The sequence below is a fragment of the Mya arenaria genome, chromosome 6 (assembly GCF_026914265.1).
Source record: "Mya arenaria isolate MELC-2E11 chromosome 6, ASM2691426v1".
Classification (NCBI taxonomy): Eukaryota; Metazoa; Mollusca; class Bivalvia; order Myida; family Myidae; genus Mya; species Mya arenaria.
The window spans coordinates 38602887-38846004 of NC_069127.1; the positions used below are offsets into that span (position 1 = coordinate 38602887).

Sequence of the window (243118 nt, forward strand, 5' to 3'; positions counted from 1 at the left end):
TCACCGGTTGAAACAATAATCATTTTTTACGGGAATGAATTTATAAAGTAAAATGTTACGATATAAAGTAACATGTGTATTATGTATTTATTGTGTTGCATATACCTTCGACAAAATGGTACTATATCATAAATGATGAAAGTGACTGTTTTTCAAACGAATGAAACAAACAACATCATTTACACCATTGCTCTGCAGACAATGATAAAAAATATATTTACAAAAACAGCTTACTAGTGATGTTAAGAAAACCCATTTCTCACTTGTATTTCAGTACATGTATTTAGGAACACTGAAAGAAGGTATAATGCTGACCAAAATGAAATAATGAATTCTTTCAAATGATTTAGAACAATAGTTGCCTTCAATTGCCATGAGGCATAACCTCATGATATAAATAACATAATGCACAATGTTTAATCAATGGTTACAAGAATAACATAGACAAACAGAACTTCATTTTTACACATTACCAGATAATTACCCAATGTATATGTAGTATTAGAAAGTTTCTCATAATGCTTGTTTTAATGTTTTGTCTATCTAACCTTAATAAATTACCTCAAGTAACCATTCATGAAGTTTCCTTCATATTCAAAGGACGGTTAAAAGATCCGTTAACTTTTCTGAAATTGATGTTTGATTGAAAATAAACCTTTGAATTCATATGAAACGACAAAAATGTATATCAATAACTAGTTTAACATAGGAGACATTTCCGTCTTTTGATTACTCAAAGAACTCGACATATGCATTTTTTGGTACGCAGACACGCAGACGAGCACAAATAGGTTGCTTCCGCATGATCCGGGCATAAAAAGGAATGGGTATTTCCACTTTTGCTAATACTAAGACGATAAACATTATTTTCGAGTTCGCGGCATTCATAAATGTAAAACATTATTTCGCAAGAAGGTGAATTTGGCGGTGCGGAAAATTTTCAATTCCCATGCCAGAGGAGTCATTTGCAACAAGTCGCCATTTGTTTGTCTATAACGGTAAAGTTTGTTTATTCAATTATGTTATCTTTTTTCAACGAGGTAGTAAAGATAGCAGCATTTTTTTCTGGCTTGTATTTACAAATGTTTGTACAAATACACTAGAATGCGACCTGCTCTAATTAGAATCTGCTGCTACTGCTATGTCTTACTTGTCGTGTATGGTATACAGCCCACCACATTACTACATAACCGAGCCCAACATATTTGATGTCAAACCTCACTTTTTTAAGAAATAAAATTATTACATTTGAATACATTGCGATTTATTAATATATATTAATATGATAATTATAATAACGAAATATGATCAATGTGGCAAAATTTATTGTCACACTGATATATTAAATAAAGCACCGGTGATGTTACCAAGATTTTGCATGAAATGGAGGACCATGACAGATGCATCTATACTAAGATCAATAACAAATCCTACTCCCAGATGTATTTAAGAAAGGGCAAGTGTTCATTTCAGCTATTCCAGAAAATAACATTGCCAACTTAAGAGAAATTTCAGTCTAGCGATAGTGCCAATGGAGTTATATAGAAAAAGATGGTTAAACAGTTCTCAAGAAATAGTCTTTCAACAGATCAACTTTCTTCCTCCATATATGTTAGAATAATTATTGCCTTTGATGATGTTTTTGTTTTAATTTTACGAATTTTACATTTCTGTCTTTTTTACGGTTTTCTTGGTCACCCAAAGTTACATTGAATTAAGAAAGACCTAAAAATTGCTATTTAAAATCATTTATAATCGCCCGATCGCTTGGCTTCCAGCGGGTTGGGATGCAGAATTATTTATCTTTTTCAAATACACATTTCTCAAAAATAAATTAAAAGTAAATTTAGCTCCTTTTTAAACCTTTGTGTAAAAACAGTAGAAAAAAGATGCTCAGGAACTGTGTTTTCAAATATACGATATAGGTATTTCCCCCTCCCGTGGCACGATCTCAGATGGGTAGGAATAATCCATCGGCAAGGCTATGACAATTCGGGTATGGCAGTTGAAACAAAGTTTGTCCTTTATAGTAACTTAACCCATTTCGCTCAATTGTTTGATCTGAAAATAATTTGTGCTTATTAGATGTTCATAAGTTTAATAGTACCGAAGGTATTAGCGTTAATTTAAAAATTAAATTGATTTTTTCTTATAAATTTTTAATATTTAATTGGCAATACATATGATATATGAAACATAATAAATAAGAGTAATATGAACTAAGGCGCTGCCTCTACGGGCTTGAAGTGGTATTGCCGGAATCGTAGTTCTTTTTATGAAACACATGTTGTACAATAAATCGCGGCCGGCATTTTTGGCCTCTCGGGCCATCAAGAACAACTAGCTGTTTAATATAAACAAGTCGCAAACTTTTCAGTACATGTTCTTTAAAGTTAAGCACAGAGCCTTTATTTATTTTCAGCTGTATAATTATGTTGATATCGAGTCTACAGTCCAGTACAGTCCATACTTTCAGTGTGTGTATATCACGTGATAAATTGCGTCATAAATGCTACGTCGGAAGGCAATATTTTGATTTGAAAAAATACTTTAAACAAAGATAACTTTACTATTTCTTCACCATTGTAAATGAAACATAGCGCAGTCTACGCCGATTACGGAGCCCTACCTTCGTTCTTTAACCAAATTTTGATTGCGAGTTTAGTTTCTTAAAAAACTTCGACAAACCTTTTCACAATATAGCCGTCTGACGGAGCACTGTGTCAAAACAGTATTTTGGAAACAGGTTTGTCGAAGTGTTTGATAAAATTAATGACCTCATCAAATTTTGAAAATAAAGCAAATGCGAAGCTCTTTAAGCGGCATAGACTGCCCTTTGTTTCATTTCAAATGGTGTTGTAAATAAAAAGTTATCTTTGATTTAAGTCTTCATTTTAAGCAATTTTGCCTTCCGACGAAGCATATATAACGTAATTTATAACGTGGTAAATACACACTGTACTTTGCATGGTCTCTTAGTATTTTGATTAGTAATGCACCAGTCAATTGTAACCACGGCTCCCCCAGGTCCGGGGAATAGCGGGGAGGTTGAATTACGGTCCAGCCAACCCCGGCTAAAATCCCAGTCCTGCGGGTACGAACACATGGTAAAATCCCCGCCAAATGACCCCTTACCCCAGGGACCCTAGGTAAGGCCCATTCCCCGCTATATTTAAAGCGATGACAAAACTACCGCATTCACCCGGCACTCCGGGGCCACCCGACATGTAAAAACACGGCCCATTTCCCCGGCTATCCCCGGTATACACCCGGGCCGGTGGGAGGGCGTGGTTGCAATTGACTTGTGCATAATTTAAACCAGAGTATCCATTTCATAAAATATGCCGATTTAACTGCAACATCAGTAAAACATTCCTTTGACCAAATGCACCCGAAAGGTAAAAACACGGCCCATTTCCCCGGCTATCCCCGGTATACCCCCGGACCCGGGGGGTGGGGGCGTGGTTACAATTGACTGGTGCATAATTAAGACCATAGTGAAAGAAATCGGCTAAGTAGTGTGAAGGAAATCGTTCCTATGTAAATCCTTAAAAGTATTGGTCTTTCACACCTTCCATAAAGCAAGCAGTAAGTATTTCACAGTTTATTTATGAGTCCTTATTTTACATAGATACACTATCTACATAAACTAAAGCTATAAAATATGAGATAGATAAGCATATGGCCATTGTAAATGAGTAATGTGAAATTCATACAGTTATGTTGCAGTAGACAAATTATTAATTATAATAAACAAGAACTAAGTAGGATATAATTATAATGAGGATAAAACATGAGCATTCAGCTGATACTGAAGACATTTAAAAAAGTAAAAGATGATTATATATTCTTGTAACAATAACATTCAATACTCATATTTAAAGATTTAACTTCAACACTATCCATTTCATAAAATATGTTGATTTAACTGCAACATAAGTAAAACATTCCTTTGACCAAATGCATGAGTATAGTCCCTGATTAACAATAAATAAAACAATTCTTTTTAATATCACATGTCAAAAGCATCATCACATTTGAAAAAAAACTATATTGTTTACACAGAAAAAAAATACAAATAAAATAAAAGTTAAGGAAGTTTTTAAAAAAAAAATATGAATGCAATAAATTTCCCATTGAGGGAAGGGTCAAACATAAGAACATTACTCATCTTTTATTAAAACTTCATTTTTTCAGACCAAAAGATTTAAGGGGTTTACTTCCATTTTCAAAAACTAGTAACTAGTATATTTTTTAAAGCACATTTCAATATCTGCACTATATTTCCATCACATAAGTGTTTCGTTTATTGTACAATTGTAGAACAAGTCTGTAATTAGAAAATAAATATATAAAAAGGTAACAGAAAAAATGCATGATTTTTTTTTCAATTGAAAATGAAAACAAAAGAGAGCCTTACAAGTTTCAAATGTTTTATCAATTGAATGTGGAGGGCAACATAAGTTAATGCTAAAATATATTTAAGGCCTATACTAAGAATAACTGATAATCTATTGAAAAAGAATGGATTGAAAGTAACTACTGCATGGTGTTAATTAAGCAGTGTAATGTACATGATTGTCAAGTTTAGAAGTTGTTAATAACTTTCCTGTTTGTACATGAACTAAAGAAAGTTCGTTTTGCTTTTGTTTTCCATTGATATAAAATAAAGAAAAATCCACTCATTTGAGGTTGTCATTTCTGCACACATTTGATTATGGAGGAAAATATCAAAATGCCATAACAGTTTTGCTGTTACTTAAAGCTGCACTCTCACAGATTTACTGTTTTGACAACTTTTTTTTTGTCTTGGAATTAGATTTTTTGTGTAAATATCTGCTTACCAGTGATGAAAGACTGTTGAGAAAAGATCAGATCGCAGATTTTCATATTTCCATTCCAAATTTAATGTTTTATGGCTTAAACCGTTACTAACGGTTTAATAAAAATGCATAAAACATCGTTTTTGGGATGGAAATTTGAAAAGCTGCGATCTGATCTTTTGTCAGAAGTCTTTTATCATTGGTTTGCAGATATTTACGCAAAAACTTGTTCGTTCAAAGACAAAAAATAAAAAAAAAGTTGTCAAAACGTTCAATCTGTGAGAGTGCAGCCTTAAAATCAGAAATCACAATAAATGAAAACAAACAGGTATCACACATGTCAGAAAATAAATTACATAAAAAGCTGTTTAATTTCTGATAAAAATACGATAGAAACTCTTTCCCTAAACTATGACAAAAACAGTGCTATTACTTTGATATAAAGTCTTCTTAAGTATATATGTACAATGTTTTTGTCCTGAGTAGTATTCCAAAATATGTCATTATATAAATATTTACCCGAATGTTAACAATATGTACTGTCACACTGGAAGCCAAGCAATATTACCCACAAAATTGAGTAGTAATACATGACCCTGAGGTCAAGACGGAATAAGGCTACAAACAACCAATATACATAGTTCCACAGGCAATGATTTTTCAAAATTCTTACACTGAAAACTATCAGTTTTTGCAATACAGTGTCAAATTATGTTAAACTCTATGCAAAAAACCCACCTGTTTCTTCTCTTTCATTCAACTTTAATAAAATATTGATACTTGAACACAAGCACGCTTTTTTCTATATTCACATCCGGATTTTGGTCAACGGCGGGCAGATAACTGTGGTCTTGAGCCTATTTAAGCAACATTTTTTCATAAACAGACTTCACAACTCCTAAAGTTAAACTTAAGGCTATATGCAACACATACTGAAAGTTTGGCAATGATATATTAAACACTAAATGAATGAGACAAGTATTAGCACCTGTGGTATTTTCATAAAAAAGCAGAAACAGCCCTTTCCCTCAAATGGTAAGCCGCACACCTTTGAAGAGCCATTATTTCCTTATGCATTGGAATAATTTGACCAAGTAAAGTTTTCCTTGTAGCTTTAAATAGTGTCTATAGAACAGACCACAAAAAATGGCCTGCCTACTCTTTTAAGATTTTTTTCTAAGCAATATAAGGTTTTTCCACTTCATTGGCTTAGTGTTTTATATAAAAAAATGACTAAGAGCCAAACTGAAATGCTTCAACTTGTCAAAATTTTGGTTTTCTGGTCCACTTATATACAAAGGTAACAGAACTGTTCAGTTTAACAAAAGAAATTTAGTGATCATGTGTTTATAGACAGTCTAAACACCACTATATGCCAAATTGTTTGCTTCTTGGACAAATGACGCAACAAGGAAATGGCAAAAAAACACCAAAACTGAAAGATTCATGACAACTGCTAGTGTTTTCATGTATGAGGTGGCTACATGATGTAGAAAATGCAAAGATAGCATTATTATGCCCATTTTTAAAAACTTTTTACTTTAAGTATCTGTTTTGAAGGCTAGATTTGGCATTAAATTCAGAGTACAGCATTTCACCATTGTATATAAATTGCTTATTTACACCTGATTTGCTATAAATCTCACTCTTTGGAATCATTTACACACAAACAAGTACTACAGAGTTGACTAACATCTTCATTCTTCTGAAATATTGGATTCAGAGCTGCATCGTCTCGATTCAGATTACAGTACTACCGCCGGGGGAAAAAGCCGCAGCTAACTGGAGCTTATTGGCACATCATGATCTGCAAGCAAGACACAAAAGCAATGTTTTACACTAATAAAACTATCTGCCACTACTGTTAAAGTTTGAAAAAGGCCTGTAAACATTCATTTGAGACATACAAAACCTTTTATGTAGTCATAAATGTGATAAATATGCAGAAAAGTTCATGAATTCAAGGAAATTCAGGACAAAATTAAATATATAGTCTTTTGGACATTTTGCAATCAGTTTTTAACAACTCAAAGGTTAATCTCATCTTATTGAGTACCCGGATGCATTTTGAAAGCATTAAAACCAGACATGCTTAGAATTTCTTCTTACTTGGAGACGGTATTCCTCTCTCGGAAATCCTTGCCGAGAGCTGGTATGGAAAACCACACGAGACCACATTTTGAACAGCACTTGTTCTTGTCCTTGAAAATTCTTCTGTGGCTACAGCAACCAGGCTGGCTATTGAAATAAGCAATAAATTAGGGCTTTTAAGACATATATAATGTATTAAGGGTGTTTTTATTGCATGAAGGGAAAAGGCTCTAATCTTTATGAAAGCGGCTCATTTTTTTATTTCTTTTGCCTTGAAAAATGTCAAGTTTTTCAATGTTTAAACTGAATAAATGAATGAATTAATGAATATATATGAATGATTGATAGAATTGATAAATATATTAATGAAAGGTGGCATTATTTCTTTAAAATAGGGATCTCATTGTGTTGCTGTGATTGTTGAAGTAGATGTTTTCTTGTCCATAAGTTGAAAATCATATGCACACTAATGCTTCAGTCAATTGTAAACACACACCCCCCCCCCCCAGCTCCGGGGGTATACCGGGAAAAAGGGCCGTGTTTTTACTTTCCAGGTGGCCCCGCAGGGCCGGGTGACCGCGGTGGTTTTGTCATAGCGCCAAATTTAGCGGAGGTGCGGGGGCATTTGGCCGGGGTTTAACTATCAGTTCGTCCCCGCTGGGCGGGGATTTTACCCTGGGTTGGATGGACCGAAAGTCAAAGTCCCGGCTAATCCCCGGACCTGGGGGGCGTGGTTACAATTGACTGGTTCATAAATAAAACATCATTCTGCATCAAATGTGTAGTGAGTTTTGATTAATTGATTATATAATTTGCAATTAATGTAATGTTTACTTAAATGAGCAAACAAAATGTGCGAATAGATGTTCAATACAGATCAAAGACTAATACAGTCAGCAGTTTTATTAGAAAATAATATTATTATCAAAGCCGCACCAGAAATGATTGACAAACAACATAAAAGAAATTCATTTAGGAATGGAACAAACATTATCAATGGGCTTATACGACCAAACTTACTCACTTTATACTTCAGTTTGGATACAATTTTCCATTATATGATCTTGAAGTGCTAACAAATTTAAGCATGTCGGCATGTTGGCATACACCAAGTGCAGCTCGGCCGGGTGGCAGGCGGGCTGTCTGGCTGGTTCATCATCATTTCCTCCCGGGTCTGTTTAAAATAAGAAAGGAAATAAAATAAATGCACAACACCTACCCAAACATACAATCATTGACACCCATTATAGTATATATACAACATACTCAATTAACACATCCCTGGCATACCAGTTTAAATTGATGAGATTCAATATTTATTTGAGAGCTGGCTGAAATATTAATATGTTTGAAACTGTGAAAGATTGTTTTTATTGTTTATAAATGTCTATAAATCACCACAAAGCATATATAATAAAAATGTTTTGAATTTTGCCATGCCTATTCTTTACTATATTAGAGCTGGCATTGTAAATGTCTTGTTAATTTTACATAAACAATATCGCTTTTTAAGTAATTCATATAGACTGTGTTTTAAGAACAAATTGAGAAGAAAATATTTCTCGACCATATTCTATCTCAAGTCGAAACAGATGTTAGGAAGAGTAAATTGCACACCTGCAAGCATGTTAAACACTTCTGAAAAATATTGAAAAAATCGCCACTGTTTTTTTGCTGAACTGATGACCCGGCATTTTCTGAGTATATGCAGGAGAAAAAAAGGTATTATTAACCTTGCTTGTCGGGAGGGGAAACCCATCCCGAACCCACCCCATTTAAATAATTAATTACTTAAATGTCATTTTTTACTTTGTAGAAAAGGGTTTGTCTAAAACTGTCTTGCATGCTTATACATGCCTTCAGCTGAATAAATTTAAAAAGAGGTGTACTTAAAGAAATTCTGTTCGGAAATATGTGCTAGTTTAAGCGAGACATGTTAATACATTTCATCTCGCCTAAAGGTATCCTTCTGAAAACCTAGGTAAAAACATCACCAGTAAGACACTGTAGCTCTAGTGTTATCATGTAGTTCTGCCAAATAGAAACACTGCCTTTTATGCTGAAACCTCCCCCGGGTTCATAATCTATAATACGCACATTATTATGCTTGTTGAAACTAGGTCAAACATGCCAAATTTGAGGGTCGAACCCTCCCCTCTAAAACAAATTATGAATTACTAAACATTTGATTTCAGTATTTGTGCTGAAGTGTTTTTTTCTGTAATTTCATTCATACATCTTTATTGCTTAAAGTATTCGCGAGTCATCTGCCCCACTCCGCCATGACAAACATATTAATTCAATAAACATTTTTAATAACTGAGCATTATTCCTGTGTCAATATATATATGCTGAAATAGTTGAAGTGTGTTCTGGTTAGGACCAGCCGCCCACTTAGCTCTGAGTAGCTATATAGAGTTACGGCTGCGGTGGTGTGTTTAATCAACGCACTGGGCATAATTACACTGAGGTTATCCACAATCGTGGCAGCAGTAAAAGAGCAGGAGTGCCTACATGTCGGCCTTAATGGTTAAAGGGACTGTGTCACAGATTAGCACCAAAAACGTTTTATTCTGTAACGAATCTCAGGACAGTTATAGAAAGTGTTTCGCTTTGATATCATAATGGTAAAAAAAGTACCAAAATGTAAAAAAAAGTGTGTCAGAGACCGGGTTCGAACCGGGGTCACCAAAGTTGAAGTCTAGTAACTACTAAACTTAAATATATTGTAAACTATGTGATACTTCAGTAAGTCAGTTTCATTGCATTGTACACATCGATGCCAAATTTATGATATTTTTCGACAATTTCCATTTTTTTTTTCGCTATTTTATCATCTGTGAGACAGCCCATTAAATGGGTGGACGAGTCTAGCCTGTGTGAGTTGGAACCAGCTGCCGGTTAAACTCAGTTGGCAAGAGCGCCGTGCTAGTGTTCCTGCGGTCGTGAGTCTGAGCCCAACACTAGGCTCACTTTTCTTCTCAGGTTCATGCACAATGATTTTTAATGAAAAGATTAGATTTAGTTTTCACTACTTAAGTTTTAACATTTTTATTCAATACTTTAATTTTACAATACAATAAACGAAGTACACAATCGCAGTTTGGCATCTATAGTGATGTCTGTTGAGTCATAAATTATGACCTGAAGCCGTGAAGGTCATATCGATTGATGATGTGGATACCGATTGCAATAACTTAGCTTGTTTGTTACGTAAAAACCAACGTTATGTCATTATGGTGTCCAAACAGCAACGTATGAACGATTGAATTTACAATAACAAGTATAATTCTTAGTTCAACTCACCGTGGAAGCAACGTTAAATCCGTGTTATTGCATCATGATATTGATATATGCAAATCATTGTTTACATCAGTTGTCGTAAAATGCGCATAAATACATTTAACTTAATTATTTAGATATCCGGTTTAGACGGTAGTTTTTAAGATGTGGGGTAAACAAAAATAATTGTTATGACAAACTCTGTTCGTTTTGTATTATTATTGCAGAGTTATGAAATATAATTTCCGGTCAAAAGAAGTACTCTTTGGTCGTGTATTCATAATATCTGTTCTCCACTCCTTTTATGGTAGTGCCGAAGGTGGATTGTACATATACCTCGGGTATTTCCGTATTGATTTTAATTGGTTAACGGAGGTCGATCAAACCCCGCCCTAAACATGTACAATTTGCTTGCCGGCATGCACGCGCTTTATATGAACAATGTATGACGAGCTCTTCTGGTTCTCATTTTCATGGTTCAGTGGTGCCCAAATTTGTTAATGCCTATCACTCCGGCAAAAAGAAGTAGTCCCTTGCATACACGTACAAACCGTAAGAGGGCTTGTACAGACAAACGCTTCGCGTTTGTCTTCAAGCCCGTATTAGAATATAATATGTTGCATATCTGCATCGATTCAACATCTTCATTAGTAATACTTAAGTTCAAATTCTTAATTGTATACACTTGATTGCACCCAACCAAACATTGGTTGTTTTCGGCTTGTCATATCGAAAATATTCTCCTAAAATTTCATGCATTCTTTTGTAGTTAATGTGTTTTACGTTGTATGAACCTGAATGACATTTTCACTTGTTTCTAAAAACGACCGGTACTTAATGATAGCAACAGCAAATTATATTTCGTTGTATCTGCCCTTTTTTGAAATTTCACACCCAATTTTGTTTTACACTGCTGTAAGAAAAAAATCAACAAACTGGTATAATAAAGGTGTTAAAAAAAACTTTAAGTGTCTTTGTAAACGTTCAAATTTAGACTTAAAAGAGACATGGATTATAAGATGTAAAATTAGTAAAGTAATCAGAGATGATTTGATATTTCAGTACTTTATCAGGTCAAAGTCAAGCCAACCAACGTTTTCTCTTCATAACAGCCTTACGAAGAACTTTATGGCTAATACTGAAATCTAAACTAAACTAAAGTTTTCCATCGAAACATGTCACATAAAGACGGGTCAACTTTATGACCGTCATAAATTCTGTAATTCTTATCTGCCTTAATCTAGCCTTGCGTCCAATAGATTAATGTTTGCTAAACTAGCCTATATTAACGATACTATTCAACTGAGAGGAGAAATCGATAGAGATTACCGTTAGCTGATAAGCTCCAAAGTTGGCAATGGTTATTTGAATATAATAATGAACACTTGATTAAAAAAAGATTAATACTTCTTGTGTTCTTGTTTAAGACTGTTTGGTGTGTGTGTTGTAAAACTTCACTGAAATTGAATGGACTGTTATTATTTACTGGAATTTCTATGTGTGGTTATTAGTTTTAATTTATATGATCTGTATTTGTTTCATTGAAAATATTTTCCTTCTAATTTCTCTGAACTCATTTAATAGTTTTGTTTAAAATCTATGATCTCAGTTTTGAAATATATATTTTAATAGTTTCCCCCTTATTCATAACCATATTGTCTGTCATTGTTTTAACTTATGATAACATACACGAACATGCATATGCACTGTTAATCACTACAATTCATTGCAATGTTTTTGTTACTTCTTCATGTTATCGATTAACTCATGTTAACCTTTTGTTTGCTAAATATCAACTTAAGTTTTTCAATTTAAACTAGTGTATCGGTTCCATATTCTATGTATGGCAAATAACACGCGTGACACTAGCGTTAATAATAACAAATTCATTCTCCTCTTTTAGCTTGTCTCTTATTGAAGAAAATCAAGATAATTAGATTTTCATTACGTGCTCAAACACAGGTCAAGTTATCCATATGTAACTAGGAACACATGTTGCCAGAAAACACACGCTCATGTCTTTAAGACAATGAAATATGTTCGCAGATTTTAAATTTGCTGCAAGTATACGTGTACAATAATAACCTTGCCTATTCCGAGGGTTGGTGAGGCAATAGTATAACACTGAAAATACATTTTCCCTGAGACTGAGTAAGAACTTGATTGAACTTGTGTTTTAACTGGGTCTACAAATGTTTAAATCACTTGTTTTGATAACATTTGCTGAAAGAAAACATTAGGATTGTTGTTATTACAGTTCTTGTGATATGTAGAGTGTGGATAAGAACTATCCGTCTTGGTTCGGCTGAATTAGGTATTGTGTCGTTCTTACTGGCGTTCGTGGGTTCAAGCCACACATCGGGCACGCACAGGGTTACTGTAACGGTTGCAGCGGTATACGGCATGAGTGAATCCGTCGAAAAAAGGGTTAATATTGGAGGCGTGTAGTATGTTCTGGCAAGAACCAGCCATCCAGTAAGCTCAGTTGGCTAAGACCTCAGTGCTAGTGTTAAGGTGGTCATAAGTAAGAGCCGCACTACGGGGTCACTTTTCCTCCCAGCTTTTTATTACATATATGCTAGTATTGTATGCATTTCAATTTTGATTTATGCATGTGTACATATTATACAAAAGCGTTAAACATCTTTTCATTTCATTACACGTTGCAGCCCAGAGTAGCTCTAATGTGAGGATGTGAGAAATATAATTCTTCTTAATAATCCTGTAATAATCTGTATTTATTAATTATTCAATGGCATCCCCTTTATTGTTAAAATGCTCTTTGTTCTTAAAACTGAACTTGAAAATTTCCTATTTTGGCATGACTAGTGAAGAGTGGCATATATTCTGATCAAAATGGATTGTTGTGTTAATGACAGTTTGCATCAATGATGAGGGTAGCTAAATTGTCTTAACATGTATAATTATATGTAAAGTAACGATATTAAATTATTAATTATTAATACAACCGTCACACTTAATAAATTAGCTGTCGGAGTTCATTTAATTGTTTGCCAGCTTGAAAACTTATTACTTGGTTCATAACTGGGTCTTGTACAAAATTTAATTACATAATGTACATGTGTGGTGTTTTCCAGCTTACTTTGATATACCAATTTACATAGGTTATTGTGGATAATTAACTTTCTTGAACGTATCTGAATAACCCGTACATTCGTCTAAAAAAGTGGCTTTTTACCTTCAAGAACAGCTCTCCCAAGGTCCTTGTTCCCGGTAATCTCCATTGGATTTATCTACTAGATGGGTACCATTATCGAACGATACCAAACTCTCCCCCGTCCTATTATTAAGGTGGGGGATACGTGACATTAGCAGTCTTGTTTAACCCCGGTTGGCCTCAGGCAGTTGAACCCCAGAGAGAACCTCTCAGTATGATTGGCTTGACTAGAACCCTTCAAAAAAGAACTGGTCGGATTTGAAGGCTCTAGACGATACTTCAAAGAGTACCCGTCTAATTACTTAGAGAACCTCTTTATTCGTTACTTATGAGCAGCACTACTCATAAGCCAAGCCATAATTCTAGCTACAAAACACAGTATCTGTGTCCTTGAGAATATTTTGACATTTTGAAAATATAATTACATAATAAGGACGAGATTGTATTAGTACTTCAAGAGACAGAACATCCCTCACAGTGTAAAAATCTAGAACTTAAACAATACTCCTAACTCATGGTGGGTCAAAACATCTCACCAAGTAAGAGCTAAGAAATACCAATCTTATAAAAATAACTCTTTATTTTACATAAAATATAAAAAATATGAACAGTGTGACATACATCATAATAGCCCATTTTGATTGGGTTATTTGCTAAATGGCCGAAAATGGATTCCCTAATATAATTTACAACATATGCTGCTTGAACCACCACTCCAGATCCCATTTAACAAATGTCTTTCAAGAAACTCCCGTTCCGTGTTTCAATTGTAGATCTGGAGGACATCCCTCAAGGATAGTCACAGGATCTCACCAACGCTTTGCGCAGTGACCCCAAGGAAGCCGGGAGAGGACCCCTCGTACCCTGTGGCAGACCTACGACCGAAATATGGAGAGTCCGTCTCCAACAAGAGACATCCTGTCAGATCACATTGACTATCAATAACCACCGGCAGCGAGGGTGGCAGCCCTTCTCTCTCCCCATGTGTGAAACAGAACATCTCACAAAGTTAAGAGATCAGCATAGAAAGAAGATCGAAAGCCATCTTCCAGTGCAGCAATGCTGTGACTGCATTGCCAGACAGCAATACAGTCTGATGGTAGAACAACTTTCATTGCTAAACAGAAGTTTAACTTGGAACTCCTTTAAGTGCTACTTTAGAGCATATCTTACACTACCTAGAAAGAAAACATTATTCTGGCTTAGTTTCTACTGAGTTTCAAATTTTATCTTATGAGCATAACCCTCCTATGGCGATAGGTAATTGTTCTATCAACGCGCCATGTCTTTCATGTCTACTGGGTTTCCTTGCCTTCATTTACCCGTTTTACAGTGACTTGTGTAGAACTAACCGGTCACTTAACATAACACTGAAACCTAGAGAACCCTGGTGCACACTATTACTCAGTCGATTGACTAAATTTATACATGCATCCCAGTGGACGGCTGCACCCAGATCCCGAAGACCTCACAAACAGTCCTGACCCTTGTTAGTTACATACTGCACACATCGGGATTTTAAAGGCACAATGTTGTCCACACTAGCCAGGAAAGTTCACATCTTTCCTGAACTTATGCGCAATACAACCACCAACTACCAAGTTACATTGCTACCCCGTCGTGGCAATCTTTGCACTATCGATGCCAGTGTAACCGAGAGAGTGCAATCAAGCCTTTGTCCTAGTAGACGGCCGTTTGCTTCATGTGTAATAGCATGTATGATGTTTTGTGTTGTTACTGTCAATACAGGCATTTATATATATTAGCCCAATATCATATACACATGAACATTAACATTTAGCTAACAGTTTGTCATTGATAAATATTGCATTAGAGACTGATCAAATGTAATCATAAATCAAATTTTTAGCTCGTTAATTCTTTAAAATTCTTCGTCTTTATTTTATGAACAGTAAAGTATACTTGGTACTAGAAATTGTTGTCATGTTCAGTTGTGCCCTTTTCCAATCCGAAAAATTAAATCATTTTTGTACTTACATAGCTGAATTATCTCAATTAGTACTGTCACTTATAAAGCTCAAAGATGCTTTCATTTAGGCATTGTTTAATAATAACTTTGTTGTTGTTTTTTAACATGTGACTATCAGTTGGACTGAAAGTAATCTAATTAACCCCGGTAGATATGTTAATTAACAAGATATGTGGAAGGCCTTTTTTGCAATTGTAAATTGGGCTCAATGTCAGACCCATTCTGGATCAAGAAACAAATATTGAACTATAAATTAAAACACTGACTAGTTAAAAATGCAGTTAGACCTTGCATGTATATATTACAATGTGTTATTTTGTCAATGTTGTTTTACATTTTGACATGATATTTTAAATGTAAAGGCATTGATCTGGCACAGTTGTGGTTGATTGCTATGTAGTTAGATTTTATCCATATTACTGTATCAACCTCATCTGTATACACTCACTGACTTCAGCACAAACAGGTGCACATTATAATACATTCTTAACTGCACCAATTAATACAATAATACAATTATTTAACACAATAATTACAAATGCGATGTCACTATTTGCTATTAATAATTATTACTGATGTGTGAAAAATCTACAGTTGCAATAATCACATATTAACTTAAATTCTACTTCCATTTTTATTCAATTCCATTTCCGCAATGTGCTCTATTATACACTGTTATCTTAATTTAGTATTTGATTGTCATCAAAAAGGCACCCACGTTAAGTATTTCTATAATAGTGCTATAAGAGGCAACATATATATATTTAACCTATAACCATTGTTTAAATCCATTAAATATTACTTTCTTCAATTGATAATTTCTAGAAAAAAGTTGCAAGTTTTTCGGTAAAATTGATATCATATGCATTTCTGTCTTTCATACTTTTACTGTTTTATTCTTATAAAATACAAACATTGAGTTCTTGTGATACCCTTTGTGTGTTTTGTGTTGTCCAAAAACTGATTGTTTTCAATTGATTGACAAAAAACCTTCATTTTAAAAATGAACATGTTTCTAACGAACCCCATTATTACAAATTATTTTGTATGTACATGTACATGTATGGTCAATTTCACTATCTTTCTAGCACATTACTTACATTTATTCTACTAGTTGTTACATTACTGCTACCATATTTAAGCAGTACCGTCCCTCAGCACTTTCAGGGTTTTGATTAATCTATATAGGAATTGCAATTTTCTACCTGCATGTATTTATATTGTTGCAGTGAGAGAATGACTTGTCGCTTTGCAAAAAGTTTCTAAATGAATGGAATTGTGGTATGTCCGTAGTTATTTGTATTTTGAATGGCCCTGTTGTTTTGTTCGTTATGTATCTCTCATTAATTGTTTATTAGGCCTTGATATTGTGCCCTAAAACAGAGTCGATGTAAGTTTGGCACTGAGACAAATTTCAATTTTGTATTACCACTCTGGCCCAAATTAGATATATACTTCTCAAGCTTAAATCACTGTTATTTCGATGTTGTTGTTGTTGTTGTTGCTGCCGTTGTTGTTACAGATGCTGTTGTTGCTTTTGTTGTTGTTTATAATTGTGAAGAGATTTCCCATACAGAAGGTCTTTCTACTTTTAAAAAAAATCATTTTAAGAATTTTTATGACGAACTATGATGAACTAAGTTTTAAAACCAAGTTAAAGGGAGTAATATGACTCAATGAAAGATGAATCATATACTTGTTCAACGCTTAAGATATTTTGCGTCTGTGACTTGGTTTATTGCATATTGAAATGACATTATAAACTAGCGAATTACCGGGTTGGTGGTTGTTGTGTAATCTTATTAATACTCGCACTCGGGCCTTGTCCATTCGACGAATGCTCCGATAAAATTGTTATTCATTATAGGTGTTTGCAGCATAGTGCACAGACAGAATGTAACCATCGTTAGAGCTACCGTGGTTCTTTAACGTGCACCAGTGTATAGCACTTTCACACGGGACCCCCATTTAACGTCCCTCCCGGAAGACGACAAAATACACTAGAATGAACCATATAAAAAATCTATATTAATCAATTTTGGTTCTGATGGACGGGGCGTACGTCCAAAGTTTTGTCCTTTACTTTCGACCCAATGCATCTAAATGCCAATCTTAAATACGTCAATGTTGTTTTCATTGTTACATATATAGTATTTTTCCTCAAGTGTCATTATATTCCACTTTAAGCGCATGAATGAACCACTGCGATTTGAAGAATCGAATGCAGCCGGAGTAATAAAATATGTTCATTCATTTTTAGCATGCGCTTATAAAGCTGCGCGATATATTGCGATATATTGCACTTGCGGACCCTTCCGGTTTCAGGTTTTCTATCCTACCTCGCGGCCAGTATTTACTTGGTAATTTTGAATGTTACATGTTCCGGCCATTATGAATCAAGAACCATGTATATATAAACATCGAACTCCTTTCTGAAGTAAGTAGAAGATTAAAAGGAATAATCCCTTAGTTTTCGATAGCTTCGATCATATCATAAGATAAAAATATATCCAATGTCTTACTGCAAGAAGATTAATATACGAATGTGCATTTTTTTTAGTTCTGTGCAAAACCCTACAATTTTAGGTCTTAATATTTTATGTTGTATTTTTTTAACCATTTTTCCTCATTTCTGAATAGTTTGCGCAATGTTAGGATTCTTAGTCTTTTGATTTGTATTGCAGTGCGGAAGAAAAGAATATCAGATTTTTTAACTTTACAGTATTTACCATTACTTGAATATACTGCACTTTGAGTAAAAAGTATAAAAAACACAACAGGAAGATTACTGTTCTTGTCATGCTTAAATAACTATGGGCATAAATTTTATGTCTTTAGTGAACAGAATTTGGAACATGGGCAAGATTAATTTAAGTTTATTTTATACTGTGTATGCAACTCCTATCGAAACGTTTCCGTCCTTAAGTCTTGTTTTATTAGTTAACTGTAAATTCAGATTAAGATATTACCGACAGGCCGACACAATTTTGGACTTTGGTTATGCAACATACACATTTGATAATTAAAATGTTTCTATATTAATATAATTATCCCGACTTTCAATTCAGTGTAGGTATTGCTTTGATAAATTCTTCTTCTAAATAATATGCAGGGAACAATCCGAAGCTAAAATCCATTTTATTGCTAGTGGCCATTTTTAAAGGCGTCAGAGGTTGCGACTGTAGCGACGTTTTCTAGAAGCTAGTTCTGCAGAGGAATACCCATTCGGGACACCTCGGCCATTTTCCACCGAAAACAACCTCGGATGTGTATGGACAGTTTACAGGCAGATAGCGCAGTTATTTCAATATAGCAGTTAAACCTTACAACTTTAGTTTGAGAAATCTTAATATTTATGTAATAATACACTTCACCGGGGATCTACTTGAACTAAGTAATACAAAATATACGTTAAAACACAACTATTAATTAATGCTATTATTCAAAATTACAAACTTTTTCTACTGATGTACTAGTATTCATCCGAGTTTGTTTTCAATGACAGAGGTGTTCTGAATGATGATCACATTTTTACCGTGGAAGATTATCACCGGTGTGTTGCCGAGGGTCTCAGATAACTGCATGACTATTGTATTCTACAAATGTATATGTAGGCAATAAGATCATGGATAGAGCGAGCGAGCGAGCGAGAGAGAGAGAGAGAGAGAGAGAAAGAGAGAGAGAGAAAGAGAGAGAGAGAGAGAGAGAGAGAGATGAAATTATCTAGATGGAGCGTACAATTGGAAGGATAATATAAAGAAGCGAAAAGGCAAGAGATAAGGAGAGGGATGGGGGAGGAGATAATGGTAAGTAAGAGGAGTAAGAAAGCCGAGGTAAATGCCCTTCAGGGAAAGAGAATAGTAGTAACAGGGAGGCAGAGCCATATAAAGGGTCTGAGGAATTGGAAGGGTGTGTACATTTCTAACAGAGGTAAATAGAACGGGATAGGCTGAGGGAAATAGAATGTAGGGAGAGGTTTATGGGGAAGGTTGAAGAGATTGTGCTACGACAGAGGGAAGTAGGTAAAACATGGAGGGGGATTCTTAGGGGAGGTAGAGACGAGAAGACAAGTTATTGAATGTACACAATATTCTCATGTGTATCTATCTCTTTAGAAACACAAGCAGCCAACAGGACTTGACATAATAATTGACTGTGCACGATAGTCTTATATATTTCTGCCTCCTTAGAAACACAAGAACATCTTCATTTCATCAGGAATTCATCAAAATCGTTCCAATAAATGGAAAAAAAAATCGGGGAATGCCTTCCTCTTCCATTCTTATTCACCAGCGTGAGGATGTTATGCGTACCACAGATTAAATATATCATTAAAAATATTTGATGAATGAGGATATCCTCTTTCTACTACTATCTTTGTCTGAAGTACATCTGCTGTCCGATCCCCCATCTCTTTTCGTATCCTTTTGCTTCTTCATCTTTTCACTTACTTCGGAACTTAGGTGACTGTTCGTGTATAAAGCTAGAGATATAATATAACATCCTAATAAATACGGGCGAAAATAAAAACACTTATTTCATTAATGTGGTACATTAATACATATGCTTAAATTTGGAGGTATATATGAAATTCAATCGTTCTCTCGGTTTGACCGGACTTGTACGTTCTTAGTTCTTTTATTTCTTTAGTTCTTTTAGTTCTTCATATATTAATGAGTTGATAAATCCGCATGCCTGCCTGTGTCCAAGTATGTTTGCCGGCATATAAAGGACCAGTAAATTTTCCATTGCAGGAACAGTTCCCTAGGTGAGTTTATACCCAAGTGGTGCCAGATCAATGACATTTAAAAAGAACTATGTTAGTATTTTCATCTGTGGTTAATTTTGTAAGCTAGTGGAATCGGAATCCAGTTTGCTCTTAATGAAAGTTAATCATTCTCCCGGGTTGACCTGACTTGTACGTTTAATATTTATTTTGTCTTCATATATAAATGATCCAACTGCCTTAGCCAGTTTTTGTTCTTTCTTCATTGATTCAATGATACACTTCCTCGGAGCAAATGATAGGTCATAGGCATGCTCTTACTGGAATCGAATGCGCGTGTGCGTTTGAATGTTTCCCGAAATATCGAAGACAAATCGGAAATTACAAGTGTTCAAGGACAGTTCCCCAGGAGAGTATTAATACTAAAACGGTGCCAGATCAATGACTTTTTACGAAATAATTTTAGTAGATTATTGTATGTGTAATTTTGTATGCTGTTGGAATCGGAATCCAGTGCGCTCTTATATACCGCAATTTTTTAACTGATGGGAATCTGGCTTACCAAGGCATCAAACACTTTTAATAAAGCCTTTTATTTGAAAATTTAAAACAACGTACACCTAGAATACAACATGCATATTTCGTGAGTCGAGCTTTATCTATGATTCCATGGCCGTTTTGGCATGGTAACGCCCCTTCGATCCAATTGTACATGTGCATTAAATAATATATGTATGATACTATGTTTCTTTTGTCAATGTCAGATAATAAGAAAGGTCGGGCAAAGTTATAAGATATTAGATACAAAATACAATATACTATAATCTTTATTAAAAGTCGGGTATATGATAACAAGAAACATTTGCTCAATGACCTATTTTTCGACATGAATACCAAGAATACATAACTTATATCAAAACATAACAATGAGTTTGTGACCTGGTAATAAAAGCATATAGTTATAAGTAGGTACAAATACTTGAAAAAGTATTTATAACAGTTAATCCTTATTAATTTCACGCAAACAATTATAAAAAGTAAGATGGATCAGAGCACTGAAAACAGCGATAACATCAACGACTTTTCCCGGCTGTACGGCCTGTTCGCCAGCGCAAAGTTCCGCTAGTTGACATACCACTGTAAAATGGTTAGTTCTTTTAAGAGTATAACTTAAAGGATAATCGTATACATATAAATAGCAAAATTGTAAATAACATTATATACGTGGGAATTACAGCATGGAACAATGATGTGTAGTTGGTAAAAATGTTATTATGAACCTAAATTGATAGGAAAGTATTGCTAAGAAGCGGAACTGTATTTATAATGTAATTTAAATACTACTAGGTTTTGCTGATATTATCACAAACAGAAACGTACAAATGCTTGGTTGCTTCTTTGATTAGATCAATCCAGGAAACCATCCGAACCTCTGCCTGGCCACTGTTCTGACAATATCAACACCTACCACTGTGTAAGAATGTCAATTGTAAATGCTAACTCGTTACACCTAAATAAATACTTGCCGAAAAAACACAGTTGTATGTGTTCGACAGATGTTATATAGATTTGAAACAATCATAAATAGATATTAGCCTTTGTTATATAATTTGATTATTTGTTATTCATATTCAAAATGTCAGCTAAGATCTTTTCTGATATTTGAATGCCATATCTTGTCCAGTGGGTGAGGCCATCCGACTGAAAACAAAACTCCTTTTTCGTTGAGACAAAGGATAAAAGATATTCAGGAAAGCACCTTATAATTTTTAATTTCATCATATTTGTTTAAGTTATAAAAGATTATTTGCACATTGAGCATTTGCAAGAGGGACCAGTCCAGGTGCGGTTCAGCCTTCTTAATTCCAGGTAGTTTTAAGAACACCTTATTACCTTTGGGAGGCTGTTCCATTACTGACTGCCCGCGTTCCTCCATATTTAGTTGTTCTTACTGATGAAACATCTACACAGTTTCATATCTAAGATAGAAGAAACATGTCTGAACAGCTTCAATTTTTTAACACATTCTGGTGAAATACCGTACAGACATTTTAGGTTCCAAAAGCGATGTATCTTGCCCTGCTCACGTATTATGATCGGCAATTGAACTATACTGGTTAACGACCTATTATTCGCCCGTACCACTTGTTCGCCCACCCAGTTAAAACCAGTCAAAACGAAATATGTTACACAAATCAGTCTGGCGTTTCATTGCGGCATCATTTTTGACAGATATCAGCTGTTTTTGCGTTCAAATATTAGTAGTATGTGGCATTCGACCCAAATAAACAGTGTTTACACTTCTGACCTTGTAAGTTGCACGCGGAAATGACGTAATCACGCGCGCGCTCATTTGCATGAGGCCCTGTAAGGATTTTTTAATTTTCATTATACCTTGCACTATCAGACGACATTATTGATTTGTCATTATAAAGTATAAACCGGTGTTGAATTATACAAATACCATACATTGCTGTATTTACGTTCAATTTTCGAAAAAGCAAATGGTAAAACCTGAAAACGGTGAAGATATCGCCGAATTTTTCGTCTAAGGTAAGCAACTCAAATTTGAATTAATCATTTCATTCTTGTACGGACATGCGTTGTCCCTCTTCGGAAGTCTATAAATAAGCATACATAATGTAAATGTAGGTCATGTTAAGAAGGAATCCCGGTAGCTTTTCTAATTTTCTGCAGAGGTGGTTTACCGAGTAGGTGTTTATCATTTTAAACAGTATGTAATAGATAACATATTACATCTATTGATCAATTGGCGTTTTAAACGGTCGCTAGACTGGTAAAATAAAATAAAAATGTTTGAAGATATAGTTTAGAGAGAAATATACGAAAAACATCGTAAGAACAGCGAATTTCTGGGGTGGGCGAATAATTGGTACAGAAGGGTCCTTATTTTAGCGAAATTATAGCGGTACTTTGCACGTGGGAATATTCGGAATCCCTAGCTATTTTTTTTTTTAAAACACACTTTTTGTCGGAAGAGCCAACCTGTCTGAGTGTAAAGTTTTATCGTAATAGCTATCTTGTGTCAAAAGTAACGAAGGAAAAATCTCCATTTCCGGCAGAAAAGGGGTCGCTAACCAGTATCGAGAAGATTTTTGAAAGTTGAGGTGTAATCATTAAAAACAATTTTCAAAGCTCTGTATTGATTTTATTTATGTGTTGGTCTTGCTACAAAAATGCCAATCAACAGGACAGTAGTTGAAATTGGATCTGATAAAAGATTTAAAGATAATAAGCTTAGTATTGGTTGTCAAAAATTTGCTTAGCCTTTGAAAGATATTTAGTTGCTTCAGTTAGCTGATATTTTGCACATTTTAGAAATCCGGGTATCACAATTTAGTTAACTATCGACATCAACGCCTAAAAGTTTCACTTACTCATCACAAACAATAGTGTGATTAAGTATATGGAATCTTTTTATTACTTTGAGGCGACTGAAATTGCTTGAAATTTGTCAAGGTTAGCCTGTATTTGATTGGAAGTAAACAGGCAGTTAATAAAAATGTTACTTTCTTCTTCAGTAGTGGTATTAACAATATCAGAATTTTTATCACACACAGAAAGAGTGTTTTCATCTGCATAATTATACAAAGCTGCATTTTTGATAAAGTAAAACATGTCACTGAGGAAGATGTTGAAGACTAAGCCCTAATATTGTTTTTTTTGTGGCCGGCCTTTCAAAATGAAGATATACGTATTATGTGCATGTATATTAAACAAAATGTGGACATATGTATTTATAATATAGCTAGCATCATATATTTATTGTCGTTGATTTCAAAAGAAGTTGTAAATGAGATTTATAAATGCACAAATAGACACAAATTCATGAAATACATCGATAAGATTGATAAAAAATCAGTCTAAATATTAACCCTTATTTTAAATATAAAATGTAAGAATGTCTTTTGTTACTGTGAAATATTAATAGATCAATAAAGACTTTAAAGAAAATTTGTCTTTAAACAATACATTCTTGCCAGGCAAACTGTTGGTGTTGTGGGTGTGAAAAAGACATTCAAAGACGTGTTAATGAATAAGTGTCTTTAATTTGATAATGTTCTTTACAGTTGATTAAAGAAGATTTGAGTAATTTAAACAACCGTTCAATTCAAGTATATATATTAAATAGTTCCTTAAGACAGGTACCATTTCTTTTAAACGTTTTGCTGTGCTTCTCTAAATTTATCATGTATTGAAAGATCTGTATTAGCGGGGTCTTTTCGTGGGTTTTATTATACCATTATAAATAATAATAACTTACAGTTAATGATTAAACCTGATGTACAGCTTAGTTGATGTCAAGTTTAAATGTTTATGACTCACACTGACACATGCTCTTGTCATAGTTGCATCGGTACATTATAAAACACATGCATGTCTGACATGGTATTATCAAAATTGAAAGCGGGGTTATTTCGTTGTTTTTATTGTACTATGATAAATAATAATAATAACAACGTGTTAAAATCTTATGTACAGTTTAGTTGAAGTTTAATTTTCAGTTTATTTAAGTAGCAATCAATCTAAGATAATACAAATTATTAAATATGATCAACTGCTTTTTCATATGCCTTTACGTTTCAACCATCAGTTCATTATGTACTTATTTGAGGTATACTATTGTTCTCAATATTGGCATAAAAATATACCCTTATTTCAATATTTGTAGTGCATTCAATACATATTAAAGTTTGACACTGTGCCTAGAATTAAAAAAAGATCTAGTTTAGTTAAAAGAAGTAGGAACCCTTTTATTTTTAAATATAAAAATGCATACATAATAATGATGTTTAGTTGCTGTGTACTTTTTGTCATTTTTTGGTGAACTGGGTGTAAAAAAATAAACTTGTAAGCTTGTAAAGTGTCACAAATTCCAACGCCTGACACATGTATGGAATGTGACAATTCGCCATAAGAACGTCTGTCTCGTAAAAAAATAACATCTTATAACTATCAGATTTCGTTTATTCATTAATTATTATCCATCTTAAAAGGCATCTCCAAAGAAGATTTCTTCAAAGCAAGGAAAGAGTTAACTAAGGAGTTTTGATAAATGTTGGTGCCATCTACGGCGTGCGATAAGTGCTTGATACAGTTTTAGACAGTGGACTTGATATTAAACACATATCATTATACCTCTTGTAAATATTAGCAACATGTTAGTGCATATAATTTAAAGATTATTTCAAGATTATTGGTTTAACTATTTTTGTAAAAAGATTCTCATTAATAAATGTCTTTGTTCAGATGTATATTTGTGTTCAAGTATAAATGTACTTTCTTTTAAATCAATTTTTGTATGCATATATATATAGGTTTATGTGAATAATTGAAATTTTGTGTTTTTTCTTATATTTTGAAATAAAAAATAAAATAAAATAAGGGCCGAAACGTAATCAGGGGCCGAAACGTCTACAGAATGGGGCCGATTTGGTAAGGGAACGAAAAGGTAACCGTTTTAACTACGGGCCGATTTGGTAAGGGGCCGATTCGTCTGGTAGCCTGGCAAGGTACAGGTGTCCCCGCCTGAATTATGTCTCTCCATTCATGGCGAGACAGATTGTTTTTGCCCTGTCCGTCAGTCAGTCAGTACGTCACACTTCGTTTCCGCTCAATAACTATAGAACGCTTGGACCCAGAAACTTCATACTAAGTATGCTAGTTGTTTATGACTAGTAGATGACCCCTTTTGATTTTGAGGTTACTAGGTCAAAGGTCAAGGTCACCGGGATCTTGAGGTGAAGAAACGGTTTCTGCTCAATAACTTAAGATCATTTGGGTCCAGGAACTTCATACTTGGTATGCTAGTTGTTCATGACTAGTAGATGACCCATATTGATTTTGAGATCAAAAGGTCAAAGTTCAAGGTTATCCTCAGGTAAAAAACGGTATGTAAGCAGTGACCTTAAGCTTAAAAAATGGTTTCTGCTCAATAACTAAAGAACACTTGTACCCAGAAACTTAATACTTAGTACGTTAGTTAGTAATGACCAGTAGATGATCCTATTGATTTTGAGATCAGTATGTCAAAGGTCAAGGTCACGTAACCTTGAGGTGAAGAAACGATTTCCACTCAATTACTAAAGAACGCTTGCACCCAGGAACTTCATACTTGGTATGCTAGTTGGTCATGACTAGTAGATGACTCCTATTGATTTTAAGATCAGTAGGTCAACGGTCAAGGTTGCCGTGACCTTCAGGTGAAGAAACGGTTAACGTTCAGTAACTAAAGACCACTTGCACCCAAGAACTTAATACTTGCTATGCAAGTTGGTCATGTAGATGATCCCTGTTGGTTTTGTGATCAGTAGGTCAAAGGTCAAGGTTGCTGTGACGTTCAGGTGAAGAAACGGTTTCCACTCAATTACTAAAGAACGCTTGCACCCAGGAACTTCATACTTGGTATGCTAGTTGGTCATGACTAGTAGATGACTCCTATTGATTTTAAGATCAGTAGGTCAACGGTCAAGGTTGCCGTGACCTTCAGGTGAAGAAACGGTTAACGTTCAGTAACTAAAGACCACTTGCACCCAAGAACTTAATACTTGCTATGCAAGTTGGTCATGTAGATGATCCCTGTTGGTTTTGTGATCAGTAGGTCAAAGGTCAAGGTTGCTGTGACGTTCAGGTGAAGAAACGGTTTCCGCTCAATAACTGAAGAACGCTTGCACCCAGGAACTTTATACTTGGTCAAGATGACCTTGAGTTAAAAAATAGTTTCCGATCAATAATTGAATAGCGCTTGCGCCGAGGTACTTCATACAATGCAAACTTCGTTAAAATTACCAAGATTAATAAACAACACTTTTTTCTCTTCACTATTTAATAATGGTGAATAAACCAAACTTCACTGTTCTAAAACAAGTCAATGTTTGGTGCTGAGTAGTTTTTGTAAGTGTTGACATATTGCGACCTAGGGTCAAGGTCACTGACACTTACATACAATTGATATCATAGCATACGAGGCATAAAATCTTGCTTACTGATGTCTTACATTGCTTACGACGCATGCATCTTTTTCAATTTTTGTGCATTGTTCCAATATTGAATTATTGGGGTTGTCTACCACGTAAATCCCAGTAAAATTAAAGTATGATGGTTTATTTGTCAGTTCTCATCACGCGACTTGCACATGCTAAATATTGCTGAACGGAAGAACGGACATTGTAAGGAAGTAGAAAACTGCTACGAAACAAAGTACAAAGCCCTTTAGATCAACACCATGGTGAAACCTTTAAAAAGAGGTTAATTCGGCTGAAAATGACATCGAGGTGCTAAAACGGTTATTGACAGTTAAGCCCGGACCCACTACACAATAGAGCCAGGTTATTGCAGAAGGTTTTACGAAAAAAATAAAAAAAAAAATTAAAAACAATTTGTAATTTTGGGAGAGTTTGTAAGTTTTTAAACATAAGTGTTTACATTCACTGATTTTGTGTAAGAGAGTTACTTCACTTGTTAGAATGAACTCTACGAGAATTTACCGGAAAGACAAATTGATATTTACCTGCCTTTTACCACAAAAAAATATGTAGTTACCGGAAGTAACATTAGCGACATCGATCTTGGACAAACACTATCGATTGTCGCCGACAAAGCATTGTCAGCGACGATTCATCGATTGTTCTCCACAATCGTTTGATCACTAGCCCTTATTCTTTCAGCCAAGCTCTAACTAACAATCTGCCAATAAACAGTACACATCGAGGCCCGACATAAAGATTATGCTTTGTCGGTTTTAAATTTGATATTAGAATGTACTTCAGTCTCTGTTTATATTCTTTTCAGAGGGCACCTCCATAGGTGGAGCATGTCAGTGCCTGGCTCCAGCTCTAGTGGCTTCGCCTGTAGTGCCTCAAATTGACAATGTACAGGGACCAGTGGATAGGAGTAGTCCAAGTATGAAGTTTACTTTATCTTATAATATAAAGTTTACATTTTATATTAAGTTTGACTCTGACGTTGTTCACGGTTTTTTTTATTCAAATTTCTTTATGATTGCCTTGACTTAACAGGTTTTTCATTCTATGTATGATAAACCTTATTGTTCAAAAGTAAGCACAACTTGTATGGCACATGACCTCTAATTTTGCGACAAAGTGAAATAACTAATTTGCATACATAAAACTACAACCTATGTATAATGTTTGATAAAATATCCAAAATTAGGGTGGTAAAATATAGTAATTAAGCTTCATGTTGGTAAAATATACAAATAAAACTTGATTAAATCTAGAATCAGACAACTGGATACTGTAACAACTCAAGAAATATGCAACCTAGGTCAATCAACATGGTTTGTGGATAGTGTTTCTTTGTTAGTCACATATTATGGTTGCTATAGCAACAAAAACAGTGAACATTGGAACGTGTTCTTGTTGGAATGAATATTACCAGTCTGACACAAACGTGTGCAGTCGAAGTATGGGTTTTATTTGATAGTATATCAATGTACAAGTTACATTATTATGATCTTACTTTGTTCCCACTGTCGACAATTCAAGAAGCATTTAAATCGCCACTCTCAAGATGTACCATTGTACCATTCCAAATCAAGAAAAAGCCTTCAATGTTTCCGAGTTCTTTGTCATGTATTCAAATTTCATTTGTCACCTCCGTAGGGGCCTTATGTACAGTGCCTGGCAGCAGATCAAGTAGTTCCCCATGTAGTGCTCCAAACTCACAATGTACAGGGTCCAGTGGCGAGGGTGCTGGATGGTGTTCTTGCTTCAGTGGAAATTACCAGTTGGCAACAAACGTGTGCAGTCAAATTATGAACTTCATTTAACTATATGATCTGCAATTTAGATCTGATGCTTTATTTAATATGCATAAATTTTCTTTAACAAAACAATTTTTTTTTACATTTGGGCTTTGATTGTTTTACTTCAAATTGGGCATTGACTGTCTTTAACAGATGTTAAAACCCTTTTTTAATCAATTTTGCTCATGCACACACACACATACTCATACATTCCCACACCCAAGCACATACATAAAAATAAATAAAAAAACACACACGCGCGTATGTATACATACACATGCATACATACATGTTTGTAAGTACTAGTTCTGCGCGTTACGTAGTATAGCGCAGAACTTTTGTCTTGACATTTTTGCGCGCAAATATTAGTGTGCGGTTTAATCAGGTGTAAAAGTCAGGTGACCACTATTGGCTATTGGTTGGCGGTTTGGGCGGAATAATGTTAGTAGCGATAAGGTCTACGATCGTCAGCGATCTGAACGGTCAACTTTTCTTTTGCTTGAAACATGGCGACGTCCGAAATGTCAGATGATATGGACAAAAGGATTGAAAAAAATCATGGAAGTGATGAGGACGAACAACCAGGAGTTACTCTAAAGCATTAGCGGGATAATTTCTAAGATAAGTGATAAACCCTCGTCTTTACTTGACATTCCTAAATTTAAAAGGAAAATTAACGAGGAACTGTATAAGATTAATTCAAGGGTATTAAAGAAAATTGAAAAGGCAGAGTCGCACGTCCAGACGCAAATTTAAACCGCCACTCACGAGGCTATTCTTCAAGCTAATAAATTGCTGAAACACCGCCAGAGACTCTTGCTTTTGGCAGACACGTCCAAATTGGATTAGCGTGATGTTTCGGAGTACGGGGCCAATCCCATTGCAGACGACAGTGAGGACGAGAAGTGCAAATACAAGGCCTTAGCTCGAGCCAGTAGGAAGGCCAAGTCGGACAAGAAGTGGCCGCGTAAGAACTGGCCGTATCGCCAACCGGAACAGCAGCCGGGATTACAACAGGCATTGCACATCGAACAACCGAGCAGGCAGCGTCCCGGATTATGTTTCATGTGAGAGAAGTCTGGCCATTGGAAAATGGAATTCCCGCAGAACACAAGCCAGCAGAATATCAAGATAAGTAGTTTATGAATTGCTTGGTTATTGACGTTTACGATTTAGGTACGAATCATCATCCGGAAATTGAACCTACTCAACCGGAAGTGGAGAGGAAAGTAAGTCCTACTATAGACGTTAACCCTTTAAAAGATGATAGGGTGGACTCTATAACATAAATAATGACGGTAACTCAAGTCGGTAGTTTAAAGAAACACCTATGTAAGTGGTCGGAAACGTCAGATAATCAGTTCATTTTAGATGTGATTGCCAATGGTTATAAGTTACCATTTAAGGTGATTCCAGAGAGAATCGAGCTGACAAATTGTAAGTCTGCAAGGACTAATCCAAGTTTTGTAGAGGGAGAAATAGCTGCCCTAGTTTAAAAGGGTGTCGTTTTAGAGGCTAAGGAGAACATCATTATTATAGTGAATCCTCTTACAGAAGCGTATAATAGAAATGGCAAGCCCAGACTCGTCTTAAATTGTAGACACATTATTAAATGTTTGCATCTGTTTCGAATGAAATACGCGGACATTAAGGTTGCAGAAACATTATTTGAAAAAGGCACATACCTATTCACATTTGATTTAAAAAGCGCTTATCACCATATTGATATTTTCCAAGATCATTGTATATATCTCGGGTTTTGTTAGGAAGATAAATGTTATGTATATTGATCTTTACCATTCGGGATTTCAACAGCTGGGTTTATTTTTAGTAAAACTTTAAGGGTGTTGGTCAACTATTGGAGATCTCTAGGTCATAAGATTATAATGTTCATTAATGACGGCATAGGCAGCCCCATTCACCGAATAAAAGCAATGTTAGCAAGTTCAATCATTCGCCAGTCAGTAAGATAATTAATTTTTTTCGTTGGCAGAAGACAAATGCAGTTGGTATCCGAAACGCATCGGTAACTGGTTATGTTCCACGCTGGACTATGAATTAAATATAATTTTCTTTTCTTGTAAACGGATATATGGGCTAGAAATAGCGATAGACTCGATAAAGTTTCAGCTCGCAGCCGATAAGCTGGATCTGGTCAGAGTGCGTTTTTAGCAGATATCGTTGGCCAAATTGTTTCATTTCAAAGCGTGCTCGGTTAGATCGTTTGTAGAATGATCAGATATTTCTATCGTTGTAATGATAGTAGAGCTAGTTGGAATGCTCTTGTCAAGGTAAACGAAAACGCTAAAAATGAGTTGACGTTTTGGCGGGAAATTGTAAGACGATTGAACACAGAAGGCAGGTCTTTTGTATATGAGAAAACCACTGAGTTTAGTCTTTTGTCAGCGCAAGCAGTTTGGGCTACGGCGGATTCGTGATTAGTGAAGTCGTTTTTGGTAAGGGATCACGTGTAGATTTCTAGCATGACGGTAATTGTACCTCAGGTTTACTAGTTGATATTGAAGTGACGTCATCAGATGACGAAAACGGATTGCAGATCACGCACAGAATGTGCTTACGACGGTTTGCTCTCGGAAAAAAACGGTATTTTAAGAATACTTGCTTAGTGTATTCGAGCATAGGCCCTGGAAGTGGGCAAGTGCGCTCAGAAAGCGCGAGACCGGTTGAGTCTCAGAGGTATGCTCCCGGAAGTGGACAGGTGCACTCATATAGCGCGAGACCGGTTGAGTCTCAGAGGAATGCTCCCGGAAGTGGGCAGGTGCACTCAGATAGCGCGAGACCGGTTGAGTCTCAGAGGTATGCTCCCGGAAGTGAGTATTACGCGAGGCGCCCGAATGTGAGTCTAAGTGTTAGGTTTATCGCAAATGAATGCACACGTTAAAAATCATGATGTAGCAGAAAATTCAAAAGTACACGGGACTTGGTCGGGCGCAAAGAAGGTAAAAGGTTATACCTGGCGGGAATTGGAAGCTGTACGCCGAATCATGCTTAGTAATCTGCACAATTTTGTGGGTAAAAATGTTCTGGTTTACACAGATAACAAAAATGTAAAGTACATTCTTATTTCAGAAAGCAATAAAGACGATTTACACGAAATATGTCTTGATAGTCATCGTATATGCGATGTTTACCACATCATTTAGTATGTAGAATGGGTTCCGGGGAAGGATAACGCAGAAGCAGATCATCTAAGCAGATGCTTAGATTCAGATGATTGGTCAATAAGTGATAATAATTCTAAATTTTTAAAAACAAAATGGGGACCATTTACAGTTGATAGAGTTGCGTCATATTATAATATTACAATGAATGTTATCGTTTCAATTCAAGGTGGTGGGTACCAGGTTCAGAAGCCAAAGATTGCTTTACGCAAAGCTGGGTAGGAGAGATGAACTAGATTGTTCCACCGCCGAATCGTATCGTTGAATGTTTGAACAAGATGGTTGCTGAAAATTGCAGAGGAACAGTGGTCGGCTCAATTTTGGCCGTTACTCACTATTTGGAAACATGGTTTTAGATGTTTTGTAAAGTATGTTTATGAAATTCCCCTTACAGGCGCAGTCTTACAGGGAAAAGGGAACAACGGGATATTTATGCATGATCCCTTGAGTTTTAGATTATTTGCGCTAAATTGTGATATGCTTGACGTTTAGAAATACGTCATAGTTACAGATTTACAGGTACAGACTGACGTCCGCGAATCTAAATCATAAGCAAATACGGAACAACTACATGTTGTATCATGATATATACGTATTGCGGGTATCGTCTTGAGACAAACGCTAAAACGAAAATATGAGGAAGCCGAGGCGATTATTGAAATTCTAATGTGGTCGACAGAATGGCAAGCCACCTTTAAGCTGCTAGGGCGGACAACAACGTTTCGAGATATTATCACCAAGTCAAGGGATGTATAGACGTTTGTAAAGAGGAAATATACGAATATAGACCAGCGCAATCCATTCACATTGCAATGATTTTATCATCATTGATAGACAAAAAACAAAGGTGTTTGTTATTTGTAATAGAATGTTCAGACTTACTAGTTCTGCGCGTTACGTAGTAAAGCGCAGAACTTTTGTCTTAACATTTTGGTGCGCACATTTATGGCGGTTTAATCGGGTGTAAAAGTCAGGTTACCAATGAATATTGGTTGGCGGTTTAGGCGGGATAATGTACGTGGCGATTAGTTCTATGCTCGACTTCGATCTGAACGGTCAACGGGCAATCAGGTTCAAGTTTTGTTGTTTTTACAACATAAGACATGATTTTGTAAGAGAAATGTACAGATATAATGCAAAGATGTCTTAAAGCATGACACAATTACATTCGCATATTATATGTTGTATGTTAAATATATTATATGGCAATTCTTAAGATATAATAGGAACAGTTTTTCAGAGTAGTTTACACTCTATTGTTGGGGAGAAGTTTATCTCTTGTTTTTAATCTGACCCATGATATCTTTGCACATAGTTTATAGTTTAACATAATGCTACAATTAAAACAAATATTTCGTAGAAAACGATTTTACTAGATGTTGTATATTGTAGTAACGATGTTGAATGTGCTATGCCATTGCACTGCTAACTCTGTTTCATGCAATAAATCGTCTTGCTAAGGAAAAGGTGTTTGTTTTTTGTAATAGGAGTGTTCAGACTATGATGTCTCCTATACTAGCTAATGTATTCAAACAGAGGAATTTACATGTACATTTGTACAAGACCACAATCGGGTAACATAAATCCATATTGTCCCTAATACAAATAATACTGAGGTTCAAGTTTTAGGGCACATTCTGTCAGGGAAATGCAAGAGGGCAAGTTGGGACTATCTTACAGTAGGTTACATAACACCATTATATCCTAATTATAAATAACTGTTTCTGATTGACTTAGGAACGTAGGTTTAAGTTTAGTTTTAGTGCACTTTGTTGCCAGTTCAAGTTTAAGGGCAAGTTGGGATTTTTACTAATTGTTTCTATTCCCTTCATTCAGTTGGCTTAATACTTCACAGAGTCGGTAACGGCCATCACACAGTTAGGTTATATAACCACATATCAACCCTTATTGTAAATTCTGACTCTTGATTGCATTTTTTTTATTTCTTTTTCATTTGCTTTTTACAGGCACATTTTATATATTTTTAACGAAAATGAAACCTATTAGCATGACGTACGCTGTTGTTGCGTTAAACTCACCTTTGGTATCTTAAACAGTTAGGTTTGACATTTGGTGACCATACTTGGTATATTGGAAGAGTTTATGGAATAAAAATAAAAATAGATTACCGTTAGATATTGTACATCTTAGGTAAGGGTTGACATATTATGACAAATTTTTATATTTAAACAAGTTTCTACAAAGTGAAACCTCAGGTTATTAGAATGACATTTGTTTTCATTTTGATTGGCCAGCGGCATCAAACTCCCATATGGTATTGAATATTTTTTGTTTCAGTTTATGGAGGAATTTCATGAGATTATATATCGGGACCTTAGGGTCAATGTCAAAGTCATTGTTACTAAAAATAAAAGAAGACTAAACAGTTATAAACTGAATCTCACGATAAATGCTGATTATTTTTTGCCTAACATTGAAAACCTGATTTTTCGCTTTGTGGCGTTCTGGTTTACTTTTAAATCTGTCTTTTTTATTGCTTTTGAAAGCCACATATTACATCACTATTGTATTCATGTCTAAGACAAAGCAGTGTTTAATCAAGCACACAGTCCTATGACAGCTCTTGTTGAAGAGAAATGGTAAAATATGCTTAGTAAGAATTGTTACATTGTTTTGTTTTTTTTATAATAGTGGAAAAAATCCTAAATTAGAGCTGCTTAAATATCCTAAATTGTGATTTGTAATTGAAGCATACTTAAGTTAATTATGATTGTTTGAATATCTTAACTGAGAACTGGTGAAATATCCCTCATGAGAACTAGTAAAATATTCAGAATTATTACAGGGAATGTATCCTGAATTAGAGCTGGTCAATATCCTAATGAAAACGTGTACAATATCCTAAGCATAAATTCATAAAATACTATGAATGATATCTTAAATGGGATATAGTACAGTCCTCTAAATGTGAACTGGTAAAATATCCTACATGAAGGAAAATATTCTATATGAGGATTTAAAGTACTCCTTAAATCAGCTAGTAAAAATTCCAGTGTTGAAACAAATTATCTTAGTATAACGGGGCATGGAAAGTCTATTTAACATATTGTTTCAGAGGCAAATAGTAGTTACATTGTCTGTCAGTCAGCATGTGTGTCCTTCTGCCTTTTTATGTCAGGTCTGTTGCTTTCTTATGAATGGTTAAAATTAAAATGAAGTTCAAATGTTTACCACATAAGGGCATGTTGCATACAAGACCCAGGTTCATTCATTAAGGTCACGCTAACACGTGCAAGGGTATTTAGTGATATAATGCCACTATAATACCAGGGAGTAGGATTAAAAATGGCAGTGTAGCAGCGACTTAAAAACAAAACGTTTAGGCCACACCAAATTAAAGCTTCGTTCCGCGGATTCGCAGCTCCTAATTTTTTGAAAATGTAAAAACATTTTTTTTGGTACGCCCGCACCTATATTTTGCTCGCCAACCAGATTTTTTTTGTGAAAATACACTGAAGAAAAATCAAATGTAATATCTCTATGACAATTAAGTGCTTTTAAGGGAAATAACCGATGCGTGGTGTTTTATACTGAATATCGATCGGTTAAACATTGGTTTCAATTAATTCAATCAAAATGGCTGCTTCCGGTATAAACACTGTGGCTGAAATTTTAAAGATTTGATCTTATGTTTGACAATAAATGTGTTGTGACCATGCTCGAAGTATTTGTTCATCGTCCTTGGCACTTAAGGATGATAAATTGAATCATTAATTATGCAATATAACATGTGTATCCGATACTGATAGCTATACTATTGCGTTATTAGTGATTTTTTATTGAAATCAGAATGATGAACAATGAGTGAATGACTCAATTAAGTATTATTTGTTCAATTCATGAAACACTTGACTCGAATTTATGAAGTTGATACTGAAGAAGACAACGTAGCAGAAACATTTTCATTATTTGGTCCAAATTTTTGTATCAGAGTAATTCTTTACCAAATTCTGACAAAACAACAAACCCCTATTGATTTTAGGGGTCAACTGGCCAAAGGTCAAGTTATCACTCGGAAAACCTTTTAGCATTCAAGGTCACTGTGATAGTGGAGTTTGGGCCTGACCAGTAGTTAAAACTTATTAATTTAAGGGGTCATCGGTCAAAGGTCAAGGTAACAGTGACCTTGAATGCAAACTTGACAATACCTGGACCTATGGTCATCAAACTTGACATAAGGGTTGGACCTGACCAGTAGATTACCACTTTTAATTTCAATGGTAATCAGGTCAAAGGTCAAGGTTACAGTGGTATTTAACGATAAAAAGATTGACAAAGCTTCTCCGAGTGATAACTCAACAATGCCTGAACGTATCAAACCTTCCATTGAGGATGGACCTGACCAGTAGATAACCCTTTTTGATTTTAGAGCTCATCAGTCAAAGGTCACAGTGACCTTGAATGCGAAATGGTTGCCCGAGTGGTAACTCTACAATACCTGCACTCATGCCCCTCAAACTTGAAATGGAGGTTGGGTATGACCAGTAGATGATCCTTATTGATTTTAAGGGAATCGAGTTAAAGGTCAAGGTCACAGTGAACTTGAACGCAAAAGCTTGTCTGTTTGCTTATTCGACAATGTCATGGTCTTTAAACATGACATTTAGGTTGGGGATGACCAGTAGATGACTTTGTTTGGATATTGAGCTCATTTAGTCAATGGTCAAGGTTACAATTTATATTGGTCATCAAAACAACGTCATATTTACTTATGATCTGCTGCTAAGAGGATCCATGTTTATCTGCAAATATCAGCCATGATTAAAAACTGTAACAGCTATCCTCAAACTTTGAATGGTCATAATCTCAAAACTGCCTCAAAAAGCATCCAATGCCAATGCCAAATCAGCTGTCAAATTTCATTTAATTGTCCAAATATTCTTGACAACATGGCACTCAGGGGTGGGGGCATAATGTTTGACATACATCGTTTGTTTGCCTTTAAAGTGATACTCATATTTATGATCAATATAACAAAAATAGATTTTGATGGATAAAGCTTTAACTACTTGCTAAATAATGAATTTATAGAAAGATCAATTACTTCTAGGAAGATTGTAACCGTGTATTAAATATCTAAAAACACACAAATATGAAATGACTGGTAGATCCTAAACAATTAACAGAGATCAACAATTGCCTGCGTAAAAAAACATTCGGTTGATATTAAAAATTCCTTTGTCCATATCTTGCATACTTATGAGAAAGCAGTAAAATCAAAATGGATGCAACAGGATAAGGAATGATCAGCCAGTGACTCTTTGGGACACGTTTGAATGCAATTCACTTGTTCTCTCCCGAATATTCACGGAAGTCGACGTAATATCTAAATTATCAACGCATATATTTACCTTTTTATAGAAACTGCATGAACACAATGAAAAAATACATATATAATCGACAATCCCGGCGATGTTTCAATGTTTTTGTTTTTGCCTTGTACTTTTCGTGAGTGTTGTTGTTTCACTTTGTGATTTCCGGTTGGCATACACTGTACAAATAAGCATTTTCAAAACGCGATCAGAAGATGATGGGTGATTTGAAAGTCAATTATAAGGTAGAATTACTATTTTTCTTCGCCATTCTTTCAAATTAACACTGTATCCTTCTTGTATTTAGGACCTTTGCTTTTGATATATATTCATCCTTTTCGTTGAACTAAATCGATTGTTAAATTGTTGTACTGCTGAATAGGGAGTAAATGTGCATCTTTGATTAAAGAAATTACGTATAATTGGTATTTAATAGGAATCCGGGTCAACTCGGCCCAATTACCTTTACGCTCCAGTTACAATTTGGGTCTGGTCCATTTTGGCCTACTTTTTTTATTATTATTCTTATACTAATTATTCTTATTTCTATCATGAATAACTAATAAATAATACCCATGTATACCGGTATTAATGTATATAATAGATGACATCGATGCTGTATAGACTATTAACAGACATTTCTTCAAGAGACAAATTGGAATCAGAACGAAAGAGAAATAAATTACTTATTTACTATGAAAGCAACCACATCAAATATTAGATAGATAAAACGTATGGGTGATCACAAGTCCACAACGATACAAAATTCATCACATTCTGATGCCATCAATGCTTCCAACATATCGGTCTGTTATGTTGAAATCGATGCTGCTGTCTTCGTTGTTGTTAGATGCGGTTTCGAAAGCAAAGGTACTGAAGTCCATCGTGGAGTCGGCGATTGGCACTATTGAATCATCATGGAAGTCTGGTATCTGTAATTATATATAATTATGCATATTTTGTCCTACTGATTGAACATGTGTTCAACACAAACCATTTATATATAAAATCCCATTGAAGTACAAATGGATAAATAAATATTTATTTAACTAAACTAACCGCATCTCTTGTGATCTGCATGTACACTTCAAGGCTGCGTGTTCCTGCATGTAACCCCATCGTCGATGTCGTCGGCAGAGGTACCCTCGTCTGTTACATCATTGAGCCGAAATAGCATTTCATGCAATATGATTATTTTAGATGTATTGTACTTCAAATGATGCTATTCTACTCATGCATTGATAACTCACGTCTTGGCGCAGATTCTTAATGCATGGAGCGTAATACTACAATATAAACAAAATATACATTAATTACTTACCGCTATCATGATGCTCAGCATTTCTGCTTGCTGGGTCTCTGTAACATCTACAGTGCTCAGCTCGAGAGTATGCATTTCAAGCTCTGTCTGAAGTCACTTCTACTCCAGGCATGGTCGCTTGTCCTAGATGCCTAGCTGTCTGTACGTCTGGGAGATCCCTGAAAAATAGCGTTGTTAAATGCATGTATTAAATTTAAAATACATACTGAACTCTAATATTGATTTCAATATAAATCATGTGACACATGCAATTTTGGCGTCCCTGTCCCTTGTATTTTGACAAGTTGCCGCATCAATATTGAATTGACATTCTATCCCTGACACGTGATAATACAAAGTCGTTTATGACACTGCAATTAAAGTAACACTGCACTTAAGATAGCGTAGCAACAGTCCTGTTCATGAACAGATCCGAACAGAGAGTTTATTAGACTTGTACATTTGTACATCATCTCAATACATATTGTTACACATATAAATATTTTAACGAAAAAAACACCACTTCCTTACCTGTTTCACAAGTTCTGTGCTATCATCACTGGGACTAGTCACAGTCCATAGCCGGTTAAAATTGCCTTCATTGGAACACATAATACAAGGATACATGATGATAACTAAACATATAGCAATCAATACATTACCGAATACTTTCATGTAAATTTAAGTATTTAATAAATACTAATATTTTTTTTAAACACATTTATATTATTGTTCTCCCTTTTTACTCATTTCCCTATGTGATTCAATATCTTTTCAATATTAAAAAGTGTGTTAAAGTAAACTTTTTAGTTATTAGGAAATATATATAGTTTTCGCAAACCTTGAGAAAAAACATGCAGAGAAAAAAACAGTGTATAAATTAAAGGTAAACAATGAAATAGTCACAGGCGTAACAAATACACTAAAAGAAGAAGTCAAATTTTATAAACAACTATATAAAAAAGACACAACCTTAGATGAGAATATCATAGCCTTATTTCTTAACGATAATAATAACAAACTTTCCGAAACTAACAGCAACTCCTGCGAAGGCTTACTTACAGTGTATGAATGTGGAACTGCCCTAAAATACATGAAAAATAATAAAAGCCCCGGTTCGGATGGTCTCACTGCAGAATTCTATAAGATTTTTTGGAACGATATTCAGAAAGTTTTAATAGACTCTTTAAATTACTCCTTCAAAAATGGTCATTTAACACCACTTCAAAAACAAGGTATAATCTCTCTTACTCCAAAACGAGATAAAGACTTAGAAAACCTTTCAAACTGGAGACCAATCAGCTTATTAAACATTGATTATAAGATAGCAACGAAGGTAATTTCGAACCGAATAAAAAAAGTTTTACCTGAACTTATTGATAACGAACAAACGGGCTTTATCAAAGGCAGGTATATTGGTGAAAACGTTCGTCTAATAGTTGAGGTCATGCAATACCTTGAAGAGAATAATATGCCCGGACTCCTGTTTTTCGCCGACTTTCAAAAAGCCTTTGACGGCGTTGACCACTCTTTTATATTAGACAGTTTGAAAACTTTAAATTTGGCTCGGATATAATACAATGGACGAAACTCTTCTACAACGATATACAAAGCATAATAACGAACAATGGTCATTTGTCTGAACATTCCAAATTGAAAAACGGGTAAGACAAGGATGTCCACTCTTATCGATTTTATTTATTATCTTCTTACAAATACTGTCTAGCAATATAAAACAAGATACCAATATTAAGGGAATCAAAGTTGTTAATACGGAAATCAAACAATCGATTTTTGCTGATGATGCAACTTACTTTATTGATGGTTCTGAGAAATCTTTGGAATCCTTGATCAAATCATTAGAGTCCTTTTCTAAATGCTCTGGCCTAAACCTCAACATTAATAAATGTATAATCCTAAGAGTGGTAACGTTAAAGAATACTACAATTAAATTATGTCAATCTAAATCCTTTATATGGACTTCAGAATGTGCGACAATGTTAGGCATCACATTCTACAATAACAAGCTACAAACAATCGACACAAATATCAACAAAAAGCTAAACGAACTACATAAGACATTAAACAATGGGAACATCGAAAACTAACTTTGTTGGGTAAAGTAACAGTTGTAAAAACGTATGCGCTACCAAAGATAATATATCCATTTACCGTGCTGGCGAATCGAAGCAAACCCGTTATGGAAAATGTTAAAAGGGCTATCTTCAAATTTATATGGGATGGGAAGCCAGACAAAATAAAAAGACAAATACTGTATCAAAATTACGAATATGGAGGATTAAAACTAACAAACATTGAACGTTTTCTTGACTCAATAAAAGCGTTATGGGTTAATCGATACTTGGATGATAATAATAAAAGCCAATGGAAAATCTTCTTTAAAAATAAACTGAAAGCACATGGCAACCAACTAATATTTGAATGTGAAATGGATAAATATTTCATTGATAAAGTGTCAGGACAATGTGCATTTCTGAACAATGTGCTTGAAGCATGGAGCAAAATAAAACAAGTCTACGATCTAAATAAAATAAAAATAGCCAAAACAGTTACATGGAATAACAAAAACGTCCAAAACCTAGGAAACACACTTTTCTACAAACATTGGTATGAAAAGGGTATACAACTTTTTGAACACATTTTCGATTATAGAACCAATAGTTTTTATGTTTTTAATGAAATTGAATATCTATACGGCATAGTAAACACCGACTTTATAAGATATCAGACCCTCATTAAATCTATTTCTGCATAAACGAAACAACAGCTGATAAAAGACGGAATTAACCACATAAACGGCACGTCGCTTCGAGAAAAAATGGTAGAATCTAGGCATAGAAATAATATCCTGTACTTTATATTGAACAAAGCAACAATTTCATCGCCAGTTTCAGAATTAAAATGGAATCAAGCCCTGGAAGAAAATGTTGAGTGGAAAAAATATACTGTAATATATACACATCTACAATAAATACTTCGTTACGTAGCTTTTACTACAAATTTTAAGGACAATACCAACCAACAAACTGCTTTTTATATTGAAACTTGTCGATTGTAGCTTATGTACATTCTGTAACTCAGGTATTGAATCTATTGAACATTTATACTGGGAATGTTACAAGACACAACAATTATGGCATAAATTAAACAACTTCATAGCTTCAACAACAATTAACATAATTATAGGTAAACGCGAAGCTTTATTGGGAAAAGTGACAAAAAACAAATACAACAACATATGCAACTTTCTTATTATTCTTATGAAATTTTATATACATTCAACCAAGTATAATAACAGAACACTATCCTTTGATGCATACTTGACGTATTTGAGATTAAGGATTAAAATAGAAGAACAAATTGCGTTGAACAATGACAAACTTGAAACCCACAACAAAAAATGGGAAGTACTTAAACATGCAATATAATTTAACAATAAAAGACACAATTAGCCATACAAAGAAATCTTAGACTTAAAAAATATAAAAAAAAAACATTAATGGAACCTAATACAGGGGACACCGATCGTATAAACATCATACGATCGGGTGTGTATGAAATGTGTATGTGTGCGTGCGTGTGTGCGCGTGTGGGAGCGAGTGTTTGTGCGTGTGCATGTGTGAGACCATTATTGTTTCTGAATATATGTATTTCCTATTTATTTCCTTATTGTTTGTCGTGAGTTCTAACGTCAACAAAACAATATATGTTTTAAGTTTAGCCTAAGGTTGATTTTGTTTATTTTAATTTTCAGATGGCACATCCATAGGGGCCTCATGTACAGTATATGGCACCGGCTCAAGTGGTTCCCCCTGTAGTGCCCCAAAATCACAATGTACAGGGTCCATTGGCGAGGGTCTTGGAACATGTTCTTGCTCGGATGGAAATTACCTGTCTGACACAAATGTGTGCAGTCCAAGTATGAATTTCACGTAAAGGTATGATCTGCGATTTACATTAAATGCTGCATTTTATATGTATAATTTTCATTTCACAATATGATCATTGTTCAATTTTGACTTTGATAATTTTCATAGTTCAAATTAGGCATAATTAAGTGCCTTTGCTATACAGATGCTATAAGCATGGCCTTTGATCTTCTGAGCCCATATATTCATTAAAGACCTATAAGAAGAAATGTTCAATTTTAATAGTTTATGGCAAACATTTTACTGTTCTGGATAAGTTTCATTATATATCTAAAACATTTCTTTTTATGTCAAGTTTATGTATATAGAATTGTATCCATGTCAAAGAGCTGTTTTGTCCATTGTTGGAATTTCACACAGATCATGCCTCACTCATGTCAAAGTGCAATTTAGGTGGATGGTGCGAAAATATCTATCGTATAAACATCATACGATCGGGTGTGTATGAAATGTGTATGTTTGCGTGCGTGTGTGCGCGTGTGGGAGCGAGTGTTTGTGCGTGTGCATGTGTGAGAGCATTATTGTTTCTGAATATATGTATTTCCTATCAACATACATAGATATGTTGTATATGTTGGGAATTTAAAACTGTACTGATATATGTATCTATGTGAAAAATAAATGAGAAAAAAAAGTTTTAAAAAACTTATAAACATCATTAACGTCCTTTCAAATTTTCAATTGTCAACGGTGTTTTCGGCGTTTACTTTAACACTCTAACACATTAACGGCTGCTCTAAACAATCCGTAAATTAGGTGTGGACAACATGTATAAAACCAATCGGCATTCAATAGGCAGGCTTCCTTTCAAAAGTAGGCCGAAAAGGACTTGGCCAATTTGGACCTGGCCTAAACGGTAAGTAGGCCGAGTTGACACGACACCTTTAAAAGACTTTGTCCAATCATCACACATTTTGGTCAGAATGTGTATAGGCATTATATTTTGGTCATGTTAATGTATTTTTACCAGTCACTCCAGAGTTTCAACCCTAAAATTGGCAACAACTGTATGTACAGTGTCTTTTCCCCTAAATTTTGCTAATGTACAGCCACTTATTACCAAACTTGGGTCCTATAAAAAGAAATTGTGGTACAATGCAACAGTTGGGGCTCTTGTTAATACTTTCTGTCAACTTGATCAGGTACATTGTCTTCATAAGTATCTTTAACCTGGTTTATATCTAAGAAATTATTCAAAATATTTTCATGTTACTAGTATACACACATATGTGTTAAAATTCACTAGTCACACTGGGCATGTGACATTCAACTTGTAAAATTAAAGTCATTCAAAATAGCCTAACCAATCAGTTTGTATTGTTTAACTAGTGACCAAACTAAAATTAAAGTTTGGAGAGTCTGCTGTGCCATGGTGACAAAAACAAAGTTCTAACTAGCATTCAGGTATTCCACTAATGGCTCTCTTACTCAAAGTTTAAAAGCTGCATCTATAACTGTAATATATTTTTTTCCCATTTACAGTTGGGCAGTTTTTGCATAGGTTAAGTTTCTGTGAAGAAGTATATAGATTCGAATTGTTTTTTTGTTGTTGTTGTTTTTTAGGGCGGGGGTCAGTATTGTCGGTGTGTTTTGTTGGATTATGACTTCTTTTGTTAGCAAAGGACTTTTAAAATATCTGTTAATAGAAAAAAGATTTTTTGTACTATTTTATTTCTAAATCACTCTAGAATACATACATTATGGTCATGCGTCCACACACGAAAACTCTAAGATATTTGCAGGTTTCCTGAATGGTGTGTATGTTTAAACCTCAAATAATAAAAATAATTGATGTAAAAATGTCTTATTTTCAGATTCAGTCATAAAACTGTCTTGGTAATAAGACACCAAAGGCTCTCGGGTTAAAATTGGAAAGTTGTCTAAGTCAGAGAAATTTGACATCTGGCATGATTTTTAATCGTCTTACTGTTTCAAATTTACCAAATACTCAAATGTGAGCTAGCGTTTAGTTCCAACGCTGTCGAAGTGGAATGTTTATTTTGTTTTTATCATATTTATGTGATTAAAACATCTGGAAATGATATATTGTCTATTTCCTGAGTAAAGTTGTGGTTTTTGTGACTTTGAAATGACTGTGGGTTTTACAGCAAAATCGTATACATGTATACTTAAATAAGCAACACTTGGCATATAGAAGCTCAAATGTTTAGTACATAAGCAATATCTCAAGCCAACAATTTGTTTAAACTATAATGGCCAAATGGTAAGTATTCAGCGTTTTAATGCACAATTAACTCTGTGCCCAGCTTATCATTATCTGTCCACATTTCGGCATTCTTCTGACAGAACCATACGTTTCTTTATTATATCATTGTCTCTGTTCATCATCTTTCAGTTGGTAACTTCATAGGTGGCTCATGTACAAAACCTGACAATGGCTGAAGTGGCTCTCCCTGTAGTGCACCAAACTCACAATGGACAGGGTACAGTGGCGAGGGTGCTGGAAGGTATTCTTGCTTCAGTGGAAATTACCAATCCGACACAAACGTGTGCGGTCCAAGTATGAACCTTACTTATAAATTTGATCAACAATTTATGTTTATTGTTACTTTTATGCACTGATTTTCTTCAGAAAAAAATATGATTGAAAAGAAGCCTTTAAACTGCAATCTCTCCAGATTGACCATTCCCAAAAAAAACTACATTTATTCAGAGCAATTCCAATCTTGAGAGGAGTTTTCATTGGTTCAGAGTGAAACTGCTAATTTGTTTGTCGTGAGTTCTAACGTCAACAAAACAATATATGTTTTAAGTTTAGCCTAAGGTTGATTTTGTTTATTTTAATTTTCAGATGGCACATCCATAGGGGCCTCATGTACAGTATATGGCACCTTCTCAAGTGGCTCCCCCTGTAGTGCCCCAAAATCACAATGTACAGGATCCATTGGCGAGGGTCCTGGAACATGTTCTTGCTCGGATGGAAATTACCTGTCTGACACAAATGTGTGCAGTCCAAGTATGAATTTCACGTAAAGGTATGATCTGCGATTTACATTAAATGCTGCATTGTATATGTATAATTTTCATTTCACAATATGATCATTGTTCAATTTTGACTTTGATAATTTTCATAGTTCAAATTAGGCATAATTAAGTGCCTATGCTATACAGATGCTATAAGCATGGCCTTTGATCTTCTGAGCCCATATATTCATTAAAGACCTATAAGAAGAAATGTTCAATTTTAATAGTTTATGGCAAACATTTTACTGTTCTGGATAAGTTTCATTATATATCTAAAACATTTCTTTTTATGTCAAGTTTATGTATATAGAATTGTATCTATGTCAAAGAGCTGTTTTGTCCATTGTTGGAATTTCACACAGATCATGCCTCACTCATGTCAAAGTGCAATTTAGGTGGATGGTGCGAAAATTGATGACAGTTTGTGCCCGGTTGTCTCTTAGTTGGCTTGAAATGTCTGTTTTCATCTTTCAAATCAGAGAACTTCAAAAGAGAATGTAAGCAATCTCATTTATCAAGATTCTGACCAAAAATTAAAGTAAAAGGAATCTTGCCTATACCTTTTTGCATTGCCTGCATAGCATGGCAGACACATCGGGATTACTTTATCCACCAGTACATCGTCACATTTTTGTTTCTGGTCAACAAATTTTGAACGACTTGTTGTGGAGACTCAAACAATTTGCATTTTGGTCATGTCAGTAGATGACCAATATTGATTTTGTGGTCAGTTGGTCAAAGGTCAATTCCATGGCAACCTTAACTATAAACATGAAGGGTACTCCTGACTGGCAACATATCAGTTCCATGGAATCTAGTCTGATTATGCAGATTGATTGAAATCTATGTGCCATGTTTGCGTTGTAAATTTTCCATAGTCTGAAACACTAATAAATATATATATGACCATATCATTTTTGAGGAAAAACTTCCTTCTTTGCAAAAAATCATGCACAAGAGCCAGATGATTAAACTATAGATATTGAAAATGATTTCAGATTAATTCGTAATGTTGTTGGATAACACCTTATGGGAGTTGAAAAAACTCAATTCACTCCATGCACGCTTTTACTTTCGCTGATTAATAATCGCTATGATTTTTTAAGCAGAGGTTGCATAAATATTCTGAAAATGAATACAACAAAACAGTTGGTGAAAGATCTAGAATGAATTTTGTTTCAATGTGGTTAGATCAACATTTAAGGATTAAAATTCATTTCAACGGCATTCATGCGATCTTGAATGCCCCGCTCAAAATGACAATTCATGTGAAGCGCGTTAGCGCTTAATGGATAAAATTCTCGTTTCGAGCGGGGCATTCAACATCGCATGAACGCCACCGAAATTGTTTTCAAACCTTATATTTACAAGTATTCTGCACACTTATTGTAATACGGTTTGGGTTTTTTTCAAAATCATTAACAAAGGCTTCATGTATACATACGAAGGGGAACTACGTGTCACTGTACCAAATGAATGAATGGAACAGCGAAGTATCGCCCCTTTTTAACCGTTCACACAAATGCAATTTTATCATTACGCAGAAAATATTTCTGTTATTTTGTCTCAAATTTTTGTTTCAATGTGGTTAGATCAACATTTAAGGATTAAAATTCATTTCAATGGCATTCATGCGATCTTGAATGCCCCGCTCAAAATGACAATTCATGTGAAGCACGTTAGCGCTTAATGGGTAAAATTCTCGTTTCGAGCGGGGCATTCAACATCGCATGAACGCCACCAAAATTGATTTCAAACCACAAGTATTCTGCACACTTATTGTAATACGGTTTGTTTTTTTCAAAATCATTAACAAAGGCTTCATGTATACATACGAAGGGGAACTACGTGTCACTGTACCAAATGAATGAATGGAACAGCGAAGTATCGCCCCTTTTTTAACCGTTCACACAAATGCAATTTTATCATTACGCAGAAAATATTTCTGTTATTTTGTCTCAAATTTGTCTTTTGTATGTTTACTTTATACATTTCTAAGTTTACCTCCACTCCAGTTGTATTCCTGTCACCTTCAAACTTCATGACGATGAGTAAACTTACCCTAAAAATAAATGTAGTTTTTTAGAGTAATCCAAGTAGGGAAAAGGCAAACAACATTGTGCCGCCAATCCGTTTTTCCGTCATTTACATTCATTTGCTTGAAAAATCCACAAGTCTATCCGAATTTGTTCTAATATAAACAAAAACCTTGTATTCTTGATGTTGAAATATATTCACATTATACACAATTTAAGGAAATACGTTTGTATCGATTTTATCATCTCTGAAAAAAAAAGGCTGCCCTATTAGTCTTCACTGGTTATAGCAAACTAGCATAAACCGTATCGCGTTTGCCTCCCTTTCAAATTTTAAAAGTTATACTGTTTGAATGGATCAATAAATTGAGATTACGTAGTTAATACTGCATTCCGTCCACTTCGAATTAAAAGCGAAAATTCACATGTGAACGTTAAACAGGACCTAGCCTCAAAACTAATACTCGCCGAGTCAATAAAAAAAGAAGAAGATATAGACAAGAAAACGCAACTCTTCGCGAATCTTACAGCAATAACAATCGTAATGTTACAAATCAATGGTGATTTAATAAATATAGATAAAAGATACCCTTTAATATTATTTGAGTGAAAGAACATACAATTTACAGTTTTTCCACAACTGTTCATCGAAACTAAACACAAACAACTTTGAAAGAAGAAAAATATACAGAAATTTTAGATTTTTTTGTATTTCCACCTTGAAATGACCTTAACCTTAATATTAAAGAAGTCAATGTCATATTTCACTTTGAAGCACATCATGGGAGAAGTAATATCCGTATGAATATTCACTTGTATCCTTTGAAGGATAATTGGCATATTCGACTATAACATTAAATATCAATTTGCAATTGATGGTGACAATCTATTATCTTGAGCGCCATCTTGGATTATTTGGTCCGCACCACCTTTTTGAAGTTTATAGCGCCAGTTTTAAAAAAACACAGAATTTTCTGAACAATTTGGAATATAACACCGGTTAATTTACTTTTGTTGCCTCAAAATCCACTTATTGTCACTCAGGTTTTAATGCCTATTAGAGGTTTAACATTCAGGTGGTATGTAACCTTTAGATGACCTTAATAGTGAACCATCTAAATTTCAATAATGTATACATGACAATGATCATAATAATTAAATAAGGATTTCAAGAATAAATATAAATTGACTTAAACATCAAAACACTAAATAGCCTTTATAGTTTATTAAAACATGTTACTTGTATTACTATATTACAATTAGCAAAAATCCGAATAAGGTGGTGGTACGTAAATGGTTGGTGTTTCTTACCATTACAGTATATGCGGTCCTCTTTTGGATTATCATGATAGGAATTAATTACATGTTACAGAACTATGCACTTTGAATGGAAGATTTCATTAATTTGTAAATTATTAAAAACAATTTGAGGTAATTAACTGATTTTTAGCACTTTTTTACATTTCGACCTTGAAATGACCTTGACCTTGACCTTTGCTGACCTTTATGGTCAGTGTGTTAGAAAGCTTAGCATATGTACATAACTTACTTCAAACATTTAAGTCAATATATGTTTGTGATAAATAGAAATTATAAATATTGTAAGACTAGTCATGTGCTAAGAAAACGGCGGCCATCTTGGCTGTTGTCATGGTTACCATGGAAAATTGGAGGATCCAGCTGTCAACCCTCGCTAAAAATGAACTTCAGACATCCCCCGACACAAATATACCAAGAAACGCTCGGGACAAAAAATGCACACAAATACCTCTAGGGACTGTACTAAATATACAAATGTGTTACTCTATATACTAACATATTAATTAATTGTCTTTGTACACACTAATGTTATCGTAGTGTTTGAAATTGTTTCTATGCAGTGTGTAATACGCATGGTCTTAACTATCGTTTGCATAATAAGTAGGTTGCCAAAAGTAACTACACCGATGATTCGTTGGGGGCATTCATGCGAAAATGAAGGTCATTTCATTTGTGCAGAAATGTACTTGAGAGTAGAAATATTTACCAATGACAATATTTTGATAGCTATAAATGTTTTACGCCTTGTGAAGTTGTGTCTCTTGATTGGTGTGATTTTTCCAAATGAGACCTGTAAAATATCATCTGGCGGCTTGGTCAAATATTTAAAACAAGAAGTGCTAAAATATATGAAATGATGATTGGTGAATTATTCATAGGTTAGATGTGTGCGAGTGAATCATCCACAAGGGGGCACAGTTAAGGCACATATTTTCAAACACCCTAATAAAATCAAGGTTCTTTGCTTGAACTTCTTTGCACCAACATTTTGACAAACTTCCTAGACCCAAATGGTTAGTTAGATTGCATGTTTTCTCTGCAGAGGTTAACCTTGGCGCAACCTGTATGGGGGAACATCAGGTTCCAGTGATCCGTGTAACATTAATAATGCTGTATGTACTGGAAGTGCTTCCAAAACGTGTCAGTGCAAGGGAGGTTATTACAAGTCAGGCACAAACAGTTGAGTGAGGTGAGTACTTTTAAATAGCTCCATTCCGACTTTGGTACCTACAAATCATTGTATTTTTACTTAAAAATGTTCAGAGAGAATTATACTACTTACTATTCAGATTCTTTATGTAGTATAGTAGTCATAAGAAGATAACACATAACTAGAGAATTGCACGAAGGTTTTATGAATGTGAATGTTTATGATGTGGTTACCCAAACAAGGAAATATTGTGTATTTTTATCTATTATAACCATAACGTATTTCTCATACAGTTGAAACGTGTTGGTGTGATATTCCAGGGACTGGCAAAAATATTTTGAGCCTCGGGAATATCGAACCATTATTTTCTGATTTATTTACACAATTATCAAAAAATATAGAAAACATTTATACAAAAACATTAACAAGCATATTTCACACAGTGAGTAACATATCAATATAACCATGAAATATGAATAAGCGCCTTTTGCCAAATCGAAACAGGCAAAAACATGTTGTGAAATGTTTTTTGTGGACTGCGAAAATGACGTTGACCCTCAAAAAATCAAGTTGTCCGATCTATTTGTGTATAAACATTTAGTAGATCGGTCCTTTTAATCCAGTTAAGGCCAACCAGGATATTAAGCTAAGCCTTATTGAGCCAACACGTTTTGACTTTATTTTACTTTTGTAATATAACTTGACATTGACACCATTTTGTCGTAATAATTTAACATATGGCAGAAAAATGAATAAAATGTCATTATTTGGCCACAAATGTGTCACGTGATAAAAATAATTTTACTTTCATTACCATTTGTTACACTAGTTGTAACAGCAAAGTTATGAAACATCCCAAAGGCTCACTTTTCCTAAACTTATTTCATAACTGTTTCTATTAAATGGCAACTCATTCTTGTATCAAGATTCTATGTCATACTAATGCCTTGTGTATTTATCATGATTTCAGTTGCCACCTCCATAGGGGCCTCATGTACAAAACCTGACACCGGCTCAAGTGGCTCCCCCTGTAGTGCCACAAACTCCCAATTGTCCAGTTTCGAGGGTTCTGGAACTTGTTCCTGTTTGAGTGGACATTACCAGTCTGTCACAAACGTGTGCAGTCCACGTAAGTAGTTAATATAACAGTTTAAGATTTGCACGGATTTTTGACGATAAGAACCAGATTGCATTACTTAAGGTGAATGAATGATAACAAGTATACACATTTCGGCGCACATTTTACACTAATTAAAAAAAAAATGTTATGAACAATTTACACAAACTTCGCGATCACCCCTCGAATTTATGTTGAATTTTATTGTTACAATTTTTCATTGATAATGTTAATGGAAAATATAGGTTTATGTTCATGTAATTTGTTTTATTGCTTAAAAGATTCATGACTATTGGGCAAGAGGTAAAAACACTCTTTGGTACTTTCTTGTTAGAGATCATTGTATATAAACAAAATTAAAAATCACCATCTCTGATGGATACTGCCACCTACGGTTTTAGCCAATTTACAGTATTGCTTCTAAAGACAATATAAAGATTGAAGTATCTGAAATTAGGATTAGTAACATTTTCCTCATCATTGATTGTTTTTTAAATGAGCATTGATAAATATCAAATATCCTTAATTAGAATAAGTAAAACATCCTATATAAGAACTGTTAAAATGTTATAAATTGGAATTGCTAACATAAACAAAGACAACAGAGTTTTAAAGTTAAGGATTAATCCTGAAAATAGAACTAAGAGCTTAGAAGTACTTTATTATTGATATGAATGACTTTGGAAATAAATATAAGCCCCTTTATCCTGCCTTTGGCATGAATTCATCATACTCATACACAAATACCCCCTCACTATTTCAGGAGTCACAATTATAAGCTGATATACTAAATAAGACTTTATTCTGAATGAGAATCAGTAAGTTATTATCATTGGTTAAATCCACAAAAAAACGACTAATACAATATCCACTGAATATTGGTTAGTACAAATATCAATAAACAAAGATTGGTAAATATCCTAAATGTAAATTTTTGAATAGTTCTTGGCAAAATTTTCAAAGAACAATGAGGCTTTACCTCCCCACGGTGTCAGAGTCGGCGTTTGTGTAGGCGTCCGGTTAAATTTTAGGGCAAGTTGACATTTTCTCTTATAACTCCAATACTCTTCATTTAATTCACTTAATACTTCACAATCGTTCAGAACCATCATACAATGAAGTCACATAACTCCATTTTATTCTTAAACAAATCATGGCCCTTAATTTACTTAGGAATTAACGTCAAAGTAGCGTTTAGTCTAGCTAGTTGCCCTACAAAAAGCTCTTGTTAAATTAAAGTGGTAGAAAAGCCGAGTTATGATTTCGATTTTTTAAATAAAAGTGGGAAGATATCGTAAATGCAGATTGATGAAATTCCTAAATTATAGCTGGTTAAATATCCTAAATCGTGATGCGTGACCGAATTTCGTTAAATCAATTATGTTTTAATGCCTTAATTGAGAACTGTTAAAATATCGTTATTGAGAACTGGTAAAATATCTTTTATGAGAACTGGTAAAATACTCCTTGTGAGAACTGGTAAAATATCCTGAATGAGATCAGGTTAAATATCCAGAATTAAAACTGCTTAAATATCCGTAATGAGAACTGGTAAAATATTCCTTGTGAGAACTGGTAAAATATCCAGAATGATTACAGGTAAGATATCTTGAATGAGAGCTCGTAAAATATCCTGAATGAGAACTGGTAAAATATCATAACCAGAAATTGGTAAAATACTATGAATGACGGCTGGTAAGATATCCTAAATTGGATATAGGAAAGTCTCCAAATTGTAAACTGGTAAAATATTCTACATGATATAAAACATTATATATAAGAATTTAAAATACTTCTCTAATCAGCTATTCAAATAGTCCGTAAGAGGGGTGGAATAAATCATTTTTGAACAAAGTTGCATGGAATATTTATTTAAAATATTGCATTAAAGGCACTGTACTATTCCACTGTCTAACAGTCAGCATGTGTGTCCTTCTGCCTTTTTGTGTCGGCTCTATTTCTTTCTCATGAATGGGGCAAATTAAAATGAAGTAGTAATATTCGCCACATTATGACATGTTGCACAAAAGACACAGGTTCCTACCTTAAGGTTAATCGCACACTATAAAGTATGATGGTAGTATAAAACTATATTACCTAAGAGTAGGATTAAGCATGATTGGCAGTGTATCAGCGAGTTAAAAAAACAGTTCAGTGTATATACGTAATATAGTGGACAAGTTCGTTAACCAGCCGAATTGCTATAGTCAGCTGTGAGTAATTTTCCTTCAAAGTGAAACTTATTGTTGATGGGTTATATAATAAATATAACAAACATAGATTTTGAGGGTTAAACCTTTAACTACTTGGTAAATAATGCATTTATAACAATATCAATAACTAATAACAAGATTGTAACCGTGTATTTAATGGCTGAAAGCGAACAAATATTAAATGACTGGTGAATCCTAAAAGATTTACGTAGATCAACGATTGTTTCCGTAAGAGCATTCAGGGGTTATCGTAAATGCCTTTGACTATTTTTCATACTATTAAGATAGTGGTCAAATCGAACTGGATGCAACCGGATTAGGAATTATGTCAAGTTAAGTATTAAGACATGTTGCTTTACTGACAAACTGCAATACAGCGAGAAATGAAAATGAACTGGTGACTCTTTCGTATACGTTCGAAAGCGATTCATTTGGACTCTCCCGAATATTCACGATAAGTCAACGTAATATTTGGAAATAACAACGCATATTCTTTCTTTTTTTATGAATATTCAATAAAAAAACATAACCGACATTCCTGGCGATGCGTCCATGTCTTTACTTTTGCCTTGTACTTTTCTTGTGTGTTGTCGTTTTGCTATGTGATTTTAAGTTGGCAAACACTATACAAATTAACCATTTGGGAACACTATCGGAAGATGGCGGGAATTTTAAAAGTACATCATAAGATGAAAATACCGGTATCGGTTATATTTAAAAAACCATTGTTTTCGATATATATTAATCCTTTTCGGAAAAATAATACAAATGTATAAATTGTGGTTTTGCTTATTTCGGAGTAAGAGTGCATCTTTATTTAAAGAAAATACCGATAATCGGTCTTGTCCGATTAATAACTTTAAAAGACTTTGTCCAATCATCACCAATTTTGGTAAGAATATGTTAAGGCAGGATATTGTGGTCAGGTTCTATAACCAGTGACTCCAGAGTTATGACCCTCAAACTGGCAACAACTGTATTTTATCACCAAGATTTGGTTCATAAAAAGAAATGGCGTTAGTATCCCAGTTATGACTCTCTTAAAATCGGTTTACAAGTAGCATCTATAACGATAATGTATTTGGTCTCCATTGTCAGTCCGGGAGCTTTGTATATTGGTAGTGACTGTGGAGAAGTATATAGATTGGGTTATTGATGTCAAATGACTTGTTTTGGTAGCAGTTGAACATTTCAAGTGGCTGTAAAAGGAAAATGGACCTTTAGTACTATTTTATTTCTAAATCGCGCTTGAACAAAAACAGTGTAGCAATGTATTCCTACCCGAAGTTTCTAAGCAACTGGCACGATGTCTGAATAGTGTGCAAGTTTAAGACTCAATTGATAAAATGCTTAAAAAATGTAATAAAAATCAGAGTCAATCATCGTTTTGTATTCGTAACTAGACACCAAAGAATCCAGGGTCAAAATTGGAAAAACTGTCAGTTGCCAGTTATTTATCATCTTACTGTTTTGAAATTAACTAAACACCCAAAATGTGAGCTAGTTCTTAGTTACGGCAATGAAAACGTGGAATGTTTATTTTATTTATATGATCTATCATTCAGAAAACATGTGGATTGGATGCAATGTCCATTTGCTGAGTAAAATTGTGTTTTAGGTATTATATTCAGAATCAACAATAGAATAGAGCTAAATGTTTAGTACATAAGCAATTTATAAAAGTCACCAGCTAAGTAGTATGGCCAAATGGTGAAATTTCCAGTGTTTTTATGCACATTTTCAAATTTTACCTCCACATTTCAGCATCCATCTGGAGGGAAGCATCCTGGAACAATTGATGTTTATTTTTTATACTATTGTCTCTGTTCATAATCTTTTTAGTTGGCTACTTCATTGGAGGTTCTTGTACAGTGCCTGGAATCGGCTCAAGTGGCTCCCCTGGTAGTGCCCCAAACTAACATTGTACAGGGTCCACTGGCGAGAATTCTGAAACTTGTTCTTGCTTGAGTGGGAATTACAAGTCTGCCACAAACGTGTGCAGTTCAAGTATGAACTTAACGTATCAATATCATCTACCTCTTACAATTAATGTTCCTTTTTTGCCATGATATTTTTCAAAATCAAATGATTTTAATTCAAAAAAACAACATTCAAACTGCCGTCTCTAAATATTTAACATTCCCAATGAACAAAACGTCATTCATTGGTTAAGAGCTATCCCAATTGGTTCCAATTGATACAGAGTAAATATGTTTGTCGCGGGTTCTAACCTCTCAAATGACATAATTTTGTTCATAATCTTTGTAGTTGGCACCTCCCTAGGGGGATCAGGTACAGTACCTGGCAGCGGCTCAAGTGGCGCCCCCTGTATTGCCCCATATTCACAATGTACAGGGTCAACTGGCGGGAATTCTGGAACCTGTTCTTGTTTGGGTGGAAATTACCAATCTGCCACAAACGTGTGCAGTCCAAGTATGGGTTTTCATTGAATGTACTTATTTCATATAATCGTTCTTTATTCTCACTGTTGATAGTCCAAGAAGCACTTAAATCGCCACTCTCAAGATGTACCATTCCACATCAAGAAAAATCAATGTCTTTTTGCTTTGTGGTGGAATCAAACCGGGTTAAGACCATAGGCTTTTATTTTTATCTTTATTCTTTTAATTTTTTTCAGTGGGCATCTCCATTGGGGGATTATGTATAGTACCTGGCATCAGCTCAGGTGGTTTGCTCTGTAGTGCCCCAAACTCACAATGTACAGGGTCTAGTGGCGAGGGTCTTGGAAGGTGTTCTTGCTTGGGTGGATACTACCAGTCTGACACAAACGTGTGCAGTCCAAGTATGGACTCTTTTAACAATACGATCTACAATTTACGTTTAATGTTTATTTGATGAATGTATGGATTTTATCTTAGAATACAATAATTCTTACATTTGGACTTTGATTAAAAAAGCATTAAACTGGGCATAATGAAATGCCTTTGCCTCAACAGGTTTTATTATTTTGGCCTTAGCCTCCTTGGCCCATACATATATATTTTTAAACAAAAAATTACTTAGTTAAAAATAGGCTTTTACTGAAGCTCTGATATCTCAAACAATATGTCAAACGTATTTACTGTTACCCCTTTTTCCTTCTATTTTTTTATATGAAAACAACCGACGTATTAAATAGTCCCCTGCTCTGGTCAATTTTAACAAATTTCATGCACCACTTATGTCGAAGTGCAGTTTAGGTGAATTGTGCAAACATATTACAGTTTGCTTATTGGGCGTGAATAGTACACTTTCAGATGTGTTATATTGTTATGGATTAGTGGATAATTGATAGGTATAATTAATAAGTTGTTAACATGTACTATTAAGACATGTAACTCAAGCGCCGATCAAGAAAAAATGATTTGATACCGCTTATTTATACAAGTTAAATGGCATGCAGAATCCACTGCTCTGTTAATGCTTAGATGATACCATATTAAGCACAAGTATATTTGATCGATAAGGGTTATTTTAACAATTCGATCATTCCTCGGTAAGGTGCCAATACAACATGTTGTGCATGAGGGCCACTCCCGCTAATGTTGCTATCTCAAAACAGCATAACATTGCGGATAGATAATATATCATCATTGTACAAATATCCGGTATTAACTACTGTATACATTTAGTTTTATTCAACAGTGCTAATAAAGCATGAGCTATTTTAAGAAAAAAAATCCCAAGCTTAGCCAAAACTAACCAAAAACAAAGACCATTTAAATTATGTAGACCTTTTTTTATAACATTTGACGACTATTCAATAATTGGTGAAAGTAAAAACTAAAATAATCTTGAAAGAAATTGCAAGAAAAATACAAATTGCACTAGGTGTTTTAAAAGGGCTTGTATGCAAATGTTTAGTAATTAAACAACTTTAAAATTAATGAGTATTATGCTACCAAACTTTGTTTCTGCCAATGCACTTATTGTGTATGTATTTTCGGTACATTAAAAGGATTACAGTAAAAGAACAAATTTAAACAAAATTGTCTGAGAATCAAGATTCTATTACTGAAATGAGTGATCAAAATGAAACATGTCAAAATATGAACGGAACAATAATGTTGTTTTTTTTTTGTTTTTTTTTTTTTTTTCTTGTTTTTTTTTCATTTTTAGATATTATTTCTTTTAAGCTTTCTTTTCAAACGTGCAGTAATATTGCATATAAGTACAAAATACTCCTTTCAAAGTTAAAATTTGAAATTGTCAGTAATTTTCGCAAAATGACACTCCTTCGTGAAAATTGAAAAACTGATATGTAAACATGCTAAACAAACAGACAAAAACTGTGTAATTCGTATAATTTTGCAAAGGTTGTATTACTGAGTCAGTAGTCATAATTTATAAATATAGAAAATATATAGATTCATTCCGAAGCTGAAAATGGTCTTTTTGCACATAAAAAAAAATATATCCGTTGACGTCATTGGGTTGTGCCGTCTTACTTTGACCTAACTGAGACCTAACATGTTTTAAAATATAACTTCATCAAGAAATATCAATGTATCTAAATGCAATTTTGCACATTATGTGAATATGTTCTGAATATTCCTGTGAAATGTATAAATATATTTATAACCTGTTATGTTCACTGTCTACGTATTTTAGTATCCCTCCTATATTAATTGACATCGAATCAAATTGATTGTCGAACAAACACCTTGTTTTAAAGTTAACAAACCTAGAATAAGAAAAAACATTAATTAGATGATGTAAGCTACTCAAAGACACTAAAAACTATATTCAAGTTAGTAATTTTTTTCACTATTCGGTATTTTTTGTTGTTTTTTTAAATCAATGTCACTCTCACGAAAGAATAAAAACGATTGAAATTGAATATCTTTAGTTTATGTTCACATATGTTGACCAAACATTGAATATATGAAAAAATTATGAAGACCTTTAATGGGATTGGGTTTTGGGGCCATTACGGTCAAATTCAATGTAACTGTTTCTAAAAATAGTAAAATGGTTGTAACTCAATATCTTCAGTTATATTTGACTCATTGTTACCAAACCTGGTATGTAGAAAGAGATGATAAAGAATTCTCATGGAATTTGGTAAACAAATCAAACACACTACAAATCAGCTTACACATGGTTATCACAGCACAGGCTCCAGTTTTCTCTGCCACCCATTGAAAACCTGGTTTCTTTGCATTGCGGCGTTTGCTGCTTTTTGTCGTCAAATTGTTAAGAGAAAGTTCTATTTGAGTTATCTGAACTATTAGATTCTGCATCAAGTATAGTTATTGCACGAAGGTTTTATAAGCTTAAGTTTTTATAATTCAGTTTTTATATATTTACTCAAACAAAAAAGATTCTCTTTTGTTATTGTATTCAATAATAACCATAACGCGTAATATAACTTGACATTGGCATTCTTTCGCTTTACAAATTTAACGGCAAACATTTAACAGACAAATGATAGATCATTGCTTTTTGCCACAAATAGTTCATGTGATAAAAGATATATCAAAATCTTTGCCATTTAATAAACAGCTTGTTACAGCAAATATATAAAACTTCTCAAAGGCTCAATTTTGAACATTTCCTAAACACGTTTTTAAATGTTTGTATCAAATGGAAATATTTTTTGTATAAATATCCTTTGTTATAATATTGTTGTGTTTATAAAACGTTATTTCAGTTGGCACTTCCATTGGGGCCTCATGTACAGTGCCTGGCTGCGGCTCAAGTGGCTTCCCCTGAAGTGCCCCAAACTCATAATGTATTCGGTCCACTGGCGAGGGACTTGGAACATGTTCTTGCTTTGATGGAAATTACCAGTCTGACACAAATGTGTGCAGACCACGTAAGCAGTTTAAAGATTTAAGCGACTGGTAGAAGGTCTAAATGGTGTGCATGTTTAAGGCCCAAATGATAAAATCACATAGTGATTAAAAAAGAAAAAAAAAAGTTTCATTTTCAGATACAATCAAAGTTCTGTCTTTGTAAAAAGACACCAAGGTCCCAAGGTCAGAATTGGAAAAGTTGTCAAAGTCTGTGAAATTTGCCACCTGGCATGATATTTAACCATCTGTTTTCAAATTTACCAAATATTCAAAATGTGAGCAAGTTTTTAGTTCTGACATGGTAAAAGTGGAATTTTTATTTTGTTTTTTAGCTCACCTGAGCACAAAGTGCTCAAGGTGAGCTATTGTGAACGGTCTATGTCCGGCGTATGTCGTCAGTCGTCAACAATTGGTCATAATCATCTTCTTCTCCTAAACGGCTTGGAAATTTTGATGAAACTTCACAGGAATGATCTTTGGTTGGTGCTTTTTTCAAAAAAAATCAAAAAAATGAATTCCATGCAGAACTCTGGTTGTCATGGCAACCTAAAGGAAAATGTAAACAATTGGTTATAATCATCATCTTCTCCTAAACCCATTGGAAAACTTTAATGAGACTGCATTGGAATGATCCTTGGTTGGTGCTTTTTCAAAATTGTTCAAAGAAATCAATTCCGTGCAGAACTCTGGTTGCCATGGCAACCTAAAGGAAATGTCAACAATTGGTTATTATCATCATCTTCTTGTAAACCCCTTGGACAATTTTAATGAAACTTCATAGGAATGATCCTTGGTTGGTGCTTTTTCAAAATTGTTCAAAGAAATTAATTCCATGTAGAACTCTGGTTGCTATGGCAACCTAAAGGAAAAGCGTCAACAATTGGTTATAATTATCAACTTCTCCTAAATCCCTTGGAAAATTGTAATGAAACTTCATAGGAATGATCCTTGGTTGGTGTGGGTTTTTTTTAAATTGTTTAAAGAAATGAATTTAGAACCCTGGTTGTCATTGCAACCTAAAGGACAAAATTACAAAACTTTTTTTGGCAAATACTATGAAGCCTAGTGCTTAAATATTTGGTGTGTAACATTGTCTATTGGTTATCTACCATGTTTATTCAAATTATGCCACTGGAGAAGAATTGGCCTCACCCCGTGGGTTCAAGTTCATTATAAATACATTTTGTTAAAATCTGATAGTTAAGTAAATTTACTCTTAAAGCAAGGGCAGCAAGTCTTGCTATATGGTCTCCCTTTTTGTTGGAGGTTCTTTTTTTAGTAACAAGATTTTAAATTTTATTAAGTCTTCAAGATAGTCACTTCTGAGGTAATTATTGTTCTTTTTTAGGTTCATAGATTCAAATAATTATCATAAATTTTATTCTTTAGAAGAAATTTCATTTTTACTTAATAATAAATTTAATAATCAGACTTACCATTTAACCTCATGTAGATTAATTTTCATGCAGATGCTACAATCTTATCTTATGTCTGGATAGTGTTATTCACTTATTATTTATATAAAGATACAAAACATTTTTTAACATTTAAAGGAATGTGATGTTGTCCTTGATGGGCAGTTGTGACAATATTAATTGAAGATATTGGATGGGATCTGAAGTTTGATTTTTAGAGCTTAAGGCAGTTTATTGATTTTATTGGATGGAACACTGTTTGTTGCTTGTGTATCTATACTAAAAGTTATTTCAGTGTGCAAGCAATTTAACATAGTTTTGTGAGTGTGCAGGCAATTGAACAAAGTCCTGTCACTGTACAGGCAATTGAACAAAGTCCTGTCAGTGTGCAGGCAACTGAAAAAGGTCCTGTCGGTGTGCAGGTATCTGCACCAAGTGCTGTCAGTGTGCAGTCAATTATCAAGTAATGTCAGTCTGGTGCGCAGGCAACTGAACAAAGACCTGTCAGTGTGCAGGTGAGAATCAAATTCTGTCAGTGTGCAGTCATTCATCAAGTCCTGTCAGTGTGCAGGCAACTGAACAAAATCCTGTCAGTGTGCAGTCAATCACCAAGTCTTGTCAGTGTGCAGGAAACTGTGACAAGCAGGGTTCGAATTTAGCACTTGCATACTCGCAAAATGCGAGCCAAAATTGAAAAATGCAAATTAAATTTAAAGACACTCGTAAAAATATGCGAGTTCAAAATTTGCAGAAAATATGCAATCCTCGAAATAGATATGAACACAATCGGTGATCAATAGATATAAAACGAATTTTAGAAATACCTACTTTCGTTTTCCGATAATCGCACTGAAATTGATGACGTAGATTAAGGTTATGTGCACAGACAGGTACTCGTTAATATGTGGCAGGTTCTGTGACTATGTATTTTTGTAGACTGGTTTTTCGTTTCCATTTTTTGGCAGGGCGGTATTTAGCGAAAATCGCATAAAGACACAGTCTGTATAATGATGAAAAGCATAAAGATATGTTTTTTACGCGTGTTGATTTTAAAATCGCCGATAGCTGATGGCAATGATAAACAGTTCCAAACAAAGAAGCCAAAATGAAATCATCCGTCCGTTAAAACTGTTTCGATGTGGAAGAGGGAGATGAACATTATATTGACCCTCAACACAGATGACGAAAGGAACGTTTTTAAAATATTTCGCACATACCAATACTGACCTAATCAAGACTTCCTCAGTACATAATGTCAGTGTTACATATATGATGATATTGTTTAATGTATAATTACATAATCATTCATTCAAACAATTACACTATACCTTAAATTTGCGAGTATCAACAAAAGTTGAATTTGAACCCTGACAAGTCCTGTCAGTGTGCAAGGCAACTGTGACAAGTCCTGTCAGTGATTATCCAGACAACATGTTTGACCAGTATGTTGTTATGCCCCCGAGGTGGGCATATTAAAATCGCACTGTCTGTCTGTCCGTCCGTGTGTCTGGCTCAATAACTCGTGTCCGTGCTGTAACTTTCTCTTGTATGGATAGATATTAATATTACTTGCCACATGTGTTTGAAATATAAAAAACGTGTTGCGTGCAAGACCCGTGTCCCTACCTCTAAGGTCAGGGTCACACTAAGTGTTATTCACAATGGAATGCTGCATATCTAAGGACATAGAGTATAGGTTGTTGTGTCCGGGCTATATCTTTCTCTTATATGGACAGATTTTGAAATGACTTGCCACATGTGTTCAGCATACCAAGACGACAGGTCACGTGCATGACCCGTGTCCTTACCTCTAAGTTAAAGGTCATACTTAGTGTTTATTCATAAAGGAATGCTGCATATAAGTACATGGAGTATAGGCTGTCGTGTCCGGGCTGTAGCTTTCTCTTGTATTGACAGATTTTAAAATGACTTGCCACATGTATTCGACATACTAAGATGACATGTCGTGTGCAAGACCCATGTCCCTACCTCTAAGGTAAAAGATACCTCTAAGTGTTTATTCACAATGGAATGTTGAATATGAGGACATAGCTGTGTAGGCTGTCAAGTATGGGTGGTATTTTTTATGTTCAGAGGATATTTAAAATAACTTGCCATATGAATTTGACACGTAAAGGCAAGATTAACTTTTCATGTACTTGTTCATAGGTCAATGTCACATTTGGGAGCATTCGTCACATACTGTGACAGCTCTTGTTTGTTTTTTTCTTCTTAGTTTTTGAGAATAAAGCTATATTGATAACAAAGGTTAAACTCTTTTACTCAGGTGAACGATTTATGGCCATCATGGCCCTCTTGTTTTATCTTTCTTTGATTAAAACATCTGGAAAGGATATAGTGTCTACTTTCTGAGTTAAGTTGTGTTTTTATTTGGTTACTTTGAAATGGCTGTGTGTTTAACAGCAAAGCAAGCTTATAAAGGTTTAATTATCAGAAGGAACAATAGGCATATAAAAGCTAAAATGTTTACTACATAGGCAATAACTAAAAGTCTCAAGCCAAGAATTTGTTCAAACTATAATGGCCGAATGGTGAAGTAATCAGCGTTTTTTATGCACAATTTCTTACAATTTTAACTCTGTGCCCAGCTTAATATGATCTGTCAACATTTCAGCATCCATCAGGGAAGTAAACGTTTCATTTTTATAACATTGTCTCTGTTCATTATCTTTTTAGTTGGCACATCCCTAGGGAAATCTTGTACAATGCCTGGCACCGGCTCAAGTGGCTCCCCCTGTAGTGCCTTAAACTCACAATGTATAGGGTCCACTGGCGAGGGTCTTGGAACATGTTCTCGGATGGATATCACCAGTCTGACACAAATGTGTGCAGTCAAGTATGAATTTCACATAAAGCTATGATCTGTGATTTACATTTAATGCTACATTTAATATCCATAAATTTTATTTCACAATATGATCATTGTAACCTCAACAAGACCATATATGTTTTAAGTTTAGCTTACTGTTGATTCTGTTTATCATCTGTTCAGTTGGCACCTCTATAGGGGATTCATGTACAGTACCTGGCAGCGGCTCCAATGGCTCCCTCTGTAGTGCCCCAAACTCGCAATGTACAGGGTCCACTGGAGAGGGTGTGCGAGTGCGTGTACATGAGCTATAACAGCCCTAAACAAAAAGAGATTATAAAAACTATTCAATGTGTTCATTTATAAGTGCAATTCCGATTGAATCATGTATTCTATTCGGTCGTCAACAAAAATAAAGAATGTTGAATTATTTATTTAATGAAATAAACAATAGCTTTAACTTAAAATTTATCACAGCTACAATTTATACTCTCTTAAGTAACTAATCAGACCATTTATTTAACAATATTTCGATTAACGTCATGTTAAACGTTTAATACAATAAGTAATGAATACGAAACAGGTATAGAGGTTAGATTACTGAAAAACGAAGACGGTAAGAAATAATTTTCTTAATATCAGACGATTTGTTATGAAATTTAGAATTGAAAAAAAAACTTAAATGAGCAGGGGGTTTTCAAAAGTTAAAGATAAAATTATAAAACGCGCACTTTTTTCATCAAAACAACGCTTTTTTCCCTCAAAAATTGACGTTACAGGCTCACTTAAAATAATAAGTAAAACAAGAGAAAGACAAATATATGTCCGTGAACGTTTTCACAAGACGCACTTGACGTAGAACACACAAAACAATGAAATACGTCGCAACATTGTTGTGAGAGGAATAATTTGAAGATTCGTAGTTTCAAAAATTTGACCTTAAATGAGGAAAAGAGCAATTTTCAATGAATTAAGATCTATTAACTTTACTAAATGGTGATTGGAAAGTTACTTTAATAAGCATTGATAACCTGAATAATTTTTAAAATATATAAAATGTTAGCTCATACAATATTCAAAAGTGGGAATTTAGATAAGATATCGCCGGATTCTAAAGTGCAGAATTGAAGGCTAACTTCAGACTATTGTAATAGAAAGTGCCTTTAGATTAATATGAATGACACTTTAAAAACAATTTTTACCCCAAATAACACGTAAACTATCCTATATAAGAAGTACTGAAATATTTTACAAAATAGAATTTGAGCATACATCATTTTCCATTAGTACAAATATGCATGGAAAATTCATTTAAACATTAAACTGTTTATGCTTCTGAAGGTAGGCAATGAGTAGTAGGCACCTGTGTTTGTCTGATCTGATGCTTTCCCATGTATGGGACAAAAAAATGAGACACAAATATTCACCACATGAATATGTGTCTCGCACAAGACTCGAGTTCCTACCTAAGGGTTAAGCTCACACTTAATGGTTGATGGGTGAAATTATGCAACTATATTACTTACAGTAACGTTCTCATACACGGAACAAATTTAAAATCAGTAGGCACAAATGTTAATATGATTTGGGCCTTCAATTAAGCGGAATTTGTTATTGTGACTGACATTTCTTATTGTCTACTGTTGATTAAGAGCATTTTTGTAATTGCCCTTTCATCATCTACATGTATAATTGCCATTGTATACATAGAGGCTAACCTCGGAGTATCGTGCACAGTGTACTCCGGAGTCACCAACCAGTGTTCAGCCGACAAGGCTGCCTGCACAGGTGAAAGTACACGTGCAACTTGTCGGTGTAATGGTGGCTATTATCAGTCTGCAGACAATGCATGTTTACTAAGTAAGACACTTGTGCTGTAGAAACACAATAGTTATACAAATAATTCAGAATTGTATCCTGCCTCTGTTCTTGTTAATGAAGTGTATATACTTTCATTTTAGCTTTGTTATACTAGCACAAACAAATAATAAATTCCATCATTATCTGATATCAGCTATTATTGCTCTTGAAGTTATCAAAAAATGAATATAGATTGAAGAGCTAAACCTGGCACTAAAATGTACTGCATACTCGTTTGTCAAGAATCAGTTGTCTGCTAGCAATGCTTTCTGTATCAGTAACATTTAGACTTACTTTTGTAAGTGGGATATTTTAAAATGAACATATTCAAAACAGAGGTACACAAGTGGGACATGAATGTACTGTCTACTTAAGTGTTACGAATCACTGTACGACTGACAATGTTGCCTTCACAGGTCTAACTTGCCAGTGTAATACAGGCTTTACCGGCCTGAAACCTATACATGTTAATGAGTAAGAAGCTTGTGTTATAATTTAAATATTAGTACAGATCAATCACTTTAAATTAATTCATACACGTATTACTTATTGGTTATCATACATATAGTATTTTACTGCATTATCTACTGTTATTTCTTATACAGATGTAAATTTGAGACAAACATGCTATAACATATGTATACTGAAGTCACCAACCATTGTTCAGCCGACTATGCTTCAACTACAAGTACAACTTGTCAGTAAAAATAATAATTAGAGAGTTCATACTTTCCCCCAAAACTTCATGCTTTTAGACCTGCCTTTTGTCAATGCGATTCCAGAGGTGGATCTGGACAAAGGATGCACTGCTTACTAAAATGTTTACAACCAATGTACAACTGGCTTTGCTGGCTGGACAAACGGAACATGCCAGTGTGCCCGTAGCTACTACATGTCTGGATACAATATTTGTTCACCTAGTAAGTTGCTATACAATGTTTGTTTGGTGATGACATCACACATCGTATACCTGAAAATATTGCTTATCAATTTTTCTGGTAATTTTAATTTTAGCATGAACCAATAAACAGAGCATGGCCACTGATCAACACTTTGATAACTGAAATTCAAAAGCGGTCTTAAGATTAATTGATTTCTTTAAAATGTTTGTCTTTCAAGATTATGAGCCATTGTCAATGTCAAGATAAGCTAGTTATTGGTATTAGTCATTCTGTAGCTGCATCGTTGTTCTCCAATCCTTAGCAAGAAGTTCTAACTGATGAGCTAAAGCGGAAGTTTGTAAATTCGGCGTCCATCGACAGTCGTCCATCGGTCAATTATTGCTTCAAATGGCATATTCTTCCATAGCACATAGTAAAATTTCAAAGGCATTATCGTTAGGTGATACTCTTTCAAAAGTGTTCACATCGATATTTTCCTTTAGGTACACTTGTTGGCATAGCAACCAAAGGGAAAATAGTATTTTACAAAAGGATAAGGCCTACGAGTAAGATTGTTGGTATGAGACATGGTTATCTATTAAGATTGGCCTCACCCGAATGGTCACTCATATTGCATTGAGTTTTTTCGGAACACCTTTTAATTTATCTTTTTAAGAATAACAAAGCCTATAAGTAAGATTTTTGGTATGTATCATTGCTTTTTAGTCTTCAATGTTTTAATCTTATCACTGGTGTCTTTACGGAGCTCGCAACTGGAGTCACTTGTTTTAGACAGACTTATATAAGGAAACAAAATAAGATACTAATTCCTAAACCTGCAAAATCCGGAACTGAGGTAGTCAGTTTGATATCTAGGATAATTGTCCTTTACAAACTCTGTACATGTAACCTTACTTCCCTAGCAACCGACACATCCCTAAGCAATCAACGATCTCATAAGCAACCACGAATTGTGTTTGCAACTATTGTTCGAAAGCAACGTAAGTCTTCATTAGCAGCAACGTATAACCTTTGCTACAATCACTTCTCCCAACAACCATGGATCTCCTTAGCAACCGTTTACTTCCTTATCAAACACATTATTCTATCGAGCACGCTTGCGGTGAGCTCGACATAGATGACAAAATGGCGGTTCGGTTGAGTGAGGGTCTTCGTCCGTCAGAATGTAGTCAATTTGTACTCGGTTTTACCTTGAGAAGACAGCTCAAAGAATCGTGTCTTTAGGGCAAAGGTCAATATCACATTTAAAAGTCAATTTTCAATATTCATTCTGAACTATCCGGGCGTTAACTCTGCCATGCATTAGGGTTTTTTTTTTAATTAGATGGGCAAAAGTGTTCACCGTAATATTATCTGTAAGTCAAGACAAAGGTTATTTAAGTCCCACTTAGATTAAAAAAAAAATGTTGACCGGTCCATTACTATATCATTCAATCAGGGATTTTCAAAATACCAGGCAAACATGTTCAAAAAGATGTCATTAAGGATCAAGGTCATGTAAGTGGTCAAAATTTTAAACTGGGTATTAAACACATTGTCTGTAAAGAGGATGTTGAATTAAAACCATTCATTTAAGGGTCTAGGGCAAATTTTATTGTATATAATTAGAAAACTTATATGTTCTCCGCTTCAAAAATCCGAATTTTGTGCTAATATGTCTATATATGTATATGGATTTCATTTAAGTTACTGAACAACAAGCTTAGTTTTATGTGCACAAAGAACAAAAATGTTATCATGGGTATATTGTCTTCAAGTTTGGTAAACAATTTCAGTTTTATACCCATCGTAATGAAATACAATAAAACAATAGGTAAAAGCTTTTTTTTAATTAATTGGATCCTCATGTTTGTATTACTTTTACCAAGGCTGACTTTCTTCATAAAGTTTGCTTTTGATTATGGATATAATAGATAAGGAATACGCACAATGTCCCATTATTGTATAGAACTTGTATAAGCATAAAAATGCATGCTTTGAGTTCAACATAGACACCACAATGGCGGTTCGGCGTTTGTATGTCCGTCCGTGCTTGCGTGCGTCTTTCCAAGCTTGCTTCCTTATGAACCATTGCAAGGATTAGCAGCCATGGACATTTTAGCAACCAAAACTTCTTTTGCAACTGCACTTTGTCTTCGTTCCCAATAATTACCTTGGCAATATTATACTTCGCTAGTTTTTTAACAATCAAAGACCTCTCAAGCAAACATCAACTTTCTTATCAACTAAATTGTGTTGTAGTACCTGCGTAACAGCCTATGCAATATGTAACTACTTGGAAGTTGCAGCTCAGGCAACACAATAATGTCATGCAAGTGTGGAACTATTATGATACAAATCCTGCACAGAGCCCAGAAGCAGATTAATTATGTTTAAGCATTGAACTCATGAAGTTCTTTAAACGCATCGTTATCATTACTTGAGTATCTTTTACCAGTAATCCAGGAAAGGTATGAGGTAGAATACGCTTGACCTGAATATGATTCATGATTTCATCAGTGTCAGTAAATCAAACGTCGATGTCAAAACCAATGTTGTTTGAACAACTTCGACAGCATTATAACCTAAAACGAGTTGACTATGAACCTTCAACCTTAACTTGTTCTTGACTAGAATATTATCGTATTAATTTGAAGTTTAGTAGGTCAAAGGTTATGGTCATTGTTAATGGATTTCTAATAAACAAAAGTCCTTAATGCGACTGAGCGAGGAAAGAAATTTGACAAAACGGTGCTATGGGAAAATTATATTTTTCAAAAGTTTCTTGTACACAACATCTTTTTTCAAAGAACTGAGAATAGGAAACGATAAGTTGGTAGTTATTATTTATTATTTCTTATGGAGAATATGTTATGCTTAGTGGTGGCTTTGAAATTTGTTGCAGTATTTAAAAAAAGTGTTTTCCTGGTGTTGCTTGTTCATTCCTAGAAATGATGTGCACTTAGCCACTATTAACAAACAAAGCTTTCAAGATGTTTCATTGAAAACTTGGTTTATTTGTCAAGGATACCATTACAATATGCAATTCTTCAGCAAAGCAAACAGTATAACTCATCCCCCTTGACAACTGGATCTATTGTAGGGATTCACATCCATTGCTTTAGCTTTAATACCTGTCCCATATTGGAAAGTGTATCTCTGTTTTCGTCAATTCATTTACTACAATATTGGAACGGTGATAAAAAAGGAGGAGCTTTATACTGCGAATAAATAACGTTATTAACATAATAACCGCAACTATTGACTGTTTTGAAATTCCATAAGATGATATCGAAGACAATCTTAATTCGATCTGTTTAACACTATCTGTCAATGCCAGTATTGAGTGAAACTGTTCATCAACTAATTCAGTGGTATCATTATCACGCTTAGTGACAGAGGCAAGCACGAAGACGGGGCGGACCGGTATGATAGTTCGAATTATTGTTGCTGTGCTCGCGGTTGCCGGAGTTGGTGTATTCATTGTATTCTGTATTCGAAGAAGAAAGCGAAAATATCAAGAGTAAGACAATGAGAATTGATTGGTTACAGTGCAATAATATTGACACGTACAATGTCAATACACTGCTTTGTGGTACACTGTATTATGTACCTTCAAACTAACTAAAATTATTGATAAATACGAACGCATCATTCACGGCAGATTTTAATTTTGTATGGTTATGTTTTACCTATACAGAGCATATATAACGCATTACTTTTTTATTACAGGGACAGTTCCACAGACTTCATGCCATTAGAAAACAAGTAAGACACATCCACATTTCTTCTTTATTGTGTCTTCATTGGTGTTCGATTTATATTGAAATTACATGATGTAATTAATAACTACTATTTTTAATAGTATTATAATAAAAAAAAATCTTTATCTCATTGTTTCAGAAACAGAAAACACGGTGTTCGGGTCCAGAAAAATACTGACTCGGTGATTGGAAGAGTTTTTAGTTTTTAATGAAATATGGGGCTGTTTAGTGGTTGAAATAAGCGAGACAATTTGATAAAATGTTTCCTAGCATGTATATAATACCGAATACTGAATTAGTCGAGGAATCAAGCCGCCCACTGAATACCCAGTTTTAAAGGACACCATTCATATGCCCTCGTTGGACATACATGCGGTCAAATATGCCATTGTTAAAGTAGCATACATGTATAAGAGTTCATAGATGTTGGCTGTACTTGTGATCCATCGAGAAAACGTTTTGGTCCCGTTCTAAAGTAGTTTTACCTTTATCATTCATATATTTGACAACCACTTTAAACTTGAAACAATATCATAAATCACTTACTTTTCTTTTAGGTTTCACCTGAAGATGGAACTAGGTTTAACGTCTACGAAAATGTAAATATTCTTCTGGACCGTTACGTTATAAACACATGTGAATGTAAAATTAAAACATCTTTATTTTGCGTGTAATTATATTTTATATAGATGGTTTCCAGTAAGACCCATTTCTCATAGTTGTATGTTCAGGGACTCATTTTTAATAAAGTGCTACGTATTATTCAATTACCCATGAAGTCCGGACTGGCCGGCAGATGGATATTGTAAATGTCTTGCATACAATCGTTTTCAAGCCAGGATACGAAGCTTATGTGCATATATTCCGTACGATTTCGATAGGCAGCCTGGCCACCCTTATAACACCCAGGTAAAGGACCTTTACTTTTTTAAAGTAGTGTCTGCAGCTTTTCTAATCGTTACCATTGCTTGTCCAAATTGTAATTGGTTTAATGAAAAACCTACCTAGTGGCTTTAGTAGAGCAAAATTTATGGTTCATTCATTATGAAATATTGACAAACTTGATTATGTTATCATTTAGCTTTAACAGCGCTCTTCCAATAAATACTAGACGTAATCACAAGTTGTATATAAATAGTGCATTCAGCAAGAACAATAACCAGCTATACTGCTGTTTTCATTCATGAATTATGGACCATTCGTTTTTATTGTGTAGTTGGCTCCGTCTGTTCTCGTACTTTACTGTGTTTTGTTTAATCCTAACCAATCTTCTTTAAAATGTGTATTGATATACTGTTCTTGCAAGCATTTATTTACAGAATTTGATCATATTGTGTTTAATTAATATTTGCAGTTTTATATTCATGTATTGAATTGATATCCCTGTACTGCCTATCTCATTAATATCATGTCGTGATGTTCAATTCATGTCATTACGTTGTGTAAATAGCGTAACATCGTGGAGCGAATAGTGGGATTCTGATTTAAATGAGATTGCTGTACTACAGGCTCCTTTGGCGAGCGGGTTCTTCTCCGCCCCTGTATATATATTGGTTTATATACTACTATTGCACGTGATATTCATGTTTGACTTTGTACTAAAACAGGAAAACAAAGGGATATGATGACTCATAGCCAGAAGTACAATGCCGTCTATATTTCTGTAAGTGAGTTTCGGTAATACTGTTTTCATAATACGGCTGTCCAATTCATATGCTTAATAATAGAATACATAAAAACTATAATCAAAAAAGTCATCGAACTTATTTTCAGGGCTGTAGACCTGAAAAGGATTATATCCTTTGCTTTGTTCCAAGGCACAATAACCTCAATGACTTTTGGACAATGGTTTTAACGGAGGAAGTTGACATCGTTGCGTTGTTTGCGGAGAATAAATCTGCAAAGGTATGAAAGTCTTTTTTGACAACATTACACTTATGAAATTTTGAGTTTCAACGGCTGGAATTATTCAACGAAAAGATACAATTTAGAATTTTAACTTATCTCCCTTCAGAAAGAATTGAGATATTGGCCTTCTGAGTTTAATGAACCAAAGAACTACGGACGAGTAACTGTAGAAGTGACAGACGTAAATACTTATAAAGCACATACCGATATGAATATGAACATCTCTTCCGTAAGTAACAGTATTTAATTGACATTTTATTTCATTGAACCTGAATAACCTCAAATACGAAAAACAACGGAGAACTAGCGGTTTAATGGAGCAAACCAAGCTTATATGAGAACAAATTCAACCATCCAGTCCAAAAGTGTGAATACAGCGTAGCAATACTTACAAATCATCTATTGGTTGTTTTATCTTCTGCTTTTAGTGTTGTTACTGTAGAAAGCAGTTTGATCCTTTGATTTACATGTTTGATACTGATTATTAGTTGGTAATTATTTCATTCCATGCCCTTGTATATGTATTCCCAAAGTTTACGTATTTGCTGGGCCGTTCTAAATAATAACAGACGATAAAGTGTCCGCTAAATTTAGTTTAGTAGTACATTACTATGAACAGTTTGCCTTTTCGGTATTAAATTGACTACCGGTTATCATTGTTTGATAAAGATAATTCAAAATACCTCATGAAAGCATTCTAATTCTATATAAAATTACCTTAATTCTAATATTGCTCTAAATAGATAAATTCAAAGGCAATAATGTGTGTCGTGTTCCGCCTATAAATGTTAGGAGTTTTTTTATAAATATAGATTAAAGTAATCTAACTAACGGATTCGTCTTCAATCTAAACAATAGGGTAAGAAAGGGAATTGTGCTCATCATTAAAATATTAACTGTTTTTTTTCAGCAAGGAACTGTAAGGACTATTAACCACTTTCAATGCTAGCCAATCTCTACTTTTAGTCCAGATGGATTCGTTGACTTGGTTAAATTTGTGAGATCGAAGAAAGGACGTATTATTCTGCACTCAAGGTGAAAACTACAACACACTCTAACTAATACTCATTTCGAAGAGGGTCACTTTTGAAATCTTTGATGACGCTTAATTATTTTCTTACAATAAAATATATTATATTTCAGCGAAGGGCTTGGATCTACCGTTCCGTTTGTGGTCTTCGGTGCATGCATGCAGCAACTTTCTGATGGTTCCAGGGCAGAAAAAAATAGATTATATTAAGATGTTGATGAACATTGTGAAAACCCACAAAGAACTCTCACTTTCACAGGTAAGGTTGTTGTTTTTAATAGTACGAGCACTACATTCTGTAATGCAAAGCATGAACCATGTGTGATTTAATTAAATCAGTAGTATGATATCTTGTCATGAAACAAGTCATATTTGTCTGAAATGATCATTTTTGTTGTATTTTGTTTTGTTACCGTCTATAAATGGTTATGATAGCAAATATTAATTCAAAATGCGATATTTAACATTTGTTATACAATAATTCTTAATTGACAATATATGAACATGCAGTGAATACTCCTTTCAGGAATTGTCTATTTTTACCCATGACTGTGTGCAGCTTCTTGGAAGTTTCAACTACGAACCGTTACAAAGCGGTAACTATCAACATCATTCGTTACATTCCTTAATACTACTTAATTAACTTCTGATAAACCGTATTTAAACTAACTGACACATGTTGAGAATAACTAATGATATTTAACTGTCAATTCAGCACAAAATGAAAGTGTTTATCAAACACTACACATTGAAAACTGATGTGCGAAGCTAGATCTTCTGCTTGATGTATCCGTTACAAGATCCACTAAATTGTTTATAAAACAGTTATGCATATGTATGAACTGGTGCTGTTGTGGCATATTTATAAGGTTAAATCTCATATAATAATAATAATAATAATAATAATAATAATAATAATAATAATAATAATAATAATAATATAATAATAATAATAATAATAATAAAAAATAACGATACATGTTTATACGTTTTTGACTGTATATGATGAAACTATTTGAATGCAAAATCCTGTTTTCGGATATGTAAGGACTTTTACAATAAGCTGTATAAATATATGTTATAGGCTTGTCCCCGTGATATAGACAAATACTCACCACTCAGTATATACTATATTGCAATTGTGTACCTAATGTGTTGAATTTAATCGTATCAATAAATTATTTTATATCGGACAATTTGTTATGGTATCGTCTAGGCTGAATCTGAAATGACAAATCAATAGTAGTCTACAAATGTGAAAAACTGCGGGTCATGATATTTTACCAATGTAATGTTTCTGTTGAAAATATTTATATAGTTGATGAGTAGGCCCTATGAGACCTTGCAGGAAATAGCCTTTTTGATTTGTACGACATCGACCAATTATACAACCCACGACCAAATAACAAAGCCAATCTGAATGACATCGTACGTCAAGCTATTTTGATAATGGAATGTGAGCAGTGCAGTGGTTTTTTATGTCATATTTGATAGAAAATAGTTTTCATTCGTGTCTGGTCTATGTTAATATCATCTGTGTCCTTAACATTCTTACAATGGCCATTCAACGAACATTGTACCACTGAACTTACTCATGTATCAGGTTTGTTTCATATGTAATGATAGCATTATTAGTAATGTGGGATAGTTAAAGACTACACTATTTGTTTTAGTTGGTAAATGTATTCGTCTGGAATGATGTTGCAGTTCCTGTCTTTTAATGTAACTTTATTCAGATTTTAAACTCAGATGTAGGTATACACATTAAATATGTCACCTAGTGAGGCACATTTATCCAAGCTCCCATTGCTTTAACAATGCTCCTGAAAAGTCAAACATAGATACATATAGCCAAGAAGAATCGTATCTGAATCTGAATATTGGAAAGTATAACTTTTTCAAATATGTTTTTCTGTTAGACCAAAACCGTATCTTCTATAGGTTTTGACAACTGTTAAGAGCAAGGTTTTGAAGTTTCCACTCACAATTAAGTTGTTTTCATTTTGCGTTTCTCTTCTTATGGTGCTCAAAACAATATAAACTAATCTTGTTTAATTGTTAAATTAGGCATCGAAATGAGTGTAAAAAATGCTGAAATTATTATAAATTGTCGTGCCTTCTACTGATGGATACGATCATATGAAATAGGGCACTAACTCAGACTGGCTCTCGCTGAACAGTAATAATCCATTATTGTCTATTGTTTAAGGAAGAATGTGCACGCTTGCAGGTAAACCAGCATTTGTGGGTTGTTTCGTGCTATAAACATGTTTATATGTTGAAAGTTTTATGACGACAGTATTCACTAGAACGCGACCAATGGTCACAACTCAATCTCACTCTTTGGTGTCACTGGTAAAATAACTAGGTTTTGTTTCATATGCCTTGGACCTTTAAAATGGTACCAAATGAGTTATGGTGAAAGTTACAGTTTTGCAAATGATCAGAGGGCGTAACTCCACAACAATTAATCCACAATTCATATCATTGCTACATATATCAGTATCTATCAAAGGTAATTTGGGTACATGTGAACCTTTAAACATGTTTTTCGAGTTTTTATTAACATGCTTATTACAATGTAAAAGTCTTACCTTTATATTAATGTTCATCAGCAGATTGAATACTTTCTGACAATTCACATGTACAATTGTGTAAAATGTTTATTGCATTCCAAATAATTTTAATTTGCATGTTAATTTTATTCAGTTTCCTTTTTTGTATAATGAGTAGCACAGAATGTCGATTCAAATGCACGCGTTCAGTTACTTGTATGCTTGTAGTTGTAACCACAAATCTTATTACAGATATATATATATATATATATATATTGAGGTTTTACAAAGAAACTTGAAGGTTGGCCTTAGTGTATGTGTATTGGTTGTGTCTGTGCTTGGTTAACAGCAACTGTAAAAGCAGATGTTCAGTGTTGGAAGTCGGGTACTTGACTTACCGAGAAGCACTAATTTAAGTTACCGAAAAACAAAGACAATTACCAAAATACACAATATAGTTACCGAAACAGCCTTTTATACTAACAAATAGCTTGTTTTCATATCATTGTTATATAAATAACCTAACACCACAAATTTAAGATAAGAATATTGAAAATTATTGATACTGTAACCAAATTTTGAGATCAAAATGTTATTCCTAATCATTAACCGAAAGACAGATAAAAGCTATCAATTTTGATCGGATAACAGTCACTGAAAATTGTCTCCCTTCGCCAACCGAAATACGTTTTAACGTGGCAATTTAAAGTAACTTCGTACTTGTCTGATGATGTAAATGATTAAAAACTATGATTCAAAATTATCTTAATCGTATTCGCATAGAAATATATTAACTATACCATCAATGAAAAGATTTAGGAAAATGTTCGAGACAAGTTTTTGAAAAGGTCGAAGGTGTAATTACAGACAATGTTTCCAAACCGATTTTTTATAAACGAGCTTAGACCTATAGTTTATCTTTTTCAAGCATTGAAAGCTAGTTAAAGAGGGGATAATTTTTGTTCAATTGCATTTGCTTGGTTAAAGAAAATATAAAGCAAGTCTTATCAAATACACAAAATCAAGTATCAAATATAACCAACTATCCGCTATCACCAGATTTACGACACCACCACAAAGGAGCGGCATGTGATAATATCATATGTCCTTAAGTCACAGTTAATTGCTTTTAACCTCCATTACTTTGCTGTTTTATCTTTAAACATTAAAACCAGTTTTTCATCAATTGATATATTTTCGACATTGTGACACATGTTGAGTAAATTCAAAAACAATTACCCTATAAAGAACAGCTGCATATGTACATGTATAATTACGGTTAAGATTTCACACAAAATGGACGGCGTCATTTGAAGATTCATACATAACAATCGCGAGTAAAAAGGTTAGTTATTGCAGATGGTATCAAAGAAGTCTAAATCAATGTTGCTTTACACAATCGTTATCAATGAACTCCCTTGAAAAATAGAAAAACTGGTTATTAGCAGTTTGCCCATGACTTGGGCACATGGAGAATAGGGTCCAACTTGAAATACTTCAAAGTGACACTCTTATTCAAAATCAGTACATGCACATGTATAGCAAACATAAATTTGGAGTGATAAACCTTTAACTACTTACTAAATAGTATATTTATGGAAAATATTAATTACTGATAACAAGATTGTAACCGCGTATCTAAGAGCTGAAAATGCAAAAATATTAAATGATTGGTGAGTGCTAAAAGAGTTACTGTTCTTTTCTATCGTGTCATAAGGTAGAAAAACCGTGTTTTCTGTACCTTTCTTTCAAAGTAAACTCGGTATCCTTCATAAGAACCATTGTTTTCGACATTTATTAATTTTTTGGATAAATTAAAACAATTGTTTTATATTGTGGTAAATCTTCTTTGGGAGTAAGAGTGCATCTTTAAATTGATCCATGAATTGGGGCTTCAAATGGTCAAACAACGACTGTATGAATGTTGTTTCGCAATAGTCCTAGGCAAACTGTGGACGTATTTTTAGGAGATAGTAAGATCATTTTTTAAAATTGGTGTACGCTTTTTAGGCATTTACCTTTACTCATTCGTGAGTCTCAGTCTCTCATTCGTACAACATTTAAAAGACATCATAAAAGAAAGATGTAAAAATGACTTGAACCTAATGATAATGTTATTTGGTACTGATCTTGTGACAGACAAACACAATCTACTCGTCATTTATAAGTCCATTATACGTTCAAAAATAGACTATAGAGCTCAAGGTCTTGGACAGTGACACTTTTCCCTGCGAAATAGGAATCAAATTATAAATTACTGGGCTTTGGAACAGTCCCGAAAAATAGGCAACCCTGTAAGTGAACTCTTTGGGACCGGCTACTTCATCAAGGCAAAATACGATGAGGGTTAGCACAGAGCTCTGACCTTTGCATTCTTACCTAGCATTGTTGGGGTGGTCGGGCTCGAAGATGTAAAAATGTAGCAGAACTGAGGCCTTCTATGGTTCCTCCCTGGACCATTCAAGAACCTTTAGTCGACATCTCTACCTCTACAAAAATAACGTAATCAGACTTGCCGCAATAAGTCAAGGCTGAAACTCTTTCCTATATTGATCACAATTATGCTGAGCGTTTAAAACGTATACACTGACGGATCTTAGAACCCGCAATCTGGCGTAGTTGCATGTTGTTGTTTTTTATTCCATCCAAAAACATCAGAAACACTAAAATACTTAGCAATCAACTCTTTATCTTTTCGGCAGAACTTTAGGCCATCAAAGATGTATTAGACTGGGTTATCAGTAGCAAGCCCATACATACTACTATCATCTCAGATTCGCAGGAATGTGGAGGTGAATGATCCGGTCCCTCTTCACCCACAGAGGTCAATTCAATAGCCCGTCGACAAGTCCTAAATGAATGGCGATCGGCGAAGGCACCTTCCACATATAAAAAAAAACATTTGATAGGGCCTCTGTGAATCTCCAGCCTACAATCAGATGCTCTGAGTCCTTAAGAATAGACAAATGTATAACAGGCTAAGATTGGGCACATCACTTCTTCCGGGGACAGCTGAAAGATATATTTGAAAATTGATCCCAGCGGTGCTTGGTGTTGAGTATTCTGTGAAACATTTTGCTATACTGTGATACTTTAAGGTGAAAGAGGGTAGGACTATTGGAGGCTCTACTGACCTCTCGTTTAGATTTCAACATCACTAATATTCTAAACCCTAGCAAGGCCCCCAGAAGGGATGTCTTCAGGTCATTTCCTAAATTCATCATTGACTGCCAGATAACCGACTATATTTTTTTTTATAAATTATCCTTTTAAATTACCCAATATTTGGGTTAGTATATCATTGTTACCATTTATAACTGTCAGCAAGGTTTCATTCAGCATAATTATCAATTTCAGGGTGTTGAATATGTTTATGCTCAAAAGTTGGCAGTGTACACAATCATTTGATAGCCTAAAATCATTGAAGCTTTTCATACTTAGGAATCGTTCAAATGAATAATAAGAAACAGCATCCGGATTAAGTTTGCAAATCCGGATTTTTTGCAAACTTATTATTTTGATTTCCAATCATGGTTTTGTTATATATTTTTGTATCATTGAAACAGGTTCTGTAATACAAATCAAACATAATTATTCAGAAACATGATAGTTTTGTATATAAAGTAAACTTTTTCACTGGGAATCCAATTGGAAAATGGTCTTCCCATTGGAATTTCCACTTGGAAAATCAGCCCCACAATTATTGTTGGAAAGTTCTTCCACATTTTGAAAAAATAAATAAGTTAAATATCATAATTTTATCATCAATTGTAATAGATTTAACTTGACGAATTGCGTTCGGAGAATTATTTATCATTATCAGAAGAAATAACTTCCGTTGACTAATTTTCCCAATTGAAGTTTTCCCACCATTCAACTTGAGAAGAATTAGGAAATTGGAAAAACTCCAATATGAATCTTCCAAATGGAAACATTGGCAATGGGCTTTTTCTAATGGGATATTCTCACAAACAATTGTAGCGGGAAAATATCCCGACTTTCTCAGTGGGGCAACTAAATCTTTATAAAAAATATTTATCAACTCATTACGGAATTTTTTTATTATTTAATTTGTAGTTTGCCATTGTATCCGTCAAGTTTCACGCTAGTTAACACTTCTGTGCATCATTTAATGTATTATTATGCAATAAATCATATCACAAATTACTCAACCAATAATACAAGTTCCAATTTTATTTCTTGAAATAAGTTCCATTCGGAACTCCTCCGCCATTTTTATCGAGTTGAAGTAGTTCCTAATTTTAATAGAGTGATGGTGTGCCATATGTAATTTTGTTACTATGATATAGAGGATATTTGTTTATTTCAGTGTAAGAGTGGCGAAGCCATGAGCGAAAATATATAACAAAAACACTTTTATTTTAAGCGGGGCATGAAAACATAACCAAACTACTAAGCTGCCATTTACTGAATGAAAAGCTATATGCTATACGCCAGCTATAGTGATAGAGATGTTAGTCTCATTTTACAAATTGATTTCTCTTTTGTTGAGAGTTATATAAAAGTAAACAAGTTTTCATCTGGTAATAAATCCATTAACAAAGGCTACAAGTTCTAAAGTGAAGGATATATATTCATGATTTAAAAGGTAAGACCATACGTTTTATTCATATGATTAAAGTACATGTACATTAACCTAAATTGCCTTTCTCTGTTTACATAGTCCTAGCTGATACTATCAGGAAATAAACCATATCAAATGGATTTATATTTTTTCCCCACAGTTCTTAATTGATAGGCCAGCTCATTTAGCTAATGATGCTTACAGTTATTTAGGTTTACTGTCTTTATAAGGTCTTAGCCTTTTGTATAACACAATATCAAGCTAGACCATATCTCGGAAACAAACATTTATATATAGTTGGTCACTATGAGTCAAACTGACCTGTTTCTGAGCTTCTCTCAGATTCTCACATAGTTCTAAAGAAGTATGGTGCCATACTACGTCTAATTAAAACACCCCTTACAGTACACCCAACACAGTCTGGTTGCAGAGTGTCTGCAAAATGTCACAAGTCTCAACGAAAGAAAGAAGACCCATACACTGTCCAGGTACGTAAACATTGTTCTTTTCAGATTTGTTATGATTTCGACAACACAACTCGTTCCGATCCCTTCATAAATTGCACCTCATGTGGATGTGCAATAGCATTGAATGAATGCTGCGGACATGTTACAGGACTTTTATACCAAGTGGCAAATTACAAAATACTTGGACAAAAGGCTTTACCCGAGGACGTAGCCAAAACATCAATGGCACAATATGGCATGTGCCCAGAGGAAAGAAAATCTCTGGGAAAGCTGTCCATGATAATGAGGTTTGTGGTTACTCACAAGTTCGAGAGCCAGATACCGGGTTTTCACAGCCTAGACCAACAAAAATACAGTTTACCCTTTACAATGCTGTCAGAGGACCACCTCGCAACTGGTCAGACAGCATAAATCTGAAGATGATGACGGAAGCTGAACCAAACCTTATTATACTGCCAGCTCTTCAGATGTTCACATCAACAGCCATGGTTCCGTCCAAGTTTGGCTTAGTTCCACACGGAAGTGTTCTGAGCTACCATCAAAAGCTAACTGATGAACATATTATGAACATAATTGACCGTGTTGGTTTTCCAAACCTTCCGATTTCAAATGTGATGGCTGAAAATTACAATCGCGTTTTGACTTCAGCTGAAATTGTCAAATTAGAAGGTCTTCATTTATCCCTTAATGAAATAAGCAAATTTGAAGAGAAAACAAGACTTCAAAGTCAAAATAGTCTTTGGCACCGTATACGAAAACATAGAATCACTGCCTCAAAAATAGGCAGAATTTTTAAGCGACGAAAAGATAATGAAAGCTTAGTAAAACAGCTGAGGTCAAAACGACGAGTTGTCACTGAAGCCATGAAAAGAGGAATTGTCAATGAACCAACAGCAGCCATAGCCTATTCAAAGGCAATGGGCGATCAAGTAAATCTCTACCCTTGTGGTGTTGTTGTCAACCCATGGGCACCATGGCTAGCTGCAAGTCCAGATCGAAAGGTATATAATCCGACAAGATATCCTCCTTTTGGTCTGCTAGAAATAAAATGTCCTCAAGTGAATAGTGTACTTGAGGCATCTTGCCTCAAAAAAGATGCCACAGGAAGTTTAAAGCTGAAGAAAAACCATGGTTACTACTATCAAGTCCTTTCTCAGTTGGCAGTGACTGGACTGGCAGTGAGTGGTGCGATTTTTTGTATGGTGTGAGAATGACAATCATAAAGAAACCATATACTTTAACAGAGATGTTTGCGATAACGTGAAAGACAAAGTGGACACATTCTTTTTCACCTCATACATGCATACACTATGTTTTCTACATCGTCGGATCCCCCCCCCCCAACACACACACACGCACACACATATATATAGTTCATAATGATAGATATATATCATTATGAACTATTTTATATGTAAATCAAGCTAAATCACTGTTATTTTTGTTGTTGTTGTTGTTGTTGCTGCTGCTACATGTGTGTGTGTGTTGTTTGTTTTCTTTTCAATTGTGAAGAAATGTCCCATTCAAACGATGTTTTACTTCTTAAGGAAATGATTAACAAATGCTTAAAACGAATTAAAATTTTGTTTTAAACTCAAGTGTAAGGAAGTAAATATGCTAAATAAAAGATGAATCATACACTAGCTTAACGCTTAAGATATATTGCGTCTCTTTCTGGGTTGTTGAATATTGAAATGACATTGTAAGTTAGCGTATTAAGGGGTTGGTGGTGCACCTGGAGTGTTTTTATTTTTCTATTTGGGTACAGCCTAAACCCTTCTATTGTATTAGTGCACTTTTTATTTTAATGTCGGAGAAATAAAACCAATAAAGTACACTAGAATGCACCATATGAAAAATAAACTTACTTCATATAAATCGCATATTTCTCGGACCTGATAGAGTACCTGCATTAGTAATGCCAAGCTTGGGTCCGTCCCTGATGCAATCACTGTTTCGGACTTAAAACTTCAAAATATGAAATTTCAATATATATTTATCTAATATTTTCGTATTGAAATATAAACACATCATCGGAATGAACTGCTGCGATTCGAAGATTCGAATGCAGCCCTGGTAATAAATTATGTCCTTTCATTTTAAGCATGCGCTTAGCTGCGAGATATATTGCGACTCTGATTGCAGGTTTTCTATAATAATTTTTTCTGGTCCACTCAGATTGGCCTACATACTGCATTGATTTAATATCACAGATAGGAACATTTCCTATTCCAGTTCATTGTTTCACTTGAGATAATACAGTTAACCATTTATTGATGACTTTTTACGTTTTTTTACTGGGCTATTTAATAAAGGGTTTCTGCAAAGTATTTCCTGGTCGTATTTGTCTGTTTCTGATTTTAATACAGATGAAAAACAATGCAACATTTATACTTAAAAAATACATTAAATGTATTTGCAGTAAGCCAATATTTTAAAATGGGAATTATATATATAGTGTTATATAGTATAATTGTGTTACTATGTGACATCTAAACAATTATGAAGAATTTTTCGCTACTAGTTATAAACTGGTATACAAATGATAGTTCAGGCGTTTCAGAAACACCTTTTTAATATGCAATACATAATCATTTAGGTGGCCTGTATTTACGTGGCAATTTTAAATATGTATAGTTCAACAAACAACTTCTTTTTGAAGAAGTTAAAAGGTTAAAAGGAATAGTCCCCTTATTTTCGTAAGCTTCGATCATATCATAAAATGAGAAATATCTCGAATATCTAACTGCAGGGGGATTAATATACGAATGTGCTATATTTTATAGCTCTGCGCTAAGACTACGATATCGGGTCTTAATCGTTTATGTTATATTTTAGTGATGTAAACTTATTTTTCGTATTTATATCCAAATACTTCTCTTCACTTTAATGACATTTTAAACCCCCAGAATGATAAAAAATTAAATTACAAAATACAACAAAACCGAAAGTATTATCCAAGTATAATCAAAATTTAGCTCGCACAACGTCATTACGAAATTTGCATATCACGCACGTGACTTTCTATATGCCTAAAATTCTATGTAGCTTTGAATACTGATGATATGCATTTTTAAAGATTTATTTTGGTCGAAACAGTATTCCCGGTCATATATAGTAATAACACTAATGCTATCATTATTTTACTTCATGTTATCGAAATTGCAGAAAAAGATACAGTTACAGGATGAGAAATATTTAGTTTGTAGTGGAGTGCACGCCGGTAAAGTCATGAAGAAAAAATATTTTCCAACACCTGATCCTTTAGATTACGAGGACTTCGATACATGTTGGTGATATTTTAACATCTTGAGCATACATTTATAACACTGCGTGTTAATGTCAATCAACCAATCAAGCAACAACAACAAATGGAAATTTTGTTCTTCAAAGACGATGTTTGAGCAAATAGACGGGTTCCAGCTTTAAGTGTCTTAGTTTTAACACACCTAAGTATTTACCACACTTTGTTGCGGCAGTTTACAAAACATGAGCGATTTTTCACTATACTACATTGAGGCTATGCTTCGCGCACTTATCTGCCTCATTAGCATAAAAATAAGTCCGTGGACCAGTTTGGAATTCCTTTGTAATTCCCATACATTTCTTTTTTAGCATCGTGTGGATCCCGGGGGTTTATCAGACAGTATTTGAGACTCAATCATAGTTATATACTCACTTTTATTTTTTCTTTAATTATTTATACCCGTGGAACTGGGGCTTTAACCATCTTACTTCATTTCTGAATAGTTTGTTCGATCCTTTGATTTAACATTGCAATGCGGAAGAATAGAATGCGTGAAAGAATAACAGGTTTTTTTTAACTTCCCTGTGTTTACCATTACTTGTATATACTACACTTTATACAAAACACATCAGGAAGATGATTGCTCTTGTCATTCTAAACATTTTGTAACATATATTATATCAAAACTCTTCTTGTCATGAAGTCTGACATGAGATTTATTTAATAAAATAGAAACTTTATAATATATATTAATAATAAACAAATAACATAATGAAATAATCCAACTGACTTGAATTGTCAAATTAATATTATTTATTGATACATAATATACATTGTGCAAATTATTTCAAAATTGAAAAATAAATAAATTATATCTTCTTGTTGTTCCTTTAATTGTGATGCCTAATATATATTTTAAGAATGAAACACACTAAAAACTAATAGCTTAGAAACATTTAAAATATAGATTTCATATATTATTGATACGTGATATATTAAAACGTTTGTTATTCTTACTTGGTTAAATTGTCAGATTTATCGATAAACAAATAATGGTGGCTGCACTTCATTTTGTAAAAGTAAAGATTTAAAAATGTTTTGGAATAACATAAGTATGCAAACATACATATAAAAAAAAGTGGGTGCGATTTTGGGGCAAATATGCAAATCTGCGGTCTGATCTTTTGTCAGCAATCTTTTATCATTGGTTTGCTGATATTTACGCAAAAAAGTACAGCTTTAACTAAACCCGTCCCTGCATTTTTTTATGAAAACACTTTTGATTAGTCCTTAATACATAAATACACCCAAAACTAGCTCAATCTGATAGTCTGTGTCATGTTTTCCAGTTTCACTGCCTGTCACCCAAGTGCCTATGCGTCTGTATTTTCTAAGGCGTTTTGGCCCAAAATGCCATTCTTGGAGGTTTTTCAACTGAACCTGGACTCAAATGGCATTCTAAGCATCAAATGGGGCAGTTCTACACATCTTTGCTCACATTTCAAGTTCTCGCAGTCAAATTTTCACCAAATTTTGACATTTTCAGTGCTCGTAAGATTGCAGACGACCCTAATTTTAAAAAAAAATAGGCGAAAGTTGTGAAAACCAGGAAATAGCATATTTTGATCATCCGGACAAGATAAATGCATTTAATTGTAAGAAAATGCCAGAAATAGTGAAAAGCAATACATTTCTTGCCAAAAATGACACTTTTTAAACAAAGCAGTTTGGTCCCTTTTAGGTTACACACCACCATTGTCATTTCCTCTATAATTCAATGTGAAAAGGGGTTAATGTGTAGCTGAAATTGACATGAAAAGTGGAGAATTTGACAGGTTTTCTTGGCATATTTATCTATTATGGATTCCATGCTAGCTTGCTGGCATATGTCTATATCTGTGAATGTAATTTGATATGCATTCTATATATATGTACTTGTGTAAATTGTTAGTGTATCAACTTATAGTGTTGTGTAGCCGCTAAATTAAGAACGACAACTCCAAAATATCGTGACAAGATTATTGAAGCGTGTTAAAACTATTCTCTGTGACCAGGAAGCTTGCAAAAGTTCACAAACTTTTCAATCCAGTTATGCACTTAAAGAAATGTTATTTAAAACTTCCTTGTTTCGGCGACCATCTTGAATATTGAAAATGAGACTATTTCGTGTAAACTATTCGGGGTGCCATAGGAAATAAACATTTTGTAATAACAATTTGTACAGTACTGTAATTGTTTCACCTGGATATTGACACCAAAGGTGTGGTCGAAATTACAAATATAAACATTGCCATTCTGTCAGTTTTCGACACTCGGATGACAGCTATGAGAACTGCACATAATATTGCCTTGGTATGTTCATTTATCATTGTTTTTTGGTAAAAAAATGAAATTTTCAAATTATCATATAGGCTGTTATGCACAAGTCAATAGTAGCCACTCCCCCCCCCCCCCCCCCCCCCCCCGCGCCGAAAATAGCAGGGAATGGTCCTTACCTAGGATACCACTGGGGTGCGAGAGTATTTGGCAGGGATTTTACCAGCAGTTTGTCCCCTCTGGCCGGGATTTTACTGGGGGTTGGCTAGTCCTAATAATTGTACAATGGCAGATTTTTTTAGATTTTTGATATGGCAAATCCTTCACATACAAATTGTTTAGTATCAAAAGTGGGTAGTTGTTCCGATCAGGATTCAGGGTTAAAGCATGTAGCGTCTATAAAATATCAGAAAAACAAGAAATATTACCAGATAAAGTTATTTTATATTAGTTCCGTACACAAAAAAATAAATATCCAACTTATAATTATGAGTTCGACGGCTTTTCTTCATTTCATTTCGTCAAAACATAACGATATATACATGAAGCGCACCTGCAAGGCTTTAGGGCACAGTTTTAAATCGCTCGGAACATTTCGGCCATGGCCGAGTTGTTACGATTGTATAACGAGGTCCATCTCGAAGCTTTGTCGGAGGAGGCCGAGCGATTACGATTGTATCGAGTTGTTCCCCTTCGCATAATTGTTGTCTGTGTCAGTCAACTTCCGTTTTATTGGAAAGGTAAACAACTTGTTTTAATGCATTTAATGCTCGTTTAGTGCAAAATAACATTTCACTTACATGGTAAAATATGAATATAACTCTTTATGATCAATTTCAACCATAAAATACTTCACTTAAAACAATTTCAATATTTTTAAAACACCCCCGTTTTTTGCACATTCCCGTTTAGACGTTAGGCATTGGAAGAATCCCGTATAACACATCTATTATTTTAGACTAGGGGTTGGCTGGACTGAAAGTCAAAGTCCCCACTAATCCCTGGACCAGGAGGGGCCGTGGTTACAATTGACTGGAGCATTACTGGTTGAGAAGCAGTTTCCGACGGAAAGCAGTTTCCGACAAATCCCTTTTTCGCGTACGTTCTTTAGATTTTCATAAAGAAGGTACTGCAATTCAACTATACTGTATGGTAACTAGGCAATCAAAAGTTGAAATTCTTACCGAGACACATAAGTAACTTTTATTCTTATGTAATGCTTAATGTTTATTATGCCCCCCTTCGAAGAAGAGGGGTATATTGCTTTGCACAGGCATGTCGGTAGGTCTGTTGGTCCGTCGGTAGACCAAAGCTTGTCCGAGTGATAACTCAACAATTCCTGGACGTATGGTCATCAAACTTCACATGAAGGTTGGGCCTGATCAGTAGATGACCCCTATTGATTTTGGGGGTCATCGGGTCAAAGGTCAAGGTCACAGTGACCTTTAATGGTAAAATAATTTTAAAGCTTGTCCGAGTGATAACTCAACAATGCCTGCACCCATGGCCCTCAAACTTGACATGGAGGTTGGGCCTGACCAGTAGATGACCCCTATTGTTTTGGGGGGTCATCAGACCAAAGGTCAAGGTCACAGTGACCTTGAATGGTAAAAGGTCGTCCGAGTGATAACTTGACAATGCCTGCACCCATGGCCCTCAGACTTGACTTGGAGGGTGTGCCTGACCAGTAGCTGACCCCTATTGTTTTTGGGGGTCATGGGGCCAAAGGTCAAGGTCACAGTCACCTTGAATGGTAAAAAGTTGTCCGAGTGATAATTCGACAATGCCTGCACCCATGGCCCTCATAATTGAATTGGAGGTTGGGCCAGACCAGTAGAAGACCCCTATTGTTTTTGGGGGTCATCGGGCCAAAAGTCAAGGTCACAGTCACCTTGAATGGTTAAAGGTTTTCCTTGTGATAACTTGACAATGCCTGCACCCATGGCCCTCAAACTTGACTTGATTTGGGCCTGACCAGTACACACCCCTTTTGTTTTTGGGGGTCATCTGGCCAAAGGTCAAGGTCACAGTCACCTTGAATGGTAAAAGGTTGTCCGAGTGATAACTCAACAATGCCTGCACCCATGGCCCTCAAACTTGATTTGGAGAATTGGCCTGACCAGGAGATGACCCCTATGGATTTTGGGGGTCATCTGGCCAAAGGTCAAGGTCACAGTGACCTGGAATGGTAAAAGGTTGTCCGAGTGATAACTCGACAATGCCTGCACCCATGGCCCTCAAACTTGACTTGGAGGTTGGGCCTGGCCAGAAGATGGTCCCTATTGATTTTAGGGGTCGTTGGGCTAAAGGTCAAGGTCACAGTGACCTGGAATGGTAAAAGGTTATCCGAGTGATAACTCGACAATGCCTGCACCCATGGCCCTCAAACTTGACTTGGAGGTTGGGCCTGGCCAGAAGATGGTCCCTATTAGATGGTCCCTATTGATTTTAGGGGTCATTGGGCCAAAGGTCAAGGTCACAGTGACCTTGAATGATAAAAGGTTGTCCGAGTGATAACTCAACAATGCCTGCACCCATGGCCCTCAAACTTGACATTGAGGTTGGGCCTGACCAGTAGATGACCCCTATTGATTTTAGGGGTCAAAGGTCAAGGTCACAGTGACATTGAAAGCGACCTCGACAATTCCTGGACCTATGGTCATCAAACTTGACATGAAGGTTGGGCCTGCCCAGTAGATGACCCCTATCAACTTTGGGGGTCATCAGGCCAAGGTCAATGTCACAGTAACCTTTAACGCAAAAAAGTTAACAAATCTTCTCCCACTGATATCTCAACAATGCCTGAACCTATGATCATTAAACTTGACATGGATGTTAAGCCTGATCAGTAGATCACCCTTATTGATTTTAGGATTCATACAGCCAAAGGTCAAGGTCACAGTGATCTTGAATGGTAAAAGGTTGTCCGAGTGATAACTCAACAATGCCTGAACCCATGGCCTTCAAACTTGACTTGGAGTTGCATCTGACTTGTAGATGACCCCTTATGATTTAAGGGGTCATTGGGTCAAAGGTCAAGGTCACAGTGACCTTGAACGAAAAAAACTTGTCTGTGTGATAACTTGACAATGCCTGCACCCATGGCCCTCGAACTTGACATTTAGGTTTCTGGTGACCTGCTGATGACTCTGGATTTTGAGTTCATAGAGTCAAAGGTCATGGTCATAACACACTCTATCCTCACACTTTAATGGTCATAATCTTAAAACTGCCTTAACGGCAACAAATCAGCTGGGGATCGGCACGCACAGCGTATTGCGCATGCATGTGAGCCTAATTTGCATATCTATAAATAGCTACAAGGTTTTCCTAAATTGACTTATACAAACGATGATCATTGTGTACATATTTGTGAACACTGGTGTCATGCTTGTTTCGCACCCACATTAACTTAAATGTATACAAACACAAGTTTCTATCAGAAATGAATCAAAATATCATTGATATTCAGTGTCTGTCTGATTTCGAGTATGAATTGATTGTCGTAAATTTTTAGGTTTAAATTTTTCGTAAATGCTGAATATTAAATAATATTTCTCTTATTACATTCTGATATTTAGTATATTAAATTAACGGATAATAAAAACACACAATAGGCACCTTAGATCTGCCCCACATTCGATTTGTCGGAAACTGCTTCTCATCACAAGCGTATCAGAACAGTGTAAGTACCCTCTTTGCGCCCCTATTAGATACACTATATGTGACGTCACACATGTGAAAAATATATCGACAATAGCAGCTTGAGCTGTAGTTATCTAAAATGTGAACAATTTTAGTAGGTATTTAAACACGTATAAATAATTCAATAAAAACGTATAAAAACTGTTGGAAACTGCTTCTCAACCAGTACAGTTGTTTACTGAAACCAGAGCTGCAGTAACACATATCGAACAACATCTTGTATTATTATCCTACTGCAATGAATTGCATGTTTTCAATACAAACACAATACAATTATGAATAGACATTAATTAACAAACGCAAAAATAATGTATTGTTTTGATGTTGAATCTGTTTTACACATTTCATGTATGGCATAAACTGTACAACAGCTGTAGTGCAGCAAATAATTGGCTTTAAGTGCTCTTTGAACACTTATAAAATTTAATTAAAAAGTTTATTTTAAAAAAAACATGAAATATCAAAAAATGATTATTTTTATAAATAATAATTATTAATATACAAAAATATACATAAAACAGTTAAAATGTCAAATGAGCAAGTTTACAGTACAGTGATATGGTGGCTCTGATTTTAGCATAAAAGGTTAACTTGGTTTTGTATACTGATTTATAAACTGTATACAATACATGTAGAGTATGTAAAGGGCCGGAGCTGGTGGCTGTACATTGTTGGAAGGTAGGGATGACCACAGGTGGCAGTTGCGTTGAAGTGACCAACCTTATGGCCACACCCCCCTCCTCAAAAAAATAAGTATATTTTTTTCAAGACCAAAATTAATTGCATACATGCCATATCAACCGGCGGGAGGAAAATCCCCTAGAATTCCGACACATCCCCTGATCCCCCACTGGGGGATTCATATCCCATGGAATTTAAAAAAAACTAGGTCAAGGTTGACAGTGATGGGCATTCAAAAAACTATTAGTGTGAAATTCCATGAAGGTCCATGATGACTAAGTCTTAAAATTATTGAAATAAGAGGGTGTTTCTGCATTTATTCCTATATCATTAATGAAGATATTGTGCTAAATTTGGCTTAGTAGAAATCCCCCCCAAAAAATTATATTCTAAAAAATACTAATGAGAATATAAGTATTTTTAGGGACTTTTTTCCTTTGAAATTTTGGTTGATATTTAGGTTTTGTGATAGATGATCATGTTTCAATTAAAAAAAAACTGATTCAAATCATCAATCAAGCTAGTAATTTACATTTCAGCTAAAAGATTGTATTTGTTATTAGGGATGAACATATTTTCACAGAGTTACAGATAAAATATCCTTTAGTTTAGTTTATACTTATTTCTTTTAGCTTGATTGTGATGGCTTGATAGCTGATGGCTTATAGAATCAGACTCGATTCTGTTTCCTAGGACAGCTGTCCATTTTGAGAGGCTGTGAGAATGTCCCCCTTGTAGGGATTGAACCCAAAGCATGGTGAGAGGTGGACACCTATACCAGTAGACCACTCTTACCCTTGGGTCCTTCTGAGCTATTGAGTAATATTTTTTTTTATATAAAAATGCTTGTAAAATTGCAATTATACTTGGAATATAAATAAATAACATTTGTGTTTTCAAAACTTATATCAAGGATATAGAAAACGATAACTAAAATGTCCTGTTTATTAGGAATAATTTTTAAACTTTAAATATTTGTTAAAAAACGACGATTTTGGGGACGTTATTTGTGACATTTTCGAGTGCTATCATGCAAACTGTAAAAAAAAGTAAATATTGCTTCATAATTACGGCAATTAAAAACAAACAATACAATAATAAAGTATGTATATAAATACGCAAATAGTTTGATTAAATCAGTTTGTTTTCTTGTATTTCTGTCCCGATAAACAAGTGCATTAGGACGTTACTATGTCGGTCCATTTTTTTGCATGAAAACATTGGAATCTCGATACGTCCATGCATATAATGTTGTGTGATGTGAGCGGTCTTTTACAAGAAGAAACACTGGTTTCGCGATATTTATGCGTTGAACCTGAATCTGATGATCAGAAACGCCACTATAAACTTTTATTCACAAAGTTTAATGTGTCGGTCCAACCTATAACGTCCGCTTATTTATCATTAAATACAAAACTACGTAATTTTATAAACATGTTATACTTCTGAAACGCAGTGTTGTGTACTACGTCATCAATTGTGGGCCCCGGTGTACACAACGAAAATTAGCATGGATGCAAATGAGGTAAGTTGATGTCGGTCCATCATGTTCTTGACCGCATAACGGGCATAGTACAAACCGAAAATGATTGTCATATTGTGTTTCTACTGTATTCATGTATTGGGGTGATTTATTAACCTCCTTATACATGACAAATGAAAATGTGTTGGATTTTCGATGTTTTCACTCGGCATACTGGGGGCCTCCCGATAGATATCGTCTGTATTGAGCATGCTCGTTACGTTTGGACCATTATTTTGGTTTTCCCGTTACACGTGGACAACGCTATGCATTGAGTCTGCACTGCCAACGTAACGTCCACATACTATATTATCATTCTTGCATTGTATTATAGTTTACAATCACCATCTTATTGGTAAAAAACACTTCATGTTTCACATGATGTATCTGTACAGACAGTGTATTGAGAGAATGTCGTTGAAGTACATGAAACACTTGAATATCACAGACATTATTTTGGACAATGACTTTTTGTTTTTTTGTTACGTCAACCCATAACATCTGTACATACAGATCTACATTCCGAATGTATCTGATAGAATATTGTTTCATTACTTGCAAGATGTGTTACATTTGATTTGATGATCAAGTAAATGAGACAAACCAGATCTGAAGTAATATTATAGAGGAATAAAACTGTTTTCATGTATGGACGTTACTTCTACACCTAAACTGTATGTCAATGTGTTCTACATAACGTCCAAATAGATTTTGATTATATCTATAAACAATCTTGTGCTAAAACTTGTATGAATGAATAATACGTATGTTTATTTAAGAAATATGATTGCACATAAAACATTTAAGTTGAATAAATATAAATAACAAGATTTGTGTACGGACGTTAAATTTGACATGATATTAGTGTCGTAAGCTTATTGACGACTGATCCGTGTTGACATGACGTCGAAAAACGCTGTCTCATATTGTCTCATTCAATTGTCTCAGTCTGTCCATATTATAAATAATTATATATATATATATACAGGTTGAATTTCAACTTGGGTGGATTCGTGGAAGTTGCCTTGCCATGCAGTAAAAACAGAAAACTGTTTGTAGCAGAGGTATACACTTAAAACAAAGTTGTCTCTTGCTTTGAACGAATTCTTTATTTTGTTCTTGTTAATAGTTATTGTTCACATTATATGTTTGTGTTTGAAACATTGTTATGTTACAGAACTTTCCATTTATTCTTGGATTCACAAACATTGATAGGAAGCGGTAGGTCCCGTGTTCGATCCGGCCGGAGGGCGGGCTCTATTAGTTTCCGAATACCGCTTCATTGGACAGGATTGCATTCATGTTGATTTTCATGATAATCATACTCATCGGCCCTATATGACCTACAATGTCCAGTGTTTTTCCTGCCTATCAACTCCATTCTGAAGTAAATTTTGTTTTAACCCACCAAAACTCTTTTCTAATCATAAGATGAATTTATTGTATAAAACACCTAAATCCAGACATAGTCGTATGATGTACATGTAACATACCTTTTATAGTAAATAAAGGGATACATGTTGTTATACTTAGCTCTAACAATCCATGATGATGATGATGATGATGATCTACCTATCCATGGTGATAATGATATCATGATGACTGCCTTTTTCATTCAGCAATAGTATGATGATGTCAACAAACAAACCAGAATGCTACAAAAGCTGTTACAATACTAACAGACAGGTGCAGCACCCTTAGTTGAATACCATTTGTTGCTTTTCTGATGCTGATGCTGATGATAATGATGATGATGATGATGATGATGATGATGATGATGATGATGATGATGATGATGATGATGATGATGATGATGATATGATGATGATGATGATGATGATGATGATGATGATGATGATGATGATGATGATGATGATGATTAGTATAATGTCCAATAAAGGCATGCAGGTGCAACACTCATATCATGAGTGTTGCTTTACAATTGATGATGATGAAATCAGAAGTTGATGGTGAATGACTGCCTTCTTCCATTCAGCTATTTTATATTGTTGTCAACAAGAATGCTACAACTGCTGTTACAGTACTAAAAGACATGTGCAGGAGCTGTATTCACACAAAATCTTAAACTTAAGTCAAAATTTCAAATGCAGACTTCTCTATTACTAACTATACGACTTCAATGAAACTTTTCATGACAAGTTTCATTGAAGTATAACTGAAAATGAATTAGAAATCTGCATTTGAAATTTTCACTTACGTCCAATGTCTTTCCTAAATAGCTTTGTGAATACAGCCCCTGCACTCTAGTGCCTTTTATTACTTTTACATCTATAGATAATGATGATAAAAATGAGCATTAAGTACACTAAATTACTGATTTGTAATGATTGAATGTGTCAATCTGACTAATTATTCATCCAATGTCTTCATCTGACTTCAGGTTATTGATGTCCAGGAGGATGAAGTGTTGTTTCGCTACATGAAAGCTGCCAGAGGTGGATTTAAATGGCCAACAGTTGAAGATGTCAGCTGGGAGCATCATTCATCAGTTACTCGCCACCTTGATAACCCTGTTCTTGACATCCAGAAGAGTTCAAACCATGTTCAGATTTTTAAGTTAAATCAGACTTTGACTTTATCACAGGGGAGAACCCTGTTCTTGACATCCAGAAGAGTTCAAACGGTGTTCAGATTTTTAAGTTAAATTAGACTTTGACTTTATCACAGGGGAGTACCCTGTTCTTGACATCCAGAAGAGTTCAAACCGTGTTCAGATTTTTAAGTTAAATTAGACTTTGACTTTATCACATGTATGGGAGAACCCTGTTCTTGACATCCAGAAGAGTTCAAACCGTGTTCAGATTTTTAAGTTAAATTAGACTTTGACTTTATCACAGGGGAGAACCAATCATTTGTTGTGGTATTTTTTCTATTATAATTTAGGCGATTTCAGTTAAACAAATAAAGTTATGTGAATACTTCAGTATCGTTTATAATGTTGGGGCCAGGTCCGTGTGCAGGGTGCATCCTAGAGGGTAATAGTCGATTTGTCAGATAGAGATCACTGTGCAACTTGTCCGGGGTGAGCAATGATGTGTAACAATGAAAATGATGTCATCACAGATAATGACGTCATTGTCATTGTCACTTGCTATTGTTCACTCTGGACAAGTTGCACAATAATCTCTATCTGGCAAATCGACTATTAGGGAGAAATACTTGTTAGCCTAGAGCTATAGATTACCAAACTTCTCCTGAATGCCGAACTCAAGAAGTGTTTTTATATATATAACGTTGCGGCACACCAATTCGCCCACCAAAAGAATATATTTAATCGGTGAGGGAAAAATAATAAAGTTATGAAGCTTTTATTTTGTGTCCACCCAAGAGAACATGTGACCTTGATAATTGTCATAACATGTTTCCAACCGGGTTCATATAAAGGTCAGTAGTACCGTCGTCAGGTCTCTCTCTCCTCTCTCTCTCTCTCTCTCTCTCTCTCTCTCTCTCTCATGCATTTTAGGTACCTCTTACCCATAGGGCATGTAATTTGTTGGTTTTTAATATAATATGGTGCGTTAATCCAATGCCCTATGTCAATAGTAACGTCCAAACAGAATTTTGGTCAAACTGTCAACAGTAACGTCCGAACATTATTTTGTCCAGAATTGTTTCCTACCTTCAAATAAACATTTACAAAGTACATACATTATAGTCTATGTTGTAATAAAGAGATTACAAAGCTAATATAAGTTTAGAAGTCAAATCTGATATGTAGAAACAAATGTAAAGTCCAAAAATTTGGGTAACGTCCGTAACACTTACAATTTAATGTTTTATTCTTTTTTACATTACAATGTTTGAGAAATGATCACTATGGGCATGTACACTGTGCATCCAACTTGTTGTAAATTAACATTCATCTCCAATTTAGCACTTTATTTTTATGTCAAACCTGAATGTCAAAGCATGTTGAGTAACGTCAGTAACTTTCAATGTAGCTCATAAAAAAACTTAATTTGTATATATTATGCATTCTGAACTATCTTCTAACGTACCATTTATAAATGGTGAATAAATCTGCCATAACTAGAACCCATGCATTACAGGATATACTCAATTCTATTTGTTCAGGTGTTGTCAAAAAAATATTACCCAATAGCTCAGAAGGACCCCCTTGACCTTTGCAATCGAGTATCACTCTACACTTTATTATTAAATCGGATAACTTACATTATCAATGAGTACATTTCAAGTTTCTATTACCCAATCCTGTTTAGCTCAACTATTTGTCTGCTTCAGGTAAAAGTTGTAAGGCAACTTGGCATTTTCAGTTATAACTCCAATACTTGTTATTCAATTTACTGAATATTTGCAGTGTGCGACATGATAGGTAGTCTGATCGCCTGTGGCGACAAAAAAATGACCTGGCTAAAATTCTTTTAGATGGCCCGACTGGTGATGAAATCATTGACCTTGTTGGTTTTTTGCCGCATTTCTTGTTTACTTTTTATTTTGTCTATTTTAAATCCCCCGCCACGGAGTGGGGAGGGGGTTATATGAATGCACATTGTCCGTCTGTCAGGCTGTCCGTCCATCTGTCCGTCCGTCTGGCTGTAACATTTCGTGTCCGCGCTATAACTCAAAGGTCAAGGTTACACCAGACATTTAAAGGTCAGAGTACACATGCTCGTGTCCGCGCTATAACTTACTTATACATTGATGGATTACCATATTACTTGGTACAAATGTTGTCCTCATTGAGACGATGTGCAGTGACCTTGACCGGGTCCATACCTCAAAGGTCAAGGTCACATGAGACCTTTAAAGGTCACACAGTACACATGCTCGTGTCCACACTATAACTTACTTATGCATTGATGGATTACCATATTACTTGGTACAAATGTTGTCCTCATTGTGACGATGTGCAGTGACCTTGACCTGGGTCCATACCTTAAAGGTCAAGGTCACAACTGACATTTAAAGGTCATAGTACACATGCTTGTGTCCGCGCTTTTTACATTTAGCAGTGTATACATGTCAATTCTTACTGGATTTATTGACCTTATAAATACATTTCATGTACTTTTAGCAACAATAGCTGAATTTGATCCAAGAACTCAAACAAATTGCAATTTGTGCTAGTAATCCATCATGAAGTTTTGGGTCCATATTATGACAATGCTAAATAGAGGATAAGATATAAATGTTAATTGAAAGTGTTAAACCAATTGCACAGATTGATACTTAGCGCACTCTACCAAGCATTATCATTATGTGCAACAAGTTTAATATTTAGAAAAACAATGGACACAAATGTGATAATGTATTTATAACATGTGTTTTCTCTTCAAAAGCAGTAAAAGAATGACGTCACCACAATATATATGTATCACTTTAACGAAAATACTTAAGGCTTGCTATTTTATCGATGTTTCAAGGACTCATTTTCCTTCCTATTCTTAGCCAAAATAACCTTGACATTGATCTTACCTACACTAGACACAATATGAAAAACTTTAACAAATATCCTTTTATAATATGTTCAAATACCCAAGAATATATAGGTTAACGATCAAACAACTTGTATTTCCTATATTCCCACTCTTGACCAGTGGTTGTGTACAATTTTGGTCAGATTCAGCGTACCAGTGACAGGTTGCTAGAAAAACAAAATATACTAAAAAACAATGGCGGGGGATATAGCCGTCCTTTGGACTGCCTTGTTATTATTGCTTTTGACTGGCACATATTACATCATAATAAATGTATTCATTTTCTAAGACAAAGTGGATGAAGTTTAGGGCACTATATATATACAATCCTACGACATCTCTTGTTATTTTTGAAGCCATAGCAGTAAAATTTGGACCATAAGTACAGTTTTGAAAACAAATAAATTTGCACATTATCTGTAAAACGTAATCAGTTTTAAAAATTATGTTATTTTGAACTGTTTACCATTCTAAGGGGATTAACAATTGTCGAATATCAATCCCAAGGTACTCTGAACAAGAGTCAGATACACTTTAGAACCTCTCAGTCATTTCCTTACTTACTCTTACAAAATTTCTGTCAAAATAGACAATTTATGAAGGTTACATAAACAAGTCATTTAAAATGAATGTTATATGTTTTTCAGTTTGTTTTTCTCATTGGAAAAGGAATACCAGCTGTCCTGATAACAGAACATTTATCTTTGGTATAGATGCAACCTTTTAAGGCCTCAGTGCCACTTAAAATTAAATAATTAGAGAAAAGATAATAGTGAGTATATTACTTTGATGGAGTCTCATATTATAATTAATATCAGATAAATTCCTGAGGTCTACACAATGCTTTAGTTAAAAGAAATGTTTCGGAAATACCAAAAAAAAATCCAAACTGGATCACTGAGTTACTATATGCCAATTAGAGGTAGATAAGTGGGTAGGGAATAGTGCTTTGCAATCAGTACCTGAGCAGTTCCTGGAATAGCTGGAGAAATAACTATAGAGAAATGCTAAACATTTTCAAATGTTGTTTTGTGAAAAATTGCAGATTGGTACTCACTCATGTTTTTGTACAATGATTATGCATTTTTTTGTGTTTGACGAAAAAAGTGTGGTGAAGCATAAGGAGTGTAAAAACTTGAAGTATCCAAAAGCTGGAACCCTTCAGCAACTGTTGAAAATCACTCAAATGTCGTTTTGAAAACTACAATTTTCATATATTTGGATAAGCGTAAACAGTGTTTTTGTTGCAAAGTAGGTTGATTGAAATTATCATGTGATTTTATCAATGTATGGTTTAAACATGTCAAAATATCTATCTTTTGTAAGGAAGTTAACATGGTCTTATGGTTCAGGCGTTGATTATTAAGGGTTATTATGCCCCCCTTCGAAGAAGAGGGGTATATTGCTTTGCACAGGCATGTCTGTATGTCGGTCAGTCGGTAGACCAAAGCTTGTCCGTGTGATAACTCAACAATTCCTGGATGTATAGTCATCAAACTTGACACGAAGGTTGGGCCTGACCAGTAGATGACCCCTATTGATTTAAGGGCTTATCGGGTCAAAGGTCACGGTCACAGTGACCTTTAATGGTAAAATAATTTCATAGCTTGTCCGAGTGATAACTCAACAATGCCTAGACCTATGGTCTTCAAACTTGATATGGAAGTTGGGCCTGACCAGTAGATGACCCCTATTGTTTTTTTGGGGGGTCATCAGGCCAAAGGACAAGGTCACAGTGACCTTGAATGGTAAAGGGTTGACCGAGTAATAACTCGACAATGCCTGCACCCATGGCCCTCAAACTTGACTTGAAGGTTGGGCCTGACCAGTAGCTGACCCCTATTGTTTTTGGGGCTCATCGGGTCAAAGTTCAAGGTCACAGTGACCATGAATGGCAAAAGGTTGTCGGAATGATAACTCGACAATACCTGAACCTATGGCCCTCATAATTGAAATGGAGGTTGGGTCTTATCAGTAGATGACCCCTATTGTTTTGGGGGGTCATTGGGCCAAAGGTCAAGGTCACAGTGACCTTGAATGGTAAAAGGTTGTCCGAGTAATAACTCGACAATGCCTGTACCCATGGCCATCAAACTTGACTCGGAGTTTGGGCCTTACCAGTAGCTGACCCCTATTGTTTTAGGGGTCATTGGGCCAAAGGTCAAGGTCACAGTGACTGAACGATAAAAGGTTGTCCGAGTGATAACTCAACAATGCCTGCACTCATGGCCCTCAAACTTGACTTGGAGGTTGGGCCTGACCAGTAGATGACCCCTATTGTATTTGGGGGTCATCGGGCAAAAGGTCAAGGTCACAGTGACCTTGAATGGTAAAAGGTTGTCATCAGAGTGATAACTCGACAATGCCTGCACCTATTGCCCACAATCTTGACTTGGAGGTTGGGTCTGACCAGTAGATGACCCCTATTGTTTTTGGGGGTCATCGGGCCAAAGGTCAAGGTCACAGTGAACTTGAATGGTTAAAGGTTGTCTGAGTGATAACCCAACAATGCTTGCACCCATGGCCCTCAAACTTGACTTGGAGGTTGGGCCTGACCAGTAGATGACCCCTATTGTTTTTGGAGTTCATTGGGCCAAAGGTCAAGGTCACATGTACCTTGAACGGTAAAAGGTTGTCTGAGTGATAACTCGACAATGCCTGCACCCATGGCCCTCAAACTTGACTTGGTGTTGTGTCTGACCTGTAGATGACCCCTTATGATTTTAGGGGTCATCGGGTCAAAGTCAAGGTTACAGCGACCTTGAACGAAAAAAGCTTGTCTGTGTGATAACTTATCAATGCCTGCACCCATGGCTCTCAAACTTGACATTTAGATTTTTGGTGACCAGCTGATGACTCCTATGGATTTTGATGTCATAGAGTCAAATGTCATGGTCATAACACACTCTATCCTCAAACTTTGAATGGTCATAATCTTAAAACTGCCTCAACGGCATCCAATGTCAGTGACAAATCAGCTGTCATTTCGGTCCATGCATATTTCATTCAATTGTCCATATAATCCTGACAACATGGCCCTCAGGGGGGGCATAATGTTTGACCAACATCTCTTGTTTTTTCTTGACTGAACCGGCGTAAGTTCGCACCTCATAAAAAACAACATACTTTTTAACTCAGCTCAAACTTAAATACACCTTGACCAAACCCTCACAGAATGATTGCGCTGATATGTTTCAAATAACGCTTCAATTATGTTTTATTAATAAGTGTTATTTAAATTGAGATTAATTTAATTAAAACATCATTGTTTTCAGTTGGTGATTTTTGTGTCACTAACAAGGACGTGTTATGGAATTGGAGAAAATTGCACTGTGGGGAACTGTTCTGGTCCTGTAGAGATTTGTGTTGAGGGCAACTGTGCATGTGACTCCAGCACCCACTACCAAGCTCAAGAAGGAACACAATGTTCAGCGAGTATGAATGATATCATTATACATATGTATTTATTAATGTATAGGTTTTTATTTCACGTTTTTGCGGTTAATTGAAAACTTCCAATCGATAAGATCCTGAAAAATTCACTGTTTATAACAGTGAACTTAATGAAATATAAGTTCAATGTTTCTAACATTATAACCAGTGTTTCACTGTAAGAAATGAATACAAACAAAATAACTTTTGTTTGCATAAACGGTAATAATTTAGGAGATCGGCAGAAATTGGCATAGTCTTGAGGTAGAATAATGTATGTGAAATCTGTCAACCAGTCCCTGACATAAACTTTCCAAAGAATCACCGAAAGAAATGCACCAGTTTGTATTTAGATCCTTGAAACAGCAGTACTCTACTTTCGAGGCTAATTGAAGTAAATCACTATGGTGTCTACATGCTAGACCACAAGATCCAACATTCCTTTTGAACTATATCCCAGGACTTGATTGCATGCCGAGGAAACTTTACTTATTAGGGGGGGGTGACAGGACTGAGATGATAGTGACCCTTATTATTATCATTGAATAATTTGGGTACACAACGTTAAACACCATGGCATAAATACCACTATTTGTTTGTCTGATCGAGTGTTGGACCCTTTAATACTTAAAATTTACCAATTGAATGTAATGTGTCTGGAGTATTACTTATGATGCAAAACACTATTAAAGGGATTAGACACCAGATGATACAAGTGCAAGAAAAAATAAAATTGTCAAAAACGTACATAATATTGATATCATAGCATACAAGGCTAATATTAAATTTTTCTGTTATACTGACGCAGGCATCTTTTGCATTTTTTGTACATTTTTCCAATATGAATTATTGGGGTTGTCTCTGGTAAATCCCAGTAAAATTAAAAATAGGATGGTTTATTTGTCTGTACTCATCACGCGACTTTCACATGCTATATATACCCACTGCATTGCTTCACGGAAGACGTTGCAAGGAAGTGGAAAACTGCTACCAAACAAGGTAGACACAGAGCCCTATAGATCAACATCGGTGATGAAACCTTGAAAAAGAGGTTAACTTTGCTGAAAATGACAGCGAGGTGCTAAAATGCTTATTGACAGTTATAAGACCGGACCCACTACACCATAGAGCCAGGTTATCATCCCCCGCCGAATCGAAGGTTTCGGGAAGGGGATATTGTTTTGGCGTTGTCTGTCCGTCCGTCCGTCCGTCCGTCCGTCCGTCCGTCCGGTACCATATCTTGGTAGGTATTGATCAGAAAATGTTCAAACTTAGTCAGAATGTTTCCCTTGATCAAATCTTGACCACTTGTAAAAAGTGGGTCACATGGGGTCAAAAAAAAAGTCACTAGGTGAAATCTTAGAAAAATCTTTTGAACATACTAGAGGCATTATACATAGTCAAATATTTATGAAACTTAATCAGACTGTTTTCCTTAATAAACTCTTGGTCGTAAATAAAACTGGGTCACATATTATCGAAAATTAGGTCAGTAGGTCAAATCTTAGAAAAATCTTGTCCGGAACCATATCATTATAATGATTGGTCAAGTTATGTTCAAAATTGGCTATGATGTAGCCCTTGATGAAATATTGAGCACTGAAAAAAGTGGGTCACATGGGGTTAAAAACTAGGTCATAAGGGCAAATCTTAGAAAAATCTTTGAAGCATAATATAGGCATTATACATGGTCAAATATTCATAAAACTTAATCAGAATGTTTTCCTTGATGAAATCTTGGACTTATTTCAAACTGGGTCACATCTGATCGAAAATTTAGGTCACTAGGTCAAATCTTAGAATTTTTTGTCCGGAATGGAAATGATTGGTCGGATTATGTTCAAACTTGGTCATGATGTACCCCTTGATTAAATATGGACTGTTTGTAAAAGTGGGGCACATGGGGTCAAAAACTAGGTCACTGGGTCAAATCTTAGAAAAATCTTTGGAACACTCTAGAGGCAATACATCTGCTCTAATTTCCATGAAACTTAATTAGAATATTTGCCTCGACGAACTCTTGGAACAGTTTGAAACTTGTAGGTCATGTGGTGTCAAAAGTTAGGTCACTGGGTCAAATCTTAAAAAAACCTTGTGGACACTCTAGAGGCTAAATTTTTTGCAATATATCTGGACCAATCTTCATGAAACTTGATCAGAATGTTTGCCTTGATGAAATCTTAGATTAGTTTGGAACTGGGTAACATGGAGTCATAAACTAGGTTTCTTGGTCAATTCTAAATTCTACATTATATACAGGGCTTCTAAAATCCGGCCAGACATATTTCAGTGTCAAAAACAGACAAAAAATCGGTCCGGATGTTACTCAATTTTTTATATTTTCGGTCCAAAACGTCTCAAGTCAGTAAAATTTGTAGAAATTGAAATATACAATCCTTCTTTGGTCATTCACACATTCAAATTACCCCCAGTAAAAGTTTCCTAGTTACCATCAGACCAACGCGACCAGCTGCTTTTTCCACTACGCTGAACACTCGATATTTGTTAATTGGGCAGACGCTTGCAATCGGTTCAATCACGTGTAGTGGTAGGTCGCAGAAGACACAGTTAAGCAAATTATTTGTTAATTATGTGCTCGCAGTTATCCATTAAAGTGTTAAAATATATATTTTCACATAGCAAACTGCTTATGTCCGAATAAATTAACCTAGTCATGCCCTTAGCATATAGGATATCAACAGCAACGTGCTTGATTAACTACAGAGTCTAAAAGCTGAGTGGGCCACTTACGTCATTTTAATAAAATGTAATAAAAAAAATTCCTTGTCGATATCAAGCTTATAGCTAGAAGCCCCGATTATTAATATAGATATATCTGTTTATTAAAAATTATCAGTTGAATGTTGATCCACTGTATAGAAGCATTAAGCAAATAAATCCCAATACTGTTTCAGTTTTTGTCATCTGGCCGCTTCCCGCCTGCCGCAATTAATTATGGTTGCAAATTTTCTTGTTAGAAACGCCGCAAAATTCGATGAGAATCTCATTTGAAAGTTTGTATCGATTACAAATCGGTTTTGATGGTTATTAAGAATTGACACACCGCGAAACATATTAACAGAATACACATCGCGAAAATATAATACATAATTCTTCGGACATTTCTATATAATCGGACTTCGAAGCCGGTCTTTTTTTTAGGGTGGGGGGGGGATCTTTTTTTGTGGAGGTAGGTGTGTTGACGCTGGGTCCGGACCGATTGAGGTTCCAAACTTTTAGAAGCCCTGATTATATACAAATTTTTTTTTCAAACAGTTGCAATCAAACTCAATCTCATATATATTTCACCAACAATTGATTTCCTTCATTCCTTGATTTAGCCCAATCAGGCGGGGGATATCAATTCAACGAATAAGCTTGTTGAAGAAGGTTTCATAAAATACATAAACAATTAAAATAAAATGTAATTTTTGGAGAGTTGGTAAGTCTTTAAACAAAAGTGTTTACATTCACGGCATTGTGTAAGAGGGTGACCTTCCTTGTTTAGTTCAACTCAACGAAAATTTACCGGAAAGAAAAACTGACATTTACTCGACTTTTACCAAACAAAAAAATACGTAGTCACCGGAAGTAACATCAGCGACATCGATTTCGGACAACCACTATCTATTGTCGCCGACATAGCATTGTCAGCGACGATTTATCGATTGTACTCGATAATTGTTTCATCACTAGCCCTTATTCTTTCAACCCAGCTCTAACTAACAATCTGCCATTAAACAGTATACAGAAGCCTGACATGAAGATTATGCTTTGTCTGTTTTATAATTTGATATTAGAAAGTACATCAGTCTCTGTTTATCATCTTTTCAGAGGGCACCTCCATAGGTGGAGCATGTACAGTGCCTGGTATCGGTTCAATTGGCTCCGCCTGTAGTGCCTCAAATTCACAATGTACAGGGTCCAGTGGTGAGGGTCAAGGAACTTGTTCTTGCTTGAGTGAAAATTACCAGTCCGCCACAAACGTTTGCAGTCCAAGTATGAAGTTTACTTAACCTTATAACATAAAGTTTACATTTTATATTAAATTTGACTCTGACATTGTTCACAGTTGTTTGTATTCCAATTTCTGTATGATTGCCTTGTCTTAAAAGGTTTTCCATTCTATATATGATAAACCTAATTGTTCATAAGTAAGCACAACTTGTATGGCACTTGACCTCTAATTTTATTTTTTTTTGTTGGTAAAATATACAAATGAAGGTTGGTAAAATATAGAATCAGACATGTTAAAACGTTTAAAATGAGGTTTGGTTAAAAAAGTGAGATGAGGACTGGTAATGCTTTGGCACAGCTTTTGTATAAGTTTACTTTTACCCTCCACAAGAGCTCATGGTATTTTTAACAATATTTAACATTCTAGTTATTAGTCCCCTTCTGGTTTCACAGGAGGGGACTACAGGCTTACAACCCATCAGTCTGTCCGTCTGTCTGTCTTGTCTGTCTGCCCGTCAGGAAAAAGTTGGATTATACTGTAATAACTTAGATATATGCAATCTTTAGGTAACATGGTAATGTGGATAGTATTTTTTAGCTCACCTTAGCCGTAGGCCCAGGTTGAGCAATAGATTTTGGACAACCACTATCGATTGTCGCCGACATATAGCATTGTCAGCGACGATTTGTCGATTGTACTCGATAATTGTTTCATCGCTAGCCCTTATTCTTTCAACCCAGCTCTAACTCACAATCTGCCATTAAACAGTATACAGAAGTCTGACATGAAGATTATGCTTTGTCTGTTTTATAATTTGATATTAGAAAGTACATCAGTCTCTGTTTATAATCTTTTCAGAGGGCACCTCCATAGGTGGAGCATGTACAGTGCCTGGGATTGGTTCAATTGGCTCCGCCTGTAGTGCCTCAAATTCACAATGTACAAGGTCCAGTGGTGAGGGTCAAGGAACTTGTTCTTGCTTGAGTGGAAATTACCAGTCCGCCACAAACGTTTGCAGTCCAAGTATGAAGTTTACTTAACCTTATAATATAAAGTTTACATTTTATATTAAATTTGACTCTGACATTGTTCACGGTTGTTTGTATTCCAATTTTTTTATGATTGCCTTGTCTTAAAAGGTTTTCCATTCTATATATGATAAACCTAATTGTTCATAAGTAAGCACAACTTGTATGGCACTTGACCTCTAATTTTAATTTTTTTGTTGGTAAAATATACAAATGAAGGTTGGTAAAATATAGAATCAGACGTGTTAAAACGTTTAAAATGAGGTTTGGTGAAAAAAGTGAGATGAGGACTGGTAATGCTTTGACACAGCTTTTGTATAAGTTTACTTTTACCCTCCACAAGAGCTCATGGTATTTTTAACAATATTTAACATTCTAGTTATTAGTCCCCTTCTGGTTTCACAGGAGGGGACTATAGGCTTACAACACATCAGTCTGTCCGTCTGTCTGTCTGCCCGTCAGGAAAAAGTTGGATTATACTTTAATAACTCAGATATATGCAATCTTTAGGTAACATGGTAATGTGGATAGTATTTTTTAGCTCACCTTAGCCGTAGGCCCAGGTTGAGCAATAGATTTTGGACAACCACTATCGATTGTCGCCGACATAGCATTGTCAGCGACGATTTGTCGATTGTACTCGATAATTGTTTCATCACTAGCCCTTATTCTTTCAACCCAGCTCTAACTCGCAATCTGCCTTTAAACAGTATACAGAAGCCTGACATGAAGATTATGCTTTGTCTGTTTTAAAATTTGATATTAGAAAGTACATCAGTCTCTGTTTATCATCTTTTCAGAGGGCACCTCCATAGGTGGAGCATGTACAGTGCCTGGTATCGGTTCAGTTGGCCCCGCCTGTAGTGCCTCAAATTCACAATGTACAGGGTCCAGTGGTGAGGGTCAAGGAACTTGTTCTTGCTTGAGTGGAAATTACCAGTCCGCCACAAACGTTTGCAGTCCAAGTATGAAGATACTTAACCTTATAATATAAAGTTTACATTTTATATTAAATTTGACTCTGACATTGTTCACGGTTGTTTGTATTCCAATTTCTGTATGATTGCCTTGTCTTAAAAGGTTTTCCATTCTATATATGATAAACCTAATTGTTCATAAGTAAGCACAACTTGTATGGCACTTGACCTCTAATTTTATTTTTTTTGTTGGTAAAATATACAAATGAAGGTTGGTAAAATATAGAATCAGACGTGTTAAAACGTTTAAAATGAGGTTTGGTTAAAAAAGTGAGATGAGGACTGGTAATGCTTTGACACAGCTTTTGTATAAGTTTACTTTTACCCTCCACAAGAGCTCATGGTATTTTTAACAATATTTAACATTCTAGTTATTAGTCCCCTTCTGGTTTCACAGGAGGGGACTATAGGCTTACAACCCATCAGTCTGTCCGTCTGTCTGTCTTGTCTGTCTGCCCGTCAGGAAAAAGTTGGATTATACTGTAATAACTTAGATATATGCAATCTTTAGGTAACATGGTAATGTGGATAGTATTTTTTTAGCTCACCTTAGCCGTAGGCCCAGGTTAACAATAGATTTTGGACAACCACTATCGATTGTCGCCGACATAGCATTGTCAGTGAAGATTTATCGATTGTACTCGATAATTGTTTCATCACTAGCCCTTATTCTTTCAACCCAGCTCTAACTCACAATCTGCCATTAAACAGTATACAGAAGCCTGACATGAAGATTATGCTTTGTCTGTTTTAAAATTTGATATTAGAAAGTACATTAGTCTCTGTTTATAATCTTTTCAGAGGGCACCTCCATAGGTGGAGCATGTACAGTGCCTGGTATCGGTTCATTTGGCCCCGCCTGTAGTGCCTCAAATTCACAATGTACAGGGTCCAGTGGTGAGGGTCAAGGAACTTGTTCTTGCTTGAGTGAAAATTACCAGTCCGCCACAAACGTTTGCAGTCCAAGTATGAAGTTTACTTAACCTTATAATATAAAGTTTACATTTTATATTAAATTTGACTCTGACATTGTTCACGGTTGTTTGTATTCCAATTTCTGTATGATTGCCTTGTCTTAAAAGGTTTTCCATTCTATATATGATAAACCTAATTGTTCATAAGTAAGCACAACTTGTATGGCACTTGACCTCTAATTTTATTTTTTTTGTTGGTAAAATATACAAATGAAGGTTGGTAAAATATAGAATCAGACATGTTAAAACGTTTAAAATGAGGTTTGGTTAAAAAAGTGAGATGAGGACTGGTAATGCTTTGGCACAGCTTTTGTATAAGTTTACTTTTACCCTCCACAAGAGCTCATGGTTTTTTTAACAATATTTAACATTCTAGTTATTAGTCCCCTTCTGGTTTCACAGGAGGGGACTACAGGCTTACAACACATCAGTCTGTCCGTCTGTCTGTCTTGTCTGTCTGCCCGTCAGGAAAAAGTTGGATTATACTGTAATAACTTAGATATATGCAATCTTTAGGTAACATGGTAATGTGGATAGTATTTTTTAGCTCACCTTAGTCGTAGGCCCAGGTTGAGCAATAGATTTTGGACAACCACTATCGATTGTCGCCGACATAGCATTGTCAGTGACGATTTGTCGATTGTACTCGATAATTGTTTCATCACTAGCCCTTATTCTTTCAACCCAGCTCTAACTCACAATATGCCATTAAACAGTATACAGAAGCCTGACATGAAGATTATGCTTTGTCTGTTTTATAATTTGATATTAGAAAGTACATCAGTCTCTGTTTATAATCTTTTCAGAGGGCACCTCCATAGGTGGAGCATGTACAGTGCCTGGGATTGGTTCAATTGGCTCCGCCTGTAGTGCCTCAAATTCACAATGTACAGGGTCCAGTGGTGAGGGTCAAGGAACTTGTTCTTGCTTGAGTGGAAATTACCAGTCCGCCACAAACGTTTGCAGTCCAAGTATGAAGTTTACTTAACCTTATAATATAAAGTTTACATTTTATATTAAATTTGACTCTGACATTGTTCACGGTTGTTTGTATTCCAATTTTTTTATGATTGCCTTGTCTTAAAAGGTTTTCCATTCTATATATGATAAACCTAATTGTTCATAAGTAAGCACAACTTGTATGGCACTTGACCTCTAATTTTAATTTTTTTGTTGGTAAAATATACAAATGAAGGTTGGTAAAATATAGAATCAGACGTGTTAAAACGTTTAAAATGAGGTTTGGTGAAAAAAGTGAGATGAGGACTGGTAATGCTTTGACACAGCTTTTGTATAAGTTTACTTTTACCCTCCACAAGAGCTCATGGTATTTTTAACAATATTTAACATTCTAGTTATTAGTCCCCTTCTGGTTTCACAGGAGGGGACTATAGGCTTACAACACATCAGTCTGTCCGTCTGTCTGTCTGCCCGTCAGGAAAAAGTTGGATTATACTTTAATAACTCAGATATATGCAATCTTTAGGTAACATGGTAATGTGGATAGTATTTTTTAGCTCACCTTAGCCGTAGGCCCAGGTTGAGCAATAGATTTTGGACAACCACTATCGATTGTCGCCGACATAGCATTGTCAGCGACGATTTGTCGATTGTACTCGATAATTGTTTCATCACTAGCCCTTATTCTTTCAACCCAGCTCTAACTCACAATCTGCCTTTAAACAGTATACAGAAGCCTGACATGAAGATTATGCTTTGTCTGTTTTAAAATTTGATATTAGAAAGTACATCAGTCTCTGTTTATCATCTTTTCAGAGGGCACCTCCATAGGTGGAGCATGTACAGTGCCTGGTATCGATTCAGTTGGCCCCGCCTGTAGTGCCTCAAATTCACAATGTACAGGGTCCAGTGGTGAGGGTCAAGGAACTTGTTCTTGCTTGAGTGGAAATTACCAGTCCGCCACAAACGTTTGCAGTCCAAGTATGAAGATACTTAACCTTATAATATAAAGTTTACATTTTATATTAAATTTGACTCTGACATTGTTCACGGTTGTTTGTATTCCAATTTCTGTATGATTGCCTTGTCTTAAAAGGTTTTCCATTCTATATATGATAAACCTAATTGTTCATAAGTAAGCACAACTTGTATGGCACTTGACCTCTAATTTTATTTTTTTTGTTGGTAAAATATACAAATGAAGGTTGGTAAAATATAGAATCAGACATGTTAAAATGTTTAAAATGAGGTTTGGTTAAAAAAGTGAGATGAGGACTGGTAATGCTTTGGCACAGCTTTTGTATAAGTTTACTTTTACCCTCCACAAGAGCTCATGGTATTTTTAACAATATTTAACATTCTAGTTATTAGTCCCCTTCTGGTTTCACAGGAGGGGACTACAGGCTTACAACCCATCAGTCTGTCCGTCTGTCTGTCTTGTCTGTCTGCCCGTCAGGAAAAAGTTGGATTATACTGTAATAACTTAGATATAAAGGTAACATGGTAATGTGGATAGTATTTTTTAGCTCACCTTAGCCGTAGGCCCAGGTTGAGCAATAGATTTTGGACAACCACTATCGATTGTCGCCGACATAGCATTGTCAGTGACGATTTGTCGATTGTACTCGATAATTGTTTCATCACTAGCCCTTATTCTTTCAACCCAGCTCTAACTCACAATCTGCCATTAAACAGTATACAGAAGCCTGACATGAAGATTATGCTTTGTCTGTTTTATAATTTGATATTAGAAAGTACATCAGTCTCTGTTTATAATCTTTTCAGAGGGCACCTCCATAGGTGGAGCATGTACAGTGCCTGGGATCGGTTCAATTGGCTCCGCCTGTAGTGCCTCAAATTCACAATGTACAGGGTCCAGTGGTGAGGGTCAAGGAACTTGTTCTTGCTTGAGTGGAAATTACCAGTCCGCCACAAACGTTTGCAGTCCAAGTATGAAGTTTACTTAACCTTATAATATAAAGTTTACATTTTATATTCAATTTGACTCTGACATTGTTCACGGTTGTTTGTATTCCAATTTTTTTATGATTGCCTTGTCTTAAAAGGTTTTCCATTCTATATATGATAAACCTAATTGTTCATAAGTAAGCACAACTTGTATGGCACTTGACCTCTAATTTTAATTTTTTTGTTGGTAAAATATACAAATGAAGGTTGGTAAAATATAGAATCAGACGTGTTAAAACGTTTAAAATGAGGTTTGGTGAAAAAAGTGAGATGAGGACAGGTAATGCTTTGACACAGCTTTTGTATAAGTTTACTTTTACCCTCCACAAGAGCTCATGGTATTTTAAACAATATTTAACATTCTAGTTATTAGTCCCCTTCTGGTTTCACAGGAGGGGACTATAGGCTTACAACACATCAGTCTGTCCGTCTGTCTGTCTGCCCGTCAGGAAAAAGTTGGATTATACTTTAATAACTCAGATATATGCAATATAAAGGTAACATGGTAATGTGGATAGTATTTTTTAGCTCACCTTAGCCGTAGGCCCAGGTTGAGCAATAGATTTTGGACAACCACTATCGATTGTCGCCGACATAGCATTGTCAGCGACGATTTGTCGATTGTACTCGATAATTGTTTCATCACTAGCCCTTATTCTTTCAACCCAGCTCTAACTCACAATCTGCCTTTAAACAGTATACAGAAGCCTGACATGAAGATTATGCTTTGTCTGTTTTAAAATTTGATATTAGAAAGTACATCAGTCTCTGTTTATCATCTTTTCAGAGGGCACCTCCATAGGTGGAGCATGTACAGTGCCTGGTATCGGTTCAGTTGGCCCCGCCTGTAGTGCCTCAAATTCACAATGTACAGGGTCCAGTGGTGAGGGTCAAGGAACTTGTTCTTGCTTGAGTGGAAATTACCAGTCCGCCACAAACGTTTGCAGTCCAAGTATGAAGATACTTAACCTTATAATATAAAGTTTACATTTTATATTAAATTTGACTCTGACATTGTTCACGGTTGTTTGTATTCCAATTTCTGTATGATTGCCTTGTCTTAAAAGGTTTTCCATTCTATATATGATAAACCTAATTGTTCATAAGTAAGCACAACTTGTATGGCACTTGACCTCTAATTTTAATTTTTTTGTTGGTAAAATATACAAATGAAGGTTGGTAAAATATAGAATCAGACATGTTAAAACGTTTAAAATGAGATTTGGTGAAAAAAGTGAGACGGGACTGGTAATGCTTTGACACAGCTTTTGTATAAGTTTACTTTTACCCTCCACAAGAGCTCATGGTATTTTTAACAATATTTAACATTCTAGTTATTAGTCCCCTTCTGGTTTCACAGGAGGGGACTATAGGCTTACAACACATCAGTCTGTCCGTCTGTCTGTCTTGTCTGTCTGCCCGTCGGGAAAAAGTTGGATTATACTGTAATAACTCAGATATATGCAATCTATAGGTAACATGGTAATGTGGATAGTATTTTTTAGCTCACCTTAGCCGTAGGCCCAGGGTTAGCTATAAGGATCGATGAATGTTCATCGTCTGTCGTCTGCGTCCGTCCACACTTAGTTTGTTAACACTCTAGTGGTCACATTATTGCCTCAATTGTCACGAAACATGGTCAGGATGTTTGACCCAGTAAGTACCCAGATGAGTTCGAATATGGGTCATCTGGGATGAAAAACTAGGTCACATGACCCCAAAAAAGGAAAATATTGTTAACACTCTAGAGGCTACTTTTTCAGTCCAAATATCCTGGTAATTTGTCCGAAATGTTGATTTGTTGATTTCTAAAATGTAAAAAATGTAAGAGAAATTAATTGAATATACATAGCAAACATAACGTTTACATTACTTTAGGCCTAGTTTAAGGAATGTTTGGCATGATAATCCTCTGCTTTGCATCTCCTGCTAATTGCAATTGTGTCACAGTAGGGGACAATTTCCTGTGTATTCGTTTATTGGCTCAGGGCCATTTAGGGTCCATTTCTATTATAAAATATCCCAAACTGCACAGCACACAATATAAGAATAGTATTCAAATGCAGTTGATACATGTTATGCAGTAGGAGTTTCTTACCGATTTCCTCGGAGTTTCGCGGTGTTTTCACTCCAAGTAATGTGGCGATTGTAATTATACGGTTCACTGATTAGCCTCGGAGGGTATTGTATTGTATATTTTATTGAGATTTTATACAATGGTTCTCATTCTACTTAAATGACCAAGTAAGATAACACTTTTTGCTTTAAATTCAGATAATGGCCCTTTTGTATTCGACATAGAAATCTGGTTAAGGTTTTGCTTAGGTACTCACTTTTAAGTCAATACCTCAGCGAATACATCATGTATTGCATTGAAACTTCATACACAGGCTCCCAACCATTCAACCTTCTTAATTAATCAAGTAAGATAACTTGATCTTGCATGTTATATAATTTTTGCACCTTTATTATTCGACTTAGAAATTCTGGTTAAGGTAATGCATGTTAGCACACATAGGTTAATATCTCAGCAACTATTTGATGCATTGCATGTAGACTTCATACAATGGTACTCAACCACCCAACCTTCTTAATTAATCAAGATAGATAACTCTATCTTGCATATTATATAATGTTTTCCCCTTTATTATACGACTTATAATCTGGTTAAGGTAATGCATGTTAGCACACATAGGTTAATATCTCAGCAACTATTTGATGCATTGCATGTAGACTTCATACAATGGTACTCAACCACCCAACCTTCTTAATTAATCAAGATAGATAACTCTATCTTGCATATTATATTATTTTTCCCCTTTATTATACGACTTATAATCTGGTTAAGGTAATGCATGTTAGCACACATAGGTTAATATCTCATAAACTACTTGAGGTATTGCATTGAGACTTTATACAATGGTACTCAACCATCCAACCTTCTTAATTAATCAAGTTAGATAACTCTATCTTGCATATAATATATATTTTGCCCCTTTATTATTCGACTTAGAAATTCTGGTTAAGGTTTTGCATGTTTAAGCACATATAGATTAATATCTCAACAACTACTTTTTTATTGAATTTAGACTTAATACAGTGATCCATGCATGTTTCGCCAAACCTTTTCAACTTTACACTGAAAAGCGTCGGAATAGTCGAGCGCGCTGTCTCTGTGACAGCTCTTGTTTTTTTTTCTTTTGATGAATTTCATCCAAATTTCACAGAAAGGATATTATTTTACTTGCATGAGACTAAAACCTGTATCTCATATATTCTTTAAAACACCCTGGTGGAAAGTTATTTAATTTTCACTATTCTGCACAATGAAACACCTTGTTTTGACCATAACAAGGTCATTTTTGTTTTGATAAGATAAATATGGTTTTGAAGAACAGGTATCATAAAGCTTCATGTCATATTTACCTTTTAGAAAATGAGCTTATTTTTGTCAAATCAGAACTCACTTATGCCCCCATCACACTAGGCCACAGTCCCACTACCTCCTCAAAAATCTGGCAGGAAGCGGTCAGAACATGGTCAGAACATGGTCAACATAGAAGGAACGCAGTAGATACCGATAAGGAAGTAGTATGGTCATTATGGATGTGAAGAACTGTGAACAATTTAAAAAATAATGTAGTGAGGATGTCATTTAAAACATTACAATGTTCATGACAGAAGTTTATCATTTTGAGTTTCTAAACATTATTTGGTAATGTATTGCAAAGGGAGGCAAATGCTGCATGGTGTTTGAATAAGTGTGGTACACATTCCATACACCTACACTAATATAAAACGACATCGAATTCGTTAACAAAATGGTTATTATATCATTTATAAAAAACATGATTTTCTCTTAAACAAAATAAATTATTCTTACTTTATGTATAGTCATTTAGGATGGATGTGAAAATGTTTGAACAGGTTTAAAAAATAACGTAGTGAGGACGTGGTCAAATCAGAATGTAATAAGAACATATTAACAATGGCATTGACGTAGAGTCGGCATTACTAGAACCTAGTTGGAACTTGATTGACCCAGTGCAAACATGGGAAGTATAATTGAATAGCGTTCTCATTGTGTTGTCTCTAGGTTGTCATTGTGTTCTTGATAAGTTAATGGAGTTTCTCTCCATGCTTTTTCTATGACTAAAGTACATGTGTGCCACGTTATAGAAGACCTTGTTCAGTTGTTAACACGTTATTTCGGTGCTTAACATGACTTAGACATGTGTGAACCAGGTTCTTACCATGCACTGTCAGGTTCTGAACAGTGATCAATATAAATACTGGAGTCAACACCCCTATTACTTCATTTTAAACTGTAAATGACTGGTTATAAGACGATATCAATTATAAGATGCCGGCCAAAAATATATGTGAAAAACTTGAGAAAAAACCTTTTAATCCATGTTATGGGTTATAAGACACATTGAAAAAATATTAAAATTGTCTGCCACCATTGGCCACCATGTTTGTTGACAGTGACAAAAAAATACGATAGTTATTTTAAGCCATGCGTTACAAATACAAAGCAAAATATTCTTTCTGACGGTTTATCGTAAACGATAACTTGTCGAGAATAAAAAGTTTTGTAAAGCAGAAACCTTTTATTGTACGTGTTTCTTCTCAAAATGTCAACACCTACTTGAAAGTATAAAGAACGTGGCAAAGTGCGATTAAAACAAGACTTTTATCGCAACAGTTTGTACTATTGGTATGTTAAACTGCTAAAAGGCAGTGTGAGCTTTTTTCACCTTATCATAATACCACCGACCAAAATATTTCGACAGTGCACAGCTATGCTTCTTAACATACATGTTTAATTATTGTTTTTATACCAAATACTTAACTGAATAATTTTAATCTTACAATAATGAAAATTTAAAATAATAATGTTTTAGGATATACCGTATCCCGATCTTCAACTGCATTTTAACCCGTATAAACTCAATCCAGATGATGTGAGTGACATCCCTTTCAACATAAATCTAAACAAACTATTTTTTTCACCATTTATTTCTCTGAAGAGCCAATTTCGGCCTGAAATCAACCTCAGAAAAAATGTCAAAAGGCATTTTTAGCTCCACTGGCCGAAGGCCATTGTGCTTATGTCGTCACAGATTGTCCGTCGTGAGTGCGTGCGTGCGTGCGTGCGTGCGTAAACTTTTACTTTAAACGACATCTCCTCTGAAACTGATAAGCGGATTTTGACAAAACTTCACAGGAATGTTCCTTTGGTGGTCCTTTACCAAAATTGCTCAAATGGTTCCGGTCCATTGCACAATATGGCCGCCAGAGCTAAAAATAGCAAAATCTTTAAACGACATCTCCTCTGAAACGGTTCGGCAGATTTTGATGAAACTTGACAGTAATGTTCCTTGGGTGGTCCTTTATTAAAATTGCTCAAATGGTTCTGGTCCATTGCACAATATGGCCGCCACAGCTAAAAATAGCAAAATCTTTAAACGACATCTCCTCTGAAACGGATAGGCAGATTTTGATGAAACTTGACAGAATTGTTCCTTGGGTGGTCCTTAACCAAAATTGCTCAAATGGTTCCGGTCCGCTGCACAACATGGCTGCCAGGGCAAAAAAATAGAAAAACCTTTAAAGAACATCTTCTCAGAAACCGATGATCAGATTTTGATGAAACTTAACAGAAATGTTCCTTGGATGGTCCTTTATCAAATTTGCTTCAATGGTTTCGGTCCACTGCACAAGATGGCCCCCAGAGGTAAAAATAGAAAAACCTTTAAACGACTTCTCCTCAGAAACCGATGATCGTATTGCAATGAAACTTGACAGAAATGTTACTTGGGTAGTCCTTAACCAAAATAGCCCAAACAGTTCTGGTCTGCTGCACAACATGGGCACCAGAGCTAAGAATAGAAAAAAACGTTAAACTACATCTTCTCAGAAACCGATTATCAGATTTTGATGAAACTTTACATAAATGTTCATCGGGATGCCCTTTAACCAAAATTCCCCAAATGGTTCCGGTCCGCTGCGCAACATGGCTGCGAGAGTTAAAAATAGAAAAACCTTTAAGGACTTCTCGTCCGCAGTCTTCACGAAAAACATTTTAACCTACTAGCCAGTTGGACTAGCATAATGGCATATTTTACTAGTCCGAATGACAATCTAGTAGTCCGACTATTTTGCCACATTATAAAACTGTATGCTTGAGGTAAATACCTATTTCAATTGAGCAGCTTGCAGTTTGAGTAAACATTTCTTTATTATGATGCTCATGCAGTGATAGGGAGTGACATCCTTCTGTTGGGAATAGTGCTCCTTGTTTTTCAGAACCTATGGGTACTATGTAAAAACAAAAGGCATCTTGCTTTAATAGACTGTAATAATATCAACATGGTTAGAAAAGAAATGCCATGCTTTAATAGCTTTGATTACATTTTACTACTGAATTACCTCCCTTTAATAGAAAAAAAAATAATGTCTTAATTTTTCACGTATAGCATCTTTAAATAATTTTTAAACAATAATAATTTATGAGTAAACATATAAGCATAAAGTTCTCACAAAAAGATCAATTTAAAAACCTTACATTTATACATAGGAAAGTATATATAGACTGAACATTAATTTTCGTTTAAGTGACATTCTGAAAGTTTATGAAACAGCTATTTTTAGTAACTTAAATGGCCGAAAAGTGTAAGTGAAACACCAAGTCGATTCTATCTCGTCAGTTCTTGTTAAGGTTAGATATTTGCTTCATTAAATCTATTCAGATTAAATGTTAACCGATGATCAGATTTTGATAAAACTTGACAGAAATGTTCCTTGGGTGGTCATTAACCAAAATTTGTTAAATGGTTCCAGTCCACTGCACACCATGGCTGCCAGAGCTAAAAAATAAAAAAAACTTTATACGACTTGTCGTCGAAACTGATGACCTTTTTTCGATAAAACTTGACAGAAATGTTTGTTTGGTGCTCCTTTACTCAAATTGCCCAAATCATTTCGGTCCACTGCACAACATGGCAGCCAGAGCTATTAAAGTAAAAAAAAAATGAAATAACTTCTCCTCAAAAATTGATGATTGTATTTCTATGAAACTTGACGAAAATGTTCGTTAGGTGGTCTTTGCTTGAACCTTTTGGCCAGTGGAGCACAGGCACTGATGTGCCTCTTGTTTTTACATCAAAATCTCATGGAAAAAAGTGCAGCCGTTTACAGTACCAAAACTAGATCAGACATTGTGAAACTTCAGAAAAAGTCGCGTTCATTTGGACAGAGTCAGCCTCTGATATATAAAGAAAATTTGCCGGTCCGACAATATTTGTTTGAAAATTTGCTTTTTCAAAGCCAGTGTGTTGCTTATTTTACATTTACAAGAATTAAAAACATATAAGGGTATTTACCAGTTAAACTTGAACACAAATAACAGTTCACAGAGCTTTATTCTTTCTGTTTGCCAGGTTTTGCCCTGGAATTAAAAAAAATTGACTCTCGCACTCAATCGTAATGAAAATTCTGATTGGTTGGCAATTTGTATTATTCAGACCGTACTGGTACCGTTTTTATAATCAAATAACATATTCCAAAGGATAAGATTATTGTTTAGTACTCTATCATTTAAAATATTCCAATGTTCATGACAATTTTCTTTATCATTTTGAGATTCAAAACATCGCGCGATATATACATAATAGTAAACATTATAATTTTTGTTATTTATGGTAATGTATTGCAAAGGGAGGCAAATGCTGCATGGTGTTTGACCTAGTGCGGTACGCATTCCGAAATCTACACGAATGGAAAACGACATGGGATTTGTAAACAAAATGGTTATTTGACAATATCATTGATAAAAACACAATTTTTTGTTAAACAAAATAAATTATTCTTACTTTTAAGTGGTGTTTGATAATTGATAAAGATTAAATCTTCATTATTTTTTACATCTGGTCGTGAAAACTGTCGGTCAGAAATTTAGTCGGACCGAGTTAAAATTTACCAGTCAGGACCATTGGACCGACGGTTTTCACGATGTCTGCTAGATATGAATGAAAAATTGGCCAGTTATACATCGAACACTGTAATTCAATCACTATCACATTTACAAATAAATTCAAGTCATAAGAAAGTAATGAGGACGTGATAAGCACTTAGTTAGCGCATAGTGCAATCATCCTGATGGTAGTAGTTAAGATTCAGTGATCATCGACATTGCCAGGACATAGTGCAGTCTTCATGGTTTTCATCTAGTGTGATGGGCGTATTCGCTTTTTAATGCCCATTTCACTTTAGTCCTTGCCCAATTTAAATGTCAGCTAATGAAATAAAACTTAGAGTTCTATCAAATTATATGCCATTTCCACCAAACTTCAACTTGATTGGCCGTTAAGTTACCCTTGGACTATTAGTAGCTAATTTGTGATGGCCATTTATACTGATGAAGAAATTTCTTCCCAATGAAAAATTCAAGGTCATGACCACAGAAATTTTCTTTCATCCATCTCTGAGCAAAGATTCTCTATATGCTTAGAGATAAATGAAAGAAAACTTCTGTACATTATATCTTAACAGCTTTCTCCTTAACCTCCTATTTATGCAAATTAATCGGTTCACTTTGATTGTAATCAGACTTAATTTCCTGTAGACTATATGCACATTTAATTGCCAGCAAATGATTAAAAAATTGACGGGCGAGCGGGAGGACGGACGGGCGGGCGTCAAACATTGGTTTCTGTTGAATAGCTTTAGTTAGCATTGATAGATATTGATGAAACTTGGTGTGTAGGTAGGTTATGGGAAGAGCTAGCTTGAGATTGCTTTTGAGGGGTGTGTGGCTAAGGTCAAGGTCACTGTTATTAAAAATAGAAAAATGGTTTCTGCCCACTAACTTTAGTTAGCATTGATAGATATTGACGAAATTTGGTGTGTAAGTTGCTTATGTGAAGAGCTAGCTTGGAATTGCTTTTGAGTGGGGAGGGGCTAAGGTCAAGTTCACTATTACTTAAAATAGAAAAATGGTCAAGGTCACTGTTACTTACAATAGAAAAATGGTTTCTGCCCAATAACTTTAGTTAGCATTGACAGATATTGATGAAACTTGGTGTGTAGGTAGCTTATGTGAAGAGCTAGCTTGGGATTGCTTTTGATGAGGGTGGGGCTAAGGTCAAGGTCGCCTGTTACTAAAAATAGAAAAATGGTTTCTGCCCAATAATTTTAGTTAGGATTGATAGATATTGACGAAAATTGGTATGAAGGTAGCTTATGTGAAGAGCTAGCTTGGGATTGCTATTGAGGGGGGAGGGGCTAAGGTCAAGGTTACTGTTACTTAAAATAGAAAAATGGTTTCTGCCCAATAACTTTAGTTAGCATTGACCGTTATTGATGAAACTTGGTGTGTAAGTTGCTTATGTGAAGAGCTAGCTTGGGATTGCTTTTAAGTGGGGAGGGGCTAAGGTCAAGGTCACTATTACTTAAAATAGAAAAATGGTCAAGGTCACTGTTACTTAAAATAGAAAAATGGTTTCTGCCCAATAACTTTAGTTAGCATTGACCGATATTGATAAAACTTGGTATGTAGGTAGCTTATGTACAGAGCTATCTTGGGATTGCTTTTGAGGGGGGAGGGGCTAAGGTCAAGGTCGCCTGTTGCTAAAAATAGAAAAATGGTTTCTGCCCAATATCATAAATTAGCATTGATAGATATTGATGAAACTTTGTGTGTAGGTAGCTTATGTGAAGAGCTAGCTTGGAATTGCTTTTGAGTGGGGAGGGGCTAAGGTCAAGGTCACTATTACTAAAAATAGAAAAATGATTTCCGCCAACAGTAATTTTCAGTTATGTCTCTTTTTGATAAAAGTAAAGATAAAGTCATACAACAAATTAATTGGCTATAATTTCTGATTGCCCATAACAAAAACCTGGTTTCGTCGCATTGCGGCGCTTCTAGTATTATTTGTTAGATAAAAATGTTGTTCCTATAATAATGGCAAAATGTAAGTGAAAATACCACTGACTTTATTTATCTAGGCATAAAGCTACATTCATGAAACTTGTTGTTTAGTGAGATAAAGCCTGTAAAAAAGTTTGTGTGTCATGTTTGTTTGTTGTTGGGCACAACATGTGGTTGCTATGACAACAGAAATATTGTGAATGTCTTTTCCATCCATCAGAAAAAAAAGATCATGCAAATAGTCAGTAAGTTTTAAAGTAAGTTATATTTATTTGTGTGTACAATTGTGCGTGGTTTGGGGCCAATAGGGATATAAGTTGGATTTTTGGAATTAATGTTTTCATGGCAACAAAGAAGACTATTATATTGCTAGTAGGTATAAATGACTTGATGAACAATGTTGCTTTAGCCATCTTTCCAGATGAACCTTTCCTAATGACCTAAAAAAACTTTTTGTTGTTCAAAGCTAACCATATCTTGGAAAAACTGCTTATCTCTGTCTCGAATTCCAACCAAGCCAATACCACATTCTTTCAGCTTACTTTTGATTCTATGATCTTTTCAGTCGGCACCTCCATAGGAGGATCTTGTACAGTGCCTGCCAGCACCGGTTCAAGTGGCTCCCCCTGTAGTTCCCCTGCCTCACAATGTACAGGGTCTAGTGGCGAGGGTCTTGGAAAGTGTTCTTGCTCGGATCAAAATTACCAGTCTGCCACAAACATGTGCAGTCCAAGTATTAACTCTATGTAACACTATTTACTATGATTTACAATTTACATTTAATAATTCATTTTCGCACTGATTTTGTTCAAACTTGGTTATAATGAAAGAAGAATTGCAACAAAATGTACCAGTCCCAATGAACTAAAATCCCTACTGGTTCAGAGAAATCCAAATGAGCAAAACTGCTTATTTCTTTGTCATGGTTTCAGACCTTGTTATCACCACAAACTTTAGCCTCTCTGTTGATTCTGTGTATCATCTTTTCAGTTGGCACCACCATAGGAGGGTCCTGTACAAAACCTGGCACCGGCTCAATTGGCTCCGCCTGTAGTGCCCCAGCCTCACAATGTACAGGGTCTAGTGGCGAGGGTGCTGGAAGGTGTTCTTGCTTGAGTGGAAACTACCAGTCGGCCACAAATGTGTGCAGTACAAGTATGAGGTTTACTTAACAATGTGATCTACAATTTAAGTTTAATGTTACCTTTTTCACATTTTTTTTTTTTTCAAAATGTTTAATATTGAAAAGAAGCACTTTCTTTGTCATGGTTTCAGACCTTGTTATCACCACAAACTTTAGCCTCTCTGTTGATTCTGTTTATCTTCTTTTCAGTTGGCACCACCATAGGAGGGTCCTGTACACAACCTGGCACCGGCTCAAGTGGCTCCGCCTGTAGTGTCCAAAACTCACAATGTACAGGGTCCATTGGCGAGGGTCTTGGAAAGTGTTCTTGCTCGGATCAAAATTACCAGTCTGCCACAAACATGTGCAGTCCAAGTATGAACTTTACTTCACAAAATGATCTACAATTTCCAATAAATAATACATTTTGGCACTGACTGACAAGTTATGACCCCTCATTGACTTAGGAACTTTAGGATAAAGTTTAAGGGCTCATTGTGTTTGGTTTAAGTTTTGTGGCAAGTTGAGATTTACACTAATTACTTTAATACCCTTGATTCAATTGACTTAATACTTCACACAGTTGTTTATGGCCAATGCACAAATAGGTAACAAAACTCCATATAATCCTAAATTTCATACAAATTATGGCCTTTATTCAACTTAAAAAGTTAGGTTATAGTTTTTGGGCATTTTTGGGTTGAAACTCAGAACTTAAATATTACTCATTCAATGGCTTTCATACTTTAAACAATAGCCAACGCACAAAATTAGGTTACATAAGTCCATATTAACTCTTAAGACAAATTTGGCCCTTGATTGACCATTTTTGAAAAATCGTTGTCAATTGATTGTCGTTGGAGGCCTTGGTTAAAGTTTGCGTTTAGGTTATTTACATGGAAACTATCAAAGCAATCAGTTTGTAACTTGGGGAATGTGTTCATATAATAGCCTTCTTCACATTGTATCTGAAAGATGCTGAGTCTCAGGGTTCCCACTGGCGATCGCCATTTGTGACAAAATCGCAAAAGGCAAAAGTGGCGACAACTTTTCAAATTTGGCGAATTTATGGAGACAACGATTATTTTTGAAAATATTTTCTTAAAATGACGTAAGCAGTGCCCAGGCGGCCTACATGATAATCGATTCTGTCACTGTCATAAATCAAGCGCATCTGCTGATGCAAATCTGATAATAAGGGCAAGCAGTCACAGCCCAGTCAACACCTCGCTAATATTGCGGAATTTTATTATGTCTCTTATTAGTAAACGATTTTAAGATTTAGCTAAACAGCTTTGTTGTTGCGTAATTAACGTGTTAGTTTTAAAAATGCAAATCATAGAATTTGAGGTTGACGGAAAGACACATGATATGCAAATTTCATAATGACATTTACGCGCTAAAAATAGATTTGCTTTCGGTTTGGTCGCAATTTGTAATTGCTATAAATGCAACCTTTTAGGGGGTTAGAAAGTGTCAAAAAGATTAACAGAAGTATTGGGTATGCTTACAAATAAATAGAACTAAATCCCATTTAATAAGGCTTCCAATAAATTGGCTGGAGTAAAGTGTAGACATTATTTTATTAGGACAGTATGGCCTTGTTTGACAATGTATATTTCTTTGAGTTTCCATTTATTTTAAATTTATCTCATAATTTCATAATTGTATTCTTTAATTCTATAACACTTTTGTATGCAGACATTAGACTGAAATCAACATATTGATGTTTATGTCGCATTTTTGGCAATATTTTTTAATTTATATCCTTGTCCATATATTTTGTCAATAGATAAACAATTTGCTAATATGCTTCATGTACAACAATATTATATTATGGTCGCATGACAATGTGCTAAATAAATGCAATTTAAGGCTCTTAAAAAGCTTAAATCCCATGAGCTTCAAGGGGCTTTGCCCCCTCTCAATCCCCACAAGGGCGCTGCCCTGGACCCGTAAAGGGACCTTTCGCGGCCCCCTTAACCCCCTGCGAAAAAGTGGCGACAACTTGTAAGAACCCTGGGGGAAGCCTGAGTCTCACCTGTTTTTTGGGGTAAAAAACATGAATTTTGATAGATTTTGGTTGATTTTGACAATTGGACATAGCTTGTTCTTTTTTAGCTCTACTGGCCAAAGGCCAGAAGAGCTTATGCGATGGTAATGTGTATGTCGTATGTGCGTCCGTTCGTCAGTGCTTGCGTCGGTGCATCTGTAAACAATTGCTTGTGAACACGATACAGTCTTCAGTTTTGATTGTATCTCGATGAATCTTGTACAGTATTTAGATATCCACCAGAGCTCGGTTCTTTTTGAAAACCAGCCAAATCTGCCCATGCATGCCTAGATTATGGCCCTTGAAAGTATAAAAAAAATGTTATTTTTAGCCAAGTCTATTTTTAGCCAAATTTACATGTAAAGTCTAGGATTAAAGGGAGGCAACTTTTTTTTTGGTTGTGCAGTTGGTTTTGTGTCGTACTCTCCCTTGCCCTTGTTAAAAGATATCAAAATTACAGTTTAAAGGGGTTGGTTAATTTTTAGCTCTATTGGCCAAAGACCAGAAGTGTCTGTCGTTCGCGCATCCATCTAAACACAATTGCTTGTGAATGTTTGTTCAAATAAATCGCCCCAGGTGTCATTACTGGCCACGTCCCCTGGTTCACAGGTTTGGTATATTTAAATTGGGAAATGTTTGAAAATCTTTTTGTGTGTTCGTGCAGCTATCTTAACACAATTGCTTGTGAATGATTGTTCAAATTATGCCCCTGGGGTCATAACTGGCCACGCCCCTGGAATCACAGGTTTGGTATACATAAATTGGGAAATGTTTTAAAATCTTTTGTCTGAAACAGCTATGTAGACCCTTGCTATTTTGAATAAGGCATAATTTAGTGGTCCACTACCATGGTTGTTCAAATTATGCCCCTGGGGTCAAAACTGGTCCTGCCCCGGGGGTCACAAGTTTCCTAGAGACTAATTATTACTCCCCATTTAATGGGGAGACATATTATTTTTGCCCTGTCCATCAGTCTGTCTGTACGTCACACTTTGTTTCCGCTTAGTAACTAAAGAATGCTTGCACCCAGGAACTTCATACTTGGTATGCTAGTTGGTCATGACCAGTTAAGATGAACCCTATTGATTTTAGGATCAGTAGGTCAAAGGTCAAGGTTGCCTTGACCTTGAGGTGAAGAAACAGTTACTGCTCAGTAACTAAAGAATGCTTCCACCCAGGAACTTCATACTTGGTAAGCAAGTTGGTCATGACTAGCAGATGACCCATATTGATTTTGTGATCAGTCTGTCAGTCACTCAGTAAGTCTGTATGTCACACTTAGTTTCCGCTCAATAAATAAATTTTGAGATCAAAATGTCAAAGGTCAACGTTACCTTCAGGTAAAAAATGAAATGTTGGCGGTGACCTTAAGCTTAAAAATGGTTTCTGCTAAATAACTAAAGAACGCTTGTACCCAGGAACTTCATGCTTGGTATGCTTGGTATGCTAGTTGGTCATGACTAGTAGATGACTCCTATTGATTTTGAGATCAGTAGGTCAAAGGTCAAGGTCACCATGACCTTGAGGTAAAGAAACAGTTTTCATGACTAGTAGAAAAAGAAAACAACTCGAACTATGTTTGATGTCTTCACGGTTCCTGAAGCGAAGAAACACAAAGCAAATAAGACTCACAGAGGAAAAGGCTAACACCAGAGGTTGTGGATGACCTGCTTGTCATCAAATAAGAGGGGGGAGATATAAACAAATTCAATTTCAATGAGGCCTTGGTGCATTGGAGGAATGCAAAACAGAGGAAAATGTTCCTGGGTGTGGAGGGTTATAAAGCATAACAACACATTGACATGTGAAACTGTTTATCAACATATAACATTGTGTCTCATTTGTGCCATGTTTATAGTTTTGTTCTAAATGATAAATGGTTCTGTCCAATATTTGAGAATACCGATGTCATGTGGATGTTACACCATGTATATAATGGGTAAATAAAACACTTTCATTTACAAGTTTTCATTTTTCCCCTGGCAAAGATCATGGCCCTTCACTTTTGAAAATGGCCCATAATTTTCATGACTGCTGGGCAATCGGCCCCATCTTTTTCAATCCTTGGCAGAACACTGCAGTATAAAAGGTCAAAATTTTAAGTCACTGATCTTTTATTAGGCTTTAATGGGTGCTGTTAATGATGATACAGAAATTGAACCATTTCTGTTTTAATTTATAACATTTTTCCAAGATTTGAAGGGTTACTATCATTTTAATGTTAGACTCTATAGTCATCGTGTTTAATGGTTCAATCTTATCTTGTTGCTGAATATACAAGGAAATCATTGATTTCTATAGGAAGAATCACATGGCACATCTCCAGTCCATTTGTCAAAGAGAACTTGATTTTAACTTTAATTTTTAAACAGGATTTTTCTCAGAAATTGGCAAAAGCTCTTTCTTCAAGGGAGTTTGAAAGTCCCTTGACTTCAAGGTGGCAAAGAGATCTCATCAAACTTAACGACGCATTAGAAATTGATGTGAAATACAATTTAATGATGCAACTGTACTTATATTATACATTTTGAAGAGAATCAGCATAATTATAATTAATGCCATGAACTCTTTGTTTGCTGTGCAAACTTAAATGGCATATTTATCGTTTTTGAAGAATGTTTATGTGTCTATCTTAAAACATAATTGCAAAAACAAACACAACATGGTTGTCCAGATTTGTAATTTATTGAAATATCTTATAAAAAAATTGATTATAGTATAAAAAAATATGTTGCTAGTGCTTAAAATTATCTAAATGACCATAAAAGTACTCTGAACATACCCTTGTTCTTTTTGTTTTGATAAGCACATGCCATTGCATTTCCTGTGATTAAAACGAAACTTTTGTCTAGAAATTTAAATGTAAATGGAATCTAATGTTTGATGATGCCTGTGTACAAAAATCATTTTTTACAAATCCAAAATCAAAGTAATTGCCTATATACAGTTGCAAAAGGTGTTAAAGTGATTAAGGTAGATGTATAGTCCTTTCAAACTTTTTACTAAAAGCAGGGTTATTGTTTATTATGAATGATCGCCATATTAAAATAGGTTTTAATTATATTAACGATTTGATTTATCCATATAATGATTGTACTCAACACGGCTGATATAATAATGGTAGGCACGATTCCGTGCGTGTGTGTGTGCGTGCGTCCGTCCGACATTGATTTCTTTGCATCTCCTCTTACATTTCTCATGCGATTTCTACCAAACTTTTACAGATTGATGATCATAAAGTGAAGCAGCGCATATTGTCGGGCTTTCCCGATTTGACCATTTTTGAAAGAGTTATTGCCCTTTGCTTATTTTACATTTAAAATTGGTTTCTTCGCAACTCCTCTTACGGTTTTCATATGATTTCTACCAAACTTTCACAGATTGATGATCATAAAGTGAAGCAGCGCATATTATCGGTATTTCCTGACTTGACCATTTTTGAAAGAGTTATTGCCCTTTGCTTATTTTACATTTAAAATTGGTTTCTTCGCAACTCCTCTTACGTTTTTCATGCGATTTCTACCAAACTTTCACAGATATATGATCATAAAGTGAAGCAGCGCAATATATATTGTCTGGCTTTTGCGATTTGACCATTTTTGAAAGAGTTATTTCCCTTTTTTTACATTTTAAATTGTCATCTTCACAACTCCTCTTACATTTTTTATGCAATTTCTACCAAACTTTCACAGATTGGTGACTATATAGTGACACAGCGCATATTATCGGGCTTTCGCGATTCAACCATTTTTTAAAGAGTTATTGCCCTTTTTTTATTTTACATTTAAATTTGATTTTTTTGCAACTCCTTACATTTATACTATATAGTGACACAGCGCATATTGTCAGGCTTTTGCAATTTGACCTTTTTTGAAAGAGTTATTGCCCTTTCTTAATTTTACGCATTTCTTATGTTCCTGAGAAACTACCCTTGTCATTGATTGGCTTTCGTTACAAAAAATGTCCCCATGAGGCGGGGGATATAGCTGTCTGTGACCGCTCTTGTTCTTATTTATATTCATAAGGAAAAAAATATTTTTCACTCTTTGCTCGAACCAGGTTAAATGAAAACTGACAAAATTATATATTTTTATTTTTTTCCGCTTGCTCGCTCCAATTTTTTTTGACAAAAATCCGAGGAACGAAACATTAATTTGGTGTGGTCTTATTGGTTTTTAGCTTGACTATTTGAAGAATAGGTGGGCTATATTACTCACCCCAGCGTCGGCTTCGGCGTCCGGTTAAAGTTTTAGGGCAAGTTGGGATTTTCACTTATAAGTCCAATACCCTTCATTCAATTGACTTAATACTTCACACAGTTGTTCAGGGCCATCACATGATGAGGTTAGATAACTCCATATTATTCTTTACACAGATTATGGCCCCTGATTGACTATGGAACTTAGGTTAAAGTTTTAGGGCAGGTTGGGATATTTATTAATAACTTCTATACCCTTTGTTCAATTGACTTAATACTTCACACAGTTGTTCAGGACCATCACACAATGAGGGTATTTGTTTGTTGTGGATTCTAACCTCTCCAAGACCATTTATATTATGCTTACAGTGGATTTTGTTTTTCATCCTTTCAGTTGGCACCTCCATAGGGGTCTCATGTACAAAACCTAGCAGTGGCTCAATTGGCTCCCCCTGTAGTGCCCCTGCCTCACAATGTACAGGGACCAGTGGCGAGGGTGCTGGAACGTGTTCTTGCTTGAGTGGATATTACCCGTCGGCTACAAACGTGTGCAGTACAAGTATGGACTTTACTTATCAAATATGATCTACAATTCAAATTTAATGTTAATTTGATGAATATATAAATTTATATATATATATATATATATATATATATATTATGAATATATATAAATTTTGTTTTACAATAAGATATTTCTGACATTTGTACTAAGATCATTTTCATTCTTCAAATTTGATATCATTCAGTAACTTTGCCTATCATCTTAGCCTTAACCTCCTGGGCCCATATATTCATTTAAGACCTAAGAATAAAAGATGGAGTTAGTTCAAAATTGGCTTTTAATTTATTGAATCTCAATTTTCTCAATGTGTCAGTTTTGTTTTTAATCTTACTGAGTTTTCCTCTTTTTATATTAAGACCAATCTGTTTGATTTAATCCCCTGCTCTGGTCAAATTTCATGCATTATTTATGTCAAATTTTTAACAGTGGAATGTGATATAAGGTACTGAACAGATTTGATGTCTTTTAAAATAATTTTTTTTTTCATAAAGACAACTTTTTTGGTATTAAAATAAGCGGTTTGTCACGTCATATTTTTTGCGATTTTTTATACAAGTAGGCCATTATGAGACAGACTTCACTTCTCTCACAATAGGATCTATATGTCTAAGAAATTTGAAGTCAATACATTTTAGACTTCAATTTAATATGCGATGTAAAGTGTTTTTACACATTTCAAATTAAAAAGGTAATAATTTTGAAAAAATAAAGCAAGAATTATACTCACATGTATGACATCATCATATGTTTCTGGCAACATTTGTTCAAAGTTTCATATGGAAGTCTTGACCTGTGTTTGAGTGTGTAATCAGTACCTCATTAGTTTGATGTTCTTCAATAAGAGACTAGCTCAAGAGGAGAATTTTTTGCTATTTTTTATGCTAGAGTTACGCACTTTATTGGTCATATATATTATGTGGAACCGGTATACTTAATTAAAATTAAAGAACTTCAGCAGTACTGTATGGATTTCTTTAAATGATAATTCCGTTGATATTTAGCAAGAACTAAAACAAAAGGTAAAAAAGGAAAGAAAATGAGTTTATTGCACAGCAGGAAATAGCAAACAAATTCATTGCATATAGTGATTAACAGTTCATGTGCATGTACATGTATGTTATCACAAGTTGAAAGAAAATAGAAAATGAAAAACAATATGATTAGGAATAAGGGGAAAATGATTAAATAATTACCAAAAACCAGAGCGTGATACAAATACATAATTTAATATATTCCAAAACCAGTATCGTAGATTTATAACTTGAAAAGAAGAAAAGTAAATGAGCAGTTATGAGCACTGACAGAAAAATAATAATCAAACATACAGATTTCAGAGAAATTAGTACAAAACGAATTTCTATGAAACAGATAAAGAACATATAATTCAGTAAAACAATAACCACACATAAGGATTCCCGTAAAACGATTCAAGTACATTAAATTTCAGTGAATTTCATACAGCACACACAGATCAAACATTCTTAAACAAGAACACCAGAAGTTTTAATTAGCTATTCAATATTTTTTTTATTTAAATAACTTATTTGCCGGAATAACTGAATTGAAAACGTGCCCTTTCTAATATTCATGCATCTGTCATGGTTCTCAATTTAATGCAAAATCTTGGTAACATAACCGGTGCGTTATTTAATGTATTTAGTGTGACAAAAAAATTTGCCACATTCCATCCTGCAGCGCTGTGGTTATGCGTTGTACTGGCGGTAGTACAGGCTAGTAGAATGGCTGTAAACATATAAAAGGATTACGTAAGTGAATGAAGCACTGTATGACAGATATAACAAATGTGTAATTATATTTATCAAATGGATAAAAACAATGCCTTACTTGAAATTATTCAGTTTATCTCGATAAAATCCAACCGAAAAGAAATAGTCAACCCCACAACGATTACAGGATTTCTGATAAAATACAGTATTCATTTTATTTGAGGACATGGTTTATTATCAGAAAATATAATAGCAAAATAAAAGCAAAATACTTACCAAATTTGACCAGAAATAAAGCGCATATGATTGATTTTCTGTAATGTTCAGCAATAATTAAAAAGCAGAAATCGGAAACGTTTTTTATCCTCCGCCCACGTCATTTCCAGTAAGTGTTACAAATCTTCTGCGCCAATATTGTTCGATTAATTGAAAGGTTGTATACAAGTAAATTAACGTACCGAAGCCATTTCTCTATTCTTAGATGATAATTTGTGAAATGAATTTCATATTAGGTTTATATATCTTACAATCATTGCCATTTAATACACAACATGCAACAGTTAAGTTATAAAACTTCTCAAAAGCTCATATTTTAACTTTGTTTTTAAATGTTTGTATTTAATGGCAACTTTTTTGTTTAAAAATCCTTTGTAATACTACTGTTCTGTTCATAATCTTTTCAGTTGGCACCTCCATAGGGGCCTCATGTACAAAACCTAGCAGTGGCTCAAGTGGCAACCCCTGTAGTGCCACAAACTCACAATGTACAGGGTCCAGTGGCGAGGGTGCTGGAAAGTGTTCTTGTTTGTATCAATATTACCAGTCTGTCACAAATGTGTGCAGTCCACGTAAGCAGTTTAAATAACATATTGATATTCTATTTATGTTAGTGTTACCTTTTACCATTAATATTCTTAAAGGAGAATATAGGTTTGTGTTCATTACCTCTGTTGTATTGCTTCACAGATTCATGTTTATTGGGCAGGAGGTGAAAAAGGCAATGGTTTCCTTTCATTGATTATTAAAATACATTTACCATCTGACTGATACAACCACCTATGGTATTATAAATTTCACAGTTTTGATTCAGAATTCAAAATTTATGAAAAAAGGGTTGGACAATATCCTTTAATCATTAATCAGGGTGAGGAATCTCATGACTTAGAAGTTCACACATGGGTCACCACAGGTTACAATACAAATGATGTAAACAAACAAGTAAGGGATCTTAATTTCCAAAAAACTTTTTTGGCAGAAAAGATATGAAAATATTTATTAGCCTATGAAGGAAAGCATTGCATCTTACTACAAAATTTGTCATGTTGAAATTTTGGCCAAAGATTGAAAAACAAGCAAATCTAAAAAATCTCGAAGAGTAGAAGCAGGAAAATGCATACTCTTTTATAGGCTAAGAAATATTTTCATATCTTCTCTGTCAAACATGTTATTTAGAAATTAGTGTCACTTGTTTGTTGACATCAATTGTGACCAATTGTGAGAACCTTTTTATGTCACATGATTCCTCATCCTGTTAATAGAACAATCTTAATTCTAAATAAGCAAAAGTAAAATTTCCCAAACAATTTTAATGGTGATTGGTTAATTACTTGAAATGAACATTGATAAAATGTCCTAATTGAGAATTGATACAATATCTATGTGAAGTGGTAAACTATCTTAATTGAGAATTTGTAAAATACTAGTTTCTAATGAGAATTCAAAGTTAAATATTCCAATTGTGAAGTGTTAAAATTTCCGTATAGATTATATGTTAAATATCCTAACTGAAAAATACCGTGAATGAAAATAAGTACAATACCCTGACTGAGAATATGTAAATAACCCTTAATGAAGATTTGCAAAACAGCCTATTAAAAGGACATTTATAAAAAATCTTAAAAGAACATTTGTAAAATACCCTGAAAGAAGATTTGTAAAATACCCTAAAGAAAGATTTGTAAAATACCCTGAATGAATATTGGTAAAATACCAAGAAGGAAGATTTATAAAATATCCTAAAGTAAGTTTTTTAAAAATTTCCTGAAGGAAGATTTGTAAAAATACCTGAAAGAAGATTTATAAAATACCTTGAATGAATATTGGTAAAATAATTAAAATACTTTGAATGAATATTTGTAAAATACCCTGAAGGAAGATTTGTAAAATTTCCTGAAGGAAGATTTGTAAAATACCCTGAAGGAAGATTTGTAAAGTACCCTGAAGGAAGATTTGTAAAGTTTCCTGAAAGAAGATTTGTAAAATACCCTGAAAGAAGATTTGTAAAATGACCTGAAGGAAGATTTGTAAAATTTCCTGAAGGAAGATTTGAAAAATACCCAGAAGGAAGATTTGTAAAATGACCTGAAGGAAGATTTGTTAAATTTCCTGAAGGAAGATTTGTAAAAACCCTGAAGAAAGATTTGTAAAATACCCTGATGGAAGATCTGTAAAATTTCCTGAAGGAAGATTTATAAAAACCCTGAAGGAAGATTTGTAAAATACACTGAAGGAAGATTTGCAAAATACCCTGTAGGAAGATTTTTAAAATACCTTGAAGGAAGATTTGTAAAAAAACTTGATGGAAGATTTGTAAAATACTCTGAAGGAAGATTTGCAAAATACCCTGAAGGAAGATTTGTAAAATACCCTGAAAGAAGATTTGTTAAATTTCCTGAAGGAAGATTTGTAAAAACCCTGAAGAAATCTTTGTAAAATACCCTGATGGTAGATTTGTAAATTTTCCTGAAGGAAGATTTGTAAAAACCCTGAAGGAAGATTTGTAAAATACCCTAAAGGAAGATTTGCAAAATACCCTGAAGGAAGATTTGTAAAATACCCTGAAAGAAGATTTGTTAAATTTCCTGAAGAAAGATTTGTAAAATACCCTGAAGGAAGATTTGTAAAATACACTGAAGAAAGATTTGTAAAAAACCTTGAAGGAAGATTTGTAAAATACCCTGAAGGAAGATTTGTAAAATACCCTGAAGGAAGATTTGTAAAATACCCTGAAGGAAGATTTGTATAATGAACTGAAGGAAGATTTGTAAAATTTCCTGAAGGAATATTTGAAAATTACCCTATTAAAAAAACAGTTTATATTATATCTTAAAAGAAGATTTGTAAAATACACTGGAAGATGATTTGTACAATACCCTGAAGGAAGATTTATAAAATACCCTGAAGGAAGATTTGTAAAATACACTGAAGGAAGATTTGTAAAGTACCCTAAAATAAGATTTGTAAAATACCCTGAAGGAAGGTTTGTAAAATACCCTGAAGGAAGATTCGTAAAATACACTGAAGGAAGCTTTGTAAAATACCCTGAAGGAAGATTTGTAAAATACCCTGAAGGAAGCTTTGTTAACTACCCTGTATGAAGAAAGTAAAATACCCTGAAAGAAGATTGGTAAAATACCCTGATTGAAGATATGTAAAATTTCCTTAGGAAGATTTGTAAAAACCTTGAAGGAAGATTTGTAATATACCCTGAAGGCTGATTTTTTTAAATATCTGAAGGAATATTGGTAAAATACCCTGATGGAAGATATGTAAAATTTCCTGAAGGAAGATTTGTAAAAACCCTGAAGGAAGATTTGTAAAATACCATGAAGGAAGATTTGTAAAATTTCCTGAAGGAAGATTTGAAAAAATACCCTGAAGGAAGATTTGAAAATTACCCTATTAAAAGGACATTTATATTAAATCATAAAAAAAGAAGATTTGTAAAATACACTGGAAGATGATTTGTAAAATACCCGGAATTAAGATTTGTTAAATACCCTGAAGGAAAATTTGTAAAGTACCCTAAAATAAAATTTGTAAAACACCTTGAAGGAAGATTTGTAAAATACCCTAAAGTAAGAGTTGTAAAATACCTACAAGGAAGATTCGTAAAACACCCTGAAGGAAGATTCGTAAAACACCCTGAAGGAAGATTTGTAAAATACCCTGAAGAAAAATTTGTAAAATACCCTGTAGGAAGATTTGTAAAATACCCTGAAGGAAGATTTGTAAAATATCCTTTACAAAACCCTGATGGAAGATTTGTAAAATACCCTGAAGAAAGATTTGTAAAATACCCTGAAGGACGATTTGTAAAATAGCCTTAACAATACTCTGAAGGAAGATTTGTAAAACACTCTGAAAGATGATTTGTAAACAAACCTTGAATGAAGATTTGTAAAATACCTTGAAGGATGATTTGTAAAACATCCTGAATGAAGATTAGTGAAATACCTTGAATGAAGATTTGTTAAAATATCCTTTATGAAAATATGCAAAATATCTTAAATAAATACCCTTAAAGGGACTGTACACCAGATTGGCACCAAAAAAAGTTTTTTTCTTTAACAAATCTCAGGATAATTATTGAATAGAAGGTGTTATGCTTTGATATCATAATTGTAAAAAAAGTACTGAAATGTAAAAAAAAATGTGTCGGAGACCAGGTTCGAACCCGTGTCGCTGAAATTGCAGTCCAGCGTCATACCCACTGAGCTAGGACGGCTTACTCTAATCTTGTGACATAATTAAGCGAAAGACCTGATTCAGTAATGTCACATGATAACATCGACTTAAGCCAATCACGCAGGAATGAAATCTTCTAGTTGAGACATACCCAGTAATCTTTTTTAATGGAAAAATACGAAATAACTTTTAAACTTAATTAAATTGTAAACTATGTGGTACTTCAGTTAGTAAGTTTCAATGCATTGTACACATTAATACCAAGGTTATGTCAGTTTTCGACAATTTTCTTTTTTTCTTGCAAATTGATCATCTGGTGCACAGTTGCTTTAATGAATATTTGAAGAAAAAAAACACCAAAAATTTGTAAAATACCTTTCAAGAATGAATATTTGTAAGATATCCTCAATATGAATACTGTAAAATAAATAATATTTGGGGGACATTAATTTACATGGATTTTGCGGGTTGAATAAGCTGTAACCGAGGGTTCATAGGGCGCCGTCTTGTATCGGATCGGTTCCGGGGGAATGTAGCTCGGCGGGGCCGCTATGACCCTGGTCGGTGGGAATGCACGGTTCGCATTCGGTCGTCCGTGGTTACAAGCTCATAAGAAGTTCCAAGTTTTTTTCCAGTTTTATTCTTGTGATGGAATATTCATCATAATAACAATAACAGTAACAGCATAAGTATAACGTCCAGATTAGGTTCTTATTCAATTCATGTAAAATCAACGGTTTTCTTGTGACAAAATAATATAAGCTAACACCAAATAATTCATCATTTCTCTTAGTAAAAGTAGTTGGAGATGTTATTCCTTTAAACCTAACTTGAAGACCTTATCATAAGTTTCCTAAAGTTCCCTAAGTTCTCCGCTTGTCCTATGTCGGCCTATCTCGTATACATGCGCTAAAGGGTTAAGTTCTCTCAGTTCCCTAAGTTCTCTCAGTTCCCTAAGTTCTCCCTTCTAAAGTCTAAACAGAAGAATTTATATAAAAAGCTGAACTTCCTAATTAACCAATAAAAGTCATTCTTTTAACTTATTTGCATATTTAACAATTTGAGCGGCATAATGGAGTTTCTACTCTTTTTGGCACTAATCAAGAAAGTCTGACAGGAAATACTTCAAGCCAATATGTGTGTTGGTTTCTTGTAGAGAAACAATCAGAATAAGAATTTAAACAATCAAGCAGCTTATGGTCAATAAGGAAGAAAATATTTGTAACAATAGATGCTTATCATAAGGTGTGAATAATAAAACAAAGAAACATCTGCATTAAAGAAATTAATATAACAACAAAGAAATAATTTGCAGTTGCTCAATCATAGAAATATTTATTAAATTCTTCATGGAAACAGCAATTCTTATTAATTATGTAAAGCCTAAAATAACATTTAATAAATCAAAAATTCTTCATAAATTGTTTAAAATACTTCTAAACAATTTGGAGCTTTACAATACTATGTTACAAATACACGAATGTATGATCCCAATGGAAATTTGACCTTTAATCCTGAAATCATACTGTCTATGTTAAAGGGTATATATAACTTTTTTATGTAATCACAGAATATGCACAGTTGAGGTATACAACTTGTAAGACCTAGATTATTGTTTACTTTACTGTTGATATTGTTTATATTGTTTATAATTTAACCTCAATAATAATAAATCAAAGTCCATTATAAGTACAGTAGAAACTCACTAAACTGGACAAGGTCCGGACTTGGCAAAATTTCCGGTTTAGTGAGGATTCCGGTTTAGTGAGGATTTGATGTACGGAGTAAGTTTACTCAAAATATTTATTGAGTTAACCTTTAAAGGGAGGTTGAAAATAGGAATAAAATGAAAACACATAAAGATAACATTTATTTTACATCAACAGAATCTGAAATAAACTGAATGAAACATTTTTAATGCAATGTAATAGCGAAATTAAAACACAAAAACAGTTTTAAGAATATCATTCAGAAAATTGAAAATAAACAGCAAATTCAAAGATTTCATACAGTAAACATACCTTGATTGTAGGCTTAGGAATTTTCTCAGAATCTCTAATGAGATTCATTTTGCCCTCTAGGGACAGTTCAATTCTTCAACGTTTAGATGGAGGTTGAGACATGATTAAAGCACATGCAAAAGTGATAAACATAATTAAACATTTCTGCGTTTTTATAATCATCTTTTTTTCCAAGTCTTAAAATAAAACAACTCGCAAAAATGACAACCTATCACCAATCAAAGTTCTTGATTTGAGTAACAAACAAACAGATTATCTGATTATCTGAAATTTAATGCTTGTTCAGTATGTTTGATAGTTTAATTAACACACCGCTCTAATTTGATTCAATCATAGAAGTCTTAAGATAAAACAACCCTCCAAAATGATCACTTAATAACCGTTTCTAGTTCTTTATTTTCTGCAACAAACAAATTAATGTTTCAATCAATTTTCTTTTCACAAGACTGAATCGTGCGGCAGTCAAGTCTGCGAAATCATCATTATCGATTATCGAGTTAACACAACATCACAGGTGCAATATTTAACAACGCACCAGCTGTCAAAACAAAGTGACACGCGATTCGCGGATTCCTATCATACACAAAATCATTTTGACATGTTGGAACAAATATATGTCCGGTTTTGTGAGGTATCATTACGTTGACAACTAACAAATTTTCTCGATTTTTTGTCCGGTATCCGGAATTCTGGGGTTCTGGTTTTGTAGGGATTTTTTTACATTGAAAATAGAAGGGGAAAACTGGGACTCTGAAAAAAGTCCGGTATCTCGAGGATCCGGTTTTGTGGAGTTCCGGTTTAGTGAGTTTCTACTGTCCTATGCATTCAGTTTTTTGTATAACATTGCTGGAACATTAAAACAAGCCTATTAACAGCTCCACCACTGAAAAACACTAGCACAATTCCCTCCCAATTTAACCAACTTCTGGTTCTGATAAAATCTTTTTGACCTTAAAGCTGCTTGCTGTTATAAAACATACAATTGTGAAATATGTGCATCTTATTGTATAAGATTAATATTATGTTTCGTAGCTTTATTTTACTATTGGATGATTGACTTGTTCGCATTTAAACTTATTACTTCATTACAATATTTGTCCATTATGAAACGACGATTCCCCCCCCCCTCAAAAAAAAAAATCCCCCCCCACCTCAAAAAAAGAAAGACCTGTTCAATAGTCTGATTTTATAGAAATGTCATACATTTTCCCGACGTCTCTTCTGTCAATATTTTTTGCGATGTGGCAATTCGTAAGAGGGCTCTAGAGCCAGCATAGCCGATTCGAATAGTCATTGATACAAGTTTAATTCAAATGAGATTCTCATCAAGTTCTGCAGCGTTTCTAACAAGAAAGACTGCGATCGTAATTAACTGTGGCTGTCGGAGGGCGGTCAGAAGACAAAAAGTGAAACAGTATTATGATTTATTTGCTCACTGCTTCTTTAGTGGGTCAACATTCAACTGATAATCTTAAATAATAGTATATATCTAGATTTATAATCGGGGCAACAAGCTTAAAGTGTGATATTGACAACGATTTTTTTATTACTGCGAATAAATATGATGTAAGCGGCGGACTCAGCTGTCAGCTGTAGTTAATCAAGCGTATCACTGTTGGTATCCTACATGACATGCATTTATCTTTAAAGCTGTTCTTAACCAGCAATGGTTCTTTATAACAATTTAAATTTAACTGTTTTGTAATCAACAAACGTAAATCATGTAATGATCGACGACGATATAGCATATTGCCATGTGAAAATATGGACCAATTTTAACACTTAATCAGGAAAGCTGCAATAAGATAATTAACACATAGTTTGTTTAATTGTGTCTTCTGCTTATACCAAAAGACGTGATTGGACCGATTGCAAGCGTCTGCTAATTAACAGATAGGCTATAGAGTGATCAGCGTAGCAGAAAAGCAGCTGGTCGCATCGGTATCATGGTAACCAAGACACTCTAATGACCTATTGGATGTAGTTTTGAATGTGTGAATGACCCATGAATGTTTGTGTATTACAATTTCTACATCTCTTACTGACTTAGTCGTTTTGGACCGAAATAACAAAAAAAATTAGAAAATTTTGGACCGATTTTTTTTACACTTTTTGAAACTAAAATCGGTCTGGCTTGGTCAAAATCGGTCCAGACCGGCAAATTGCCGGTTTTTAAAAGCCCTGATTGTGTGTTAATGGTAAATCGCTGAAAAATGATAAACCAAAATGATATATTTATAGTTATGCACTCAATTTTGCAGCGATTGAACCAGAGGTTAAATTACACATATTTTAAAAAGGCTTCATGCTCAAAATAGCTATATAGCTTGCACAAATGATAGATAAGTTGTTTGATCGACTATTTTGGGTGACTTTATCTTTAAACTTTTATTTATTGGGGTCATTAACAGAAAAATCTATGACCAGTGGCCTTATGAATAAATATAAATGAAGTATTTTTGTTATGATCTAATGCACTAGTCAATTGTAACCATGGCTCCCCCAGGTCCAGGGGTATACCCAGGATAGCCGGGGAAATGGACTGTGTTTTTACCTTTTAGGTGGCTCCACAGTGCCTGTCTTCGCTTTAAATATAGCCGGGAATGGGACTTACCTAGGGTTCCTGGGGTGCGGGGGCATTTTGCGGTGATTTTACCATCTGTTCGTCTCCGTAAGGCGGGGATTTTAGCCGGAGTTGGCTGAACTGAAAGTCAAAAGTCCCCGCTATTCCCAGGACCTGGGGGGGCCGTGGTTACAATTGACTGGTGCATAAATGTATGCTAATTTCTTCTTTAAGAGGTGGGCCTCGGTTCCCAGTGCACCATGAAATCAGCATGTTTAAATGAAAACTCTGACTGCCTTGGACATCAGTCTGGTAGTGGATCAACTTGTCAGTGTACAAGCGACTATTTTGACACAAACACCGTGGACAATATTCAGGGATTGTGTATCAGAAGTATGAAAAATATAATAATTTATATTAGCTTGATTATTATGAAGACAGCTATAATGTGAAATATGAATCACTCTGGTATCATTTCCTTCAGATGAACTAGTACTAGACCAAAATAACATGCCCCTGATTGGACTCGACCTCCACTTGGGTCTAATACAGACACCTTCACCGCTGAACCTGTCTCACCATCTTATTGCTTTCAGCTCAAACATTAAACGAGAAAAAAAGGTTACAGTATTTGTGTAAGCTTTGGTTTTCTTGTCATCATCGGCCTTCAAAAACTCTGACCGTGACCATAACTCAAAAATCAGTAAAGATATTAAACTGAAACTTGCTACACATTTTGCCAGAAAAAATACTGCACATGTGTAGCAAAGGCTCAGAACTATGGCATAACAAGTTAAAAACAAAAAACCAGAGGAGCGTTGGTTTGACATTCTGTTGTATGGTGACATTGGTGTTATCTAATAAACGGATTCAATTGCAATAGTCAATGTTAACAACCTGATTGCGAACTACTGATGTGTAATTCATATAGCTTCCCAATTTGTAATTTGATTTTATGTATAAATGTACAATAAAAGAAATGCCCCTTAATCAATATATTTGATACATTTCTTTCAGAAATTACATTGGATAGTCGGTGTGACACTTCTCATAGCAATTTGGCCCAGTGTGCTGCTGACAATGCTATATGTGACTCCAGATATAGTTATGCTTGCAAATGCAGATATGGCTATTATGTTGATCCCAGCAATCCAGCAAGATGTAAAGCAAGTAAGTTTCACACTTACAGTGTTTGTTTTTAAACAAAATGTTACATAACACTAATTTTTTATATTTTTCTCTAGCAAGAAGTTACTTTTAGAAACTCATATTCACCTAGGCCAAGAATGTATTTTTTGAAGGTTGTCTGCACTTGTCAGTATCCTTGTACTACCGGTAATATTATTAATATCATGTTTTACTCTTTTTGGGGAAAAATGTTAAATCAACCAATGTATTAGTATAAGCGACCAAGAAAATTTCAATGAGTTTTGACCTTTGACCTCCACGAGTAAGTTGTGCGTAATGTGTGTACATAATGTCAAGACTGGGTGCTTTAATGTTTTTAAAGCAAAAATAATATGAAATTATTGAGATTTGTCTGTAATTGGAGGTATTTATGATGCCCCCTTTTGAAAATAAGGTTTGCAAAAATCTGTCAGTCTGGTCGTCAGGCCTTCGCTAGACCAATTCTTGTTTCCACAATTGCTCAAGAACAGGTTGACATAGAACCATGAAATTTAGAGGTAGGTTGCCTTTGAACAGAAGATGACCTATATTGTTTTTAAGGACAATAGGTCAAAGGTTAAGGTCAGATTCAACAGTCTTTTTATTGTCTGCACAATATCACTAGAATAGTTTGACCTGGTACCACAAAAAAACAGTGGTAGATTATTGATTTGATATCAGTAGGTTAAAGATCAAGGTTATATACAACAATCAACTTCTTACACAATTACTCAAATCCGTTTTACCCAGGACCATAAAAACTTAAGTGGTAGGTTGCCATTGACCAGCAGATTACCCCTATTGAATTTGAGATTAAATGCTGCACTTACCACAGTATTTTGTATTGTCCTTTTTCAATATAAATCTCGTCATTGTATCTTAACATAGCTCTGGTGTTGGTTACTACATGGGTTAGGCTCCTTAAACAAATGAGAACATGCAAACATTTGCACTCCCATTTTTGATGCTTTTGTATTTAGCCAACAGCGAAGTGGCATGTAAAACTATTGTACATAGTGACAGGCTTATGTCTGTTTCGTGTCATCTGTTAACAATTTTTCATCTGGATCTGCTAGGCAATTTTTTTTAACTTGGCCCAAATCTCCCTTGCATTAACTCTATTTCAGGTTTGTTTGAATGGATCTTTTGAATCAGTGTTACACAATTGATATTAAGCCTATCATTAAAAAAATCTACAAATATATTGAATTGTTGTCTTGTTTTTGAATAGGACAACCATTGGGTGGAGTCTGTCAGTACAATACTGATTGTACAGACCCCAATGCAGAGTGTTCGAGCTCCAAATGTAGGTGCGTTGATGGATTTTATGACACAAATGGGATTGACATGGATGGAACTTGCAAATCAGGTACACTTTTTTATGTGATTTTAATAATTTGCACTCTCACAGATTTACCGCTTTTACAACTTTTTTATTTTTCATTTTGGAATGAGCTTAAATATCTGGAAACCAGCGATGAAAGACTGCTGACAAAAGATGAAATCGCAGATTTTCATATTTCCATTCCAAAATGAATGTTTTATGGCTAAAACCGTTACTATTTAAATGGTTTAAGAATAATGCATAAAACATTTTTTAACTTAAAATTAAAAATCTGCGATCTTATTTTTTGTCAACAGTCTTATATGACTGGTTTACATGCATTTTCGCATAATTATATTAACTCGTTCCAAGACAACAATTAAAAAAGTTGTTAAAACATTCAATCTGTGAGAGTGCAGCTTTAAAGACATATCGACCATATATGCAAGACTAGCAGAAATCTTACAGTAAATATAACATAAGCCTGAGAATTATTATGTCAACGATTTATGTAATTGAAAACAGGTTGTTGGCACCCAATGGTGTAACATATTTTTATTTTCTAAAACATAGAACAATTTATGGATAGTAATAAAAGTTGGTGTGTAGGTAGCTTTCGTGAAAAGCTAGCTTGGGATTGCTTTTGAGAGGAATGGGTCCAGGTCAATGTCACTGTAACTCAAAATAGAATAATGACTTCCGCCAAATAACCTTTTGTTAAAATTGATGGAAACTAAAAACATAAGATACTTAACTAGAGTCATTTTCAGTTACGTCCCTTTTGATAAAGGCCGTTCCTTTTTCCTAACTAATACAAGAAACTTATTGGCTATAATTTCTAATTGATTATATTAAAAACCTGGTTTCGCCTCATTTTGGCACTTCTGGTTGGTTAAACTAAGCCATTAAGCAAATCTAGTAAACCAAATAAATACAGAGTCATGTAAAAAGAAAATGAAACCTGTCTTCTTATTCAAGTTATAAATGGAATTGTTTTTAAAACATAAGGTTGTGCAATAATGGCATACTCTACCATTAAGTTCAATTTCATCATACTTACATATTGGACCCTGTCTCAGTCTTTAGAAAATCTGTACCTACTACCTATATATATACATATATGTAAAATACGGAGGAAATGTGAACTTAGAAAATTGAAATGAAACTATTTGTAAGCTTCACAATGCACTTGTCTCTGTATTCATACCTAACGCTGACTCACAAGTAGACTTAATTCCATATTTCAGTTGCTGAATTGCGTGTGACCAACATAAACTTCCAAGGTATCAGTACCTCACAGTTTTCTGTCAACTGGGACATACCAGATGGGAAAGCACAATACATTCAGACGTTTGTTGTGGAGTGGATGCCAAAGGACAATACTTTGCGAGATGGAGGAACTAAGACACTATCTGACTCAACTACTACAGCCCTGCTTGATAGTGGAATAAGTGCAGGAAAAAGCTACACTGTGAAAATAACTTCTATAAATTCTCAACTGGGAGTGAACAGATCAGTTTTTTCATCCGCTGATCAGGATGCAAGTATGTTCTTTAAAAATGAAAGTCTTATAATTTTGAATACATTTGAATTTTTTGAGGTACTTAAAGGGACTGTACATCAGATTGGCACCAAAAAACATTTTTTTCTGTAACGAATCTCAGGACAATTATCTAATAGAATGTGGTACGCTTTGATATCATAATTGTAAAAAAAGTACCAAAATGTAAAAAAGAAATTGTGTCAGAGACCAGTCGAACCCGTGTCGCCAAAATTGCAGTCCAGCGTTGTATCCAGTGAGCTACAACGGCTTACTCTAATTGGGTGACATAATTAAGTTATACACCTACCTCGGTAATATCACGTGATAACACCGACTAGCCAATCACGCATAAGGAATGAATTCTACCTAGTAGACATACCCAGTAATCTTTTTTAATGGAAAAATACGAAATAACTGCTAAACTTAAATAAATTGTAAACTATGTGGTACTTCAGTTAGTAAGTTTCAATGCATTGTACACATCGATGCCAAGTTTATGTCAGTTTTCAACAATTTTCTTTTTTTTTCACTATTTTATCATACCGAGTACAGCCCCTTTAAAAGTAATACCCATGATCAACTGGGAAAGAAATGGATGAGCATTGACATCTTTAAGACATCACTTTTGTAACATTTTACAGTTTGGAGTATGTTTAGCTCACAAAATTGCAACCCTTTTGAATTTTATGTTTCTTATTAACAGAACCAAATCCACCTACATGGAAGGAAGCCACTGATGTAAATCCTGCAAATGACCACTCAATAACAGTGTCATGGAATGCTCCATCAGGAAGTGTCTATGGTTATCAAGTGAGTTTGGTTGATGGAACAACAACAGTCCTATCAACAGCAGTATTGCAGTCAACTTCTACCAAACTTGTTTCCACTCAAATAAAAAATGGACACAATTACACTGTACAGATTATTAGCAAGAGCCAAAGCAACACTGTTGATAGTGTTCCACTTACTGAAGTAATAAAGACTGAAGTTATAGGTAAGTTAAGAATACTGATATGTTTGGTTATTTTATATCCTTATAGAATAATGATAGAGATACACTTTGTCTTATAGATTAGGCCACACCAAATAAATGTTTTGTTCCTTGAAATTTTTGCAAAAATAAATTGGGAGCGAGTGAAAAAAAAACAAACCCTGAAGCGATCTGCATTAAACCGATCGATATACAGTATATAACACCATGCATCGGTTACTTCCCTTCACAAAAACACTTTTACTAGAGTAGAAAAAATATCATTGATTATTTTTTCAGCCTTTAAAACAAGTATTTCCACAAAAAGTCTGGTTGGCAATTAAAATATAGGAGCGGCGCACAATTTTTTTTTTTAATTTTTTTACATTTTCCAAAAAAAGGAGGGAAACATCAATTTGGTGTGGCCTTATGTTTTTTATTTATAAGATTTCAGTTTACATATATACCATTTTTATCTGTCATCATAATTCTTATGTCTTGTAAATATTAACAATATATGACATTTTGCATATTTATTTACACAGTGAGGAGTTGTGTAAATGCTAAATTGGTTATTAGGCTTCGAGTTTTTTATTTTTCCTTTTAACAGTTTTGAGACTGTCATTAATTTTAATGTTCCTTTACAGAACCTGGTCCTCCGACTGGAGCCAATTGTAAAGACGTTGCAGATGAATTCATTATAGTCAGTTGGAATGCTCCTGCAGTACCAAATGGAGATCTCCGACAATACTTTATTCATGTTTCTAATACAAGTGGTCTGGTGAAAACTGTCAGTACATACACAGTTGTAAATGAACTTAAGGTCTCAGGTTTAGATCCAGGTAGGAGTTAATGTTATATTAATATCTTTATAATTAGCTTGTCAGTTGTTTTTTTAAGAAACAAAACATTTTGATAGCCTCTAGGCCCATTTTGCTCTCAGCAACTTTGCAAATACTTCAACTCAGGTGTCGTTTTATAAATTTGGTACACATTTTTTTACAAACAATATGCACATTTATTTAAGTGCAGAGTTATGGCTCTTAACTAAATTACAAAAATAGATTATAGAGTATGCAATATTTTATTGTTCATATCTACAAAAGTGTGTTAGCTACAGCCTTAAAAGTTTACAGGAATGATAACCTACCGGGGTACATGTCAAGTTTTGCACCTGGGGGTTTGTTTTTTGCTGTGCTCAAGTTGCAGCAAACTGCCTTTGCTTACTTAAACTTCTTATTAAAAGGTGTGAAATTTGTGTCATGAGTACCTCCAAAGATACTTGAGCTAAGCAGCCAAGCATGTTTATCAGCTTGTGAAGTTGTGTACCTGGGGTTCTTTTAGTAGTAGAGCCCAGATATAGTAGAGTTATGGGCCTTGACTTAGTTAGAAATATAATTATATGTCTGTCACAAATTTGTGTTGCGCGAATCGCCAAAAGTATTTGAGTATGAGTCATGTGAGTTATCACCATATGAAGCTGTGTGTCTCAGGTTCTGTTTGTGTTGAAGCACAGGTACAGCAGAGTTATGGGCCTTGACTCAAACAAAATTATTATAAAGAGGTGTGAAAGCTGTGTTTTGCATATATTTGTGAAATAATTTCAATTATTTATTCTGATGGGATATGCAGTTTCAAATAAATGATATTCTGTTTATACAATAAATATGCATTTTAGGGATAATATGAGGGGAGACATTGAGGGAGAGGGGTGTCATTTACAAATATGTAGTTAGTAAAGATTTGTATCTTACTTTGTTCTCTTTTTCAGGGACATACTATACGTTCAAAATATACACTCAAAACGAATTGTTCAATTCCACTTCATCTGATGCTACAGACTGCCAGACTAATGCCAAAAGTATGAACTTATTTCCCTTATTTGGTTTAAACTATCTTATAGCATAGTGGAACAAGTTTTCTTTGTTTTCATTCATTTGCTAATTCTCATCATTACAGTAACTTGTAAACACAGCTCTTACTGTACAATAAAGTGTGTAGGTTAATTACCATGATATTCACTTATATGCATTAGCTGCATATTGAACGTTGTCCATGGCATGACAATACTGTTACTTAGCCAACAAATCTTGTGGTTGAATGTTACCAACTCTTCTTTTGTGTAAGTGTAAGTGTATAATTTCAAATACTCGGGTGTAGTACACATTATTGTGAGAACTATATAGTCGACATTAACCATAAAATAAAAATAGTTTACAATTCACATGTATCATATTTGATTACTAACCATCATGCGTAATAAATACAATAAATTGTGTCAATTGTCACTGTAAATTATTTCATATTGTTTCTATTTTAGTGTCTGATCCACCTGAAGATCTCAATGCATCGGCAGTGTCAAGTCGAGGATTTACCCTGTCATGGCAAAAGCCTGTGAATACTTACAGTGAAGAAATACTTGGCTATTTGTTGCAAGTCAAAGATGGTGAAACATGTGTGGTAGAGAGACAATTTAAGTGTTCGGATTGTAATGGATCATATGATGTAAGTGAAAACCATATGAATTTGAGTTTATGAGACAACTTACAGTTTTTAAAATATTGATAAACCCTGTTTTTAAATGACTCAATACAACAAGCAAGTGAAAATTGACCAATTTCATTCCTAATGGCCATTTATTCAGAGAATTGATTTATGATATCTGTAAACAGCATGATACTTTAAATCACTTCAGATTGTTGACTTTTGCTTGACAGTGCCTTTATTTTAATCAATAATATTATGATCGTTTATATAAAGATGCATCATACCTTGTATTATTTCAGGTAGTTAAATTGCAAGGGCTGTGTAGTACAGGTAACATTGCTGTCATACACAAAACCAAAGATGAACTGAAACAACCTCTACAGTTTGATACCAACAGCCTTTTACTACCGGACATAACCTATACATCTTATGTTGCATTGATCAATGATGTTGGTTTGGGACACAAGGCAAATGTATCAGAACTTACATTTGAAGAAGGTACATAAAAAAAATTCCTTAATTATTTATTTCTTTTCACTTCCTTATTGGCAATTCACAAATTTGCAATTATTCACCATATTTGCCCTTATAAACAGGCAGGCCCGAATAGACACGCATGGTGTCTTTTGCTGGGCATTCCCACATATTTTAGACCTTTAATAATGCTTATCCTGATTCAAAACATACAAAGAATAGCTTATTTTGCTGCAAGTCGATCACTCAGTCAGCCATTTTTTTACCAGTACCCTTATGTACTACTTTTACATCAGCATTACACACCATCAATTTTGTAAAAGATTTTAAATGCTAGATAAAAGGGGGTATCTTATGATCTATTAGGACAAATATGACTGTATAAGCTGTGAAGTGTTTGTAATTTTATTTGATAATGAGATGATATAGATATTAATTGAGCCGCATCACGCGATTTTGAGATTTTTGACATACATTTGCTTTAATTATTTTATTAAGTATTTGAACTTGAGGACATTTCAGAAAGTAATACTGAGAATTTAATGATGATATCACTAATTTTTCATAAGATGTTTACAAGTGAGGACATGTATTGTGCATTTTGAACACTAAACTTGACATCATTCATATGACGTCGTTAGGAAAGCACATCATATAAATGATGTGCACATTCAATGTATCTAATATTACAACTATCTTATAATTAAAATTATTTTCTTAACACAGAATCTCAAAAAAAACATAAATTAAGGAAGAAATGATGATTCAATACATTGTGCCAATTTAAACATAGACTATGAATGCAGTCAAAATAAGTCGTGACAAAATCCATGGTTGCTATGGAAACATGAGTAAACAAATCGTCATAAATCATTGAGAAAATGATACATCAATGACAAACCTTTAAAGGAAAGAAGTTTTGTAGAAATTAATATACATAGAAAAAATCATATACATAGAAAAAATCATAATTTTTGGCATTTTTATAAAAGTAATGATTATTTCTTTTGAATGAAGTAATTATGTCCGAATACCCAAATTCGTGCAATGCAGCTCAATTGATGGATTTGCTCAAATGATCAAGCATCCATGCAGATTATATAAGGGATGTATTTTGTGATGCAACAATTTTGACCTGAATTATGTTATTGGATATTTTTGCTGTAAATAGACTGTACTTAGTCAGTCAGGAAGATTTGCAAATGTTGGTAGGTTTGACTGCCGGTCCTTCAAATTCTGTAAACCAGGTCTTGTCCCACAATAACTTGCAAACAGTTTGACCTATGACCATGAAAATTCCAATTGTGTTTAAGGTTAAAGGTCAACACTTAAAAGTTTGTTTGAATAGCAACTAAAGAACGGTTTGTCTGTGAAACTTTAGTTTAGTGATTTGTAAAGTAAAACAAATCTCTCGTGTTGAGCTTCTCAAAATGGATGTCAAAGATGACAAAGCATTATTTAAGGAATGAATTGCGAGATTGATGTCATTATCGGGGTATGAACGCAATTGGGCTGGTCAAATAGTGAGTACTTTGACCAGCCAAATTGCATTCATATCCCGTATAATGACATCAATCCCGCAATTCATTACTTATATTTACACCAATAGTTCATCATTTCATTCAAGAATTGTAAAAAAATACTTTAGGAAAACATTTCAATAATCCTTTCTTACCCATTCTGTAAATAGAATGACCTGACTTACCAGAAACATTTCAAATAACGTGAGAAACGATCAACCACTTGAAACAACTTTTAAATGTAAAATTGAAACACATTAAACAAATCATAAATAAACACTTCCTAAAATGTTGATTTATATTTTACGAGACCTGCATGCTGACACAATACAAAAAATAAGAAGATCATTTTCATGTATATTGTTTTGTGATGAATCACAGTTCGGACATTATCCAAAGATGTTGCATTCATCGTATGATAACTGCAATTGCCGAAAGGCAGTTCATTTAAGGAATGGAAGTTGAGGTGTAAATATATGTCAATGATTTTCAAGAAGAGATCATACAAATGAATAATTTTGACAGAATTATGGTCATTAGTTTTTTCTTTACAATGTAGTGAAATCACATAAAAAAATTGACTTGTGATTCATGTGACAAATCCATAATGGTAGGGGCAGCTGTGTCCTTAGATGGACACAGCACTATATATAGTTCTCTAGTTCTGTGGTATTTCATAATCAACTAATTGAACATTTATATACATGAAGAAGTCAGTTAATATTTTCCTATGATCTATATCTTTGTTTAAATCAAAGTATAGTGTAATACATTATGGAAATGCTTTCAGTGAAATCTAACACATTCACTTTATGTTCACTATCTGGCTGAATAATAGGCGTTTAAATTAAAAGAACAACACTCCAAATTTAAATGTAAATCTCAAAGAAATAAATACATACCAGTATAAAGGCTTATTGTAAAAATATGTACATTGGTATTGATTTGCATGTACTTGTAGAACCCCAGGCCCCGCCGGTTAATGTGTCAGTTGATAATATCAGAAAAACGTCTTTCAATGTCTCGTGGAGTCTGATAGGACCAAGGCCGGGCCAAGTCACGTACACGGTGATGCTAACTGCAGACACGGGAGCAGAATCCAAAACATATGTTGTTACCGGTAAAACAAACAAGATTATCCACTACGTAATAGGATATCATTAAGTTAAATATCTTTTGTTAGACAGATTCTTTTAAAGAATTCTGTTTGTGATTGATATTTTTCGTAACCACCATTAATAATCGTAAAGTGCAGTACAATATACCTTAAATTAAAGAAACAGGAGTGCGTCAGGTGACCAAACTTCTTCGTAAGTCTAGTTTTGTACATAAATATTTACAAAATTAACATAACAATGTATCATTTTCTGTGCAGTTATGTTTGTGGTCTATCATATGTCTTATCCTAGCTTTAAATTTCATCCAATTAGCTCTACATTAAACAGGTGATAAGCTTCACAAAACTCTGATTGCTGATGGACTAGAAGAGTATTGGAACTATACTGTGAAAGTCGCAGCAAGAACTAATGTAGGTGATGCTAAAACATCAAATACCACACAAAAATACAGGACTCTGCCTTCAGGTTAGTGAAATATTTATATCCTGTTTAATATTTTTAGAGCCTTTTTGTACACTTGTTTGACTATGTTTCTATGAAATTGTTGCTACATCGACCTCCATCTTATCTAGTTAAGCTAGAAAGGTTGATTGAAATTTTAAAATTAATATTATTTTGATAGCTAGTAAACTTTCTCCGTTAAATCTCCAATGAACAGTTCATACCAATATATTTATCATTTGGTATCCAATCTTCATTCACAAACAACAAAAACTCCGGCATTTAGTCTGTAATTTTCACTCGATTTAGCAAAAACAATCACAGATAAAAATCTAGCATTGAGCCATTGCAAAAACATAATATTTTGCTTGTCTGTTCTTCAACGCTTTTTCACTAAGGTTCTACATAAGCCTTGATATTTTTACCAGCTGCATTGATGCAATAAAATCTTTGTTTGAATGCTAAAGTGTTCAAGATATTCAAATGAACACATGCAAGGCCAATAACTCTGGTTTAAATAATTGTCAAGTGTTGCCAGTGTTGATATTTTCTTCCGGGAACTCATTTAAGGTAAGGCAGGTAGGGTCCATGCAACAGTATCAGCTAGTATTGTTAAAATTAATCAAATCTATGACTTCAGCACCTGGAGCTGTTACTGAGTTTGAAGCAGTTAAGGCTGAGCAGCGCTCCGACAATTTCCACAAAATGACAATCCGCTGGAAAGCCCCTTTATTGTTGGAGCGCAATAGTGTGATAAAGGAATATGTGCTGAAACACAATGTTGGAAACATTACAACTAATTCTGGGGTAAGTTTGGATGACTTTGGTCAATAATGTAGTAATATAATGTTAACTTTTAACACTTGCTTTGCAATACAGTAAAACCCCTCTATTCAGACCACCTATGAGAAAATGTTCTCAATAGTGGGAGTGGTCTCATTACTGAGTTTGTGCTGATTAGGTTAGTGAATTGTCAAGTGGTGGAGTTCATTAGATTTCTGCATGTACATATGTGCAGGTATTACTGGGTATTGGTAATATGGGGCTATATTGAATACTATTCAAGCAAATAAAATAAATAAAAAGTTATGTCATTTTTAATTTGCATCATAAATTTTTCAAAGTATAATATGTTTTAAAACAACATAGTTTCAATGTCATGTAATTATATTTTCACAGTTAGTGACCCCCCAAAAATCCGATCAAAAACATTAAATTAATCAAAAACCCATCAATTATCAAACACTTCCGTGTTATTCACTCTAATCATGACCTCTGTCGTAAAGCGGTTACTTGTTGTCGTAAGTGGTCGTTGATTATTCTAAAACCGGGACAGGTGTTGTAAACTTTTTTGTATTGCGTGTCAATCGAGGTGTGGTCACAAACATGTTAAGTACCTGTCAACAAATTGCCTGTGGTCGCGTTAACAGATCAATTTAACATGTGATTAATTAAAAGGGACTGGATTAAGTGGTCATATTACTGAATAACGGGGTTGTTTTTTTCGGGTTTACGACCATTGAATTATAGATGAAAAAGATCGGGTCTGAAAAAATTCGGTCTTATAAGCCAGTTGGTCGTGAAAACGCGGTGGTCGCATATAGGGTTTTTACTTTACATGATTGCATTTTTGATGATTTAAGAATTTTAAAATATTAATAAAAATAAGCTCAATGAGTGATTTTCTAACTCTTGTAATTTAAATGATACGTGCAGAGTATAATTCTGTCCAGATGTAAATGATAATGATAATAAAATATGAGATTATCTTGGTTAAGGTTGGTGGAGAGTTAAAGACAATGTCCTTTACTTCGGAGACTGGCGATGGGTTTTACAGTCAAAAGTTTGATGTGATTCCTGAATCAACATACCATTTTGAGGTAAGATTGAGTGGCATAATAAAATGGCAGTCTGCACATTACCACCATAATGGATAGTAGTGCTTAATATATGTGACCTACAGCCATTTGTCTCTTAGTTGTGTGCTCATAAATGTGGATTGTTTTACACTTTTGGCCACATCGGAGTTTGTGGAGTGAACTTATCCCAAAGTTTAAGAGATATCATTCTGATTCTTTAAGGAACACACTGCCACCACAATGGGTTGTAGTACTAGAGCTGCATGGATTCACTTAAAGCTTGATTCCATTCCGATATCAAACATGTCCATTTGATAACTTTCGATTCAATTCATGTTTTACTTATTGTTGCTTTTTGATATAAAGTTGTATATTTAAAGGTTGTTAAATCCTTGCAATTATGTAAAACTTATGACAGTGTTTTATCAAAAACATATTATTAAATAACAAAAAAACATCACATTCTTATAACAGAAACTATTGATAATATTTAAATGAATAAAAATACATGTTATAAATGTGTGGTGTTTTTCTGTACATGTCCAATTTTACAATTTGACAGACTTAAAGTTTGAACACATCGATGGAGTTTCCTTTTTTGATGCTGCATCATGAGATAAGTCGAGCTGCCGTACTTTAGATAACTTACGTCATCGAAATAAATTTTACATGTTGCTTTTTGTATCAATTTGTCACAGGGCCCGAAATGTGCCCACACTCTTCATTTTAGATTTTTAGGACCATCGTTTAATGAAGGAGACGCCATGTAACTAGGCTAGTAAGAATGAAACTCTATTATTGATGAATGCCAGATTAATTATTAACCAATCAAATGCCACGTAACAAACATCGACATGTTTAGAATGCGGATACAACCGCTCATTTTGTGGCATGCATGTTTAATATGCGGATCAAACCAAATTTTAGGGTTTCTGTATCGAATCAAATCAGCAAATTTTATTGGTGTGAATCATTGCACCTCTATGTGGAACCTGGTATTTTTAATGACTCATTGTCAGTCTCCTTTTCATTAAACATGGCCAATTCTTTTTTGAGTTATGTGCCTTGGACAACATTTCTACTCTTTGGCTTTAAAATGATAATATTGACCTTGTGGCCATTAAGAATTTCTGTCCTCTCAGTCTTTCCGAAATGTGCATGTCCACCGGACATATCCGGCAAATTTTGTACGAGTCTGGCATGTCTTCCGAAAATGACGGTCGGAATGACCTACATATTTTGCGACGACTAAATAGCAAAAAGGTATTTGAAAGCGAAATGTCTATAAAAAATTTCACTGATTATTTGCCTTTGCGGTAGTTAGTTGATCCCATACTGATATTGACGTCACATTAGATCGCCAAAAGTCGGACATTTCGAATTTCCGATATGCAATCATAATGTTGATTCTCGGGGATAAACTAGTAAATAGAATTCATCAGTAACAGCATTTAATTACAACTGTTTAGATTGGTCCTTGGTTTCCAACAAAGTACAGTCAAAATCGTTGGCACTTAATTTACTTCGTCTGCAGTCCAAATGGCGGCGGTTGGTGGAATTACCGGACGACCGAAAAACAGAAAGCACCTTAATGGTGGAGTCAATGTAGTGTTTATATGTTGTTGTTTTTTTGTGAACTTAATAAAGCATTAAAACAGCTGACATTCATTTTTTAGCTCACCTGTCATTAGCTCACCTGTCACTTTCTGACAAGGTGAGCTTTTGTGATCGCCTTTTGTCCGGCGTCCGGCGTGCGTCGTGCGTCAAGAATTTACTTAAAAGACATCTCCTCCTTAACCACTGGGCCAATATTAATAAAACTTCATAGGGATGTTCCTTGGGTGGTTTTCTATCAAAGTTGTTCAAAGAATTAAATTCCATGCAGAACTCTGGTTGCCATGGCAACCAAAAGGAAAAACTTTAAAAAATCTTCTTCCAAACCACAAGGCTTAGGCCGTTGATATATGGTAGGTAGGATCACCAAATGGTCCTCTACCAAGATTGTTCAAATTATGGCCCTGGGGTCAAAATTGGCCCCGCCCCAGGGGGTCATGGGCTTTCTCTATATGTTTATAGTTAAAACTTCAAAAATCTTCTCCTCTGAACTTACTTGGACTAGAGCTTAGATATTTGGCATGATTCATCGTCTAGTGGACCTCTACAAAGTTTGTTCAAATTATGGCCTTGGGGTCAAAATTGGCCCCGCCCTGGGGGGGTCATGGTTTTTCTCTATATGTTTATAGTGAAAACTTCAAAAATCTTCTCCTTTGAACTTACTTGGACTAGAGCTTAGATATTTGGCATGATCCATCGTCTAGTGGACCTCTACAAAGATTGTTCAAATTATGGCCTTGGGGTCAAAATTGGCCCCGCCCCGGGGGTCATGGGTATACTTGATATGTTTATAGTTAAAACTTCAAAAATCTTCTCCTCTTAACTTACTTGGACTAGAGCTTAGATATTTGGCATGATTCATCATCTAGTGGACCTCTACAAAGATTGTTCAAATTATGGCCCTGGGGTCAAAATTGGCCCCGCCCTGGGGGGTTAGGGTATTCTCTATATGTTTATAATTAAAACTTCAAAAATCTTCTCCTCTAAACTTACTTGGACTAGAGCTTAGATATTTGGCATGATTCATCGTCTAGTGGACCTCTACAAAGATTGTTCAAATTATGGCCTTGGGGTCAAAATTGGCCCCGCCCCCTTTGGGGGTCATGGGTTTTCTCTATATGTTTATAGTGAAAACTTCAAAAATCATCTCCTCTGAACTTACGTGGCTTAGAGCTTAGATATTTGGCATGATTCATCGTCTAGTGGACCTCTACAAAGTTTGTTCAAATTATGGCCCTGGGGTCAAAATTAGCCACACCCCGGGGCTGATGGGTTTTCTCTATATGTGTTATAGTGAAAACTTAAAAAATCTTCTCCGAACTCACAAAGACAAGTAACGTCTTAATTTAAACTGGATAACATATTTAGTACACATACCAATTTTCAATATGGGCCACATACAACAATTAATAACAAATATACATATATAGATACACACGTAAAATCAAGTAGTGACAAGAGCTTAGATATTTGGCATGATATATCATCTAGTTGACTTGTACCAATATTGTTCAATCTTTGACCCCAGGGCCAAAAAATTGCCCCACCCGGGCGGTCATGGGTTTCCTTATATATGTATATGATGAAAACTTAAAAAATCTTCTTCTCCGAAACCAAAAGGCGAAGGCCTTAGATATTTGGAATGAAGCATCGTTTATCGGACCACTATTAAGATTGTTCAAACTTTAGCCCTGGGGTCAAAATTGGCCACGCCCCGTGTTCATAGGCTTAGGTTTTCAATATTTGTATATAATGGAAGCATTAAAAAAAATTCTCTCCGAATTCACAAGGACTAGAGCTATTTGGCATAATACATCATTAAGTGGACCTCTACCTTTATTGTCCAAACTTTGGCATTGGGGTAAAAAATGACCCCGCCCCGGGGGATCATTGATTTTCCTTATATGTATATAGTAAAACCTTAAAAAAAATTCTTCTCCAAAACCACAAGGCTTATAGTTGGAATTTGTGAAACTTATTGGTCAGATCACAAAATAGCCTTCTACTGTACATGAACTAAATCTTTCAACACATAAGTAAAGTCTTCTGATATATGGTGTTTGGGGTTGTGATGACCTAGCAATCATAGTACTTTTGGTTAGAAGTTTCCGTATTTACTATAGATTATATAGAGATATAAGTTGGTGTATTGCAACCTCATTTCTGTAGGAAATTGGACAAGGCGTTTTGATAACGGTTTCCTGAGAATGATCACGTAGTGATATTTTTCAAAGAAAAAAATCGCTTTAATAGCTCTTCAGAGCTTATATTATACATGTTTGTACACCCGACTTTATAAATAAATATTACTTGACTTGACTTGAATATACTTCTACCGACCAGATGCAAACAACATGTATTTGGCCATATAGCAATACTTTTTAGCTCTACTGGCCAAAGGCCAGAAGAGCTTATGTGATGGTAATGTGTATGTAGTATGTGCATCCGTGCGTCCGTGCGGTCGTGCGTTTGTGCGTCTGTAAACAATTGCTTGTGAACCCGATACAGTCTTCAGTTTTGATTGTATCTCGATGAAACTTGTACAGTATCTAGATATCCATTAGAGCTCGGTTCCTTTCGAAAACCAGCAAGATCCGCCCATGAATGCCTAGATTATGGGCCATGAAAGTTTTAAAGAAATGCTTTTTATTTTTAGCCAGGTCTGCATGAGCGAATTCTATTTTTAGCCAAGTTTACATGTACATGTAAATTCAAGTTAAGGGAGACAATTTGCAAGACTAGGATTTTGAGAGACAATTTGCTTTTTGCTTCTGCAGTTGATTTTGTGAATTACTCTGCCTTGTTCTTGTTGAAAGCCCAAAGGCCATTTTTTAGCTTTAAGTTCTGTAGTTTGCGCATTCATCTTAACAAAATTGGTTGTGAATGTTTAAGTTATGCACCTGGTGTCATTACTGGCCACACCCAGGGTTCACAGGTTTGGTAAACATAAATCTGGAAAGGTTTGAAAATCTTTTTGTGTGTTCGTGCATCCATCTCAGCACAACTGATTGTGAATGTTTGTTCAAATTGATCAATGTTGTCCTAGGATGCCCTTGACTTTGACCTTTTGACCAACTTTTTTTAACTTTTAAAACTACAGAAATTTGTACTATGAGTACAGTTTTGAAAGCATTTTTTTTTGTCGGATGACTTTTACTTTGCACATATTAAAACAGTTCATGCAGCTAATCTGCTTACAATACTTTCTGGGCTCAGATGTTGAACGTGCTACGTTTTCAGGTAACCCAAACACAAAACATCAACTATATGTCGGTTGCCTTTTACCCATACATACATGCTCTGGATTGATATGACCACAAAAGCCATGCCAGTAGAGCATACGCCCTGTTGGGCCTCTTGTTTTTGTATATTTTAGATATATTTTATATTGATTAATGAAAAAAAAAACTCATGCCGTCATCAAAATTATGCAGGTATCTTAACTGAAGACACAAGAAAGTCGGGCCACAAATTTTCACTACCCCTGGTCAATGAAAATCCACTAGCCTTAATATTTCTCTGATGTAAATGTCTTAAAATCACTGATAATCTTGCTTTGGTAGCTAACTTTTTCCATAAATATTTAAAAGTAAATCTCAATATTTGTCTTCCTAAACAGGGATCAAGCTAGCATCAAAGTTATGGGAGAAATGAATTATCTATCTATATCTGTATAATGTCAACTCCTCTTTCGAGTGTTACTGACATGAAAGATGTGTGCAGTAAAATAGCAAGCCCATTTTATTACATCTCCCATTTTGATAGTTTACATTTTTAAAAGATATGTTACTGCCAACACTTGTTATAATACTGAGTTCATTAATAAAAGCAATTAAACTAATTCTTGTTGTTCATTCACCAGACTCAATGTTCACTGTTCAACATATCATCCTCTTACTTGATATACTCCTTAATTCCTAGCTTATTCCAGACTTCTAAAAAACCTTAACTACTTTGAACCATCCAGATTTCTTATCAAACCAATGTGCAATATATGACAGGTGAGCGATTCAGGGCCATTTGGCCCTCTTGTTTTACTCTTTATGTATACTATGTAATGACATATTTGTATGACAGGCAAATATTTTTTCGGACAGGCAAAAACTTTCAAAGTGCCTGTCCGGTGGACAGGCAGAATTTTTATAATTTCGGGAAGACTGTCCTCTATATAATCTTTATATATTTTAAAGTGATTCTTATTTCAATATTTGCCTGAGTCAATCAATAACATCCAGTGTTAAGGCAGAATGCAAGTTAAGTTCTCACTTATGATATAGCTCTAGTTTAAATGAAAAATCAACATAACTATTACACATACAGGTGCATGCTGTGAACACTGAGAGTACAGATAATAAAGGACCAGAAACAATGATTGAAGAAACAGCTCCAGCTGGATGTAAGTGGCTTACTTGCAATTACATTGTGTCTGATTTCATGTTTTGCTTCCATGATTTTTATTTTATTGTCTTTCAGTCATTTACACACAATAATGTACATTTTGGTCATTTATACAAAAAGAACTTTGAATGTTACGACTGTTCTGAAAAGTATAAATTTGGTTTATAAATATTGAGTTTCATGTTTTATTAATATCTGAGGCTTGTGTTTTGACATTAAAGATATAAAAAAGTAAGAAGAAGATGCACATATTAAAGGAATAGGAATGAATTTGATGAAAAATTGAGGGTATGCCTTGTAAGATATTCGTTGTTAAATAATGAAAAAATGTTACTATATAATTTAAGTAGTATATATGTTCCAGTAAGCTTTATGAATACAGCCACAAAATGATTTTTATGTAACCAAAGTATTTTAGCATTTTTGTCTTCTTTTTCAAGTAGGTGATCTGTTTATGCGTAAATATAAAGTCAGAGTATTGTTATAGTCCGAGTATTTTGATATTCTTGGTGTCTTCATCGTAGTCCAAAAATGTTTACATTTCAAAATATTCATATAGAAAATATTATTTTGTATATACGGAGCCAATGAGTGGCCATCATTGAAGCATAAACCTAATCATCGAGAATTTCAGTGAAATTTTAAAGGTCCCATGAAGATTTCCCCATGACCCTATGATGAGGCAAATGAAAAAAGTGTCAGCCCTTTTTTTCAGGTTTTGGGGAAAGGTGGCGGGTCCTTCTCAGAGGGGAAAATTAACAAAATTGGGGAAAATTGACATTGACATTTGTTTATAAAAAAAGAAAGGCGAACACAATAAACTTGTTTCACAACTTTAATATCATGTTTTCTCATGCTTTACAAACATATGTCCCTCTTTGACGGATTGAAGATGTTAATCCACAGACTGCACTTTCCTCCGTTTTTCCGCATTATTATTATTATCAAGGCTCAGAGACTGTTGGCGAAAGAATGGATCGACCCGCTTACATCCTTTCGCCGCAATTTTGTCCAATTTCTTGACGTAACAACGATTATTATGCGACATTTCCAACTTCAAACTGAAATATCGTGAACGAAATCGTGGGCGGAAATCGCATATGGTTTCCGGAGTAGATGCTTTATTATTCACATACAATTCAGTTAAACTGGGAACCAGTACATTCGGAACACTCGGTAGTCTAGGAAGTACACTAAGATGACGTCATACCAAAGTTTAGAAGACGGATAATAACTGCGTCGCTTTATATCGTTCCGTTTTCGGATTTTATTTTTTTTGGCGGTGGGGAATTTTAAGCGACAATTGGGGAAAAATATATACTTTTTTGCTTGGGGAATGGGGCCGAATGTCGGCCCCAAAAACAGAATAAAAAAAGGCCTGAGTGTCCTCGAGGCCTCAAAGTAAAAAAATAAGAATTGCAGTGAATATGAACTGAGTTTTTAAGGTAGTCAGTTTATATTATATTCTGTCATAAAAATTGTGATGATCATGAGAAATGGAATATCGATTACAAACATGTATAATAGACAAGGATAGAGGTCATAACAGATATTTGCGTGGCAACATCTTGCTTTTACGCTCAATAAATTATATAAGGGACTCGAATATTTACATTCAGCAACTGACTTCTAACAAATGCCTATGAGTGGAAGGTTGCTAACATTAAAACTAATTTAAAAAATGATCATTAAAGTTCAAAAGTGTACTTAGTGGTTTATGTGAAAGCTTTGATGAGACTTAAATATGGTGGAGAATATGGTTGTTTTAATCAATGACCGGTATTTATTTTATTGAGTATTTTATTAGTGTAGCATTTTTCTAATCTTTGCTTAATACATTCTTTCTTTTTTCAGTCCCTGTCAGCATTGAGGAATCTGACAAAACTTTACAGGTTGTTAAAGAAGGCTCAAAAGACCAGACCTTCATAAGTCTGAATCTTGTGAGAGAGTTTTTCTCTGGGGAAACCAATGGAAGAGTACGAAGGACCGCCTTACTTGGGTGTAAAAGCAGTGCATGTCCGCAAAAATTTCTTGGTATCAATTATGTTTTGTTCCTCTTGTTGTTTCTTAAACATTTCAATACCTTCACTCACACAACGAAGTGGGACAACATCTTTCATTCTTTTTTTATCTATATATTTTTTTACTCATTCAAATCAAACGAGTATCACATAATAACCCCTGAAAAACATTAATACACATGGACTTGGAGTCATTTTGTTAAGCAAAGTAGGTCATTATCAAATGTGGTTCAAGTCCAAATGAGCATTGTTTATATTGGTATGGGGACAATTTCAGAATCTGCAGACACTCGAGAGAAAGTTGATGCTCTGGACAACTGGCAAAAGGCTGCACAAAATGGCCTGTATAGGATAACCACGGCTGACTGGCTTACAAAGATTAGTAAGGGAATTTTGTGTATATATTATACTTAATATTGTGTTCACTCAATGATATAGTCAGAATTATATACTGGACAACTGGCAAAAGGCTGCACAAAATGGCCTGTATAGGATCACCACGGCTGACTGGTTAACAAAGAACAGTAAGGGAATTTTGTATATTATACTAAATATTGTAGGCTCTCAATGATATAGTTATGAGTCTCACGGGGATCGAACCTACAATCCCTCATTATGCAGGTGTATACTGACTAATGCATTGTTGAGGGCTGTAACTGATGTTGGTAACACTTGTGGCCCAATCCCTTTGCATGTTCGATTTCATAATGTTTGTTTCAAAATTAATATTGTGTTGAATTTCACTTTGATATTCTCTTTGTAATATGTGTTTCATTCAATGATATATCATTCAATTAAACTGTATCACGATAAAGGATTGCTCAATAGTGAGACAGTTTGACAATTAGTTCCATTTTATATAAAATGCCTGGTTACACACTTAAATAAGTATCTCTCATTTTGCAATTATTATGAAAACAGCAGATATTGTTATCTCATATATCAAGCTTTGTTTCTATTATAAAAGCATTTTTTTTATTCAAAATGTTATACAGCTCCAGAGAGAAGGCGTCGAAGCACGTACACAAACGTCCCGTACACTGTGGGCACAGAGAGTTGTGATGGCGTCCCGGCAGGCACATACTGTAATGGTCCCCTCGAGCCAGAGACGGAATATATGTAGGTTGATGCATGTCAGTGTTTGATGGTTTAAAAAATGATTACTATGTAAGGCCATGAATTTTATAATCATTATTTCAACCGGTGATTACCTTCATGGTTTGCATTATATGCATTGGTGGTATGTCTGTGCTGTTAAGTATATTGTGAGTCTCTGAAGTGTTTTGGGGCCTTTGAACAGTGTTATCATATGGGGGGGGGGGGGCTACAAAGCTTGTCTCTGTAGCTTTCACCATTTTATTGGATGAAATGTGAGTTAAAGCACTTCTGTTTTTTTAAACGCATAAGTGGACGAAATTGTGATAGCTTTCATAAGTAACATCGTCGTCATTAAGTCATGCAAAAATAACTTAATTGCATTCAAGTGGAAAAATGCCAAGATATAAAATTAGATTGATTTCTAGTTGGCGAATCTGTGGCCATCTTCCAATCATTACATATAAATCAGCTTTTTGCTGTATCAGCCTTGGATTAAATGTGTTATGCCAGAGAGAGGCTTCAAGCAGGCCCTTCTTTTCCCTACTTTTTTGTTAGGCTCCTACTTGTCCCTACTTTTTCTTGAAAAGGCCCTACATCGCTAATTTTTTGTAAAAATAGTTTGAGAAATAAGAGAAATGTAAACAAAATCCATTGTTTGAAAAATTCTGAATCTTTTTTTAATAAGAAGACATTTCTAGTATTTGTGTAGGATTGGTTTGATGCAGAAGGTCTCCAGTGCTGCAAGAGGGGTTCTATGCTGTGAATAAGTGGTGTATGTTGATTGTTGACAGTCAGAGTCATTCAGAGAAGTCAGAGCCACCAATTCTAGCTTCATCTTCTCATCTTGTGGCTGAATCCCTCTTGAGGCACTGGTTTCTAAGCAAAGTTGAATACATCATAATTGATGAATAGGTTTAGTAATCATTTACTTGCATCCAAAAATGTAAGTAAAGAGCCCTACCACCCATACTTTATTGTTATTGGTCACTTGAAAACCTGCAGGGACAACCTGAATAAATACAGCAAGGTCCATAACTCTGGCTTCAGTGATTATCAAGATGTGCCTCTTGTTTTGGAATGGTAGGAAAAAATACAGTAGAGAATTATATACTCATGTTGGCATGTATATTCTTGCAGATTTGTTGCGGTGGTCTGTACCAGCACGGGGTGTACAGTCAGCAAAAATTATGGGCCTTTCATCACAGAGGCAGGTGAGTGGTATTAGTTACTATTATTGTTATTGTTTTAAACTGATTGTTAGCTTAAATATGAATGCAGATATATTATAGAATTGTACTCAAGTCTGTTTCCTTGGTAAGAACTACAGCTATTGTTCCATTTGGGAGGCCATTGCAAGACGTAACTGTAGTTTGGTTTGAGGGGGACACCTATACCAGGAGGGTGCCTTAAGCTCATATAAATTTAATGTGAAATATATATAAAAATATAACATGCATCTTTTGTTTAAATCAATTATTCAAATCTTAGAAAATCATGTGGTTTTGAACTTCTCTGTCACATTGTGAATGTAAAAGTTTTGAAGGTCACAAAATATACAAAATACTTGATTAAAGCTTGAAATATGCAATCATTCAATAACTTGGCAATGAATCTTTTAATGCAAATGAGCCATGTTTCAACAAACTTTATATAGAAAATGTTATTATGTTCTGCCATGGTGTCTACTTTATAGGTAACACCTAAAAAAAATCACTGAGATGTTTCTTAAAGTTGACTGTAATACGTTTATGGATGAGGTCCCTTGTCTGTTTCAGTTCCTCTGCCTATCGGCATGATAGTGGGTATAGTGGTTGGGATTGCTGCAGCCTTGGTAGTCATTGTCATTGTACTAATCTTCCTTCGTCGAAGAAGTAGGAACAAAGCTCCACCAATGTAAGTTACCGATCGTTTTTAATGTAGTCTGTTTTCTGAGATAAAGAGTCAATCTTTGGGATTGCCATGCAGTTGTTGATGTTATATTCTTTATCACAGTGAAAAACAATTTCAGGCTAAATCTCTTTTTCAAGATATTCAAATGAAACTTGGTTAACATGTTTGTCTGAGACATTGAGCTGATTTACACTGAGGTCTATAAATCTGGCTTTAATAATTATGAAGTTATGCCCCTTGTAAAACTGACAAAACAACAACAGAAAATGGTTGGCAATCACTTAGCTGCAGTCTTGTATGCCTTGTCTGTTTTCAAAGAAAACAGTAAGGGTTTCATCATAGCGTTGGTATTGTCATCTCTGCCACCTTTTTCTGCAGGGGTGTTATATATTTGCTCTTTTTTTAAAACCATTTTTATCACATTTATTTCAGTAGATCAGCAGTCAGCCAGTTCTGATTTATTTAAAGCAAGTGAATTGATAGATATAAACAGTGGTCTGCATTTTTTGTGTAAACTACCTATTTTATAGGCCAGTTTACACAAGAAAATGCAGACCAATAAAAAAGTAAAAGGTTGTTGGTATGTAAATGGTTTTGCAGTCACATATAACCATTTGATTGTTCAGCCCTTCAGAATTAATGAAAAATAATAACCTGGAGAATAGCTCAAATCAATTTTCTGGTTACTAACGAATATTGATATAATGTTTAGATGTTGTTTTTTCATTTTAAATGGATAACTATTCATGCATAATTATTTTTTAATGAAAACTAACTGTAAGTGTGTAAAGATTAAGAAATTGTAGCTTTATCATCTTATAGCTTGTCATCACTGTAACCTAATTTGTGCATTTATCCATTCTATATGAAGGTCCTTCTTTATTTTTGTAAAATGGATTTCAGGCTTATAAATAGCTAAATAATTATGACATTATAACAACAGCAAAGTGATTATATAAGTAAGGAACACTTTCAAGACAACTTAATTAAAGTGGAGACTTCAAAATAAATTACACGTTTAACTGCGTTTAATTTACACATGTCAAATGTTGCAATTTAAGGATATTTTTTTAAATAATTGGTCTATGGTCTCTAGTTTTTCCAAAATCAGAAGTAAAAAAAAACTGATTTGTTTTTTGTCCTATTTCCACTGAGTAGAAATCAACCACAAATGCAATTATCACAATTCAATAATATTTTACAGTGTAAACAAAAATGGCTCAGTCGATGCACTGTGTTTTCTTTTCCTTAGCTATTTTGTTCATGCTGTAAGTTATTGTTTAATGCTCAATATAGCACACAAAATATATTTTTATTATTCACACCGATATTTTGAGTATACACAGTTGTTTGGGGTATTCTTGATCAGTCACAACATTTTCATGTATTATTTGTTCAAATCCATTGCTTTGAATAATCTTTTTGTGTCGCCTGAAAAGACGACATATAGGGGTTTAACTTTTGTCGGCGGCAGCGATGGCGTCGGCGGCGGCGTCCGCGTCCCATTTTCGCTTGTCCGGGGTATATCTCCTAAACTGTTAGTGGTATCAACTTGAAACTTCATATGTAGATAGATCTAATTGAGGGCAAGTGCAGTGCACAAGAACTGTTACTCTTGCTTCCATATCTTTAGAGTTATTGCCCTTTGTTATTTTTCATGCTTAAAGTTTTGTCCGGGGCATATCTTGTAGAATATAAGAGTTATCAACTTGAAACTTCATATGTAGATAGATCTCATGGAGGGCAAGTGCAGTGCACAATAACAGTAACTCTTGCTTTCTTAGTTTTAAAATTATTGCCCTTTGTTAATTTTCATGCTTAAAGTTTTGTCCGGGGCATATCTTGAAGAATATAAGATGTATCAACTTGAAACTTTATAGCTAGATAGATCTCATTGAGGGCAAGTGCAGTGCACAATAACAGTAACTCTTGCTTTCTTAGTTTTAAAGTTATTGCCCTTTGTTAATTTTCATGCTTGAAGTTTTGTCCGGGGCATATCTTGAAGAATATAAGAGGTATCAACTTGAAACTTCATAGCTAGATATATCTCATTGAGGGCAAGTGCAGTGCACAATAACAGTAACTCTTGCTTTCTTAGTTTTAAAGTTATTGCCCTTTGTTAATTTTCATGCTTAAAGTTTTGTCTGGGGCATATCTTGAAGAATATAAGAGGTATCAACTTGAAACTTCATAGCTAGATAGATCTCATTGAGGGCAAGTGCAGTGCACAAGAACCGTTACTCTTGCTGCCATATTTTTAGAGTTATTGCCCTTTGTTAATTTTCTTGCTTAGGTTTTGTCCGTGGCATATCTCGTAAACTATAGGAGGTTTCAACCTCAAACTTATTTCGTAGGTATATCTGATCGAGGGTTCAAATGCCACCTACACTTGAAAGTTAAATGACAACATCATTGTCTATAAATGAATAAAATGCCAATCTAACAGCTATAATGTCGACAGTAAATAATTCGTCAGGCGACACATCCGACTCGCGGAGTTCTAGTTGATATTATATAAAAGACAAATTATTCACAAGTTGAACTTAACTAGTTTAAGTAGCAAAATGCTCAGGCTGTTATTGATATTTTACACTCTTGAATTTACTTCCTGATCACCTAGGTCAGTTTCGGATAAAAAAGGGGTGTTCTCAGAGCAGTAAGGAAACTTTCTTAAAGGGTTACAAGTCTTTATTTGAAGTATATAATGTATTTCTCATTGAATATACAAGTTGGGGCACACATTTGTTCCATTGAATCAATAATTCTATGCCTTTTGTACATGCCATAGTCATATTGATTTTAAAAGGGGGCATTAATAGAACAATGATTTAAAAAGATTGTATTCTAAACATGCATTGAGACTAGCATTAATTTAAATAACAAACAAACACTGCATTTAAGTTTACATGTACACATGCATTGATTTAGATCACAGTTAAAAATGATTGGAATTACCAAAAATCACATTTATTACATTAAATACTGGTTAAATAATTTCAATTCAAACTTCATTAAACATCAAACAACATGATATTTCACTTTTTCACTAAACAAATGACACCTTCATGGCAGAACTTTCTTGCAATGATAAGTTTAAGAGGGAGACAGTAGATTCAAACGTGCATGATGGACATGTGATGAAATATGAGCTTGGGATAACAGCACCCCTTTCTTTACCGTCAGGTGCTGGCCTGGTAGTGCAGGGAGGAAAACTTGGACACAGTTTATCAGTTGTAATGATATAAATGCTACCATCCTCATCTAGGACACTTATGTGAAACCCTGCCAATGTTTTAGGTGCATGACCAATTAGCAGGCCTGCAATTTCTGAAAATTTTAATTGTCTACGTTGGCCTGTCAACATTTCATGAATGTGACTTTCATTAAATGTGTCATGGTCAGGTAACCATACAAGACATGCCTCTTTGTATACAATGTAAGTGTTTTCCCCGGTCAACCCTTAGTTCAGTTGGAGGATCTGTAATAGGTAGCCATGGCTTGATATGTTAGGCATGGTATCCCTTTATAACACAATTGCCTTTGACAAATTACCATCAATTTTGCCTGAAGGTCTCAGAACTGGCTCACTGGTTCTTCATACCTGAAACAGAAAGTATTTCATTGATCAATATTCTATTAAATTTAATATTCAATTAATCTTTTGATTTAAATAGGACATCAAAATTTGATTTCATAAAACAAGATTTGCCTGTTTGTTTTAAAATTTGACTACATGTGTATGTTTACAAACTTAACATGTATATAAATTTTCTTTTTACAATAGCTATAGTCATGCTCTTCCTATCAATTCCATATCATAACATGTGGCAATTAACACAGGGGACTGAGGTTTAGTTAAGGTGCATTAAAATAATACTTTCTGATAAAACTTCGCTGTTAATTTATTTACAAAAACGCCGTAATTTTCTTGTACTTTTTCAAATGAGAGTGTGTATGTCTTATTGTCTTTGATACAATATAGTTCTTTTTATCACAATTTCATATTTGATTTTTTCATATTTGATTTTTTTCAATTGCCTTGATCCGGAACTGACCAAAATCCGGAATACCCTAAACAACTGTGGCTCAGTCAATAATGTGTTAGTGTAGCCTTTACAATAATAACCAACACTTGACACTCCTTATCAAAATAAAAAGAAATCAAGTCAATAATGAACCCAGTCAGTGATATTATTCAAAGTCCTAAATTGCAAAATAACTAACGTAAGAATGGATGGATAATGATGAAAGTTGGTGTGTAGGAAGGTTATGTGAAGAGCTAGCTTGGGATTGCTTTTGAGGGGGACGCATTTGTTGAACCTTACAACAGAAACAAAACATACTAACAAGAGCAGAAAGCTCCAACCGAAACTGTAAGATAAGTCCACTGAGGGCCTACAATGATCAAACACCAAGTTGGTTTGACCAAGATGGTGCATGATCTAGACTTAGACTCCCATAAACAACAACAATTCAGGTCAAGACTTACAATGCTTAAAATAAAACATGGCATCATCCAAATATCGAAACAATGAGAAACAACAACAGCAGAATCCCTTGATGTGGGGTCTTTTCCCCTCTGCAGTTTCTCAACAAAAATTATCACTGATCACTCACACTGGACTCTTTATATTGTTATCAATGAGAATTTACCAATACTATAAAAATAAATAAAAAGTGTTTGTTAAACTTTTATGAACCTGTACGTTTTGTTTAAAGTACTTGCCAAAAATCACCTCACACCCATATATATATCTTTTGCTGTTTCTTTATTAATCCGTCATCCAACAATTTGAGAGATTGAGAGAGGGGGTTAATGGTGAATCTGTAAACCTATTTATGAAAAAACTGGCCAATATTATAAGTTATGGAGTTAATAAGTAGATGACCCAATATGGGATATATGGGGCAAAGGAAACTGTATCGGGTGAGAGAAAAGCTCGAACCCGAATATGGTTTCCTGTGCCCAGGTAATTCCCAAATCGGGTCACCTACTAACTCCATAATGTATATATCACATTGACAACCTTTTTTTATGTTTAAATGTTTCATTTATTCATCGGAATATTCATTGGCATCGGGAAATAGACGCCATTTTGGTATGATATAAATTTGGTTACCCAATATGGAAAAATATGGGGTCACCGCTTGACCAGTTTTGGACCAATGGTGTTGCATCATTTATATTTGAGGCATGATATGTTTCTGTATGCCTAGTTACTTGGTATTTGGACTGCATTTTTTGACCAGTCGAGCGATTGGTACCAGTCATGAGGTAAACATTACCCCGGTTCCCGTTCGCGCGTAAAGTTGAAAAGCGCATGCCGGGTCCGGCCGGTGTGCATGGTCAAAATTACTGGCGAAGATTTGTGAGTCGGTAAAAAAACAGTATTCTTGGCAGAGTTGTCAAAGAAAATTGCGATAACACTACTAGTTTGTGCTTGTTGAGCGATTGCACCTTGGAGATAACTTCCTTCTGAACATGCATGCGACGTAAACAGTTGTTTTATCGAAAAATTCTTGTAGATCTGAGCTCGTTTCCACACATATGTCTCGACCCGAAATCGGCTAACCTTCATAACTTGTTCATAACTTGTGAATGATAAAGATTGTATGGAATTGTATAATATTTAATATGCAAAAATAAACGACAAAAAGTTGATTATATGTTTATTATGTGTATCGTAGACAGCTCGACTGGCCAAAAAATGCAGTCCAAATACCAAGTAACTGTGTCTGTATGTACATGTTATACACATGATAATGTTGAAATTATATGTTTGACATGTTTTGCTGATGTATATACCAGGTCACCAATTCCTGATGAAGGTCTCACTGAAGTGGAGATTGGAGAAAAGATTCAGAGGAAAAGGTAGGGCGTTATCTCACAGAACTGGTGCTTGACTTTTCAGGAATAGAAGATGAATATCCTTCTGGTCCTTGAAGGTGGTTTAGACAAGAGTTTCTGGTTGACATTTTAGGCATGGGGCAGGAATGTCTATATTTCTACAATAGTCCTTGAAGGTGGTTTAGACAGAGTTTCTGGTTGACATTTTAGGCAGAAGACAGGAATGTCTGTGTTTCTAGTCATTGATGGTGGTTTAGACAGAATTTCAGGTTGACATTTTAGGCAGAAGACAGGAATGTCTGTGTTTCTTGTCATTGATGGTGGTTTAGACAGAATTTCAGGTTGACATTTTAGGCAGAAGACAGGAATGTCTGTGTTTCTAGTCCTTGAAGGTGGTTTAGATAGAGTTTCTGGTTGACATTTTAGGCAGAAGACAGGAATGTCTGTGTTTCTAGTCATTGATGGTGGTTTAGACAGAGTTTCTGGTTGACATTTTAGGCAGAAGACAGGAATGTCTGTATTTCTAGTCATTGATGGTGGTTTAGACAGAGTTTCTGGTTGACATTTTAGGCATAGGACAGAAATGTCTGTGTTTCTTGTCCTTGAAGGTGGTTTAGACAGAGTTTCTGGTTGACATTTTAGGCAGAAGACAGGAATGTCTGTGTTTCTAGTCATTGAAGGTGGTTTAGACAGAGTTTCTGGTTGACATTTTAGGCATAGAACAGGAATGTCTGTCTTTCTACTCCTTGAAGGTGGTTTATACAGAATTTCTGGTTGACATTTTAGATATAGAACAGGAATGTCTGTCTTTCTACTCCTTGAAGGTGGTTTATACAGAATTTCTGGTTGACATTTTAGATATAGAACAGGAATGTCTGTCTTTCTACTCCTTGAAGGTGGTTTATACAGAATTTCTGGATGACATTTTAGATATAGAACAGGAATGTCTGTCTTTCTACTCCTTGAAGGTGGTTTAGACAGAATTTCTGGATGACATTTTAGGCAGAAGACAGGAATGTCTGTGTTTCTTGTTCTTGAAGGTGGTTTAGACAAAGTTTCTGGTTGACATCTTAGCCATAGAACAGGAATGTCTGTGTTTCTGGTGCTTGAAGGTGGTTTAGACAGAGTTTCTGGTTGACATTTTAGGCAGAAGACAGGAATGTCTGTGTTTCTTGTTCTTGAAGGTGGTTTAGACAAAGTTTCTGGTTGACATCTTAGCCATAGAACAGGAATGTCTTTGTTTCTGGTCCTTGAAGGTTGTTTAGACAGAGTTTCTGGTTGACATTTTAGGCAGAAGACAGGAATGTCTGTGTTTCTTGTTCTTGAAGGTGGTTTAGACAAAGTTTCTGGTTGACATCTTAGCCATAGAACAGGAATGTCTGTGTTTCTAGTTTTTGAAGGTGGTTTAGACAGCGTTACTTTGCCTTTAATAGGGATAACATGATGATCAAGTTTGTTCAAAAGCAATTGTTTTAGACTTGGAAAACTTCCGTTATAATCATTTGCAAAATCTCTGAATCCATTATCACTGTGGAGGTGTTTTCTAAAATTAGAAAAATAGTGTAGAATGACAGCAAAAAAATCTGAAATTGACAGCTAAAAATAAAATTATCATTGATATGTTAAAAATAAAATTTATCATTTATAAGTTGGTGTTTCTCGTGTGTTTGCTCTGTTCATGGTTCTTTCTGGTTCCCTGTTCCTCTTGTTGACATAATGATTTGGGTGCCGTTAAACTAGCAAGTAATGTTCACCACTGGAATTTTCTGGGTGATCCTATGCAGTTATACTGAGTTTGTTTACGTGATGAAAAGAACCTTTTGATATTGTTCAAGGGACATCTTAACCATGGGTACTCAGGTAAGTATATGGTGCATTTCAAGTGTAGTTTTAAGGTTGGAATCCCCTGCGATCGAAGAGTTAATATTATATTTGAATCTTTAATACTACTATGTAATTTTCACAACAGACCAGAAGACCTTCTTCATAGGACTATATTAATAACTCAGTATCCTGAAATCAAAGCAAAGAGGTAAAGTGTGAAATTAATGCCAAGAGGTAGTGTGAAATTAATGCAATGAGGTAAAGTGTGAAATTAATGCAAAGAGGTAAAGTGTGAAATTAATGCAAAGAGGTAAAGTGTGAAATTAACGGAAATTGATAAAGTGTGAAATTAATGCTAAGAGGTAAAGTGTGAAATTAATGCAAAGAGATAAAGTGTGAAATTAACGAAAGTTTATAAAGTGTAAAATTAATGCTAAGAGGTAAAGTGTGAAATTAATGCTAATATTGTTTAAAATCTGTCTAGCGATATGACCTTTTTTTTAATGCACAATACAAGATTTTGTAAATCATGTGTATCCTTTGGTAAGTCATATGTGAAAATTATAGTATCAGGTGCTTCTTATGACAAATACATGTGACAGTTTTTTTTGGTTAGTGAAGCTGTTAGCAGCCGCATGTGAGTTTATTGGTGGTGCATTGAAGAAGGACTGGTGGTTTTCTAAGGGCTGTTTCCACCCACAAAACAAGTCCACACTTTCGTGCAATGCCATGCAAACAAGAGTAAATTTGAATAAGTTTATATAACTTAATTCTTCACAATCAATGTGAAATAAAAAACAACAACAATTACCGGTGAAGTAAATGTAACAGAATGTTCAATATCAGAGGGTTCTTTCCTAACACTGTTTCACTCTGAAAGATGTTTTCAGTTCAGTTTTTGTCCTCTTACTTGGCTGTTTTTGACTCTTACTTGGCTGGTTTTTGATACTGCCTCTTACTTGGCTGTTTTTGACTCTTACTTGGCTCGTTTTTGATACTGCCTCTTACTTGGCTGTTCTTGATGTTTGATTCACTGTTCTTGCCCCATGAATCTTACAAATGCCATGTATTTCTTAATACACTTTTGTGCAAGGATTGTTCTAATTTTTAGTTGATTCCAGAGGATTTGTTAGTGTTTTGACTTTGTTTCTTGGTGTGAAACTCATTTTTTGAAAACTGTGTTTTCTATGAAAGTTTGTTTTTCTCTATTCTGAATACTAAAAATTTATTCATTTGCCCATTAAATAATTAGCTGTGAAGACTGAGTATTCATTTGCTCAAAATCATGATGAAAATTTATTATTTTGTTATAATTCTGTCTATTATCTTAATTCAAGTGTATTTAATAATGACTGTGTTACTCTTTGTAATTAAAAACTGACAAATAACTGTAAATGATTTGTACCTTAAATGATTTCTTTTATTACAATTAATTGATGAAGTATTCATTTTAGGGTATATTACCACAGTAACATCAAATTTCAATACATTTACAATTCAAAAATAAATATTAACCTCTGTGATTATAGGCCAATTCGACTGAGTGAGTTTGACGCGTACCTTACGAAGATGCACAAGGATTCCAACCTGAAGTTCTCCGATGAATATGAGGTCAGTGCCAGTTTTGATATGCTGTTAATTTTCTGACCATTAATATGATATAAATGAATTGGTTGCTGTTAATTTCCCTGCTTAGAATCTTAAATGGATTTATTTGTTGTTTATATAATTATGTATTTTTTTTATATCTTATTAATTAAATGATCTTTGACCATCTCCGTGGCATAGTGGTTATGGCTTCTGCCTACGGAGCGGGAGGTCATGGGTTCGATCCCTGGCTGCATCATACCGAAGGACATTTAAAGTTGGTACAAGTAGCTCCTTTGCCTGGTGCTCGGCATTTAAAGGGTAGTACTGGTTTAACCCAGGAAAGTTGTACCCCGTGTATCGGTGCTTTACATCGAGCACGTAAAAGAACCAAGGTTACCTGTATTTATTCATATATCATAAATGTAGATATTGCGCTTAATTTCGCTGTGTAAAATCCCCTTGTGTAATATCAAAATCCCCTGGAATTCGGACCAAAATCCTTGGGCAAGCCTCTCAGAAAAATGGCATGTATGCGTATGTATTATATCTTTGCCAAAACAAAAGAATTTGATCGTCATCATTCTGTTTCGGCTCAAAAATGGATCCTTATGCTTTAAATTGTTATTCAATTTTTTTTATAAGCCTTGGAAAAATTACAGGGTCAGATTCAATTATCAAACCATTCTTTTGTTATTCAGGACTTGAAGACCCTGAGCCCAAAACACCCAACAGTTGCTTCTGACCTGGAGGAGAACAGGGCCAAGAACAGATACATCAACATCATTCCTTGTAAGTTATTGATTTAAATGACCATTAATTTTCTTGCATACTGAAGATGTGTTTTGGGTCATGTGACTAGTGCTTGAAAAACCCGTCTTAATTACACCCCCCATGAAAGATGAGTCACACGCAACAGCTTATTTCTTTTATTTTATGGTTTATATAAAGTATATTATGTCATTTCAATAAAGCGCAATCAAATATATAAGTATGCAAGACTTTTGATTAGAATTGAAAATAAATAATTATAAAAACATGACTTTTAGAGGAACTTTTTGACATCAATAGTGATTTTAAATTATTGTGCTTTATGACGTCAGTATCGAAAAATCTGTCCCCGGGGCACGAAGAGTGGTTGGTTACTAGGCAAGCCTTGTTACCGGCTTATGTGGGTGCCCTCGGGTCGGATTTTTCTATCCATACTGGAAACACATGATACTTATAATCTACCCATAATACAATGAAAACACAATTAGTCAAGAATTTAAAAATAAATGATGTTAAGAGACACAAGACAACAGCTCAAATTAACTAGCGACACAAAATGTTTAAACACCACATTCACAAATAAAAACACCAACGACAAACTACACATGCATCAATTTTTTTTACTGATATATGATGGGATTACCGCCTTGGAAAAGTCAGTGTAACATGAGGTCACTGGAACACAAGAATACTAGGAGCTTTTTTATGGGCCATTTAAACTAAATAGTGTTAATGCACAAGTTACAGTATTGTGCTATAGCACTGTTAAAAATATCTCCTATGGTATGAAACTGTTCCTAGGATTCTTGTTCAAAAACTCCCTCCAGTTATTTGATTGTGATCTTAAAGGAATAAAAATTGAAAGTTCTATTCCGCAGTTGACCATAGCCGTGTGAAGCTGACCACTAACGGAGAGGATGACAAAGATGACTACATCAACGGAAACTATCTACCGGTATGTGACATAACAGGGGCATGCTCATAGCTGATATGCAAATACACACTTATGTATTGAAATTTTGACAGGTCAAAGTTTTTGTCATACCAAAACCTCCGAATTTGTAATAAAAAACTAAAGTGGGTAGGGAGTGAAGGGGTTAATATGCCGTCTGTCTATGAACTGCGTAATCACAAATCAGCCCTAGCTACTCTCCTGAGGGATGACAGGAAATTTTCCTGATTCATGGATAAATAAACTAAGAAGAGATAGAAAAACTTTGATTTTACATTTTCATTCAGTCAGTGATGAAATACCCTGTCCTGACTTGATTTTACTATACCTTGTAAATCAAACCATCGTTTTGAAGGAACATAGGTTAACCATCTTAGGAATATATTTCAAACCTAACCAAAATATATAATAATATGCAAATAATCGTTGGAAATTCAAGATTTCTGTTTGTCAGTTTGCATAATTATTTAAGCGTTTATTTGAACCATTCCCTTTATGAATATGTTGGTGTTCAAGGTCCACTACCTGCTACAGGAAGATGATGTGGAAACAAAACATCTTTTGCTAATCTTCAAACAAATTGTCAGTGTGTTATACTATAGGGTTACCACTCCCCGCGTGAGTACATCGGCTGTCAGGGCCCACTACCCGCCACCATTGACGATCACTGGAGAATGATCTGGGAACAGAATGTCACCATCATTGTCATGCTTACACTCTGCAAGGAGGGACAGAAGGTGGGGGCTGTTGTATCATTTTTCATACACAATTCAGTCAAACCCTATTGGCTCGAACCACAGGGACCTGTGAAAATACCTCGAGCCTAGGAAATTTGAGCCAAGCAGGAATACCTACCTTTAGTATAATAAAAAAATTGGTCCTTTGCACCCAGTTTGAGCCAACAAGAAATTCGAGTCAAACTAGTGCGAGCCAAAGGGGTTTGACTGTATTATACTGCCCCTTGCCTTAATAAACTGACTCATGCCTTTTAAGTTGTGATAACATTTGACTGATGAATAGAAAGTTCTACAAATGAAAATATAAAATTTGCAAATTTAACCTATCCAATCAATATGTAATTATGCATAATCCTTTGGACCAAAATGAAAAATTAAAAAATTTAACCTGTCAAAACAATATAATTGCGCTTAACAATTGGACCCAAATGAAAATTTAAAATTAAATTTTAACCTGTTCAAACAATGTATGCATTCCAAATTTTTTACCCAAATGCAAAAATAAGCAAATTTAATCTGTCAAAACTATGTATGCACTAATGATTTGGACTGCAATGAAAATATATAAGCAAATTTAACCTTTAAAGACAAAGTAGAGTATGCACTGTTTGTTTAAATCAAAATGAAAAAAGATGCCTCAGATAAAGCAATTCCAGCTACCACCAAAATAATTAGAAAGACAACCATGTGAGATGACCTTGTATTCTAAGCTAGTAAACAAAGAAGAAATAACCCTAATCAATTGTTATTTATCTCCACATGTATTTATGACTTTTCAGATCAAGTGTGAGCAGTACTGGCCCGATGAGGTTGGAGATCCGAAACAATACGGAGAGGTTGTCGTGGAGATGACCTCATACTCCAATATCAAGACTTACGACTTCAGAGTCTTCAAGATACGCAACGTAAGACATTTATTATTGAATAAAACCTAATTCATCACAAGCAGTATGAAAAGATCGTCATTGAGTTGATGATCGTCATTGTTCACTTGTCGTCACATGCAGTATGGAGAGATGGTTATGAAGATGATGTTTGTCATGGTTTATTTGTCATCACATGCAGTATGGAGAGATCGTCATGGAGATGATGTTTGCCATGGTTCAGTTATCATTGCAAGCAGAAAGGAGAAATCGTCATGGAGATGATGTTTGTCCTGGTTCAGTTGTCATCACAAGCAGAATGGAGATATTATCATGGAGATGATGTTTGTCATGGTTCACTTATCATGACATGCACTATAGAGAGATCGTCATGGAGATGATGTTTGTCATGGTTCAGTTGTCATCACAAGCAGAATGGAGAGATCATCATTGAGATGATGTTTGTCATGCTTCACTTGTCATGACAAGCAGAATGGAAATATTATCATGGAGATGATGTTTGTCATGGTTCACTTGTCATCACAAGCAGAATGGAGAGATCATCATGGAGATGATGTTTGTCATGGTTCACTTGTCATGACAAGCAGAATGGAGAGATCATCATGGAGATGATGTTTGTCATGGTTCACTTGTCATGACAAGCAGAATGGAGAGATCGTCATGGAGATGATGTTTTTCATGGTTCACTTGTCATGACAAGCAGAATGGAGAGATCGTCATTGAGATGATGTTTGTCATGGTTCACTTGTCATGACAAGCAGAATGGAGAGATTGTCATTGAGATGATGATTGTCATGGTTCACTTGTCATGACAAGCAGAATGGAGAGATCATCATGGGGATGATGTTTGTTATGGTTTACTTGTCATGCCATGGGTTATAGAGAGTTCGTCATGGAGATAATGTTTGTCATGGTTCAAGTGTCATCACAAGCAGAATGGAGAGATCATCATGGAGATGATGTTTGTCATGGTTCAGTTGTCATCATAAGCAGAATGGAGAGATCGTCATGGAGATGATGTTTGTCATGGTTCAGTTGTCATTACAAGCAGAATGATGTTTGTCATGGTTAAGTTGTTATCGTAAGCAGAATAGAGATGACATCATACTTAAACAAGTCCTCTTTAGGATTCAAAATAACAACAGGCCTGACTGCGCCCAAGACAGAAATAATTCCTTCTATATTGATAAGGAGATATGACCATCTTGTGTCCTCCTTTACGATCTGATTTAATGAAGATGAGCTTTTTCTATCTTTAGTATCAACGTTTCACGAGGTGACAGACAACATTTCGTTTTTTCAGCACCAGTCACAATCCATTAATATATGTACAGTTTACCATTTTTGATAGTGCTCAGCTATTATTAGTATGTATCGTATGTTTAACATCTATCTTCAGAACCAATTTTAAAAAAAAACAATCTGAAATTATCCTTTATTTACTGGTTCCCAGGGCAGCCAGACCCGTACGATAAAGCACTTCCACTTCCTAACGTGGCAGGACTTCCAGGCAAACGTTAAGCACGACATCATCCTGAACTTCATCCGAGACGTACGCCACCAGATACAGCCACCTGACAAGGCTGGGCCCATGATCGTGCACTGCAGGTTAGTATGTTAAGTAGGTGCACTCGTGCTGTTGTTGTCTTATTATTGTTTGGTTATTCTGTTTGTTAGACTATAAAGAAAACAGCAAGAGACAAGCTTTGTCACTGGCATAGCACTGTTTTGTTTTGCTTTTTTAACAGTATTAAATAACATCTGGCTGACGATCAGCTTATTTTTACCATCCGCTCATTGTAGCTTTCAGCTTAGCTCATTGTAATCATCAGTTTAAAGTACCCATTTGTCACTGGCATAGCACTGTTTTGTTTTGCTTTGTAAACAGTATTAAATAACATCTGGCTGACGATCAGCTTATTGTTACCATCCGCTCATTGTAGCTTTCAGCTTAGCTCATTGTAATCATCAGTTTAAAAGTACCCATCAGCTCTTCCCATTTTAACTAACAACTCTGCTTGTTGTAACTATCAGCTCAGTTCATTGTTACCATCAGTTCTGCTCATTGTATCCATCAGGTCATTGTAACCATCAGCTCAGCTCATTATATAAAACATTTTAGTGTAACCATCCGCTCGGCTCATTGTAACAATCAACTCAGCTCTTTGTAACCATCAGCTCAGCTCATTGTTATCATCAGCTTATTGTAACCATCAGCTCAATGTAACCATTAGCTCAGCTCATTGTAACAAACAGCTTATTGTAACCATCGGTTCAGCTCACTGAAACCATAGCTCTGCTAATGTATCAATCAGCTCATTGTAACCATCCACTCATTGTTACCATCAGCTCATTGTTACCATCAGCTCATTGTAACCATCCACTCATTGTTACCATCAGCTCATTGTTACCATCAGCTCATTGTAACCATCAAGTCAGCTCTTTGTAACAGTCAACTCAGCTCTTTGTAATTATCAGCTCAGCTCATTGTTATCATCAGCTCAGCTCATTGTTACCATCAGTTCATTGTAACCATCAACTCAGCTCTTTGTTACAGTCAACTCAGCTCTTTGTAATCATCAGCTCAGCTCATTCTAACAAACAGCTTATTGTAACCATCCGCTCAGTTAACTGTAGCAAGAGCTTGGCTAATGTTACCATAAGCACATTGTTACCATCACATGAGCTTATTTTAACAAACAGTTTATAATTGTAACCATCCGTTAGCCTCATTTTAACCATCATCTCGGCTAATATAACCATCAACTTATTATTAACCATCAGCTCATTGTAACCATCAACTCATTTTAACCATCAGCTCTGCTCATTGTAACCATCAACTCTGCTCATGTTACCATCAGCTCAGCTTATTGTAACCATCAGCTCATTTTAACCATCAGCTTTGCTTATTTTAACCATCAGCTCAGCTCATTGTAACCATCAGCTCTGCTCATTGTAACCATCAGCTCATTTTAACCATCAGCTTTGCTTATTGTAACCATCAGTTCATTGTAACCATCAGCTCTGCTCATTGTAACCATCAGCTCTGCTCATTGTAACCATCAGCTCTGCTCATTGTAACCATCAGCTCATTGTAACCATCACCTCTGTTCATTGTAACCATCAGCTCATTTTAACCATCAGCTCTGCTCATTGTAACCATTAGCTTTGCTTATTGTAACCATCATCTTATTTTAACCATCAGCTCTGCTCATTGTAACCATCAGCTTTGCTTATTGTAACCATCAGCTCATTTTAACCATCAGCTCTGCTCATTGTAACCATCAGCTTTGCTTATTGTAACCATCAGCTCATTTTAACCATCAGCTCTGCTCATTGTAACCATCAGCTCTGCTCATTGTAACCATCAGCTTTGCTTATTGTAACCATCAGCTTTGCTTATTGTAACCATCAGCTCATTGTAACCATCAGCTTTGCTTATTGTAAACATCAGCTCTGCTCATTGTAACCATCAGCTCATTTCAACCATCAGTTCTGCTCATTGTTACCATCAGCTCTGTTCATTGTTACCCATTGTAACCATCAGCTCATATTTAAAAAAAAAGTGTAACATGCGACAGTATCTTATTTTGTTTTGCCAAACTTCAAACCTAAAGTTGGTTTTTCAATACAGAAACAACAGTTATCTTTAATACATTCACTTTGAGAATATAACACAATTTAACCAAAACAAAAAAAGTGTGCTAAGCTTGATCCTGTAATTAAGGTCATAAAATTGTGCGAGATGTTATGGACAGTTGTTTTTTTAATTTGTTTAGTTTAACAAGGATGAGATCATAGTAATTCAATAGTTAATAGTAAACAACAGTAGAATTATTGTAACAAAGTTTTCTTGTATGATTTCCAGTGCCGGCGTTGGTCGTACAGGGACTTACCTGGCCCTCGACTACTTCATGCAGTTCATCGACGAACACGACTTTGACGTGGAGATAGACATCTTTGAATTTGTCCTCAAGATGAGGGACAGCAGGTTATACATGGTTCAGACTGAGGTACTAGAGATTGCTGGGGATTGTTGTTAGCTCGTTTTTCGAAAATTGTCATGTTTGGTGATAGCAATTGTGTTCACAGCATATTTTCATGCAAAAACTTACGGTACCCTTGGCTTTAATAAAAAAAAAATTGGTTGTCCGGTTAGTGCAGTGGTATTAAAGCACACTGGTTTCTCACCTGGGCGACCTCGCTTTGATTCTCAGCTGGGTGCATGGTAGTTTGGTTTGTGGTCACCAAGCTGGACAAGTGGGTTTCCTCCGGGTACTCTGGTTTCCCCCACATCACAATTCACACTCTTGCCTAAAATCTCGCCAACCAGAGTAATTTATGCAATGATGGTATATCTTTTTTTCGCAATCGTTGTAAAGTTTATATGTTTCAACTAATTGACAACTTCTCACTTGAAACTTAGCACACATGTTGCCTGACAAATGTTGCACATCTGTAGCAAGGACTGTTATTCTGGATTTGATAATTGTCCAGTCAAGCCTTTTTAACTGAAAAAAAACAACGCAAAAGGGCGTTGCATCCGCATGCATTTGTCTTGTTTGGTAATCATATTTGAAACACAACTGGCTGGAAATGGTCTTATAGCTAGAATGGCAGTATAACAGATATAACGTCTAAGTTCCCTCTACTGAAAATAAATGGCAATGCTTGTAAAAATGGTGCAAAAATAATAGGTCTAATTCACTATTTGTTTAAAACATATAATACAGCATTACATGTTTGTTTAACCCTTCAGACTTACTAAATATTCTGAATTACAAATTGGTTAATATCTTGGATTTTCTATTTTAATACTGCCTTATCAATGAGCATAAATCAAGGTATGGGTAATAATTGTAACTAAAAAATGTGCTAATGGTCTGATTATATGTTTACAGCAACAGTATGTGTTTATCCATGACTGTGTGAAGGAGATGTTGGACAACAAGAGACTGGCCGAGAACAACCTGTACGAGAACACCGGTGGTAATCAAGGTAATGGTAGTTCTTAGTTTATACTACTGTTAATCCTGACCTCGACTTTTTTTTCGCAAAAACAAAAGGGGAGGTGTTGTGACAGCCATAGCATTGTCATTGGTGTCATTGTGCTTTGTTTTTAGCCCTGGGCCTAAAAAAATAAAACATTTGTTTCAGGTTACCCTACTCTTCCTAAGAAATAGGCGCCGACCCTACCATTTTTAAAGTCAGTTGGTAAAAAAAAAAAAAATTAATTGACACTCGAATCAATACATACATACACATGTATAACAAACATATATTTTGAATAATAAACCTTTAATTACTTACTAAATAATGCATTTATGGAAAATATTAATTACTGATAACAAGATTGTAACCGTGTATTTAGAAATGAAAATGCACATATATTATTAAAAGACTGGTGGGTCCTAAAAGATTTACGCTGATCAACTATCATCTCATAAGGTACCTGAGAAATACCATGTTTTCTGCACCTTTCTTTTAAATTAAACACGGTATCCTTCATGAGAACCATTGTTTTCGATATTTATGTCTCCCCCTCTCTGGGGGAGACATATTGTTTTTGCCCTGTCCGGTAGTCCGTCAGTCCGTCCGTACGTCACACTTCGTTTCCGATCGCTAACTGGAAAACCGCATGACCTAGGATCACCAAACTTGGTAGGGAGGTTGGTCGTGAGGTGTAGAGGATCCCTATTGTTTTTGGGGTCACTAGGTCAAAGGTCAAGGTCGCGGCGACCCCCAATATAAAAAACATTTCTGCTCAAAATCTTGAGAACGGTTTGACCTAGGTTCACCAAACTTGGTAGGGAGGTTGGTCATGAGGTGTAGAAGATCCCTATTGTTTTTGTGGTCACTAGGTCAAAGGTCAAGGTCGCGGCGACCCCCAATATAAAAAACATTTCTGCTCAAAATCTTGAGAACGGTTTGACCTAGGTTCACCAAACTTGGTAGGGAGGTTGGTCATGAGGTGTAGAAGATCCCTATTGTTTTTGGGGTCACTAGGTCAAAGGTCAAGGTCGCGGCGACCCCCAATGTATAAAACATTTCCGCTCAATATCTTGAGAATGGTTTGACCTAGGTTCACCAAACTTGGTAGGGAGGTTGATCATGAGATTTAGAAAACTCCTATATTTTGGGGGGTCACAAGGTCAAAGGTCAACTTCGCTGTGACCTCTAATGTAAAAAAATATTTCCGTGCAATATCAGGAGAATGCTTTGATCTAGGTTCACCAAACTTTGAAGTGAGGTTGGTCATGATGTCTAGATGATCCCAATTGTTTTGGGGGTAACAAGGTCAATAGTCAAGGTCGTAGTGACCTTCCATGTAAAAATCATTTGCGTGTAATATCTTTATGTCTCCCCCATTCATGGGGAGACATATTGTTTTTGCCCTGTCCGTCAGTCAGTCCATCAGTCTGTCAGTCAGTCAGTCAGTACGTCACACTTCGTTTCCGCCCAATAACTATAGAACTCTTAGACCCAGGAACTTCATACTTGGTATGCTAGTTGGTCATGACTAGTAGATGACCCCTATTGAATTTGGGGTCACTAGGTCAAAGATCAGGGTCAACGTGACCTTGAGGTGAAGAAACGGTTTCCACTCAATAACTAAAGATCCTTTGGGTCCAGGAACTTCATACTTGGTGTGCTAGTTGTTCATGACTATTAGATGACTCCTATTGATTTTGAGATCAAAAGGTCAAAGGTCAAGGTTACCTTCAGGTAAAAAATGTTACGTTGGCAGTGACCTTAAGCTTAAAAATGGTTTCTGCTCAATAACTAAAGAAAGCTTGTACCCAGGAACTTCATAGTTGTTCATGACTAGTAGATGACTCCTATTGATTTTGAGATCAGTAGGTCAATGGTCAAGGTCACCGTGACCTTGAGGTGAAGAAACTGTTTCCGCTCAATAACTAGAGAACGCTTGCAACCAGGAATTTCATACTTGGTATGCTAGTTGGTCATGACTAGAAGATGACCCATATTGATTTTGAGATCACTAGGTCAAAGGTCAAGGTTGCCATGACCTTGAAGTGAAGAAAAAGTTTCTGCTCAATAACTAAAGATCCTTTGGTTTCAGGAACTTCATACTTGGTAAGCTAGTTGTTCAGAAGATGACCCCTATTGACTTTCAGATCAAAAGGTCAAAGGTCAAGGTTACCTTCAGGTAAAAAATGATACGTTGGCGGTGACCTTAAGCTTAAAAATGGTTTCTGCTCAATAACTTAAGAACGCTTGTACCCAGGAACTTCATTCTTGGTATGCTAGTCGGTCATGACTAGTAGATGACCCCTATTGATTTTGAGATCAGTAGGTCAAAGGTCAAGGTTGCCATGACCTTGAGTTGAAGAAATGGTTACCGCTCAGTAACTAAAGAACACTTGCACCCAAGAACTTAATACTTGGTATGCAAGTTGGTTATGTAGATGATCCCTATTGATGTTGTGATCAGTAGGTAAAAGGTCATGGTCACGATGACTGTGAGCTGAAAAATGGTTTCCGATCAATAATTGAATAACGCTTGCGCCCAGGAACTTCATACAATGCAAACTTCGTTTACATTTTCCATGATTAATCAACAACACTTTCTTCTCTTCACTATTTAATATAATCGAATAAACCAAACTTCACTGTTGGTTTGTCTCCAGTCCAAAGTTACAAATTTCATGTCCATCATTTATTTTTTCTCACCTACGACCACACAATAGGGGAGACAAGCGCTTTTTCAAAAAAGCAATCTCTAGTTATTCATCCTTCCCGGTAAATTAAAACAATTGAATTACTTTTGGAATATCTTATTCGGGAATAAGAGTGCATCTTTAAGTATTTTTTTTTAACGAATTTTAAAAATTGAACGCTTTATTCAGAAGATTACTTTAACACCATTCGCCAATAATGAAAATAACTTTCTTATATATAGTCTAATAAAAATAAAAAAAATAAAAATGCCTACCTACCCTACCTGTTTTGAAAGGGATGTAACCCTAACCAAATCATTTTATTTTTTGGCCTTGGCAATAACTCAAAAACTGTTCAAGATATTTAAGAAACATTTGGGACACAAGTATCTAGAGACAATACACAAATATATAGCAAGGCCCATGACTCTGGCTTTAATAATTGTTGAGTTATTCCCCTTGTAGGGGTTGAGCAAAGAAAACAACAGACAAACAATATCCATTGCTTGTATTCCCATAAATGACTGCTGTTGCCTCAGAATACTTGATTTAGTGAGCTCTGAGAATTTGATAAATATCCTACGAATACTTGATTTAATCACGATATTGAAAGAGGTTATTCGTAACTTATTTATAAAATCGTAAGTGCTGTTCACAATGAATACTTGATTAAACAAAGATATTGAAATATTGTTATTTATTTAAGCTTATATTTTATTATAGCACTGATTTCATACACCAATATTGAGTTATTGTTTTTCTTTTGTTTTGCGTAAATGACTGGGTATAAGACGATGGGGTATAAGATGCAGTCAAAAAAATACGTGAAAAATCCGAGAGAAAAAACATTTAATCTATGTTTTGGGTTTAAGGACGCATAGAAATCAGCCACCATGTTTGTTGACAGTAACGGAATTTTGTTTTCGTGAAAATGGCGATGGTTATCTTTAATACCATACAATACTACTACAAAGCAAAATATGTTTCATTATTTATTCATTTCATGTTATATAAAACATAACAAATTTTAAAATTTGTAGCTGGATGGCACTGAAAAGTACCTTTTATGACAATTTGTAAGATTTCTTTCTGACAGGTCACAAGACCATTATCGCAACAGTTTGTAGTATTGATATGTTAAACAGCTTTAAAGGCAGTGTGAGTTTTCACACCTTATCGTACAACTGACAAAAATATTTTGACAGTGCACAGCTTTGCTTCTTTATATGCATGTTTAATTATTGTTATATTCAAAATAATATCAAATAATTTTAATAATTTTAATCGTACAATATATTTTTTTTAAATTATAAACGTCTTACGATATACCGTATCCCGATCTTCAACTGCCGTTTTAACCCGTATATACTCGATCGATATGATGCAAGAAACATCTCTTTCTACATAAATCTAAACAAACGTTCGGCCTGAAATCGACATCAGAAAAAAAGTTTAAAAGCTGGGTATTTTTTTTAACATGGAAATCTGAGGAAATAAAGTGCGTGTAATACCCAGTCATTTACGGTAATCATATTTTTGCATATTGAACAGTTTCCAACAACTGAGGCCCCTTTAATGATAATAAAGATGTCATCGTATTTTATTATCCATTCTTCACATTTTATTCAGACGAGGACTTGTACCAAAACACATCGCAACAGCTGTACGAAAATGTGCAGTACAATTCCTCCAATCAGCGTACAGAGCTGTAGCTTCGAGAGAAAGGGGGCGGAGTGAGCCATGGGATCAAAGACAATCCATATAATTGATGTGACACTGAATCTTCCTCATTAATATTCATAACAGTTCAACCAATAAAAAGAGTGCAACATTGTGACATACATGGACAATAAACAAATTTACATGCGGACTAGAATTCAATAGATTCTCATGTTTAAAGGATTTTTTAATTAAATATGGCTGAAGTATAACTTCAATTTTAGGGTCATGTCAATTGTTCTAGAAAATTTGTGTTATATATTCTCGGTGATTTATAATTACAGCTTTATTTTGCTTTATTTTTGGATTATTTTTTTTTTCTGAATTGCTGACAGCATTCAGTTTTACTTGCTTGTAAAGACATTGTTATGTATACAAGGGTTTTGGGTAGAAAATATGTTGCTTCAATAATGATTTGGGGGGATTTTTTATAATCTAGATTTTGAATATAATCAAAGGTTTGATTCTTAAAAGCTAAATTAGTAGCTCTAAAACTGCAGCCCGCCTAAGATAAGTTGGTGTTGAGAAACAATAATCGTATTGTGTTTGTTTTATTCTGATTAGGACTTTTTGGAATTCCTATTTTGCCTTGTAGAAAAAAAATGGTTTTAATAATACCAAAGAAAACATTAAAATAATATGATTAAGTTTCTTTTATTTTATTGTAAAGTTTGGAAAAAAATGTGTATTAAATGGTATGTTTTATCACTGGGAATGTGGTGAATTTTGGCTCCAAATTGGTCAGGAAACACAACGAATTAGCTTCATCTAGGGCAGAAAAGTAAAGAAATCTATAGATAACACAATTACAACAGTATTTCATGCTTATATCTTGTCATCCTATTACTGAGCATACAAAATTTTCCCACATTTCTGGTTATCTTGGGCGGGCTGTACGCAGAGCTTTTTTTCTCTGAATAACACAGGCCATGATTACGAACTCTTTCAAGTCCAGAATCAAGTGGCAAAACTGCAAATCCTCATTTCATTGTTACTTACCTTCTAGTTGAGAATTGATGATGAAATTTGATGAATTTTATTACTGCTTATAATTGCTCAATTACTTCCCTTTATTTTTTGTAAAAAAATGAAAAAAAAAATGGATTTTTTTTATGTAATAAAGGCGCTTTTCTGAGCCTGAGTCTAGACTCAAACTTGAGACTGTTTTTGCATCATGGACCCAGAGGCTCGTTTTTATTTCTTTCTATCACAAAAAAGTATTAGTATTACTACAAGTTTTGTTTTTTTCAAATTCCATTTGACACGTAGCATTTTAAGTAATCATAATGCCTGCTATCTGGAAATGGTAGATAAAAGGGCTAGAATGCATAATATTATAAAGGTATAAGTCTTTTCTGTCCATTTTATTATTCAGTTTTGCCAAATACCCCCTAATGCGAAAAGGAACATGAACATTTGACAACTGAATTTCTTTGCAATTCAGGAAAAAAAAGAGTAAAATTATATCAATAAAATTAATTGTAACAGTTTTTAAAACATTCATTTGGAAAACATCATTTTTTTCTGTGATATTTTTGTATCAAAGTCGTTAAATGGCAACGAATATAATATTATATATAATATTTCTACATGTATGTGTTTAGTTGTGATTACCGGTTTAAACTTTTCTCTATCTTCCATGACATATCTATAATATTATTAATATAGATGTAGAGATATTGTTATATCTTAATCTTGTCCCATATTATGATTGTTGACTTTGTTTTGTATGAAGTTTTATAGATACTGTTAATAATTAGTGGTTTAATTATAATATATGATTTGTTATTAACATGTGTTGCTAGGAATTAATATATGAGAATTGGTATATATTCGGCCGATTGTTTGGCACTTTGTGAAAGTAAATAATGTGAAAAATGATATCGTTGTAAACTTTTAAGCGTAAACTTAAAAAAGAACAATTTGAAAGTTAACAATGACAAAGACAATGTTGTTAACTTTAAGAAACTTCTGAACAGTCGGTCCATGGCTTACAAAACAGCGACAAGCAGAAATAGATAAAATCATAAAAATGACAAGGGATTGACGGGAAATATATATGAAATCATTGTTTCTTGTGCCTATGGTGTAATATGTATCTTAGACAATTTGTAATTTTTGTTTCTGTGTTTTACTGTAATCTCAAAAATGTACATTAAGACCTCATTAATTAAATTAATTTAATTAATTAAGACCTATTGACACGGCTCACATTATTACTCCAAAAACATCCCAAAAAGAAGTAACCAATGACAGCTGACACAAAGAAGGTTAACAGGTAGATTTGTTTTCTGTTAATTGTTTTTATCATAAATTATATTAAGGCAAATCTGGGATGTGTCTATTTTTAGACAATTCTGGGAAGTGTTCGAGGGTTTTGAGATATTGTTTAAGACTTCAATACTGTTTATGCATTCCTGAATTAATGTTCTTTTTGTGCATTCCTAGCTGCTGGACATTTTTGTGCATTCCAAACCGTTAAACATTTGTAAAAGTATCTTTGTTTTTATTTGAACTGATATTATGTATTCCAGATTTTATATTTCATTCCATATTCGTAGGTTATTTATAATACTACTAGCTGTTATCTGATGTTTTTCTGTGTAAAAAAATCTGCTGTACCAGTAGTTTATTTATACTCTTTATGTATTAATTTTTTTTATGATAATAAACTTGGATAGATAATATTTGGGAGGGGGTGGGGGATTGGTAAGGGGGTGGGGGAGTGAGATACACCTTAATACTAAATAAATTTAAGCTGCTATTGGGTCCAAGTTTAAGGATTTATATTATTAAATGTCATGGACAACCAAACGCATTGTTTATATTTTGCACAAATGTAAGGAATTAGACTAATCCTCTTTTAGTAAATATAAATTTAAAAAATATCTTGAATATCATCCATAAATTTGCACAATAATATTTTTTCAGTAAAGAACTTAACATGCTAGAATATAAGACCACATTTGCTTTAATATTTGCTTTTACATAGCTGGGCACAAGGGAAAATGGCTGTCTGCACTTCGGCAATGTTTTACATGATTTGATATCTACACATCATCTAATCTTTATACTTGTTTGTGATGTCACGCAATTAACTATCAGAATAAACTGTGTAACAAGTTTTCATGCAAATCATTTAGTGCATGGATTTAAATGAGCATTGCGCTTTTCTTGTCAATAGTTAATTGATTGCTTGAGTTCTGAATTTCTAAATCCAAATGGTTTAGGTGAGGGGGGGGGGGGGGGGTCCACAGAAAACAGCCATTTAGATACATGTTCTTAAATCATAGCCCCAATTTCTTGATAAGCCGAAGTCTCTTAAAGCAGAACAAAGCTAAGTTTATAACATTTTACATAATTTTTCCTCTTAAAGAGCTTGGAGACATTTAAAGGAAATTATTTGAAAGACGATCATGATTTACTCCATCAAGTTCAAGAAATTAATTTGTCTGAATGAAATAAGTTAGTACTTCAAGTTGTTATGCTTAACATTTATCAAGAAATTGGGCCTTTAGATTGATCCAACATATGTATCCACATCATAAGTTTTCATTTAAAGGCTATATAGTTAAACATATAACCCCCGGGGGGAAGGCAATTTTTTAAATAGTTTATGGTTGGGCGTCTTTTTTTGCTATTTTGGACCTCAAAAGGGTAAATTTACTTCTGTAGGGGGTGGCATAATTTAAAAGGGCCTTTGCTCCTGGGGGTTATATTTTTTAAATGGAATAGCCCTTAAATTATATTCGGATGTTTCATTAAGATTTATGTGCCATGGCAATTTATATTAATATGGAATACTCAACACGCAAAAGCATATAACCTCTTTCATTCAGATTTCATTGTTTGCCTCTCTTTTATATCATCAAGTATTTATTAATTCTCTCCAACATACAAAAGGATTAAAGTATTAAATTGGAAATTATTTTTATATCAATATATTTTTACATTTAATCTTAAATATCTGTTATCCTAAAAGGGTATCATATTTATACATGTCCTATAGCTCTTTTTTGTTCTTTTTTCACAAGGATTTTGATAATTTATTTACACATTTCTTTAGTTATTGTATAATTAACAATCATTTCTACTATCCAAAGTATATCATATCCAAAGCTTTATTTAAAGACCATATCCAAAGCTATTTTGCCATATCTGTTGTGATTTTTCACAACCAAGCCCTTTACAGTTGAAAATTTGCCTCTGAACACAAACTGTAGAATTTTATGTAAATTGTATATAATTTAAATTAAAACTGATACTAACTTTGTTACCTCACTTTGAAAATGAGATACTTAAATGTATAAGATCAGATTCCTAGAATACGGGTCACCTTACGATGGAGGGAACGTTTTAAATAATCATAAAATGAAGAAATTTCATTAAGATATATTTAGTGATTGAACAACACAGCTGATATAACTAGTCAGAAATACTTATTTGATAAGGGCGTTATCTTATAATGGCGTTTTCGTACAATACATAGTTTGATAAAAATGGCCCCTTACGAGGTAAATGTGACTAAAAAAGAAGTGGTTGAAAAAAATAACCTGACTAAAACATAATTAATATTTAATATTGTATTAAGTTAATGTTCAGCATAATTTTCTGGAACGGTGATGGGGTAATTTTGTGCTTACATATGTTCTCACTCTCACTGGTACCCGTATTTTCAAACTGTGTGCTTTATTAATAAATGTGCTATGCAAGGCAACTTTTCCAAATTGTTATAGAGAAAAATTGTATATTATTTTTGTACACAAATATTTATATTTTTATATATATTTTACTGATACATTGTATAGCCAGAGTTTTTTATATTGATTGTTGATATTTTTGTCATCTGCTGATTACTTTTGGTGGAAATGTGAGGATTTTTTTTTGGTTGGTGTCATGTTACACACATGATGTTATGAAGATTGCTTAATCAATATCTGACTATAATTTTTCATTGTTAATATTTCATTATTAATGACCATAATTTTCATATCTCTGACAAGTAAAATTTGAAAGATGATGTTTTTGGAGATTATGTGATTTTCGTAAATGAATGAAACTTGGTATACATGTTCACTTAGGATATTGACATGAAACTTGGTATACATGTTCACTTAGGATATTGACATGAAACTTGGTATACATGTTCACTTAGGATATTGATATGAAACTTGGTATACATGTTCACTTAGGATATTGACATGAAACTTGGTATACATGTTCACTAAGGATATTGACATGAAACTTGGTATACATGTTCACTTAAGATATTCACATGAAACTTTGTATACATGTTTTGGTATACATGTTAAGAATGGCAGTACACATGTACTGAACAAGGTTTTTACTCTGCCAAAATAATCAGAGTTGGCCCCTTAATTCAACTGATAAATGGCTAAATCTGCTTGGCATGTTATTTTTGTAACATGTAGCAACAGACTCATCTTGTAGATTTAAGTAAGTCTTAGACTGATTGAATCACTTAAGGAAGATGACAAACATTCAAATAAAATCCTTACGTTTCCATATTAATTACGATTTATCCTTATAATAGCCATCATAATCAATAGCATTTGTGTTTGCATACAAATCGTATATTACCCATTAAGCTATGTCTGTGTTTGTGTTTCAAACATTTGCTACAAAGTCTATTTTTGGGCTGAAGTGCTTGTGATTGTAAGTCTTCTGTACCATTATGTTATTATTACTTTGTGTAATATCTATTTGTTTAGAGATGAGGAGCGGGTTTTGACCAGTCGATTATCGACGAAATTGACAGAGTCAACCATGTTTGCCAATTAATAAGGACAAAAAATGTTTAAGAGTGTTGCATGAAAATTGGCTCAGGTTAATGTTTTGTTTACGATCTGACATTTGATATTGATTCTTTGTTTCTTGCTTGTTTATCCTGCTCATATATATATGTGACATATAATATAATAATCAACTAATAAAAATTATAAAAAAGCAGAAGAATGGTTGTTTTCTCTCAAGATGTGAGATAAGATTCCCACATTGAATTGGTAATTGGTATGAAATAATGAAATTCTATATTAGAGTTTGTAGCCTTAGACCTAAAATGTTGCCCAGTATGTGACCTTGGGTGTAGGTGGTAGAACAAAACATGGTAAGACTTGACGCGAGTGTTGCCTAGTATGTGACCTTGAGTATAATGTGTGCAGTACCAAAACAGGGAATGATGACCTATGGTGTGGCCAGTATGTAACCTTGAGTGAAGTGTGCACGGCAGAAAATATTGCAACACATGCACAAGTGTTGCCGAGTAAATGGCCCTGCGAGTTATGTGTCCAGCACAAAACATTGTGGCACTTGATGCAAGTGTTGCCTAGTATGTGACCTTGGGTGTAATGTGTGCTGCACAAAATGTTGTAATACTTCACCAGAAGGGTTGCCCAGTATGTGACCTTGGGTGTAATGTGTGCTGCACAAAATGTTGTAATACTTCACCAGAAGGGTTGCCCAGTATGTGACCTTGGGTGTTATGTGTGCTGCACAAAATGTTGTAATACTTTACCAGAAGGGTTGCCCAGTATGTGACCTTGGGTGTAATGTGTGCTGCACAAAATATTGTAATACTTCACCAGAAGGGTTGTCCAGTATGTGACCTTGGGTGTAATGTGTGCTGCACAAAATGTTGTAATACTTCACCAGAAGGGTTGCCCAGTATGTGACCTTGGGTGTAATGTGTGCTGCACAAAATGTTGTAGGACTTGACCAGAAGGGTTGCCCAGTATGTGACCTTGGGTGTAATGTGTGCTGCACAAAATGTTGTAGGACTTGACCAGAAGGGTTGCCCAGTATGTGAACTTGGGTGTATTGTGTGCAAAACAAAATATTGTAGGACTTGACCAGAAGGGTTGCCCAGTATGTGAACTTGGGTGTATTGTGTGCAAAACAAAATATTGTAGGACTTGACCAGAAGGGTTGCCCAGTATGTGAACTTGGGTGTATTGTGTGCAAAACAAAATATTGTAGGACTTGACCAGAAGGGTTGCCAAGTATGTAAACTTGGGTGTATTGCGTACAGTACAAAATATTGTAGCACATTACCAGACATGCTGCCCAGTATGTGAACTTGGGTGTATTGTGTACTACACCAAAATATGGTAGAATGACCGTAAGTAATACCCGGTATGTGATCTTTATTGTAGAACCGAGTATGTGACCATGGGTTTAATGTCTGCCACACCAAAAGATGGTACAAAGATCTCACGCATTGCCCAGTATGTGAATGTTCTTAACTACAAATCTGTGAACCAGGTCTGTCATCCATCTGGAATGCCCATAATTGTCAAGTCGTCAACATGACATAACCTTTGACCCCACAGTCAATGGAGTCACCTACTGAACATGACCAATGTGTATGATATGTTTGAAGAATCTACATCCAGCAGTTAGAAAGTTAATAATCTTCCAACAAAAGTGCCATTGACAATTTCCCAATGCAGTATGTGCAGTATACTTCACAGGCGACACAAAAATGCGGTCACTTTCCTCCATAGGGCCCAGGTCATATATTTAAATTTTTAACCAATTTTATGAGCCTATTGACAATTGCTTTAGTCCCATCCATCTGTCAAAATATTTTTCTACATTTGTTCTCCTACATCTCTTGACCTAGATCCTTAACACGTAACAAGAATGTTTTTCAGCCTCATTCTTCATGTTAAGTTTTAAAAAGCTCATACAAAAAATCTACAAAGTACCCATCATTAATTATATCATGTAGACATATATCCTTGTCAAATAAAAGTAATACAAATTATTTTTGGAGATTTTTATTTCTGTAAATTTCTCTTAAACATAGATGGAAAAATATTAAACTTGACTAAACTAATGATGTTGAATAATGTCCGAAATTGTTAACCTTTTTTTCATTTTAACACAATACTAGTATCTCCTTAATAAGATTTTGGTTTTCTTACCAATTTTGCTCAAATACTGATATTGTACACAACAGCAATCAATCTTTAAGAACACACTTAAAATTTTCTTCCAATGTTCCCTGTCATACAAACTGGATACATAACACATTGAATAAATACAAGCAATAAAAAATGACATAAATTGAAGAAATTCAGGCTTGGTTTGAAAGAAAATTACATTGTACCGTCTCCAATCATTTTTCTCTACAGTTGAAGTACTATATCTGTTGCAAAACAGGAGCTATGCTCATTGACTCAGCTTCAAACCAAGGTTGAATTTCAACAATTTTTGATGTAAATGTATAATGATCTAGAAATGCAACGCAAAAATATCACAAAGTAGAAACAATAGAACATTCTTTGTTCTCTGAACATTAACAAAGAAACTGAACTTTATAAACAAAAATCCCAGGCATTTCCTTAAAAAAAGTGATATTTTTTATACAAGACCTTATATAAGAGATTTGGCAAGAAAAATTATATTAAAATGATGGTAACTAAATTTGAAACATTGAAAACTGGTTTTTCATTTAAAAAAAAAAATCTAACAAAGAGATGTAATATATTCAAAATTCAAAAGCCTGACAAACAATCTCAATGTATGGTGGAGTGTAACCGGAGTAGGTTGGAGTGTAGCCATTGAAGTCTATAGGGCGAGGTTTTGGAAGATCAGATGGCGAGCCCGAACACTGACACAATACAGTACATGGTCTTGTTTTCCCACCTCACGGTGCAGCTACCTGCAACAAACAAACACAAAAAATAAATGAAAATGAGCAAGATACAGCGCTCGTAATCTCTCCCAGAGCATAAACAAGACCTTCTTCTTCACAAAGTTTCAGTTGAGTGGAAAGGTCTAAGTACACCTGCATGTTAGCCCTTCCAATCATTCTTAAATGTAAGGCCATCATCAGCTTTCAGTCACATGACAAATCAGTGCCTTTTAAGACTTGTATGACAAATCAGCTACCCACTAAGTTTAGAGTGATATGTTGGATTAAAACCTTTCTTCTAAATGAAAACATCAAAAACTAAACAATATTTCATGTTCTTTCATTATTTTCAAAATGGTTTCAATGACAGATACCAACAGTGTTCATAATTTTCACAAGCTCACAAGCCCTGCACCTATCAAGAGTATTCCTGGCTTGCTTAAATTCTGGATTTTTTATATATAAGCAGGGCTTGTTATACAATTTGCAATTACTTTCTCCATTCCCTTATATGCAGCTCCTGTCATTTTTATACACCTGGCTAACCAGGGTATCATTGTAAACTAAAACTCCCTGTAACGTACCGTCTGTTTGATTATCCCAGAAGCAGGAACTAGCTGTGTGCAAACCGGCACCATTTTTCTGCATAATGACGCATGTTACTGAAATATAAAATATGTATCCATTTATATATTATGTGCATACACACTTTAATTTAAATACTGTCTATTGAAACATATTTCTATATTATGTTCCAGTCCACCCGAGTTAGAGGTGTTACCCCAGTATTGCATGAATATGAATTACAAGTATATGTAATAATATTATTATGATTAACTGAGATTTCATTTAAACTTCTTGTAGACTTAATCATGACGTAGTGATACGTCAATGTATCATCATAGTTCAAATACTGGTTGGATAGCAGTGTCTGGCAGTTTTGACAGGTTTTTAAAGGTTTTCTCATTAGAACAATTAATGACGGAAATCAAACTTACACCTACTTAAACTACTAAGGGGTCAAGTTTGTATGACTGTAATAATTAAAATTTGTGATGTCACAAAGCTCAGCAATCAATTATAACTTTTACTGAGTACAATAGTAATGTTTGCCTTAATCTATTACTAATACATGTATTCAGTGTTTTTTTTTCTTACCTATGTATTTAAATGGCTTTCCAAGTTTTGTAAGCTGGTTGAGACACTGCTCCACCACGTTTGATGTCCACTGGTTCACCTTGTTGTGCTGGTAAGCATTGCCACCGATAGCGCCCTCTATGGCCTGAACACAAACAGGAAATACATTTATAAGACAATGCAATATAATATACATGTAGAGTTTATATTGTAACTTTTGGCTCTACCATCGTTAGAATAACGACAAATGTAGATAAAGTTTCGTTCGATATTTTATTAGAAATCTTTCTGGTGACTTACAGCTGGAATTCAGCCCCATTTCTCACCTTAAAAGAAAAACATTGAACAAAATCAGAAAAAAAAGATAGAGGCATTTCCTAATGCAAAAAGCTTTCACTAGTAAAAAAAATAATTCATTGATGATTGTGATTCTCCTGTGGTCTAAGCCAGACTTAGGGCAGGGGGCTAGTAAGAAAAGGGCTAATTGTTTATCCAACAAAATTCACCTATGGAAATGTTCCAGCTCCTGATGATTTTCTTGAATGGCTGATCAACAGTCCTGATACATGTGTACATGGAAAATTAAAATTAAGTAAACCTGATATAAAAGTTTAAACAATAATTAGAGGTTGATTCATTCATGCTCACACATGACTGACTATTACATGAAGGAATAATTTTTTAATGAAGAAATTAGAATATTACCTCTTTGATTATGTTGGTAACCTCATCAACAACAAACGCCGTCTGAAAAATGAAACGAAGATATATACCATAGTCTGTCAAATACTCATATTCATTGAACTTTTAATTATATATGGCTGGTTAAAGGTAAAATTTAATTATAAGCCTAAGGTAAGTATGTATGGTACATTCACTCATAGATACTGCCCAGAAATGTGAACAATAAGGAACATTGGTGATGATAGTCAGCCTCGATTTATCTTAATCAGTTAATTGTCTACCAACCTAAGCCATTTTAGAAAAGCCCTTTCAACCTAGGCCATAGTCTTTCATTCAGGACTGTAGGGTCCACATTGTGTTTTACAGTATTTTTCAGATGTAACCTGGTATTGAGTTAAACAGACTCATAAAGCATATATATATACTTATCTGATGATTGAGTTTATCATAAAAAATCATCATATGTAAATGAAATTGAGTTCATGTTTCAAAATTCAACAGAGTTAAAAGCTTCTGAAAACAAAGCAAAAATTAAAATTAAGTAAAGGTATATAGTATTCTATTAATTAACACATACATTTATCATGTCCCATATTATACATCGATCTATACTTTTTTCTATAAAAAAAATTGGAGGTAAGTTATTTCATCTTCTGTGCATGTTGAATGAAGTACTAGTTTAAAGTACTTATACTGATAGTGGTACATTAATTTAGTTTTATTCCAGAAAGTGGTTGCTTTCAATAGTTTAAAACAAAACCATGTAAATGATCTTAACATGAAATAAAATAAATTGTAGTGTAATGATACAGGGTTCATCTTATTATTGTCACTATAAATTACAATTTGTTACCTAAATTATTTAGCTATAATTTTCAGATTATCAGGCAAAGAAATCTGGGCAAATACGATAATTCTGAGCGAATTCTATCAGGTAAGAAATAGCAAAGAAATCTGAGCAAATACAAAAATTCTGAGCAAATACAACAAATTAGCAGGAGAATAAAGTAGAAATTATTTTAATTGTTATTTCCTATATGCAACAGTGATCGAAAATAGAAATTTGAACAGCAAGCCCTTCAGTCCTATAATCTTGAAACTTGAACAAGTCTGAAAAGAAATGAAGAAGCCCAAAAATACAAAACCTTGAGTAGCCTGAAAACGTACGATTTTTACGAGTGTCTTTGGCTAATTTATGTCATAAATTAAGTCGGAGTGGTTCTAAATAGTAAATATAGTGAAATTCAAAATCCAATCATAACTTTGCAATCCTATTCTAAAAATAGATTGGAAAATGAAAATTGCAAACTTAATCTCAGAAATTACATAAGGGAATCAAGACAATGGTCACCCAAGGGAAGACATTCAAGGCGTTCCAAATATTGTGAAGGCTTCATTTTGGATTATTTAATACTTCATAGTGATATGACATTAAACATAAACACCTTTAAAAGGACAAGATAACAGACACAATAGGAATTTTATGCAAAGTCTACAAGCTTGTTTGGCTTGCTTTAAGGCATAATGAACAAGTCTGACTGAAATTGTTCAAGTCTTGCAATGGGCTTGCGGACTTGTGCTAATTTCAACCACTGCTGCTAGTTGAACCTTCATAAGGTAAGAAATAACTTTTGTTCAATCAATCGACAGAGTACAAAATGTCCAACCTAACAAATGACCAACCTAAGAGAACAAGATGACTGAAAAATAGAGGGTACATGGTGACCAGGTCTCCAAATCGCCTGGGCCATCCCTCTCTATATCCAACATTTAAGAATTTGTCAGCATTAATTAGATCTAGATCGTCTCCACACACACACATTTTCAAAACTCTTAGCAACCACCAGTTTCTGTAATACAGTTAACTAATAACATATAATTTGTACGAAGTGATTTTGTGGAAAGTAACTCATTTTTCCTGCTTAGGGTGACTAACATTTTGGCTGAAATAAATGATAATATTTTACATAAATTATGACAAATTATCCGAATTGAACTGAAACTAAGTGCACACATAAAAGTAATACCTCTTCAGCAGACTGGAAATCATCCATTTTGTGTGAGAAATAGGTAAATAATACTAAAATTAATCTGCATAAAAGGTCGACTGTTGTTGACAACAAACTCTCGTGATGTATCGCAGGTGCGCACGAGAACGATTTTTACCAAGGGAAGCAACTACGGCGACGTGAGGTGGAAATCGTGAAACATATATATAAGACCCCCGAAAAAATTAAGTTAGTTTAACATTTTCAATTACTTTAATTGTGTTTAATGATAGGTTTATGATGCATCTACATGCTGTGTTTCTTTTTTGTATTTTACTGTTGTTTTGCCTTTCCCTTTACGCAGATAATACATTATTTTCATTGTGAATATATTTTTCGGACAAGAATATTCGGACATTGTGATAACATTTCTGTTGGTGTGCGGAAGGCCAGGACTCGACATCAACCTATGAACAACTTAAATACCAATTGAGTTAGTTCGCAACGTATTTACTGTTATCATGGTTCAAAAAAAATAAAAATGAAAGCCAATTTAGCAATGCACTGATAAAATCATTTCCGCACTCACTCAAATTCTGGAATTTATTTAGGAAGGCATTTGAAAAATACCAAGAACTAGTGCAAGAATGTTATGTATTATTTTTTCAGTCTCTTAATGTTTTAGTGTATTATTTTTTCAGGCTCTTAAGAGATGGGCTCCACGAGAACCATTGAAGATTATGTTGAGGAGATTGTTGGCTACATAACGGAGGTTGACTTTGACAATATGTCATCCGTGTGTGACACATTGGAGAAGATGAAGTTCAGCTCTAAGTCTAAATACAAACTTAACTATTGGAGGGTGATGCAGTGCCTTGGAGAGACTGCAAGTGATCGTCTTGTCAGTTTTCTTATAAGAATGGAGAAGAACTCTTGCAAATGTCACCTAAATACAAACTTCAAATGCTTTATGAGGCTGTTTGTCGAAGCCATGTGCAATGTAAAGGTGATCAAGCGTATGCTGGAATGCCAAGCAAAGATGGTGCCCTTGTTTTTTAAAGGAGTAAGGCAGACAGACGAACAGATGTTAAATGTGATTGCTCTGGAATCTATATTGAAATGTGTTATTGTTGGTAAAACAGAAACTGTTGAGCTTTTTGTGAAGTATGGGCTGGTAAAAGACCTATATCTGCAGATTAAACTTCAAAATGATGTGAGCAATTTTTCTTATGGTTCCATCAATACTGTCCTGTATTGTTCACAGTTAATGTATGCAGCCTCTGTGTGTGGATCAGAGCGTATTCGCAAGCAAGTCCGTAGATCCAACTCAGCAAGAGTGCTTGCTGAATACATCGTTAAACTAGAGAAAAATAAAGTGAACAAATTAGGTGTGGAACAGCTGTGTAAGAATTTCACTGAAATAAGGAATGTTTTAGGCGATGAAAAAGAGGCAGAGGAAGCTTTTAAAAACTGGAGACCCAAGGAGAGACTTCAGATAGAACAAGAGCAGGATCAGATGTACACGTTCTGCTCATCACCATCTTGCAGGAAGATACATGCAGACTGCGACAAGTTTCGGTACTGTGGTGCATGTCGTCTAGCACGGTACTGCAGTGAGGGCTGTCAGAAGGAACATTGGAAGAGAGGACACAAAGATGCTTGCCAACAAGAAGCACTGTGTTTATGATGACAGAAGCTTCTTCTTTTTTGCAGAAAGCTCTTGGTTAAGCTCATTGTGATTTATACTGAAAAGTATTAACTACCATTCAAGCCATTAGCTCCACATCACAGTGTTAGTGCTCCGTATTAAGTATGAGTTTTTATGTTTTAAAATCATTTATCTGAACAAGATGATCTTTAAGACTTTAAAAATGCAAGGACTGTTTACAGAGAGAAAGAAACCATACATTCAAATGCTTGAAATATTGATCCAAAATACCACCAATGATCAAGTACCAGAGTTTTTTTTTTGTTTTTAAACCATAAACTTATTAACTTTTTAATCACTGCTATGATTTACATTTTGTTACACCTTTCACGTCATTGTAATAGGAGATGACATATACAAATATAATCTAATGGAATATTATTCCCATTTTATATAAGAAAATATAATGAAAAGGGTTTTCTAGATGAAGAATATTTTTTATTGATTTCAGCATAAATTATTTACTAGTATATAATCTTTTAATGTAAAGAGTAAGAATGAACCATATCAGAAAGAATTTTCATTGTCTAAGTTTATGTATAAGTTGTCATATGTATATTAGAACAATATCAATAAAGCAGAATTTTTAATGTGCAGTAAGTTGCATGCAGATAAATTATTAAAACATTTTGATGTACACACTTATTGCACAGTTAGTTTAGTAATAATATGGTAAAAAAAAGTAATATCACTATACTACAATCATGATTGAAATTATACAAAACTTGCTCTTCGTGTTCGTATATAATTTTCTGTAATTTGGTTGGAGTATGCAGTAGCCAGTAACTATTATTGCATCATCATCGGCACCCTTTGTATTATAACCTTTATAATATTATATAGGTTATAATACACTGGGTGCCGAGGATGTTATTGCATATAATGAACTAAGATTACCATAGGTAATGTACATGAAGGTTACTGAACTTGATTGGTACTTAATTCAGTTAAGATTTTTTTCTTTTTGTGAAAATAAAGATTTGAATACCATCATACATGTAATTCCATATGTAATGTGGGTATCTGTGGTTAGTTTAAACAAATTCTATTTCACATACAAATGATACATATATATCAAAGACCAGATTGCAACAATTTTGATGTTTTTCTATTATATATTGAAACAGGTTAAAATGAGAAAAGAGCTTATAATGTTTTTCTCTGATTTTTTTGTAATCTTATTATTTAGTTTAAATATCTGTGATTTATTATATATATAGACTAAGGATTCTGTATTTAAAGATTCTGTGTTTTTTAGAAAGTCTCTGTACTGTTGAAAAGGTATCCTACATCATACATGTATTGCTTTGAAAAAGACATTTTTGAATAAGAAACAGTGTAGACAATTTCAATGTCACAGCCTTTGCTGTCTTATTGTGAATAACTCATGAATTATGAAGTTTGAAAGGGGCACAATGTAGGTTTAAACTTGATAGATGCAAAAAAAAATATCTTGAATTTTAATGCATTATTATGTTGAACTTATTTGACTGAAATGATCGTAACGAAAACATTGCATGATTTGTCTACAGCTAGAATAATATAAGCCTTTATAAATGGGATTTCCTATTAATGGCTACTGTACAACACTACAAATTCTCCAGTTAAAAATGCCAAAATAACACAATGTTTTTTTTATCTGGCTTTTGTTTGGCTGCAAGTCAAATGAGTTAAACATAATATGGTTAGACTTAAAGCTGCACTCTCACAAATTGAACGTTTTGACAACTTTTTTTTATTTTTTTGTCTTGGATTACGAGCCATTGTTTGCGAAAATCCATGGAAACCAGTTACATAAGACTGATGAAAAAAATTAGATCGAAGATTTTGATATTCAAGTTAAAAAATTGATGTTTTATGCATTTTTCTTAAACCGTTAGTAATGGTTTGAGCCATAAAACATTAATTTTCGGACAGAAATATGAAAAAACTATGATCTGATTTTTCGTCAGCAATCTTAAATCATTGGTTTGCAGATATTAACACAAAAATATTGCTCTTTCCAAGACAAAAAATAAAAAAAGTTGTAAAAATGGTATATATATCTGTGAGAGTGCAGCTTTAAAGTGCAGTAAAATTTAAAACATAAATTGCAACAATCTAGTGATACGATATTGTGCCTATTTATTATATATATGTACATAATTGCTGTTATGTTTTTGGTGAAAACATTGCTCAAAAGTATTGAGGGGTTGTGTTTATGACACAAATCTTATTATATCATGTTTAAATTGTTTTACATTTAATGATTAGTAACCTGTACATGTATAAAGTAAGACACTGTGTTCACCTGAGGCCACAATTTCTCAAAATTTCTAAGTGCAATTAAAGCTTAAGTTTCTTATTTCATTTAGCTAAATAACTTACTAAACCTTACATATTGAAGTAAATAATAGCTACCGTAACCCGTAATGGTGATTATTGTAAAGATAAATCCTGTTTTCAGTCTCAAAAAACCTTAAAACATGAGAAAATGACACAAATTATACAAAAATAATGTGCTGAGCTTGTCCTGATGTACAAATGTTTCGAGAAATTGGGACCTAGCCTGACTTTCTTGAAACATTCTGGAGCAGGATCAAGGTGTATATAAGCTTCTATTTTTGTTTTGGTAATACATGTAATTCAATTCTTTTAAACAGTTTTGAGACTTTAAAGGAAATTATTTTAAAGATAATCGTGATAAAATACATGTAGGCGTTTGTAAATAAAGCCAGGTGTAATCCAATAATTTGACTTCATAAAATACATTTTGTACTGGCTTGGGTTCCTCAAAAGGGCATTATCTTAGTTTTTAAATGCAACTTCATGTGTGTACCCATTAAAATATGATACCTTCATGTTAAAATTTTAAAAGATATTTCAACAACTTTGGGCCTGTTTTTTCCAGCTTGTACATTTTGTACTGGCTTGGGTTCCTCAAAAGGGCATTATCTTAGTTTTTAAATGCAACTTCATGTGTGTACCCATTACATTTTGTTCGTGTTGGAAATCTTTAAAATTATAACTTTTACTGGCATTTAAACATTGTAACAGTGAAGAAATAATGATCTGCTTCAATATCAACTTCATGGTTTTAGAACATAGTTACATGTTTCAAACTTTTTAATTTAAGGTATCATACCTGACACTGTTCAATTCAATTTCCAATGGTTTGATTCTAGTCATAAATGTATTACATTTTGTAGTTTCACCATTATCTGAGCTTAATCATTAAATTGATTATACATGATTGTATAAGACTTTCATTTGAATAAGATTTTTGAATTTGATTTTCACCCAAGTGTTTATACTTAAGTACTTGTAATGTACTTTTTTCAACAAGCTCTGTGCCAGTATTTATAAAACATCTTAAGACATTTCTTAACTGTCCCTGTAGATTTCATTGTTTTATTAAGTAGATTTCCTACACAAATCTTAGGTCATATTTAAAAAAAAGAATGAGTTGTGAGTGCTGGTGTCATGCAATATCTTTTCACCTTTGCTTAAATTTGGGGCTGCAATTTGGCCCCATTCCTAATGCAAAACATATATGCTTTTTTCCCAGATTTTTTTGCAGTTTTTTCATTCATTAGTAAAGTTGTTGTGTTTGATGTGCTCCATTTATGTTGTATATATATTCCCTTTTACCTCAGCGATGTTTGCCATATCAGAATAGCATATCATTTGTTAGATGTTGTTGTTTTAAGTTATGCTTCAATTATCCACTCCATGCCCATTTTATACACTTGTCTGTTTTAGCTTTACTAAGTTGAGCTACTGTCCTAGCGATTTGGTGTCTTCTGCATTGTCATTTTTCAGACATGTCAACCTTGGCCATAACTCATAAATCTTTCAAGGTTTTCAAATGAAACTTGGTGAAGATGTTGCCAGAGATAACATGTATAGGCACTTGTGTAGCAAGGTCAATAATTATAGCTTAAATACTTATAGAGTTATGCCCCTGAAGGTGGGCATATTAAAATCGCACCGTCCGTCCGTCCGTCCGTCCGTCCAGCTCTGTAACTTTCCCTTGTATGGACAAATTTTAAAATAACTTGCCACATGTGTTCCACATACCAAGACGACGTGTGGCGTGCAAGACTCGTGTCCCTACCTCAAAGGTCAAGGTCACACTTAGTGTTTATTCACAATGGAGTGCTGCATATAAGGACATAGATTATAGGTTGTCGTGTCCGGGCTGTAACTTTCTCTTGTATGGACAGATTTTAAAATAACTTGCCACATGTGTACCACATACCAAGACGACGTGTCGCGGGCAAGACCCGTGTCCCTACCTCAAAGGTCAAGGTCACACTTAGTGTTTATTCACCATAGAGTGCTGCATATAAGCATAGAGTATAGGTTGTCGTGTCCGGGCTGTAACTTTCCCTTGTATGGACAGATTTTAAAATAACTTGCCACATGTGTACCACATACCAAGACGACGTGTCGCGTGCAAGACCCGTGTCCCTACCTCAAAGGTCAAGGTCACACTTTGTGTTTATTCACAATGGAGTGCTGCATTTAAGGACATAGAGTATAGGTTGTCGTGTCCGGGCTGTAACTTTCCCTTGTATGGACAGATTTTAAAATAACTTGCCACATGTGTTCAACATACCAAGACGATGTGTCGCGTGCAAAACCCGTGTCCCTACCTTAAAGGTCAAGGTCACACTTAGTGTTTATTCACAATGGAGTGCTGCATATAAGGACATAGAGTATAGGTTGTCGTGTCCGGGCTGTTACTTTCTCTTGTATGGACAGATTTTAAAATAACTTGCCACATGTGTTCCACATACCAAGACGACGTGTCGTGTGCAAGACCCGTGTCCCTTTCTCAAAGGTCAAGGTCACACTTAGTGTTTATTCACAATGGAGTGCTGCATATAAGGACATAGAGTATAGGTTGTCGTGTCCGTGCTGTAACTTTCCCTTGTATGGACAGATTTTAAAATAACTTGCCACATGTGTTCCATATACCAAGATGACGTGTCGCGTGCAAAACCCGTGTCCCTACCTCAAAGGTCAAGGTCACACTTAGTGTTTATTCACAATGGAGTGCTGCATATAAGGACATAGAGTATAGGTTGTCGTGTCCGGGCTGTAACTTTCTCTTGTATGGACAAATTTTAAAATAACTTGCCACATGTGTTCCACATACCAAGACGACGTGTCACGTGCAAGACCCGTGTCCCTACCTCAAAGGTCAAGGTCACACATAGTGTTTATTCACAATGGAGTACTGCATATAATGACATAGAGTATAGGTTGTCGTGTCCGGGCTGTAACTTTCTCTTGTATGGACAGATTTTAAAATAACTTGCCACATGTGTTCCACATACCAAGACGACGTGTTGCGTGCAAGACCCGTGTCCCTACCTCAAAGGTCAAGGTCACACATAGTGTTTATTCACAATGGAGTGCTGCATATAAGGACATAGAGTATAGGTTGTCGTGTCCGTGCTGTAACTTTCCCTTGTATGGACAGATTTTAAAATAACTTGCCACATGTGTTCCACATACCAAGACGACGTGTCGCGTGCAAGACCCGTGTCCCTACCTCAAAGGTAAAGGTCACACTTAGTGTTTATTCACAATGGAGTGCTGCATACAAGGACATAGGGTATAGGTTGTCGTGTCCGGGCTGTAACTTTCCCTTGTAAGGACAGATTTTAAAATAACTTGCTACATGTGTTTCACATACGAAGACGACGTGTCCTGTGCAAGACCCATGTCCCTACCTCTAAGGTGAAAGATACACTAAGTGTTTATTCACAAGGGAATTCTGAATATAAGGACATAACACTGTACATGTAGGTTGTCAAGTATGGGTGGTATTTTTTTATGTTCAGAGGAAATTTAAAATAACTTGCCATATGTATTTGACACATAAAGGCAAGATCAACTTTTCATGTACTGACCTTGTTCGTAGGTCAATGTCACATTCGGGGGCATTCGTCACATACTGTGACAGCTCTTGTTTGATTTTAAGATTACAGACGTTCACTCTGCAGGGCTTTTTTTCTTATCCTTGTTCTAATAGTGCTGTATGTGTAGATCATTTTTTGTTGTAGATGAAAGAAGTTGTAAGCAGTAAAAAATATATAAACATTGCTAAGGAACACAGCTAGATCCAAAGAACAGTCTTACTTAAGCAAAAGTAATATTATTTGACAACAACCCTCTGACTTGTCTATTTAAAAGTGTGCTGCAGATTAACCTTATGTGCTGCTTCATGTAGCCATGTATTTGCGACAGGGAGGATAGTACTAAGTCTGACAGGATTCATCCTGAAATCAGGATAGAGATTTGAATTTCAAATTGCTGTATTAAGTTGTAAAGATCACTTTAATCCTGAAATCAGGATGGAGATTTGAATTTCAAATTGCTGTATAGTTGTAGAGTTTGTTTTTAGTGGACATTTGCATTAGATATGTGAAGAAGTACTTCGAAATTTTAAACATTTTTAGAGATATAAAATAAGGCCATTAAACCCTTCTTGTGGTTTTGAATCTCTCATACCCAAACCCGATATTCAGGATTTATGATGTTCAGTCTTTTATCACCCCTGTTGTAAGAATCACCTGTAATCGGAATTTCCAAAAGAAGCATGGAGCTTCTAGAATAACGGAATGTACATGTACACTGGTGCATCATGTCATGCTATATGCAGGAATACATTTTATTATTGGGCTTTTTTTTAAGCGTTTGACATATTTTACAATGTTCATTAACTCAAGCTGTGACACCTGAAGACTGGTTTTTATGCTTTGACAGCTGATTTTAGATAATACCAGTATGCTTAGTTTTTTTTGTTAAACTGTTGTTACTTTTTATAATGGTTATAAGAAATTTAGATATGGATTTTATGCTGGTAATTATTTTTTTAAACTTTGTGGAAATTTAAATAAAAGAAGTTTACTTTCTTTAGTGAATAAATGCCGAAGATAGCTGGCAGATACCCATGTGAACATACTTTTGTTAATCTAAGCCTGAAATTATTCAATTTTTGATTGAATTAATACAATTTAACAACGTTTTTCAGCAATAATACAGCGTTTATAGTAACATTTTGAAATTATTATAAACAACAGAACTCTAATTTGAACTTTTGATGATGTTTGATCATTGAAACAACCATTTTCTCTGCATTTACAAAAAAGTAATTTTTTCTATGTCCGAGTGAAAAATGTGAGCAAGTCTGTTGATGTACAATGTAAAGATGTTAATTTGTGGTAAAACAGGCTAATATGTTATGCAACATTTTTGTTTATTGTGTGTTACAAATGTTACTTCATTTCTTTACATAATATGATGAAACTTATGAAATGTGTTCATTAATCTCTGACTATTTTTGAGACTTTCGAGTCAAACTTGTACACATGGGCATTGTTGTTTTACGTTTTCTTTGAATAAACGGTATGCAAAAACACTCTCTTTCTTCCTAATGTTGTATTTAGCTAAAGAAAACAAATAAATGATCATTATACCTCTGCTTACAAAGTTTGAAGGGCACCATACAATTCATCTGTCTGTCACAAATTGTTCTTAAACTTGGTACAAATGATCAGGATAAAAAGTGTAAATGTGCCTAACACATTTATTGTTAGGTGGGGCTGAATTTAATTCATCAATAGTTATTGCTCTTCAACTCATTAGTTTTCACCTCATCTTTATTGAGATTTGTGGAGCGAACTGTTTCGTCAATTTATATCAGATTGTTGTGAAACTTAGTACAAATGGTCACTTTGAAGTGTACTTACAAGTGCTGAAAACATTTTTCATCAGTTATGGCCTATTCAATTAATAGTTATTTCCCTCTTGCAATCACTTTTTATCTAAATGAGGTTTTGTGAAGCAAACTTCTCTCACATTTTAAGAGAGAATGTTCTGATACTTGATACACTTAGTCACTATAAAGTGTACTTAAGTGCTAAGCATATTTCTCATAAGCTACTGGTACAACCTTATAATATTAAGTGTTACGGTATGTGCTCTTGATTTTTATATTTTACACTTGCGGAAACATGGGTGTTTGTGGAGCAAACATATTCCTCAGCTTTTCGAATGATTCGAAAACATGATTCACAATATATATCACCATGAAGTGAAATCAAAATCATCTAGTTATTTTCGGCCCCTTTGCATACTGAATTTTTTTTTTTTTTTTAAGAGGAACGTTGACCTCTTAACATTAAGCATTGAAGGAAGAAATTTAGTGCTAGTCATGAATATGCAGATAGGTTTGTTGAATGAAAGGTTTGGGAACAAGTTGAACATTATATGAATTATCTTAGTATTTTCCCCTTTTTGCCAAAATAATGCTATATTTCCCCTATCAAAGGGCCCCCACAACCATTCCCTTAAAAGTAAAAAAAAAAGATCTATAACTTCAGATATTGATGTTTTTATTGATACTGTTTATGTGATCTAAAATTTTCTTGCCTTGTGGAGTGAACTTCTCCCAAAGTATAAGAGATATCACTCACTTACTTGGTGCACTGTCATTGGTATATATTTAAGTCCGGCTTATGTTTTGTGACCCAATGCCACCCCTTAAATGCCCTTGACTGTTTTTTTGTAGTTTGGGCCATTATTATTGGAGTTTTGTAGCCAACTACTTCCACAAGTCTTAAGGCAATACATGATGTATTCGTTGAGGTATTGACTAAAAAGTGGTTACATGCAAAACCTTTACCAGAATTCCTATGTCAAATAAAAAAGGGCCATTATTTGAATTTAATGCAAACTAGAGATATCTAACTTAGTTAATTAAGTAGGTTGGATGGTTGAGGACCATTGTATATTAAAGTCTCAATGCAATACATCAAGTAGTTGCTGAGAAATTAACCTATGTGTGCTTGCACGCAAAACCTTAACCAAGGTGTGCTGCCGGCGCTTGGGTGAGTAGTTTAGCTCTCCTTATTCTTCGAATAGTCGAGCTAAACATGAACTCAAAGAAAAACAATGGCAGTGGCGAGCCGAATGAAAATAATAAAAGGAAAGACGAAAACCAACTTGCCGATAGAATCTATGTTCGATTATGACCAAATACAATTAATTGTCACAGATTTCAGGCCCAACTAAAGAAATTTGGCTTATAAACCATCAACAGAACACAACTAGTGGTTAGCACATTTTCCCATATATATGTCAAAAAAATCGGAGGTAAAAATTCCATGAAACATTTACTTACATTTATTTATTTATTTTCAAGCAATACTTTACAGCACAATGGACAGCATTATTTGAAGACGTTGTGATAGTTTTTTTCTCAATACTTAACAAAGAAGTTAAATCAACCATCAATAAAATAGTACACACTTTTGTTAGGTCCAGGATAAATAATACAATATTATAAAGCACCAAACAGTTTATCTATAAAATGCACCAAAAAAACACATCTGACACTTCGTAATGTAAACAAACCCGCATTTATGACAGGAAAAACAAAAGAAGCTTTTACCCAGAATTTAAAGTTACAATATTCAAACTTTCACATTATTCAATCAACCATGAATAATTCAGAAGCTTTGATTTGACAATTTCACTGCATCTTATCTTTGGTATTATAGGTTTTAAGATTTTTTTCTGTCTTGTTTTGTAATGCATTTTTTTGCCTGCGTCCCATCTAAATACAGATATTTAAGGTAAAAATATCTAAATCTTATTTGTGTTCCAATATACATGTATTTCGGAATAAATCAGAAAGAATCATGCTATATTTTTGCTACCTTTTCTATAAAATCATAAACCTTCCATCTTAATACAATTTATTCATCTGCAGTCATAATAAAACAAGCCTGCAAGCTCTAGATTATCAAAAGCATGGCTTGTTGAAAATGTTAGATGCCACTTTTGTATGAATTCAAAAGTATATAATTTTGACGACTGAAACATGTTAATAAGCAATAAAATAAAACATCCACATTTATAAAGGTTTTATGATGTTCAAAGCACAGTTAACAGTCCTTTATATTGTGTATTCCTATTACAGCTATCTGGCTGCCAGTCTACATTCCGTGTTTATAAACGAGCTCATGTCCCTATATTCTGAATTCCAATTACACCCAACTGGCTACCAGTCTATAATTCAGTGTTTATGTGCTCATGCGGGCATTAGCAAGTCTGTTGCCGACTTCCTCCCAGTTAGCGATATCGAAAATGGCCTTGACATAGTCTGGCCGCACGTTCTTGTACTGCAAATAGTAGGCATGCTCCCAGACGTCGATACCAAACAGAGGCACCAGGCCTGAAAATAAAGATGGTAAATATGCATTGTTTGAAACTGAAGACAGTGATGTTGGCAATAGGTTTCTCCCACCCCAGATATGAAGATCCGAATATTTGGCGGTGCATAGCTGGTAAAGATGGGCAAAGATAAAAAAGTACCCATATGTAAAAACTATTTAAAATATGTTTTTACTATATTTTGTTAAACTGAGGTGGGAGAAAAAGCATCGACAATAGCCGCTCGTGTAAGATAGGTTCATCCCAACCCTCTTCAGGGTATTCTGCAGACCGAGTTTAACCTCTTTTTCTCTTAACACCTTACTGAAATGAACTTATCTTCTCGGCAAAGGAAGATTCTTATGTTCCTGCATAACAGATATAGTATTATGTGCAGATCAGGTAACAAGAATTCACATACATGTGAAAGATGCATATTTAAAAAGCTTCTACCCTAGATCTCCAATTTATGCTTGGTGGTAGAGGAAATTCAGGCAATGGCTAACTTGCATTGGATTTTGAAGCTGGATTAAATGGGCACCCACTCTTATATGTAAACATCTTTCATTTTAGGCCTAACAATTTATTTTTTTAGTATCAGGTATCAGGAATATTTACACAAGTTTATGTGATATGTGGCCGTTTTTCTGATATAAAATATCATCATTTTAACAAATACTTCCAAAGTGATTATTTCATTCTCACCTGTGGTAGGCTGAAGGGGATCCTGGTTGGCGCATGATGAGATTCTGAGTCGCCCACTGACTGGGTTCCACCCCAGCCAGCCCCAGCCCGAACCCTGAATGCCCACTGAAGCTGCCGTCAACTCCCCCTTCATTGCATCGAACGAGCCGAAATTGTCCTTAATCAATTCCATAAGGTCACCCTTTGGCACACCACCGCCAGTAGGACTGAGGACCTCCCAGAAGATTGAATGGTTTATGTGGCCCCCTCCGTTGAATTTCAATGCTGGTTGAAGAGATATGATCTGGCTGACATTGTCTGAAATCACACGAGAAGATAGTAAAGAAAAGGATGACAATGAGCTTTTGAACAAAAACAGACTACATTAAGATGATCAGATTGCAATTATAATTCAAGCCCTATGGATTGCATTAAATTTGAGAGGGCCTTATTTCGTAATATATGTATTTTTGACAACCTTTTCCACAAGATACAGTTATAATGAAAATGCCTACTTTCAAAAACATGATTTTTTCTTAGTATTCAGAGAAGTTTTTAATATGAGGTGGAATGGATTGTGAATATAAACAAAAAGATTTCAGCGGAGCATAACACCAATGCTGATCTTTAATATTTGCAGACAAGGGGCGTAACTCATCAATTACTAAAGCCAGAGTTAAGGGCCTTGCTGTACGTCACTGCGTATTGTGTCTCAAGTGTAATTGCAATATTTTGAATTATGTGTTAAGAGTTATTGCCAATGTTAAACAGGGGTTCTTATAACGAACATCTGATAATTGTCAATCCTGAAAAATAGCCATGGGTCGGTTTGAATATGAGGGATTCATGTCCGAAACATGGTTATGACCCTTAGACCCCTTTTTAAATTGTATCCAAAGTCATTCATATCCACTACATGGTACTTGAAAATATTTTAAAGCAAATTTCCAATACAAAAACAATCTTAAAGTTTGTAATAGTCATAAGTTAAAATCTCTCAATCCTCATGATTTCCTGTTATCTGACTTCCAGGTTTTGTGTTACATTATTGATATGTTGTATGATTTGCATTATGTCGGAAAACAGCTCTGCGAGCTAGTGTTGTTATTATGTATACCTGACGTGTAATAAATTTTGATGAATCTTGAATGTTGCATCTTGTTAAAATATTTGCACAATGCACTGTCTCTGCCATTTTTTTCTTTGAAATAGAGACAAACTCTAAGACCATCTCAAAATCAAAGCAATCAACATTGTACTTACAATACATTGCATTAGGAAGAAGAAACAAGAATGAAGAATGAAATCACAACATTACCAGCTACATTACAGTACTGAGTACATACTTATGATCTAGAAATGATTAAATGACATAACCAGTGTCTGTATACCATGTGATAAATTATGTCATGCATGCTACATCAGAAGGCAACATTTGGCTTAAAATGAAGACTTGAATCAAAGATAACTTTTCTTTTACGACACCATTTTAAATGAAACAAAGGGCAGTCTATGACACTTAAAGAACCTCTCCTTCATTATTGCAGGAGTTTGAAAAGGTGATTAGTTTCATCAAAAACCTCGACAAACCATTTTCCAAAATATTGTTTTGACAGTGCTCCGTCAAAGGTGAAAAGGTTTGTAGAAGTGTTTTAAGAAACTAAACTCTCAATCAAACTCTGGTAAAAGACCGAAGGTGGGGCTCCTTAAGCAGGGTAGACTGCGCTGTTTTATTTAAAATGGTGAAAAAATAGGAAAGTTATCTTTGTTTAAAGTCTACATTCGAAGCCAAAAATTGCCTTCCGATGTAGCATTTATGATGCAATTTATCACGTGGTATACACACACTGATAATGTCTGAGAGGAAACATGATATTTTGTGATAAGAATGATATAATGACGAGTTTGACAGCTAAGAGCTCAGAGAATATATCAATATATAGAAAACATGATGTCAATCCGTTTCATGCCATACCAAATCATTCAAAGCATAACTTCAGAACAGGATAATGATAAGCTCAAATTATGAATGCATATAAGCTATGATGATAATTAGTAATATACAAATTCTTCAAAACAAAAGTAAAACATGTCCATAAACTCAAGCTAATCAACTTTTGCATTCTGCATCATCCCGGCATGCAGCATCTTCATCAAGTACGTCACATGCTATATGAAAGGCATACTGATAATTTCCACTCTTCCTACAAAATATGAGACTATTAATTATTATTACACTTTACACTTATATGTAAATGAGGTGGCAGGTTAGACTCTATTATGTTAAGTGTCCATGTAAAATTGATCAATCAACTTGAAGTACATAAAAAAAAATGATACTTTCAAAATTTGATAAAAATGTTCAAATACATGAAGAAATCCTTCACAATCAACTATTTATAATCATAGGTTATTTAACATAGTACTGTACAATACAGAGAATAATACTACTTACTGTACTGAGCAAAGTCATTGAAGCTTACGAATATGGAATATGCATATTCATACACTTGATGGTATGTCTGAAGGCCAAAACTAAGGGCCCTTTTCGGGTCTTAGCATTTGATTTTTTTTTAAGCCTGATAGAAAATTAATCAGCCTTTGGCCTTGATCAATGTCATGCATTTCACAGAAAATATAAACAGATAAAAATGTGAACTAAAAATTTCATTCTATCAATATTAAACTTTGCAAATAAAAAAATTAAACTTTGCAAATAAAAAAAAATGCCGACAAATATTCTAAGTCATAGATCTATTCTTAAAAAACTACTGGAAAGCAAAAACCATTCACTACAGCATAATTACACCATAGCATGTCTGTAGGTGCCTGAAATCTACGAACACATGCTATGGTCACTCCAAATAACTGCGATAAAACATAAAATAAACATCAGCTTTACCATACGACCATTCTCGAGTACCTAAAGAAAGCATCTTAAGCAATAAAATGGCTCAGTACATGTTGCTTAGCAAATGCTTTTGGGGGCAAAGCAAAACTGCTGTAAATTTCTTTGGTATATTATGAAAAGAGCAAAAAAATAAGTTATTTATAATGAGGTATCAGAATTATGTACACTTCTATTTAAATTTGTTATTACCAAAAGAAAGCATATTTGTTAGTTGCCTGCATTAAAGCAACAAGAAGTTAAACAGCTCATTAAATTTATATATGTCAGAGGAATACCCTTAGTAGTTACCGTAAAGTGTAACAGTGTAATCAGTTCATAATTATTCAAATTCAGGTACATGTATTTGATTCAAGATATAGATTAATCTGATCACTTCAGGTGCATTCTGGGTACATAAATATAAATGTGCTTTCATCCATATTCACACCACAATAACTTACCGTAATAATAAAAAAATAAACATCAAGGGTAAGAAATGTGATTCAAAATTCTAAGTACTTCTACTAGCGCATTTTTTTATATTTTAATAAAAAATATGCCAAATTCATACATTAGCTTGACTATGACATAAAGCATGTTTTTTTTCTTTTAGTTTTTACAACTATAGCGAATTTAAATAAGTGAGAAACATGCATGAAATGCACTTAAACATGATATAATAATTTAGATTTTTCTATAATAATAATACTTTTTACATCATTATTCAATTAAATAATGTGTAAGATTGAGAGATTGACATTATGATAAAAAATTAACAAGTTTGCCATAGAGCATCTGCTACCGGGGTATTCTGTTTCAAATGTTTAAAAAACTAAATTGGCCTTGCATATTGTCTCTGGCAACATGTGTACCAAGTTTCAATTCAATATCTTGAAGGTTTTTTGAGTTATGGCCTATTTTCCTTGCACAAAACCCAAGGCTATGACATAATACAGTGAACATCTCAACTCTATAGCATCAGTGTCTGCCATCAAATTATTAAAGAACATACATGTAGTGATGTTGTAGCTTACAAGAAACATTGAATTCATCCAGGGAAGTAAAGTATTCTACAGCAAACACGGTTCAACTGACTACACAATACAACATAGACTGTGAATGTGCAGTGGTTTACACTAACGGTGTCCTGACATCCCTAGGCTAGGGCTCTAAATTTTATGGAGGGACCTCCCAAGTCAGATGTCCGCATTTTTTTTAGCTAGTTACAAAAAATACTTGTTAAATTGAAGTAGGAAATATTTCAAAGTCCATCAAAATATTTTATTTACAGATTTATAACATAGGAGGTTAAATTAACTTCAGGCTTCAGGAAGGAACACTTGATTTCAACTTGTGGCGTCCCTTTGGGATCTATGGGAAATTTAGTTAGTGGCGACTGCTGACAAGGCGAAACATTCACAAATCAAAGATATTTACTTTCTGCAACTGCTGCAGCCAGTTTTTCCTCTGTAGCATTCAAGTTGTTCACATACGTGGCATGGTGTTTTTTATGGTGAATCTCCATAATATCTGCTGATACAACTGGGGCCAAGGCATCATAAGCGTATGGCAAGTCGGGCAGAGTATGCTTTGACCTCTGACAGCTTGATGTCAGCTGCCTTGCTTTAGACACAAGTCTGCATACAAGAATAAAAGAAAAGGTATACATGCAATTCATATAGGATTTTTTAATTACTTTTCATTGATTCACTTTAAAATGGTTGGATATTGATGTTTGGTGCGTGGTCAAGAAAAAATAATGATGATTGCGTTATGAACAGAACAGAACACAATTTTATTTGATGTATACTAACAAGGTACATAGTTATGAAGTGCATAATATGTTGGCATCAAATGATAACTATAGTGCCCATTGCCAATATAGTCATGACAATTTAGCCTTTATAGGCTTACCATTTGACACAGGTTCATGATACTTCATACTACCTAGATTAGTGGATAATAATGAGCCTAACAACTCAGATAAAATTAATTTGCCGATCAGATACATCTAAGAGTGGCAGTCTGAAACACCACAGATGGGAACTAATAGATCTGGAACATATCCTCCAAACTCTAGGCAGTGCATAAGCCTGGACTGTTCAACAATGATATTAATATTATTTATAAATAAATTTAAAAGTGACTAATTGAACAAGTTCAGGGAAATCCTGATTTTATTCATTATTGATATTTTGCATGTGAAAGGTAGACTTATAAATAATGAATAAAAAGGACTATCCTGGAGCTGTTTAACTATGTGAATATCTGATTTGTAAAACAGGTGATCGTCGCATACACTAATCACTATTTTAATATATGGCTCTTCAGTCATTTGATATTGTCTATAAGGTAATAATATGACATTTCAATAGAATTCTGAGTTTTGCTTGAAGAAATATTACATACAAATAAATAAATGATATATTATCAAGTTAAACTCTTAAAATCTAATCTCTTAGAACCTGTGGTTCGAAAGAGATTGAGTACGAATCATACATTTATATTTAGCTCTTATTAGGAAATGTTGACTACCAATGACAGCTACAGTTAATTAAAACGTAGTCATAGAACCTCGTAAGCGGTGCTGCTTTCGATGACAACATGTTTGGCGTGAGATATTTCGCTTTTCTTCTATCCTGACCTCTGTTGATTTTTGGAGGAATAACCCTGTGCCCTAACAGTGTCAAGGTTACAGGCAACCGCTGCTTATATAACAATCCACAGCGCAGTAACTTCCCCTTTCAAATACCATTGACATATAAAACTAATATCACGGACTTATAACCCAGTTGTATAGGTCCGTGCTATTATCAAACATGATTGCCTTGACCAATATTGGTCAGAGTTTCTCTCAATAAATCATTTCAATGATAAATTATATCGGGGAGTCGGATAAATTATTGTTTCCGGGAATATATACTGGGCATTCTTAGAGAAAAATATTCATTATTCAATTAAATCAGCCATCTTTTTTACTGCTAATACACTCAATCCCAAACATAGGCAACTTTTTATTATTTTTCAATAATAACACACATAAATACGCAACAAGACAATGAATACGCGTATCAAGTTGCAACACGGCATACAACAATATAATCAAAATCATTTTTTGTACCATACTTTTCCAATCTTCATGAAACATATCATATATAGGATAAATAGTTCTGGTATACAGTTTTGTACAAATGCCGCACGAGATACATGAAATCGTTAACGAGCCCTACAAAATACGTCCCATGAACACAAAAAAAAAACACTTTTATATTTTTTATTAGTCTTATCTTTTTATTAGTCTTATAGTGGTTTGCCCCTGGTATATATTTTTATAAGGTGCAGCTACTTTTCGCTTCAAAGGAAACAACAAATAGAAGGCAGTATTTGCTTGCGTACCAATTTCTGTTTTAACTAATAAACATTGATATTGACATAATTATCTGTAGATAAGTTGAACGTTCTTGTGGCAAATTTTTTATGTACTCGGTATGAAAATGTCTCTGGATCTGTGGTGATGTCAAATTGAAGTTTGCAACTATGTTGTACGAATAACAAACCCTTGGTATTGACATAGGCTTTCAAAATTTGATGCCGTTTGAACAATGATCCTATAATTAAGCTATTCCGTACCCGGGAGAGATTTTCAACTATGCAGTACTACTAAATGTGTAAAATCGCTCAAGGATTCTTAATGAATCCAGTTCATGAAAGAAAGATATGGTCAAATTCGAACAAAATGTAAATATCCAGGTAGATATTTTTTGCGTGTTATATCCAGTCATTGTTACTGATTGCAGTAATCATAGTTTAAACTGATCAACACTATCGATATGTCTTAAGAACTTTACTTATATTTCTTCATTTACTCAGTTATATATCACTCTTTTCAGAGAACAAATTCATGCATGATGATAGTTGAAGCAAGACCAACGTCACACCTAGCAGATCATAGTCACACCACACAGACCATCGTATCGCATGCGCAGACCATCGTCACACCACGAAGACCATCGTCCCGCACGCGCAGACCATCGTCCCCCAACGCAGATCATCGTCACGCCGCGCAGACCATCGTCACACCACGAAGACCATCGTCCCTCACGCGCAGACCATCGTCCCCAAACGCAGATCATCGTCACGCCGCGCAGACCATCGTCCCGCACGAGCAGACCATCGTCACGCCGCGCAGGTCATCGTCACGTCGCACAGGTCATCGTCACACCGCGAAGATCATCGTCACGCCGCGCAGAGCATCGTCCCGCACGTGCATACCATCGTCACAACACCCAGACCATCGTCACGCCGCGCAGATTATCCTCACGCCGCACAGATCATCGACACGCCGCGCAGATCATCGTCACGCCGCGCAGAGCATCGTCCCGCACGAGCATACCATCGTCATAACACCCAGACCATCGTCAGACCACGAAGGTCATCGTCACGCCGCGCAGACCATCGTCATAACACGCAGACCATCTTCACGCCGCGCAGATCATCGTCACGCCGCGCAGACCATCGTCCCGCACGAGCATACAATGGTCACAACACCCAGACCATCGTCACGCCGCGCAGATCATCGTCACACCACGCAGATCATGTAACGCCGCGCAGACTATCGTCATGTCACGCAGATCATCGTCACGCCACGCAGACCATCGTCACGCCACGCAGATCATCGTCACGCGCGCAGATCATGTTACGCCGCGCAGACTTTCGTCACACCACGCACATCATCGTCACGCCACGCAGACAATCGTCACGCCACGCAGATCATCGTCACGCCGCGCAGATCATGTAACGCCGCGCAGACTATTGTCACGCCACGCAGATCATCTTCACGCCACGCAGATCATCGTCACGCCACGCACGATAAGGGAAAAAATAAAGATAGAATCTACATATTTTGGTTTGAATTCACAAGGCTGTCATTGCGATACAATGTTTAGACCTGTAACAGGTTCGTGAAGTTGGTCAAACATGTTAAACTTCGGTCACAAAGGTGTTCTAGATATTGTCAAGTTATGTGCAAGACATACTGTGTCCCGGATTAAAAAACAAATCTATAAAAAAGAACTATTTTTGGGATGGGATCATCCAGCAATGATAGGCTATCAATCTCGACATATTCAAAGTTTGGTAAAGGTCGGAAGAAAATGGTCAAGTCAGAGAGCCGCAATCTTTGTTGGACTCTTTAAGTTTAGGATCTTCGGTTGTTAAAAAATGACTTAATTAGCGTTTGAAACGGGTTAGATCAAGGTCAATGCCTCGTTAATGTGCAAATAGATGGTGCATTGTATGTTGTGTTTGTTTCATATTTCCTAACTCCATTTTAGAACATCAATGAAACTTGATATCATGATAATTAGAGCAACCGAGAAACTATCACACAAATTTGTCAACTCATTTAAACAGTAAAACTTCTGGCGTTTTAACTTACACCAACTCTTAACTTCAGATCTCTTGTCTCGTTCTGAATGCCTTGTTAGTAGTACATGTACTTGGATTAAGATCAATTTTATTTCAAAACAAGCCTGTATGCTCCCCTAGGTGGCAGCATATAGTTGCCGGCCCTTATATCATGTCCGCATCATAACTCTGCAACCGATGTATGATTCATAAATAACCGTACAAATATGTTCACCATATGAAGCTTATGTGAAAAGCACATCTGCATGCATGGTCGAACACATTCGAGTCAATTATTATTGGATGTCCTATAATTATGTATATGTACAAGAATAACAAGCAGTATGCACTAAACCCCCAGAAACAAGTGTACATTTGCATAAAATATGTTGTCGTTTATGGAAAACCTTAGAGCACTCGCTAATTTAATCTCTAATATAAGCGACCCGAGTACCATTCCCGGCCTGGGCACATGTGAGTTTGATATGTGGTCACCAAGCCGGGCAAGTGAGTTCCTCCTGTTTCCCCCACAACTGAATACCACTATCTCGCGCATCATCGTGCCAACGAGAGTGATCAGTATAATATGTTGTTGCAACTTGTTTTACAGTCGTTTACGTTTAAACTAAACTAAGTAAGTTGTGTTTAATTGTCTGTGAAAATATTTCAAATCAATTTAAATTGTACAGTATTTGCACACAGAATACTAATATTCGAGAGTGGCCGATTGCTCAGATCTGATGTATAATATATTTGAAATTTAAAAATGTTATTTTTTTAAACAATAGAGCTAATAAAATCATAATGAATTTAATTTGAGCAAACCTCTATTGAAAGTTGCCGTTTCGGATACCATGGCAACACTTCCAGAAAACATGCCCATTTTTTCCTAACAATTGGTGTCAATTACTGCAAGGAATTTTAATAAAAGATCAATTTATCGTAAAGAACTAGACAATATTTAAAAAAAGCCAGCTCCCTTTCCAATTTTTCTGCTATTGCTAATCGATTAAAGTCTTGGGATGTATTAAGATAAATTGACCTAGCACGATAAAAGTAAAAAAAAAAACCACTCTATTTTTTTAAAGATGCGCAATTACTCCCAAATAAAATTTACCACAATTGATATAATTGTTTAATACTTTTGCGCTTTCTGGTATTAAATACACGGTTACAATCTTGTTATCAGTAATTATTTTTTTCCATTAATGCATTATTGAGTAAGTAGTTAAAGGTCTATCAGTCAAAATGTATGTTTGTTATACATGTGTATGTATTGATTTTGAATAAGAGTGTCACTTTAAGATTCTGTTTCTGTAATAATAAAACTCTTCTGGTCATTAGTACTAAACTTGACTGACTGTTGCTGCTTCTTTGTTTTATTGAACATAACGTCGAATATCTCACATTTTGCTGTATATTAAATGTTCTCCGTTTCTTTCTTACATATCATTTATGGTGAAAATGTAAATCCAAAATATCCTCTAAATATAATTTTCCTCGTCTTGACTGACCTTTGCTTCCCATGTAATCTATAAATTGTAAATAACAATAGTGGATTGGGGGAGGGAGGGGTTCACCCGTCGCGCGTCCTCCCTAAAATTGTCAAAGTTTACTTTTTATGTTAATATCGGAAATCAAATACGCTCAAAATGCACCTTCTAGAACTAGAATTTGTTAAACATTCATTGGGTGAGAACCCCCAAACCCCCTGCCAACAATTTAAACCATATCAAATTTCGGTTACTAGGGATGGGTGCATGTCAAAAGGTTACGCCCCTAAGTTACGTATATATGTAGAGCTGAACAACAAATCAAAACTAGTATTAAATTCACAATATACATTGTGTATGTACAATTTCTTTAAGTATTCAAACGAGTGATATATACACACCAAGCTTAATCAAATCAGTAAAACATTTCATGCGAAACAATATGTAATAGTAATAAATAAATTCAAGATCAAATCACACTTAAAAAGGACCATAATTCATCAATAATATTTGTTTACCTTCCAAATCACGACTGAAACGAATTTATTACTAATAGTCAGGTGCGCTACACACTCGTGATTTTAACTTCCTTGTTATAAAGGATTCATTTGTGTTGGAAAATGAGAGCTCTGATAATGATTCTGATCCTTATGGATTATGTTAAGAAAGGTATCATTATTCATACACAATATAGATATTAGATACATAATGGCACGGACTTTGTTTATTAATATAATAGAATTTTTCGAAGGTGATACTGTAGTTTGTATTTTTATGAGTTCAATGTCTAAATAAATGAAGTACACATAAAACAATCCACCAATTGTTTTCCTTTTTATACGCTATTTATCACAGAGTTTATAAACACGTATTCAATTTCAAGATCTATGTATTGCTTGGCAATTTCTGGATCCATATCAGACGCAGAAATATAGTAATTAAATATCATGTCTATGTATTTTGATTTAACTCATGCGTAATTTGATCAACAATATCGGACTGCGAAAACTTCTAAAGACTTTTATATAACTATATAGGAATAACATAATGGCATAAATCAAAGTTGACAAAGAAAATTTCAACAACTAAAACAAGAAAACAAGAACACAGAAGTAGTTGAGAAAAAGGACACACATCAAGTAAAACTTGGAATTTCCAACATTAATAACCTGTTTCGTTTGACAACCGACCGCATCATTTGATATTTTTCTCAGTAATAAGCATATGATCTTTAAAAACGTTTTATTTTTGAGAACATTTGAACAGTTTTCTCTAAATAGGATTTGTCAACATACACATACATGTATTCGACTTAATCGTTGAGTTCATCTCTGAAGATACCATGGTTAATCCATACAACACTATAATTAATTGTTTCTTTAATGCTTAATTCATATCAAAACGCAATTACTAACTTCGTAATTAGTGGTACTGTAAAGATTTAAACGTGCACACTTTGAAAGTATTATCCATGGCTGTAATTAGTTACACTCCAAACTAATCAAGGAAGTGAATGTCACTGAAAAATGGATTTATAACTTTTGAGTGGACGGGACACATTTAATGGAAGACACTGGACGTATACATAAATTTTATATGGAACTTTAAGTACGCTGTAATGTCTGATGAAATCGTACATAATTGGCTGTTATAAAACTGACAAAAATAGAAATCTCTGGATCGAATAAATTCTGTTTTTTTCTGCGCCGCTTTTTCAGCAACATTTTGTCGTACATATTTTGAATTATCTATTAAAAGGCATTCTGTCATGTATTTGTTACAAGTACCCAGAATTAGTTATATTAGTTATATGCTCTTTTTTAAAAAAAATCTTACAAACAAAATTGAACAACATATTTTGAACGCACTAATGAAAAAGAACTTTTTAAAAATCAGTAACATGAAACCCCCCAAGCTACGAGTTGTTGTTTTATTGTCGAGTTGAAACCAAGCAATTTCGATACTAACAATACCATTTACGGCCACCATGTCACCTGCCTGGTATATACTAGTATTATAAACCATATTGTCATACAACATATGAAGTGCATGCGTAGAGATACGTTTTACCGTTTTCATCGCCTTTTAAATGATTAAACTGTTATTTTGGTTAAATGCTTAAAATAGCAACAATTACTGTCTCATCTCATAAATGTTGTCCATTTCTGTTTAATATAAACAATTTTCTAAATGAATGCAAAAAGCGCCAAACATATGCGTATTCAAACTGATCTTTATAAATTGAGCTAAACCAGAGATTTCACGTATACAAGTTTCTATAGGATTTTAACTATTATAATTGGGTCATTTAATACAAATCAATTGTCACTGACAGAAAGCAGTCATTAAAATAACAGTGTGTTTGTTGGCATTATAATTTCTGAGTGCACGTTGACATTTTTCAGTGTTACGACGTTTTCGACTAAACTATAAAATAATGTTTTAAAAATAAATGGGATTTTCGTATTATTAAGACATTCAGAACCTTGGCATCGCCTGTTTTGAAAATATTTTTCGAATGCCCTCTAAAAACAAAACAATTTGATATACCATACACATTTTTCTGGAAACGTTATAAAATGGTCAAGCCAGCAGGTCTCAACTTTAAAAACAAATTTAAAAAGGTAGAAAATGATAAATAAACACAAACTTCCTATGTGTACGTTGTGTGTTTGCTGTCTCTAAAGGATTCTTGCATACCAGACAGCGGTTTCCGCTCATGTGATCAGTGCTGGAAAATTCGATGTTGATATGTTTATGTGTAATTCTAAGAAATTGAAATTATTAAATATCAAAACAGAGTTTGGAGAATAATAATTGTTTTAAAAATTATAATAAAAAAACAAGCGATGTTTTAGGGATATAAATAGAGAATACTAGGTTAGTGCCGTGGATGGAGGAAGTTTATCTGGCAAGGCGGAGGAATTTATCGGGTGTTACTTTGTTTAATTAAACACTATAAAACCTTAAAATTAATAAGAATCTTTAAAAGTAAGGGGGACAACTGTTTTCCCTGTTGACGTCATCACACTCGGTATCCATGTTTAAATCGCCCCCAAAATAGTTCGTAAAACTGTTCAACTTTTTTAGTACGTTTATATTCAAAGTCATTGCATTTTAATACGTCAATATCAATTCAAAACATAAAAATACTTTTAAACGTGCATAAGCATGGATCAGTCTCTGAACATTATCTGATGATGTAACAATTATTCCGCAAGTCAGAGTACAGTACACAGGTCAAAATTCAAGATCACGAGTGTTTACAAACAATCGCAACATATTAAATGGATTTAAATGATGTTGATAGTGTTGAATGATCATAACTGCACCGGCAAAGAGATCATTCATTTCTGCTGTAAGTGAGATTTTGTCATTCACCACAGAAATGGAATAAACTATCGACGAGTATCGTTGAATGCTGTTTCACAGTTTCCAGCATTTGCGGGTGGGGTAAGATTTTCACATCTCATGAAGATTTCAGGTGGATTGTTTTGCCAGTGTCATTATTTTGCATAATGATGGGACTTTATGGGCGAGTGATTGCTGAGGTCGGCTGTTAGTGGTCCATTGATAAGATACTGAAACGGCAGTTCTGCTTTTCTTCTGACATTGCAGAATATATAAAAGAAGTTCGTTTTCGCGGTCACATGACCACCTGACTGTAGATAAACATCACGTGGTCTACTATCCTAATAAACTAAAGTTTACACGGCACCTTGTTATTGGACCGATTTGTATGCAGGTGACAGGATAAATGTCTATTTACGTCATTTGTGGTTTAAAATTTCTGCACGTCAATACGTAAGGAAAACAACGACACACTCACGTTTTGGTGAACGTACAGCACTGCGTGTTTAATTGGCCCTGTGGCGCATTGTGTGTCGAGCATGGAGGCTCAGGCACGTGCCTTCTGGTCAGATTGTGCTGCCTGCACGTGAAATACCTGAAATATACTTATATTCTAACCACCAGAAATGCAATTCGGCATCTGCATATTTTTTGCGCTTCGCAGTTCGAAAGCATTTTTACAATAATAACTGTTTCTATTATAGACTCAACTACAAAACCACCATGCGTGCCAGTATCAGATTGCAGTAAGTAGCCTAACTGAAGCATTTGTGCTTCAGCCATTTTTTCATATCGGACACCTAACATGATTATCATACGTGTTTTGTATCTGAATGAAAATTTAAGATATTATTTGTCAGAAAGTAAAATCGAACAGTTACTCAATTTGTCGCACACTTATTTCACGATGGAGGGTCGGTCTGTGTGTCTGTCTGTTTATCGGTCGTTCGGTCCACCATGTTTTGACTTAACAATAACTCAAACACAGTTTGGCATTAAGCAATGACACTCCAACGGTTCACTACCGGACGAAGTTCAAGGCCACGACACACGTGTTTTAGAGATTTGTCAGCATACAATCTCAGGAACTTTTTTCTTGTATAATTTATCTCCAGTTATTAGTCCTTTGCCAAAATCATGACCCCATTGTTTTTGGTTCAGCAATTCGAAGTCACGGTCTACGTATACTAACTGGAGAACAATTAGGCGTAGAACAATGAAACTTTACCAGTACGCTGTCTATGACCTGTAGATAACCCCTATTATTTTGGAGTCAGTAGGTCAAAGGTCAGGGTCGTTGTCAAAACTTTAAATTCTTAAAATGACACTCTTATTCAAAATCAATACCTAAACATATACAGCATAGATACATTCTGACTGATAAACCTTAAACTTCTTACCTAATACTATACATATATTGAAAATATTAATGAATGACAAGATGATTGTCACCGTGTATTTAATAGCTGAAACGCAAAAATATTAAATGATTGGTGAATGCTAAAAGATTTACCGTGATCTACTATAGTCCCATCAAGTAGAAATACCGTTTTTTATGCAGATTTCTTTGAAATTAAACTCGGTATCTTTCATAAGAACCATTGTTTTCGATATTTATTCATCCTTTTTGGTATTTCAAAACAATTAGATTAATTGTGGTAAATCTGATTTGGGAGTAAGAGTGCATCTTTAAAATACCGTAATGCAGTATAGCAAATGTTAATGAGAAAGCGGTTCTCAGAGGGCATATGTTTAACAAGCATCTCATGCCTGTTTAGATATATAATCATCATTAAAAATGCTTTGTAAGATTCATTTTTATTCTTAATTAAAATTGCATTGTAGATCGTAAAACTGTTTAAATTTAAAATATAGAACTCTAAATTCTGAAAAAAATAACCTTATTATTTCAGGAGCATGTGAGTATTCTCCGTGTCTAAATAACAGTACATGTATACCGAGGCCGAATAATTATACCTGTTATTGTAAGACCGGTTACCAAGGCAAACAATGTGATGAAAGTAAGTAGTTAGCGGGTGGTCTAATGAAGCTATATCGGTATCCGCCTCTCAGCCAAGATGTCGTGAGTTTGATCCACATATTGATTTAGGCTTCTTGCATCGGCAACAAAACACACACATGCCGGTTTCTATACAGGCAACAGAATTAAGTGTAGGTCATATAATTTTATAATTGTCATTGATTTTCTCCGAAACAGTGTTGGGCGGAGGTAGGAATTAAAAAAAAATGTGCGTTTTATATTAACATTCAAATATGTCCGAGATAAGATATCTTGAAAATACCATTCAGATGTCTGTTAAGTAGTTTTTCAATAATAAATGAGACGAGACACAACCATTCACTTCTCATATGAGATTGACATGTAGATGCCCTAAAATACAAATAATTTATTTCAATATACGTCTGTCCTTTGTTAAAGCATCTCCAACAACAGTGGAAAGCAGTGGTTCTCAAATGGGTTCAACACCTGAAGCAACAACAACATCTACACCCACAGCAGCAAATACGCATAAAGCAAATACGACGACGATGTCGACATCATTAGAAGGAAATTCGACTGCTTCCTCAAGAGAACCAGATACAACATCAACACAAAATACTACTGCGCCAACAACTAATGAAGCAGGTAAACACGCTACACACATTTGTTTTTTACCCCATTGTTCCGGCATCTTTGAACTACTCTTTCACTGATATGAAATGGACTTATTTGAAGGATGTGTATGTGTACCCCATTTCCTTTTCTCTTTAGTGTTGTCTTCCCTAAAGTTAACATTTCTAAACAAACATACTGAACTATTTTTCTCGGTAGTTTCTCGACTTCAAAAAACTATCAGTATTGCAAGTTGATATGCAATTGTTCTTTTGACAACAGTGAAACAACAATAGTGAAATAAACGACATTGCACAGGAAAGCATATAAGGAATGAAGACTTGTTTGTCTCAGTGTAAGATCGCAATGTATTTCACCGAGAGAGCACCACAAGGTTCACCAGTCGTGACTTTGTTTTGTTTGTTCACGATGTGCCATTGAAACTGATATGTCATAAAATTTGTTTAAAATGGCATTTAACTGCATTTAAATGGCAAAGTGAGCCAAATGGGTAGTAAACGTAACGTTATTTATTTTTGCATTAACGTTTGATACGGATAAATAAAAAGACTTACAGTTCAATAGTGCACGAATAACCGATTTACAGGTAGATAACATGCAATCGAAGGATGCAATTAAAAGTACACGTGTACCTGCTCAGCTAAACGAGGACATGCTCCACAACTGTTACAATATAAATAATGACGCTGGCAATATACACCAAACGTACATTGTTTAGGCGTTTGAGCACTTAGTTTATTAAAATATTTGCATAGACATAGAGATAAATATTGAAAGTGAGATGGTACGAAAGTAAATGCATACTAGTTATTAAATGCACTACTCATTACAATGGTTACACATATTAAATAAGTATGGCAACGTTATAAAATGTTATCCGAGTATTTTCTAGCCACAAAAGTATCCGTGTACCTACACCAATAACCAAATTTAATTGCATAAAACTGACCAATGAAAAGCAAGGCCTCGACATGTTGATTAATTTCCCCTTGTGCAAAGCCGAGCCTGCGGGTTTGTTCACCATCATCATGCTTTTGCTGTACAAAGCAACAATCGATTGTGAATTTACATGAGCGATTATCGCCGACTTCGGACGTAAATAATCGAATTTAGATTATACTCGATCATCGTTTCGCCCCTTTGTAAATGTATGGTTTTTGTGTCCGCCTTTCGAATAATGTGCTACATCTATCGACACAAATACACACGATGGGATTTGCAGTATAAAGACCTGAAGCAATTTTAAAGTGTTATTCAGTAAATAATGAGTTTAAATGTAATAAAAAATTATACTTCGGCCACTGTTTCACGACATTTCTGAATTTTTGATATAACTGTGAAAAAAATATTTAAATCTTGTAAATGTATATATTGTAAGTGGACGAGACAGTTGTAAGGTTATTACATCATATGATTACTTTATTTTATTTCGTATTATTTTTCTGATAAACGTCTTCTGCTCTATCTTGAGAAAGCCATTTAATTTACTGTAAAAAGGAGTCAAGAACAAGTTATAATTTTCGATGAAGTACTCTAGAACTTTTTTACTCAAAAGCATGTCTTCGAATTGCTCTAGACACTAAATTGGTATATTTTTTTTAGGTTAGCCACTGAATGTCTACATCAGTAGTTCGAGAAACTAGATGCTGATGTTAACCCTTATATGCACAAGACTGAGTGAAAACAATATATTTTCATGAATATGGAAATATAAAGGTTATTTGTTAATAAATTTCCATGAACCACCATAAAGCATATGATATACGTCTTCATTTATAAAAAAAAAATCTTATTGCCAAGTGTGCAATTTATTATGCCCATTACCTATATTGCAGAAATAACTTTTAATTCGTCGACTAATGGATCAACAAATGTTTCTACATCGGCGACCATTTCATCGTCAACCACTGAAGCAGAACCATCAACACGGTCCGAAGAAGCAACTGCGAGTCCATTATTGGATGCACCTAAAAGTAAGACCCCCAAGAAAGATTGCTACTTTAACACATAACAACCGTGCATAAATTTAAAACTAAGTATTAAAATTTGTTAGACAACATGTTTTGGTCATTTCGTACTAGAGAACAGTTTATAACAGTAACTGTACTTGAGTCTTAGTTATGATCAATTGTATTACGCACACTCAATGACATTACTAAGTATTGCATTGGAATTTAGAATACTAGATTCTTACATTTATTGAGTTTACTTCACAATACACACGTGTACTTATTTCAATTTCTTAGATTTGCTGTTTGAAACGGAGAGTAAACTGCTGTTAAAATTGTGTTACTTATTTCAAATACTCATAAATATGTTCATTTAAATTTTCTTGCGTGTATTTGATAAATGTCACAAAATAACACAGTTACGAGTCCTGAAAGAATTGTATTCACCTTACGATAACACATCGATACTCATATACACTTTTGGTTCGTTTCATTTTTTGTTAGTCTAGACTAATAACAGAACAAGGATATTCACTTCATTAATTAAAAGTATTTTAATCATGTTTGATATTTTACAGAGTCAGTCCCCGTATCCATAGCCGGTTCTATTGGCGGAATTGTCCTTATTGCCTTTTTAACAATTGGACTGGTGATCCTTTTCAGGTAAAACATTTTTTTCGGTCTTGATTTATGTTTTGTTCTGTTTTCATTTTAGATAAAACCTCATAACGCATATTTTTCATTATACATGTATTCTCAGAACAAGAAAAACAGTAACAACGTATAAAATCCTCGAAAATCAAATACGTTTATTTTGTAAAACAATTTAACCGTTTCAGGAAAAGGAAACGGCGTACGGCAAGGGAGGACGACACAGTACAGAAAGGTAATATCCACTGTAATCCTGCATATGATGAACATTGTTCCCCGTCTGCCGACAGCGTGTCGACTTCTTCCAAAGATAGTGGATTTGGTAAACATGATGAGTCTATGGAAGCCGAAATGATTGATGGTGAATACAACACATTGCGGCTACACTTTCCTGTTACCAACGAACAGCAAGATAACACGTACAACCACATTGACGGATCTCTTACTGCTGATTCGACGTACTCGCACATTTCTAACACTAAAGATGCCTTGTTCGACAATACTTACTCGCACATGTCCGATGTCACCAATGGTAAGTCATTTGAACCTGATGACATAGATGCAACCTATAACCACTTGGGAGACTCTTGTTCTAGCAAACGTAAAGGCAAAACAGAAGAAAGTCGCGACGAGACATACAACCATGCACAAATGAATCATGTTCGTCCAACGGCAGACCAAGAGGATCAGGACGATAATTATTCGCACATTAACCTATCTGGATTGAAAGCTCAAATGCCAAATGCTGACGAACATCGTGTTGATGCGCAGGAACCGACACGTACAAATGCCGAAAATGCTAAGGCAAAACATGTAACAAAGATCGTTGACAAAGGGAAGAAACAGCATAGTGACGCTGACAAAGTTTCTACGACGACTGCAGAGGGAGATAACAATTATGAAGGTCACACTTATTTTGTTCTGGAGTCCAATACTGACCAACATCCTAAACAAGCACCATACGACTATGCAGTAGTGGCAGCGCCAGAAAAAGACCCTACCGAGTTCACGGTTCTGGAAACAGATACACAGCACGAATACTTTGTCATTGAGCCTACAACTGAGCTGCAGTAGAATGTAACACAGAGACAGTGCAACTCAATTAAGATTTCCCCAGTGTAGGTTCGTTACGCAGGACAAAGTGTTAACACCAAATAAAAGGCTTTTACCGTCTCAATAAATGAAATATTTCACACGTGCAACTGGATTGTTATAAACCATGACGTAATGTGTATAAAATATTGTACAATTGATCAATTTCATTCCCTTTGTGTATATAGAATTGTTTCTCTAACACACTAGGCTTTACGAATTAATTTCGCGGTATTGAGTGTTGTAAACGAAATTATATCTATATATATTTTATTTATAAGAGGATGGAAGATTGATATGAATATTATGTTTTGTTCTCATTAACATCAATAACTTGGTTTGAAAAGTTTACCTCTTTGTAGAACTTTTTTGTGTGAATAATCAAAGTATTATGTATATACGCGTAATATTGTTAAAATATAATATCAATAAATATTTCCGATAAAGAGTTAGATCTTTGATATGTGTATATTGTTATGTTTGTGCATGTATATTGATGCTATGATGGTTTGATGATCGATTAACATTTTAATAATTGATGTACATATAAAAGATTTAAGATTTGTAATTCCCTGCCCTTTCTATGATATTTTACACTATATATTAATTTTAATGTAAATAAAATATTAATCATATCAAAGTATTTAATAATACACCTTGCTAATATAGAACACAAATGGAAAAAAAAATGAACAGAGTATTGGAATATAGTTGAACAACCCAATACATTATAAAATTGTTGTATTATATTCACTACTCGAACACTATAATAGACAATGAGTTAAATTACATTACTTCCCTTTAATCATAAGCTCTATTGAATGTATTGTTTAATATAAACTGATGTTGTATACTTTCATAGCTCTTGTTAATCGTACTTCACACAGTAAACATGTAACCAAAACTTTGTGTCTTTGTACATCTCACATCCATCCCAAGGAATACATCAAATATCTTGCTCATTATTTTGGAATACAATATGATTGATAAGTATCACCTGCTACTGAAAACGAAACATACTGATTTGTTCAATTATGTATTTTTTTCTTTTCTTCGACTAAATTATGTCCAAAGCAGGACTCCTTTTCCCCCTTATTCAATTTTATTGTACAACTTTTGTTCAGGCACTAGTTAACACAACAACTGCTCGAGACATTTGATAAAATCTTTGAACATAGATAGATACCAACGCTTACTTGTGCACCCTGCTAGAATAAATTCTGTGATTTTTTATTGCACAGTTTTCTCTCCTTGTTTCTTTTTTATGATTTAAAATTTATCAAGACACTTTATGTTTAGTTTTAACAGCGCTAGTTAGAACCTTGTATCTCACTGAATAGGTCTTTCCTTACCGTGTTGAAACTACGTAAAGCATGTGTTTCTACATTGTATCAAATAAGCTGTGAATCACTGGGTATTATGGCCAATAGTAAAAAGGTATGGGTTACGTGCAAATCCTTTGGTTAGACCAATATTTATTGTCAATAATAACAAACGTTTAATAGACCGATTAACATAGCATGTAAACAGGTCAGGTAAAATAAAATTATATAGATTTCAGTTATGTTATCAGAAATGACCTTTCTTCGACTGTATCAATATCATTCGTCTTTGTCTGGTCATTCCTTTGCTGACCAATTCATGCATAAATATAAATACACGTCGCGCACCCTTCCCTCCACCAAACCCCCTTATCAAGATTTTAAACCATATAAATTTAATACATTTATATATGAATTAGATGCAGGGCTGATCATCAAAACAAAATGACTTTTCTACGACTGTCTTCTGTATTCATTAGTACAGATCACGTAAAAATAAATCAGTTTTTTTTAATACATTTCAAAACTGGGTGGCCTAGCTTCTATACATACTATGTATATAAGTATACAGTTTATTTCTTTTCACAATTGTTGTCAATAACTGCGAGGAATTTTGTTAAGAAATCACTGTATTGTGAACAACTAGACTATATTCACTTAAAAGTAGTCTGTTCGTTTTTTTTCATTTTTTCTTCTGTTGCGAATCGGTAAAAGTTTTAGGGTGTATTGAAATAAATTGACGTAACACGGTCAAAAAAAAAATATGACTCTTAATTTTTGAGATGTTGACGTATGTATAATAATACATCTTAAATATCAACTCTTTGAGTCATCAGTACTCAACTGGACTGATTGTTACTGCTTCTATGTATAAATGAGCATAACATCGAATTAATGCTATAATAACTTGCTTCGAAATCCTTGTAAAATAGATAAGTTTAAACTAAACTAATCGATCGTAGATGATATGTGTCAACATGTATATGGCTCTTAATTTTAAATGTTCATCATTTATTTCTGACATATCATTGCTTTTGAAAATGTGGATTAAATATATCCTCAAAATATCATTTATCCTTGTCTAGTTATTCCTTTGCTGATCAATTCATACATAGATATACATATATGTAGCGCAACCTATATTTAAATGATATGCAGAGCTGAACATCAAAACAAAAATTGCACTTAAATCACAGTATTCAAACAAGGAATATATATATTCACCGAGCTAAATCAAACCAGTATAAACTGCCATTAACATTTCAAGCGAAGTGGTGTATACATGATATATAAATGTAAACAAGGTGTTGAAGAAGGAAATAAATTCAATTACAAGTTACACTTAAAAACACAAAAAAACACTTTCGCATTCATTCCAATCACGACTTAAACAGGTCAAATGCGCTACATACACGCGGTTTTAACTGCCTTTTTTATTAAGGATTCATTTGTGTTTGGAAATGATGGTTTTAATAATGATTCTGATCCTTATGGATTATGTCAAGAAAGGCATTATTCTTTATATCCAATATAGACTGTAACTGTGGTTTTAAACTGAAAACGCCAAAATATTAAATGATTGGTGAGTGTTAAAAGATTTACTGTGATCTACTTTCGTCTCATAAGGCAGAAATACCGTGGTTTCTGCACCTTTCTTTCAAATTAAACACGGTTTCCTTCATAAGAACCATGTTTTTGTTTTTTTTATTCATCCATTTCGTTATATTAAAACATTTGTATCAATTGTGCGTAATAGGTTAAAATCGGAAGATACAAAACCGGTTTAAAACTTATATGATTTTGATTTGTACATGCGCTAATAATAAAAATTATTCCATTAGGTGTTTTTTTCGAAGCAACAACGACATTTTCACCACCAGCGACAAGTACGCACAAAACAACAACGACGATAATGTCGACATCAACCGAAGAAAACTCGACTGTCGTGTCAACAGAAACAGCTACAGATACTACATAATCAACACAGAAATCCTCTGCTCCAACAACTGATGTAGCAATCTTAGAATAGCTCATTTTCTGAGGTTAAAATAGCTGTACTACAAACATAAATTTTGAGTGATAAACCTTAAACTATTCACTAAATAATGCATTTATGGAAAATATTAATTACTGATAACAAGACTGTAACTGTGTTTTTAAGCTGAAAACGCAAAATATTAAATGATCGGTGAGTGCTAAAAGATTTACTGTGATCTACTATCGTCTCATAAGGTAGAAAAACTGTGGTTTCTGCACCTTTCTTCAGAATTAAATACGGTATCCTTCATAAGAATCATGGTTTTTTTTATATTTATTCATCCTTTTTGTTAAATTAAAAATTTCTTCTTTCACTTCTGTCTTCAATAAAGCACTACTTTTGCAAACTTACACGCAATAGTTTGAAGAGCAGTGAGGAAACAAAATTGATATATTCACAACGTTATAAATAAAAGCAGTGAAAATAACACGATGTTTTATTTAAAAGCATATGAAAATTGAAGCATTGTTTGTTTCATTGTAAGATCACAACGAGAGAGCGCCACAATGTTCGCCACTCGTGACATTTATTTTTAAAAAAAATCCGGTGATTTATAGAGATTTGTAAGTGAAATAAAAATAGTATTTCACTGTTTTAACCAGTGTTAAATCATTTTGAGCCCATTCTCACATCCACATCAAACATCAACGCGCACAGGGCTTGGACACATTTTCACCAACGTCATTTGGAAATGGCGTGCCTTTTGCATACCATTTGGCGTGTTGTTTTTTGGAAAAACTACAATGAAATGTCATTTTATATCCTTTCTCAGTGAAATTGATTGCGCTCTGACACTGATTTTTTTATATAATATGACTCTGAATAATTCAAAATGACATTTTACTGCACTTTTATCTGTCAAGGGAGCCAAATTGTTTGTAAACGTAACATAATTTATTTTCGCGCTGAATTTGATAAGGACAAATAAACAGGCTTTAAATTCAGTAGTGCAATAAAATCTACAGGGACAAGCCATGAAACAATAACGAAGAAACTGTTAACGGGAAGGTAACATGTACGAACCATCTGTAATGTAATGATTAATGATGTTGTAAACTTTCCAAATAAAACAAACTGGATAGTACATGTTTTCTTAAATCAATATTGAGTAATATGGGGTTTCATCACGTTTGGCTTGCACAAGGAGTTGGTTTATATTTCAAGTTTTGTGTCATTTTTGAAGCAAAGAATACGAGACGTTTATGTTCAAAATTAAAACAACAGATTGTCAGACTCTTCAAGAGCTTTATTTTATAGAAACATTTTTATTTTTGAATTAAAACCCTATCTTAAAGTGTGTTAATGTACAGATATTTATAATTGCTTTAAACCAGTTCACATTTTTGTCTCATCGGTTAAATACAGGAGCTTGTAGGTGGAATAATATAGTTTTGGAACACAGAAATTTGCCCACATTGTAATGTTTTAGAAAACGATTTTTTAAATTGAATGCAGCCTATATACAAATATTAGATCTAATTATATTTCACGATGTTATCGTACTCATCCAAATATGTTTAAACCCGTAGAATTGCTGAATACAGAACATATTGGTATGTTAAAGAATTTCTCTATTTTCGTGTATAAAGCATTTTGTTCAGAGAAAGAATTTCATAACCTTACATAATTGATTATGATATGTTTTAGTACCAACTGTTAAATAGATGTAAAAGGTTTCGTACGTAATAACTCTTGGATTAACATTTGCTACAATTTAAGTTACTGTAAGGAATCTCAACTACTTATTTTGTTATAACAAACGCCAAGCAAATGTTTGATAAACAAACATGATCATGGTCTATCATAGTCCACTTCATTGATGTATATATGTGAGATGTTATGTGCGAAAAAAACTTGTGTTATGTTCTGTTCTGCAATTGAAGGATGCAATTAAAAGTACACATGTACCTGCTCAGTTAAACGAGGGCATGCTCGACAAATGTTACAATATAAATACTGACGCTGGCAATTTACACCACATGTACATGATTTAGGCGTTTCAGCACTTAATCTATTAAAAAATGTTTACATATAAAATAGAAACATATATTGAAAGTGAGATAGTACGAATATAAATGCATACTAAATATTGAATTCACTGCTTATCAAACTTGTAAAATTTGTTAGGTAAAGCATTGGATATCATCTTAAGTAGTTTGAGAAACAAGGGGCTGATATAAACCATTCAATGCACAAGGCTAAGTGGATATTTGCATGAAACAGTCAAATATCAAGCTAAAATTATACAATTAAATTTCCATAAACCACCGTTAAGCAAATAATAAACGTCTTTATTTATGAATATATTGAGGGGTTTCCAAGTGTGCAGTTTTTTTTGCCGATTACCTTTTTTGCAGAAACAACTTTTAATTCGTCGGCTAATGGATCAACAAGAGTTATTACACCTCCGACCAATTCATCGTCAACGACAGAAACAAAACCATCAACACAGTCTGAAGATGCAACTTCAAGTCCATTATTGGAAGCACCTACAAGTAAGATTGCTAGTTTAACACATAGCAACCTTAAATAGATTTTTAACTCAACATAATAAATTGTTAGACTTCATGTATTGGTCAATTTGTACAAGGAGAACAGTTTTAAAACAGTAACTGTACTAAAGTATAACTTATGACCAATTGTTTGATGCACACTCAATGACATTACTAAGAATAACTTTGGAATTTAAAATACTAGATTCTTACATTTATTTAGTTTAGTGTACTTATTTCAATGTGTTTTGTTTGAAACGGAAAGTAAACTGCTGTTAAAATTGTGTTACTTATTTCAAATACGCATAAATATGTCCAGTTTAATTTTCTTGCGTGCATTTGATGTATGTCACAAAATAACACAGTTTCTGCAAGAATTGTATTCACCTTACGATGATGTAACACGTCGGTACACATATACAATATTGGTTCTGTTCATTGTTTGTTAGGCTAGACTAATAACAGAACAAGGATTTTCACTTCATTAATTAAAAGTATTTAAATATATTTGTTTGATTTCAGAGTCTGTACCCATATATGTCATAGCCGGTTCTATTGGCGGAATTGTCCTTATTGTCATGTTAACAATTGGACTGGTGATCCTTTTCAGGTAAAACAATTATTTAGGTCATACTTGACTCATTAACCAAATAAGTATATTATTTATATCCAGTCTTCATTGTAACAATTATTAAAGCGTTCAAGATTTATGTTTTTTCTGTTATAATTTTAGATAAAACCTCATAACGCAATTTCTTTTATTATACATGTCTCCTCAGTACAAGAAAAAAGTAACAACTTATAAAATCCTCTGAAATTAAATATGTTACTCAAAATGTAAATATTTTAAACCGCTTCAGGAAAAGGAAACGACAAAAGTCAAGGGAGGACGACACAATACATACAAATAATGTACATTGTAACCCAGCCTATGATGAACATTGTGCACCGTCTGCCGACAACGTGTCGGCTTCTTCCAAAGATAGTGGATTTGGTAAACATGATGAGTCTATGGAAGCTGAAATGATGGACGGTGAATACAATACATTACGGCTACACTTTCCTGTTACCAATGAAATGCAAGATAACGAGTACAACCACATTGAAGGATTTCTTACTGCTGATTCGACGTACTCGCACATTCCTAACTCTAAAGATGCCTTGTTCGACAATACTTACTCGCACATGTCCAATGTCACACATGGTAAGTCTTTTGAACCCGAAGACAAAGATGCAACCTATAACCACTTGGGAGACTCTTATGCTAGCAAACGTAGAGGCAAAACAGAAGAAAGTCGCGACGAGACATACAACCAAAATGAGTCGTGTTCGTCCAACGGCAGATCAAGACGATAATTATTCGCACATTAACCTATCTGGATTGAAATTTCAATTGCCAAACACTGACGAACATCGCGTTGATGCGCAGGAACCGACACGTACAAATGCCGAAAATGCTAAGGCAAAACATGTAACAAAGATCGTTGACAAAGGGAAGAAACAGCAAGGTGACGCTGAAAAAGGTTCTGCGACGACTGCAGAGGGAGAGAACAATTATGAAGGTCACACTTATTTTGTTCTGGAGTCCAATACTGACCAACATCCTAAACAAGCACCATACGACTATGCAATAGTTGCAGCGCCAGAGAAAGACCATAGCAAGTTCACGGATGTGGAAACAGATACACAACACGAATAATTTGTCCTTGAGCCTACAACTGAGCTGTAGTCTGAATGTAACACAGAGACATTGCAATTTAACAGAAGGTTTGCGCAATGTAGGCTTGTTACGCAAGACAAAGCGTTTTCACAAAACAAATGCATTTACAGTCGCAATAAATGAAATATTTCACACATGCAACTGGATCGATATGTATCAGGGGTCAATGTATATTAAATATTGTAGAATTGGTCAATTTTATTCCCTAAGTGTATATTGAATTTATTCTCTAACAAACTGTGCTTAACGTATTGCTTTCGTGGTATTGATTGTTGTAAACGACATTATATCTTTATATATGAAAATGGGAGATTGATTTGTTCTCATTAATATCATTAACTTGGTGTGACTCTTGTTTGCATACTTTGAAAAGTTCAACTCTTTGTAGAACTTTAATATGTGAAAAATGAAAAAATATGTATACAATATTGTTAAAATATAATATCAATAAATATTTCGGGAAACAGAAGTTAGATCTGTGTGTATTGTTATGTTTGTGCATGTATATATAATTGTTGATTCTATGATGGTTTGATGCTCGATTAACATTTTAATGATTGATGTACATGACAAATTTTAATATTTCATCACCTTAGTGCAATAACTTAATAACTGCATATAGAAATAGAAGCAGATATTGAGTTCTTGCACTAAGGTGACGAGTTGTTCCCTGCCCTTTCTATGATATGTTACACTATATGTTTAATCTTAATGTGACTAAATATCAACCATATCAAATTATTTTATTAAGACACCTTGTTCATATAGTTCACAAATGGAAGAAAATAGTTGAACAGAATATTGAAAAACTAAAAAACTGCTCGAAACATTTTATTAAAACTTGGAACATAGATAGAACCAAGTTTTGCGCAGCGCTAGATTTTTTTTATCTCTGTTGCACTTTATTGCAGAGTTTTCTCTCCTTCATTTTTTTTATAATGCAAACTTTATCCAGACACGGACTGAAAAACTATTGTATAAAAAACCACTATCAGTAGACAGTCACCGACTTGTATGCAAATCGGATAAAATACAATGATGCAATGTGAATGATATAAATTTCGCAGAAATGTAAGCAAAAATGGTATTTTTCAGTTACTCTTCTGTACTCATTGAAACAGTTTACGAAAAAGATCAAACCGTTTTTGAAATACATTTTACAAACTATGTTGCCTTGCCTCTATAACTACAAATGTACATGTATATAAAATGTTGAGAGGATTTAATTAGTTTTTGAGAGTGTGGCAAAGGTAAAACACAAAATATATAATAATTTTCATAATAGAACTTTAAAACAGAGACCGTGTTAATGATGATGGGGTCGTGAAAGTGCACTGTTTTGCCGATATATATGTCAAGGTTGTTAACGAAGCGGTCAATGTGTTTTGTGGGGGATTTTATTTTCGTAATACATATTTAGGGAGCCTAGGTAACATAGATAGTTTTGCAGGTATGAAAACAAACTTTAAACATGCCTTTTCCGAATCATTACCAAATTTGGTCAGAATTATATGGAAATGATATACGGGACAATTTTTTTAGCCAGCCATATCACTTAAGTCACTCAAGAGTAATCACACACTAGTTAAATAATTAACCTAAAGCTTTACCACTATTTAGTCTAGATCATTGACTTTATGCGAACTTATAGCCATGTCCCAAAGTTTCTGTTTTTGCTGAGTAATTATAGAATTAGGATGAGCAAAAATCACATAGCAACCATGATCAATGAATGGCAACAGTTCATATTACTGTGTTTTTTCATATCCTGTTCACATCCTTAACCATCAATTACTCACTCTTTTATTGTGTGTAAAACAAGTATTTACTTTGTTTAACACCAGCATAAGACAACAAGACAAAACTAGGAATAAGGTTTTTCTTGACAACAATTTGCACATTGTAAGAAAAATAGATAAAATCTGAGACTTCGTACTAGTTCGGTCACATCAGTTGCCTCGTGGTCATTCTGGATAGGATGCTAACGCCACCGTCTTACATTTGATCCTGGATCAGAATGATGATACCCTCAATGACCGAGCTCTCAAAATTCGACACGAGTTAACTTATTCGAAAATGACTTCACACCTAAGTTAACATTTATTTAATGTTAATTCATCTCCATATTCATCTGAATTAAAATAAATTGATTTTCTCGTAACACCCTAAACTTATACTGGTAATACCTAAAAATAAAAACATAATATTATTGGCTAGGTGGGTAGGGTGACATAAACGTCTTCTGTTGCAAATAAAACCTCTAGTGACGAATCAGTGCCACATTTCCTGATTACGAGAGCAGTCCTATGCACGAATTAGTAAACATCACAAAATCTTGTCGCCAAAACCGGCTTAGAAATTGGTAACACAAATAATTTTATTCAATAGTGTTAAGTGTTTCTAGTGGAGAGCTCACGAATTTTTTGTTAATTTCGGTAAAGATTAAATAAGAAATACTTAAATTAGATAGCGAACATATATAAGTATGACGCCGTGTACTTCGCGGGACATGGGCCTTATAACTGCTTTGCTATTTAGGCGATGTCGGCTTCTGTCGAACTTGTTTCCTTTTATCCAAGCGTATTCGTTGCTAAGCCAGTATATACTAATTCAAGATTTAATTAGGAACGATTTTTACAGATTCGCATAATAAAAAACGAAAGGGATTATCGACAGAAGTAAAACAAAATTTATCTAGATACTTAAATTTGTATTAATGGCACCGTTAAATAATCTATGATGTCTTGTTGTATATTCTTAGATTTGCATTTCTGGCAGCATTAACTAATCTATGATGTCTGCTTAGCGCAAACAAAACAGAATTTAAAAGTATGTGTATCAAGGCATCGATCTTGTTGTTATACTGGTCAAAAGCAACCTTACACTGAAGTAAAATGATACTAGGTCAAACCGATCTGATGTTGTTGTGGGGACAATTCTAATACGAATGTTGACCTACTGACCGTATAACAAGATTTAACGGTTCAAGTCAGTTACCACTGAAGTCTCATGGTCTAGGTCAAACCGTACTTTCTTCATTGTACGAACATTTGGTCATGTTCACAGGGTGGCCATGTCTATGTCAAATATATCACTGAAGTTTGATGGTGAAGTCGTTTTCGAGTGTGTACCACTGATTTACATGATCATTGGTCAAAGCGTCCTCGATTAATTAAGTGACAAGTTTTCATAAGACTACTCATCATGACCTTGAGGTTTTACCTTCTGACCGCAAAGCAATGTGGGATATATTTGTTTTTAAAGGCAACCTACCACTGAAGATTTATGGTCCTTGGTCAAACCGCTCTCGTGTTATTATGCGGGAAAAGGATTTTATAAGACTGATGATCGCGATAGTGACCTTTAACCTACTGTTCTCAAAATAAATCGCTGCCATCAATTGGTCCATCGAGCAACTTACGAATAATGTGTTATGGTTCTAGGTCACACTGTTCTTGCGATCTTTCGTTTACACATATCATAAGAATGTTGACCCTTGATCTTATGACAATAAGGGCCATCTACTGGTTAAGGGAAATCAACCACTGATCGAAGTTTAATATTCGAAGGACAAGCCTTTCTGGAAGTAATGTGCGGACAAAGTTTTCATAAACTGTTGACGATGGCCTTACTTATTGATCTATTGACCTAAAGATTGTGCCGTCCACTGGTCATGTGAAACATACCAAATTGTATGGTCATATGTCAATCCGTTTGCTTGTTATTGTGCGGAAAAGGTTATCATAAGGCAGTTGACCATGACATTTGACCTATTTATTTCAAAACGACAGAAGGAGTAGTCTATTTGTCGAGTGGAGCATATCACTTAATGTTCATGGTCCTAGGTCAAACCGTTCTTGAGTCATTGTGCTGACAACGTTTTCATAATAATGTTTCCGTATGTCACACTGTCTCTGTTTCAAGCGTTCCATATTTTTTTTTATATTTCCTAATGCCGAATGTTTCTGAACTGAATGCGACAACCATAGATGGAGAGATCAGTTTTCGATTGCGAAAACATACGTCTGGTTCTTATTCAGTTTCACCGATCTAGGGATGTTCAGCAAGCTTTATGCTTATGTTAATCCTTCGCCACATCAATCTCCTTTTATATCACAGTGGTTAAAATTAGTTAAAGACAGCAAGCTTACGTCTTGTGAAACGTTTTGCAGGCATGCTTGATTTCTGGATAATATAACAGAATTTCTTGTTAGACAGGAGTTCTGAGAAATCACAGATCTCTGTCAGATAGTCACTCATCTTTGCAAGACCTATCCTTTTACGATAAAAATACGTTGTATCTATATGGTTTCAATATCTGAATAAATGAGGTCAGACACAGTTGTCTGTAATTGACCTGCCACCTTCATGTATATTTGCACGTGAAACAAGTGGATATCATTTTGTTGTTGTGTATTTTGGTTGCCATTGCAAAGCAATTGCTTTACATTTACGGAATAAGTGTTAATACTAGACAAACAGGTTAAACATAAAAACTTTATTTTCTTTGATGTAGGTTTCCTTGAAATTATGTAGGTGGAAAAGCTTTGACCGGTTAGCGCTCTCGCTTCTCACATATAGTCGACCAGGGATCGATTCCCGGCATGGGCGCATGTGAGATTGGTTTGTGATCACCTAGCCGAACATAAGTTGTGGTCAATAACTGTGAGGAATTTTGATAAAAGATCACTGTATAGTAAACAACTAAACAATATTTACTTAAAATTAGTCTGCTTGCTTTCCATCTTTTCTGATGTTGCGAATCGATTGAAGTCTTAGGGTGTATTGAAGTAAATTGACCTAGCATGGTAAAAGGTAAAGAGATAAATTTTAGTTTTTCGAGATGTTGTATCTGTAATAATAAATCTTTGAAAAATATTAACTCTTTGAGTCATTAGTAATTTAGTACTCCACTGGACTTGTTGTTGCTGCTTCTATGTACAATTGAGCATAACATCGAATAGATCACGTGCTAACAAGAGTGATTAATATAATGTTGTAATAACTTGTTTTACAATCGTTGTGAAATAAATAAGTTATAACTAAACAAATACATCACATTTTGCCGTAAGTAAAGCTATTTTGAACCGATCTTTGACTTAGGTGTATTTATTTGCAATGACCTAGCGTGTCAAGATATGGCTTTTAAATGTTCATTATTTATTTCTGACATATCATTGATTTTAAAAATGAAAATCCAAAATATCCTCAAAGCATCTCTTTTCCCTATCTTGACTGGCCTTTGCTGCCCACGTCATATATGAATATCCATTAATAATCGTATTTAACACTAGTTTATTTAAGGGTACGCAAAAAAAATCGTTTACTTTTTATGTCAATATCTGAAAAAAAACGCTCGAAATACACCATTTTGGACTTAAAGTTGCCAAACATTTATTGGGTGAGTTGTGACCCTAAAACCCATGCAAACATTTTAACCCATAAACATTATAAGGTATGGGTGCATGTCAAAAGGTATGTCACTCAGTTACGTATAACATGTGGGGCTGAACAACAAATCAAAACTAGTATTAAATGGTGTGTGTGTGCGTGTGTGCGTGCGTGTGAGTGTGTGCGTGTGTGTGTGTGTAGGTGTGTGGGTGAGTGTGCGTGTGCGTGCGCGTGCGCGTGTGCAAATTCTTAA

General features: G+C 34.6%; 7 protein-coding genes across 8 annotated transcripts; 5 read left to right on the top strand and 2 right to left on the bottom strand.

Annotated features, from left to right (window-relative positions):
• Window positions 1-85871: 85871 nt before the first annotated feature.
• On the top strand, window positions 85872-191333 carry LOC128237776 (uncharacterized). The gene is made up of 51 exons (XM_052953361.1): window positions 85872-86156; window positions 100763-100922; window positions 104754-104918; window positions 105330-105401; window positions 105736-105900; window positions 106311-106373; window positions 106706-106870; window positions 107280-107351; window positions 107684-107848; window positions 108259-108330; window positions 108663-108827; window positions 109238-109300; window positions 109633-109797; window positions 110207-110278; window positions 110602-110766; window positions 111177-111239; window positions 111572-111736; window positions 121284-121451; window positions 121709-121873; window positions 122052-122216; window positions 128487-128651; window positions 131068-131232; window positions 139670-139828; window positions 140453-140605; window positions 141834-141971; window positions 143174-143470; window positions 144173-144463; window positions 145087-145281; window positions 146211-146300; window positions 146760-146944; window positions 147226-147424; window positions 149882-150040; window positions 150366-150503; window positions 151120-151286; window positions 152258-152359; window positions 158273-158348; window positions 160205-160384; window positions 160649-160753; window positions 161367-161490; window positions 162607-162680; window positions 163245-163362; window positions 169169-169231; window positions 172561-172642; window positions 173320-173410; window positions 174268-174344; window positions 174944-175078; window positions 175858-175983; window positions 177416-177570; window positions 179831-179975; window positions 180864-180960; window positions 185274-191333. Exons 1-51 carry the CDS (start codon window positions 86121-86123, stop codon window positions 185354-185356), a joined length of 6825 nt encoding a protein of 2274 aa, XP_052809321.1. The 5' UTR covers window positions 85872-86120; the 3' UTR covers window positions 185357-191333.
• Window positions 91968-94950, top strand: LOC128239059 (uncharacterized). Its single transcript, XM_052955500.1, has 3 exons — window positions 91968-92031; window positions 93017-93092; window positions 94430-94950. The coding sequence occupies exons 1-3, from the start codon at window positions 92021-92023 to the stop codon at window positions 94691-94693; spliced, it is 351 nt and encodes a 116-aa protein (XP_052811460.1). The 5' UTR covers window positions 91968-92020; the 3' UTR covers window positions 94694-94950.
• Window positions 191334-193146: 1813 nt separating the features above from the next.
• Window positions 193147-198002, bottom strand: LOC128237334 (dynein light chain Tctex-type 1). Its single transcript, XM_052952756.1, has 5 exons — window positions 197871-198002; window positions 195865-195906; window positions 195181-195304; window positions 194607-194684; window positions 193147-194049 (listed from the first exon to the last, which is right to left on the bottom strand). The coding sequence occupies exons 1-5, from the start codon at window positions 197895-197897 to the stop codon at window positions 193979-193981; spliced, it is 342 nt and encodes a 113-aa protein (XP_052808716.1). The 5' UTR covers window positions 197898-198002; the 3' UTR covers window positions 193147-193978.
• A 35-nt stretch (window positions 198003-198037) lies between these two features.
• On the top strand, window positions 198038-203937 carry LOC128237331 (uncharacterized). The gene is made up of 2 exons (XM_052952750.1): window positions 198038-198080; window positions 198533-203937. The coding sequence occupies exon 2, from the start codon at window positions 198544-198546 to the stop codon at window positions 199516-199518; it is 975 nt and encodes a 324-aa protein (XP_052808710.1). The 5' UTR covers window positions 198038-198080; window positions 198533-198543; the 3' UTR covers window positions 199519-203937.
• A 4766-nt stretch (window positions 203938-208703) lies between these two features.
• Window positions 208704-216029, bottom strand: LOC128237333 (superoxide dismutase [Mn], mitochondrial-like). 2 transcript variants are annotated; one of them, XM_052952755.1, is made up of 4 exons: window positions 215900-216029; window positions 214763-214962; window positions 210457-210753; window positions 208704-209773 (listed from the first exon to the last, which is right to left on the bottom strand). In XM_052952755.1, exons 1-4 carry the CDS (start codon window positions 215929-215931, stop codon window positions 209622-209624), a joined length of 681 nt encoding a protein of 226 aa, XP_052808715.1. In that variant the 5' UTR covers window positions 215932-216029; the 3' UTR covers window positions 208704-209621. The 2 variants fall into 2 exon arrangements, with proteins under 2 accessions (XP_052808715.1, XP_052808714.1); XM_052952754.1 differs by lacking the exon at window positions 215900-216029 and having other exon boundaries at window positions 214763-215018.
• Window positions 216030-217233: 1204 nt separating this feature from the next.
• On the top strand, window positions 217234-217926 carry LOC128237777 (salivary glue protein Sgs-3-like). The gene has a single exon (XM_052953362.1). It carries the CDS (start codon window positions 217234-217236, stop codon window positions 217924-217926), a length of 693 nt encoding a protein of 230 aa, XP_052809322.1.
• A 2860-nt stretch (window positions 217927-220786) lies between these two features.
• Window positions 220787-229884, top strand: LOC128237778 (uncharacterized). Its single transcript, XM_052953364.1, has 7 exons — window positions 220787-220893; window positions 224280-224321; window positions 225489-225596; window positions 226016-226222; window positions 228046-228183; window positions 228738-228822; window positions 228999-229884. The coding sequence occupies exons 1-7, from the start codon at window positions 220845-220847 to the stop codon at window positions 229882-229884; spliced, it is 1515 nt and encodes a 504-aa protein (XP_052809324.1). The 5' UTR covers window positions 220787-220844.
• The last annotated feature ends 13234 nt before the right edge of the window (window positions 229885-243118 follow it).

Excerpts from the sequence above, each read along its gene's own strand:
- LOC128237777 (XM_052953362.1), top strand. The coding sequence starts at position 217,234 with ATGATAGTTGAAGCAAGACCAACGTCACACCTAGCAGATCATAGTCAC.
- LOC128237776 (XM_052953361.1), top strand. The coding sequence starts at position 86,121 with ATGACAGCTATGAGAACTGCACATAATATTGCCTTG. Across the intron at positions 146,301-146,759 it reads CTGCCAGACTAATGCCAAAA|TGTCTGATCCACCTGAAGAT; the intron begins GTATGAACTTAT and ends TTTCTATTTTAG. Across the intron at positions 175,079-175,857 it reads TCTGCAAGGAGGGACAGAAG|ATCAAGTGTGAGCAGTACTG; the intron begins GTGGGGGCTGTT and ends ATGACTTTTCAG.
- LOC128237334 (XM_052952756.1), bottom strand. The coding sequence starts at position 197,897 with ATGGATGATTTCCAGTCTGCTGAAGAG. Across the intron at positions 194,685-195,180 it reads AAAGCCATTTAAATACATAG|TAACATGCGTCATTATGCAG; the intron begins GTAAGAAAAAAA and ends TTTATATTTCAG. Across the intron at positions 194,050-194,606 it reads CTGGGATAATCAAACAGACG|GTAGCTGCACCGTGAGGTGG; the intron begins GTACGTTACAGG and ends TGTTTGTTGCAG.
- LOC128237778 (XM_052953364.1), top strand. The coding sequence starts at position 220,845 with ATGAGAGCTCTGATAATGATTCTGATCCTTATGGATTATGTTAAGAAA. Across the intron at positions 225,597-226,015 it reads AGGCAAACAATGTGATGAAA|CATCTCCAACAACAGTGGAA; the intron begins GTAAGTAGTTAG and ends CCTTTGTTAAAG. Across the intron at positions 228,823-228,998 it reads GGACTGGTGATCCTTTTCAG|GAAAAGGAAACGGCGTACGG; the intron begins GTAAAACATTTT and ends TAACCGTTTCAG.
- LOC128237331 (XM_052952750.1), top strand. The coding sequence starts at position 198,544 with ATGGGCTCCACGAGAACCATTGAAGATTATGTTGAGGAGATTGTTGGC.
- LOC128237333 (XM_052952754.1), bottom strand. The coding sequence starts at position 215,003 with ATGAATTGCATGTATACCTTTTCTTTTATTCTTGTATGCAGACTTGTG. Across the intron at positions 210,754-214,762 it reads GGCTGCAGCAGTTGCAGAAA|ACAATGTCAGCCAGATCATA; the intron begins GTAAATATCTTT and ends GTGTGATTTCAG. Across the intron at positions 209,774-210,456 it reads TCCCCTTCAGCCTACCACAG|GCCTGGTGCCTCTGTTTGGT; the intron begins GTGAGAATGAAA and ends CTTTATTTTCAG.
- LOC128239059 (XM_052955500.1), top strand. Across the intron at positions 93,093-94,429 it reads GAAAACTGTTTGTAGCAGAG|GTTATTGATGTCCAGGAGGA; the intron begins GTATACACTTAA and ends ATCTGACTTCAG.